The sequence below is a fragment of the Calypte anna genome, chromosome 4B, assembly GCF_003957555.1.
Source record: "Calypte anna isolate BGI_N300 chromosome 4B, bCalAnn1_v1.p, whole genome shotgun sequence".
NCBI classification, from domain to species: Eukaryota; Metazoa; Chordata; class Aves; order Apodiformes; family Trochilidae; genus Calypte; species Calypte anna.
This window is the reverse complement of record NC_044249.1, coordinates 10,162,536-10,450,893: the sequence shown is the minus strand read 5'-3', so window position 1 is coordinate 10,450,893 and position 288,358 is coordinate 10,162,536. Positions and strand designations below refer to the sequence as shown.

Below are 288,358 nucleotides of genomic sequence, written 5' to 3'. Positions count from 1 at the left end.
CTGTCCTTGTAGTCTCAAAGCAAATTTTTCTTTGAACGGAAGCACTTACTGTTGTTGGGTTTTCCCCATTCAGTTTCACTACTTCATGCCTAGCCCAAATTCTGTGTATATAATTTACTGCATAAAATTCAGAAATAGTATTTAAATAATAGTATTTAAAGATTGGCTCATATCCTTAAATAGGAACTTAAAAAATATATGTTTTAATGCGTCTTTTTTAGAATTAAAAAAAAATAAAAAACTTCTGTTCCTGAAACAGATCTACATAACTTAATTTGTGAATCATACCAGTACTTAAATATATGCATTAATTTAATGGAATTACAGCATAGTTTGGGTTGGAAGGGACCTTAAAGAGCATCGAGTTCAACTCCCCTTCATGGGCTGGGACATCTCCCACTAGACCAGGTTGCTTAAAAGCCCATCCAGCCTGGCCTTGAACACCTCAGGGATGAAGCATCCACATCTTCTCTGGCCTACCTGTTCCAGAATTTCTTCCTAATGTCCAAGCTAAATTTCACCTCTTCAGTTTTAAACCAATGGTTTAAAGCTTGAAGATGGGAGATTTAGGTTGGACATTAGGAAGAAATTCTTCCCTGTGAGGGTGGTGACATGCTGGAATAGGTAGGCCAAGGAAGTTGTGGCTGCTCCACCCCTGGAAATGTTGAAGGCCAGGTTGGATGGGGTTTTGAGCAACCTGGGATGGTGGAAGGTGTCCCTCTCCATGCAGTGGGTTGGAACTGGATGAGCTTTAAGGTTCCTTCCAACCCAAACCATTCTGTGATTCTGTGAGTTACAGACAGCTGAGAGTAGCCTCACAATCACAGTCCTTGGTTCTCTTGGGTGACTTCAATCACCCTGATATCTGGGAAGGCCACATAGCCCGGCATGCATGGTCCAGGAGGTTCCTCCAGTGTATTTATGACAACTTTTGACTCAGGTGGTGGTAGAGCCAATAAGAAGAGGTGTACTAGTGACTTTGTACTGACAAAAAGGTTCTGGTGAAGGACATTAAGGTTGAGGCAGCCTTTGCAGTAGTGATTATGAGAGAATAGAGTTCAGGATCACAGTTAGTATGCAGAAACAAAAAGAACTGCAACCTTGGACTTCAGGAGGGTTAAATTCGAACTCCTGAAGAAGTTGCGTGGAGAAATCCCGTGGGTTAGTAGAGAGGCTCAAGAGAGCTGATTGATATCCACTTCCTTCAAGCTTCCTAGGAGGGCATCTGTTCTCAATGGCTGACACATGGATCCATTCAGGAGAAAAGTAGGTGTTACTCTCCCTCTCCATCCTATATAACTTATCATACACCCTCTCAAAAGAGGCTCCATGCTCCTCAGCCAGTCTGAGGCATGAGCCTGTAAGGGATTAGAGGCACAGTTTTCATACTGCCTCAGCTGGTTAGCAAATTCTCAGACAGTTAGTTGGTGGTATTTCATCATCTCCCCCAAGGAGTCTTCATCCCCAAAAGTGGCAGTACCTAGGTGGGGTACTCTGTGTGAGCTTTGTTAGCTGAGGCTCCTGCATGGCACCTCATCAGGATCTGCAGGTGTTCCCCTATCACTATGGGTGACCTTCCAGACTACCAGCTCTTGGGTATTTCATGCCTCTCTCCATGGTGCTACATTTAATGATCCTACAGGGATATCAGCTTCTACATCCATTAAAAGATGTTTCCAGAGACTGTGTCAGTGGTTTTGTCAATGCCTCCATCTCTGTAGGTGATCCCAATCTCAGTTGCCTGCTGCAGGCCTACTCTTTTTGCCCAGGAGTTTCCCCTTTCCCTGTCTCTGGGTCAGCATCCCTCACCCAATGGTCTGACTTCTTAAAATGCTCATTTGTTTTGACATAAGTGAGAAATCTCTTTATTTCCTGAGAGGTAATGTAGATCTGAGAACATAAGGTATTTTTGACAAGTATTTTAACCTTTGTGCATGTAATAACTTCAAGTACTTCCAATACCTAAGCAGTATTTGGCCCTAAATTAATTATTAAATAGAATTTGCATTCAAGCATATTAATATTTGACCTACAAATTAAAGGGGCTATGAGACAGTGTTTGGTACCTGACTACAACAGAAGGAGAAAGAAATTAAAATAGTGCTGTCTCAGTTAATCTTTAACAGTGAACAGCTTTGATAAGGAAGAATTTTTTCTAACAGAAAATAATATAATCCTTTTTTAGTGCATTGTCAGTGTTAGTAGTAATCTAGAAGTAATTTTAGTGTGTAGAAGGACTAATAAGACAACCTCAAAGTGAGGGAAGCAAGATAGTATAATCAAGCTACTGGAAGTGCAATGGAAGAAATTCAAATGTTGGGATATTGATCTATATTGTTGGTCTGCAGTTAATTTTGTAGCTTTGATTTGAGAAAAAATAGCATCAACTGTATATTGAATTCTTGTTGTAGAAAAAAGTATTCATCTGCATTCTGTCCTTTCTAGCTGCTTTATTGTTTCTGCCAGCATTTCTGGATCCAGTACTACCCACAGGACTGAAAAAGAGAGAGCTCAATTTACCAGGATAATTGGATGAATATTTGATTTTAAGCAACTGAATCATTCTGAGAAATCTAAATTTTGGCAGTTGAGCAGTGCCTGTACTATTCAGATACTTAAAATCAGGCACAATATTAAGAGCATCCCTACCCTAGTTCTGGGTACAGAAAAATATAATTGCAACACAGCAAAAAACCCATGCACAGTTGTATTTACATCATTGTTTTCTTCAACCCTAGCAATGTCAGCATGTTTATTGGCTAAAGCTGCTGAATTTTCTAACTGTCATTTCTTCCCCATATTATAAACCAGGAGTGAAATAAAAGACGTAAGTCTGAACCAGGGCTCTCATTATTAGTTAGCAGACATCTATAATCCCATCTGTGTAGATGTACAGCTAGGATCTGGGTCACATGAAATATTCCCTCCCTCCAACCAGAAGCCCTCTAATGATTATTTCTTATTCATTTTACAGAGAACACTGCAATATACTGCTAAGTGAATGTATTACCATTTTTAGAATCCTTCCCATAGAACAGCATTTCAAGCAGCCATAACAGTCCTGATAAATCCCTGAATAACCCTTGTCCAAGTGTGTCAGATAGTATTAACACTTGACTGGTCAGAGCTCAATTTTTACTGCTCTCTGTGTCTGTTTCTTCATGCAGTCCCTGAATGAAGCTGTCACATGTCTCATAGTGTCAAGCCAGAAATTTCCACTTGTTAATTTGTTTACTGACACTTCTTATGTAAAGTGCATCTCTAAAGATGGTGGTGGCAATTCTGATTGCTGGTGCAAATGTCAGGTGCTGCCTCTGCTCCTCTTTAAGTATAAGTCTGCTATGTATATGATCCATAGTACCAGTGGTAGATGCCTCATGTTCACATTGTCTTGAGACTCAGTTTGCTGTGGCTGCAGAGCTGGGCACCAGTGGTCATTAAAATTTTCTGCTTGAACCTTTGCCATCTCTAGCTTAGGTTTCTGTCTGAATTGATGCTCTTATCGTGTCATCAATTATTATATGAATTCTGGCAACGCCTTCAGGTTTTTCTATGTTCATTAGCAAAAATATTTGTCTGCTGATTCAGTTGCCAAAAAAAGTAGATGGAAAAGCATTCCTTTTTTTTATTATTTTATTCCTTTCCATGTCTTCAAAGTATGTAGTTATGTAGTTCAGCAGTTGATTATCTGATCTGATTTGCTAGTGTCTTTATGGATTACTAAGTACATTTTTAGTAATTTGGCTAACTGAATGTCTGGTATGGAGACTGAGGAATGCTGTCTTGGCATAATTTTGTGAAGATATCTGAAACTGAGGTGCATTCTATGCTTGCTATGTCTCTCTTAAATTTTTGCCAGGCTATCAGCCTGCAGAGTGGGCTATTCTGCTGTGAATCCCTTCTTTTACCAGCCTGTGCATACCTCTTTCTGTATTTGTCATTGCGAAGAAGTTATCCTGATATGATGCTGATAACTTAGTGACTGATGTATTTATTTGCCTTATTCAAGAACTCTTTACTTCATCAGAATTTCCTGCTATTGTATAATCAGCTCTTTTTTGTGTTGTGCATCTTTGTAGTCAGATAATGTATGCTAGCTTTAACTTTGTATGTTTATGCCGTTGACATTAAAATATAAATGGGAGGGAAACCAAAGGGCCTTGTTCTTGATTGTAATTTCTAGTGGAGGATTTCATCAGCAACTCTTCCTTGATCTTTATTTATTAAAAACCCAACATTCAGGTGGTTTTAAATACTTTGATATCTTTTTCAAGTGTAGGGTAGCAGACTAATTTTAGCTTCAGTAATAAATTTGAAATGCATAGGTATATTGCTTTCATACTGAAAAAGGTACAGTTAAATTCCTGCCTTCCACTCCAAAAGGAGGTTTCTTTCTTCAGATGTACAGTTCAGAAATGAGACTTGAAACAAAGGAGTACCCAAGGAACCTGGAAAATAGCTTGCATTCTCTAGGAGAATGTCTGCAGTTTGGGTTTGGGGTTTTTTTGTGCAAAGAGTTTCTGCATACCGAAAGTTTGCATCTGACAGTGTGAGCTTTAAGGCATTTACAGATGGCTTGTGGTCTGTTTGCTCCTCTAAATCATAGTTTGGAAACCACTGTACTGTGTAATTTCTCTTAATCTATGATGCCTTTTACATAAGAACAGCTCAATCACATGTGAGTTCAGCAAACAATTTGGTCTCATATGGTTAAATTTTGGCTATTTATGTGACAGAACAGACACTTATTTTTTTTTAGTTTTGCTGCTACTTCAAATATTGGAGCATATTCTGGGTAGCTCTGTACAAATACAGACTCTTTCAATTTGTGTGACCTGTTGTTCTGTGTTTACTTTCACCTGTCCAGTTCTTTCCTGCCTTACTTTGAAACTAATTTTCCAGTTTCTAATGTAATGGTAAGGGTTGGAAGGGACCTTAAAGATCATCAAGGTCCAACTCCCCCCTGCATGGGCAGTGACACCTCCCTCCAGGTCAGGTTGCAAGAGGTTGCTCATCCAACCTGGCCTTGAACACTTCCAGGGAAGAGGCATCAACAACCTCCCTGGACAAGCTATTCCAGTATCTTAATACCTCATGGTGAAGAATTTCTTTTTGATATCTAACCTCAATCTCCCCTCTTTCATTTTAAAAACATTGCCTGTCACTACCCTCTCTGGAGAACAGCCCCTTCCCAGCTTTCCTGTAGCCCCCTTCATGGACTGTAAGGTGCTCTAAGGTCTGCCTGGAGCCTTCTCTTCTCCAGGCTGAACAGCCCCAACTCTCTCAGCCTGTCTTTGTAGCAGAGGTGCTCCAGCACTTTGATCATCTTTGTGGCCCTTCTCTCAACCAACAGGTCTGTATCTTTCCTGTGTTGGGGGCTACAAAGCTGTAGGTAGTACTCCAGATGGGGTCTCACAAGAGGAGAGCAGAGGGGCAGAATCCCCTCCCTCACGCTGCTGGCCATGCTTCTTCTGATACAGACCAGGATGCTTTGGCCTTCTGGGCTGTGAGCACACACTGGTGGCTCATGTCGAGTTTCTCATTGACGGCCACCCCCAAGTTCTTCTCCTCAGGGCTGCTCTCTCTCTTTTCTTCCCCCAGCCTGGATTTGTGCCTGAGGTTGCAGGCCTTGCACTTGGCCATGTTGACCTTCATGAGGTTGGTATGGGCCTACCTCTCCAGCCTGTCAAGGTCCCTCTGGATGGCATCCCTCATCTCTAAGGTGTCAACCACACCACGCAGCTTTTTATCATCAGCAAACTTGCTGAGGATACCCTCTATCCCACTGTCCATGTCTCCAACAAAAAGGTTAAACAGCACTGGTCCCAGTGCTGACCCCTGAGGTACAGCACTTGCCACTTGTCTCCACTTGGAGACTGAATCATGGATGACAACTCTCTGGGTGTAGCCATTCACCCATCTGTCAAATCTGTATCTTGTCAGCCAGAATGGCACTTGTGGGACAGTGCCAAACTGTCTTTGTGTAGCTGGCTACCCAAGCTGTCAATGTGAGACCCTTGAGGTCTTGTGACTTATAGTTATGACTGTGCAGTTACACATTCTTCTTTGTACTTTAAAGCAGGGACTTTCAGTACCTCTTCTTTTTAGCCATCTACATCCTCTGTTATTCTTTGCTCTTTAAGAGTAATTATTCTTAGTTCTGAAGAGGTTTTAAATTTCTCTCTCAAAGGTGTTCTTTTCTTACACACAGACATACCCAAAACATGTTAAACACAAATGGTAAGTACTTACATTTCCTGAAGAAATCTCTCTCTACTGGTGTGCCTTCCAGCATCAGGCTTCCTCTTCATAACTTTACAGATAACAGCGAAGACAAATGTTGCAAAAGAGTGGAATATTGAGAGTAAATTCAAATATTTCTATATTTTATGCATCTGGTAGTGGTGAGCACTGTAGTTCCAGCAGTGACATATTGTCATTGTTCTACCTGTTGCTAAACCAAGATGGCAGCTAGCAGTCCGTTCTTCCTCTGCCTTTGTATTCAGCATGAAAGTCAGTTGTAAGTATAAAGTTATACTACATTTGGACTTGTTCATTGATAGAAGAGATAATCATCTCTTCTGCTTCCCACAAATGCATGTTCTTTCCATGCAATAAAACATTTTCTTACCCCTGCTACTCAGGAGTTGCACTGCAAGCAGTATGTACTAAATATAAACAAGTTATATTTCTTGATGAAGATACAGAGCTTATCTCCTTGATTCTTAGATATTCAGCCTGCCTGTCAGTAGTGGAAGTTGCTCCATGCTGGAGCAACCATTTAGGTCTCAGATATGTCCTTTTTTTTTGCTGCAGTGACTTCTCCACAGGTCTGTGTGTTGTGTTCTGTCAGTCTGCAGTAAGAAACCTCTGTTTCCTGCATTTGATGCTACTCCAGTCACCACCATCCATTTTTATTTTCATCCTTACTGGCTTCATTCATAGGCTTTTATCACAAGTGGTATGAAAACCTCACTTTCTGGCCTTAACCATTTCAAGATGCTGTCAGCTGGAATGCAGATACTAAACTTTTGAATTTGAAGGCAAGTATCAGTACAAAGCAGATAAAACAATGTATTTCAACTTGTGGAGGAGCAATGATTCTAAAAATGAGTTTTAGGCACAAAGGCTAGAGGACAAACAGAAAGTGGAGAAATTATATTGAAGAAAACTGAAACCAGTTGTGCAGCAGTAGACTCAGTATGTCTTCCTACAGCCTGTGCATTTGTAAATTTGTAACAAAAGTAGCTGCTGGGCTAAGTCATCTCTGGTTCTGCCCTCTCCTTTCCTGTAATAGGAAGAAAATTGGAATTGCATTACCTTTCCTGTTCCTGTTTATTTCAGATCTGGGAAAGACTTCTGCTTTCCTCTGGTAATTGGGTTATATACTGCAGGAGGCCAGTGTATTTGCATGAATTAAATACAGTATCTTGACAAATTATTTCTGAAATTACATGAAGCACACTGCATTTTAATGTTGAATAAACCAGTTTTGGTTTACTCATCGAGAAATTGCTTCTTTGCTCTAGAAGAAGAATGTGCATAAATTACATTTCAGACATGAGAAAATCATCAGCAGTCAGTAAAAAAAATATTACCATGGCAACAGTTTGCTAAATTAAACAGTGCACCAGTACCTCCTCCCCTATTTTTGTCCAGAAAGCTCTCTGACTTCAGTTCAGATAACATATTCCTTACTGATGAGTAACAAAATAATCATACTTATTACAAAATAATAAATTAACCATTGCCTGTGTGAAGAGTTATGAGAGCAGAGCTTTGTGATAAATAATTATTGCTGACAGTATTGAATATCAGCCTTTACATCTGCACTTGTGTAAACTCTCCACAGGCTCTGTCAAACACTTGGCATGGTCTTCACACATGCCAGTAGAGTTGCTCTAACTGCATTTTGAAAGCCCTGGAAAAAAATCTTCTGGCCTGGATGAAGATCTGCCCCGTCTTCCCTGGCTTCTGCTTGAAAGAAAGGAAAGAAAATTACAAATAGAATGGAGAGCTTGAGCAGAATCATAGCTGATTGCTTCTGTTCATCTCAGTTCCCTCATTTTAAGCCAACAGGACCTCAAAGGAATGAGACTAGCACTATGCAAATAGGGAGTCATTTTATGATATGTCTGCAGGTTCACAAGGCCGAAATAGAGCTTGCTTGAGAGTGTTATTTAGGCCTTTGTCATTGCTGATCATTGAATGTGGATGTTGCAGCAAATGTATAAGTGGATTTCTAAACTATTTGGAAAATTAATTGTAGGACAGTGCAAGTTAGTATTTAAGTTTGTGTCCTCAGTCGTCATGATTTCAGTGTGTTCAGAACTGTCTTGCTCAGAACACACGTGGGTGGGATTTTCACTGCAGTTAAATGGAGAGAAAACCTTCTAATTTGAGAGGAAGTGGAAATGGAGTTTGTAGGTTCTTGTCCTAAATCTACAGTGACCTGGGGCTCCTTGCTGAAGGGAGCACATGGTGAATGTTTTTCTCTTTCTGTGTATGTTCTGTTCCACAAATATTCTTATGAATGTCAGGGCAGTTACAAAATATGAGCTGGTGAAAGGAAAACAGGTTACAGTCTGTGTGTTCAGATAGTCATTTACTAGTTCCTCTTAGTAGAGTGAGGGCACATAAGTAGTTCAACAGTTTATATCTGGGATGCTATGAGACATGAAGAAAAAATACTGAGATTTGGAGCACATATGCATTGTTGTAATTATGTTTGGTTTTAGTTGTCTGCATTAATGTTTTTTAAAGTATTCTGGAAAAAAAATTCTGCATCAGTGGACAGTATAAGAATAGGTGTGGGCAATTTTCAAATGGAAGATACTGATAGAGGATTATATGATTCAACATTTTTCATAACCAGGTACTGTATAAGGATAATGTTTTTGGGTTTTTTTTGCTTCACTTGAATTGTTTGTCCTGTCATCATGAGGAATGCAGTTGTTTCTTCTTTTTCTTTCTCATTCTCTGCATTTCTTCTCGTTGATAGTTGCCTCTCTCACTCCCATGATCCTCTCAAAGCCATCTGCAGTTGTTTCTTCCTCACATCAAGAACCACCAGACATCTTTTCTTGTAGATGCGGGCAGTCTGTATGAGACAGAGATCTCAGCTCCACTGTTTTTGGCCTACTGTGAGCAGACATGAGACTTAGGTCTGTATATGGTGTATAGTGAAGCAGTGTTACTGGTAGTGTTGGTTCCTCAATAAAGACTGGTTAGGAGTTTTGCAGAAAGATATGGAGGGTAAGTGGGAATATTTGAGGCTTTGGTTATATAAATCACAAAAATTTGAGATAAACCCCTCACCACAGGGGGTTATCTGGTGTCTGATAGCTATATTCTTTACATTATTTGTATGTTACTTTAAAAGCACTTCTTTTATACATTTTGATATTCATGTTTTTGTTAGTGTTTGTTTCTTCTTAGAAGTGCTTGTAAGTAGGAGTAGGTCTCAGAAGGTTTAATAAGAAACTTGGGTTTTGTTTCCATGTACAGTCAATAGCATCTTTTTGCTGCACAGTGTTAAGAGATTACATTTCTCTAGGTTGTTTATTATATGTTAACTGCTTTTGCCATAACAAGCAAAACCTCTCAAAAGGAAGAGGCAGTTTATAACAACAGGAAATTATTTTCACTGTAAACTTCTCACTAGTGTGAATGATTTTAAATTTTGAACCAAAGAATTCCACAGAAGAGATCAGAAAGGCAGAGAATGAATTCACATTTTTTCTTTCCATTTTGTTCTTCAGGTATAAGATACCATGGGATAAAAAAATCTCAGCTGCTTTTAACTGCTCACAGCATGCCTAAGCCACCTACTTTCCCAGCTCTGACTCTGTATGTGATCAATTGCACTTGATATGCTGTGTATCAAGAGTGTTTAATGAAGTTTATCATGGCAGAAATTCTGCTTATGATGGATATTAGCACAGGAGGTTATATATTTGTGTCCTTACAGATTTCCCCAGAAATATGAGGAAGAAAAACTGCATGAGGGATCACACTGTTTCACAGGGATCACATTTTCCTTCTGCACTGAGAGCCTGCCCATGTTGTCTGGCAGCTGTGTTCTCTATTGGATTAAATTTTAAGAGGCTGCTTTTCATTACTAGGAACATTGATGATAGCTTAATCATTATTATAATGAAACAAACACAAATAGCCCAGTCCTGGAGTTCCTAAAAATATAATGTGGAGTTAATTTAGGTTTAGAAGCATGAATTGAGTTTGGGGTGACCTGACCATTTATTGGTTTTAGCAATGTAGGAAAAAGGAATTTTTTGGGTGTGCTTTTTGTTTTATTTGCCTGCTGAGGTTATGCAGGAATGTACACTGGATCTTGGGCTTGGCCTTTATTTCTGAAACTTCATTCAGCACTGAAGACAGGAAAAGTAGTGAAGTAGGTAAAGGTACAGGAAAAGTCAAGAACTGTCCTTGAGGGGAAAAAGAAAGAAAATGTGGAAGTGAGAAGGGTGGGCTCAGGAAGAGACATACTGAATGAAGAACTGAGAAGAGGACTTTCTGAGCAGTAGAAAGAAAAAAAAACAAAGTGAAAAAAAGTATAATGTTGACCACTGAAAAACAACAGTGGGCAGAATAGGAAAGGTGGCAGTATGAGTCTATTTTAATAAACAGAAAAGGAACTGGTAAAAGGTGTAGTAAAGAAATAAGAGAAAGAAATTTTTTGCAGAGGAAAACATATACCTGAAAGGAGGAATGTGTTAAATTGTGAAGGCAGCAGGCAAATTTTGGAGTGGAGTTAAGGGGGAGTGAAACTGAAGAAGTAGGTTACCATCCCTTACCTGTATTGTGTGCTTCCTCACAAGGCCATTTTCAAGCACTTTGGAAGAATGATCCCTTTGTCTCCTCTCCCTTACTGTGACATCTTCAGTCAGCCACTTGCTGTTGTTTAAGGTCCCTCTCAAATTCTAGAAGAATTGAATCTGTTAGAAAGCCATTGGAAAGAGATATATTGCTTTGTGTGAGTATTAGGTCTGGTAATTATAGGGTTTTTTCCTTCTACCTTGCAAGAATAAAACCACTGTTGATTAAGGTAGAGGTGAAATGCTGATGATTACTTTTATAACTGCCAAGGCAGTCATTACTTCTGTTGGAGGAACAGGATGGCTTTCATAAAGCAAAACACACTAATACTGGTTAGTCAAAAATTCTGCTTTATGCCTGTTACTTTCTTTGCACTTTTTCACCCCCTTTTTGGTATATATCAGAAGGAATGCTTCTTCAAGGCAATGACTGACAGCACAGGTGGCAGAAATGTGTTTTCACATGTCTTTCTGAAATTGTTTGTTTCAAAGACTGTTGAAATGTGACATCTGACCTCTTGGCCTGATGCTGATGTTATGCTCAATACAGTGCATCTTAAATATTGTTTGCCTCTGCAACGTTTGATAATGAGCAGAAGATGAAGTAATTAGGCATACACCTGTGTTTTATGTAATTAGCAACTGCTGTCATGTGTGTTTGTTTAATTCTTGGCTCCAGAGACAGGAGTCAATGAAATCAAATATATAAGTAATAGAAAAACTGTTTTGTGGTTGGTGTATTTGTTTCTGAATTAGGTGTCTCAAGGCCAAATCCTGAAGAAATAAGAATACCCTTATGTAGTGGGAAGAGCCTTTCTTGCTCCAGAGGCTCGACGAGCTGCTTGCCTCTCCATGCCTTGCACCAGAGTGAGCTGAGGTGCCTTCTGTGGGTGTGTGTCCCACCTTTATTGGCCCCCCTGGTCTTGCTCATGCCCAATAGGGGCCTGTCCTAATCAGGCACAGGTGGACTCACACCCACTCACTGGCAATTCGAGGCACCTGATTTATCTTATTTCTCTACACCCTTAAGTTATTAAAAAGGATATATAACACCAAAAGGATTGAGAGTTTTGGATTTAGCTTCTGGAGATAAATTATGTCTATTATTTCTGTGGAGGATGTAAGAACTCCATTGCAATGCCTTCTGTAAATTTTTGCAAGATTTTGTGCCCCTTTTATGAATTGACTGGTGATGACTCTTACTACCAGCAACTGATAGACCAACCCCTAGTGTGATAGATAATAGAAGTTCTCTTAGTTTTTAACAGACTATTTACTGTCCATACTACCATGCTTAACAGTATTAATGAGATGACTACTCCCAGATTGTGTCCTTCAACAAAGTCTGCACAAAAGTAGTATATTTGGTCATTAAACAGAGGGAACAGCAATTAAAACTACTTCTTGCCACACCTCTGCCAAAGCACTGAGATCTTCCACATAACTTCTCAAGCATGACCTATACTTTGAGGTAGAAAAACAGTGCTTGCAAGCTTGTTATGTTTGTGTCATGTATTTAGTCAAATTATAATAGTTTGTTACATGAGTTCTAATGATTTTCCTGATTAAATAAATGGAGTTAGTTAATTTGTAACTGCTGTATCTTAACATTCTCTGAGGGGTAAGGCAGAGGATCTCTCTCTTCTTCTGGTTGTAGAGAACCTGGTCATTTTTCTGAAAAAGTCTTAGCAGCTTTTATAATAGGCAACACCTTTCATGTTGACACCGCTGTTGTACGTTCCAAGCCATTTCTGCAGCCACAGTTGATTTTTCCGCCTGTATGAAAATTTCCTTCTCATCAGTGAATCTGGTGATCTGTAAGCTCGAAACCTTTTCCTGTGTAGTTCTATAAAGCATAACTGAGTTAAACAATGATCTAACACATTAATAGGTAAATGCTTTTTCAGGGTCTTTTAATTTGCTGGCAATATGTGAGTTAAGATTTTATCCAAAACTGGTTGAAGAGGATATGCCACTTCCTTCGCATGAGGTGCATGAATGGCCACAATCATTGGAAGGTTCCATTCTTTACTTGAATATAGAAGGGTGCAAATGTAACTAGACTGTAATTGGCTAATTTTGAGTGTGCAGGTGTACCATGGATATAGGTGACAATATAGTATTTAAAATATTTGGATATTTCAATCTCTCTATAGTTAATAATTTCAATCAGCCATGAACATTTCAACAGCATGCTAACCCTGCTTTTGACTTAAATGCACTGTTCTGGGAACGAAATAGAGACAGTCCATAGTAATAATTTTTTTACAAAGGGTCATGCATGAAAGAATTGGAGTCCTCAGAGTTATAGTCCAAAGCATGATGTAGTACGTATGTAGTAGGTATGTAGTATGTTGTGGGTTGATGACAGATTCACATCTCAGAAACCTGTACTAGCAAGTGTAGGAAAACCTTTTGATCAGCCAAAGGATTTGTTTTTTTCCTTTGCTTAGCAGTACAGTATTGATGCAATATGAGCTACTGACACTCTTCACATGTCCTAAAGGAATTCTCATATTTTCTGGGTGAAAAGGACCTTCGTGGTGTTTCAACGTATGGTGTCACTGTGCATGAGAAACATCTGGCAAGTATGTGAAGCAGAGCCAACCTTCAGCTTCTGCTTTAAATACTTCAAACATGTCAAATGGCCTGCTGAACCAGAACCTAATCACATGCTGTTCAGTCTGTTGCCATTGATCAGAACCGTGTTTCATCAGCAGTTTAAATAGTTCAAGGTCTGAGCTGAAAGGAAATTATATCTATGATTGAGGGTAAATGGTTATTGACATGGGAAGACTTGCCAATACCATTAAATGATCAGCGAAAGTTGCACTATCAGTGGTGGAAAATGTTCAGAGTTAATTTCAAATTTAAATCATGGAGCTTTAATCTGAACACCTGCTGTTTAGAATTGTGATGTGAAACACTAGCCATAATTATTTCCACACACCCCCAAAGACAGTCCCAAAATTAGCAGCTGTTGCTCCTTAAATTCAGCTTATTTTAAAGATAAGTTAAAAATAGTAATACTAGGGACATGACTGGACTGCATACAGGAGTTCCTTTGATCTTTATAACAAAGTAAAATTACAGAGTGAACAGAAGTAATTTCTTGTGAAACATATTCTTTGAGAAGTGAGAAATCTGCCCCTTTAGGAGTATATTCCAGCAATGTCACTGTTCAATGGGAGGGACAGGAGAAAAGGAAAGAAATGTGGCTTTGGCTGCCAAATGAAAGGCCAGTTTTATGTAGACTTCTGTGCTCAAAGCACTACATATATTCTATGTCTATGCCTAGATAAATTTATATAGCAATGCATATAGCTTGTATATGTCAGAGGTATAGATTGCATTATAATGTGGGCTTTAGAAAGAGGGGCTCTTGATTTAGGAATATAAATAAGTATGAAGAGGGCACTGTTTGTGCTCCCTTGTGAGATCCTTCCTTTTTTAAACTATTTGATAGGTATGGGCATTTTTATAAGGCTTTGGATCAGAGTCATAAAGTGTGTGTGTTTTTTGTACAAGGAATCAAGATGGTGTTTGTTTAGTTACCAGGTATTTCATACTTCAGATTGTTTTCCCTTATTTTCAGGTTGTAAAATACGGGTTAAGAAAGCTTAGAAAAAGTGGGCACAAAATGTTAGTCTGTTTCTTTTGTACTGATGTTAGATAATTCTCAGGTTTGTTATCCTGCTGGATCTTACACTCACTAACAAGGGGGTATGGTTGAAGTGGTGAAGATTGAGGCAGCCTTGTCTGCAGTGACCATGAGATGGTGGAGTTCAGGATCTTGTGCAGTAGGAAAAAAATATCAAGCAGGATCATGACCCTGAACTTCAGCAAGGCCAACTTTGGCCTTTTCAAACAATTATCAGGGGAAATCCCATGGGTCAGGGTACTAGAAGGTAAAAGTGCCCAAGGCAGTCAGTTAACATTCAAGGATTGCTTCTCCCAGGCACAAGATCAGTGCATCCCTAGGGGTAGGAAATCAGGAAAGGGAGGCAGGACACCTGCATGGTTAAAGGGGGAGCTGCTGGGCAAACTCAATTGGAAGAATAAAGTCTGCAGATCATGGAAAGAGGGACTGGCCACTTGGAAGGAATATAAGACTGTTGTCCAGAAGATGGAGGAAGACAACCAGGAAAGCTAAGGCATCCTTGGAATTCAGCCTTGCAAGAGTGGCCAAGGACAACAGAAAGGGCTTCCTTAAATACATTGCAAAGAAATCTAACACAGGAGGCAATATAGGCCCACTGCTGAATGAGGTGGGTGCTCTGGTGACAGAGGAGACAAAGAAGGCAGAGTTACTGAATGCTCTTTGACACAAGCTAAACAGTTTTCTGCCAGACCTCGTTGTTTTTGAGGTTGTTTTGTTTTGTTTTGGTTTGGTTTTTGTGGTTTTGTTTTGTTTTGTTTTTGTTGTTGTTGTTGTAGTCCAGTTTTGTTTTCCATCAGCTTCAGGTCACTGAGTAATTTGATATTTTGGGTGGGGAAAAAAAGGGGAGAAGAATAAGGAGGAGGATATTTACCTGTACATACAATGGTTAAACCACTTGCATATATTTTTTTTAGTGAAGTATTTTTTCTTTTTCATATCTTCCAGAAAAGGCACAAGTTACATGTAGTGTTTAGGAAGCCTTGCAGTCATTTAATGAGAAACATAAAAACAACCTTTGTTTTAAGTCAGAGATGCAGAAATCAAGATTCTGAATGATTCCACTGATTTGGAATATTTCTCACTTGGAGTTCCTAATGAAAGAATACTTTTGATATACTGTTATTCTGAGGAGCTTATTGTTACCACACTCCTATGGAATGTTTCTGAATTTGTGAGTTTTCTACTAGTCCTAGATTTCTGCTCCCACAAACAGTTCACATAGAGCTTAACACAGGATGCTGGAATGGTGTGCTAAAGAGAATTACTGAAATTAGCTGCCCCCTATGAGTTGTAAGCAGTCACCTGTTTTATACCATCAGAAATGCGGTGGCAAAATCACAGATGGTATTGTTTTCTGGAATTTAAAGTGTCATGAAACCTCTCAGCCTTGCAAGAGCTGAGCAGTTTTGACATTAGTGTCAGCCAGCTCGGTGAGGAGATAACAACTGTCCATTGCTTGATGTGTCTCCTTTAGTAGGGTATGGCTTATTGGATTTTATTTTGATTGTTTTATCTCCCTGGTCTCAATATCCATGTGGACAGAATAGCCACTGAGAAATTGTACGTACAACAATAATCTGGGTACTGCCAGATAACTATGATTTTGTATTGTATATGCAGATTAACAAGCAGCCTCACTTGTATGGTTGGATTATTAAGTCTCTGAACATGTTGAGTTCTATTTAAAAAGGTGACAGTTGGGTCAATCATATTTCAAGCTGTTTGTTCTACTGCACCTTACTTTCATCAATGCCATATTTTTAAAATGCATCTGTTTGTAGAAGGTCTTTGTCATAGGGTGTATTTCACAGAGGATTTTTTTCAAGATGTCAAGATGTCATTTGCATTTTGAAGTCCCATGTGTGTTTTCCTTAACATGATACAGTCATGTATCATCTGACTTCTGCCTATTCATGATGGTAACACATTTCCAACTCTCTTTATTTTGGAAATAATCTTTTAATAGATATGTTTTAATATGTGAAGGACTTGGGATCTCAATGGGGCTCACTGATGGGCAGAAAACTGTTGGCACTCACTGATTAGTGCTGGAAGTTTCTGGTTGTAAAGGATACTTTGATAAATCTAAAAAGAATCTGAAAAGAAAACCCACCATGGAAACAATAGGGGGTTGGATAGTCCTCATTCATTGGTGCTGCAGCAGACTGAAATAATCAGAAATTAGGTGTTCTGAAAAGAGAACAGGCTAGGAAATCTCCAGGCCACGAGGAAACAAAGTGATCTCTAGGCAGACTTAAGAAAAGAAAACCTTTTTCAGAAGGGAAAGTTATAAGATTCAAATACGTATATATAAAACACCAAAGTATACAGTAGTTAGTAAAGAGACAGCACTTCTTCTTCTAAAGATTATAGAAATACTTTCCAGAAAGTTTCCCAGTGTACATACGTTTATTGAAACATCAGCATGCCCAAAATAGGTAATTTTTAATAGCTTCACACTTTGTGATGGCAAAAAGTTACAATATAGTTTACAGAAACACACACAAAAGAATGGAAGGATGCTTAAAATACAAAATGTATTTCATTTGCTATAATAGAAAAAACATATCAAATATGTGAAAAGAAGCACAATAAGAAATATCTTAAGAAAAGAAAACATGTAATTTGGGACCTTTGTAGAAAACGAAGGTATAATTTGTGGAAAAACTTGCCTGTACCATGAAGATACTGCTTAAAGAACATACCCTGTGCTTATATGCTCTTTTTGTGCAACCTTCAAAAGCAGGTGAGTCTATGATAGTCAAGAAAAACATCTGTGAGAAGAGGAGTCTTCTTGGGCAGTGTGTCAAGAGCAGACAGAATGCGACTGCATTGGATGCAACTGCGTTGTGGTGGCAGAAGCAAAATGGATCCAAAGGTTGCTGTTCAGAGAGGGATGTGTGCTGTTCAGAGAGAGGGAAGGGGAAAAGAAATGGAAACCACATAAAGCTTTTGGTAGTCTGGGTAGCAGAACTATTTCTTGTGATGAGAATGTAAAAAGATACCAGTAGGATGTGGTAGGTTATTACATTTCAACAAACTTGAAAGGGATGGAGACAATTTTTCTCAAGGTTTGGTAAATAGTCGGAGTCGAGAGGTGGGGAGGACAACACAGGGAGTTCTAAATAACCCTTTTGTTTGCTTCATTTAATCCTGAGAGATTTTCTTCATTTGTGGTAGATACCCAAGAGACATTCTCTTGGAAAAAAATATTTACCCCTTATCTACCCCATACTTCTGGAAGAAAGGATAATTATCTTTCTTTTTTTATATATTTATCCTTAATATTTATCAGGATAAAAACACTACCAATTTAGTTGACTATCTTTCACTGTATTTGAGTTTTATGGCTGTTTTAGTGTAAACAGGCTATAGCTCTGGCTTACAAGCAGCTCATGTCAACCGCAGTGCCTGACATGAAGGCAGCAACCAGGGAATCCTCCTTATAGTCACCTTCACCTTATTAAGCCATTTAGTTTAGTGAGTTTGGAACTGTGGGCTATGAATTTGTACAGGGTGAGGAGAAATGGAAAGTAAGCCACACAGCCCCAAACACTGTCTGAAAGGTGTCTCATTTTTCCCTCCACAAAGGCGTTGTCCTGCTCTTTTGATTCATTGTAGCAAAAGTAAGAGTGTTACCTATACTAACAGCAATAGTAATAATATGATAGTAAAGCATTAAAAAATTAAAAATCTAATTCATTGTTGATTTAAACCATTTATATTTCAGTTTTCTAGCTGTCATTGCCACTGTCTGTTTCATGTTTATTCTTTATTGTTGTACTACTTACTGCCATTTCGGATGAACAGCTCTTGTGGTGCACAGACCCTGTTTTTTTGGATGTGACTGCTCTGCAAAGAAGTACTCAGGCAATAATTGCCTTGAAAAGCTATGCCTGCCTTCAGCTACAAGGAAGGAGTAACTAAACTATCCTAAAGCATTTAGTACTTGATCCGAAAGCTGTGACAGTGTATAGTGCTGTGCCATAGCAGTATCTTGTTCCACTGCTGTATTGTGTTGTATTGTTAAATTTAAACTGGGTGGGAAATACATCTAGTTATCCAAATGAATAACAGATTTTATTGCTAACATCCATACAATTAAGTAACTCCATTTAACCCAGAGGTAGCTTTAGATGGCAAACTGAATATATTGTAGGTATTAGAATGGGCCATTATAGTCAGTCCCAGAAATCATACTGTTGGCAGTGTGGGTGATGAATATAGTCTGCAATGACTCATTTCTGGCTGTCTCTTAAAATTGGTTAGGACCAGGCAGAGCCTCCCAAATCCACTGGTGATAGTGAGGTTAGAGCATTAATAGCTAATGCTTATGGTTTTATCACCTAAGTGCTGTATGTATCACAATACAAATGTGTACAAAGATAGATGATTAATGTGCTTGTGACTATTACTTTGCTTGTTGTCTTTGATTTTTGCAAAAGGGTAGTTGAATTCTGCCAAACAGCATTCTGCTCAGATCAAGTGGTCTGTAATCCAGCAGTTCTTGTTATCCAGACTGGCAGCTGTGCCAAACATTTTGAAGTACTTCAAAAAGATAACATTTATGTATAAGGAAGGTGATGCATTGTGAAAGCTGTCATGTTATGTGGTACTGATGGAGAAGCCAACTGGAATTACTGAGACAGAATGCTCTTCAGTTGCTGTAACCTGTACTTTCTGAACTGGAAAGCTTTCTTTTTAAAGCCAGTGAAAATGCATCTTTCCATACTTCAAAACAAAACAGGTTACAAATACAATAAACACTGCCTATTGAATGTTGCATACATAGGGATCTTTGTGTTATTATGTCAGCTGCAAGAACACTTATGAATGGATTCTTGTCCAGGAAGATAAACCCATGAAAAAAAACCATGTAAAAAGTAACTGACTAAAAGTAACTGACTTACCTGAGGTGCATAGTATCTAAGTCAACTGATTAAATTCCTGACTGACCTGCCTTTTCTTACTGAGTGCAATCTAACATAAAGTTCTTGGCTGAAGAAAACAATCAGATTTCAGCCTTAGAACTTCAGGTTTTGCTATTACCACCGTTCTCAGCTGCATTTATTATTTCAGGCTCATTGCTGTGCCAGTGTAGTTTCAGTGCAGGGAATAATTGGGTCGTGGGAATAGGATGCATCAAGAAACTGGATATGATTAAGCCAACCTGTCATACCTATCATACTTCACTTGCTCAGCATTACCATAGAACTTGTTGCTAAAATCAATTTAGAGTTCCAAAATCACAAGTTAACAGCCTTGTCTTTCAGGCTGTTCCTTCATTATGTTAGTGTGAATCAGGAGACTGTATTCAGCCACAGCTGAATGTGGTAGGATGGGCCTCTGGTAATGTTTGAAGCAATTTGTATTATTTCTTTACTAATGTAATATCTACAATATTTACTTTAACCTTACGAGTCTTTTCATAACTACTCTGGCTGTGCCAGATGAACAGGTAGCTTAGGTGATTTTTGGTGTGGGTTTTTTTTTCTTTCTTGAATGTATATAGAGAACTTTCAAACATACTTTGATTGCAAGTTGTTATTTCTCAGGCACTTCATATACTGACTTCAAGGTGCACTCTTTGTAACTGTATGGACATACAACATTGCTCTGTAGTGCTTTGCTTCTTATAGCGTTTGAAGCTTCACTTGTTCCAAATTGTAAGAATCAAATCTTGTTTAGTATGTACAAGGTCACAGTATACCTGCATAAGCATCCCCCAAATCAGTCAGTATTCATGTGTTAGCATGGATCACAAAGAGGTAGAGTAACCACATTACAAGATTACAAGAAAAAGACAAAAAATGGACAGTGAAATGAACTCAGGGACAAGAATTACGGCCCAAGCTAAATGAACTATAAGCCAGTAATTACACTTTGATACTTCACTTTCAAAATATTTTGCTACTTTTCTTATGCAAAATAACTTTTCAAAGAGTTGAAGAGGAGTCAGAACTTTAGGACCACTATTGTTCATTCATATTTCTCTACCTATGCTTCATGCAGACCTTGGCACCAAGAGGCCGAGCTACTATTTTAACTGTATTGGATAGTGTGAACCCTGGAACAGCTTTTATAGTATCCTCTCAAGTTAGTAAATAAAATCTTAAGCAATTCTCCTTCAAGATTGTGGAAGTGGCTTAGAAATGCAAGTTTTCACTCATCAGTGGCAGACCTTTTTGTGTGACTTGTGTGTGGTTTGTGGTGGAGGGTTCTTTAGAGATGCTGGGTGAGCAATGTGGACTGGGCTTTGCTTCAGTTGTCAAGAAGCAAAAATCTTGGTGAATCTAACTTAGTGTCTTGTTTTGAGGATGGCAAAGGCATCTGGATATGATGCTGCTTCTTATTATTTCATTTACATAGTTGCTGTGCTTTTTCATACTCATTTGGTACAGCATCTGCTCTTGGTCATGTTTACAGTTTTTTAAAACTCTGGAACCCCAATGGAAAAAACAAGGCATGTATAATAATAATAATAATAATAATAATAATAATAATAATAATTCAGTTCACCAATAACAGTTCACCCTAAAAATGTGTTAGCTTTGGGCAGCAGCATACAGTGAAGGAGGACAGAGACTCACCAAGTGGCTTTGCCATTGCTCTTGCTGCCCAGAGAAGTGTGCCAGCTGCTCCCACAGCAGTAGGACTCAGTCCCCATCTATTCACTGTATCACAAGATGAACTGTGAGTGCCTGGGTTAAATAATGTTGCCCATTACTGTGTGCTGCTTTGGCAGTTAACTAGCAGTGACCTAGTGCTGCAACTCAGTCAGTATTGTCACACTTATGTTAAGAGGTTAATAACTAGAAGTTTCTAATTTCTTTGGCTTTGTATTATACAGCTTTGACTAAAATGTAGCTGGCTGGTCTTGAACATTTTAAATGGTGATAACTTTCTCTTAAAATTACAAGATGTTCTTATACACATAATACCAGCTGGAAGGGAGTAGAGAGCTAATGGACTAAGGATGCTTTAGCTTAAAATTCAGCTTAACTGTTAAACAATTTTCAGTTTGGATTCCTTATGCAAAGGCTGTAAAAACATCCATCAGGTAAGTAGAACTCTCTAGACTAACTACTGTGCTGAATCTGGACTGTAAATCAATAATTGAATGGTACTAGTTTGATGCTGTAAATATGAGTTCTTTATTGCATAGTAAAGCACCATTTAAATAAATAGTTAAAAGCCCAGAGAAATCAGTAGAAAGCTATCTATTGAATACACTAAGTACCAGAAAAACTGTGACCTGCAGTCATTTTCTGAAGTTGTGAATGTGTTGTATAATCAGCAACTAAGCTACTGAACTGGCACAAAAAGTTATTCCAAAGGTTGAAACATTTATATCAGTCATAGAAAGGTTCTCTGGTATTAGATGAAGAAATATTGACTTAATATAAAAAATGCAATCCAAAACCAAGATGCCACTGATATTGAAGAAATGGGAGTCAATAATTGCTGTCAGTATCTGACTGTACAGGAAGATTCATCTTGTCTTTGCCCCACTGATAGCTTGTTCTTGCTGAGTGTGAACACCTTTTGGGAGATGGGTGTCTTCTTCAGGCTGAGACTATGAATGTTAATTTTTTGTGCTTTGTTTACTACCTCTGGCTTTTGTTTATTTGTTTGAAAATAGAGTTTCATGGTGACACATTTTGTACTTCCTTTACTAAGCATGTTAAACTGTAGCCTCAATTAAAACATGAAGTAATTGTACAGCATATTTCTTTTGGGTATCTTGAGATGAGTTGGACTGGCCTCGTATTTCTACTGCTTCCCTTTGTAAATATTTAATTACAGTTTTTTCTTTCTATTAGACTCAGTTGTCTTGACGTGTGTTTAGAGTATCTTTTGGTTTTGATAGAATATAAATAATTTCTTATATAGGTACATTTGTATCCATACAGATTCCATCAAGTGCTTTGATCATGAAAATATTTTATCTCATTAGGCAGTGCTTAATGTTGTAACTTTGCAGCTTTACTGTCTATTTCTATTGACTAAACAACCTTTTTGGTATTTAGAGTAAAATATTAAAATCCTGATTTTTTTTCCTCATTTTCTTCTCCTTCTAAGTCATTGCAGATACCACTTAATTTTCCAAATGTGTAGGTACATTGTTATGTGTACATCATACTTTGCCTGTGTTTTTTCTTTTATTTTTAGTAGTTACTATCTTAGTATTTATCTTTTCCTATTTTTAACACAATTTCCAATTATGTAAACTAGCTATCCATTCATGAAGTAACGGTAAAACCAAATTATTTTGAAGTATATCTATGCTTTAGGTTGACTTCATGATGTAAAGAACTGGCTCTATTTAGTTTTTGTTAAATGTTTATCAACGCCACAGTCATTGCAAGATTATAGTGCACATGTAGCTGTCTTAAGAGTGGAGTTGCAGCAGTATAGATTTTGCTATGAAGTGCAGCAAAAATGGGTTGAAACCAAGGTGTTGCTTTCCGTCTGCATACAACAGTGGCTATTTTATTAGCAGTGTCCAAGATGGTTTGTTCAGAACTTGTGTGTTCTGTGTACTTCAACTGAAGCCACAGACTCTGAACTCACTAATAGTTTAATGTGAGAATGCTAAACCTATTTTGGAACTGAAGCTTTCAGTATTGCAACACGTAGTGTGAGATCTAACTTTAGAAACTGGATTCATAATATGGGTTTGTGTTCCCACCAAGAGCTGAAATAATTTGGATTTAGTATCCAGGTCCAGTACAAAATAGAGTTAAGGTCCAAGCTATCAAACCTTTTCCTTTTCAAGGGAGTAGGTTCTCATATTCTTATTCATCTGTCACTTAACTTCCATCCTCCTATGTGAAACATGTAATTGTAGTAATGGCATTGTGCAGCCAGTGTTTTAATGAAGGGATGTTTTTTGTTTTGTTTTGAACTTTGTGATGAGCTCGCATGCATCAAGAATGTGCATATCTGAAATTACAGAAAGATAAAGGACAAAGATCAGTGCTTGCACTCTGTTAGAAAAGCTTTAAAGTGTCTTGCTATTTGATGTACTTCTTTCTACTCTAGAGGTGGAATAGGTGTAGATGCAATTCTAGCATGAGTGATGTAGCAGTATGCAGAGATGTACCTGAACTAAAATCCAAGAAAGGTATTAAAATAGCTCTCACTTTGAATCTAAGAAAAATGTTAACTGAATTCTTTCTGCGTACCTTAATGACTTTGCAAAGTGTGTTTTGAAATACATTTATTTATGGAAGGGTCATTGAGCAAATTACAGTCATTGTTTTAGCTTGCCTACAGAACTCAAAAGTTATACTTGGTTTTGCAGCGTATGTAAAGAAGTGAGAATTTCTGGTAAATATATATACATTTTTCAACTTAATGTCTCCATGTTGCCAAGAGCAATGTCCTTTCAGAGATTGTGGTGTCTCTGTACTTTGCTTCAGGTAACAGTTGTGTAATTATTGCTCTAAGGCAATAATTTTTAATCTTCCTCGTCTGTAACTGGTAATAACTGGGTATCAATCTCTCTTGCAAAGACATCAGTATCTTCTGGATATTCATTCTCAGAGCGCTCTGAACATATGCTGGCTGAAAATCAGTGCTGAACAGCATTTCACATAAGCTTGATAAAATCAAACATTAAATGGTATACAATTACCACAATTACATAGATTTATTTAGGTGACTGAGGCTCATGCTTGTGAGGGCTGCTGTGTGTTAGTATATTCATGGACACCTGCCAATCTGAACTGATCTTTACATGACTTATTCTTAGAATTTATGGTGCATATTGCATAGAATACAGGAGATAACTTTACATTTGACAAAGAAGCAAGGTTATTGTGGCTTTTTTTTTTACATGCAGCAACTCTATCAGGTGTTTCATAGTAAATTCACTGTTATCCTAGAATGTGGTATCATCAGCTCTGCAACTTCATTTATAGGATTGTCTTCTGTTTCTGCTGTATGTTGCTCTTTCTGTTTGTGTTGCATGTGGACAGTTATTCAAGACAATGTGATTATGAATTTTTCTTACTTAATGCTTTATGTCTTTCACGGACAGGTAGTACACTCTTTTTGTGAGCTTAGGTATGTTGGGTCTGTGTGGTGGGGTTTTGGTAGGAAAGAGGGTCCAGAAGGGTGCCTTCAGTGAGGAGCTGCTCCCTGGCTCCATAATCCAGACTCTCCTCTGTCCAAGGTGTCACGGTTTAACACTGGCCCGGCGATTAAACCGAATAACAGACGCTCTCTATTAATCTCTCTCTCCTTGATAGAGAAAGGAGAGAGAATAAGGGAGAGAGACTTATGGGTTGGAAACTAAACTACACAACTTTAATGAAACAGTAATGATAAATAGGTAAAATTACTAAATATATACAAATATACAGGAAAATGGAAACCACATTCCTCCCCCCTCTCCCCAGTAACTCTCACGTCACCACCGAGGCTGTAGGGCAGCCCTGGGAAAGTCCAGGCTGGACTCCTGGAGTCGGCAGCAGTTGGGAACCGGAGGCAGGAACACACAGATATGGGCTGGCACGGATCAGGACCACAGGCAGATGAACGGACAGGATCCTTCCAGGATGCCGGGTGAAGGAAGGGAAGCAGGAAATCAGGAAAAGATCTGGCTCGGCCCTCGTGATGCCTCAAATTTATACTGAGTGTGACGTATATGGGATGGAATACTCTGTTTGGTCAGTTCTGGCATCTATCTTGTCTGTTCCTCCCCAAAGGAGGGCTCAGGTGGAACCTCTGTATCCTCCTGGACGGTAAAATGTTTTCCTCAGAGCTGAGCAGTGTCCTTGGCTCTGCATACCAGTCTCTAGCAGTAACTATAAACATCAAGTGTTATCAATCCTAGAAACACACACTGTCTGAGAAACTTGCTGTTAATTTCAGCAGTGCAACTACTTACAAGAGACTTAGCTAAAAGTAAAAGTACAAAACAGAAAATCACCTTTATCCTGGCCCAAACCAGGACACAAGGTCAAGCCCATCAGCAACAGTGGATATGCCTCTGCAATTAATATCAAGAATGGGGAAATGAGTTGCTGTAAGACCTCTCAGGACAGAGAAGAAGGGGAGAGCAACATCAGAGCAGGAGAGGGAAGAGGTGCTTAAGCAGAGGTTCCCCTGCAGCCCATGAAGAACCACGGTGGAGCAGATGTGGACCTGCATCCATGGAGGACCCTGAGCCATGGGAGGTGACTGTTCCTGAAGCAGACTGTGACTCTGTGGGCAGCCCAGGCTGGAGCAGTCTGTTCCTGAGGGACTGGACTGCACCTCGTGTTGGAAGGGTTCGTGTAGGGCTCTCTCCATTGAGAGGGACCCCACATTGGAGTAGGGGAAGGCTGTTGAGGAATCCTTCTCTCTGAGGAGGAAGGAGCAGGAGAGACAGCATGTGAAAAACTGACTGCCAACCTCATTGCCTCATTGCCTGTCCCCCTGCTCCACTGAGATGGAGAAGGTAGGGAAATCAGGGGCAAAGTAATTTGGGCCCGGGAGAAAGTGGTGGGGCAAGGTATTGAGGACTGGTCTTGTTTTCTCTTTGTCCTCCTCTGCTTTAATTGGTGACAGCTTAAATTGATTTTTTCCCCAAGTTAGGTCTATTTTGTCAGTGACTATAACTGGTGAGTGATCCCTCCCTGTCCTTGTCTCCACTCATGAGATTTTACTTGGATTTTCTCCTCTCCATCAAACAGTGCAGAAAGGAGTGAGCTACTGCATGGTATTTTGTTGCCAGCTGGAACTAAATGACGACAGTCCAAATATTCTGTCTCAGTTTAGTGGTCAGAGAAAACCAAAAGCCAAGAGAACAGAATTGGGGGTCCAAGGTTCATCCCACCACCCAAGGAATTCAGGTCCTGCAGAGCACGTGGGGAGGTCATGATAAAACAGGAGCCTCTCTCCAAGATCTCCAAACAGGGAAGCAGCAAGGAATGGAGCAGGAAGGGGGCCAGGTTCCTGGCTTTTACACAGTATGGCACAAAATCAGGGGGGCTCTGTTCAGCTCCACCCTGGCATCTCCAGGGTCCTAAACACTTTTTTTGTATTAGTACCATAAAATTAGACATGGGACCTTTAAACCATAACACTGGGGAATCACAGATGTAATCTGAAAAAAATACTGGGTTAATTTGTTTTTAAATGGAGAATCTTCATGTGTTCTTGTTTTTCATCTTTTCAGGCTGTGGAGCATGTTCCCTATTTTCTTTTTGCAACTCTTAGAAGCAGAAACTTCTTTTAAATTAAAGTTAAAATTATTAATCTGAAGCTTTGAAAAGAGCAATGCCATTGGACTCTACTGTTATCACAAAAAGAGTCGCCAGCACTAGCGATAGTAGTGATAGGAAAGGGATCAAAGGCTGGTTGTGCTGGACACTGGCTCATATCCTTCTGAGGGTAGCACACACCTGAAGTTCTAAGGGCTGCACTATTATATAGACTATGCAAATGACTAAAACATCCTCTGTTGCCAAGGATTATTTATAATCACAAAAACTGTGCTCTGTACTGATGGTGTTTGCTTTTAAAATTGTCCTCCAGCTTTGAAATTTGTCCAGGAAAGCCTTGTGCTAAATTTTGTGGACCTGTGGTGGCTACATTCCTTTTCTCCTTTTCTCCTTTTCTCCTCCCCTTCCAACTCTAAGCAGATTTTACTGCAAATTCAGTTACTGTCCTGTCAGCAGAGACAGCTGCTACTGTGCTCTGCTGACTCTGCATGTCTTTGAAAAGTTCTGCTTCAGAATTTTTCTTCCATTCTTAGTCATGGAAGTCCTCCTACTGTGGAGTTTCATGTGTAGTGTACAAGTTGTTTTATTTTTATATTAATTGAATTTTATTTTATAGTCATTGAAATGCAGCCAGGACTAGGTATGAATCCACTGGAATTTCTTGGAAATGGAAATGTGGCTGCTTTAATGTCTCTTTCTGACTGAGAATTGGAGACATCCATCTTGCCTTGACGAGCTTTTTAAAGATCCAATTCATTATTGCTGATGCTGTGAATTTCATTTGTACATCCTTCAATGTACAGATTCATAAACTACATCCACAGAGATGTCTTTTTTACGTCATGGTTTAATGTTTTTCATGGCAGATAACTATTGAACATCACATACTGGATAGTTTAGAAAAAGTTTTTACGTTCTTCTCTGACCATTCAAGCACTACAGGTAAATTCTGCCTATCAAAAACTCAATCCTTCAAAACCCCAAACATTTCACTATGTTCTTAGTTTCACCTTCAAATGGTGAGAGAGCAAACATCACCAGTTCTTCAAGTATGAAGCAATGAAGTGGGTTTAATTTATAAATTTCACTGAAGTAATAAAATCAGTCCAGACCTAAAGCCCTTTCTGCAATCTAGGAAAATTATTTCAGTGGTAGTATATGTCTGTTAATCTGGGAGAAATTATGTTCTACAATAGGACAAATGGATGTCTTTGAAGAATGGTTGCTTGGCACCCACCCTTCTGTGACTGACTGACTGGGTTGTTCTGCAGTGATCTGGGAATAGTAGTCTACAAATATGAATTATTTTCCTTTCAGTGTATATTTTAGGTAGGAATTTCTGCTTACAGTAAAGCAGCATAATCCTCATTGAGCAGATTTCAGACATTATCTGGTTCATACAGAGAAAAAAGGAGCTACAGTTATAATACATATTTGAAATGGGACAGAGGCAAGTAATAAAATAAAACTTCACGTTTTCAAAAGGCTGATTTAAAGAGAGTACCCTCTCTTAAATGAAAATATCCCTGAAGAAGTGAAGGAGAGAGTAATTGTTCTGAAATAGGTCTCTGAATTAATGGAATTGCTAAGTAGTGAAATATAGCTACATATTTTTGATGGATCCCTTAATCTTGTATAGTGATACATTAAGGAATAGTGTATTGCTTGGTTGTTTGCCCTTCGGACTATTCACTGTACCCAAGTCCACGGATAAAAAAATATTTGCCACATGAATATGAGCAGGATATTGCAGTCATTGACTATTCCAATGCAGGGTAGTCACCTCTAGGCTTTTGTAATCCAACAGAGTATACCAGCATGTAAAAGATGTTAGAGAAGCTGCAGGGGATTTGAAAGAAAACAGCTAGAGAGAAAATGGATCACTCAGTGTCCCTTGCTCATGTGCTGCTTTGATTTAGGGCCTGGAAAACTGGAACAAATGGTCCCAAAATGAGCTGGCTGTCCCAGCTCAGGGACTTGGGGTACCAACTGACCCAGGCTTCCTTAACCCTGCATGTCTGTAACTCCTTTGACAGCTGTTTTCCACTGTGACAGAGATGAAACTTTGGCAGGCTACATTTTTGAGCAGTGGTGCCCAGATTTGCAGGTCTCCCCAGGAAAAACCTCAGAACCATTACAAGTGTGTCACCTGGACAAAGTGATAGGACAGACTGTCCTGTCCCTCCTGATAAGGCATCTGGGGCCACCTAATTATTGATGAAAACAAGCTTAGTAAAATGGAAGGTCCTTGCCAAAGAAGTGACCTACGGAGATGTTACATGCATAGAATCATAGAATCATAGAATCATAGAATCATAGAATCATGCATGACCTATGGACATGCATGAAATGTTCATAATGCACTGTGATGAGTGTACTGCAGAAATGCTGGCAAAGCAATAGGAGGAGGATCACTTCAGGAAAAGAAACATGTTCAAAAGGTGTTCTGTGGCTTGTTGTTTGTAACTATAGTTTGTAGTCTGCTCCTCGTGAGGGAGAACTGATTGTGACCAAAGCCTTCATTTATGAAAAATATCTGTGAATGTTAGAGCCACACTTTGTTTTGATTTAACCAGTCAATGAACCTTTGAAAATACATTGAATGAATTTGACATTTTCTTGATAGCTCTAAGCCTGGACAGTGTGTTTGTGAGGTAGGCTGTATTCTCTATACCTGACCTATTTACCTGCATATCTTACTGTGAAGTTTTACCTCTAAGTCAAATTCCAGTACTACTTCAATTCTGTGAACACGACTGTGTGCGTATGGGAATCAGAAATTACCATTCTCTCCTGGTTCACTTTCTCATGTTATCCAATTTTAGTCAGGTCTTCATTATTTCGTGTGTTCAGGATAATGAGGCAGCAATAAGTACCCTTTATTTATTTAAGTAGTTATGCTTAACTCATTAAATTAATTAAATACCTATATTTATTATATGTAATAGTAGTAAATAAAGAGGATTTATTTAAATATCCTTTAATTACTCCTTGGTAGCACAAGTATGTGAGGGTAGCACATTCAGCATACCTATTGTGGTGTATTCCGATGGTAATATCAAATAAGCAGAAACACTGCATTTGGTTCTTGATATGAATATATATATAGTTTCCCCTTATTATTGGGATCATCAGGCTTGATGGACTGGGAATAGAGTATAGGATATTATTGGGGGATGTCCTGTGATTCTGTTAAAACCTTCCAGTTTGCAGCCATAATGTGCCAGATTTAAATCTAGTGATGTAATTTCTTCATCTGTCATGTGATTTCTGTTGAAATTTGAGCTCATACTTCTTAATCTTATTTCCTTTTCACACTGGTTTATTTTTTAAATTGGGGTTTGAAGTTGTTTCTAATATGCTGCCTTGTAGAACATTTAAATAGCTCTGATTACAGCCTCGGGAATGTGAAAGGTGGTGAGAACAGCATGGGGACTGGTTTGGCACTTGATTAATTTCAACTGCAGCAATGCTGATTTACATACATGTCAAAAACCTGCAGTGCTTCTCTAATCAAAAACTTTGTTTCAACCGTGGATCAGGGTACTTGACAGAGATGATTTTGCTGTGGTGTGAGGTGAAGTCTTCTGCTTGTGTATGCTGTGATGAAGAAAGCAATGTTGCAGCAGGGCAGCTAATTCCCTCCTCTCTCTGAATTTAAATGGTGCCTGGAGCCTTCCTGAAGTTCCATATTTGTCTTTCAAACTGTCACAATTTTTTTAAATATGTTTGGACAGGCCAAGGCAATATCCACTGAGCATGAGGGATTTGCCTGCTCCTTAGGAGACACAGGGATGAGAAACTGTCCTGGAGATAATTTCTGAAAAGAAACTGTAATGCTTTGTCAAGAAAAGAGAGCTTGTTAAGTGTCAGATGGGGAAGAGTTTGGAGGCAGCATGGTAGGTACAAGTACTTACACTACCCTTGCACCCGTACAGCAACAATGCAGGCCACTCAGGCTCAAAGTTTGCATTTGTTGGGCCTAAGGCAAACACAGGCTCCCCAGTCATGATCAAGAAGCCAATTATGTGAACAATAGTACTGTCTGGGAAGGAAAACAAGGCTCACCTTGGCCCAAAGACTGGTTGCCAACTTGCCAAGACATTCACTAGGTACCAACATCTTAAAGCTTTGAGGGTGAGGAAGGAAGTCAAAAAGCTAGCAGAAAGATTTACTGCTGGAGAAAATCTTTGAGAACTGTTGTTACTACTGGTTTTCTTGTCTGCTTTGTCCACTGTCGTTTTGCAGTTTCCGCTCTGCTGTCTGTAGATGCACTGATAGTATGGATTTAATCCTTTCAGTCTTCAAAGAACTCTTTGAATAACCATGAGATAATCCTCCTGATCCCTGAAGACAAAGATAATCATTATTAAATAGAGCCATTCCTTGCCCAGAAAATACAGGTTTGGCAGCAGCACTGATGGGAAAGGGCTCAGCTCATCCATGAAACTGGTGCATGTCGTGCCCACCTTCTGTTTGGAAGAGTAGCTGTGGTTAAGGGAGAAGGAGTGGAGAGGAGGATGGCAAAGCAGAAGGCCATGTAGAGGCCAAGGCTCAGTGGTATCTTTGCAGTCTCAGGCAACAGTTCACTTGGGGCCTGTGCCACTGGACATCTCAGAGGTTTTTGAGGATTTTTCTTACTCTTGTCTTCTTGTCTACTTTCTCCCTACTATTTTAGCCCCTCCTAGTTTTGTCTTGCCTGAAAGTAGATCATGTATTTCCTGCTGAAACGTGTATGTTTTTCTGGGTTCTGGCATACAGATGTCTTGATCCTGATGAAATTTGAAGTCCAATTGGGGTGTTTTCTCCCTGATGGTATTGCAGTTTCTAGCTTCCCAGCTGGATGTCAGCCTGGGTTATTGTAAGGTATTTTGTTGTATCAGCACTTAACATTTTCTCAGTACTTCCCACCCTGGGTGATTTCACTCAAGATTGGAAAGGTAAAGCATCAGAAGCAGGGTGAAAAAATATTGAATGCTTATACTCTCACCTAAAGCTTAGCTCCCTAGTGAGTGATGCCTTTGTCAGTAGCTTCTTTTTTAATAACTATTTTATATTGTGACACAGTGATCTCAGCATCATGCTAGTTCTTTTAGTTGCATTATACCAACATTTCTTCAATGTGAAGCAGTGTCAGCTGCCACCAGAGGAGGTATGATCAAGTGTATTTACACAGCTGAGTGTGAATGCATTTTCTGTGTGAAAAAATTAGAAGTTGCATACATGTGGCATTGCTTTCAGAGCACTAAAGGGAATCTTGTATGAATTCAATATCCCAGGACACACACTATGTAAAACATGAACTTAAATCTGTTTTGGCCTGGATATAAAGTCTGTGTCACAGAACAGTATTCTCATTCCTGGTGTATAATTGGAGGATCTTAGCTCTGTAGTGATTCATTTGATGTAACACATATACAGCAGAATATGACTATTGATCTCCGCCTTTAAAATATGTCATACTTCTATTATTTTATAAGCAGCAACTGCATACAAAGGCAACATAATAAATAGTAACATGTATTTCAGTTCATAAAATTCACTAGTCTATCACTCTGCCCAGGGTGATTATTGTTAGTCAGAGTCATCTTGTGGAAAGCTGAGGAGCTGTATATGACTTGCAATGAATATATTATAGAAAGTATGTCTGCAGTTAACCCTCACAGCAAATTCAGTGAGGAACCAAATTTGCCCATTTGCCTTCTCTTCCTTACTTTCCACTATTGGACTCTGTCTTGAATGTGTTACGTTATCACTAGTAACAGTTTAGTCATTGAATATTGTAACAACCATAGCACATCCAGCTAAGAGGTTTTCATGATGTCTGCACCTGAATTGTGAGACTGTAATTATCTGCTGGCTTCCAGAAATCACTGCCTGTATGACTAATGTTAAAAGTTGTTTGTTTTAATTCAATTAATTTATTTCTCCTTTGCATTTTAATATAAATTCTCTGTGGAATGTGAGGCCCTGGTACCCACTCACTGGGCAATGACACAGCAATCTGAGACACTGTAATGTAATTTGTGCCTCCTTACAGCACTTATCTTCATAAATAAGACGAGGTGAGTAACTTCATCTCACACAAATGATTTTGAATGAATGATCCTGTTATGAAAGCAAAAGAGCACACAGAATCTGTAATGCATTAAAAATCAAACACATAGGAACCTGTGATTTATTGAAGTTGGCAGGTATTGGTGAATGCCTTCTTGTAGTTTCTTAAGAACTGATCAGTTTGCTTGAGATGAAGTCACTCCACATTAAGTTCTGTTTATTGGCATTCACACCTGAAGTGAGTTAATTGTTCTTACTGAAGACAAGTGCTGGAAGGAAGCACAAAGTGTTTCAGAATTGTGGCTATATTGTAATGGAGTGATGATTGTGAGGTTTTTTTAGTTTTAAGTCTTTGCAATCAGCTTACATTTAAAAGAAAACATGAAGATCTATATAATTGATGTCTTTCTACTTAGAAGTTGCCGATTCTTAATTCTACTGATAAAAGTTTGCTTTTTTTTGAAGTGGAGTCATGTGGAAAAATCAATGTGCTCCAAAGTCCTATGACATAGCTACCTTCTTCAACCTGGTAGCATTATTGGTTTGGGTTTTTTTATTGATGTCCCATTCTAGAATGCAGCTTGGAAAGGATTGGTTAGAGCTGAGTGTGGCACTGTGGTGTTAAGTTAAAATTAAGCTGTAATAGGGTATACAGGGAGGTCTGTCTAGTCTAGTGTATGGCTCCCTTAGCTGTGAAAGAATCTGAACATAGGGTGAGCAAATAGTGGCAGAATGTGGCTCAGGGTTGTCTTGAGTCAGAGAAGATATTTCTGAGGTTAATAGCCTTCAGCAGGCTTACGTGAATTTGCCTAATCGTACTAGGACATACATTGACTTCTGACATCCACAGCAAAGTGCTTTGGAACCATACCACCCATTTCTGTAAATTTCTAGGCATAAGATGTTAAGATGAGAACCAGAAATAAATGTAATATCCATGAAATGGTTGTGCCATGAATTTATATAGTAATATAACAAGTCTTTCCATTTCTATATCTTTCCTATTAATTTTCAACTGAGGACTTGTTTTCTTTTCCTCCTCAGAGTAAAACCTGTCTCCCATTCCCACGTTGTTTAGAACTTTATTGACTCAATTTCTATTTTTGTTGATGTAGGAATAAACAAGTGGAATGATAAACTTTTAAGTAATAGCATCATTTACTCTAAAACTTTGCAGTTGTAACTGATTAATACTTGAGGACATAATGTGGGCAAGCATCTGAAAGAATTTAAAGCCCATTTACATTTGAGTGTCCTAACTGCTTTCTGTTGTATATGAGCTGGGTAGCAACTCAAGGTATTCACAATCCAAATGTAGATAGAGCTGCATTGTACTTGCAGATCAGCAAGCATACGATATTCCTATATTTACTTTCCATTAATTGCAGGTATTTATGAGCCGCCATTTCTTCTATTATTGTGAACCTACTCTGGATGTGAAGATTGCCTTTTGTCAGGTGTGTGTTCCTTACAGGTAAAACAAGGTACAGTATATACTTCATTTTTGCAGTTCATGCCATAGTAAAAATAAAAAACAGACCTGAATTTCAGCAGCCTACTGCAAGTAACTGATTCTAAAAATGAGAGTAAATATAAAAAAATAAAAGAATGCATCACAAAAAATAACTTTTCAATTGATTTTGTTGTTTGCTCCTAACGATTTGGAATTTTGCTTTGCTAAAATGTTAGGGAATGTTCTGAGATTTAATTGAGGTAAAAAAATAGCACAGTTTGCAAAAAGTAAAAATGTCTGTATTTCCAATAGACTTAGTGATTAATCAAACAACATAACTGTATGTACATAGAAGTATTCAAATTACGACTATTTTGTCTTAGCTTTTGTCTGTCACTACAATCTTCTAACCCTTTTCTTACCTTTACTAGAAGTGAAGGGAGGGTAATTAAAATTCTGGGATTTGTCTTGTCTCCAGTTGAACAGCATGTGCTATGCAAGTTTTGGAGTCATGAGACAGCACTATAGGCGACTGTATTTCTAAATTACCCTTGAAATTGTTTGGTTATGATGCTTGGAAGTCCACAAGGCTTAAACAAACTTTATGATACGAAGAAAAAAGTGTATTGTATTGATTTGTCTGTTTTATTTTTTTTGTCTGTTCGTTAGATTGAGTTAGCTAACATACAAATGAGTCACAAGTCTGTGATTGTATTTTTCCATCATGAATTAAATATAACTTTTTTGTTCATTTCTGAACAGTGTTTTGTGTTTGAATTCTGTCTCTTCATATTTATTTATTTATTTATTTTTAATTATTATTATTTCTTGGGATTAGGCACCAGAAATCTAATGATCATGTGGGACATGTTTCATTTTTGCGGTTGAGAACAATGTTGAATTATTAGAAATGGAACAGTGGTAAACACTGTGTTTCTTCCTTGTGTATTACTTATGGGGTCCAAGTGAGTGAAAGTGATAGACTTGTATATAAGCATTTAACACAAAACAGTGATGGTTGGTTTTGTGCCTATTAACTCAGAAGTACTAAATATTTGTTCTGCTGAGAAAGTTGGCCCCACACTTAATAAATCATCCGTTCTAGGATGAATCTTGGCTATTCAGTTTGATAATCCATTCAACTGTGTTCCTTGTCCTATTTTGATCTGTTCTTCATATGCATGTTTATCTAACTGGCTTCATTCTTACACTGTTTTTGAGCAAAGAAATGTTTTTGTAATTTTTTGACAGAATTCACATGCCAACATTCCTCGGGTTGTATGAAAAAGATGATATTGATGACAAAGTTACTTCCCCTGTGCAGAATACCGCTTTCTGCATGGCTCTGCTTGCCAATGTTCCTCTCCCTTTTACTTAGGAAACAGCAGAGCAGTACAGAAACATTTCTATTTTACATGTGCAGAGGAAAGGTACTCTTAATCACTTCCTTTTATGTTCTATGCTTCTTTGTTTTGGCATCAATCAGTGCATGACTATGTGTAGCCAGTGCTTTCTGTCCCTACACTCTGCATTCTTGATTTAGTGCAAAGATGCCACTGTAATTGTTCCTTTGGTGTTACCTTAACTTAATAAAAGGTGAATGGGGGCTCATACGGAACCAAACATAAAGTGTTTTTATCACTGAATGAAACTGACTAATGTTTGAAGTCTGCAGCAGGTATCAAAGAGGAGTCATCCAATAAATACATATAAGAGATACCATCCTGACATTGCAGGAAACAGGATTCCATCCTTTGAGTGTTTATTGCATTAATAACTTTTCAGGGTCTTCAGATGTTCAGATTTATTCTCCTGAGCATAAAAGCTGGTTCAAGCTTCATGTTAATTCATTTTTTCCATAGAGATACTCCTGATCCAAATAAGAATTAAGCACATAGTTATCATTAGGTACAAGAACAGTCTCTAAATTGTTTTGTTCCACTAGGACCTTAGCTGTCATGGATGCTGTTCATTTGTATTGTATAGGAAGGGATATGGGTTATTTGAGTATCCTGCTGATATTTGGTCCAAACATCCAAATCTTTATTAGATTCAACAACGGCCAGGTATTAATATTGTTTATTCCATGATTATTCATAATGCTAATGTGGAAATCAAATGACCTGTGATTTGCTAGTAATCCTTCTGCTCCAAGTTCATTTATACCTTTGGGAAACTTCTGTCTGCTCAATCTAAGAAATTCAGGAACTACTGTTAAAAAGATGATGGATGATCTAACAACAGAATACTTATCATCAGCAAGAGGTAGATACTGATACCCAGATCCCAAGGTGTCTACAACTGACAAGTAACTGTGGTTACAATGGACAAGTTACAAGCAGTGTCTAGACAAGTAACTACAAAGATCTAGTTTAGAGTGAGCATAATTCAACTCAGTAATTTTTTCATGTGGTTCAGCAAATGTAAAAACTACTTTTACCATATAAGCATGCAACAGGTATTAGAAAAAGTTAGTGTGGTACAGTTCGATCCTGTTCTGTCCTCTTAAGATGAGATCCTCTAATGATGGTGTACTAGAATATACACTTTATCCAATAGACCACTGCGATTTTGTGTCTCCTGCTTACCATGTAGGATAGAAGTCCTGGTCCCATTTGGAATTTGTGCACCACTGGGGACTTTCTACAAAATACAGTTGTGTGAAAATGTTTTGAATAAAGGCACAATATTTAAGAGTACGCCGGTGAGTGTTAATACTGTTATAAGGATTTTAAAATATATTTTGTTATATAAATATATATTTTGTTATAAATATATTGCTATAAGTATTCTGTGGCAATTTCTGTCTCATGGCCTAAACGGCAGAGCTTTTTGTTCTATGAAAGAATCACAGAATCACAGAATCACAGAATCCTAGGGGCTGGAAGGGACCTCGAAAGATCATCTAGTCCAACCCCCCCTGCCAGAGCAGGGCCACCTAGAGTACATCACATAGGAACGTGTCCAGACGGGTTTTGAATGTCTCCAGTGAAGGAGACTCCACGACCCCCCTGGGCAGCCTGTTCCAGGGCTCTGTCACCCTTACAGTAAAAAAATTTTTTCGAATATTCAACTTGAACCTCCTATGCTCCAATTTACACCCATTACCCCTTGTCCTATCACTGGTAACTACTGAGAAGAGCCTAACTCCATCTCCCTGACACTCACCCCTTACATATTTGAAAACATTGATGAGGTCACCCCTCAGTCTCCTTTTCTCCAAACTAAAGAGACCCAGCTCCCTCAGCCTTTCCTCATAAGGGAGATGTTCCACTCCCTTAATCATCTTAGTAGCTCTGCGCTGGACTCTTTCAAGCACTTCCCTGTCCTTCTTGAACTGAGGGGCCCAGAACTGGACACAATACTCCAGGTGCGGCCTCACCAATGCAGAATAGAGGGGGAGGAGAACCTCTCTTGTCCTACTAACCACACCCTTTCTAATGCACCCCAGGATGCCATTGGCCTTCTTGGCCACAAGGGCACACTGCTGGCTCATGGTCATCCTCCTGTCAACCAGGACCCCCAGGTCTCTTTCACCTACACTGCTCTCCAGCAGGTCAGCCCCCAACCTATACTGGGACATCTTGTTGTTCTTCCCCAAATGCAAGACTCTACACTTCCCCTTGTTGAATCTCATCATGTTTCTCCCTGCCCAACTCTCCAGCCTGTCCAAGTCTCTCTGAATGGCAGCACAGCCCTCTGGTGTGTCAGCCACTCCTCCCAGCTTAGTGTCATCAGCAAACTTGCTGAGGGTACATTCTATACCCTCATCCAAGTCGTTGATGAAGATATTAAACAACACCGGTCCCAGCACCGACCCCTGAGGGACTCCACTAGTCACACACCTCCAACCAGATTCTGCCCCATTGACTACAACTCTCTGACTCCTTCCTTTCAACCAGTTCCTGATCCACCTCACTACCTGATCACCAAACCCATATTTGATCAACTTATCTACAAGGATGCTGTGAGAGACGGTGTCAAATGCTTTACTGAAATCAAGATAAACCACATCTACTGCTCTTCCATCATCTATCCACCTAGTAATTTCCTCATAGAAGGCTATGAGGTTAGTCAAACATGATTTACCCTTGATAAAACCATGCTGACTGCTCTTGATGACTCCCATGTCCTTGATATGCCTGGAGATAGTGACAAGAACAAGTTGTTCCATCACCTTTCCAGGGATGGAGGTGAGGCTGACCGGTCTATAGTTACCCGGGTCCTCCTTCTTGCCCTTCTTGTAGACTGGAGTGACATTTGCTATCCTCCAGTCCTCAGGCACCTCTCCTGTTACCCATGACTTACTGAAGATGATGGAGAGTGGCCTAGCAATGACCTCCGCCAGCTCCCTCAGCACCCTTGGATGCATTCCATCCGGACCCATCGACTTATGGATGTCCAGATTACTCAGCTGATCCCTAACCCAATCCTCATCTACTATGTCTAACTCCTCATCTATCTCGACTACTTCTGGGGCTAAATGAATCTGGGGCTCATGCGGAAACCCCGCAGGAGTAAAGACAGAGGCAAAGAAGGCATTCAGCACCTCTGCCTTCTTTATATCCTCTGTCACCAGGGCTCCCAGCTCATTCCTTAGTGGGCCAATATTGCCTCTAGTGTTAGTTTTGTTAGCTATGTATTTGAAAAAGCCCTTTCTATTATCCTTAACCTGACTTGCAAGGTTAAGTTCCAAGGAGGCCTTAGCTTTCCTAATTGCTTCCCTACATCCTCTGACAACAGTCCTATATTCCTCCCAAGTGACCAGCCCCCCCTTCCATGATCTGTAGATTTTCCTTTTCCACTTAAGTTTTCCCAGCAGTTCCTTTTTTAACCATGCTGGTCTCCTAGCTCCCTTACTAGATTTCCTAACCATAGGGACGCTCTGATCCTGTGCTTGCAAATAGTGGTCCTTGAATATTGACCAGCTATCTTGAGCCCCTTTATCTTCTAACACCCTGTCCCATGGGATTTCTCTTAACAGTTGATTGAGGAGGCCAAAGTTTGCCTTGTGGAAGTCCAGTGACATATACTTAGTTTCTCTTGACACAGAACTTTTGTCGTGGAGTAGTCTGGTTCTGTATGATGAAATGCTAATTCAGCAGGAATAGAATCTTAAAGGATTTCCAATTTAGAGGAAAAAAGAAAAGCCCTTCCTGAGAAACACTCAGTAACATAAGATGGGTAAATATGCCTTTTGCCTGTGGCAGAATCTCCTCTCAATCTGTTGGCCACACTTCTTTTCATGCAGCCCTGGCTGTGGTTGACCTTCTGGTCTGCAATTGCACACTGGTGGCTCATGTCCAGCTTTTGATCCACTAAAACTCCCATGTCTTTTTCCACATTTCTGCTCTCCAGCGTGTCCTACCCCAGCCTGTCTCATGTTACTCAGGTGCTGGACCTTGCTCTTGGCCTTGTTGAACCTCATGAGATTCACCTAGGCTCACTTCTCCAGCTTGTCCAGGTCCCTCTGGATGGCATCCCATCCCTCTGGCATATCAACTGCACCACCCAGCTTGGTATCATCAGCAAACTTACTGATGGTGCTTTCAATGCCACTGTCAACATCCTGAATGAAAATATTAAACACTGGTCCCAGTACAGATCCCTGAGGGACACCACTTGTCACCCTCTGGACTTTGAGCCATTGATCACTACTGTCTGGATGCGACCAGCCAGCCAGTTCTTCATTCACTGAACAGTCCACTTATCAAACCCATATCTCTCCAAGTTAGAGAGAAGGATGCTGTGGGGGACTGTGTTAAAGGCCTTGCAGAAGTCCAGATAGTTGACATCCACTGCTTTTCCCTTGTCAACTGACACAGTCACTCCATTGTAGAAACCCACTAGGTTGGTCAGGCAGGATTTGCCTCTGGTAAAGCCATGCTGGCTGTCTTGAATTGAATCCTTGGCATGTCTTCTAGAAGGATTTATTCCATGATATTCCCTGGCATGTCTTCTAGAAGGATCTATTCCATGATATTCCCAGGCACAGAGGTGCGGCTGACATCACAACAGTTCCAGGGTCCTCCTTAATACCCTTTTAAAAAATGGGTATGGTGTTTCCTTTCTTCCAGTCACCAGGGACTTTACCTGACTGCCAAGACTTTTCAAATATCATGGAGAGTGGCTTGGCAACTTCGTCTGCCAGTTCCCTCAGGACTCTTGGATGTATCTCATCAGGTCCCATGGACTTGTATATCTTCAGTTTCCTCAGATGGTCATGAACCTTGTCTCTACTTGTTTCTACAGAGTGGGGGACTTTGCCTCTCTGGTCTCCATCTTGTCAACCATCAATAAAAGAGCCATGAGCAGAGGGGTTGCCAGTGAAGACTGAGGCAAAAAAATTGTTGAGAATGTCAGCCTTCTCCTCAAATGTTGTCACCAGTTCACCAGTGTGTCTCATCAGCGGGGTACACTTTTCTTTAACCTTCCTCTTCTGGTTTATATACCTGTAGAAGCCATTTTTGCTCACTTTTGGCCTGTGTGAGGTATCCTCAGTGCTGTCTGCCATTTCCTCCTGCAGGGCCCTGTACCTGTTCAGCAGGGGCACTGAAGGCAGTGAGGTTCTTAAGGGAACATGTTTGTCATGTCGGTCTGGGACCTGTTCCCATTGTCCCTGCTCCTGTAAGTTACGCTGGGAGGGCTGGGAAGCTTGCTGGGATAATAAGGATTTCTTGCCTCCTGAGCTGTTTTAGTGGAGAGCAGGCTTTGAAAACACTTATGTATTTCCCTCTCACTCTCCCTGATACTCCTCAATTTGCTTACCTCCTCTCTGAGCTCCATCACTTCATTCTTCAGCTGTCACCAACTTGCAGCAGGTCACCAACTTGCTCACATCGGGCACAGCCATGGTCAGTGCTCTCCGCTTTGCCATGAAAAGGCTGTGGCTTTCCCAACAGTCTGTGGCATGGGCTGCCACCTCCTTTCATGGGGGCACCCTCTGCATACCCACATCCATTTTGGTGGGTGGTGGGAGCGTGGTCTTTTTCTGCCGGGCAGACACCATGGCTACTGGGCCGAGCTGGCAGTTCTCAAGAGGTCTCAGAGCCCTCACCCCGGGTTTACCTTGGTTGTTGCTGCTGCTGCTTCCTCATGCAGGCCCAGCTGGCACCATGCTCTGCAGTGGCGGTGCTGTGCTGTGGCTGTCGCAGTCTGTGCTGTCTGCCTTCTCTGAAACACAGCCCCCGCCACACCAGCCTCCTACCTCCCAGACAGAATTCCTGCCTGTTCTGGGGTCTTCCAGCTCTGCTTCGTGTTCTCTTTCTCCGGGAAGACTGCTCCCATCTCAGTCTGTCTCGGTCGTTAAAAGGATCAGCTCTTCCCGCTGCTGGTACTGCTGCCACTATCCGCACGGTCTCATTCCGACAACCTTGGAAGGTTATGGCACAGTGGCTATTACTGAAACCTGGTGGGATGAACCCTACAGCTGGAGGGTGGCTGTTGGATATAAGCTGTTCAGGAGGGGAAGGAGGGGTGGAGGTGTTGCCCTCTATGTTAAGAAATTGACTGAATGTGAGGAGATGTCCCTAAAGAACAGCCACAAGCAAGTTGAAAGCTTATGGGTAGGAACTGAAAATGAAGGCAACAATGTGAGCTTTGTGGTTGGGGTATACTACAGACCTCCTACTCAAGAGGAACCTATTGATGAAGCATTACTATGCCACCTGCTACAGGAGGCATTATGCTCACAGGCTCTCATCCTGCTGTGGAATTTCAACCACCCTGGTATCTGCTAGTTCTGGAAGCTGGATGTAACATATTCAAGAAGGGAAAACAAAACTGCAAGACCTGCAGGGCAGAGGAGAGGAGGAGGAGGATGTGAGAGCAATGCTGGAGCAGAAATACCAAGGTCCGTGAGGAAGGAGAGGGAGGAGGTGGCTGAGCAGAGATTTTCCTGAAGCCTGTGATGTGATGCCAGCTGTTCCCCTGCAGACCATGGAGGAGCACAGTGGAGTAGACATGGATCTACAGTCCATGAAGGCTCATAATGGATCAGATGTGGATCTACAGCCCTGGAGGAGCCCGTGGCAGAGGAGGTGACTGTTCCCGCAGCAGCTGTGACTCTGGGCAGCCCAGGCTGGGGCAGTTCCTGAGGGACTGCAGCCCATGGGAGGGACTCATGTCCCAGGGGTTCCTGAAGGACTCTCTGCTGTCAGAGGGACCCCGTGTTGGATCGGGGGCAGAATGTGAGGAGTCCTCCCCTGAGGAGGAAGGAGCGGTAGAAACACCTTGTGGAGAACTGACCCTGAACCCCTACTCCCTGTCACCTTGCAACACTGAGGGGGAGGCAGCAGTGAAAGAATTTAGGCCCAGGAAGAAGGGAGGGATGAGGGAAGGTATTTTAAGATCTGATCGTGTTTTCTTTTTACCCTGCTCTGACAGATGAAATTAATATTTTTTTCTCCCAAAGCTCAGTCTGTCTGGCATCATAACATAACATAAATCTCCCTGTCTTGTCTCTGCTAAGGAGTCTTTGGGTGGACTTTCTCCTCCATGTCTCACCTTGGAGGGATGAGTGAGCAGAGGCCTGGTTGGTAACAGCTGAACCCAAACTGTGACATTCTTTTGGACACGATTCCACAGCCTGGCTTTGCTAGCTTTCTACCTCTGGAGCTCTGCCTGAACAAAATGTTCCCAAACATCTTTACCATAGCTTTCTCATGTACTCATAAATGTTCCTTGTATTTTTAGTTGTATTTCCAACTGTATCACTGATTAAGTTACTGTCTACAGAGAAAACTCACTCTCGAAGAATCTACTCTCTGTTTCTTTATCAGTCTTCTTATTCTTACCTTCTTTGCTACAATGACCAGGGTTGGATGTTACCTGTGTGCCAGTGTTGAATTTTTCAGGCATAGGGGGAATGAGGAGTAATTTTGAACTAGTTGTTTTGATGTGCAGATATGTATTGCTCATCTCTTAGAAGTGTGGCCAAGAATGAAGCAGACATTGGCTCATGGTGATTTCTAAGCAACATGTGATACCACAGTGACAAATGAGCAACAAAATTTGTGCCTATACGAGAGAAGCAATTAGAAGTAGTTAAAGCTCAGTGAACATGTGGAGGACAAGTGAAGAATATGTAAATTGTGCTTTACTTTGTGTTTTGAGTAGATATTGATGGAAACTGAAGGCAGTCCTTTTGCTTTTTGTGTAATCAGAATTAGGTAAGAGCCATTTCTGAAGCTACTGGGGTTTTGGTATTAGTTAAATTTGGGGTATTGGTTATTTGGGGTTTGGAAGAGGTTAAACGAGGACTTTAGAAAAAAAATAATAAAAACAAAATTCCCTCAAAAAAACTCCAACGAGCACTTGTGAATTTTGTACTCCATCTAATTACATCTTTTTTAGAATAGTGTGAACAAAGCAAATGTAATAACAAGATTAATAATTAATTGATCAAGTTCTTGTAAGGCTCAGCTGGCTACTTGAAAGGTTGACTTCATAGAGGAGGGCAGATGGGGGGACAGACTGCTGGAGATAGATTAAAAGAAGGCAGAAAATTAACCTGTAGGGAAAAAAAACAACAAAACACCACATTCAAAACACACAAAAATCAGGAAGACTTGGTGACTAATATAATCCTTGCAGGATGTGAATGACATGGAAGAATGAGGAAGTGTCATATGCTCTGGCTGAAAAAAATCTGTAATACTTCACCCAAACACACACAAGATAAAAAACTGTCCTGCTTTGGGCCAGGATAAAGCTAATTTTCTGTCTCATATTTTTGCTTTCAGCTAAGTCTCTTGTAAGTGGTTGCACTTGCTGAAATTAACAGCAAGTTTCTCAGACAGTGTCTGCTTCTAAGACTGATAACGCTCAATGTTTATAGTTACTGCTAGAGACTGGTGTGCAGAGCTAAGGCTCAGTTCTGAGGAACATTTTGCCCTCCGGAAGGAGAAAAGGAGCAAAGAGGTCACACCTGCAACCCTCCTTTAGGGAGGAACGGGCAAAATAAATGACCAAAATTGACCAAATAGCGTATTCCATCCCATATGTCGTACACAGTATAAAATCTGAGGGATCACAAGGGTCAAACTCCTTCGCTTCCTCCTCTTCTTCACCTGTCCCTGTTTGCTTCGGCATCCTGGGAGGATTCCAACCATTCCTCTGCCTGTGGTCCTGATACATACCAGTCTGATTCTGTGTGCTCCTGCTTCCAGCTCCCAACTGCTGCTCACTCCAGGAGTCCAGCCTGGACTTTCCCAGGGCTGCCCTGCAGCCTTGTTGGTGACATGAGAGTTAATGGGGGGTAGGAGGGAGGAATGTGGTATCAATTTCCCTGTATATTTGTATATATTTAGTAATTTTTCCTTTTTCTCATTACTGTTTCATTAAGTTTGTGTAGTTCAGTTTCCAACCCATAAGTCTCTCTCTCCCTTATTCTTTCTCCTTTCCTTATTGGGGGGGGGGGGGGGGGGGAGGGGGGATTAAAAGAGGGCATCTGTTATTCAGTTTAATTGCTGGGCCAGTGTTAAACTGTGACAGATTTAGCAACTGGCACCTGCTTGTTTTAGTTTTCATCAACCCCACTGCAGAGGATTTATCTGAAAGCAAAGTGTGCAGCCATTCTGTATTCTCAGTCTTTATCACTGTGATACCAAAAGACCACCGGTACCCTTTTGGGTTGTTGAAGTCACCTCCCTTGAGGTAGTCTATGCCAAGGATGCACAGGGCATCTGGACCAGTCACTATAGGGTGAGTATGCCACTTTATTCCAGTGAGGCTCACATCAGCCTTCACAATACTCAGACCATCAAACCACACAGTCCAGTAAGTTCGGTTGTTTTTCTCCTCCACCTGGCTGGAGGCAGGGCACCTCTAAGCTTGAGCACATACAACATTGTCAGTACATGCATTACTGGGGGTTGCACCCCCATTACTCACGTACAGTAATCTTGAGTCACCAACATATTTGGATTGGGTAACTCTACCCCGGAGACTTGAGCATCCATCTTTTTAGAAGGACCTCTTTTGTATTTGTCAAACTCAGCAACTTACATGGTCTTCTAAGACAGCAGTAGGCTTCTGATCCCACTTTTTCATGTCCTCTCCATACTCACTCAGGAGTGTCCCTAGGATTCCTCTTATTAAATTCTGTTTCTCTTGATTCAGTCTCATAGGAGGGTGTTTCCTCTTAATGTCTGCAATGCAGCCTTCTCCTCCTCTTTGAGAAAAAAGGGGTAAATGCAGTTTCTCAGCTGTTTCCTTTATAGCTGAGACCCAGGCTTGATGAGAAGACATGACAGCATCTTCATATTCTTGTGTTGTTTTAATCACATCACCCACAATTGCTCCCAATTCTCCAGGAACCCATAACATTACTGATAGCATATGGTTAAAGGTGGTGGTGCAGCATGCACAAATCTTTGCCTCATAGGCTTAGGGCATGGCATGTGATAAGGATCTTCAGTGTTTTCATCAGAACAGATTGTATCTCATACAGCTGATTCTTCCAGATACCTGATAGCTTTTTCACGTGTGGGTGCTTTGATCTGTGGGTAGTCTATTTCCCCTTTATACGGATATCTCTCCCCTACAGCTGACAAGAGTCATCTCCATAGGCTGGTGATTCCAGTCTTTTCCCCAAATTCCCAATCAATACCTGTATCTTTGGCCAGGGATCCCAACTGCCTGGCTTCTCTCGGAGTTAATGTTATGGTAGCAGCCCCATCATTCCAGCATCAGAGGAACCAAGTGAGGAGTGGTTCACCTGAAAAATGGCTGAAGTCTTTTCTCAGAGTATGCAAGTCCCTCATGGAATAGGACTGAGCAGATTCTGAGTCCTCCTCAGCTGACTCTGCTTTAGACTCTGCTCTAGCTGCTCTGCGAGGAGAGGCAGTATCCTCTATTTCCTCTATCACCTGGTCATCTTGTTCAGGCCTTGAAGGGTTAAGGCTCATTTCTGATTTCCATTGTTTTCCTTTTCTCCTAGTTACAGGGTCAACAAGTAGCTGTGTGGGCTGAGGGGGAGAGGCTGCGGTGTCTGCAGCAGTAGCAGCAGCAGGGCTCGCTTTCTGAGCAGCAGCAGTGTCTGTGGGGGTGGAGGCAGCAGCTGCAGCTGTAGCAGATTGCGAGCTGTGTTTGAGTTATGGCCTTGTGTGTGGGGGGGGCAAACAGTATCTGCAGAGGCAGAAATGGCAGTGCTCTCTTTACAAGGTGTGCTCATTCCCCAAATTGTAGTTGTCTTGCTCCTCACAAATATATGATAATATATGATGATACATATGCACATATGAAAAACATTGACAACAACGAGCAGGAGAATCAAAATTATAATAAGCATAATGCTTATTTAGGCTCTGGTAAAAATTACCAAATATAAAGAGTTTTTACTTTTTTTTAGCAGTGTAAGTTTAAAGGGAGAATGCAAATCAGTAGATGATCTGGAGACTGGCTGGCCTGTCTACAAGGCTGACATGTCTGTTACTCCGAGGAAGCATTCTACTTTATGTGAACTTCAAACTAAATCAGCCTGTCTTAAATTTTATAAGTAAATCTCGGTATTAAGCTCCTTAGGGCTCACAGATTTTCCAGTAGACAATTTTTGAGAAAAATACTATTATAAAAAAAAAAATTCCATGAAAAACAAAAGTCTTTATCTTTTCTACTTACACAGTTAGGAGTGGATTGTCTTAGGGAAATGGTGTGTGCTATGCAGAGGTGAGCTGCTCATCAGGACACCTGTATGTTCTGATCAGGGCTGCCTGGTTGTGTTCTCTGCATCCCACTGATCATCACTTGAATTGCTGTTGAAATGACTGAAGTGATTGCACTCATTGATTATCCATATAACTGAGGTACTACGGAGTGTTTCCTCTGAGCTGTTTTGATTGATTTTTAAGACATTCCTAGATTCAAAATAACCACCTGCTGAAGTGCAAAAGTTCAGAAATCCCACTGTCAGCACTATATGAGATTCCTGAGGCTAGCAGTTCACAGGGTTGATCTAACTTAAAAGCAAGTAATTTTGATGTGCTAAATGAAGAGTGACAGTATTTTTTCCCATGTAGTTCCATACCACATGATAAACTGTTGGGTAGCTCGGGAGCGTGGATGCAAACAAGTTATGGCAGGCCTAGCTCACTCAACAGAGTCATCTGCCTTGTTTAAAAAAATACCTGTATATGTACTTCCAGAAGAGCTGGCTAAAAGTCAGGCTTACTAAGGAATACATTTTTTATGCTGACACTTTATATTGGTTTCAGAGTAATGGGTGTTAATGCTGAATATTATCTGCATTGTTCTGATATTGGAATCTGCATCGTATCTGCATTGGAAAAAAAGCCACAGTGTTTGTCTAGCCAGAGGGAGCTAAGATTATTCCTGTCTATCAAGAACATATTTTTAAAAAGAAGCCTGGTTCCAGATCTGGTTATGAGTAGCTGAACTAGCCAAATTTATCCATCTCTCTTCATGTAATGTCCTTGCTCAGTGTATGGGGATTGGACTAGGTGACCTTTGAAGGTCCCTGGCAACCCAACACATTCTATGATTCTGTGAGTGGAATGAGTTTTAAGACTGAGGTTGTAGAGAAATAAGATAAATCAGGTGCCTCGAATTGCCAGTGAGTGGGTGTGAGTCCACCTGTGCCTGATTAGGACAGGCCCCTATTGGGCATGAGCAAGGCCAGGGGGCCAATAAAGGTGGAACACACACCCACAGAGAAAACCTCAGCTCACTCTGGTGCGAGGCATGGAGAGGCCAGCAGCTCGTTGAGCCTCTGGAGCAAGAAAGGCTCCTCCACTTCTACCCTGGAAGCGCTGTGTGGTGGCTGGAGTCCTGGAAGAGACCAGCAGCTCGTCGAGCTTCAGGAGCAAGAATGGCTCCTCCCACTACAGAGGTTACACAATGCAAATCTGATGCAGCCCATCTTTCTTCAGATGAGAAAAATTCAAACCTCTTTTGGAGTCATTTCACTCTCTGTAAGCTTGAATTTAGCTCTGTGTCTGTGTCGATAAACCTCTCCCTTTCTGCATTAGGGAAAAAAAAATCTTGACCTGTATCTGATTAACAAGTAAATGTAATGTTTCTAATTGCTTTTCTGAAATTAAATTAAAATGTTTCAAATTCTTTAAATGAGGTGGTGAGTGTTAACCAATACAGTGACAATGGGCCTTCCAGTGAGATAACAGACAGAAAATTATTATTAATTGTCTTAAGGCAAACCTGAATCCAAGCTGCATTCTTGGCAAGGACAATTACTTGTTTTAAATGACCAGCTTCCTGGAACAATGAAATTATGTCTTCTTAAATTTAAAAAATAATATTCTCCAAATGAACTTTAGATTTTTCCCTGCTCAATCAAAATTAAATTTAATACTCTCCATAGTCATATAACATGCTTGATTTTTCAGATTGTTTTTGGAAAGCAATTTATAATAGAACAAATAAAATGTAGAAGCTGCCTTTGAGACCACTGAAAATCAAGGCACAGGCAGAGAGAATCATGTTTGGTTTTTGCTTTTCCTTACAGAGGTTATTTGGAAAAGTGTTGACTTACATAAGTGAATTTTCAACTATTTGAGGTCAGATCTGTTATAAGATGCTGAACTTTTGCATCCTATGCTCAGCATCACATAGTATAAAATCATAAGTTACAAACACGAAATTCTAATTTTTATCTCACATTATTATATACTTTGCTCTATAGACTTCAGAGAAGTCTTATGGAGCTCATTAGCACCATAAGACTAATGTATTTGTCAGGTCATGCCAGCAACTTTTCTGTCCTTGGGAACCCAGAACTTGGGAAGATGCCTTGAGCTACTATACACTTTCTGTGATACTGAGCCATGTCAGGTTACAGTTTGTATCATAAACTGCTGTTTCCTTTGGAACTCCTGTTAAAAGGTTCTCAAGGATCAGGGCAAGTTTTATCATTCATGTGGACAGACTTATCTGCTTTATCTGACCAGTGATAAAGAGCCTAATTCTTATATTCTTAATTCTATATATTGCACTGATGTACATCTCCTCATTTAAAAATATTTATTGAAATACAAATGAGGGCAGAATCAGTAAGAACGCATAAGCCAGTAGTCATAAAGCAGCAATAACAGCAAGCAGAGACCAGTAGTTGAGAGTAACTGTGTCATAAATATCAACTGGAGATTTTACTATCTTGCTTTAATCAAGGGCATTTTATGGTTATTTCCTGGGTTAAACACATTTTGAGAGCACTTGAGGATTCATGCAGATCTGTGACAATGAGCCTAGAATAACAATTTGTATTGGAAAATTAGGCTGACTATGTTTTATCAGTATTCTTATGTTTTACTAGCTCTGGTTTATGTGTTTTTTCCACTCCTTCCCCCCCCTTCCTTCTTCTGTACAACAGGGATTTGGGAAACAAGTGGATGTTTCATATATTGCCAAACATTACAACATGAGCAAAAGCAAAGTTGACAACCAGTTCTACAGTGTGGAAGTAGGTGACTCAACCTTCACAGTTCTCAAACGCTACCAGAACTTGAAACCTATTGGCTCTGGGGCTCAGGGAATAGTTTGGTAAGTATCAACATTTTCTCATATGCTTTTAAATAGGATTTGCCTTTTGCATTTCTTCATAGATTGCTAGCCACAACCATTGTCTAAAATTGCAAAAATAGCAGTCAGCAACAGACATACTGAAGCAGAAGGTGTGTAGTAGTTTGCTAATATATTTTCCTGATGGTGAGAGTGATAGCACTAGGTTTGTTTCTCCACAAAATGTAACTAGCAAAAATTCTGGAGAAAGATCTTTGTTCATAATTGACAACTGGGGCATTATTTCCAGAGGCATTGCAAATAATATCCCAAGTAAACCCTGTAATTTTAGTCTTTTCACAGTAAAAGTCACTGAGAGCAATACAGAAACTTGTTACATCCTGTAGCATTCTCAGGTATTCAGAATAGAAGCCTTTGAATCAAGGTAACTTACCGTGTTTCCTTTATTTCTTGAGAGACATTGCAATGATGTGAATAATGTGGGCAAAAGACACAAATTCATTAGCAGTCCTAAATAATACAAAAGGCTCATGGAACTGAAAATTATTATGTTACAGTGTTGTGCTATCCTGGTTGGCTTTCGCCTCTGCATTTTTAGAGATTCTGGCTTGTATTTAAATGTCTCTGTGCAGGCATTTGTTACCTGTTCATTTATGAGACACTGGGTAACTAACATGATCTTTTATCTATAACTTGATCAAAAATTAACTCTAATTCTATAAATCATCTTTATCACTCCTCTTTTCTGACTTTGATTTAGTGTGTGTTACCTTAAACTTGGAGGAAATGGTAGAGCAACAGGTTCCTTTAATTTTGGGGCAAGCGGGCTTCCATGGACTGTAGGTGCTGGCATTTGTAACTGACAGTCTACCACCTAGCAACACATCCTTAGGTTTTAGTCTCTCACTTCCAGTGTTTACTTTGAGGCTACACAAACCCAAAGACTGATCTAAATGATCATGTACTTTACTTCAGATCATAGCCACAAAAACCCTACATTTTAGTTTCAAAACAGCTTTGGGAAAGAAACATACTTTATGTTGAGTATTATTATGTACATCTTGTACTATTTGTCTGCTTCCATATATAGCAACAAATGTTTTTTCTTCCTACTTACTCTCCTCTATTTTTTTCAGAGCAAAATCAGATTTTGTTGAACCTTCCGCAACAGAATTGCTGTAATGATCATTTATGGCCAGCAAAAATAATGTAGAAGTTAAGCTAAATAAAATCAGTAACATCCTCTGAATTTGTCTTTCAAACCAATAGTTGATAGGCAAAAATTAAGAATGCCTTAGGAATGCAAATCAAAAGAGAAAACAATGAAGTTTCAAGTGAAATGGCTGAACAGCATGGAAAAAACATAAAAGGCCTTTTATGGTTTGATGGCACAGATGCTGAAGTATTACATGATAGATGGGGAAGACAATGAGCATTTTTGCTTAGTATGTGTTACGTTGTAATCTGTCATGAGCCACAATTCACCAGAAATACATTAACAAATAATGAGCAAAGCATGAATAACCAGTGGTCAATAAATAAGTGAAAAAAGTTTTTAGATAATTTAGCAATGGGAAAACAATATGTAATTTTTAAAATCTTCAGTTGTGTAAGTCACTACTTGCATTAATAATAATATAGTAATAATAGTTTATACAGGAAGCTAAAATATAAGATAAATTCTAGTAATTACTAATTATAGTAAGCTAAAATATAGTTTATATAGTAAGCTGTTTAGAAACTATAGGTATTTTGATGGGCATAGGGTTACATTTAGAAAAAGCGGTTTAGCTTAAGTGAAAAATATACTGAAAAACTGCCTATTTATGGAGTGCTGCTGGCTCTGGTGGGGGATATTTTGCCCTGCTCATCTTTGTTCTTTTGCAAAGAAGAGCCATGAGGGGTGCCTCTATGAAAATTGGGAAAAACCTTAGTTTTCCCTGCTTATGCCAACATAAGCAGGAGAATTTCAGTTGGAAAATAATTTATGTCATGGAACAGAAGCAGGTCCAGGAAGCAGGCAATGTCATTAGGGAATGAGAACTTGTGATTTGATTTCACTTGATTATTCTGACAGATAGTTTTCTTGATTTGTAAGCATTAAAGATATTAACATCTTTGAGGGATGATAATTTATTAAACTATGTAAAAAAGAGAAAGCCATATGGTGTGTTAATTATATAGTCATTGTGCCCATGTGAAATAATGATAATTCAAGTGTAGGTTGTTGGTTTACATCACTGACATCTGTGAGAACAACTGTATCGGGTGTGTTTGCATTAGGTTTTCATGTTGTTTCAGGCATGATGACATAGCTGAAACAGAGCTTGTAGTTTATTAGACCAAACTAGCTGTAAAAACTATGCAGGCTTTTTAGTTGATTTTCAAATCTATAAGAAACAGAAAGGTAAAATGGGCTGAGAACAGCTTTCTGAGTTTAGTTAGATAGACCCCACTTGAACCACTAAGAGAAAGGTATTTGGTCCCCCTCTGCAGTGCCAGCAGGGAGTCACAACTATCAGATTTTATAAAAGGGAAAGAGAGAGACAGGTCACTTTCTGCCTGCAGGTATGGATGGCTTAGATGAGGATAAAGGGAGAAGAATTATCACGTTCCATAAAATCAACAGAAATATTTTAATGTTGTAGTGGGTGTTTCTTTGTGTTTTAAATTATTTCTTTTCACCTGGAAACAAGGCAATTGATCTGTAGGTTTCTGCTCTGGTTTGCAGGGTATAACTTTTTATATTCCCTGTGGTGTCTAGAAAAATGTTGTTGCATGGGATTATTTCAAAAGCACTTTGAAAGGGCCGCAATAGTTTTTTAATGTATGATGGAAACAAGGATGGAGTTTTACATGGCAGGTAGTGAAAACATCAGTTACAAGCTTGTGGGTACAAGTAATTGAAATATAAGAAGAACCTTATGAGGACATTTGGCCTGATTTATGACCTCTGAAGACAAAGTTATCTGGATGAGTATCAAACAGATGAATCTGATGGTGTCTTTCAGCTGAAATCCTGATGGTTTTTCTTGCTCTTTTCTGAAGAGTGAAGACAGGCTTTCATGCTGTATGATGTTGGGATGTGGTCTAATGATGTGTCATTTAGACCACAAGAGTGTCTAGCTAGGAAGTGCTTTATTCTGTTTAGCTTATGCAAGGGTTTTTTATGTCTTGGATAATGTTTAGTGAAGGGAAGTATGGAAGCAGTAATAATGGTTTGACAGTAGTTTTGAAGAGTCGTGGTAGCTCTTCAGTGATTATAAACTTAGGAAGATATCTTGTCATCACATTTAGAGAAGACTATAAATATACTCTTGTAGCAGTAAACCAGGGAATTTGTTGTGGGGTTGATTGTAATTAGTGATTTGATTATACCTTTAAGCCTGAATATGAAGGAAATTGTGTTCCCTGTAACAGGCAGAGTCAGCACGTCAACTAACAGCAGTTAGTTGTCTAAGGTTACTGTAGGTTCTCCTTTGCTGAGTGCACAGTTCTTTCAAATCAGCATGCTGGTGTTGCTTCTTGTGGCTTATATAACCAATACTTGCCCTAGAGATACCACAGAATCAGCATCATTTACATTAGAAAAGACCTTTAAGATCACCAGGGCAAACGGTTAACATAACACTATCAAGTCCATCACTAAACCATGTCCATAAGTGCTGTGTTTACACATAAATATATCCAGGCATGTTGACTCAACCGCTTCCCAGTGTTCAAAGGCTGCAAGAGGATTCTGACAGATATTGTCTACTACAATATGTTCAATATGAAGGGTTTTCTTCCTGCTGTTCTCTTTAGAACACAGAGAAGTATCCTGTTGTGTCATGATGAAAGTAATGGAACATTTGTTAAGATGGAAATTAAATCCCACTCATCCCACCATGTTTCAGTGATGGCAACTACATCATAGCTGTCCTCCCACCCAATGGCTTCCAGGTCATTCTGTTTGTACCCCATGCTGTGTGCATTGGTGTAGATGTACCTAAGCTGGGCTACTGGTTTCACCCCTGGCATTGCTGTGCCACCACTTCGCTCATTTCTGCTGGGCCTGGTTTTATCCCCTTGCCTCATCAAACCTAGTCTAAAGCCCCCCTCAATGAGCCCTGCCAACTGCTGGCCAGGAATCCTTTTTCCTCCTGTAACCAGCTCCACTCCATTTCTTGCCAGGAGGCCTGGTGCCATGTAAACATCTCCATGATCAAAGAACCCAAAATTCAACTTGTGGCACCAGCCTCTAAGCCACATGTTGACCAGGAGTGCTTTCCTGTCCCTTTCAGCATTCCTTGCCACTGAAGGCATTGAGAACAACATCCCCTACACTCCCCACCGCTCTATCATTCCGCCCAGGCCCCAGGGTTCCTTTTATTGTCCTGAGACTTCACTGCCCCCCTGCATGACCAGGAGCGGGCAGTGATCAGAAGGTGGTACCAGAGCTGGGAACTTCCCAGTTACATCTCTGACCCCATGTGCCCCCCTGTCCAGCACATGGGGCTCTCTTGGGCCCTCTGTTTCCCTCCGAAGGGAATCTGCTATCGCAATCGCCCTCCTTTTATTTTTTATAGGAGCGGTGCTAACGCGTGGCCCTGCTGCTTCGGCAGCTCCCTGGAGGGACCTCTATCAACGTCCTTATTTGACAGCTCCTCCAGTTCCAGCTCCCGGATCTATGGTGGGGGGGGAGGGGCAGCTGGGAAGAGGCTGGGAAGGGCTGGGAAGAGATTCCCCTGCCAGCCTGAGCAGGGACCCCTTTCCATTCACCGCTGTCCCTTCGCGCCCCTCCTTCTGCCCGGTGGCCCGAGGGCGGGAGATCCTCTGCTTCTGGCGGTGCCTCCGCCGCTACCTTTGCCTCCAGGCCGACAGGATGCGGCTGCACCCATTTCTCTCCCTGTCACTTTCCCAGATCCTCCTCAGGCTCTCCACCTCCTCGCTCAGTTCTGTCACCAGGCCGGGCAGATCATTGCCCTGCTCGCAGCGCACGCAGGCGCTGTCACCGCTTCCCTGCGCTACGAGCAGCGGGCTCAGACATTCTGTGCAGCCCAGCACCCGAACCGCCGAGTGCCTCCGGGGCAGCTCCGGCTGGGTCGACGCATTCTTTGTGGCCGAGGGGACACCCCGGCTGGGTTTTCTGCTGGGAGGGCGATGATGGCTTCAGCTGCCCTCGCCCCCTTGGCTGTCGCCCCACGCTCCGTGTCCTCGCTCCCCGGAAGCCGCTCCTCACAGACGGGTGCGGCTGCCATGGCGGCCGTTGCTTGGGCAACGCCGAGATCTCTCCTCGGGCTCTCGCGAGAGCGGCAGCCAGGTCGCGTGTCCCGCGCGCCCCTGGCACTTCCCCTGCTGAAGGGACCGGGGGGGAGGGAAGAGCAGAACGGAACCGAACCGCCGCGAGGTGCGGACCGGACCCGCCTCCGCACGGCATCTCCACACAGTGACTGAGAGTACATTGTCTTTTATTTGATGTCTCCGTTATCTTCCCTCAGAATTTGAAAGTTTGCCAGATAAGAGCTGTCTCAGCATTAGTGAGCTGTAAAACGGCTTCCACAGCAAAAGTTCTCCCGCAGAAATACAAATGCATTGTGCTTCCCAGTTAATCTTTGATGGAAAATGCTTTCACACTTAAGGGAAAGTGCTTTCACACTTGTAGTACTTCCAAGAAAATGAGTAATAGTGGCTTTAAAACTGCACGGCAGATGTCATCAATACGAAAATGGAGCTGTGCTAATCCTTTAAGGGACTGGATGGGTTGTGGGGTTGGGCCTTGTTTTAGAGAATACGCATGAGTGCATTTGGCTGTCTGAACTAGTTCTTTAAGATGATAAATCTAGGAACACAATGGCACTCCTTTCTCATTCATGCTCCCGTGAGTCACCTGTTTATACAGCCACTCTTTTGCCAGTGATTGAAGTTTGTCTAAAGAAGGCTGATACATCATCAGCTCTAACCTTGGTAAGGATTTTGTGTAGCAAGCACCAGAGAGAGAACCTCCATGTGGTATCTATAACTTCATTGTAGCATAATGCATAGTTGGCTGTCAGTAAACAAAAGCTCCTCTCCCGTGAACATAAGAAAAACCTCAGTGCTATTAATGCACTCAGTGCAATTAATTTACGTATTGACTTCTTGAAGTAATTGGACACCTTCCATTTGATAGAAGAAAATGGTAAAACTACAGTCAAGACACTTGTATCTCAAAGTAGATATCCCTGTACAAAGGATTATGTTAGTTGTTTTATTTTCCTCTGTGGTTTGTGAAGGACTGGGAATGGATCATAAAAGGTGAAGAAGCTTTTGGTTTCTTGATTTTATATTGATGTTTTTTTATCTCTTGATTTGACCAAGAAATACAATTCAGAAAAGTGAACAGAGATCAGACAATGAAGAAAATGGTCGTCCAGTTATCTCCTAGTGAGTGATTTTATGATGTAACTAACGAGATTAAAATACGAGAAGAGAAAACATTATTAAAATTATTAGTATTCAAAGTACTCTTACATCATTTAGATGATTGCTTCATATATGCTTTAACTAGCGAGTGCAATATCTTTGTTTATGCGTGTGCCTTACATATTAGCTGGGTCATAAGAGTTATATGTCTTATTAAGGAATAACAGAATTGTTACCAAATAGCAGAACAGATGACATTGGATGAGCACCTGTTCAAATCTGAGTCAGTTCCAGTAGGTTTCTTGGGACTACTGGAAGAGTTTGGCTCTGTGTTCCTTACTCTTCTTACTTAAGAACAGTGGTAACACTCCTCCTCAGCCTTCTCCAGGCTAAACAACCCAAACTCACTTAGCCTCTCCTTGTGTGACAGGTGTTGTACTCCCTCATCATCTTCATGGTTTATAAGTGAAATTGCTCCAGTACATCCCTATCTTTCAAACAAACTTGAGAGCCCAGAGCTCAACCCAGCACTCCAGATGTGGCCTTAGTAGCTATGAACAGAGCAGAAGGATGACTTTGTTAAGCTGATAGCAAAAATCCTCCTAAATACAGCCCAGGACGCTGTTGTCCTTTGCTGTGACAGCATGTGTCTGGGCCATGTTCAGCTTGTTGTCCATCAGGACCCCCTGAGCTCTTCTCTGCAAAGCTACTTTCCAGACTGCCAGTCCCCAAGCATGTAATGGTGCCAAGGGCAGTACTGAGAATTATCCTCTTTCCCTCCGAACGTAATTTTGGAGGAAATCCCAGCATCCTACCCAAAATGTCAACAGTGGACTAAAGTATTCTTTCCAAAGCTTCCTATCACCTTTAGCAAACAGTTATTCATATTTATGGGATGTATTTGGTTTGTTATTTATGCAGGAGTAGTGTAACTGAAATATTTCTTATTCTTCTCTACCTGTGGGGTTTTCAAGACATAGACTGCCAACACTTTTTTGCTTTCTCTGAGCACTTGTACATTTTTGTTGGCTTTGTGACTAAGCTTCTGATACTTGCATTCTTCTTGCTCTCTACTTGGTAAGTAAGACTGCAAGTGAATGTCAGTGAATGTCTACAAAAAGCAGGAACTAATAAGAAAAAAAATCAGTGGTTTTGAAGTATTCTCTTAGATGGTTAAAAAAATCCTTTTTAGAACAACTATTGGTTTTATTGATTTATCTTTTGGGACATACACTACTGCTCTTCAAGTAGCAGAAAACTTGTGTCACGCCTTTTCTCATCCTTGGTAAAAGGGAGAACCAGAAAGAGGATCTGAGGACTGTCTGATTGGAAATATTTCTAAGAATTAGTGTGCTTTGTGAAATGTCAAAGTCAAAATTTGTGTGGTCAAATTGGAAACACCAAAATAAATGGTTGAAATTCATAGGAGATAAAGATTGTAAAATAACTGAAGACTATAAAAACCACGTAAAATCTTAAGGAGAATTTTAGGAGCCCAGCTTTAAAAGCCCACTTTGCAAACCCGAGGTTGTATTTCTGCATATTTTCAAAATTTTAAACTAAGCATATGTAACATTTTTTTTCCCTATCAGGAGGGAATGATAGAGAAATTCTGTGAAACACTTCTTTTTCTATATGTATTATTGGAATTGGATTATATGGTCTCAAATGGTTAAATAACTTGATTTCATTAGTAACATCATAAGGAAAATACAATCTTCAATTAGTCAAAATAAAAGTGGGCAATTGTTCATTGAGCCACTTGCTGAAGGTGTTCTTAATCATGACAGAAAAGCAAAAGCCTCTCTGCTGTACACAATGCATAAAGAATTGCTTTATGAAACAACTTTGTCTCATCCAGGATTTTGTATATTTATTTGAAATTACTTTTTTTTTTCCCCCACCCTTTGAAAATAAGCATTAATTTCCTATGAAACTGTTAAGTCCAGAATTCCATGGTGTATGCTGTCTTCTGCTGATGTGGTGATACATGTTTCCTTTTGATGTCTTATTTTCCTGCACTAGAAGCTTTTTTTCTTTTTCCCCAGTATTTTTCCCAGCAGAAGAGAAAGGCAATAGTAGACTTGAGGCTCAGGAATTTGCCATGACAAATGCAGGACATCCTCTAGGATGCATAACCCCTGTGTTTGTAATTACTGCAGTGCTGCATATGACGCCATCCTTGACAGAAATGTGGCCATTAAGAAGCTCAGCAGACCATTTCAGAACCAAACTCATGCCAAACGAGCTTACAGGGAGCTGGTCCTCATGAAGTGTGTGAATCACAAAAATGTAAGTTTCTAGTAAATACCCAGAGAAGTGGTATGTTGGTTTTTGAGAAAGAAAATAATTTTGTTGGGTACCTATTTAAAGCAGAAGGAAATGATGCCCAAGAGATAGAGTCTTCCTGGGACTCTCACATGGAGAGAGTGTGGCTATGCCAAATGGGACTGCTGCTACTACAAATGGGCTGGAGTCATAGAAGGGGAGAGAGCAGAATATGTTTGTGTCAACTCCTTATTGCAGAAATGCACAAGTGGCTGTTGGAATCCTGGCTCCACCGTCTTGTCATGGGGATTTGTGACTCAAAAGCAGTGTTTCCTGAGTTGGAGCACCCATGTGTAAGCATCACTTCTTGTACTGGACTTCTCCTGAGACCTCGTCATGTTGATGCATTTGTATAGATTGTACAAGATGAGGGGTCACCATGGTGAAGGTTGCTGCAGAACTGCCAAAGAAAATTAAGATCCAAAGCCTCTTTCCCATTCTTACATATTCATATGTAAGCAAATATTGTGGATCCAGGGACTCTGAAGTCTCAACATATTGTGCCTTTCCTTCTAATCACACTTTTTAGTGCAACAAACTGGCAGGTTCTAGACATTCCTGCTTCTTACACCCCCTACTTATTGTATAACATTTTGTGTCCAAAACAAATGAAAATATTCCTACACTGCAGCAAAAGAGTTATTTCAGGGCTGTATATTAATTTAACTGCCTGTCTATTAGTTAGAACTATCTGCTTGCCTGGATAAGCTATCTTTTTGTACAGAGATATGTAGAATTTCCCCATTGCATTGTCAAGGGATCTTCCAAGGATTTAATATTTGTTCAATTCTTTCATTTCTGCTGTGGCATGGTGCCATATCTGTGTGCTTTGTTTTTCATTAGGAGTGCATTTTTCAATTTGCTACAGAATGTCTCTTACCTCACATCCTGCAAATGATTTGGGCAATGCATAGATGAGCTTGAAAAGCATGATGTAAGATGAGATTTGACACTTGTTCTCAATCACAAGTTCACATGGGAAGAAAAATGACTGACCATAAAATGGCAAATATCAGGAGTTGCCACTGCTCCACTTTTCCTCTGCTCCAGTTCTGGGCACTGGCTTATTCTTTCATTTCCACTGTGTAGATCAGGACCATATCTGTGTCTTTTCTGTTGACTTGGATGGAAACTTTCCTCAACCAGACTAATGCATGGGGGTTGGAAAATTCAGGGATGAGTGAGTAGTTTTCCTGCAGGTGGGAGAATGGTGCATTCTCACCCCATGTTTCTAATGAGCTGGAAAGAGCAGAAGGCAGCAGGAACAGTATTAACTTTATATACTTAACTTTAAAAATGCTACATATGAGCTGAAAACACCACCACATTGCCTGGGTCAGGGTTTTAATCTGTCTGTACATAGAAATGGGAAGGAAGGAGAGAATTGTCAAGGCACCTCTGCAGAAGCAAGAATCAGTCAGAATATGTAGAGTAGACAGAAAAAATACTGAATCATTCCTGTTAGAAATTCTAGAGCTGTAGTGTAGCTGGGAAGGGAGACAGTCAGATGTTGTCTTCATGGTGGCTGTGATGGTATCTCCTACCACACAGAAGGAAAGTGCAGGAAATTCAGATCCCTGATGTCACAATTTTCATCTGTGCTGTTTAATACATTTTTGTCAGTGTCTAAGTTCAGCTCATTAAAAAAACAAAACAAAACAAAACCAAAAAAACAAACAAAAAACCCAGAAAAACAAAAGTTGCAGCAAGAGGTCTTTGCCCAGAATGGGTCTACTGCTATAAGGTGGTTCTACTAGGAACTGGTACCTCTAATGATGGAATTTGTGTCAGCGTCTGTGTTTATGCACCCTCAAACAAATTGAGGTCATGTCAGAGAGAAGGAAAGTCTTAATGGATAAACTAGTCCTTGATTATTTGTCCCCTCAGATTAGCATTCTTCATATGTAATAAATTTATCACTTCTCTTTTGTCTTTTCAGATTATCAGTTTATTAAATGTCTTCACACCACAGAAGTCTCTGGAGGAGTTCCAGGATGTGTAAGTAACACATGCAGTAACTAAACTAAAACTTTAGAGATGCAAGGATAGTGTACCTTGAACAAGTCACTCAGCAAAATAAGAATGAAATAAGCCTCTCTAAAGAAATTAATGTGCTGTCTACACTGTAGGTAGACATATATTCTGAAATCTCATACTAGAAGCACTTTTGATACTTAGAAGGTGCCAAACACCAGGTATCCTAAATGTGATGATAGTGTGCAAAATCTGGTGGTGGCTCTTCTTGTAACTTGCCTTTACATGGAGAGGAAGGGGTGTGAGTAGTTAAAAGGCTCTACTTTGGTGTTACTAGTTTGCTTGGGCTGTTGAAATGTGCACTTCATTCTGAAATAGTTTCCCATAATAGAGACTGATGTGAAACGTTTCCTCATTTCATATTTGTTTTGGTCTAACGTTTGAGTGTGCAAAATTATTTTCCTGGGGAACTAATGCTGCATGTAGAGGACAGCTACCAGTTCTGCTGGACATTGCCCTGTTGCACAAGCACTGCTGTGTATAGCACGAGCCTGCCCTGAATTAAGTTTTGAATATTCCTTGCTTTATGTAGTTGTGCTTCTTTTACCTTTCAGTCTTTCCCATATTCTGTATACAGAATGTATCAGAACTTATTCACATTCTAATATCAGTATGTTAAAGAATTTATTCCCTACTCCAGTATCAGTAATGATAACAAAAGGTAGCAATGGCTGAAGTCTGGCAACTACTGTTCTGGTTGGAATATATGGCACGTAGTATATGGAATTTCCTCATGATATTGTTAGTGCAGACTTGTGCAGAGCCAGAGGAGGCAACTAGTACTGGAGAGCTGACCAGGCATGCATCTCACATTGAAATGGAGGGCAGTGTTTCCCCCCAAGTCTGAGAATGCTTTAATGTAATTTTACATTTTTGGATCAGCTGTGCTTGTGAGGTATCTCATAAGAAATGAGCTGATATGTTTAACTTATTAAGTTACTGCTAAAGGGACTGGTTTAATGTCCTGCTGAGTTTGTCATTGAAGCTTCTTTATCAGAAGCACAAGACCAATAATTGTAATGAGAACTGTGGTAAGTCTTATAATCTTAGGAGGATTTTTTGAGATATTTTGGATAAAAATGCATGTTTTAGCCTGTCAGACATCTCTAATGCTCTCTTCCAGTGGTGCAATCAGCTTAGTGTGGTGCTTATAGAAGCAGTACAAAGCCAAGCAATGCCAAGGTTGTGGGTTCGAGCATCAGCTGAGCATGCACTGGGAAGTTCACCTTTTATTGGTTGCCCAATCCTGCTCATGTGCAGTTGGGGTCAGCCTTCATTGGGCACAGGTGGGCTTGGCACAAGCTCACGCCTCCCACCTTGTAATTAGCCACACCTGATTGCCTCATTGCCTCATTTCACTACACTCTCTGATTCCTAAATGTACTGTGGTAGCCATTCCTAGTAATGGTCAAAGGCCAAGCTGACTCTCATTTCGTGCTTGGGGCTCTTCTGTTTTCTCCACGTTTCAGTGTTGTGCTGCTTGTTGGCCCATGCAGGGCAATCTCTGTCATGGGGAAGCACCATGAAAGAGCCAGCAATCCACCTGCTTTGCTGGGACACTGAAAGAATGGTATCTCTGCAGCAAGATGGTGCAGTGAGAAACAAACACCACAATGGTACTGTTGTAAGTGGGCCAAGTCTCCAGCTGTATTACTCTCACATGTCAGAAATGAAGTGAATTTTGAAACAAGAAAAGGCATTGTCGAGATGATCAAGACAGATGATAACCCTATGACTTTGCTTTTTCATTCAGTTACTTGGTAATGGAGTTAATGGATGCCAATCTGTGCCAGGTCATTCAGATGGAGCTAGACCATGAGCGAATGTCTTATCTACTGTACCAAATGCTCTGTGGTATTAAGCATCTTCACTCTGCAGGAATTATTCACAGGGTAAGGGGCCTTTGGTTTGAACCTTAAGGTAGTATATGATATCATCTTGAAGACTTTAGAAAAAACTTGAGTTTCTTGTGTACTGTGGATCAAAGCCTTATCTCCCAGTAAAGTGGTTATAAACTTAAAAATTATAGTTCAGCCTCACTGGAGCAGCTTCATGCTTGTGCTAGGAATGGGATTATTTGTGAACTTAATCAGAAAAAACAGGTAAATTGATTATTAAAAATAAATAAAAATTAATAAGCACTGGAAGTCATTAAAAATTATTATGATAACTGAAACATGTAGATAAATGTTATTTCTCCTGAAAATGCATTTATCTACATCTGCTGCACATGACATTCAAGACACTTTGGGTTGATGTTGTGGTGTGCTACTGGTATTGCTTTCTCAGGATCACAGAATCATAGAATAGTTTTTTGAAGGGACCTTAAAGATCATCAGGATCCAACCCCCCTGCATGGGCATAGACACCTTCCACTAGGCCAGGTTGCGCAAGGCCCTATCAAACCTGGCCTTAAACGCCTCCAGGGAGGGGGCATCAACAACCTCCCTAGGCAGCCTATTCCATTATATTGCTACCCTCATGGTGAAGAATTTCTTTCTGATATTTATCCTAAATCTACCCTCTTTCAGTTTAAAACCACTACCCCTTGTCCTATCACTACCCTCTCTGTAGAAAAGCCCCTCCCCAGCTTTCCTGTAGCCCCCTTCACGTACTGGAAGATGCTCTAAGGTCTGCCTGGAGCCTTCTTTTCTCCAGGCTGAACAGCCCCAACTCTCTCAGCCTGTGTTTGGAGGAGAAGTAGGATTAGCAGAGGTCAGGGTGTGTGGACTTGGCATTTGCCCTTATTTATGTGTTCTAAAACAAATTAAAAGACTGCTAATCCTGTATTCAATATATCCTTTCATTTTGTGTTTTTCCACATCAGAGTACTGTGTCCAGTAAGGATGTGGCATCTGGCTGTGAATGCCACAGGTGCCTTTATTAGATTCATAACATTAAACATATATAGTCAAAACGGTTCTCTTATCCTAATCCTAGCTTCCTGAACTGCTAAATGCAATTAATTTAACACCAGTAGGCTCATGGAGCCAGCTAAAGCCTCACAATATGCCAAGTTACAACATCTTTCAGAAGAGTTTGGAAGAGAAACAGTAGCAAGGTTTTGCTGTGCATTTACAAGTATTTTTAATAGTAACTGTGTCAGAAGAATAAAAGAATATTTGAAGGGTGACTCAAAATACCAGTCCTATCACAGCTCTTCCTGTCTCTATGAAGGACAGTCATATGTCTTTTCACTATCTTTTGCAGGATTTAAAACCAAGTAATATTGTGGTAAAGTCTGACTGCACGTTGAAGATTTTGGATTTTGGATTGGCCAGGACTGCAGGCACCAGCTTCATGATGACTCCATATGTAGTGACACGTTACTACAGAGCACCAGAGGTCATCTTGGGAATGGGCTACAAGGAGAATGGTAGGGCTGCGTTTTCATAGCAAGCACAATGTGACCTGTAAGATCTGCCTCTACAATTCTAACTGTACAATTGGGACACCAGAAGGAGGAAAAGAAAACATAGTGGGAAGTGACATCTTGAATTTAAAAGGCAGGTCATTTAGAGCAGTTTTTCACTGTTGCACACTGCAGCTACGGAACATATTAGGGATGCAATATTGATGAATTTATCAGAATGGGATCTCAGAGTATGGAGAAACTTGTTCTTAGTTATGGCTGAACTTAACAAATACAATTAGTTCTTTCTGACCAGAATGTCTTCAGATTCCAGGGCTGTAAAATAGTGTGGGAACAACTGGAACTGCTGAATGAGCAATGCATTCTAAATTTGAGTCTGGGTCTTTGAATTGTTTGAGGAAAGAAAAAGAGGTACAAACTGAAACAGGAAATACTAGATCTGAATTTCAGGAATGGTTTCTGTCTTTATGATAACTAACTGAAGTTTCAGATTTTGCTGTCAGGTTTCATGTGGTCAATATCTACATATCAATTTTACAGTTTGAGCATTTTTTAAATGGCAAGGAGAGTTTTGGAGAAGAAGAAAAGGCTGAAGCTAAAACCCCATACATCTAATTTGTATGTCTATAGATATAAATAGTATTTTACTCTGAACAGTCTGCGAGGGATCTGGCTACCTCTTTATCCCTGGAAAGACTGAAAAGCAGGTAGGGGGTTCTCACTGTAGAGAAGCAGGTAAGGAAGAATTTGCATTTTGCAGGGGATAAAGGAAAAACTTTATATGTGATTCTCAATTTGTACAAAAATGATAATTCCATCTGAGTGTCAGGTAGACCTGGCAAGAAAGAAGATAGAAAAAAAAATCTACTATGATTCAGATTCTGCTGTCAAAAGCTACCACTTGTCTGTTTGACAAATACAAGCAAATGTCAAATCCAGGAATTTATTGCAAAGTCTCCTACTTAATTTACCTTGAAGAGGTTAGCTTACATGTGGGAAAACTTTCACTAACAGCCTACTGCATCCTGCAAAAACTGATTCCATGACTTATGCAAGAATAAAGGCATGTTCACATATCCTCTTCCTAAATTTATCAAGTCTCTGCAGGTCTATAATGTTTATGAATTTACACTGCACATTTTAATATGAAAGTCTAAAGAGCAGATAATTACTAAGCACAGAATAAGCATACTGAAAAATTTCTGAAAAATTAATAATCTTCCTTAAATTATTTTGTAACTGATATTTTTTAGGAGTTTGATTAGAAATTTGAAGTAGGCTCAGTGTGCTTTAGGTAGTTTCTTAATCAATATCCAGAGTTCCTTCAATTATGAAATTAATTATTTAGTGTTTAATTCTTTTTCTCTCCAGACGTTTAGTAGATGATTACCATTGTTGTTGTTATTGTCCCTGAGAGGACAGAGAAAGGACTTGACACCATTAGCATGGTTAAAATTCACGTGATTAAAATCTCACTTTTTAAAGACACACTTTTGTGATGAAGAACACAGCTGGGAAGGTACTTATAAACATTTGCCACCTCCAAAGGTCCCTGATCAAATGCCCATTGAAGTTAACATGGAGAGTTCCTTTGACTTCCTGGGCAATTAATCTGGCTCAAGATGAATGATCTTGTCTAGTACAAAGTGAAAATAAAGTAAGCTGAGAAAGAAGACAAGATATCTGAAAATTAAGATCAGCTATGTGAGGAGCCAGCCTGCTTGGAGCCTCTGATCCAGCTCCCAGGCAAGTCAACAGATTTGTTCTTTGTTTCCCTGCTCTGGCCTATGCTGCCACATTACTGAAGCTCCCCTACTTTTTTTTCCTCTTACTGTGTACACTGCCTGTATAAGAACTGCTCACTGCTTTCATTTTCTTTCTGCACTTTGTTGGCTAAAGATGCATAATTATCACCATTGTGCTGCACTTCTGTCCAAATTCCTGAAGCTCACTTAGGAAGAAAACTGCCACTGCCTCTTGCTGTCCCGTGCCCCTGATCCTGTCCCCTCCTTTTCCCCAATGGAACATTTCACCTTTGTTTTGTTCTACCAAGAGACGAGTTGTTTGTTTCTTTGGTGTGTTTTGAATTGCTTATGAAGAATAAAAAGGGGAGAGAAAAAGAGGAGAAACTGGTTGTAAAGGTCACATACTACCCCAAAATGACGATACAATGCTGAGAAATAATATTGGTTTTAAAATAATTTGAAAGTAGTTTTTTCCCCTTCACATGGGGTACACGTCTTTTCTTTCTGTGTGTGCTGTGTCACTATCTATCTAACCTTTTTTCTTGTAATATTTAAAAGGTAAAGAAAAACCCCACCTTAGTCCAGCAGAGAATGTAACTATGCATATTGCATCTAAAATCTGAACGCAAGATCAGGAAGATAAAAAATGCTCATAGTCTTGTTGGTACTTGTACTGCAAAACATTGGGCTTAGCATTTATTTTGAGTACCGAGACAGTAAAATGCAGAGTCCACACAGTCCACACTCCAGTTCTTTTCAGTCGCTGTGTAGGTACAGACAGATATATGTAGATAGGTACCTATAGATAGGACATAGGTGTAGATCCTGAAGCAGGAGTTCTAAATAATCCTTAAGGGGTGGTATTTATCCATATGGCCTTTGCTCATGTAAACACTTAGTTCCATGTGGAACCTCTTGTGTATTGCTGCAGAGACTCAGTCCTGCAGGACAAAGCTTAGAAACTGCCTGACTGCAAGTGGAATTCATTCCAGATGACCATTGTCTGGGTTTGGTTTTTTCCTATTAAAAAAACAAAAAGCAAAAAGCTGTGGAATTTTCCCTAAAAATATTGATTTAAAACTTTTCCCATAATTGTTACTAACTACTGTTGAGATGACTGACACAGCTTTTACTTCTTTACTTATTTTAGCTTTTGGTGAGATATGAAAAAATCCCACAACAAAACCACGAAACAAACTTTACTGTTCTGATCAACCTGTTCTGTCCCCCCTCCTTTAGGAGTGAAGTGTTATCGTTAACTTTGCTTTTTTTCCTCCTTCTTCACTTTCCTGTCTCTGCTGTTCTAGTGGATATATGGTCTGTGGGATGCATTATGGGAGAAATGGTTCGCCACAAAATCCTCTTTCCAGGAAGGGACTGTATCCTTGTGTCATTTGCTGCAGCTTCACCTATTATTTATTCCTCTGCTCCACCCCATCCCTTCTACCATATAGTGACTATACCAGGCCTGAAAAGATAAAAGCAAAAAGTTGAATCTGAGAGGGATGAGTAAATGAAAATAACGCACTACTGATAGGTCCAAAATTGAAAAGGAAAAATAGAGGCATAGAATTATTTTAGTCAACTAAGTTATTTTAAAACCTGTAATCAATTTTAGGTAGTCTTTATGTCATACTAATAAGAAATATAGAAAACAAGCATTATTATTGCAAATTGGATGGTGTTACTTATTCTTCAAAGGAAAAAAAAGAAAAAAAAAAGATCTTCATTTGACACATCTGCTTCCTGCAAATCTGTAAGACAGATTTATGATTTTTTGTTTTGGAAATAGTGACTTCATAACATCTGTGATGACATCATAATCTTTTGCTTGCTTGCACATCATGGATTTGAATTAATCTCAATGTTAAATGGGCTCAGAGCTGAGTCAATACAACATATTTTCTTTTGAACAAAATAAATAATTTGACTCACCAAGTTTTAGGCAGCCACTTATCTGCTGTGGTTTCCAAATTGGCCTGAAATCAGATTCTCTGGATTTAAAAAAGATGTTTCCTTTACTTGCATGAGGTCTGTGTCATTAATTTAACTGTATTTCCCTCCCACCTTGTTCTTCTCGTTTGGGTGATATTATTTTTACCACTTCCAAGGTGGTGAAAGCAATATTAGAAAATGAAAACAAAAGAGGAGTTGTCTACTTTGCCTTTGGTGTATCACAGGCTCAGCTAGACAACCTGGCTGTGATGGCTGGGAAGTGTATATAGTGTATATTTGGCCCATTAGAATAAAATGCAGCATGATAACATGTGAGTAAAAAGTAAGCAACACAAAGGCTTATTGTTTTCAGCAGGCTGGCAGAAAGATGCCATAAAAATCTGGCCTTAGCAGATCCTGGCAGTTGGTGTGGAGTAACCCCAGCTTTTACAAACTTGTAGTGGTAGAAATAATTTTTTATGCTGGCTCTTAAGTGATTCCTGTAGTTTTTGTCAGAGTTAGGTCTTGCCTGGCCTATTTTCTCTTTTTCTCTGTCAGCTTTCTCTGAAAACAGAGTCCTTCCTGGCAGCCATGTGAAGATGCAGTTAGACTTTACTACAGGTAGATGGGGAAGCTGCAAGTACCTCTTGTTTGCTGAGGAGCAAACAGCAACATTGTACTGGGTTATATTCTTATAGGAGTATGAACTGTAAATCTACTGGATGCAGAACACAACAAAAAAGTAAGAATGGTGGTTTTTATTATTGATGGATACCTTTGAGATGTCACTCCATAGGTGTTGAGCCTTTCCTGCAACATATGGAGCAGACTGCACACCCACCTGCTGTAACTAAATGTGCTGGTTATAATGTAGTAACACCTCAGAAACACCATCATCACTTTTCCTGGAAATACTGTGCTTTTTTTTTTTTTTTTTTTTTTTTTTTTAAAGTGTATGACATAAAACTAAGCAATAATAAAACACATACTTGAGGTTCAGCTGTAAATATTGAGGATATTTCCATTTGATCTATCAAGGAAGTCTGAGTTTTTAGTGTATAAGCATCTAGAATAAAATAAAAAAACTATTTCCATGTAAAAACATAGCACCATAATTAGTCAGTTGCTCTCCTTTTTCAGCAGCAAATTATATTTAAGATTCATGCTCTTTGCCCATTTCCAGAAAAAAAGAAGTATTACACAATTTAATATATAATGCTATATAATTTAAATAACTTTTTAAAAATCATTCAGACATAAGAATTATTTTGTTTCTATCTGGCTGTCCCAACACTCTGATGACAGTGTCTTATTCAGAGAGAGCAAAAGAATATTTTTAAAAAACATTTCAGTGTCAGTTAAAATGACAATTGAATTTTTAAGCAATGCAGAAAATATTGTGGAAATTGTGGTAGGGTCCTACGTTTTAAATATGCCATACTTTGAAATGTAGTGTATGTTGTCCAAGTCACAACTGATACCACATCTTAGTGGTGGATTTATGCAGGTGAATTGGAAGTTGTTTTTTTTAAAAGAAATTTTTCTTTTTAAAAGAAAAACGTGGAATCTGTACTTTCATTTCTAAGTCAATACTCATTTGTTTACCAGTTTGACCTCATGAATAGGAGTCTTTAGTTTTAGAAAGGCTGCGTTGCCAGTGTTATTTCCCCTCTCTCAGTGGCTGTTGATGAGAAGATCTAGTTTGTCTCCTAGAAATAGGGAAGAGCTCAAGTATGATTTATGATTTATGCAGCTGCAGGTAAATTTCACAAACAACAAATTACAATAAAGCTTTCTTTGGCGTACTTAAGGCCTTCAATCAGTGAGTTTTCTAGTTGAAAGAAGCAAGTTTCTATAGAAAATAAAAGTTTGAGTGCTTTTAGTTATTCAGAAGAAGATTTACTGTGTACACTTGCTATCAATGTAAGAAGCTTACTTTCTTCTAGCCTGGAGTAAGAATATTCCTGAAAGGCACAGTATACATCTAAGAAAAATTTCACAGCTGCTGCAAAGTTTTATGAAAAGAAAAATGTAGAAAAGCTAATCTTAACCGTAGCACTTAGAAGTGACAATTGCATGCAGGTATTTTCTTACACCTTGTTTTGCTTTTTAAAAAAGAAATAAGCCAAACCCAACAATTAGCATTATAATTATTTAAAAGAGACTTTTATGAATGGCTGGCATGGTTTTCCATGTTGGATCAGGTGTTATGCATTAACCTGCTGTTTAAGTGCTACGATGGCATTTGATGTCTGTTTGGATTGTGTTCAGATGGATGATTCCTCTTTGGGTAAATGGTATTTGGGTTTGGACTCAGGATTTTTCTGAGAATATAGCAAGAGTTTGTATTGTGATTTCATGGGGGGAAGTTTGCTCTTGTCTGTCTCAGAGAGTAGTAGCTGTGTAGTAGCTCAGTGTAGCTGTGAAGACAATTTGGCTGTTGCCAGTCTTCTTTTTTAATCCAGATATGTATACTCTCACATTTTGTTGTGGAATTTGCCCTTAGTATAAGAGCCCCATGCTGTCTGTGATCTGTGTTGTGTTTGGAGTGGATCCCAGCTGCTATCATGAAGATGAGCCCTTGCTTGTTTCTCAACACTTAAATATTTTCAGCATGTGTCTGAACATGCAGTTTCCAGAATGGTCAAGTGTTGAGGTATACATATGGGCTACATCTACTGATGCCTCATGAATTTCAGCCAAAGCAGGTTAGTTGCCTTTTCAGTAATCAACTAATCAACTTTTCCTTGATGGCACTTGTACTAATTGGAGCTGAGATTCAAAGGTACAGTTGAGCAGAGAATTGAGAACTTTTAGACAAAACAGATAATACAGAAGTGTATTTTGTCAAGAGTATTTGGTCAGGATCAAAGTAGAGGACTGGAGCACACTCAGAATTCCATATCATTTATGAAGTATGAAAATACATAAGTATACTTAAATGATAAATTGCATATTGCTTATCAAGTATGAAAAACATAGGAGTACTTAAATGATATGCTAATCTGCTTATATTTTAGCAGGAGAGTCTACCTGTGGGATTCCTGCTGGAAGAGGTAAAACAATTGTACCTGAATACTCTTTGAGACCTGAGAAGACACTCTTCCAAGTCAAACTTTAAATTAAGAGAAAAACAGGGTCTGAGGCTGGCAATGGCAGGATCTGCAAAACGTGTTTTAAATGTTACTGTCTCTTAGATGCAGTGGTAGTGTGTTCCACCTTCCTTGGCAAGGTTCTTCATAGGTCTCTTACTGCCATGATGTTCTTATATATTTATATGCAAAATAAAAAAGCAGACAGGGAAGAGCATGAGTCATTCCCTGTTCCTTCACTCATTCTTGAGCTTGCATCTCAGGATTCCCATGACCTTTTCTTAATATACCTGATGTGCCTGTTAATATACTGTGGTATCCTGTCCAGTCCCTCTGCAAGCTCTGCTGTTCTGAAGGGACAATGGAGCAGAAGTTCCCAAGGAAAACAGTAGGTTTTCAGCACTTGTTTGGTACTGTATCTTAAGAGCACAGATTTGGATGTGATTTGTGTTTTTTCCATCTGGGCTGGGCGCTGCAGCTCTGTCTACTGCATATCAGTTTTGTTAATGCCAAATGAAGGTGATCATCAGCTAACCTGAATCCCAGAGAGAGACAGATCCCAGATCCCTGTGTCATAAGGAGGCATGATGCCTATCAGTTTGGAACTTGCAAAAACTTTTTTTTTTAAAAAAGTGAAGAGTTCATACATCGATTTGAATAATCACACTTGTAAATTTGTGACAACTTCCTTTCAGTGCCATCTAGATTCTGTCAGGAGAGCAGCTGTTGCAGCTCCAGTTGCAGGCAGCAAATGAGAAATCATGAATGCAGTATCCAGACATTTTGGAACCCTTTTACTGTTATTGAGAAAGGGTTTTTAATAGCATGTGCAAAGTGATGCTTAAATTAGGAAAGACTTTCTCAAGACGTCTTAATGGACTGAGTTGATATGGTGCTGGGCACTTGTTAAAACATGTTGAAATCCATGCATATAATAAATGCAAGTATGAAGGGAAGGGCTTTAGTCTCTCAGCAAGGTCCTGAGATTGGAATATCACCAAACTGGGAGTTTGCCACAACAGAACTGAGGGAGGAAGGGGTCTGGTGGATTTGGGAGGCTTTTTTTTTCAAGTGTTTGAGACATTCTTTGGCATAGGCACTATGAAGCCTTTGTAGCTGTGCTATCTGGAGCTTGTGGAAAAAAAGCATCTTCACTCATGTGCTGCCAAGAATTATCAAGTATTTTTATAAATGTCCTTTTTTTTTTTATTGCATAGAAATAAAAGATAAACCTGGCAAAATGGTGCCAATACAGACTACTATATTTTTCTTCCTAAAAATTCAAAGAGCAGTGCAAATCTGCAGGAGGTCTCAACAACAGAGATGCAGTTAAAGGGAGGTCCTACCAGCAAGATGTGTTTCGGCTTGAGGCAGGTTTGAAGAGAGAAGATCACTGTCTTGTGTCAGGCACACCTTGACATTTTAGTTGGGAGACAGTCTTATGCGCTAAGTATTTTGGATTACCCATTAACAGGAGCTATTACAAATGGGAATGCTTTGCATTCTCACACCTTGGGCAGAGAGGTGAACTAGGCCATGAGACTGGGAAAGATAGCAAAACTCATTCAGCTGAGCCTGCCTCTGGTCTCCACAGAGGTGGCATGTATTTAATGAATTTTAATTTTAATGTAATGATTTTCATTGAATGCAAACAGGAAATTCACTTCGGGTTTCAGAATGGGTTTAGTAAGGGCAGTTGCAGATTTTCCAGCAGTTGCCATGACAGAGGAATGAGGAAGGCAGTTATGTTGTCTTCAGTATCTGTGACATCCATGCTTTCTCCAGTCATCCAGCTTGGCAGGAACAGCCTGCAGCAGAAACAGGAATTGCATCCACAGCCAAGTTACAAAGCAGGTGTCCATGGAAGGTTAGCTTTCCATATAGAAGCATCTTTGTGTAGTTACACAATTCCTGACCCTTCTGCAGCTTTGGTAAAGGCAATTTAACACCTGGAAGAATGATCAAACATTTATTTGGGTCAGGAAGTATGTTAGACAAAAGCATGAAGAGGAATAGATGCCATTAATTCTTCCATATTGACTCTTCCTTCTCACCATGACTTCTGGTCACTTTCCCTGGGCACTAGCAGCCAGCGCTGACTGCTTATCCAGGACACAGGAAGGTCTGGGGGATGGAGGGCATGCATATGTGGCAACATAGCAACTTCTGTGCAGCCTCCACAAATTCTATTCCACTTCTGTGGAGATTTTGGGGGTTCCTGTGAAGGACAGATTCATTCCCCAAATGTTTTGCAAGATAGCCCTGACTCAGTCACTGTATTTCTTAACTATTTGTCATGGAATCAGAACCAGTAGGTGGCCCAGAGGTTAAGATTTGCTATATGAGTGAAATATTTCCTTTGTTGAGGAAAACACTTGCACATGGCTTGTGGTGGACATTTATTCAAGGTGGCTATGCCAGAATAACATTTGGTGTCCTTGGAAAACTTACTTGTATTTTGAGGTTTATACACACACTCAGGAGTGCACTTCATAATGCTCTGCACAATAATCTGCTTTGTAGAGATTTTGAACAAAGTAAAAAACCCCTACTCTTGAGTAATCCAGGTCATGTATATTCTAATGAGGGGGCTTCCCATTAAGGGCTGCCCAAATCTCAGCAATTTCACTGCAGAGAATCATGAAAAGTTGTAGGCTGAATTTCTTAACGCTGGGTTTCATGTGATCCTAAAACATCAAGGCAAATAGTTGATAAACTGAGGTTTTACCTAGAGCCATGCAGAGGTCTCTGTGGCTATAGGAAAGCCTGCCTGCATTTGATTAAAGCTCAAAGATATTTCATGTATTGAAGCATTGCCATTCTTTGTGAATATCTTGTATTTAAGAAAAAATCTTGAACCAAATGTAAATTATCAGTACATTGGAGCTGAGTGCAAATGTTTGGAGACTGTAGTTTGTTTTCCAGTGCCTGAATGACTGAAATAACTCAGACTACATCCGGATTGATGTTGAACTAAATGAAACTGAGGGCTGAGACTTAGATCTCTGTTACTGCGGTCCCTTATGGAACTTTGCACAAGTTTCAGTACCTTAACTGGGGTTCTGACAGCTCCTGCTGCATATGCTAAAACCCCTAACCTCCAACTAACTATGTTTCTTAAACCCGCAGTGAAACCGTGTATTTTCATTTAACTTATTTCTAATTGGCTCAGGAGAGAAAAAAGGCAGCAGGCAAAAAGGAACAGATTTTTTTTCTCTTCAGCCATCAGTTATATTCAGATGTTCATCTTTGCTTTTTCTGATTTGGAAATTTTCAAAGACCTTAGGAGTAGATGAGATCAATCCTCTCTGCTTTTGCAGAATTTATAGTTTAGTCAGTCACCAGTTCAATTCTCTGTGTGTGCTCTTGAGCACAGCGTGGAGCAGTAATATCAGAAGGCAGCTTCTGAAAATAAAAAAGGAATTAATAACAGATGAACAAACAACTGCTTGCTCTGTCTTTTCCTGATATTTTGCATGCTGTTTAGCTTGTGATGGAAGCAGCAATATTTTCATCTCTAGGTTTTCCTTTTACTTCCAAACACGTAGCATTTTATTTATTTGTTTGTTTTTTTATTGATTTGTAGTGATGCCGCTTTTCATATGCTAAATAAAGCAGTGAGAACCTTAGACCCAGGCATGTAAAGATATCCACAAATAGGACATTTGTCTTCAAAGGCAAGTCCACTTTAATCTGTTGCTCAGTATCAAATTATATGAGTAAATTTAGCCAAGCAGCATGATGCTTTTCATTTTTTCTGTCAGTTTCTGACCCTGAGAGACCGGTCTGTCCATTTTCTTGCTTCCATGCCCTATGCTTATCATAGAGCAAGGACAGCAGAGGTAATGTGGTTTCATGACATTGGTATGGGGGAAAACAGCACTGTAATCCCATTTAAGGTGTTTTATTCTCATTTTATATTCCAGTGTAAATTGTGGTTAGTTTTGTTTCACTCAGCTGAATTGCTCTTCTCTGTACAAAGTAAATAGTCCCCTGACTTGCTCTGAATTTCAATGCAGTAGGAACAGCTTAGTGTTGCTGTGTCTCAGCTGTCCTGTTTAGAGATCACCATTTCCTACCATGGCAAATGTGAATCTTAATAGATTCCCAAGACCCCTATTATGGACTGCTGGCTTCACTAAGATTCAATGGAAGTGAGCCAAAATGCTCTAAAGCAAGCATTATTAGAGTGAAATGATCTCAACAAACTCCATTCATGCCCCTGAATAAGAGGTGGGTACGTCTTCACAAGGGCCCAGGTTCTTTTTGTGGTTTCTGGTAGCTCAGCTTGTGACAATGTGTATGGATCTCTGGTAACTGAAAGGGTAAAGGGGAAGCAGTTTGCATATCCTCCTTGAATACAGAGACCAGCATTCATTTACAATACAAAGTGGTATAAATCTAGGTAATGAATGCAAATGAAAACTTTAAAAAGGCAAAATTAATTGGTGAATTTTAATCCCAAAGTTGCATTATGACATGAGGGCCAGCTGTCGGACTTCCTTGGTTTTCTGTATTTAATAGCATTGCCTTTCATCCATGATGGGGTAAAGAAAATTGTTGGAGTTGATTTTTCACAGACCTGCTGTGTTGTCATGAAACTTTTATGCTCAAGCAGAAAAGCCTCTGCAGGGAGTGAAAGGCAGATCTGTGGCTGTTGTGTGGGCTGCAGGCTCTGGGCTATGGCATGATTGGATAAGTCTTCTCATTTATTTGTCATACTGTTCCTGTTTTCTTGTTTACCTTCATTTCATTTTTGTTTTCAGTTGACATGTGGTCAGTAGGGTGCATCATGGGAGAAATGATTAAAGGTGCTGTGTTGTTTCCTGGCACTGATCGTATCCTTCCTAGCAGCCATTTTGGCCTCAGTGGGTACCACCCCAACCCTTTCTCCTCCAGCACCTTCCCACTGGACTAGTGCTGACATCCACTTGTGCTGCATCTAAAGAGCTGGGTCAAGTCCCACTGCAAAAGTCTTGAAAGTCAAAATGTCAATAAACCCTTGCTGCCTCTCAGTAAAAGTCTTAGGTGAAAACTGCAGCAAGTGTAAGAAAGATAGGAAACAACCTCCTACATGGTTCATCAGAATCACTTTCTGCAGCCAGGGACCACTTGTTCTTAGTTTTGTTGTCATACACATCTCTTCATGGATTGTCAGAGGGAGTTGTTTCATGTCAGGCTTATTAAAGTTCAGATTGTAGAATGGTAAGCACAAGTCACTGTTTACCCCAGGATGTTGTGCATGAGGTTCTGCATTTCAGGAAGAAGGTATGATTAGTTTAGATATGACTTTTAGAAATGCTTCATTATTGTTTGCTCTGCAAGCGGTTGTGAGGTAGGAAGGTAGTAAATGGCTTCAGTTTGGGGATGACTTCTGCTTCCCAAGACTGCAAGTATCACTTTGTAGCCATTTTGTGACTCGAAGGGCTGGAAATTTCCTTGGGAACTGTTGTAGGGGACTTCAGTCTGTCATTTCTTTATTTAAGTACATGTAACTATTATGTGAAAGTGGAATGTATTTTTTACATCAACAAGAACTGATTTACAGATAAATGCATTAAATCAGTGGACAAGAAGACTAAGTATATACATATTTTCCTTAGAGACTCTTTTGCATTTAGTGCTGAGCAGACATAATTCTTACTTTGCTTGATGTTTATTAAAGTTTTGCTATATACTCTGTTATTTATCAGATAGTGAAAGTGGTTTCTTCTTGCGCACAACGAAAACTGAGCTCCCAGCATGCTTGATCTAACCCTGGTGCTTTATGGTTCACAGGATGGCACAAATGAGGAGTGGAGATGACCTTTGGACATTTTCCTTGTAAACTCTATACTTAAACTACAGAGGATTTTCCAGACATTCTTCACTTTTATGTAATTTCCTCTGGATGTGTGTGCATGTTGATCTTAGGTATGTGTGTGTGTACATATATATTCATACTCACTAATTCAGCTTAAGACTTCACTTTTAGGCTCATTCACACTTTAAAGGGTTTAATGCGGATAAAATAATAGCTGAAAATAAAATAAGCGGCTTTGTCTTATCAAGATTCTGATTTATGTTTTGTCCAAAAAGTTGGATGATCATATGCATACTGAAATGAGTGCTAAAACTCCTGTGAGTTTGCATGTGATCTAGAGCTCATCTCATCTGCATACATGAAAGCAAACCTTTCCCTTCTACATGTGCATGTAACTCTTGAGCACCTATTTGTTCTTCATGAAGATTTGGCCCAAGCTGTGCTTGTGAATGAATGTGGAGTGAGAAATTGAAGTGTGAGGGTTAGCATAGTTCAGTCAGAATTGGCTTTATGTTAATAGACTTACATTTGGTAATACATAATTTAAAGAAATCCCCAAGTACAAAAATAACTGAACTGTCCTATGTAGCTATTCAAAATGTTGTTTCTTTGACACAGCTGCATACTTGTTAAAAAGAAATCACACAAAGCCTCTATAATTAAACCATTATGTGCTATTTATTATTGCAGTAATCCTACAGGAGTTGGCATTACCACCTGCTGATTTGTTTGGGATTGTTCTGTAATTGAGTTCATGGTCTTTTTTATTTATAATGCAGTGCTAAATTTGCATGGCATTTTATGTACCACTCTATTTTTCTTATACTATTCCATGAGTGTCTACTCTCTGAGCACAGAATGATGCCATTGCTTTCTTTCAGGGCACTGAGCACCTCTCCACAAAAAGCCACGTATTCTCCAAAACCATCCTCTCCCGCTTCTCTCCTGCTGCTAAGCAGCCACAGGCAGGGCTTTAGTACTTATTCCTGTGCCTGTACTTACTATCTGTGCAGCTGAAATCAGTCAGAAATTTGCAAGGGCAGACCCATCCTACTGAGACTGGTGACCTAGTGGGATCTTCTTCCTTAAATCTGCATAGAAATTGCTTGGTGTTTCAGTAAAAAAGATTATTTCTTCAGATGTGTGATGGAGTTGGGCAGCTGTAAAATTTCATCATCAGGGTCTATAAACTTAAGTAGCTTAAGGGCAGCATACTTAAGGATGTGCTTAAGTATAGAAGGAGCAGGAGTAATTAGAAATCTGTTTCTTTAAGAAAAAAGAAAAAAGGCCTCCTCTGACATAGAATAGGTAAAGGCTGGCAGTGTACCAGAATTGGTTTTCAGTAGTTTTTTCTTCACAGGCGTTGCTTCGTTTCACAAGCATACTGTGATTTGAAAAGTGTTTAATACCAATTTATGTCCATTTTAATGCATAAATAACTGCGAAAAGCAGGTTTGAAACTGAAAGATTGAATATGCATGAGATGTACTGTCAGTCATTATCCATGACTGCAGAACTGCAGACTTTTCCATTTTCCAGTGGTTAAGGAGTAAAGGTTATTCAATATTGATTCTGCTTACAGAGCTACATAGGATGTTCAGCTAATTGTAGCAAAATAGAGCTATCTTGCATAGCAATGGAAAATTCACAAGCAGTAAAACAGTCAATGCCTTAATTAAGTATGGAGTGCTCAGCCAGGCTGCAGCTCTGCTCAACTCCTGTAATCCATTTCAGTTCAGTGAAATAGCTTGGGTAGAAGACAGAACAGAATTGGCCTCTTTTAGGTTTCTGAACTCCAGTTGTGAGTAAATGCTTTGCAGTGTCCCTTGGGTTGTTACTTACCCTTGAAGTTCTTCTATTTCCCATTTTTGGTGTAGGCACATGATCATGATGTGGTTGATTGTGCAGTTGATTGTGAGTTAGAGCTTTTGAGCTTTTCTTTTTTTTTTTTTTTTTTTTGCTTAGTGTTATATGAAACCTCATTTCAAGGTTGACAGCAGTAGTTTTGCTTACAGAGAAACTATTATCATGAAGCTTGGATATATTTTTGCCTCAAGAAAGACAAAAACAGCAACATGATTTCTTGTGATGCCTCAGGAGCAATTTGGAATGCTGACTGTACCTGAGATTTGACTCTTGTTCCTTGTGTTCTTCTCAAAACTTTATGAGAGAGACTATTAATTCTTTCTCACCACTGCATAAGTGAGGTAAAAGAGTTAGTAAGGTGCCTTAGTCTTCAGGTGGTCTGTGAAAGTAGTAGTTTTACATGGATTTTAAATTTTTTTGTTTTAAACTGCTGAATGCATTTTGGGCAGATGTGAGAGAATGTACCTTTACAACCTGGACTTGGGAATGCTCACAGGAAGATGAGTATAGATTTAGTAGAGAGATGGCAGCCTCGTGGGATGTCAGCTTCCCTTAGTATAAATCACAGATAGCCATACAAGCTATCACTTACAGAACATTGTTCCACAACCAAAGTCATATTATGTGTGTCACAAAGATTGGGACATAGGGTTTTTATGCACATTTCTATAGTTCATTTAGAAGGTATTTAATAATGCTCATATTTATGGGCTGTCTGCTAGGTGAGGTACATGATCATTGTGCATTCAGCTGCACATGTTATAAAGACAATAGAATAAAAAATTCTAGAAGCCTGGGAACAGCCTGAGATAGGACAAATAGATGCTGCAGTGGTGAGGAGACATTCACAAGGGAAATGGTAGTGCTTATCCAAGGGCAGGAGTGTCATCCTGTGCTACTATATCTAGCATGGACTAACCACTAACCACTAATTTGCTTGCTTTGCAAAGATGCCCAATGGAATAAAAAGCTGAAAAATATTTTCTTTTGCAGTCTAATTTTTACAAATGCCTCATTCTTCTCAAAGCGTTTACCTTGGCACACAAAATGCTTCAGCTTTGCTGCCTTGTCAGATGCTAGTGTTTTCAATTTATTTTGTGTGGGTTTTGTTGACTGCATTGATATCAGTGTGTAAATTATGGAACTGTGTACAAAAATACGTTCTGACACATTTCCCACAGTGAAGTTGGCTGGTTTGCTTTTTAATAACAGATTTTTTTTTTAAAGGGTACAATTAAAAAAAATTTGGCTGAGCTATCAACTTTTCAGTTGATGCATCAATTTGGTGTTAGGGAAATAGAGAGTGGCTTGTAGTAATTACTCTAATTTTGACAAGCTAGGAGCATCAGAAATTTAAAACCGAAGCAATGCAGTCAGGTTTTGTTGGTAGAATATGCACATTGAAGGAGGAAACTTTCAGAAAGGTAGTTCCTTTCAGATTTTGAGACTGAAAAGAGATAAACCAATCCTGTCTGTTATGAAGAGCACTCAGTGTCCCTTTGTTTTCATTGTGCCTACCTTAGCCAAAGCAAGATTTGATATGTCCTAGTCCTAGGCACTTCCAGAAGCATGTACAAAGAGTCAGTCCAGTGCAGTAAAGCTAGTGTAGATATGCTGCTCAATTGGTGAAGTCCTGTATGCTGGATAGGGAAGCATAATTCCCCACCATCACTACCACCATCCAGTACAATTCCAGAAGCTTTGTTATAAACAGACATTTTGGCAGAAATGTTCTTCACATGGCAGTGCACAGAAATTGGTTAAGGAGGATTTTGGGAGGAGGTTTTTCTAGCACAGCAACACTTTGGAACTGGCTAGAAGAGTGGTGATTAGTTTCTGGCTTCAGGAAAAGAAACAGGAATGATTGTAGGAAGTCACTGCTAAACCTTATACAGCTGAGCTCTAAGAAGTTTCTGATTACTGGAGAATGAACTGGCTTAACTATGCATACATAACAGTATGTTGTTATGTGTATTGCAATAGAACTAAAACACCCCACTGTAATCAGTATCTCCTGCAAAACCTTGCTGTTGAATATAAGAAAATACAATCCCTCACTCAAAAAAGAAGTATGATTTACATAGACATGTGAAAAATAAAAAGAAAAATTACTGTCTTTTCAGATTACTTAGCTTAAGTATAAAAACAATAACTTCTCTAAATTTCTTTTTTAAGTCACAAGCTATTAGATTTCTACAACTACGGAAATGCATTTAATATTTTCTGATTGAGACATAAAAGAACCATAAGTTTTCCCATTTATTTCCTGAGCTGTTTGAATATTTGCAGAAATATAATTTAACTGAAGTCTACAGGACAACTGAAGGAAGAAAATGGTGATCCTCAATTCACACTTCTAAAATGCTAAACACAGTGGATCAATGGGAACAGAAAAAACCCTAATGATAAACTTTTAGCCTATACCTCTAAATACATGACTTAGCTGTGAAATCTTATTTTTCCAATAGAAATACTTTATTCTGCATTCAAACTATTATTTTTCCCATTAAAAATGTTGTGCATTTGCTTCAGAAAAATAGGTCTCTTAATCAGCAGTTCAGGTTCTGTTTATTTTCCAAGTAATTAACCAAGTGTTTAGGAAGCAAAGGAGAGCAATCCTTAAGACAATATTAGAGTACAAAGAGAAAAATCAGCCTGAGGCCTCTCTCAAAGATATGTATTCATTCAGAAGATACACATTTTAGATCTGTTCTCTTAAATAAATGTCTGGTATACTTTGGCCATTTTAATGTTAGTGAAAATGCTGCACTGTTAGTGCCAGGGACAAACTAATAAATCCAGGGTAGATCCTTTCTTCTCTCTTGGGTCATACAGATGCTACTGTGTATAGCTGACAAATTTTTCTTCCTTTTTGGACAGGAGGACAGCTGAGGTGGTCCAAATAGCTTTAAAAAAGACATTTCATTATACACCAGAGTTTTGGGGTGTAATTCTTTTGAATTTCCAGACTGTCCAACTTTTGCTTAACGTTGCTTAAAAACAGAGTCTTCTTCACAGGCTGGAGAATTGGGCAGGGAGAAACTGCATGAGGTTCAACAAGGTTGAATGCACCTAGGGAGGAACAACCTCATACACTAGGTTAGAAGCTGACCTGCTAGAAAGCAGCTCTGTGGAAAAGGATCTGTGAGTCCTGGTGGACAGCAGGATGACCACGAGCCATCATTGTGCCCTTGTGGCCAAGAAGGCCAATGGCATCCTGGGGTGCAAAAAGAAGAGTGTGGCAAGCATGGCAAGGGAGGTTCTTCTCCCCCTCTACTCTGCCCTGGTGAGGCCCCATCTGGAGTAGTGCTTTCAGTCCTGGGCTCCCCAGTTTATGAAGGAGAAGGAACTACTGGAGACAGTCCAGCCCAGAGCCACCAAGATGATCAGAGGACTGGAGCACCTACCATATGAGGAAAGGCTGAGGAAGCTGGATCTGTTCAGCCAGGAGAAGAGAAGGCTGAGGGGCACTCTCACAAATGCCTACAGATATCTAAAGGGTGGGTGTCAGGAGGATGGGACCAGACTCTTCAGTGGGGTCCAGTGACAAGAGAAGGGGTGGTGGTTACAAAGGGGAACCCAGGAGGTTCAACCAAAATGTAAGGAGAAACATCTTTACTGTAAGAGTAAGGGAGAACTGGAGCAGGCTGCCCAGAGAGGTGGTGAAGTCTCCATCTCTGGAGACATTCAAAACCTGCCTGAATGTGCAGACTACTCTAGGTGAACCTGCTCTGGCAGGGGAGTTGGACTAGGTGATTCCAGAGGTCCACCTAATGTTCCGTGACTCAGTGATTCTGTTAGAGGGTTTTTCAAGTTTTTTTTCACTCAAATACAGATAAATCTATTTTGGCCTGAGAAATCTGTCACAGCTATGATAACTGGTAGTACAATTCTTTTCAATTGGTGTGCAGATAAGGTCTGTATTTGATTTACATTAGCACTGGTCTATAGTAATGGTTTTTTTCTTGCAGAATTGCTTAAATCAGTTCTGTCAACTAGATTAAGCTGCTTCTCTTTGCTTCAAGAAGTAGCCTTCAGAATTCTTTCAAAACTCTTTTTTTAAATCTTGCACCATGAGGGGTACAACTTCGTATCATCTGTTACATGATAGATCCATTACAACCAGTGACTCTATAAAATACCACAATGAAATGGAGCCAGACTGGTATTGCACAAGGATATTATTACATTCTTGCATGTTTTAATTTATTGGGCCTCGGAACATAATCCGTGGTGGTAAGACTGGTTGGTGGAGAAACAATACTAGAGAGAAAAATGTGTGTGTCCCTCTGACTGAAAACTGGTCAGTCTCCACCTGCTCTTGCTGGCCATACTTTTGCTATTGCTGTTATCAGAACTAAATTTCATCCGAGGGTTTTGACAGTATTTCAATAATATAACTCAGAAATAATATAGTAAAGAAGCACAACAGTCAATTCAGATTAATCATTTACTCAACACCAGTCCCTGAAGTTGCTGACATGTAAAGCCTGACATTTTTGTCTCTTGATGCAAGCCAGGGTTCCAAAAGCTCTGGTGCTGTCCTCCTGCCAACCAAGGCTAGCCAAGGAGTGGAACATGGTTGCACTGCCATCACCCTTGGACTTGGCTGTCATCTTTGCACTCATGAAGCTTATTCCATCTCTTAAAATCTTCCCCTTGTGGGTGGTAGCCTGCTTACCTTTTATCTCTTAGAGAGATTCTTTCAGCCAGCTTAGAAGAAATGTGTGTAGTGGGCACTGCCCTGTTGTCTGAGGGTTCTCCTTCTCCCCACACCATCACCATTGACACTGATTCCCACTGTGTAGGCCCTATTCTGGGATCTTTTTTTACTTTTTTCCCTTATCACACACATCCAGAGCATCTTACTATATTTTCCCTCTCAGTGTCCAAGTCCCACAGCATTCTGTAATTACCTCCATTAAATGCCTTAGAGATGCTTAATCTGATCTAAGTGTAAGCTTCTGATATCTGCTTCTCTTGCCACAACTAACAGCAACTTCATTTCTGTATTCTCTGTTCTTTTCTAGAAAGCATTTGCACACTCTGTATTTTCAATTTACTCCAAAAGACCTGCTTCTGAAACAGTTCAGTCAGCAGACAATGAAGTGTGTTAACATGAATACAAGTTTAGAATGTCAAAACACTTAATTTTAAATAAGATGTTTAATGAAATATTAATATGATAACAATGAATTATCATATTATTAGTATGATAAAATTAAAAAATATTCTAATTATATTATAATAATTAAATCTTCAAGCTACTCTTTGAGCAGCTATAGTAATGGATAACTTTATTGTTGTTGTAATTCTTTAGTTTCCCATTGAGAAAAGTGTAGAGAAACAAGATAAACCAGGTGCCTCGAGTTGCCAAAGAGTGGGTGTGAGTCCACCTGTGCCTGGTTAGGGCAGGCCCCTATTACCAGGGGGCCAATAAAGGTGGGACACACACCCCCAGAGAGGAAGCTTGCTCAGCTCACTCTTGCGTGAGGTAATGGTGAGGCTAGCAGCTCGTCAAGCCTCAGGAGAAAGAAAGGCTCTTCCTGCTACATAAAAGTATGTTTTTTGTGGACAACATGAGATACATATAACCTATGGTGTGTGTGTGGGGGGGGCTTGATTCACATGAATTTTGATTTTATTTAAAAATGGAAGTTATTCAGAAAAATCTTCACTGCTATTTCTAGCAGCCATTTCCAGTTGAAGTTAAAACTATTCAAAACACAGCTTCAGTATTCTTAAAGCATATGTTTAAATTGCTTTATTTCTTTAAACACTTTTGATCAGTAAAGCTGGAGTTTTATAGTTATTTATTTGAGTTTTGTTCAAATAAAATAGCTCATGTGAACCTAAGTTAAGTCTGTCTTGAATTTTCAAAGTATGTGAAAATACTAAGTTTCCATTTTCCTAAACTAAAACAGTTTTTTTAAATTTTGAAAATTATTTTTCTTGTACTCTTCATTCTGTTGACCTGACTTCTCTCCTAGACTGTGAGGAACTGTCTTTGGTATTTGGGAAATTCCTCCACAATTAAGACACTCATGATAATAACAATGTAGAAGAACAACTAAAAACCCAAACAGCTCTATGCTGATATGTGCTCTGAATGTTTGTTTTTTAAAAGCTTTTTATTTTCAGTATGTTCCTAAAAAAGCTCCCCTCATCATATTTTTTAGCATCAATGTACCTGTGACTGCATGTAGTCTTCCTTTTTTTTCCTAGTGTTATCATCAGATCTGGAGCACTGTGAGTTAGGCACTGGGATGTAGACATGGTACTGATTTTATAGAAATTTGCTTCATAACTTTATAATTTTCAGTAAGGCTTGTTCTGAGCATGGCTGTAAAAGCTACATAAGACCTATCAGATGTTTGATTGCTACCTGAAGAAAACTAAAAAAAAAACCACACACACACACACAAAAAAAAAATTACCAGTACAAATTGCCTGTAATGTAATACAGTTTCTTCAGGTGAAGGTGCTGTTCTTCCCTGCTGCACCCATCTAGCTGAGGTGTCAGAGAGGCAATTACCTGCATGTAAAAAAAAGGGAGTGCAAGTCACTGGACTGCAAGTTAAAAATAAAAATAATAAGTGTTGACCCAAGGAGAGGAAGCTGTGTTTTCCCATGGTAGAATTTAGGATTGCACAATGCCCTCAAATAAGTATAGCTGTGAGAGGGAATTTTGCCCTTTGCACACTGTAGGACCTGGAGGAATAAGGATAAGAAAAGATGGTGACTGCAAAGATGTTATGAAGGGAGTTAAATGCCTCTGAGGATTCCCAGAGAACAGTACACTGGGGCTTGTGTTTTGTTTTCCTTAACTACTGATGTCCAGATATTGATCAGTGGAATAAAGTTATTGAGCAGCTGGGAACACCCTGTCCAGAATTCATGAAGAAACTGCAGCCGACAGTACGGAACTATGTTGAGAACAGACCCAAGTATGCTGGCCTCACTTTCCCCAAACTTTTTCCAGACTCTCTCTTCCCAGCTGACTCGGAACACAACAAACTCAAAGGTATGTCTGACAAAAGGATGTGGTTTGCATGTCAACAGCTACAATGCAATGAAGGTTTTTTCCAATTTTTCTTCTCTCTAGTTCACTCCTTTTTACTGCATTTAGTTACCAAGATGAGTGACTGCATGAGTGTTGTTCAGTTGAGAGGCTTGTTTTGAAAACGGTTTTTGGAGACCCTGGGGCAGCCAAGGGAACATATATTACCACTGCTCTGTTGAGCAGATGCTTGTGGCTTTCTGTGTGTTGTTTCTGTACCATGAAGAACTAAGATGTTCCTTGACTCTCATCTTAAACTTGTAACACAAAGGACCACTGGAATTTCCATTGGAAGATCTCAGTGGTTGCACTGTTTTGGTTTTGGTAAAAAATACCAGTTCAGGCAGACACCTGCTTCATATATTGAAATCTTGATTTATTTAACCAGGGCATTGACCTTCAGTGATGAGTAAAGAGAGGATTTCTCATGGCTCTGGAACCTCTCCAACTTTGTACGGTGTAGCTGCACCACTTGAGTACTTGAGGCCACTTACTATAGTGGCATGTAATGGTTTCAAGTTGTTTGCAGTTTGCCTGTCATTAATTACCCACAATACTCTTTCAATTAACAATTTTATACTCCTAGAACAATAAAGTTCAGAATTTTCTCAGATTTGGAACTAATGAGTAGAATTGACTGTCAAACACTGCCGCTATATTTTGGGTACAGGAAGCACATGAATTTGATCATACTACAGAGATCCAATTTTTAAGAGATACTTAAAGAACAAGAGACATTACATTTAAAAAATTCTGTTTGTGCATCATTGTATCATCTCATGCCCTACCTAAGTATTTCACCATAATATAATGTGAATTGTTTAATTAGATACTCCCCCATACCTGATGAAATACCTAATAATATTTTTGTACTTATATCTCTTTACATTCTTTTTCCTTTGATTTTCTTTTTCACGGGAAATAATTTTGAGAATGGAAGAACTTAGAACACTACATTGACAATGATGCTAGGAATGTATTTTGCCAACCTGATCTAGTGTGTGGTGCTCCTGCCCATGGCAGGGGGGTTGGAACTACATGATCTTAAAGGTCCCTTTCAGCCCCCAAAATTCTGTGATTTTATGTTGTTACCACTTTTTTTTACATGATTTTAGATGGTTATTACATTTATTACAAAATCTAATCAGTACAAATTATTTGGGTAATAGGAAGATGAGTTTGTGGTCTGATAGAAACATTGGGCTATATTATCTTCTATCTTGCTATAAAAAACTCAAGGTAAATGTAAGGCTGTGCATTTTTGTAGTGGAGGATGATGTGTCCCATTAGGTTAGATATTAGAAAGAATTTCTTCACGGAGAGGGTGATTAGGCTATGGAATGGACTGCCCGGAGAGGTGGTAGATTCTCCGTCCCTGGAGACATTTAAAAAAAGACTGGATGTGGCACTCAGTGCCATGGTCTAGCAACTGCTCCGGTGGGTCAAGGGTTGGACTAGATGATCTCTGAGGTCCCTTCCAACCCAGCTAATTCTATGATTCTATGATTCTATGATTAATTTACACTTTGTGATGTCAGACAAGACTTCTTGTGTGGATGTTCTGAGGCACATCCATACCATTGTGTGTTGACCCCTGGCTACAGATTTGATAGTAATGCTTCTAATGGGATCCCCTATAATAAGCCTGCTACCTGTGCCTTATTGAAATATTTAATGCCTCCCACCAGACTTGGTGAAAATCTTCAAAATGTACAGAAGATTTTGGATGTTTTTTTAAGGCACAGTAACAGTACCTCTAAGTTTCAGGCTTTGATTTAGTACTGCCATGATTTGACTTCACTATGTGAACTTTTGTTTTCTGATGCTGGCAATAATACAGATATAAAATACGTATATATAATATCAAGCACATTTTTCTTTGGATATTACTCAGCCCTCTCCCTGCATACAACATGTAACATCTCACTGAAGCTGGGTAAGGGACTTATGGTATGCAGCCCTGATGTTGGCGCCTTCTTAATAAATCCTGCCTGCAATGCTTACTGAAGAACTCTTGCTGTACCAAGCCAAGAAGCAGAAGTACCTTCGATTTCCAAAAGAGATTGTATCAGTGTTATTTTGCTAACCCAGTTGACCCTCCTCTGGAGCCACTGTCTGTGGGTTTTTTTTTACTAATTCTGTGTTTATCTGATTTCCTTGTTCTAGCCAGCCAAGCCAGGGACCTTTTATCAAAGATGCTAGTCATTGATCCTGCCAAGAGAATATCAGTAGATGAAGCATTACAGCATCCATACATTAATGTCTGGTATGACCCAGCAGAAGTGGAGGCGGTAAGTGAGCTTTTACTCCTAACTTCAGGTGCTAAACGCAGATTTCACTCAATTCCTGCTTTACAGCAGTTTGATAACAAGTATGTTATAAAGGAACAATGTTATTATGACTGTTGTGGACTTTGGATTTATGTGAAAAGAAATCTGTAGGGACAGGATATACCTCTGGTAGGTTGACTGGTGAAAGATGGAAGAAGCAAAAAGTACTTCAAGTGTATGAAGCCATTTTCTGTTTTCTCCTAGACAACATGAAAAAGGATTCTAAACATAGTAGCTCACCTGTCTGTTTTTTCCCTAGCTATATAAGTCATTCTGGCAATCCATAAGCACATCAGAGACATAGTACAATATGCATAAGTATAAATTCAGAGATGTTCCCTGTAATACTAATCATGTATGAAAACAGAGCTCAATGTTTGAACTCATTTAAAAATGTAACTTAACCATAGGAAACTAAGTCCCCGAACCCTGCAAAATGAGATCACTCTGTTTAGCCATATAGTCCAATTCAGAACGTGTTCTTGAAATTCAAAAGTAAACCAAGTGCACAAAACCCCATTGAATTTCATGTACATTTTAGTTTCACATCCCCCTTGAAGATCTCATTCCATTGTCAAATGCTTCAGTTGTATTTCCATGCTTTTCTTAACTATGTTTTGTGGAACTACTCTAATGTCAGAACTCGGATTTGGGTCTCTATTTACATCTGCCTTCCCTGTGAATTTGACTGTGGAGAGCCCCTTCTGATGCAAACCAGGAAAGGAATATGGTGCAGTGGATATTTCAATGTAATGATTAGCCCAACTTCCAAATGTACACTCTTAGTTGTATTTCAGATTGAAGTCAAAGTTGAATTTTTATCATAATGAGGTTGCCCTTTTAGAAGGAAAAACTTGTCACACATGCCTAGAATTACAGCTGATATTGAACCCTGTATTACTGTCCTTTTGTGCAGACAGATATCAGAGGTGCTTCTTTGGCTTAAAAGACAGTGTTTCCATCCTCTGAAGTTATTATTTTTACATCTAAGAGTATCCAGGAGCTCCTTGTTCATTCATGCAGGTCTCCTGACACGCCTGCCCTCCTCTTTCTTGGGATATATTGTTCCTGGGCTTGAAGGAAGTGATCCTTGAATATTGACCATCCCTCTTGGGCTCCTCTCCCATCCAGGATTTTATATCATGGTACCCTACCAAACAACTACACAAAGAGGTTGAAATCTGCTCTCCTGAAGCTTTGTTGCCATAAGGATCCTGAATTCCACCATTCTGTGGTCATTGCAGCCAAGGCTGCCCTTAACTTCACTTTTAACTTCACAGTCACCACTGGATGATGGTGGAGAACCTCCAGCCCACATCTCCTGTGCAGCCCTCTGATGAGTTCCCTCCCCCTGGCACCGTTGTCTGGGCTTGATTCCAGATCAAGAAACCTCAGTAAAAGCCCCTTTTTTTCACCAATTTCCTTCCTCAAAGGGGATGTGGCCTGGACTGGAGATGTTCCCTTCCGCAGTGACCATTGGTGACCAGTCATAGTTAAAAAATGAGGTGCAATTGCATGGAGTGATATTTGAACGACATGTAAAAACTAAAAGAAATGTTGTTCCTGACTCATTAATGTTATTTTCTTGTCCAAAAAACCCCCACAACCCAGGGACATGGGAATGAAGAACAGATTGTGGTCTGATGCAGGCTGAGAAAGTTGGAGTCATTCAGCTGGAGAAGAGAAAGCTGTGAGATGACCTCATAGCAACCTTCCAATATCTGAAGGAGCTACAAGAAAGCTGGGGAGGACTCTTGACATGAGTGTGTAGTGAGAGGACAAGAGGAAATTGTTTAAAACTTGAAGAGGGGAGATTTAGGTTGGACACTAGAAAGAAACTGTTTCCTGTGAGGGTGGTGAGATACTGGCAGAGGTTGCTCAGGGAAGTTGTGGCTGCCCCTTCCCTGAAAGTGTTCAAGGCCAGGTTAGATGGGGCTTTGTGCATCCTGGTCTGATGGGAGATGTCCCTCCCCAGGCAGGGGATTGGAACTGGATGATCTTTAAGGTCCCCTCCACCCCTAGCCAGGCTGTGTACATCTTAAGTTTCGTGTTCCAATTTGAATAGGAACATGTAGAGGGAGGAGCCTTTCTTGCTCCTGGGGCTCGACGAGCTGCTGGCCTCTCCATGCCTCGCACCAGAGTGAGCTCCCTCCTTGTGGGTGTGTGTCCCACCTTTATTGGCCCCCTGGTAATAGGGTGCCTGCCCTAACCAGGCACAGATGGACTCACACCCACTCTTTGGCAACTCGAGGCACCTGGTTTATCTTGTTTCTCTACAGGAACAAGTAATTTTCCCTTTATTGGTAAGTTATTTTATTCATGTGTGCTATGTAAAAACTGCACCAGCACATTTCATGGAATGAAGTGGAATTCACATCTGCCACTGGACCTCAGTTCTGCAGCTGAACATGTTTCCACATGGAAACAGGAAGACAATTTTAGATCAAAACATTGTTGATGTGTGTTGAAATCCTCATGTTAGTAGTCTAGGTCCTTTTTGTCCACAAACTATGCCATAGTTTGTGAAGCTTGTAAAAATATCTCATGGGAAGGGTAGAGAAATGTGATTGGAACATTGACTGTTTCACTGGGTGCAGATAAGTGTTTGTCCTAGTGTGCTCTCAGCTTTTTGTGCCCACCTATCTTAGCTATGTTTGGGAGATAGCTTTTATAACTGGACAAAAGCAAATGAAAGACTACAGACTAAATAGTTGGGGGGGGGGGATTTCAAAAAATTTAGCCCCATTTTTCATTATGATTTTTCATGTCCAGATTTAGGATCTGTGTTCATGACTGGAAAAGGTTGACAAAAGGTTAACATAAACTTGTACCAACTGAAAGCAAGTCTGCTACTATTACATTTCTCTGCTTAGTGTATTTTGAGTTGTATGAAATTTTTTGTATTCCTCATCTGGAAGATTTCCAATTCAAATTAAAATCCATTGTCTTTTTTTCCCAACAAACTTGCAAACTTACTTAATCGTAAAGCAATGGAAAGAGGTTGAGCTGATGTGGATCACAGTAGCCATTCTTATTCAACCTAATGTCCTTTGCAAATTTTGTTCAACTCTCCTCTGTCTCTTAAAGCTCTCATAGAATCCTAGAATAGTTTGGGTTGGAAGTGACCTTAAATATCATCTAGTTCAAACCTCTCTTCCATGAGCAGGGACACCTCCCGCTAGACCAGGTTGCTCAAAGTCCCATCTGACCTGGCCTTGAACACTTCCAGGAAGGAATTTTCTCACAGTATGATTATCAAGAAGACCAGGCTATTCTAACTCTGTTGCTTCAGTTGGCTGATAAAACAGCTACTAGATTTTGCATTTTCACTCTCTCAGTATTCACTTTTGCTCTTATTTTCTATTCTTCTTGCATATTTCATGTTGAAATTCAGAAGTGTGGTTTTTATTATGTTGGCCATTTTTTAAGCATTTGGCTCCCTGATAGCTTTTCCCCAAGATGATCTTTTGTTACAATAAGTTTTACGTGGGCATCTGTGGTTTGTATTTCACTAGAAATGCTGCAGTTACTCAACACTGGATTTTGTCATTTTCCTTCACCCTCTTCCACTATGAATAACCTTGCACAGTATGAGTAACACAGAAATTATTATACAGAACTATTAAACAAGATGGCATTTTCAATCAGGATAACATCAAGGAGGATTTAGTTAACTTAGCTGTCTACTCAGATCACTTGTTCTCCCCAGTAAATGGCTTCATCAAAAGCAGCTGGAGTTCTGGTTACTGTATTCATTTGGTTCAGAGGCCCAGGAATAACTGAAAGCATTTAATGCCACAGGAATTTGAAGCAGGCAGTCGCAATAACAGTCAGCATGTGCAGAGCAGAACATGAAGGGCACTGAAGACAGTTCAGGGAGGAGAGACTTGGGTGTCAAAGTTCAACCTGAAGGTAATGACCCTTTGTATCTGCTCAGATACACAGCATTATGAATGTGAGAGGAACAGATAAAACAGTCCTGTGCACATAAAAGGCAGACTAATGAGACAGTTAAAGTACCTTTTTATAAGTCTGTTAGAAGTTCATGGACTTTCACAGGCTGTATGGGGGCCGTAAAACTATTATGTCTCCCTGTGTTGGGCAAAGACTGTGACACAAATGAGAAGTGGCAGGAATGCAATACTCTTTGCCCCCTTATGTGTCACAGCGTTAAACTCTTCTGGTCAGCCTTATGTGCCATATGGTGGTTTTCTGATCAATCTCCCTCCAAGAGGAAAGGGATATGTTATTAGATGTGGTTCTAACATTAGGGGGTTACACAAACAGCACTGTGACTTTCCTACAGACTTCTGCATAAAAGCCAAACAGCATCCAATCATAAAATCATTGAATCATTAAGGCTGGAAAACCTAGGAGAACAAAAGCAAGTGATTGTGAGACTTCTGCTAGCTGCTTGTGAAGTGCTTCACCTGCCTCTAAAGTCCTCAGGAGCTCTGAAACAGTTGTCATTTACATGTAGAAGCAGGCCTTGCCCAGTTCTTAAGCTTACCTGTGAAGGGAGTGGGGAAGCTAGATATTGGATTTAGAGGAAATTGCTATGTCTAACAGATAAACTTAGTCAGCGTCTTCTGATCCCTATCTCCTTGACACATTATCTTTGATAAAAAGTCACAATGCTAGGTTCTTCAGAGTGTCTATCTTTGCTCAGAAATTAATTTGAATAGTGTTACTCACAATTAAGATAATTTCTGTATTCAACCAATTTTAACTAAAATGTGTGCTTTTTAAAAATATAAAACCATACAGAATATGTGGAATTCACAAGATTTTAGAAACTGTTGAAATCTATTACCAGTATTCACATCTTATTTATATGTAGAGAAATCAGAGTTCAAAGGGGAAAAGTATTACTTGCTAATATTACACAAGAAATCTACTGCAAGATCAGAATAGGAACCTACAAACCTTACTTCTCTGGTTTTTATTTTAATGAAAGGCTCCTTCTTCCTCTATGTTATATGCAGAAACTGTCTCAAAACATTCACTGTAACTGATGATTTTCATGTTTTTCTGTTTTCATGACTGTACTGTTTTCATGATTGGTTTTATTGTCCTAGGTCCTGTTCAGAAACAGCTCACACCACAGTTTATTTTATGCATATTATGTTTTCCAAAAGGCTCTGCAGAGAGTCCAAGGAATGAATGAGCACAGAGGCACCTCCTCTTCCACAGCCATAGTTGAGATCATGGCCAGCCCACTGTGGAGTCCCTGGGCACTAGAGGGTGAAATCCAAGGCCTTTGACACTTTTCTCTCTAGCTAAAGAGACTCCAGGCCTCTGGTGAAAGCACACTAGTGTACTTTGGCGAGTAATGTCAATACAAATATATAAACGGTATAAATAACACAATCTAGGTTGTAGCAAAACACAAAGGAATTTTTATATTCACTTATTATAAGGATGTAAGCCATTTAACAAATTGGTTCAACTCAGACTGTTAATTTTTACAGCATCCATTTCCTCTGTTATTTGTATAGCAGTAATTCTATTATTGCCTGGTACATCAGTCCACAGCTACTCATCCCCACCCTGCGATTCTAGGAGCAGATGAAGGATCAAGCCTTGCTTCTGCCAGACTCTCTAAAAACAGCTTATCCCAGTGCCTTCACTGTGCTGGCACTAGCTGTGCAGAGGCAGGAACAGAAATGGCAGGATTTACTCAAGTGTGAGCTCCAGCCCATTCCCTTTCCTTTCTAGCAGCAGCATTCAAACCAATCTGTGTTGCTTTGGGAAAGTGAGAATTCATCAGCCTCAACGTATGTTTCGCTTTTTTTCTCTAGTAAAAAGCTTTTTCCTCCCTGGATATTTGAAAAGGTATTTAACAAATCCATCAGCCTCCTGATGTTTATCTGAACACATGAAAAAAAACTTGTCTTCTCTGGGTTTGGGTTGATTTTTTTTTTTTGGTTGGTTTTTACGAAAAAGATCTGTGTGGATATTTTCTGCATTTTGTTTGTTTTAAATTTTTATTATATTCAATGTTAAAATTTAACACAAAAATATTTTTAAATACATTTGTAAAAAGTAAAAGCCAAGAACCACTGAAACAGCATGGAATTGTATTAATATATATACAAGAATTTTTTCTCTCTTGCATCCAAAAATACATTCTGTTCTTTGTTATTGCTGTCAATGCAATTGCTTACACATCGATCTGATCTGGGGAGAAAATCACTGCCTTAAAACAAAGCTAAATGCTGTTACCTATAGGCTTGATCTACATTCTGCTTTGATTTAATGTTAGTTTAACTATACTTCTTATGAAAATAGTATAAATAAAACCGTATAACTCTCACTTGGCATGTGCTATATGAAGGATTTATAAGAATATCTATAATATTGCTGCTGCATTTACATAGAAAATTAATAACTATTAACTTTCTTATTTTCTTATGCACTTGATTTAGGCAGCAAAGTAATTTTTAGGCCAACCTTTGCAACAAGGCTGAAATCAGATGTCCAGGAAGGACCTGGGTATAAGCAGTTGCTCCTCTATCTGCTCCATTGCTGTGACAATACTTGTGTTAAAAACCTCTTTTATTTTAGAAACTGGTTTAACCCCCCCAAAATCAAATATGTTAGCAGAAAATGGGTGGCCAGCTTGGGGGGATTATCTAGGCTGATAACAATTTCTTAAGCTTTGTGGTTATCATTCAGATTGACAAAGATCATAGGAAAATAAATTAATTCCTGAAACTGATGTGGTATTCTCAGCTCAGCTCTGTGCCTTCCATCAATGAAAATGTCATAAAGTCTCATTTCCTTCTATCAGGGAATTTAAATATAGAAGCTTCACTTCTCCTACTGTGAGAGTGCTGGCCTGGCTTCTCAGATGAGCACCAGTCACATATGTTCTGCACAGGTTTGGATTAGAGATCCTGCCAATGTGAAGGGAATTTATTGCTGTCATTATCACACTGAATAGTTCTTACTTTTGGTTCTTCTGTTCCTGCCAGGAGCCATGTTTTATAGCTGTGGTTCTGCTAGCTCACAAATAAAAATCTGCATTCTGAGCTCTGGTGCAACAGTAGAACTCTATGCGGGTGCAGTTTCAGCATCCAGCTGTGTGTGAAGTACAGCTTGGTCGCTCTCTCTTGAGAGTTTTCACAGCAAAATAGGACTCTGGTGACAAATGAGTTTATTCTGGGCTCTCTCTCTGGAAAATGTCTTAATTTCCAGAATGGGTTAATCTAAGAAATAATTACTTATGGCACATTATGTTTGCTTAAGATATAGCTGAAATAAATTAGAAGAGATATAAGACAATGATTTTGTGGTTGAGTGAGCTGAGGACAGCAACTGGCATCTGATCACTTGTGCCCTTTGAATGTGGAATTGATCACTTGTGCCCTTTGAACCTGGAATTTTGGAACTGAAGTAAAGGAATCTATCCTCTTATTTCTGCCTGGTAGAGGAATAATTCTGTTTATGGAAGGTTTAAAGACTGATTTTTCCTTCAGCCTGTGCTTCTTGTAAGCTCCTCCCTGAATCTTTAAGAAAGAAAGGTACTTAACAGGATATTCTTGTCCAGCTTGGTTTCCCTGCTTTCTTTCCATCTGACAGAGAAGCAACTGGTCTGTCACTGTAAGTCAGAACCCAGCTTAGCCAAATGCCTTCACAATTGCTACCAAAAAAGCCAAGACCTGGCTATGTAGTGGTGCTGGCTGCCCCTGGAAATCTCCCATAGATTCTTAGACTTCCAGGCTTTCCTTGCCTTTACCAGCTTTCTCTGCTTTCCTCTCTGCCACAGGTTAGCAATTTGGGCAGACCAAAAACAAGAAGACAGAATTTTCCTCATACCTGCCCCCCCCTTCCAAGGGAAGATAAAAGGGGAATAAGGACCACAGACTTAAAAGTTGGAAATTAAAACTGTAACAGGTTTACTGGAACAAAGGAAAGGCAGTAGCCCATGAGATAAGGAACAAATATACAAATGTATACAAATCTATACACAGCTTGATCTGGGTGCTGGCAGGGACAGGTGCCTGAGTGCCCCTTGGGGCAGGGCTGACTCAGGAGAGGGCTCCAGGGCTCTTCGCAGCACCCAATGGATGTGGGTTCTGAAGAGCAGGAGGCAGCTGATGGTAAAGGAGCACAGGGAACAGCAGCTGAGCAGAGAGCGGAGGAAAGAGAGCCGGGGTCCTGGTCTGCAGTCTGGACAGGGAGTGGGAAGGAATATTGACCCCTCTGTGTTCCACCCCTCTCAGATACCTCAGAATCATCTTTAGCTAATTGTACTCAAATTTTAGTTCCTCCACTCTATCTATGACACCCTGGTAGGATATGCATGCAGGGCTGATGGAGTAGCTGAGCAGGCTGAGTTTAGCGGGCTTAGCTGGAGGAGTGGAACCTTATTGCATCCTGCTGGTCAATGGTGAGGCTGACCTGCACTTTCATAGCATTCATCTCCCTGATACCATGATGAGCAGAAACATGGAGCCCTGACAGAAATTGCATCAGTTTTGGTTGAATGTATCTTAAGCTTCGAGAGTTAGTGGAAGAGACCAAGGAGAGTTGTTATACTGAATAAGAGAATGGCTGCATTGGTTTTGGACTCAGACCTCTTATATGGTTGTGTCTTACCTTGCTGATGTAGGAAAGCTCAGATATCCTTGCTGAGTCCTGGCACTTACTGTAATTGTGGCACGTTTCCAGTTCTCTCTCACACCTTCTCAGGTATGAGAATTGGCAGGCCAGGACTTCTTCTGATTTTCTTGTCTTTAGCCCTGATACAAATGTCACTCTACAGGAACTTCTCTTGGTTTCAGTGGACTTTTCCTGTTCAGCTATCATGTAATTTTCGTTGTCCATATTATATCACTGAGGTATTACTTTCCTGGCCGCTTCTGTAGCATGCAAGTAGCTTAATGGTGTCAAGAGTCCTGAGAGCAAATTCTCAATTTATTAGTGAATCAGAAAACAGCTCAGTAAATGTGAATATAAAAGTAGGATGTTTTGAAAGGGATGCAGTGGCTGAGTACCCCAAGGTGGAAGTTAAAGGAAATACTTCTGAACGAGAAAAGCTTTGCAGATCTTGTTTCCATCATCATTAGATACTCTTACATTGGATACTGAAGGTTCTTGGTAAAGGAAAAGATGAAAGAGGCCTCTGCTTTGCTTGGCCACTGTATTGTGCAGCTAGCATCAGGGGAGACGATGAACACATGGCTAAGTTGCCCAGTGAAAGCAGGTATTCAAGCTTTGGGAAACTCTAGTTGCCTTTATCTCAGTAAACTCAAGCATCTGCTACTTCTGTGATGTTCCCATGAAGTAAAAAATACACACACCAAAAAACCAAAAAAACCCCCCCCAAAAAAACCCAACCAAAAAACCACCAAAAAACCCCCACAAAAAACAAAAGAACAAAAAAAACCCCCAACCAAGATATGTTTCTGGCCAAAGCTAAGTTATTTAAAAATACGTATACTGGAAAAGTTTGTCATTTTGGAAATGGATGAGGAATTATGACATGGAGATTTAGTTTAAAATTAGAATGATTCTGAGAGTTTTGTATACCAGTGAATATGTCTGAAGGGCAACTATAAAATTAATGTAGTAATTTTACTACCAATTAGTAAGGATTGGTATTTGTCTGGTACTCAAACAGTACTAACGATCTGTATGTGGAGTTCCCATGCTCATTCTAAGCACAATGGCATTGTTTACTTGCAGTTTATTTCAAGTGCAACAATGCTTTTGCTTAAAAGGGGAAAAGGAAATACATTTCTTTTATATAAAGAGTTGAATTCCACAAGGGTTAATCCCTTTGTATTCAAATGTATTTCCTGTACAGGACAGATAACAAGCAGAGAGATGATTATTAATCTTTATTGAAATAATTACAGACAATTGACTAAATATTTTTGTTTCTCTCCTGCAGCCTCCTCCTCAGATATATGATAAACAGCTGGATGAAAGGGAACACACAATTGAGGAATGGAAAGGTAATCACAGTTTAGAATTCTATGGGAAGGGCTATTTCAGTGGCAGAATGGCCATATCCCACCTCCAGTTGCATCTACATAAAACCAAAAGAATTCCTTTGACATGAAGAACTGACACTAGACCTACAAACCCACCTTTCCTACCTAACTTTGATAGTGAAAACAAGAAATGTTCCAAGGACTATCATAATGTATGCGGTTTAATCTTAGCACCAGAGGGTGCAAGTTCCATTGCTGCATTGAAATCACAGGGTATCACTTGGAGTGCAGGGTACTGTTCAGCAGAACAGTGCATCAGAATTTCACTGGTATTAAGAAGCACTGTATTACTGCCCTGATTCATTTCTAAATAGTGCATCATTAAACAACTCTTGTGTTCTAGTTTAACCCTGTTTGTCTCAATTCAGCTCCAAAAAAAGAGATGGTAGGAGAGAAGGGGAATGTAAGAAAGAGAGAGGTCTTAGGCAAGCAGAGCTCTGAGGCTGGTGAACGCAAGGTAGGGCAGACGGAGGGAGCCCAGGGAAGGGTTATGACACTCTGTTGCATTATGGTTGTTTTGTTCCTGACTGGTTCCTGTTTTTAACTGTTGCAATTCTGTCTTCCAGAACTCATCTACAAAGAAGTAATGAATTCTGAAGAAAAAACTAAAAATGGTGTAGTAAAAGGACAGCCTTCTCCTTCAGGTACTCAGACCCATTTAATGACTTTGATGTGTTTTCTGTACTGACAAAAAGAAAATGGAGTTAGCTGAAGCACTTGGGCTTCAGTTGTGTAGACCAAGTAAAGTTTTTATGAAATCCAATGCTTCTAATGGGTTGACCTTGATTAATTACACTCCATTGTCATGTTAATACTTACAAACTGATCTGCTTGCTATTTGAGATATACTTGCCCTGATATTTTTCATGAAAAGATCTATGGTTGCAGGCTATGTTCCTGTGGGTGGGGAGATTTATTTCACACTATGATTATACTGCTTATGGATGGATGACTGAAATAATGCTCTGTTAGTTGATATGAGCAAATTTGGTGATTTTAGTACATATCCATCTGTTGGACATCTGACACTGCACCTCCCTCTATGTGAGCATGCAGTACCTACGCTGGCAGCTTTTCCTTTCAGAAGTCTGGTAACAGTAGAACAGCTTGTCAGCAAGCTTGGTTGACACTTTGATGAGAAGGGAAAGTTGTCTTCCACATATTCTTTAAGACTTGTCACCAAAAAAAATCACAACCAAATTTTATCTGAGGAAAATTCACATTGGCAATGTTTTCACTGAAATGCAAAGTGGGGCTGTGAGTTTACAGAAATACACATTTGCTAAGGTATTCTTTCACTTGAAGACTTTAAGTGCCTGGATTTTGGGAGCAGTGTCCCAGTAGTGTTTATGAGTAAAAGTACCTTTGACAGATCCTTTCCTCAAAGTAAAATAATTTAATTCATTATTTTCTGCATATTTTCAGAGATACTTTTCTTTTTGCATGCTCATTTTTCACTTCCTGCTGATCTAACTTTACATTAGAAAAAGAATACATCATTAGTAACTGACAGGACAAGGGGAAACATGCAACAGTGGAGAAAAATATTTATTGGAGAGTTGGATGGGCATAATTAGAGCGGTAGCACTGCACCTGGATTTTGACATCAAGGAAGTCAAGTATTGAAAATAATCTATTGTATTCTTGCTGAGTAGCAACCAAAGTATAGGAACTTGCAGATTTAATTTACCAAACTAGTGTGCCACCACTGAAAATAAATCTTGGGCCCAGAGAAGCATCTTATAAATCCTCTTCCTTTAAATATCTCTTCCCAACAGAATGGTGCTTGCAGTCTGATTTATGACCAAGAAATACTGTAGTTGCCAGTTTCAGGAATAAATATGCAGAGATTTCTTTATGTATTCCATTTTTTAGATTTCCTGTGTGTAAGGTATTTGTTTATGTAAAACATTTTTGAAAATACAAAATTGCCATTTCTGACCTGTGTGTCTTTTGCTGTTCCCCTTTGACCATGTTTGGATTGTTAGGCACCAACAACTACAGCAACTATTAAAAAATATCTGACATATTTATGAAACAGTGGATTTCTTGGGTTTCATCACTTTGTGCACCTGACTTCCTTTTTTTCAAGTGAATGAAAGACCCAAAGAATGAAGTAAAACAACTCACCAGTTCTGAGCATAAGGGAAATGAGGGAGACTCTGCACACACAGTTCTCACTAGTCAGTGTTCTTGGCAAGAATTCAGAAGGCTAAGATTGGATGCTCTATCAGTAATCACAGCAATCTGGAGATGAGCTTCTGTGATTACTTGATCAGATCATTTGGGGAGACATCTGAAGTTGACAGCATAAAAGGTAATAGTTGCCCATCAATAATGCAGGCTACTTAGAGTGCCTGTGTCTCAGGGTGTTAGTCACATCATGTTTCCTTTTGTGCTGTGAAGAATTAGTTAACTACAACACCATACAATCTTGAAATGTGGAGCTTGGAGGGACCTCAAGTTCCCCTTGTGCTCATGTCCAATGAACAGAATCAGCCGTGTCTATCCCAACTGATAATTCTGCAGCCTGTTCCAAGAAATCTCTGTGTGCTACCATGTTTACTTTCAAAAAGCTTTTTTATTGTCATGCCTAAATCTCTTTTTGTTGCAGTTCAAATCTGTTATTTCTTGTCCTGTCTCCAGAGGACATAGAGAACAGTTTCCTCCATTTTTCTTCTGGCAGCTTTCCAGTCAATTCCATTGTTGCATCCTTAATCAGACTTCCTCCTTCTGAACCTTACCATGCATATCTTTCAATCTTTCAAATTTACTGTTATCTCTACACTTTATCTAGTTGAATTCTGTGTTTCATAGATCACAGTGTCCAAACCTGTCTTCTTAAGGAACTAGAGTGGTAGGTGTGTATATGTGTTGTGAAAATATGTAAGCAACATGAGCAAATGTATTATATATGTCTACATGCACACATAAACATTGAATTTAATCTTAGACGGTATTTTTCTTTTTCTGTTCTATATTACAAAATTGCTAGATGGTTCTGGTTTATTTATAAATTCAGATGCTGTACCCTCTGCCAACATGCTGTCTGTTCTAAAGGACCTATGCCATATCATTACCTTGAACTGCCTTGAATAAAATGTTTTCTCAGTGGAACTCAGTCGCTTGAATCCATGTGAGACATAAGCACTAAATTTAATCAACATTCAGGCCCCAAATATGCTCTGTCACTGCTTACTATCTAACCTCCTCTCACACTCTCCCCTGGTCTTTACTACCCATCTATAGTTTCATTCCTAGCATTCTGTCTTCTCATTTCTGGATACCGAATGTAGTAAATAGCACTGATCTTAGTGCAGCTTATCTTAGCAGTCTCCTTTCTGGCTGAAAATTAGTTTTTCACCAATTTTTTTCTCCTCCTGCCTTTTAGTTGCTCTCTGATTTGATCAGTTTTGTTGCTATTACCCAAGAACTACTTGATACCTTTAGTAGCTCTCTTCTGTCGTGTGGAGACTAAAATAAGCAGTTGATGTGGTGATACCGGATATGAAGAATTACCAATTACACGATTTATAGGCAATTGAGCAAATCCCCAAGAAAGACAAAAAGCTTTCTTTGGAAACAGCAAAAGCTGCAGTTCTCCTTTGTTTGTCCCGCACAGTAGCTGTCAAGAATGACAGAGCCAGAACAGATCTCAGGAGTCGTTTCTCATCTGCTCTAACCTTTTGCTCTTTTCTTCAATTCTTCAAGCAGTCAGAACCTCCCTGCCAAATAGAAAATGCATAATCAGGGCTGGTTTACTCTTTTGAATGCACCTCTGTCATTTCTGTACCCTTCACTTGGCACCCATCCCTTCAGGAACAAGCTCTTTGTAGCCCCAGGCAGGTGCTGAGCTGATCAAATGAAGTATTACTTACTGACTTACTGCTTTTGGTTGGGTTTCCGAGTGTTGCTGCCTAAGCACAGTTTTGTGTTGCTGAATTCTTTAATTCTGTCATTTAGATTCGGTGTGGTTTTGTCTAGGTTTTTGAGTGTTTTGTGACTCTGGGTGCTTTGGGCTGCAACAGTAACTACCAGGTCTGTGAGTCATGTCATGTGGAATTGTGCTGAATGCTTGGAATAATCATAAAAATGCACTTTCCAGAACATCAGGTGCTGAGCTGGTACTTGCTGAAATGAACATAGCAGAGTTTATTGAGTTCAGTGGTGCTGAATCAGGCAGAGTGTAACAAAAGCTTCACTACATCATTTCTGCAGCTATTTCTTCTGTTATTTTGCCTAGCTAAGTTGATGGCACATTCACCAAAGAAAGCTGCACAGCAGTACTTTGATAAGAAGTTGCTTGAACCTGGAATTCTTTCCACTTGATTTTTCGAACAATATCCATGACTTAAGGGCAGGCTTCTGTCCAGCACTGTAAACATTTAGAAAGGCAATATGTTGTTTAGTCATTAACATAATTAAATTCAGACATATTTTGACTTTATCTAAAATTATTAGTATTTTCATAAAACGACACATGCAGTAACAGTATGGTACTGAGCAATTAGTGACCATACAAATGAGTTATTTCTAAATAACTTGTGAAAAACAAATCTTCTGTCAAACAAGATGGATGACTGCTGTTTGCAGTCTCCAGTGAGACATCATTGAGATCACTCTGTCTTTTTGCAGACATTACAAAATTAACTATTATATTTTCCAAATGTAATAGGAGAGTAAACTAATTCCAGGGTTCTTCTGATGCCAGAGTATCTTTCTATTACTACAACAGCAGAAAGCAGTTCCCTCCTAGAGCTCTGAACATGACTGTATCTTTCTCTGTTATGTGCACAGTTACAGCAGATGTGTACAAAGGGAAGAAAAGGTTGAGGAAAATAGACAAATGGCTGAGGGTATTCTACATATACTCCCTTTGGTCAGTTTTGGTCACCTGTCTTGTCCACTCCTCCCTAAAGGAGGACTGCAGGTGTGAACACTTTACTCCTTTTCTCTTCCTGGAGCGCAAGATGTATTCCTCAGAACTGAGCAGTGGCCCTGCTTCTGCAGACCATTCTCTGGCCATAACTAAAAACATCTATTCTTCTATACTTTTAGGATTATAAACAGTCCTAGAAATAGACACTGACTGAGAAACTTCCTGTTAAGTGCAGCTACAAGAGACTTAGCTGTAAAGTGAAATCACTAGAAATATTTTTTTTTCTCTCCTGGCCCTAACCAGGGTATTTCCAAACTGCAGTGTTAATTTTTGTGGAAAGAGGTCAACAAAAGGTTGCTTGAAAATTCAGTGGAGAAAAGTACCAAACAAAGTGCTACTTGCTACTCTGAGAACTTATATGTGAGCTGAGGTTAATGGCCAGAGTAACAGCTGAGCAGTCATAGGTGCACGATAAATACATTCTTCACGTGGCTCTGTGTTTATCACATCTTCACTTATAGGCTGTATAATGCCTGATGAAATTCAGGGGTTTGATAAATGTTCAGTCATATTAATTATATTCTCATGAAGTGTATTTGTTGTCTCACAAGGTGATTTTTTTAGATAATACCAGGTAATATCATCATTTTTCAGAGGACAGCAACCTTGGATGCACAAAAATACTCAAACTGAAATCCTAGGCTTAATCTACCTAGTCCTACCTGTGTGGCCTCCCACACAGCCATCTCCTCTTCATTGCCACTAAGTGATTTGATGCCAACCATTCCACTAAACTATCTACAAGAAAACAAGAAAAATTTCTGCTACAGTTTGCCATTATTTGAAGCAGTCTGTGTACTTCCATGCCTGTTGCCACAGGGCAAGAACCTGTTGCATTTTAAGCTGCGAGCAGTTTGGGGGTTTCAGGTTTAATCACATTGGTGTTCATTTTCGTAGCACAGGTGCAGCAGTGACCAGCAGTGAAAGCCTCCCTCCATCCTCATCTGTCAATGACATCTCATCCATGTCAACGGATCAAACACTGGCATCTGACACAGACAGCAGCCTGGAAGCTTCTGCGGGCCCCCTGGGGTGTTGCAGGTGACTAGCCGCCTGCCTGCGCAACCCAGCGTTCTTCAGAGGATGATGTAATGTAGAAGTGAAAATTATCAGGAGCTAAGAGACAAAAAGGAAGAGAAATAAAACACAAAAGATTTAAATGAAACAAACAAATCTTTTCAGCCTGCTTCTCCTCCAGAGTTATGTAATGCAGTTAAGCTCAAGTGTATGATTAACTTATAGTTGCTCTGCTTAGGTCTTCTTCCAATGATGCTTACTGAGGGAAAAAAAAAAAAGGAACTGAAAAATCCTTTTTTTTTTTACACCCTCTCCATAAGATGTACAATTAATGGCTGCAAAACCAGCAACCTGCAGCTGTCCTTTTCACAGTGGCATGACAAGGTGTGCAGTAGCCACTCTCAAACATACAAGTGTGCATCTGCCTGCACTCTCTTTTGTCATTTTTTACCAAGTGAGGCAGATAGGGTTTTTCTTCATATACAAATATCACATACACACATGTGCCAATAGGATTCTGACAGTTTATGCAGTAGTGTGCCTATAGAAACACATCTGCATATGTATTTAGTGCACACTCCACAACTAAATGGCCCATTGCAGGTGAAATGCATAACTACATATGTGATACTGCCACTATATATTCTGTTTGCTTGTTCATTGATGAGGTTGCATATCTTGTATGAGGATTTGTGGAAGTGTCAATTACCACATCAAATGGTGGCTCCCTCAGACACTTGAAGATGTAGCACAAAAATTTCTGCTGAAGTTTGTATATGTATTTTGAAATAGTAACCAGTTTGTATTCAAAGAAGATGCCACAGAGATAAACATTTGTGAATTACAAGACTTGTTCTGATTTTTTAGAACAGATTTGCCAAGCTAAGACCAGGTTAGAAGGAAGCACATGTATCTTTGCAAGCTACAGGAACAAGAATGAAGTGAGTTTATGCATGTGTAAGCCCAGAAAGGTTTATCTCATTAACCAAGTTTTTCTGTCAATGTAAAGTGAATTATCATCTTAATTTGTAGATAGGCTCACTGTTGTGAATTAAATGTATACTTGTATGTTAGGGAGTAAAACAGGGTTGGGGGAAAGGGCAGATTCTGGTCAAAAGGATGTTTTTATTTTAGCTAGATTTTTACTAGGTTAAATAGAGAAAGGATATTTGCAGCCTACTCCCTCTCAGTGTATGTTTGTGGCTTAGAGGTTGTTTTCCCTTTAAGTAATTTCCTTACAGGGTTCTCCACTACAAAGAGAGCAGGCCTTCTCTAGGTGCTTTTGGCAGTTCATTTATTCATGACAAATCATATGGCTCCCCAGGAAGTTTTATTAGCTATGTTACATGGAAAAGAACCACAGAGTGCATGGGTCTGGTATTCCTTCTATTCTAAGTTGTAGCAGAGAACATCAACCAGCTGGTGTGCTGGGCTGAAAGCACTGCAGGCAGGTGTCACTGGCAGTTTGGACAAGTTCTATGAACCCAACAGTGACAGAGTACTGATTTTACCAAGTAAGAGTATGTAGGATTCCCAGTGGTGTTTTTACTAGAGAATGGCAAAACTCCACACAGTTTTTTACAACATCTGACTGTTTTTAAAGCCAAAACAACAACAAGCATTTTCCACTGCAAGGTCATTATTACCTGAGCTGGAAAATAAAATCTTGGTTATCTTTCCTCTTACCAAAGCACACCACGTAAACTGAAATGAGCTAAATCACACTCTACTGCTTTTCCAATTGTCAAAAAGACAAAACATACATAGAATACATTATTGGATATTTTAAAATCACTCATACTTATGCAGTTCAAAGTTCTACCGATCTATTAGGTGGCTTACCTAAGTGGAAGTGGAAGTAAAAAAAGTCAGTATCAAGTCAGATTTTGTTCAAAGGGAAAGCAAATAAAATACTTCTCTCCAGGGCAGGAGGGAGGTGAAATAAAAATTAAATTAATATATATAAAATTATTGGATGTAAACAGATATCTATATAGAATAGTTTTTGACATGGTTGGTCTGAGCTGTCTCACAATTGCTGTAGGAAATTGCTGGTTTTTTTCCCAGGTACATTTTTGGTGAATTTTTATGGAAACGGTTTTGAGGATAAAACTAGGTCAATAAAATTCTAAAACCTCAGAGCAGTATTTTTAAAAGCAATAATTTACTACTGCTGAAATATTTAGCAATACTCTCTCTTAAGCCATGAAGCATCAAGACATTGTTGAGTGATGGAACTCTCCCTTCAAAGCCAATGAGCATAAAATTATTGAAAGGTAAACAGCAGTGCTCTGTAGGTACGAGGGCAAGGGCAAGGGTGACTTATTAGCAATAATGAAATGTATCACCTCCAGATTTAGTTAACCATATCTATATTAATAGTATTCAGATCACTGGTGTCTGCTTTACATTTCTTAGTTTGCACCATTTGGGTGTGTTACTTCAATGAAACATAAGTGTCTTACGGAGACAAAGCTGTATGAAAGAGGAACAGAAAAAAATACCACAAATGTAAACTGTAGAAATTAGGAATAATTACAGTTCATTGCCAGTGATACTATGAACCTGTGGCACAGGAAATAACAGAGAAGTCATTTGTAGCAGATGGATGATTTCAGATCTCCCATGTTTCATCTATCAAAGCCACAACCCATGCTCTTAGTCCCATGGTATAATAGTTCAGTCTGGTTTGGGTTCGTGAGTGCTGTGTGGAGAACCATTTCTCACAGATGTCATAATGATTGGCACTAAATGAACCCGCAAGAATAAAAGTTACACAGTTTTATTCCCAGAACTCCTGATTCTGCTAAGCACCAATGCTTGTACAAACATTTTATGGAGACCACAGGGATGCATGCATAATTTTACCTAGCATGCTCTTTTGTCCTTTGCTCAGCTGTGATCAACATCAGCATGTGCTCAAGTGCCTTGCTGAAATGGGGCCTAAAAGAATTACCACATCTCTTTTTGTCCTTCAACTAGTTAGTCTCTTGTAGGAGAAGTTCTGTCAGAAGTAGGCAACATCACGCTGTCCACGTTGGACACAAGAAAAAAGCCATCAATTAAGAAAAGCAATAGTTCTTTACAATTCTGGTCCTTGTATGTCCAAACTGAAGTAGCGACCATGGAACAGGAATAGTGTCCTTTGTTTTGCTGTGTATCAGGAAATTGGTGTTAGTTGATACCTTACAAGAATGTATGTACCCTTGAATATAAGATTACAGTGATAATGTTCGGTAGCTGTCTTAAGGTAAAAAACATTTTTCTTTCAGCTTGTAGAAATTTCAGTATCCTTATTTTCAAGTCTGTTCCCCTTTAGTCCAATGTCCTGCTAAGTCTGTTAGTGGCAGATGCTTTTCTTATTTTTCTTGCCAGTGATCTTTTAAATCTACCTCTGTTTTGTGTTTTATGAGCCTATGTCAGAAGTGGAGTATCTTCCATAACATGAATGGCAGCTGGACACCTTGGTATTTTTGAAACTAGGCCTAAGAGCCTGTTGGTATCTTAAGTGCCTGAATACCCAAAGAAATTCTGTCCCACGTGGCTTCCTTAAGTCATGTAAGTCATCAGCAGAGTGAGGAAAATGGCAGAATCATTCTAACTGTCAGTGGCTGCTCAGGGCACTAGCTGTAAAATAACATTGAGAAGGTAGAGAAGGAAGTTACTGCAGAATGTTCCTGCTTTATTTTCAGATACAATACTTCTGGATAATATGAGAAACAAATTAAAAAAAGAAAAAAGAAAAAAAAAAGAGAAAAAAAATGCTCTTAAAAGACCCTTTGCCCATTTTCCTTCTCACTGATGAGTTTAAGTGAGGCTGAGGTGGTGATTTACTTCAAGTTGATGAAAGGTTATGCAAGTTTTCAATTCAAAATTTTCTATAAGTTTTGAAATCTCTCATCATATACTGCCTTGCTAGCTGGAATAGTATTGTGTGAGTTTCAATTATATTCCATTAAAATGTAATAGAACTTACTGATGGAGCTTAGGTACTTGAGCTGGTCACCCACTGATTTATGCGAATCACATTGCTGTTGCTAATCCCTTGGTGCTATCCAGAATCCATGGCACAGACAGATTCAGAGATCTTAACAAGCCTACATCATGCAAAGCAGAACTTGAATTGGAGAGCATGGTAACATGTCAAAAAAAAAAATACCCAAAACAACCAAACAACTATGGAAAGCCTGAGAAGGTACTTCCCTAATGCACTGGTGGTTTTCCTCTGGAAAGCACTTGTTCCTGCACAGAATTGACCTCCAGAGGTTACACAAAACAGATGATCATGTCACTGTGTCACCCTTCTAAACTTATAACCAAAAATGGACTTGTATATGTGGTATTCCTATATATTGATTTACCCTCAAGCTTTGGGCTGATGATACTGAAGAAATCAGACTTATTGCAGTGCCTTTAGGAAGCTTTCCAGAGTAGTGCTACTTCACTGATTTGGATTGTAATCTAATACTTGTCAGTGAGCACCAGTGATTTCTTTTCCACCAACATATTTTCTCATGGAAAATATGCTAATAGTCAACTGTAGAGCTTCCAGAGTCAGTTTCAGCAAATCTCCCAATTTTTTTATTTAAAAAAAGAAGTGATTTATGTAAAATGTAATTGAAATATTTTAATTCAAAATAACTTTTAATAGTCAGTGTTAGCTTATTCATATTAGAAGCACTACAGGATTTCAAAGGATCAAAAATTATTTTAGTTTCAGATTTCTCTGTATTTCCTTCTTCATTATTATCATGATCTTAAAATTATTTGTGAATTCAAATATCCAAATAGAAATTTTAAAAAGTCCTTTTGCAACAAATTTTGTGTGAGAGGGCAATTTGAAGGAAAACCTGCAGGGAAGATTTAGAGTTCTGTTTTAATAGCCAGGCAAAAAAACCTAAGTTAGTGGTTCACTCTAAGTATAGCTTTTGTTTAATTTGCTCCCATATGTGTGTTTAAGAAAGAGAGGGAGTGCATATGGGTGTGATTTTTTTAGAACCTTTGTTATATTCGTACTTGATCCAAGTTGTCAGTGTGGATAAAGAGCAGAATTGTAACCTAATCACACATCTTCAAGAATCTGATGGCTATTCCTATGTGAACTTCCACAACTTTACAAATGGCACAGTTAACTAATTGCAAGCTCAAGGTAATATCTTTTTCACTCACATAAACAAAAAGAAAATAATTGTGAATTAGGTTTAAATATTCCACAAACATGTAATGTGTTAATTAGCAAGATGCTTGGGGGGAGGTGAGGGGACGGTGAATGTGTCACTTTCACTGGTGAGCTGGAAAACAGGACTGTCCGGTGGAGTTTAGTGAAATCTGCTTAGTGTACAAGGAACTTGCCAGTGCTTCTTCTTCTTTTTCTCTTTTTTGGGTTGGGGTTGGTTTGGTTTGATTTTTGTTTGGTTTTGTTTTGGGGGTTTTTTTTGGGGGGGTGGTAGTGTTTGTATTTTATTATTATTATTATTAAGTATTGATTGCAAGAAGTGAACTGTGTAACTTGATTTCTGTTCAGACTCATTGACCCATGGCAAGTTTGAGTTTTAAAGAGGGTTTGATTTGACAAAAGAATGTTGACAGACTTAACTGAGGCTAATAGTGACTTTTTACCTGAGAGCAAGAAGCTGAGAAACACATATTGAAGGAAGACACAATCAATTTGGGAAATAAATGTAACCCCATCATTTTTATCTGCCTCTTTTGGTAGTTTTCACTGGTCAGGGCCATTCTTGTCTTCTGGAAAGCAAGATAAAAATGTAAATAGATGTACTGAGGTTTTTTTTCTCCTTCCTCTGTAACTAATATGTAATAATCCAACACACTATTTCTGTTAAATCTTTTACAATAAGGCCACTTTATGCCTAGATATGTTTGACCTCTCACACTTTCCTAAATCAGTCACATGCTGAAAAGGAGGGTGCAGGAGGTTTCAGTGTACATATAGAATCATGTATATTTAGTAAATTGAGTATGTGGGACTTATGGCCAGTATACATTAAACCACAAGACTAACAAAGCTCCAGATCTTAACTAGCAAAAACAACTGTTCACCTTGCCATGTCTATCCTGTAATAAGATCTAAGTTGCAACTGCTTGTAGTTCTGCATGATCAGCCTTCAAAGTGTAACTAACAAGACCTGTAATGTATCAATGTTGATAAAAGTAGATGTAATAAAAAAAAAAAAAAAGAAAAAACTTGACCAACAAAAATCAACAACAGCAACAATTCAGTATTGACTGGAAGGTGACACATGTCCAGCTTTGCTGCAGCTACAGCTGTAAAGAAAAACCAGTGTCAGCATAAATGCACTGGTTAAAGAACCAATCTTATTTCCATATTATTTTGTTCTTACCCTGTTTGTCTTTTTAGCATCTGTTTTTCCCTATGAGGAAATCAGGGGAGAACAAGGCCTCAGACATCAGTGTTTTATTGGTCAATGTTGCATCAATGATTTCTGATTTCTTTTCCTTGAGCAATTACTGAACTAAGATGGGAATCTGGTGTTCTCCTATGTGCCAAAAGGAATCCTGTCAGAGCTTCCTCATGAGGACACTCTTCTCACTGCTGTCTTGACTCCTGTTGGTTGAATGACTTTGCAGTTTCCCAATAAACAGCACAAAACAGCAAAGCATCCTGATTGAGGGCTTCATTACATGTGTATTGTGCATCTGTCCTTTCACAGGGGCTCAAAGTCGTACAGGGACAGGACTCAACTGAAATACAGTGTGTACTCTATGCATGACACCTGTATTACACCTGTATGACCTTGCACTGGTAGAACTTCTGATCTTTATGGATGAGGATTTAGACCATCTGTTTTTCTGGAGAAAAATGGTAGTGAAATTCGGGGTCCTTAGCCCACAAACCACTTGTTCCTATCAAGAGCAGCTAAGTGGAACTTCAAATGGTATGAGGGCCTTCTTGGGGGCTGTGCACAGAGGTGAATTTTATTGTGTTTGAATGTGACCTTGCCAAAAAGCCTGTACATCTGTCTAGCAGGGGAGATTGTGACTGTTCTATAAGGAGTGTTTGTGTTGTTTACTTTAAAACAAGCTTTGCTAATTAAAATACTGTATTCCAGAGTGGTATTTGAATGGAGTGAAAGGTATCAATGAAGAGGGTACAGAGTATGCTAGTACAGCTGTCCTGGCTTGTTTCTTCTTTTTCAGCCCTTGTTTGACGCTGGAAACAGTGTCCCCTTGCTGTAACCATGTGGAAATTTCTAGGATTAAAAAATCCAGTTAGTGCTCCAACTGATGTTCCTCACAGGCTTAATCCTGTGTACCAACATCCATTCAAGAAGCATTTACAGCACTACAGACATCTGAAGGGACCTTACTTCATAGGAGACTCAGGCTTTTTGTCTTTAAGTAGCTTAAGACGTCAGTCCTCTGGTTGACTGCCTAAAAATATTGGGGGAAAATTACGACATGACTGGACATAATGAAGAAAAAAAAAACTTAGTCCCTCTCCCATTTCTTCCCTCATTAAAAAAAATAAAATAAAAATGTAAACCAAAATCAAGACAATAACAACACTCAGAAGAAAACCCCAAACCACCATACCAACTGCACTTACCAACTGTGGATTCATTTTTCACAAAATTGAACACAGTTCACTCCATGTGGCGGGGAGAAAAAAAGAGGATAAAGAAGAATCATAGAATCATAGAATTAGCCGGGTTGGAAGGGACCTCAGAGATCATCTAGTCCAACCCTTGACCCAGCGCAGCAGTTGCTAGACCATGGCACTGAGTGCCACATCCAGTCTTTTTTTAAATGTCTCCAGGGACGGAGAATCTACCACCTCACTGGGCAGTCCATTCCATAGCCTAATCACCCTCTCCGTGAAGAAATTCTTTCTAATATCTAACCTAAACCTCCCCTGGCACAACTTAAGACTGTGTCCTCTTGTCTTGTTGAAGGTCGTCTGTGAAAAGAGTCCAGTTCCCACCTCGCTACAGCCTCCTTTCAGGTAGTTGTAGACAGCAATGAGGTCTCCCCTGCGCCTCCTCTTCTTCAGGCTGAACAGCCCCAGCTCTCTCAGCCTCTCCTCATAGGGCCTGTGCTCGAGTCCCTTCACCAGCCTGGTTGCCCTCCTTTGGACCTGTTCCAGGACCTCTACATCCTTCTTAAACTGAGGGGCCCACAACTGGACACAGTACTCGAGGTGTGGCCTAACCAGCGCTGAGTACAGGGGAAGAATCACCTCCCTGGACCTGCTGGTGACGCTGTTTTTGATACAGGCCAGGATGCCATTGGCCTTCTTGGCCACCTGGGCACACTGCTGGCTCATGTTCAGTTTCTTGTCGATGCAGACTCCCAGGTCCTTTTCTGCCTGGCTGCTCTCCAGCCACTCTGTCCCCAGCCTGTAGCGCTGCATGGGGTTGTTGTGGCCAAAGTGCAGGACCCGGCACTTGGCCTTGTTGAACCTCATCCCGTTGGAATCGGCCCAGCTCTCTAGTCTGTCCAGGTCCCTCTGCAGAGCCCTCCTGCCTTCGAGTTGGTCCACACTTCCTCCCAGCTTGGTGTCATCTGCGAATTTGCTGATGATGGACTCAATCCCTTCGTCTAAGTCGTCGATAAAGATATTAAACAGAACTGGGCCCAACACTGATCCCTGGGGGACACCACTAGTGACCGGCCACCAACTGGATGCAGCCCCATTCAGCACCACTCTCTGGGCCCGGCCCTCCAGCCAGTTCCTAACCCAGCTCAGAGTGCTCCTGTCCAAGCTGCGGGCTGACAGCTTTTTCAGGAGGATGCTGTGGGAGACGGTGTCAAAGGCTTTGCTGAAATCCAGGTAGACCACATCCACCGCCTTCCCCTCATCCACCAGACGGGTCACCTGATCATAAAAGGAGATCAGGTTGGTCAGGCAGGACCTGCCCTTCCTAAATCTGTGCTGGCTGGGTCTGATCCCTTGCCCATCCTGCAGATGCTGTGTGATTGCACTGAGGATGATCTGCTCCATAACCCTGCCAGGCACTGAGGTCAGGCTGACGGGCCTGTAGTTTCCCGGGTCCTCCTTCCGGCCCTTTTTGTGGATTGGCGTGACATTCGCCAACTTCCAATCGTCTGGGATGTCCCCAGTGAGCCAGGACTGTTGGTAGATGATAGAGAGAGGCTTGGCGAGCTCTTCTGCCAGCTCCCTCATCACTCTTGGGTGGATCCCATCTGGTCCCATAGACTTGTGGGGGTCCAAGCAGCTCAAGAGGTCACTGACTGTGTCCTTCAATATTACAGGGGGACTGTTTAGATTTTTATCACCTTCTATAGGCTCCAGAAGCCTGCTGTCAACAGGATAACCTGTCTTTCTGTTGAAAACTGAGGTAAAGAAGTTGTTAAATACCTCAGCCTTTTCCTCATCTTTGATAACTATATTCCCACCCATGTCCAGTACAGAATGAATGTTTTCCTTGCCTCTTCTTTTGCTATTGATGTATCTGTAGAAGCATTTCTTATTGTCCTTCACAGAGGTAGCAAGATTCAGTTCATGTTGTGCTTTTGTCTCTCTGATTTTCTTTCTACATGACCTGACTATATTCCTAAATTCCTCTTGAGAAGTTAGCCCTTTTTTCCATAATTGATAGGCCCTCTTCTTAATCCTAATTTCTTTCAGAGTCTCCCAGTTCAGCCAGACTGGTTGCCTTCCCCGCCGGCTCGCCTTCCGGGACTCTGGGACAGCCTGTTCCTGTGCTTTCAGAATATGCTCTTTGAAGTATGTCCATCCCTCCTGGACCCCTCTGTTTTCAAGGGCTGTTTCCCAGGGTATACTCTGAACTAGTCTTTTGAATAGTCCAAAATCTGCTCTCCGGAAGTCCAACACAGAGGTTTTACTGACAACCCTCCTTGTATCCCTGAGTATTGAAAACTCTATTATTTCATGGTCACTAAGTCCCAGTCGTCCATCAACCACCACATCTCCCACCAGCCCCTCTCTTGTTTGTGAAAAGAAGGTCAAGTGGGGCTCTGTCCCCGGTGGGCTCATTTACTAGTTGGAGCAGGAAATTGTCTTCAATACACTCTAGGAATCTCCTAGACTGCCTCCTCTCTGCGGTGTGGAGTTCCCAGCAGATGTCTGGCAAGTTGAAGTCACCTACGAGAATAAGGGATGATGATTTTGAAACATCCTCCAGTTGCTTGTAGAATATTTCGTCGACCTCATCATCCTGATTGGGCGGTCTGTAACAGACTCCCATCACGATATCAGCCTTGATGACCTTCCCACTGATTCTAATCCACAGGCATTCTGCCCTATTATTGGTGGTCTCAACTTCTACAGTGTTGAGAGATTCTCTAACACATAGGGCTACCCCTCCACCTCTCCTACCCTGCCTGTCCCTTCTGAAGAGCCTGTATCCACCCATGGCAGCACTCCAGTCATGGGAGTCATCTCACCACGTTTCCGTGATAGCGACTACATCATAGCTTTCCTGCCGCACGATGGCTTCCAGCTCCTCCTGTTTGTTGCCCATGCTGCGTGCATTGGTATACATTCACTTCAGCTGGGCTGCTGATTTGTCATTTATCTCGGGTAGTCCACCTTTAGGTTCCTCTCTGGAGAGCTCAGTTTCAACCCTCTCCCCCTTCAAACCTAGTTTAAAGCCCTCCTTATCAGCCCCTTCAACCTATGACCTAGAGTCCTTTTCCCCCTGTTAGTTAGATGAAGTCCATCAGATCTAATGACACAAGGCAGTTTGGGATTTGCCCCATGGTCGAAGAACCCGAAGTTCCGCCGGTGGCACCAGTCCCTTAGCCACCTATTAATGAGATGGGTTTTCCTAGTCCTCTCCTCATGCAAGCCTTCTACTGCAGGAACTGAGGCGAAGACTACCTGTGCTCCTGACCCATCGACTAACCGACCCAGGGCCTTGAAGTCCTTTTTAATCCCTCTTGTACTTCTTCCTATAATGTCGTCACTGCCAGCCTCTTTGGAAAATACTGCAGTTTTTCTCACAAGCTATCTGTGCCACTATATTTCCAAACAACTAAAAACATAATACACAAAGAACATTTTTATTTTTGGGTTTATCATGTGTAGAGAGGAAAAGAAAGATAACATCCTTCTGTTGAAACAATTAGAAAGGTGGGAAGGGGGGGAACTAGAGAAGAATGAATTAAAACACCAGTAAGCACCGTAAAGGAAGAAATTCTTACAATTGTTGGTACTTCAATGCCATTTCAAACATACAGTGCATCTGTGTTGAAGCAGAGCTGAAGGAAGGAGATCAGAGAGCCTCTGCAAAACTCCTCGCTCCATTTGAGGCAAACAAATGGGATGAAGGTCAGTGAATAACCTTTCAATAATGTTCATTGTGGTGTGTTACCCATTTAAATGTGCTGTTTAAAGGCACAGTTTGCAATCCCCTTACCGTACACGTGGCTGCTGTGACCTCCATGTGGGAGTCACTTTGGAATTTGATGGCACAGCTGGAGTTTTGCTTCTCCTGTAGGAACCCTCTGCTGAAGTATCTTCAGTTTTGGCTCTTTTGCCACACAATGTGTGTGCTGATGCTAGAAAGCAACAGTTCTGCAGGCTCTCCTCACTGCCCTGTGGCTGGGGCTCTCTTCAAGTATATACCTATAAAGACTGAGAGGATCTTGTTTTTCAGCATGGCTCTCACAAACCCTCTGTTAATGGCAGAGCTTGGAATCTGAAATGCAAATCTGCTGTGTTTCCAAGAAAACATGATTACTGGCATAGGGTGAGGAGCCAGGGGAGGAAGTTTATCCGGTTAAATTGATACTGATTTCCTAATGGATTGGTCTTATTTTGAAATCAGCTGCTGGGAAGGAGTAAGTGTTGTTTGTGTCCTGATTTATCCGTATGATGTTCTGTCTGCATTCCAGGAGCACTCATATATGGAGATATAATTAAGGTGCTGGAACAAACCCAGCTGTCTTTCTGAATATGTCTATTTAGAGAATAGACCGGGGCTTTTGTTGAGTGAGTCCTGTTACAGGGAGTGGTTGACTCTTGCTCTCTGTAAGATTTTAGCCTTTTTTGCATCATTAGTCTGGAACTAACAATGGGGGCATTTAATGTTTCTCTAGGCTAGATTTGACATGTGTGAAATTCTCACCACTTCTGCTTCACATCTAACATTGGAGAATAAGGGGGATTTGCTTTGATTCTTACAAATTCATGAAGTAGAGATTATGAGGCAGTTGCTGCAAGAAAATATTCCTCCCATTTTATAGAACAATGTTTTTTTATCGAATTTTATAGAATCAATGGTTTAATGTGTGGATGAGGTAAAAAGCTGCACAATGTCCCCTTCCCAGTGTTAATCCTAGCCAGGTAAAGATGTGTCTGATGGTACCAGATTGAGCTGTGTTAGTGATTAAGAAACTGATGGCATATTCTGGGAAAATGTCTTTTAAATCTTGATTTGTCATCAACAGATGTTCAGAAAGATTACCTCTAGAATGTTTTGTCTTAGAAGATATGTTTATGTACATACTTTCGTGGATTTCTCCTCAGCATTTTCTAGATGATACTCCTGCCCTTAGAGCTGCCATATCTTTTCAGTTCAGCTGCATAATCTTAGATGGTAAAAGATGGGGGGTTTTAAATTTTGTTGTTGTTGTTGTGTTGTTTTTTTTGTTTGGTTGGTTGGTTGGTTTTTGTTTAGAATAATTACCCTGTGTACTTCAACAGCAAAAGTAGAAGTCCTAGAGGTATGTCCCTACAGGGTGGGGACATAAGCATGACCACCCCACACCTGTTTTCCAGAGAGCTGTCTAGTTTGGGGGGAAAGATTAGTGGATGTAAGTGTTCAGGGGGAAATGGAGACTATTGAATGTCAGCCTCAATCTGAATTAACAGGGTCTGAACACAGATAAATTCAGAGTATGTACAAAGCTCTCTTCAGTAAAATTGGAAGTACTCTAAGGCCCAGCATGTAACTGAGTGGATTGAAGGATTAAGCTTTTAACACCAGTGAACATCATGAGAAATAGTCCAGGACTCAGACCTTATGTCTGAATAACACTGAGTTCAGAACTTCCAACAGCCAGTGTTGTTCTTAAAAAGCATAATGCAACCTAACTTATCAGAACACATAGCTGTGTTCTCAGATCCAGGAATCCTCTGAGATTTTTAGTGCATGTCTTTCTGAAATGTCCATTAGTTGAAGGTTTATTGTGATTCTCTGTATAAAGCAGAACACTGATCCTTGGCAATGTGCAGACCTCTAACCATTTATTTATTTTTCACCAGAAAGGAGAAAAATAACATCTTGAACAGCACTGCAACACAATAGCATGCAGCTGACTGCAGGTGGGTCAGTGGGAAAATGCTGGCCAGGTTTCAGCACCCATCAGTCTCAGTATTCATCAGTTTTAGCTTTCTGACTCTGTTTTGTCACAAGCAGAAGACAGGGTTAGTGGACATGGCAATAAAATTACAGCATGTATTGATAAAATAATTCATTTGCTGACAATGTCATATGATTTCTGAAATATGAGAGGGAAGTTTTCATTTTCCTCTTTGGCCATAATTACAAGCATAAGAAAATTCACAGGGTAACTAAACTGTCCATTGGTTTTAGAATTATGTTCTTAAGTCATTAGCACAGACAAAAAGATAAATACTCACAGGTACTGCAAAAATTCACTGACACTGTTCTGTAGCACAAAATCCAGAGGGACTGTGATTCCACAATAAATTTGCAACCAGTTCACAGGGCCATCCAGGAACTTGGGAGAAAAACAATATTTTATAAAACCAAAGTGCACAATGCAAGTATTTTTTTAAGCTGATGGAGGAAGGCAACCGTGATTATTCTGGCTTCTGCTTGGTGTTATATCGGATCCCTTGTGCTGATCTCAAGCCTCTGAATGTGGAGTTACAGAGCTGTTCAGACACGGCTGCCTTCAGTGAGGAAGATGCACGATACCGGTGAAGAGTGCCACCTAAAGGCAAAAAAATGTGCCAAAGGCTCCAGCAAGATCAAAATTGAGCAAACCCTTGAGTAAATCATCTGCTTGTTGTGTTTCTTCTCCAGCCAGACTGACCCTGGACAGTTCACCGTGTACTAGGTGGTCTGCAGTGGTTTTTTAGACAAAGCAAAAATCTACATTTTTGTTAATTATTTTCATTTCCCAATACATTTTGTGTACCAGTGTTGTCAATTGGTGCCTGTAGCTCAGAGGATTACAAGGTGGTCAGATGAGCAGATCTGAGGAGTAGATGACACTAGTGCTAAAACACATTGGGGGAGTGAGTAGATTTGGCAACCATGAATCTCTTCAAAGCTATTTGGAATCCTGGAAGTAAAAAGCCACAAATAATTTGGGCAATTACCTTATACAAATTTCCCACTCTCTGGTCTGTGTGCAATTTCAGATTACATAGTGCAAATTTCTTCCAGTAGACCATACAGTGATATGTCCAAATAGACATGATACAGAAGAATTTTTCTCTTCCCTTTAGATAGTTCGGACAGCAGAACAATTGGACAACATCATCATCCTGGGAGATAGCACTGCATTCTTCTCCCTGTCAAACTTTGCTCTAGTTGTTATGTTTTTCTTTTTTTTTTTTTTCTGTGCCCACTTTAAAAGAAGGGCATTCTCTGACCCATGCTGTAAATATGCCTCTTTTCAGTTTCTGGTAGTATTAAAAACAAGATGGAGCTTTCCAACTTGTGACCAATTTACCTTTGGGCACCTGGACAAACTTCTTATTGGTTAAATTATTATATTTATGATATGGTGATTCCCAAGCAGAAAGATGTTGCCAATCTCTGTTTCCTCCTCTGAGGACTCCTCTTCAGTGGACTCTGCCCTGATGGTATATGGGCTGTCTTCAGCCTATATACCATCTCTCTAATTGCTGATTAATGAAAGAAAGGTGTGTAGTGAAACATGAGGAAAAGTAATTACACATCTGTAATGGTAACTGTTTCCTAAAAGAAAGATTGCCATGATATCTTAACCTGTCAGTGACTCAGTGTTTCCTGTGTCTCTTACTTTGTATACTGAGGAGAGCAGAGAGTAATGTACTAGTAATGTACTAGCATCTACCTTGTCATCCAGGATCAATCACTGAATAATAGAATAGGTTGGGCTGGAAGGGACCTCTAGAGGTCATCCTGTCCAACCTCCCTGCAATGAGCAGGGAAATCTTCAACTAGATCAGGCTGCTCAGAGCCCTATCCAGCCTGACCTTCAATGTTTCAAGAGATGAGGCATCTACAACCTCTATGGACAATCTTTTCCAGTGTTTCACCACCCTCATATTTTTTTTTCCTTATACATGATCTAAATCTCCCCTTATTAAGTTTAAAACCATGACCCCTTGTTCTGCTACAACAGGCCCTACTGAAATGTTTGTCCCATCTGCCTTATAGGCCCCCTTTAAGTGCTGAAAGGCTACAGTAATGTCTCAGAGCTTTTTACAGGTTAAACAACCCCAACTCTCTCATCCTGTCTTCATAGGAGAGATGTTCCATCCCTCTGATCATTTCTGTAACTCTCCTAGACCCACTCTAACATTTCCATGTCTTTCCTGTGCTGCGGATGCCAGAGCTGGATGCAGAACTCCAGACGGGATACCATCAGTACCACCAAACTACAGAGAGATCAACCTTGTTATAATATTAAAATAATATTAATATATTAATATTATTAATAATATTAATATATTAATATTAATATATTAATATTATATATATTAATAATATTAATATATTAATATTAATATATTAATATTAACATATGTTATATGTTATATATTATATATGTATTATAATTTATTATAATATTATATTATAATTATAATTAGTTATTATACTATATAATACATAATATAATACCTATCAAAATATAATATTATATTATAATATATAATAAATAATAGATATTATATTATAATATCATATATATATATATATATAAATATATGGCTTGGTTTCACACACAAAGATGTCAGAAGGGCTCTCCCCACACTTGCTGCAAGTGCACTGATGGCTGATAAGGCCAATGCAGGACAGGCAGTGCGGCTGCAAAAGGCATAGCTGAAAGTCTCCTGTGAGGGGACAGCCAAGGCACAGTTCTTTCTGTGCTCTTTTCTCCTTGAGACTGATTTTATGTGTGTTCTCAAAGGAGGCAGCAGAATTATGGATGGTGTCTCCATGTCTCCTGATTGCAGGCCAGAGCTGACCACTGATGGCAGTCAGTATGGCCAAAGCTGAGGGATGATTTCAGGAAGTTCTTGTATCTCCTCTTTGGGGCTCCTCTGTTGTGGCAGCCGGTGGCAAGTTCACCACAGAGCACAATTTCAGGGAGGTGGTGATCCTGGAGACATGTCCTGCCCAGCACAGCTGTGTCCTCAGTAGCATGACCTCAACACTGGTGACCCCTGCCTGTTCAATGACAGTGACATTGGTCACACAGTCAGTCCAGTGGATGTTTAGGATTGTACAGAGGCAGCACTGATGGAAGCGCTCAAGGAGTCGCAGGTGGTGGTGGTAGATGACCCATGATTCAGACCCATGTAAGAGAGTAGACAGTACAATGGCTCTGTAGGCACCAATCTTTGTACTTTTCTTCAGGTGTTTATTGCTCCAGACTCTTTTGTGAAGTCTTCCAAATGCACTGTATGCCTTTGCTAATCTGTTGTCTCTCTCTGTTGATCTTGGCATCCGAGGAAATAATGCATCCCAGATAGCTGAACTGCTGGACTGTCTTAAGCTCTGATTTGCCTATGGTGATGTGGGGATGATGGAAGTCTTCCTGTGGTGCAGGCTGGTAGAGAACTTCTGTCTACTTCAAGGTGATTTCCAGCCCAAAAAGATCTGCAGCCTCTGCAAAGCAGGATGTTAAGCGCTGCAGAGCTGCTTCTATGTGAGCAACGAGGGCAGCATCGTCACCGAAAAGCAACTCTGGGGCCTGGTGATTTAGGGTCTTGGTGTGGGCCTTCAATGGCCTTAGGTTGAATAGGCTCCCATTGGTAAAATACCAGATGTAAATGCCATTTTCTTCATTGAGGTCTGCCATGGCCCTTTGGAGCATAATGCTGAATAAGACTGTAAATAGAGTGGGTGTGAGAACACAGCCCTGTTTCTCACCATTGATTATTGGGAAGGATTCAGAAAGTGCATCACCATATCTGACTTGGCCCTGCTGATCCTCATATAGAAGAATGATTGTTCTGAGGAACTTGGAGTGGCATTCTAATCGTTCCGAGATTTGCCAGTGGCCCTTTCTACTCACAGTGTCAAAAGCTTTAGTGAGGTCAATGAATGTCACATAAAGACCTTTGTTCTGTGGTTTTCCACACTGGCTTTCAGGTAGAAGTTCCTCCACTATAGCGGGTACTAATCTATAAAAATATACAGAAAAATGATACCACGTTCCTCCCCTTTTTCTCCCAATAACTCTCACATCACCACCGAGGCTGCAGGGCAGCTCTGGTAAAGTCCAGGCTGGACTCCTGGAGTCAGCAGCAGTTGGGAGCTGGAGGCAGGAACACAGACTCAGGCTGGCACAGATCAGGACCACAGGCAGACAAATGGACAGAATCCTCCCAGGATGCTGAAGCTGTCCCTCTGCAGAGTCCTCCTGCCTTCCAGATGATCCACACTTCCCCCCGATCTTAGTATCATCTGTAGTTTTGTTAATGGTGGACTCAATCCCCTCATCTAAATCAACAGTGAAGATATTAAGCAGAACTGGGCCCAATGCCGATCTCCCTGGGGGACACCACTGGTGTGCAGCTGCCAGTAGGATCAGCACCATTCAGCACCACTGTCTGGGGGCCTCCAGCAGTTCCTAACCCAGCACAGGGTGCTCCTGTCCAAGCTGTGGGCTGACAGCTTTTTCAGGAGGATGCTGTGGGAGACGGTGTCAAACGCTTTGCTGAAGTCCAGGTAGACCACATCAACAGCCTTCCCCTCACCCACCAGGCAGGTCCCCTGATCATAAAAGGAGATCAGGTTGGTCAGACAGGACCTGCCCTTCCTAAACCCGTGTTGGCTGGGTCTAATCCCTTGTCCATCCTGTAGGTGCTGTGTGATTGCCCCCAGGATGATCTGATCCATAACCTTGCCAGGCACTGAGGTCAGGCTGACAGGCCTGGAGTTTCCTGGGTCCTCCTTTTGTCCCTTTTTGTGGATTGGTGTGACATTCACCAACCTCCAATCATCTGGGACCTCCCCAGTGAGCCAGGACTGTTGGTAAATGATAGAGAGTGGCTCGGCTTCTTTTTCCACTTTGAATGCGAGATCCAGTGTGGGAACCCACTGACCACTTGTATCATGGGGCTTGAGCTCTGGTGTGTTCCTCAGATTTCTGAATGAGCTCCTTTATGGAAAAAGGAAATAGTTCCATAGCAGGAATAAGTTGCAGACAATACTGTCAACCTCTGGTGTGGTCCTAATTCAAACAACATGAAAGTGAACGCTTTCAGAATTACAGTCTGGAAGAACCATGTCTTAAAAAAAAAAAAAAAAAAAAAAAAAAAAAAAAGTGGAAACAGTTGCTGTAGCATAAATAAAAAAATGTTTGGCCATAACTGTTTCATAAATGAACATCATGAATTCCTTTGTACTAATTAAAGTGTTAAGGACTCAACATGAAAGTGAGTCTGACAGAAGTAATAGTGCCAGTGACTCTGTGTAATTCATAGCAAAAAAAAAGAACATTAGTAGAACTAATTAACATTTTAAAAGGCTATGATAATCTGAAATGTTGTTAGTATGATGTTAGTTATGTAATTTAAATATTATTTTCTTATAAGTTTCTTAAGTTGAAAATTATATACTCACATTTTAAGATAAATTGAATATACTGGTATCCCTACTCCCAACAGGATCTCATTCTACTCTCTGTACATTCCATGGCAAGAAATGTGTACATGTACTTTTTCTACAATTTAGTTTCTTACAGAAATAAGAATTATTTTTTAATGGATGTTGATGATCTCTAGTAGATTTTATCCTAAAACTCAGCTTCCATGCCTCAGACCAATTTGTAATTGCTATAAACCATGTTGCTATATATTTTAACTTTTTAAACTGTATTTGAAAATGATGCACAGAAAGAACCCTTTGTAGGAATGTGGGGTTTTTTACAAGTATACAGAATGAGTAGAACAGGACTTACAGATGTATTAAGATAGAGCCTACGTAACAAGGCAATATTGTCTTCTTGTACTAGAATATGTACTAGAATATAGAAGTCTCCTCCCCAAAAAGTTTTTTTTTACATGGATGCAAATACATGGCAAACATTAGCATAACTTTAGAAACTTCTTACATCACTGACTAAAAGAAAGAAATAACACATTGTGCTGAAGGCTGATGCATTGGATTGCCTCCACCATGAAAAAATGAAATGGCTTTTACCAGAGTGGTACTGCTGCTATTTGTTGTGAATGTAACATGCATTTAGTGAGAAGACTGACTTGCCAGTACTTAATAGATTTGAGTGTGACTTTTTCCTTAGCTGTTCAGAGGACTTTTCCACGCTAACTGGACTAACAAACTTTAAATTTTCTTCTGCAGGGAGTTTCTGACTCTAATTACTTCACGATCAAAATCTTGTGTAGCTTTTTGCTCATAGCTTTTGCTTAGTGTAGTGCAACTTTGTTTAGAAAAAAATTATAGGTATGATACAATAAATATTATCCACTGCTCTTATTGAAACTTCGTTAATAAACATATGTGGCTCTCTGTGTCTGAACTGGGAGATTCAAGAACACCTCCAAGTCTCTGGTTTGGAATGCATGTCTGGCCACACTTTGAATGCATATTAGGACAAAACCTGTACATAAACTGGAATCCTTCCTTAATTTCATGTTTATGGGGAGTTCATGTTAACTGAAGAGTCAAAATATTATAGCACAGTGCAGTGTACATGTAAAGTTCAGTTTAGAGGAAGACTGACCAGTAAAAACAAAGAAGCCAAACATAAGTGCATCTCAGAGCAATTCACACACAAGTTTTTGGCCCACGAAACACCTTATATTTGAGTTAGACCACATTAGGATATTAGGTGTTGTCCTTATATTATTTAAAAGATCTTAAGAAAATTATATGAGTTGCTCAGAAAGAAGAAGCAAAGAAAAATAGGTACCATAAAGATTAAATCTCCAAGAAAAATGAAGACTTAATACTGTTACTGTCTGGGATTTTCAAATGTGACAATTAATTCTGGGTGTCTCCCAGTTCTGTTGCCCAAACAAAGACCTTATTTTCAAAAAGTACACAGGTCTATAGTCTGGTAGTTTGAGTCAAAGATCTCTTTAAACTATGAGCCATTTTATGTTCTTTGGCTAAATGACAGTCAGGGGAAGGGGAGAAGACTGCCTACAAACATTTCATGAGGCTGATTGACAGTGAAAGCAAGTAAGGAGTTTGAGTCCCTGTCTGCAATGAAATCCATCTTGCAGGCTAATGCCAGTGAGGTTTAAAGTGTGCTTGTTTACCCTGCCTTGGTGCAGTTGCAGAAAAGAGGCCTGAAGAATACTTGTGAATGTAGTTCCATGCAACATGGGAAAAAACTAGAGATTTCACTAGGAAAATATCTCCTACACTAAGTCTTAGAGCTCTTGAGAAAAATCTTCAAGAGACTCTAATTTATAGCAGGTAATTAGCATTAGATACTTGAAACCAGAGTGTTTGAAATAATAGTAAAATACAGAAGAGAACTATATTGCCCACACAGAAATGAGTTATTTAAACATGTACCTTCTACATTTAAATTCAGTGTCTATCTTCATGAAGGTTTTGTTTGGGAGTATTACAGTCAAGAGTTAAACCAGAGCAGCAGAAGAGAGACATTAAAATGTATAGGAGAGGAGGAGAAAAGGAGTCATTATTATTTGAGATTTGAAATGAGATGAAGGGTCAGGGAAGCTGAGAAATACACAAAGGCAGTCTCAGACTACAGCCTGTTTTGAAGAAAAAGCTCTGACATCAACAGTAGCTAGATTGTGTAGAGGGACAGACCAATGTCTAGACAAGTTGGGGGTAGACAGGGGATGCAAAGGAGAGATTTTTTCCCAATACTGTAGTGTTTCTATAATTCCATAACTGATGACTCTTAGCTGACCAAAGGATTTTGGATACTCCTTTGTTGTAGCTCTCCTATAAAGCACTGTGCTTATTTTCAACTAAGTCACTGCTCCATTGCTGCAACACAGCAGCCATGGATAGAACAGCTTCTGCTAAACACAAGAGAAGTTTCAAAATGCCCTTAAGTAAAGAAGGCTCTGAACTTGTACAAATGGCAGCTTTGGTATCTTCAATACTCCCATGTCAACAAAAAACTGCTTATCTGTTGGTAAATTCAACTATTTGGGGGTCATCCTTTATTTCTGTTTCTAAACACCATGCAATGGTGTTTCAGTAAGTTAGTGACAGTTTCAGTGAGTGCAGGTCTGCAGGCAAGCGATGTAATGTGTAGACTCAGCATTTTCAGCTGGTGCACTGTTTTAGAATACTTCCAGAGCTGTTGAAATGCCTAAGGCTACTCATATAACAATTTCTGCTTAATCAAATATCACTTCTCTAATGTGTTAGAAATGACTGGAAACTAAGTTTTTTATACTAATCTTAAGGATTTAGTATAAAACCACAGTTTTTCTATTTTTGACTAGCAAATGCGTGCATACTCAGATGCATGACCTCACAACTGGTTGCAAGGGATGGCAACTGAGTATAAGAGTAGTACTTATCATTAGAAGGTAGTAGAAACAGTAAAAGAAACACAAACCAAGTTAATATACCACATTTTCCTCCAGAACTTTTTAACCGCAGATTCTCTTTGTTGACATCTAAGATATTTTCTTGTATTTTCTGTCCTTGATAACATTCACCTGGGGACACCAGTTGTATCAACAGTATAACAAACTCTATGTTCCCAGAAATGGTGCTTCATATTTTCTTTATGCTTTTCATATTTCCCGTGCCATCTTTTCAGAGGCAAAACCTGAAATACATAGGGATGGCTGACATTACAGGTGATAAAATATCTATCTTGGCAAAGATTAAAATATTCATGGATTACGAGATAATGATAGGAGACACTGATGTAAACCTGTCTGTCAAATCATTAAATGCTTTGAAACAACCAGAAAAAAAAAAAAAAAAAAGGCTGAAGATAGACTCCAGGGAAACAGAGTGAGAGAGTCACAGAATTATATAAGTAGAAGCCCTGTAAAAACTATTGAAATAACTATCAAAGATTCAGAAGAAAACAACAATAAGAAAATGCAAACAACGCCTTAGAAATTACCAGTCTGACAAATACAGTGGATTTTTACAATGAGTTCACTGTGTTGGTGGACTAAAGGAGAGAAACTGATGTCCTCTACTTGGACTTTGATGTCCTCTACTTGTACTTGTGCAAAGCATTTGGCACTGTTCCACATGACATTCTGGTACCTGAACTGGGACCATACGGATTCAATGGATGGACTCAGTGGATGGTCACACTGAAAGAGTTGTGGACAACAGCTTGATATCCAAATGGAGACCAGTCTTGAGTGACATTCCTCAATGGTCAGTACTGGGACCAGTGAGGTTTGGTATCCTTGTTGGAGACATGGACAGTGGCACTGAGTGCACTCTTAGCAGTTTTGCTGATGGCACCAAAGTGTGTGGTGAAGTCACCAGGCTGGAGGGAAGGGATGCCATCCAGAGGGACCTGGACAGGCTCGAAGTGGGCTTGTACAAACTGCATGGTTCTGTAACTGGGTTTAGGCAATCTCATGCATTAATACAGGTTGGGAGGAGAAAGGATTGAGGACAGCCCTGAGGACAAGGACTTGGGGGTAGTGGCGGAGCAGAAGCTCAACAGGAGCCATCAATGTGCACCTGCAGCCCAGAAAGCCAACCGGGTCCTGGGCTGCATCAAAAGAAGCAGAGACAGCGGTCGAGGGAGGGGATTCTCCTCCTCTGCTCTGCTCTTGTGAGAGCCCACCTGGAGTACTGTGTCCAGTTCTGGAGTCCTCAACACAAGAAGGCCATGGAGCTCCTGGACCATGTCCAGAGGAGAGCCACAAAAATGTTCAGAGGGCTGGAGCACCTCCCCTGTGAAGCCAGGCTGAGGGAGCTGGGCTTGTTCAGCCTAGAGAAGAGGAGGCTCCCAGGTGACCTCAGAGCAACCTTCCAATATCTGAAGGGGCTACAAGAAAGCTGGGGCAGAGCTTTTGACACGGGTGTGTAATGACAGGACAAGGGTCAGTGGCTTTATACTATAACATGGGAGATTAGGGTTACATAGTAGGAAGAAATTCTTTACTGTAAGGGTGGTGAGACACAGCTGTGAATGCCATCTCCTTGGCAGTGTTGAAGGCCAGGTTGCTCATGCAGGGGAGTTGAAAATGGATGATCTTTAAGGTCCCTTTGAAACCAAACCATTCTGTGATTCCATGAAATATTGTACTCCATTTATTGATGCTGGAATTTATTTCCATACTGACCAAATCTCTTCCCTGTGTATGCATATCTCCTAAGGGTCTCATTCTCTACAAGAGTTTCTCCAGAGTAATCCCAGGGGACAACTATTGTGTTCCCTACTTACTCTATAAACTGCTATAATTTACATTTCTACTCACATTTGCCATAAAAAAAATGTGAATTAATTTGACAAAAAAGTTGCTTTGTTCCTTATGCCCTCTGTTCTCATATAAGAATATGGATTATTTCAATATTCCTTTTTAAGTTATTGTACAAAATGGAGCTTTTAGAAAGCTATGTGCTGGGAAATCTGATAATAGCTTTTTACCTGACAAAACAGAACTTAAGTGAAGGGAGTGAGTTCCACCCCAGAAGTTACCACCTTTTCACATTTATGGCCACTGAAGTGGGTTACTTTTAATTTGATTGGAATAACTGTATTTGTGCATTTGTGCAGGTATTTTTTCAGGACTTGACTTTGCTTTCTTTATTGCTGACTATGACCAGGCATTTATTTTATTATTATTATTATTATTATTATTATTATTATTATTATTATTATTATTATTATATATTTACATATATATAATATTTATATTATATTTATTATTTTTATATTATATTTATTATTTTTTATTATTTTTTATTTATATTTATTTATTTATTTATTTATTTATTTTGGTAATTGATTGTTGAGGAAACAGTTCAGAAATATACAGTTGTGAGCAATCCTGACTTACTTCAGTTTAGGCCACATTGGGTTAATGGTTATTGAGGCCTAGTTAGAGGCTTTCTGAGAATGAGCTAATGGGAAAGAGATAATTTAATTGGCAACAGAAGAGGAAAATAATTATGTGAGAAGAGTGTTTCCGTGAAAATGGAATGTGTAATTGGAATACAAAGCCACCTGTTTGATAAGATGGTGTAAACAAGGCTTCTCTATATAAGTGAGTGCAAGTTGTTAATAAAGGATTTCATACAATCATATTGATGTGCACATGGAATCCTTAAGCCTCCGCAGACTGTTTTCCCACAATTGATTACCAATTAGTTTTGGTAATCATAGATTTTAAATCAAATGCCTTGAAAAAAACCAAAGGATACCCCTTTCAAAGAAGAGAACTCTTTATACAGAGGGGCATCCCTCTATTCTGATAATATTCATATTCAGCAATACAAATGCTAGCCATTCTAGGTAGATTCTACAAGAATTGCATTTCAACATCTGTAGAAGTTTCATATTTACTTAGGTGACTGAAAGAATTATATTATTATATGAATTTTGAACACTTTTCCCTACTTCTATTTAGCTCTGTCACATTGCTTCTCTTAATAACATTTTACTGCTTTATTAACTGGAAATTATTTTTGAAATATAAAGCAGATGAAACAGTATGTTGGACATTTATTTCCACAACTAGAAATCTTAATAGAATTTATAACAGTCATTACCCTCAACAAGCAGTTCCTTTAGTATCCCCTGGCCATAAATTACTTTTAGAACAACCAGAGATGGAAAACAATTTGCGATAGAAATGCCCTTGGAAGAGTTTCTAGCTTCTAAAAGCCAAGTCATTGTTTAATCCCTATTAAGGGAACAATTAACAGTTTGGGTGAAGTCATGATGAAGTGCTTAATTTACAATTCTGGCTTTATAATCCAAATATATATTTTTTATGTGTCATCCATGCCTAGTAATATTTTCATGTTTGTAACTTCTGCCTCTTGAAGCTTTAAAACAGGTCACTATACTAATATTCTAAATCTCACAATACATATGGAAAGGTAATATTTACATTTTAAAGACAGAATAACAGAGGCATGACCTCATTTCTTCCAAATAATGCAGGAATCTTGGTACAAAGTGCTGGAATTTTTAACTTCCAGTTCCTCATTCTTCCTACAGAAGTCCAGAAGGAATCACAGTCTTGCTGAGTCTCTGGAAGGTCTTTTTCTGGGTACACACAGCAATAGTTATTCATCTATTGTCACATAACTACCTTTCATATGCCCAGTACACTTTTGAATTTAAAACATACCCTTTACTCTCTGCAACTGTGGGAATTGTTAGGTAGGTGACCATCCTACTAAAATTTCAAAGAGCTTCTTTGTGGAATACTACCTTATGGGGGAAGCACTAGTTGATGCTTTTAAATATTTACTCAGCATATTTAGAAATTACAGGCCATTGCACTCAAGGAGCATTTCTGTCTACAATTGCAAAACAATTTAGTGTATACAAGTGCAGTCAGAGTGTAAGAATGACCTGATCTTTTGAGTTACTTGCATTGTTCTAAGTTTGCTATTCTTTGGCTTGATGGTATTTTAACTGATTTGCCCATGCCAACTAAAAATCAAAGAAACTGTACATCAGTGTCATTGTCTGGCATCTTATATTTTTAAGAAACGGTGGCTGAATCCATTCACAGGAGAGACAGCAAGAGAGTGTACCAGGGCAACAGCATGTGGTGGTACCTTCCTTTTCATAGCATCATAGCACTCATAGCATCATTAAATTCACAACCACTTTGTACATACCCTGTCCCCAGTGAACCACAGCAGTCCATGATGAAAAGAGACAGAGGTTGTATGCCAGCCAAACCACCAAGTGTTCCTGTATTGTGCATCCAGCACATACACCTGGAATAGGTAAGGAAAATTCAGGCCTCAGCTGCTCTTTCTGCCTGCTGTCCTCCCCACACAAAGAGCTCCAGGTCCTAGACACACAGCTAACAACATGGATCTGCATTGCAGAGGGCTGGAATTTGAGATGCTGGGGCTGAGCTGGTTGTGTGCCAGGGGTCTGTGGACAAAGAGGTGCATGGGAGGGCTGGGAGCAGACATCAGAGCAGAGCTGTGTCACCAAGGTCACAACGTGGGTTGGTGTGACAGGCTGAGGATCATGCCAGGGAGCTCTCAGACACACTAATTTGGTAACAAGGCTCAAGGCACCATGCTTTACTGCCACATGCTTCTCTCCAGCAGCTCTGGAGGCAAGCACACCATGATCCATGTAGAGTGGGGAATGGGAAAGTCTCAGTTAAAGTGTCTGCTATGTGTCTGCTATGTCTTCTATGTGGCACAATCTATGCTATGACATTTGAATGGTGAGAAAACAGAGCCACCAGTGAGACATTACCTGTCTTTTAGTACCACTGGTGCAAATAATTATCTCATTCTAGAATTATAGTCCTCAAAGAAGCTTTTAAAAGTGTTTAATTCTCATTTAAGCAGAAACTCCATATTTTTCTCTGTTACTTGTGCTAGGATTTGATTGTGTTGTCCACATCTCTGTGTAATTTATCCCATTTCATGGAAATAGAAAATTGTGGTTCCCCAGGGACGGCACGCTTACCATGAATGCAAATACGTAGAAGGGCTATATTCAAATTGTACATCATGCCATGGCAGCAGATCATATCCCTGTTTCCAGTTAAAGCTGGAGAAAAAAAAAGTAGAGAGGTCATCATTAACAGACTACTCTTACTCTTTCTGCTCCTACTATCGCACAACTCCAAATAACATTTGGTCGCCTGTGACACATCACAGTATGTCTGCCTGAGGTCAGAATTGGAAATTGCCACTATTTGCAGATAAAATTAGTGTCATACGTGTTTCACAACATATTTTCCAACCTCAGTATATGAAAATTTCATAGTACTTTGACAGCTTTGAGAACAGGAGACTGTTTCTGGGCTTGGAATCAGAGCAGAACTACATTTTCTTCTTACTGATATTTTTGTCTTGTTAAGGAGAAGCTGACCCCTCTCCACGTATTGACTTGCCTATTTCTGTAAGGACTCTTGCTTTTTTATGATTAGAAATGTTTCTGATAGTGAATGCTCTGCTTTTTCCTTCATCTATCCCAGCTGTGAATTTTTCATTTAAGTGTTCAGACATTGTTCTGCCTTTATATCTGCCCTTTCTACAGACCATCAGTAGTGAGTGGTCCTCTAGAGAGCTACCACAAAGGATTCTGAAGAACCAGAGCTCCATGTCCATGTAGTAGACAGCAGTGCCATGGGGTCTGCAGTCAGTAAAAGCAAGGTGTGAGCTGTTAGGACACTGGTATTTCCCCCCAGGACTGAATGGACACATCCTTATGTGACAGAATTGTATGTGACAGAATTGTATATAGCTAGGAATGGACTGAGAAAATTCAAGATGCCTAATCTAGACACACCTGTAATTCTGCAAGGCAAGAATCTGCCAGACAAGCTGGTAAATGCTCTTGCTTTAGGAGTTTGAGGGAGCCATAATTAAAAAAATTGTGGGTATTCTTGACTGGGAAGACTCACAGAAAGAGGCAGAAGCTGGACAGCTTTCATGTAGCTATTAGAAAGAGAAAGGAAGGAAAACAACAAGGTGAAATAAAATCAATCACAGCTGTCTCATACCCTCTATTAATGTCCTGTTTTGGAAAAGAAAATTAAAATTCACAGGACTGCACCAATGTGACCAAGTCTATCACTAGCTTACCTGGTTTGGATAACAATTTAAAACGAAGCTTAAGATATGGGGGGTTTAGCAACTCTCATTTGATCAGGTGCTGGCTTAGTTGGATGGGTGTGGGGACCAGTCTTCCTTTTTTTAAAAAAAATCTTCCTTAGGAAACTGGTGCCAATTATTTCCTTTACAACTTATAAATGGAACCATTTTCTCCAAAGGTTATCAAGCAGAGATTCAAATAAGCAATCTTAGCCATACATTATGCACATGCAGAAAACAAAATATGACAGAATGTGTATTTAATTTCTTATTTTAATCTAAATAAATTTATCGTTGCTGGATAGTGATAGGAAAACACTGAAGAGTGAATCATCAGAGCAAAATAACCACATTTTTTGGGCTGTGTCATGAATTAGGGAAAACTAATTTATCTGGAGATCACTGCAAATTTGAAGAAATTACATTTTCACAATTCCTGGGGAAATACATTATAATTTTTAATAATTCATAATATATAAATCTAAATAGATATGTGTGTGTATATATATATATATATAATTTAAAGATATATATTCACTGCTGGTGTGGCTGCCAATAGGAAAAGTGTATTTTATACAAGTCAACCTGACAAGTTTCATTATTACATTGTCATTTTTCTTTTCTCCAGAGAGAAGCAGACATGATATTACTCAATTTTGATATGAATCATCTGTCTTCTTTTTGACAGTAGGCTAATATGTGTCAGCAGTGCTCAGGAAACTTGCCTGGTGAGTGAAACAAGGATGAGAATTGAAGCTATATTGGCTCTAAAATTTCTGAAGTATTTAGCTGGAGAAGCCTGCACTCTGATTTATGATTTCTCTGCATGTATATTGTGAACTTATTTTCTAAGTGGTCTGATCAGGAGTGTATGTAAATAAAAATGAGCCTGTGAGTGGCTCACATTTGTTCAAAACAAGCATAGTTTGGTTATTCAGTCTTTGGGATTATTCAGGTAGTCAAAGTGACTGCACACCCAAGTCAAGTCCTGTGATTGCTCTTCCATGACAAGACAATCCAAATTTGTGAGCTAAAATCAGATGTACCTTACAATTAAGAAAAAACATTCTCTTGCTTTTGGGGGCCTTAGTCACAGTTCTTTGAGTATTGCTATGTATAAAACATGCTCAGTACTTACAAAAAGAAAACAAGTGAGGACCAGAGCAGTCCTTTGGAAAAGAAGGAATTCCTTCTAAGACTCTACTGTGTTGGGTGTGTATTTTTTCTTCTCAAATCCTCTGTAGTTTAGAGTTCTCCTGCTGTTTCTTGGGCAGCAATAATAACAATAATAAAAAAAACTGTGGAGAGGTCTTAATAATTAAAAAAATACCATACACATGACCCATTAGCAAATATATATGAACTTCCTCTTGACTCACTTCAATCCAGAACAGAGATTTTCTGTTCTATCACTGCACCTTCTTTCCTGTTATAAATTGACAGGGCAAGGAGACTTAACTGGAGATATCCTGCTTGCAATTGATGTCCTGCATGCAGTGAGAATGTGATCTGCTTTTAGAGCTCAGACACTTTAGAAAACAAACTTATACCCTGCAGTATAGTTTTCCTGTCTTGCCTGTCTGATGCTGTCCTGTACTTAGACACTATCCTGACAGTCCTATACACACATCCCTCTTTTTGCAGCTTTCCTAAGAATTTCTAGGTCCTGGGAGGTTAGAATTCTGTGTCAGGACCACAGTCCTGCTGCAGGAGTAGGAATGACATGACTTCATTCCTGATTGCCTTCTTAGCCATTTCTATGCCCAACTAAATCTTGCTGCTCATGTGTTTGTAATTCCACACAGGTTTGTTTCCACCCTTTGATTTAAAATAGACTGTATGCTTCCACCCACTGGCTCATTTTTTTCCATCTCTTTTCTGTCCTGCTGTTGTTGGGAGCTGCTTTTATCAATGGTGCAGCATCTCCTTTATTTTATACCTAGGAAATCTCATTCTAAAACATTTTCTGGGTTTGTTTTAAGTACATTAGTCAACTCCAATACCAGTGCCATTCATCTGTCTTCCTGACTACTTGTGTTCCAGTGGTATGAAGCATAGGAAGTGCAACAAGAATTAGTCTGTTTTAGAATATGGAATGCAATGTGATTTCTTTCTGGAGAATATTCAATAAAAAAAATTTAAACTCTGCTGATGTTCATGTTATCTTGACAATACTGAAGAACTGAAATGCATTTGTTACACAAAGGACTGAAGTCTGATGCACATCTGTTCTGCCCTGAAAAAAAACCAAAGCAGCTCCCTTTTCACCCTGGACATCTTTTCTTTCACCATTAAAGCAAATGATGAACAAGATCAGATAGCCTAATAAATGCACTTGAAAATAGCATGCTGCTTTGTTTCAGTCTAATATACTGCAATATGCATGCTTGGGTGTTAAGCCTGTTTTATATTTCACATAATATGCTTCAAGTACTTGCAGCAGAGTGATGCCTTCTTGGCACAGCTGGTACACCATTAGCATAGATCCTGGGATCAAAATCTGTCTCTTTGAAAACATCATGTATGGCAGAACTCATAAGACAGAAACACGTAACAGGAGCAGGCTGTTCTTAACAAAATAGACATTTTTTGCCTGAAAAAAAGAAGTATGTGATGTTAGTTATTAATAGGATACATTGTGGTTGTGCTGTTAGTGCTGATGGATCTATCCTTGACTAAAAAAAGTTGCAAATAATTTTATGAAAATCTAATATCACTACAGAATGTATTTTAGATTTCTCTGATCTAGCCTGATTTAATCTTTATCACTTGAAGAAATATCCTGATGGTGGTGAAAGTTCAGAACACTGTTGGAAATGTTAGACATTTCATTTAAGCCTAGTATCCTAACCAATACTATGGGATCACAAATGGTCAAGATACATTACGAAAAGCAGTTTGGTTTTTTAAAATCAGAGTACCTAGTTACTTTCATTCTACTGCTATCTCTCCTTCAATAAATGTTACAGCTTTACATAAAAAATATTTATGAACAGTGTCTGAAGGAAAAACAAGGTTTTTCCTCAGTGCTGTGGTTGTAAAGGGATTTGAATTGGTAGAAAAATAGTTGTCATCAAAGCACCGAAGTAAGTATAGCTAAAATTTCCATATCTTTCTTGAACACCAAAGTACTAGGAAAAAACCAACAACCTGAAACACAATTAACCCTGGCAGTAAATTGTTTTCTGGTTCAGTATATTATTTAATCTTTAGTTGTCTTGTCAAGGAAGTGGCTGAAAATATTATATCACATCAAATGTTTATCACCACATGCCAGAGTGTTACTACAAAACCGAAACTAATTATATCCAGAATCTCTAAATTTCAAGGCAAAGTTTTCTCTATTTGCTTCACTGTTCTCAAGAAGGAATTTGCCAAACTTGACTGCACTGCATTCAATAATAATAATAGTAATAATAATAGTAATAGTAATAATAATAATAACAATAATGATAATAATACTCTTGGAGCTTTGAGCAACCTGGTATATTGGGAGGTGTCCCTGCCCATGCAGGGGGGTTGGAACTAAGTGATCTTTAAGGTCCCTTTCCAACCCTAGGCCATTCTATGATTTAATGTTTCTATGATATCAGGGTTTGAGAAATGAAAGTGTATGAGGCAGTCCGCACAGTGGTTCTGATGTCAAAGGGTTTTCTTTTCAATCATATACATATAGTAGTTATTCATACAGAGGAACTTCAAAATCTTGAGCATCTTTTTGTTCTTCCTTCCACAAAAATATAGTTACTTCAGGATAGGAGACATAGATGAGTCATTTCCTGAAATTATTATACTCTGAAGAGTTTGATGGTGGTTGAAGTTAGAAATTCATGGAGCAGAGAAGGAGATGGAGCCTCCACAATCTTAAACTGCACTACTGCAGAGAAGTCATGCATTTAACTCCTCACACCAGAACAAAGTCAATCACAAACAGTACAAAAAAAGTCTCAGCAGTTAAACAGTTTATTTCTCTACCTCTATCCATATATAAGGTTTGACGTTGATTCTGACCTCCTCATTCAGCCAAATCTCTTAGACAGTGAATGAGGAGTATTTGCCTGAATGAGGGATACAGTTTTGGACCTGCAGGAATATTGTTGAATCAGAATGTAGGCATGGGGAGGGGGAGGAGAGGGGCAGTCTGAAGGAATTACTTCAGCAAGCACCCAAGTCTCCCTTTCTTATTGAGGTCTTAACTCCACATTGCTGAGTGATGAAGAGACTGTATTGCATCACACTGGTAATGTGTTCCTACATTTTTGTCGTGAAAGGGGAGGATGAGATTTTAGTGTGTAGAGAACATGGAGGAAAAGGGTTAAACTTTAAAGGGTACTTTAAAACATAAAAGTACACCACTCATACTTTTCTCACTATCACATTCATTCTTTTAGTTACTATGTTAAGTCCTGCTCAGTTGAAGAACTGTCATTTTCTTTCCCAGCCTTAGGAACTGCCTGCCTTAGTCTTTTAAGTTTGAAACTACCTGAATGGGTAGGTCAGAATCATGTGTTAGTCAGAAGATGCTTCCCACAGGCAAACCCAAGACTAGTCCTTGGCCTGTGTGTCAAACACTGCAGCTCACATTACTGAACCTCAGGGAAAATATCATGCACCAACTGAAGCAAAACCTGTAAGTCAGATTATTTGGTATAAAAGGTCACAAACCAGCAATCATTCTCGTAACACTACACAGGAACAGAGAACTTCCGTCACAGAGAGGAACGATGGGGAGTCCACTGCTTCTCTGCAGTAACTGTAACTAGCTTGGCTGTCAGGCATTTATTTATCAATTCAAAATGCTGAGCCAACAATCAAATTGCTTATAGGGCCAGAGCTTTTTTTTAACATGCTGCTCAGCAGCCCAGTAGATATCAGTTCATTAGTGTTGGTTATTCACACAGCTTGGCTGAAATGACTGTCCCACATTCTTCACAACCAGCTTTATTTTCTTTCAGCATAAAACCTCCTAAGAATATCCAATGCTTTCTCACATAAAGATTTGAACAATTGCAAAACCAGCCACTATGGTAAATTAATGTACTACTATTATTGAGACAACTGTACTTCTCAGTAGTTAAAAGAATGAAAGGATGAGAACATAATATCTTTTGCATTACAGTGACATGAGGGCAAGTTTGTGGCCATATTTCAGTGTTGTAGAAAAAAAAAAACCAAAACCCTCAAACAAACAAACAAACCCACAAAAAAACCAGAAAAATCTATTTTGCCGAAATGTTTCCAGAGCTATTTCCCCAAAACATTACATTAATTTAAAACAGCTGCTGCCTGTATACAATGTCATTTATTTTCCTAATTGGCCTTTGAACATATTAAGCATTATTATGTGTCTTATTAATGCACAAATAGTTGGTAATTCAGAGTTGAAGAAAAATGTGATAAAAACTTTCTGCCTGAGACAGGCAATTTGGTTTTACAAAAAGTTTGGTAAGGAGGTATTTTCCATTTAGCTTGGTGAATTAATTGCAGTTTTTCAGTGAGTTGCTATATTGTTATAGTTCTGACTTCTCTTCCACTGAATGTTCTTTTGTGAGGAAGAAGATTGTTCGTGTGTGCACTTACTATATTAAGTAGCTGTTGACTGCATATTAACTGTACATCACCTTCACCACAAAATCAATGAAAATATTAATTCTCTGCATGCACTTCTCTAGAAGTGCAGTCATTAGCTCCTCTCAGCAAGATTGCAATGCCGAAGCAGTAACATTTTTTTCTTTACTTGTTATACAAGGCAATGTAGCAAGAATTTGGATATAATCATAATTTTAAGTGGCTTCTCCGACATAGTAAAATTTGAGATGGGATAATTACTGAGTGCTGTTATCTTTAAGAGAGCTCATTGCCAGAGCTGATGGAGTTCCCTCAAATAAATGTACTATAGCTTCAAACCAGAAGACACAAACTATCACTTGGCAAGATGAAGGTTTTCAAAGCTGTTACAATATTTGTTCTTGATGGGAGCACCAAGTTCAGTTGTACAGATCTAAAGGAAAGATGAGCCTAAAGCTGTATTGCAGCTGTCATGTGTGATTTGTTTAAACTTCAATCTGTCTCCTCTGCAAGAGAAATTACAGTAGAGATAAGGACTAATTAATATTATATTAATATTATATATTGTTGACACAGAAGCAGCTCTGCAGCGCTTAACATCCTGCTTTGCAGAGGTTGCAGATCTTTTTGGGCTGGAAATCACCTTGAAGAAGACAGAAGTTCTCTACCAGCCTGCACCACAGGAAGACTTCCATCATCCCCACATCACCATAGGCAAATCAGAGCTTAAGACAGTCCAGCAGTTCAGCTATCTGGGATGCATTATTTCCTCAGACGCCAAGATCAACAAAGAGAGACAACAGATTAGCAAAGGCATACAGTGCATTTGGAAGACTTCATAAAAGAGTCTGGAGCAATAAACACCTGAAGAAAAGTACAAAGATTGGTGCCTACAGAGCCATTGTACTGTCTACTCTCTTACATGGGTCTGAATCATGGGTCATCTACCACCACCACCTGCGACTCCTTGAGCGCTTCCATCAGTGCTGCCTCTGTACAATCCTAAACATCCACTGGACTGACTGTGTGACCAATGTCACTGTCATTGAACAGGCAGGGGTCACCAGTGTTGAGGTCATGCTACTGAGGACACAGCTGTGCTGGGCAGGACATGTCTCCAGGATCACCACCTCCCTAAGATTGTGCTCTGTGGTGAACTTGCCACCGGCTGCCACAACAGAGGAACCGCAAAGAAGAGAGACAAGAACTCCCTGAACCATCCCTCAGCTTTGGCCATACTGACTGCCATCAGTGGTCAACTCTGGCCTGCAATCAGGAGACATGGAGACACACCATCTATCATGCTGCTGCCTCCTTTGAGAACACACACAGAGTCAGTCTCGAGGAGAAAAGACTGCACAGAAAGGACTGTGCCTTGGCAGTCCCCTCACAGGAGATTTTCTGCTGTGCCTTTTGAAGCCGCGCTGTCTGTCCCGCATTGGCCTTATCAGCCATCAGTGCACTTGCAGCAAGTGTGGGGAGAGCCCTTCTGACATCTTTGTTTGCGAAGCAAAAACATGATGATATTTGTATTTATTTAATAATTTTTTCTTTTTATTAATACTGTTTCATTAAGGCTGTGTAGTTTAGTTTCCAACCCATAAGTTTCTCTCCTTTCTTCTCTCTCCTTTATTTATCTGGGAAGGGAGGGGGATTAGTAGAGAGCATCTGTTATTTGGTTTAATTGCTGGGCCAGCATTAAACTGTGACAGGCATTCAGTGCCATGTCCTGGCAATCACAGTGGTAGTGTATCAAGGGTTGGACTTCCCCAATGTGGCAAATGCTTGACTAGTGATGGGAAATAGAATCATAGAATCATAGAATTAGCCGGGTTGGAAGGGACCTCAGAGATCATCTAGTCCAACCCTTGACCTACCGGAGCAGTTGCTAGACCATGGCACTGAGTGCCACATCCAGTCTTTTTTTAAATGTCTCCAGGGACGGAGAATCTACCACCTCTCCGGGCAGTCCATTCCATAGCCTAATCACCCTCTCCGTGAAGAAATTCTTTCTAGTATCTAACCTAAACCTCCCCTGGCACAACTTAAGACTGTGTCCTCTTGTCTTGTTGAAGGTCGTCTGTGAAAAGAGTCCAGTTCCCACCTCGCTACAGCCTCCTTTCAGGTAGTTGTAGACAGCAATGAAAAGTCTGTTGATGGATGGCTCCCATTCTGGCTCCCTCTGCCCTCCAGTAGCCCTCAGGGACGCGTGGGCTACCAAAGAACATGGCAGTCCTGTCACAGAGCGCTGAGATGATTGAAACTTTAAACGCCAAGGACTGGGAACTGTTAGCAACCAAGATCACCCCCGAAAAAAGAACCCCTTTGGGGCCGGGTTGCTGTTACCAACGCGGAAGCTTATCCTCCAGAGAGCCAACTCTCGAGTTACCTTCGAGCTCCGGCGCGATACTGAGGGCGCTAGGAGGTGGGGCCGGGCCGGGAGAGGAGGGGGAAGGCACTGCGGCGGGGCAGGGCCGGGGCGGGAGCAGGCGAGGGAAGGCACTCTCTCTGGCGAGGCAGGGCCGGGCCGAGCGCTGGGGGAGAAGGCGTGGTCGGGCCTGTGTCAGCAGCTCCCCCGCCGCCTGAGGGGCGCGGAGGAGGGAGCGGCTGTTGGGGGTGGAGGGCAGCTGCGCGGTCAGCTTCTCCGAACTGCTGGCGGCCCTGAGGGAAAAGCGGCCAGCGGAGCGACGTGGAGCGAAGCGAGCAGCGGGAGTGCTGTGCCGGCGGTGCCAGGTGACCGCGGTGCGTACCCGCGCCAGGAGCCGGATCAGAGGGGCGGCTGCTGGCGGCCGGCCGGTGGTGCACAGGGGGAGGGGAGCAAAGAGCCGCGGGGCGGGGAACGCTGCTGTTCCCGCCCTCTCGATGCTGTGCGGTAGAGGGGCGCCGGGGCTGGCCGCCGGCGCGGGTGGAGATGCCACTCGGCTCTCACTCGCTTCTAGCGCTCCCTGGCAGGGGCCGACCACAGCTAGACAAGAGCGCCGCTGTGGAGGGCGAAGCTCCGGGATCCTCGGCCCCGCCACTGTCCTGCGTGTGTGAACGGCTTCTCTAAAGCGGCGGGTGTGTCCGCTGCTCGCCGCACCTCTCGACCCTGCGCGCCGGGGAGTCCTTGGTGGCCGTTCGAGTTGCGTGGCCATCCCTGGGGGTGGTGGGAGGTGCGGAGGTCGCACCGTGGCCTTTGCGAGGGGCTCTCGCGTGGCCCCTGCTGCGGGGCGGCTGCGATCCTCCGAGTGCGGCGGCGGCGGCGGTGCCAGGTGGGCGGTAGGTCCCGCGGCGAAGGATCAGGATTTGGAGGGGAAGGAGGGAGAGAGGGATGGCGGGATGGCGGCGGGTTTGGGGCCCCGCGGAGGTGTGCAGGAGGGATGAAGTACCGGGCCCGCGTCTGTACGCTCCCCGTGCGGGGTGGCGGTCCGGAGCCACGGAGTGAGGCGCCGCGGAGTGAGGGAGGAGAGGAAGAAAGGCTGCAGAAAGCTTGTTGGTGCGGTGTTGGTTTTTCTCCTAGACTTAGGGGCTTTATGAGGCTGAATTGGGCTTTCGGCAACTGCAAGCACACGCGTGGGGGGTTGAGTCTGACGGCGCCGAGGGCCTCGTTTTGCTTACGCAGGGCAAACAAAGCAACACCCCTGAAGTTCTTAACAGAGGAAACCTTTTGACTTACTAATGTTTTTGGAGGAACAGAAACGAAGTAGAAATCTGTTGGCTGTTGATGAGAAATAGCGTGGGTTTCATTGGCTTTTTATCTCCTAGCAATCGACACCTCCGCAGACCGCAGGATAATCTCTCATATTCTAGATTGTGTCATTCTCCTTAAATTGCATGTTTAAAACAACAAAGGCAGTGACTTCATAGGGAACCGCCAGGAGCTGCTCAGTACCCCTCCTATTTATTGGAGAAACATTTGGGAACCGGTTTGGTTTTTGTAGGTGGGATCAGAAGTAAAAGTAGGACATGAAAACTGTGAGGTTGGTTGCAAGTAATCAGTGTCTAGCCATCTTATTTAGGTGTGACTTTTGGAGAAAGGAATACGAAAGTCTTTGTGTGTGGAACTAGCTGGGGCAGTAACCGTGATCAGTTCATGAAGCCTTTTCAGTGGGAAGAGAAAATGTTTTATGAAACTGTACAATGAAAGTGGGTCAGAATACCAGACTTTATCCTGGGGCCTGAACTGCATGGGAGAAAGCTGTCTTGGATACATATGTTCTTGGGTGTCTTGACTCCCAGGTCATTTGTTTGGTCAATTTTCTAGTGGAGTGGTGACATTTATAATACTTGAAGTAATGACTCCAAAGCAGGACGGCGTTCTGTGTTCAAATTATGCATCAAGTCTCTGATTGATACTCTGCTTTTTCAAGTTTGTCCTTGCATGACCATAAATATGTTTTAAAGACATTTCTGAAAGAGTTATAATCAACCAGAATATAGATATGAAAGCACTTAAACTTAAATTGTTTGGTGTTGTTATGATGGCTTAACTTAAAAGGGGGAAAAAAAAAAAAAGTCTTCATTCTGAGACTTTTGTTAGGAAGAGTTGGAGCCTGTGGGAGCCAGAGACTTGAGTGGATGGAAGAGCATGCATTAAACAAGGAAGTGTCTGTGGGTGGAATGTTAAGGGATAAATGAGTGCACAACACATATTATAACCAGACTAACAGGAGTCTTTGGAGAGGATGGGATTCAGCAGTCTATTCACAGATTCATAGGCCTTTGAAAGTAAGAACGGGCTGTGATATGGATGCATGGTTAATACGCACTGTAATCGGTCATCTTGAACCTCTGGTAACTTGTGTGTAGCATCCTCATGTTTGAATGCCTCAAAGGGAAGTGAAGAAGCCTAGGAAAGGGGGGATTCCTGCAGTTACCAAGGCAGAAATGTTGCATTTTGTGTGTTCCAGTTGGAAGAAAGGTGGTATGTTTCTTTGCTTTTTTTCCTTTATGATGGGATTTTTTTCAGCCATTTGGTTCTTAAAAAATAACTGAAGGACTGCAAGTTGAAATACAGTCCTTAATCTGTTTACTTTTTAAAGAGCACAGCAAAGCAGATATTTTCACTTACATGTGGAAACTATTTGGCACATAGCTACTTTCCTACCAACCAAATGCAGGTATGAACAATAATAATTAGCAGCACAATGTATCTTCAAAGTGGCTTCACATCTTCATCAGCAAACCTTAGTATCATGCTGTTACTGCAAGAGAAGTAAGCAATTAGATAAAACAAGACTAGGCAGACTCTTAAATGGAGTTTATTGTTGGAGGGACATTCAGGTGGACAAAGCTCTTCTTTATCACTGAAGTCAGTAAACATTGCTGTACATTAAATGACTTCAAACATTTTTATGTTGAAATTCCTGAAGTATGGCCCAGAGGGCCGGGTTAATATAGGCATTCTCTTGCTTGAAGTCTTTCAGAGTTAAGGCGATCTTACACTCACATCCCTCTTGAGTTTGTTCTGGAGCACCTGTCAAGACTTAGCAACTTGAAGAACAGCCAGGTCAGCTCTTGAAAGGGAATGTTTTTCTTTGGAAGAGCTTTTTAGTTTACCCATGCAACAAGCCTGCAAGCCTAGAACCTTCAGTACATTGATGGTATTGGTAAAACTCAGTGATTTTGCCAGGAGTCTGTTAAGGCTAACAACAGAGTTGGTTAGTAGTCTGATGCTTGGTTACTTTTTATTTGTTATTGTTGTTGGTTTTTTTTTATCTGCTTACAGGAAAAAATGGCTGGAATTTTACAGTTTTCAACTAAGCTAGGCAGTAAGACACAAAGTCTGAAAAGCAAGTTTTGGATTGGTGTCTTGTGGTCCAGAAAATATTTGTAACCAGTTGTCCTAAGCTGCTGCCTACCATGGGACAAATGTGGATAGAAAGCTATGAATACCAGAGTAAGTTAATGTTGTATGTCGCCAGTAAACTTAATGAAATCTGTGCATCTATAAAGAAGGGTGGAACCTCTGAAAGAAGTGTTTCCCAGCCCCACCTCCTCCTGAAGTGTAGAGAAGGAAGCTGATCTTTACAAATGGGAAGGGCAGAAGACGACTCTTTGGTGCCGTCTTTATTTTGTCCAGGCTTCTTTTTCTCCACTGCCAGTTAAAAACCTGGTGAGCAACTAGGCATATCCTTTGTGTATCATTATCTATTAAAATGCTTTCATAAAAGACCACGAACTGAGTAGGCTGCCTTGGGACAGTGATATGCCTTCTGAATTTCAAGTCCAATTGCCAGGATAGAGATCTGCTCCACTTAGCTTATGAAACTCAGTAGGAAGAATAACAGAGGTGAGAAGGCTTTGTTCTCATGGTTTCATCTGTTGTTCTTTATCTCTTTTGTGTTAATTTAATATTCAAGACCTAGCATTACAACTGGTGATACTTACAGGGAACATTAGTTTTTGTAGGATGTTGTGTGCTATTAAGCATTTGTAGATGATAGGTTAATGTCAGATTTAGGACTAGGTGTTGTGTCAGCTCATTGTTTGTGTTTCAGTCTGCTGTTAAAATAGACAAGATGGAGTGCTTGGAAAAGGGGGACGTTTTATGCCTCATTTTTTAGCTAAAAGTAAAGCACAGGGTGAAGAACTGGCTGACCTAAAAACAATGAAATTTTAGGTGGGCAAGTTTGGAATTGGACTGAAACATCTTCATGAACTTATCTGATGCTGTCAAAACACCACTTTTTTCAGTAGACTGATATGAAAAGAGTTTCAGTTTCTGTGTGCTTCTGCTTTGTCAGAAGAAGGACATGGTTTTCCAGGGTGCTTTCCAACTCTAGATAAAGAATTTTTATTTTTGATTTTTTTTTTTCATTTTGAAAGTTACCTTAGTAAAGAATATTTGTCTGTATATGTAGGAGAGATAGGAAGGAACATCCCACAGAGCTTGCTGAAATATTTGAAAGTCTGGTTTACTAAGAAAAAAAAATTTTCAGCTAAATGGCTACTTGTGTGACTTGTCTTGAAGGCAGAATGTGCTTTTCATCATAATGCTGCACTCTTAGTGGATAAATTAGTGGAAATACCTGGTTCTCCTGTGTTTCATATTCCAGTATCACAACAAAAAGTTTTTTGACTACCCCTATATATATGTAGGTATACGTATGGAGGTGCATCTGATGTTCTTTAGTAGCCGTATGGCAATGTTCTTCCTTGTAGGTATCAACATCTTATTATATGTAGGAATCTTGAGACCACTGCTGTGTGCTGCATAAAACTGAAGGTACTACTTCATTGCAATACCATAGTTATGATGTTGTATTAGAAGTAGTTGCATTCTCTGTTGACCACGGTGCTATTTCAGAATCAACACTGAAAGGCATAGAGATGTTAATGTAAATACTATTTACAGTAAAGTTGCATGTGTAGAGATATGTTTTGTTGAGTCTCCTGTCCTGTTCTGTAGTCTGTCTTTATTTTTATTCATGCAATAGGTAGTGTTTTATTCAGGTAGTGGGCAGGCTCTCAAAACCTGTTAAAGAAAAAACCCAAGGAACTTGAGAGTGGAAGTTTTTCTAAGTTGTTAGTGAGTACAGACAGAACATGGCTTATCTCATTATCTTCACGGTTAGTAGACACTTTCATTTGCAGCTCCCTGTTTGTGTAGGGGAATTGGTTCCCAGTGATTAATTTTATGTTTCAGATGAAGGTTTTCACCTTAAGATTAATTTCTTTAGTATCTCAATAGTGTGTGTACATTGGCTACTATATTTTCAGTTTTGTTTTGTTTTTTTTTTATAGACTTGAGTGGTTACAAGTAGGGCATTAACCCCAATAAACCTGTGACACTGATGGTTCTGGGACTTTCTTAGGGTCACCAGAGATAAGTAATGGTACTTGACTCTTAAAGCCATGTCTGCTGCACAGCAGGTATTCAGAGATTGTGTAGAACATTGCTGTTCAGATATTAACTACACTGTTTCAAACCTATAAGCAACTTTATTTGCTTTATGCCTGTTCCAGCTTCCAGGATGGACCTGTTGATCTTTTCTGATAACTGCTTCTTAATATTGTAATTTTAAAAGATAAAATACACTAAGAAGGGGACAAAATTAGAGTTTGAAACTTTAACATGAACTATTAAAAACAGTTGTGATGAAAGATTAGAACTTGCATGGTGTGCCTTAAGTAGTAAAGGGGTGACAAAAGAAAGTGTGGAGTGCTTAGATTTTTATCCATGTGATATGTAGATATACATCATACAATTTTTCTAACTAGTTTGATCATCTAAGTATCGACTGCAAAAAACATTTTAAAAAATTACTGATTCTTCGTCTCTTGTCACAATTCATCAGGTGCAGCAGTATATTATTACTGGTTTTACCCATTTCTCTCTGTGTAATTTAGTATTTCAGCCAAGAGAAAAGTTAGAGAAGGGAAGGAGTGGAGGTTTTGCCTTTTGGAATATTTACTGAAAAATGAGTAAGTGGAAAATTCCTTATAGTGCTAAGAACTGGGGTCCATGAAATAATAGGTTGCTTTTCCTAAGTCAGTGCAAAGCTGTTTTTGCCTTCAGTGAATTAGCTTGGATGTTTGAATCCCAGGCGAGTTAAGTGTCCATCGAGTGAGACAAGTGCTACTTTTATTCTTTACTTTTTAGTGTCAGTGAGTAACAGCATTTGTGTTACTTTGAGAGACATTTCTGTAGTATATTTTGCTGACTGGACAACTGTGTAATTAGGTTTATTCAGAATTATCCCTCCAGCAGCCTAATTAAAGACTATCTGTAACCTCTTTAAATGGTGTGTTTCAACAGGTGTTACATACTGTTTTCTCCTTCAGAGATTTTGTTAGGGTATTTCTTTCAAGTGCCTTAGTACGTTCTAACTATTTTTCAATGATTAAGTGGCATTTTTTGTTTGGTCTTCTGAAGCCAGTTTGCTTTCATTTTCTGAAAGTCCCAAATTGGACTACACATTCATTTGACTCACAGGCAATAAGGTAGTCCTGCCTATATGCATGTATTAATCAGAGACTGATTTCTCAATAAGAGTTCTGCACTTTTCAGTAGAGTATTTATCATCTCAGATATTTAGGAGGCAAGAGATTCTGTCCAGCTGTTGTAGGCTCTTTCAGGTGTCTTTCAGAGGTCTTTTATATCTTGGTCATCCTTTCTCTGTTGTTAGACTGCTGTCCTGCACTTGAATGAATTTCCTCATCATCATTCGGAAGAGACCTTCAGAAATACTTGAAGAAAAAGTCAGCTTACTGATTGGTGTTAGAAATCTATACATGAAGTAGCAGCAAAAAAATGGTAACACATCTAAAGAATCCACTGAAATATATATTAAAAAATTAATTGCAATCTAGGGTAAATTAGAGTTTTAATTATATTATTCCATTGTAGTAACTGATTTCTGTGCATGCTTATGTTTGGCATCTGAACTGATGATACACTCTGAGGAGCAACAAGAATCTCCTTGCTAACTTCACTGGAAATTTGAGCAGGATAATAGAATACAAATGCTGTTGATATCCTTATTGATCTGTAGCATTATAATAGACTATATAGTATATATCTATCTATATGTTTGTAAATGAAGAAAGTTTTCTCTCACAGGAATAGCAGTTGAGGAAGAGAAATGGTTTGTAGCCAAAAGTTTGTCAAAAATTTTTTATCTGGAATATACCTATACAGTATGTGGGAGACTTTGACCTAGAATGCTTAGCTTGTGGAAACAGTGCTAGAAAAACAATATTTTTGGCAGTGCATGCAGTTTGAAAAAGAAAGGTGGGGAAAAGAAGGAAAAGGGAAAAAAAGGGGGGGGGGGGGGAGGGCTGCTGGGCTGGGGCACCATCAAGATATGGCTGGGGCACCTTCAGTTGTCTTCAGTCCAAATTTATGGGCCTTAGCAGAATGTGCCTATCATCTCATTTGCTGGTGGATGGTGGTGGCTTCTGGGACCTGAAGTTTCTCCATGATAAAGGTTTTCAGACCTTCAAACTTGCAAATACTTTTGAGTCTCCCAGCTTAGTTGTCATGTTTAAGGCCTTCAAGGGTTAATAATTATCTGATGTGTGGTGTGGGTTTTTCATTTGTTTGTTTTCTTGGGTTTTGTGGGTTTTTTTGTTTATTGGGTGGGGTTGTGGGTTTTTTTGGGTTTTTGTTTGGTTTGGTTTGGTTTTTTTTTGAGAACTGTTGGTCCTCATCCCTTCTTATTTGTAACATTGTTTGAACTCAAAAAATCAGAAATTATCCTAGGAAGTCCCACTGTAACAATCAATTTCATAAGGATTGCAAGAAATAAGCACTGTAAGTTTTTGAGGAAAGCCCAAGACATTAGGCTTGTATTTCCTGAATGGTTGCTTCTGATGCTGTTTATCTGGTGGACACAAATGCTTAGCAAAACAAGCTAATTCCCAAGGACCTTACATTTTTAACAGTTTAATTTTTAAGTGGGCCTTGTCATTGCAGTTTCTTGGATGATGTTAATAAAGAATGTAAAGATAACCTGATTAAAAGGTTTGCTAGCTGGCAGTGATGCAAGTTTGTCTCATCAGCTGTATAGATTGTTTTATTGAGTGGCTTTGCAGTTAGGTTATCACGTGTCCTAATCAGCCTGGAGCTTGAAGTGCATGGGCTAATGTGTAGAACTGAATTACTGAAATAGCTCTGCAAGGCTACTTTGTGTCAAATTAAAATGTCCATGCTCCTGATGGTTATTACAAGACTGAATCATAGAATCATAGAATTAGCCGGGTTGGAAGGGACCTCAGAGATCATCTAGTCCAACCCTTGACCCACCGGAGCAGTTGCTAGACCATGGCACTGAGTGCCACATCCAGTCTTTTTTTAAATGTCTCCAGGGATGGAGTGATAGCCTGAAAAAAATTTTTTTTCTTGTTCTTTTTCAGTAGTTTTTTTTTACCAGCAATGTTTGCTTATATCTATTGGCTAACAATTCCATGAAGAAAAGTTTTATCCTTTTTCCTTTGTCTCCCCAGTGTGATTCTATCCTCTGTGAACTGGAGTAATACCATATAGAAAGGAAGAATATCTTAAGCCTACCTTTTGTTTGTTGTTTTATCATAAAACACTAAGAAAAACCCTAAAACGGTTTTAATTACAATTTTTTAATTTCATTTGCATGTGTTGTCTTCAGAATAGGAAGTATTTTGTATGCTTGGAGATTGTTTGGATTTGTCAGGTACTGTGCTAGTAGTGCACAAAGCAAAGGTTTGTGGGAGAAAACATTTTCTGTTCTTTCCTTTACCTGCATACATTTACTATTGAGTGGCTGGTAAAATTTAGGTGACCTGGAGGCATTGTGGGGCCCTTCAGGACCCTTAGCATGTTTTTGTACAATGAAACCTGGAATATGGGCTCCTGTCTTCACAGCAAATGACAGAAAATGCTCTGCATAATTAAAGCATTGTTACTGGAAAAAAATGTCACATGGAGTAAATATGTTCAAAAAGGGATTAGAAAAAATCAAGAGATCAGTGCTGGCTGCTGGATTTGACTGTGCAGCAGGGAAGGGTGATGGATGAGTCTCCTGATCCAGCATGGTAGCTGTATTGAACATTGCACAGGCTTTTGAATACCAAAAGAAACAAGAAGCTCCTCCAAACTGAAAACCTCTTTAACCTTTTTTAACATGAAAGGTAAGTAAGAACTCTGTGATCTGTCTTTGAAGCTTGTATGTGTCCACGTGGCTTGTTATTCAGAAAAGAATCCTAGAACTCAGAGGAATCCAAGCACTGGGAGCTAATACATGTGCAGCAGAGTCTGCATAACAGCATCATGTTTATTGCAGTTGGATCATTGCTCTGGATTAGGATCATCAGCAGTGGCCATGGGAGGGCCTGAAAGGTGGGAGAAGTTTCCACCCATCTGGAGAAACGTAAAGAAGTTGAGGTTTCTGGTTCAAGCTGCAGTTCCTTGCTTGTTTTTTCATTCTTTCTGTCATGGAATCCTTGACCCCTTAACAAGGGGTTAAATGTTGGATAGTTCAAGTAATCAAGGGAGTTAATTTTCTTGAGTAAAAAAAATTGCTCATGGAGAGAGGACAGAAAGACACCTTGTTGATGTCAGTTTCTGTTTTAGTATCAGTTGTGAAGGAGGAAAGTGAAAATATACTACTTGATGAAATAATAAAACATACAAGTATCTCATATATTGACTATATATAATATCTACTATACTACTATATTTAAATGGTATTATGTGAAAAGCACAAAAAAACAGCTTGTAGAGACAAATAATTTTGTTTTTTTCACAGATGGTAAACATTAACTTAAGAACTGAAGGTATTCTGCAATGTTAAAAGACTTCTTTGGGTTTTGCTCGCCTTAACATCAGATTTTTGTTCTCTGTTGACACTGTGTGTGCTGTTCTGCTGTGTCTGCTCTTTGGCCTTGCATGCTGAAATAAGCACAGAACAGTCAGAGTTTTTCAGTCCAGATCCTTTAGTTTTGTGGTAGTGTTAGACACTGGATTTTATGTCTTTCAGTGCTGAATATTAAAGAACTGAGTAGAATCAGCAAATTGCATTTAATGTGGTATGTGGACATCTCCCTGGTGCTTATACAATACAGAATATAATTTAAAACACTAGAGAAAATATTTTTTACATTAACTGAACTCTTCAATATATGCAATAATTCTCAGTGAATCATTATGTCCCACCCATATTCCAAAATTTTGATTTTAGAATATTTAAGAACTGTAGATGACAGAATTTAACATTCCACTGTAATACAAGCTGCTGGTTGGGAAGTCTGATGATGGTGCATAATCTGTTTGTTCTGCTTCCCCCCTCTGTGGTTTTAGAAAAGTGTAAAAGAAAGACTTACTTGTCTAGACTTTAAGAATTTATATATTTTTTTTTTTTTTTTACGCAGACAACATGACTTTCAAGTTTTATGATGTATTTTCAATGATAGGCTATAAATTCCAGTTTAGAAAAAAACACAACCTACAAATAACACAATACAACTGTTTTGTGAAGAAGTAATATGCATCTAATAAGAGTGACTGATTTTTATAGTGGCTTTGGTACCCCAAAGTATACTGTTTTGAAGGCGTTTTCAAAGAATTTGTGGAATGCTTGATTTTTATTTTTTTTTTTTCTGCATTGCAAAAGCTATAATTGGTGACCAGCAGGGTCTTTGATAGTGAGGGATTGTGTGTGACTTCTGAATAGGGAAAGTCTGTATTTTCGTTTTCTTCTTTCCCCCTATCTTTCATTTGGAGAAAGTGTTGGGTTTTTTATTATTGCATGTTTGTTGGTGTAAAATAAGGGGTAGTGTCTTACAGCCATTCTTACGTAAGTATGATTATTGTTGAAGATTACTGAGAAGCTGGAGAGGACACTCATCAGCATCTTAAAATGGAAAGGCTAAGTTAGTGGCAGCTGCCTTCACTTAGTTTTCTTCTCAAAATCAAAGTTTTAATTTGTTAATCTGAACTGCTTAAAATGCAGCCTGTAAATGGTTCTCTGCATTTATTTCCCCTTAAATGACTGGGGAAATAGTCAGCTTCTAGGTAACTGGATAGAAAGTGTCTGGTAATGTAAAGCAAATAATGGAAATACTAGATTATTTTATGAAAGAGACCTTTTCTTCTCTCACTGATTAGTAATGATCCATGGAATGCCTTAGGTTTGCCAGCAAGCTTTGGCATCTGTAATGATTTTTAATTTTCTTATTTTTTAATGTGGAAGTTTCTGATGCCCCTGACTGCTGCTTTGTCTGTAAGCTGTGTGTTTCTTTCTTGGCTAAAACAGTAGATGTATATGTTCAGGCAAACATGCTTTCTTTCTATACTTGTCTCTCTACTGTCTGTTAAGTCTTTTTTCCTACTTCTGTGCCAAATATTATAATAATAAAATCATCCACAGAATATAATCTGTGGATTATTTCTTCTACTGGAGACAGAGAAGATAATACGTTTTCCTGTCTTTGAGATTTAAATCTCGAGTTTATAAAATTTCATTCCTTCCTCTTGTTGTTTTATTTTCTTCCTTGCCTCCTTTCATTAATATAAAATTGTGTATTTCTGTTAGTGGTGAACCCTAGATGCTTCTCACTTGTTTATTTAGTTCTACTCTTTCTCAGATATGTATATGCAGCTTGAGGTAAACCAATACAGCTGGTCCAGTCTGATAAAACATCATTTAAATTCAGTATATTAGAAGTAAATCTCACAGGAAAGCTTGCATGATAGTAAGACAGCTTGTCTCAAAATTTGAAACTACTTTAGAATGTTTTATCAACAGTTTGAAAGTTTTGAAATCTGTTTCAGAACAACTGCTCAAGTTGAAAAGCTTCAGCCGTTTTTCCTAAAAGCAAAAGTTTATTAGAGATTAGCTTAAGTGTAAGTATATATTTAAGTATAAAAAGTTAAGGTTCTATAACAAAATGGCAAATAATTTTTTTTTTTGTAATACACCCATTTTTTAAATTTGCAAGTCTAAAATTGAAACCTAGTGTTTAAGACTTGAAGAAAAGTTGGTCTGTTGGGACAGTGCTAGCAATGTATGGAAAGGATCAAAGTTGGTATTTTGTATACAGAGCATACAGTGTAAGACTTGAGCTCTTTTACTCTATGAGTACAATATGAGGGATGAATTGTTTTTTTTCCTTGGTGTGGTGTTTATTTTAGGTGGTTGTAGTTGTTTTTTGGGGGGTTTTTTGGGTTTCCATGCAATACAAGTTACAGGATTAAGCTTCTGTACCTGCAGTTATCAAAATGCTTGAGAAGGCAGCAAAATTTGATGCATTCTTTAGCTGGTCTAAGTCCTTGTGGTCCAACTGCATCAATAAAAGATTTAAGTGCTGTTATATTATCCTTCTATTCTCCTTTCACTTAATCCCTCACTAGGGCAATGAGTTAAAAGGTTAATGCAACCTTCTGCATTGTTCCATTCCAATATAGCAAATATCATTTGTTCATGGGCATGATCTTTGTATGTCCTCTGCCTGACTAGCTCTCTATTATTGTTCAGAGGAATGCTCTTAAAAGAAAAGAAAGATGATGCTGTGACTTGCTTGTTTCTCATCATGGGTTCTCGGCCCACAGACCAAAACTTTCTCCTATTTTGTCCTTATGCAGCCAGGGGTGTGTAATATGGCTCTTTGTCCTGTAACTTTACTAATATGAATGTATTTACTATCCAGACAAAGCAAAACTTCCCAGAATTCTGGTTTTTGGCAACAGCGGGCTTGGCATTTTGTCATGGGAGGAGGTGCTGCTATCTTGTTTTTCCTGTTTTCTTGACAATGCCATCTTCTGAAGTAGCTTGTTCTGTCCTGTAATTTCCCCAAATACTGAAATGTTATGGAGCTCAGGTATGATCAGATGGGATCTTTGTCCATTCTGGTATGTGAAGCTAAATCAAATATATTACAGCATGGACTATCCCTCTATCTTTACTGTAGATCAGGCAGCCTGTTTTGTGTGGCAGGTCTAGTTAAGAGTTGTATAAATCACCCTAGCAGATTTTTCATATTGCTCTCAAATGCTACTAAGGCTTAGGCTCTTTGGGTGAGGGTCCTTTTTACACTCTGAATCCCATTCCTTGGGATACTCTACGTACAGAAACCAAAAGCATGGTAAGAAATTGAAGCTGTGCAACAATAACAGGTAGATTAATTGTGGAAGAGAAATGATGTGGTATGTTTTCCCATCTAAAAGAAAAAAAGGGCTAAGAATCACATCACCTTTGAGGGCAGTTAAGATGTGGAGAATATTGTAGGACTGAATAAATTATGAATTTAAGGTGAATCATAAATTGGGAGTGCTAGAAATTTGTTCAGGGGGCAGTATAATCAAATTGTCTAATAGTAGAAAGCATACTGAACCATGCAATGTATAACTAGAGGGTTTTGTGAAGTGCAGTGACCAGGGTGACAGGCAGAGGGACAAGTTAACTGGTCAGGTTCTCTTGAAACTGTGTAATTGTGGTGCAAAGCCATCTGTGCTTTATCTACTCATGTTTTGGCACAAGATTGTGATTTCTTAAACAAAGGAGTTCCAAATCTTCAGGTAGCTTTGTATACTTATTTATCTGAAGCTAAAACCTCCTAATTGCAGGATTTAAACTATGTGGAATAAGCTGCTCAGGAAGGTTCTGCCCTTCATAAAGGACTCATTTAAAAAGCAAGCATCAGTAACTATAAAAAATAATTCATATTTTGTGTTGAATCTTTCAACTGGCAGGTGTCTCTAGACATGCTGCTAAATTAGTTGTTGTTGGTTGTTCGTGGACTGTACTGCTCTCAATGCTCTATGCCGCGTCTACAAAGTTGAGTAGATAGGCAAAGTGGTCAATCTTGATACATGTTATCAATTGCAGGAAGGATCTGCTATGGGTGGCTGGATAAAGAAAAAGTGTCTTTGAAAACAGTACTTATTCAATAGCTGGAAGATGGCAGTGAGTGATGTGTTTAATAACCCTGCTAAGGATAGATTTTAACAGAACCTATACAAACTGAGGGCTTGGGAAGTACTGGAACATGGAAACTCCAGCTGCAGATGATTGAGAATTTTGGGAAATCCTGTAACTAACCAGTAGGGAATAATATCCTTCCTATGAACTTCCTTTTTTCAGGGCAACGGATCTGTTTCACAGCATGAAAGCATATACTGCGTGCTTCATGACCTCTGAGATTTTTATGTGCCTTGTGAATGGATTACTGCTTGGGAGTGTGTATGCAGAGAGCATGTTCAATTTTTGTCTTAATTTCTGTGTGCATGAGTATGGCAGGAGTGTAGAAAGAAGGGATGTGCAGTGTGAGAGGACAAACGCCTCCTTAGTTGTCATGAGTTCTGTGCTTGGGACAAGAAGGTGAGGGCAGAAGGAATTCTCTCCATGTTTGCAGATTGTGCATCTAACTCAGAGTTCCATTCTCTTCTCTATTATCCATCTAGGTTTTTTAGTTGCTTGTTTCACTGAGTATTGTTTAATATTATTATTGTCCAGTCCATACTGGTAGCTCACCTAAATTGCAGTATATTGGCAGATTGTATCCTGTTCAAGGACAACAGTAATGAATTTCCAACAGCCTCAGCATCACTTCAGGAAAAGGAAACATGTTTTATATCCCTTGAACAGCAGCTAAATGCTTTCAAAAAATGCTTTTAATGCAATTAAATAGATTAGTTTTTGTCTGTGAAGTTAGTCACTTATGGAGAGAAGAGCTTGCCAGGAAGTCTTTATGAGGACAGGTGTGTACAAAGATGATGAATGTTGTCGAAATGCTTCTCAATTGTGATTCTACCTTTTAAGACTTATTAGTGCTATGCTTGCAGTACCATGCTTGTAAAATTAAGAGCTGGTTTCTTGACAGATGGAGGTCTATTACTACAGTTGCAGCCCATCTGCTGGTATCAAATCTATTTTGACAAATGCTTACAATTAAAATCTGCCTGAGTCAAAACCTTTAATAGGTTTTATAGACTGTCTAACAAGGCTTTCAGGTAGTTGATGGTGACTTCTTGAAGTAGATCAGTGTTCTTGCCCCTTTCCAACTGACTGTTTATCCTTCAAGGTTTTTCTTATCCTGCAGCGGAAATTGAAAACAGAAGTAGGTTGTTTGGTGGATATGAATATATATATACACAGGCAAATGCACATAGACATTTTATATAGACATGGTAATAATACATGCATATGTACATAAAGATGAAGGGGGCACACACTCTCTCACATGTGTGCTCTATGAAGAGCATATGGTCTCTTGAAGGCTGATGTAAAGTTCAGAGAGTTGGGTGTATAATCTTCTCATCTCCTTAGAATCAGTCTGCCTGCATTAGAGGAGAGGGCTATGAGGCAGCAGCTTATCATTTGTTGTCTTTCTGATTGGTCTGTGGAGGAACAGTTGTTCAGTGGACAAGTCGAATCCAGCCAGCTGCCTATTTACATCCCTGGACTGTACATGTTTCCAACTGTACATGTTTCCCATCTTTCCTGGGTCTCAGTATGAGAATGAGGTATCATCAGAGACCTCTGTTTTGAAGAGGTAGTTCATACATTTCCAAATGAGAACCAACTCCCAGTGAAGTTACTGTATAAAGTTAGTCATTGATTCCTTTATTTGATACTTCTTTAGCATAAACATTTATAGAAATTTTTGCACCTAAAGGGAAAACAATGTATTCTAGACCTTCTCAATTGTTTTTTGTGGCATATAGAGTATAAATTTCATGCCTTATACTACCATGTCTGAATAGAGGAAGGAATTCATGTCTGAAATCAAAATTACTTTTTTTTTTTTCTGCTGCAGGAAAGTAAAGAAAATGCAGTGCTCTTTGAATAAGAACTAATATTTGCTACTGTGCTTGAATTAGCATTTTATTCAGTTTACAGATAAAGAGAGCAAGGTTCTCTTGTCTTATGTCTTGGTCCTAAAGATCCAGCTTTTCTTGTACATGCAGTTCTTAAAATCTGAAATGTAGGCCAGAGTTTGGTCTTGCCAGTTTTTCGTTTTTTTAAGGTATAAGTTCAGAGTTTCACAATAAGAATTAGTCATCATTTGTGTGAATAATAGCTTTACTTCCAGCAGGCAGGAGAGTTCACAGATAAAATATCTGTGGTGTCATCTTGCTGCAGACCTCTTAATGTTCTGTTCCTTATGGCATATGTCTTTCCTTTCCTTTTCCTTTTTCCTTTTTCCTTTTTCCTTTTTCCTTTTTCCTTTTTCCTTTTTCCTTTTTCCTTTTTCCTTTTTCCTTTTTCCTTTTTCCTTTTCCTTTTTCCTTTTTCCTTTTCCTTTTTCCTTTTTCCTTTTTCCTTTTTCCTTTTCCTTTTCCTTTTTCCTTTTTCCTTTTTTTTCCTTTTTCCTTTTTCCTTTTTTTTCCTTTTTCCTTTTTCCTTTTTTTTCCTTTTTCCTTTTTCCTTTTTCCTTTTTTCCTTTTTCCTTTTTCCTTTTTCCTTTTTCCTTTTTCCTTTTTCCTTTTTCCTTTTTCCTTTTTCCTTTTTTTTCCTTTCTTTTTTTCAGAAATGAACACAAAAAAATCATAACTGCCTGTCCAGGCAGCAGACTTTTTTTTTCTTGCTGCAGGTTCTCGGATCCTTTGGTTTGCCTGCATTGTAGAGCATATGCAGTCACTTGAAGAAGTATGAATTTGCAAGGAGTCTGGGAATATTACATCAAAGAATGAAGAAGTGGTTCGAGATAGGCCCTCCAGATGGATAGCATCCTGAGAACATGATTGCTTCTTCCCCCAGCTGTAGGGCTGTTTCAGAATTGTTCGTGACAGTTATCAGGAACTACAACATTGTCCACAATCATGGCTGTGGAGAATGTTATTATGTGGGAGTTTGTCCACCTTCATCAAAAATTGGACTCCCATCAGCTGTTTTTGCCAAGAGTCACAAGCAGAAAAAAATATGAGTGAGGATGTAGATCAGGTTAGTGCATTGGGTAAGAAAGCCATTGGACTCTTTCTAGCATTTCCAGGTGGGATATGTGGGGTAGGATAAACTGTCCTCTGGTCAAGTTGTGGTCAGGTACATAAGTTAAACTTCCTGCTAGCAGATTGCTTTCTTGTCTTGAATATGCAAGGGTGCTGCTTTCAAAATAAAAACATGACTTTTTTTTTTTTTTTTTTTTTTTTTGAAATAGATACATATCTCATGGAAGTATCATACATTAGATTGTTTTATCTGAGGAGAAATTGTTCTGGTACCATAGGAAAATATTTCTTCTGCTAACTTTTTTTTCCAAAATGTCTGGTAGTCAAACATGTAGGGCTGACAAAGATTTTTTTTTTTATTTTTTTTTTGCTGACATCCAACCTTTTCCTACAGAGAGGAAAGAAGTCTAAAAACCAAAAAAATGAACTCTGCAGTTCATCCACCATACCAGTAGCAAAAGACAGTTGTGGAAGGATGTGAATATATATAGGATTAAAATCTGGGTTTGATATAATGCATGGTGAGGTCAGTCTTTATACATATTATGAGTATGTTGCCTTTAACAGTGATTAACAAATATGCTACAATCCTGAATGTTGTCTTCATTACTAATGCTGATGAGTATAATAAACATTTTTCCCCAGTATTTTAACACATTAACTTAATGATGTTTCTACACTTACCTGAAAGCCAATAATTTTCTGAGGGGGGGAAAAAAAAAAAAAAAAAAAAAAAGTAATTCTTACTGACACTGACTTTCTAATGCCACATCCAAGAAATTTGGGGACTTCCTGTCCTGGCATATCATATTTAGTTTTTTACTGATCCAGTTGTGCTGCTTTCCATTTACACACTGGTTACTTCATTGTTGCAAGGAACTTTGGTATTGAGAAGATACATATATATTTATAAGGTAAGGTACCATTCTCTGTTACTGAGCCTGGAAGGATTAGTATCTAACAGAATCTGAACCCCTTCAGTACTACAGAATTTATCTTGGGTAGTGAAGTCTTTATCACTTCATTGCCATAGGATAGACCTTAATCTAAGATTTTTAAAAACCCACTCTAGGATAAGTTTATCCATTAGGGGAGTTATCTGTTGAGCAGTAATGGCTTGTGTTTTTCCCAGTTAAATCAGTAGAACCTGTAGAGTCACTGAGTTTCTCATCTGTGGCAATTTATATGTTATTGTTAAATATTTTATCATTATTCTTAAACACTGGGGACTGATTATAAAGAAAATAATCCTTGTAGTGATATGAAAAAGCAGTTATTTGGTACTGTTTTCACTACTTTCTTGTCTTGTTGCTCATCAGAGCGTCATTGTCTCACTTGTAGCCACTTGTAAAATGCCACAGGTGGCAGGAAATAGTACTTACTGTTGTAGAATAATGCTTCCTAGTGACTCCATGGTTTTTGAATCATGTGTGCTACTGTTTCTGCTCTTGTGACAGTAACTTTCATTCCCTCTTCAGCTATGCTAAAAGCTCCAAGTGAATGAGGACAGACTTCAGTCATGACCTTATTATAGTATGTGAGAATGCATAGCTCCTGCATGCAACAATGGAATAACTGCTGATCTAAAGCTGGAGATGCCATTCTAAGTTCCTCTCAGTTTAGACTGTCCTTGCTGTCTCAACAATGCATGTCACCTGCACAGACCCAGCAACCTAGTACCCCAGTATAGTTTGTGAAGTGCATTAGCATCACTGTACTCTGAAAAACAAACAGCAAGGAAGGTATCTTCATGAAGACTGCTGCATAGTCTGTAATTCATCGTAAGTGAAGTTGCATGATAGGCAATACCTCACTGCATCATGAAATTACACCGTCAATAGTAAGATGTCTTGCTTTTGATGATTTCATGTCATTAGAACAAGGGTATTATTGAGAAGTGTTAGTTTTGCCAAGCTGTTTTGCTGTCCTGAATTTTCTGCTTTTCCACTTACAAAACTTGTCTTAGTTGCAGGTCCTCTGTTCCTACTTGGCAATTAAAATGAAAGTTGCAAGGATGAAAAACACACCAAGGAGACGTGCCTCTCCGAGGTGAAGCAGATCAACAGCAAATGATGGGAGTTGCCCAAGCATCTTACACTGACAATTAAACTAAGAGAGGGATATGAGAGTAATACCCCTATTTATGTGGATTAAGCTTACTTTGTAGTCATAATTATACACTCTTCTGAATACAATTTTAATATCTGATGTGAAACATCATCTACCCGATATATAAAAGAGCATTCATGTTTTCTAGGCAACTGTAGACTTTCATGATTATTCTATAAGTTTTGGACTGGATTTACTGGTTTGACTTACTGGAAGCCCAGATAAACAAGTTTATCTGGTTCTGTTGATAGACAGAAAAACAGGGGAAGGAGTCAGCAGTAACCCTTGCTTGTTTTCCATTGCTAGTTCAGTCCAGTGCCCAAAGCTGGTTTCTTTCCACCTTCCAGGAAAGAAAGCAAGCACTTCTCAAGTAAAGCAAATATTGCTTGCCCTTGAAGGCATGACCAGTATGTTCTGGAGGCAAGAACACACAGATATGGGCTGGCACGGATCAGGACCACAGGCAGACAAATGAATGGAATCCTCCCAGGATGATGGCCATGGACAAAGGAGCAGAGGAAGGAAGGGGTCTGATCCTCATGATCACTGGAATTTACACCAAGTATGATGTGTGTGGGGTGGAATACTCCCTTTGGTCGTTTTTGGTCACCTGTCTTGTCTGCTCCTCCCTAGTGGAGGGTTGCAAGTGTGACCTCTTTACTCCTTTTCTCTTTCTGGACTCTAAGATGTTCCTCAGAACTGAGCAGTGGCCTTGGTTCTGCAGGCCATTCTCCAGCTGTGACTGTAAACATTGAGCGTTATCAGTCCTAGAAGCAGACACTGACTGAGAAACTTGATGTCAATTTCAGCAAGTGCAACTACTTAGAAGAGACTTAGCTGAAAGAAAAACTACAGGAGAGAAAACTAGTTTCTTCCTGGCCAAAACCAGGACAGTGTGTGACTAGAGAAGCTTCTCTCCACATTTCTTGGCGGCCTATTCCAATGAGATATCAAATAAGTGTGAGGTATGGCAGTCATCTTCACAGAATCACCTCAGTTGGAATAGACCTTCAAGATCAGAGAATCCAACTGTTAACCTAACACTGACAAGTCTTTAATGAAACTGTATCCCTAAGTGCTATGTCTGAGAACTCTTAAATACCTCCAGGCACAGTGGCTCTGCCACTGTCCTGGGCAGCCTCTCCCAATGTCTGATAACCCTTTCAGTGAAGAAATTCTTCCTAACATTCAGTCTAAACCTCCCCTGGTGCAACTTGAGGCCATTGCCTCTTGTCCTATCACTTGTAACTTCATTGGACAGATGGATCCCCACCTCTTCACAACCTCCTCTGAGGCAGTTGTAGAAAGCAATAAAGTCTCCCCTCAGCCTCCTTTTCTTCAGGCTAAACAACCCCACCTCCCTCAAGCACTCCTTGTAAGACACATGCTCCAAACCCTTCATCAGCTTCGTTGCCCTTCTTTGGACACATTCCAGTAGCTCAATGTCCTTTCTGTAGTGAGGGGCCCAAACTTCACACAGCACTCGAGGTGGGGCCTCCCCAGTGCCGAGTACAGGGGTAAGATCCCCCCCTGCTCCTGCTGGACACACCATTACTGCTACAACCCAGGATGTCACTGGCCCTCCTTGCCACCTGGGCACACTGCTGGCTCATGTTTAGCTGGCTGTCAGTCAGTACCCCCAGGTCCCTTTCTGCTGGGCAGCTCTCCAGCCACTCCTCCCCAGGCCTGTACCACTGCTGGGGGTTGTGGTTGAAATGCAGTACCTGACATTTTGCTTTCCTGAAACTCATGCAGTTGGCCTTGGCCCATCCATCAAACCTGTCCAGATCCCTCTGGAGATCCTCCTTACCCTCTGGAGATCCTCCTAACCCTCAGGCAGATCAACACTCCCACCCAGCTTAGTGCTGCCTAGAGATTTACTAAGGGTGCACTCTATTCCCTCATCTACATAACTGATAAAGATATTGAACAGGACTGGCACAGTACTGAGCACTAGCTCCCACCAGTTGTGACTGGTCTTAGCTTTTGGACAAAATTACTGACATAATAGTCTGTATTAATCATGTTGTTGGGACTGTAGAGTGTAGGGGTGAGGAGGTTACTGATGGTTTTGCAGGGAGGAGGCAGAACTCCCCATTTCACCCATGAGGGAGTGTATCTGTCTGCCTTGGAGGGAGTAGCTGGCAGTTGGTAGTCCTGAGGTAAACAGGCTTTTTAAAAGAAGTATTCAAGACAGGGGAGAGGCCTTTGGCTTCCATTCTTTCTTGGAACTGTGCTGTGTCTGTATGGCTTAAGGCTGAATGGTGTGGAGGGTGAGAAATTGCACTCAGAGCTTGTTGGTACAAATGATTTACACCTGAATTTACTCTCTTGTCCTGGAGCAAAAAAGAGCTGCCTCCACTTGATACAACTCCTTTCCTGTGGATATTGTATTCTCCTGTGGTCTGGGAGTAAACTTTGTCCTAGAGCAAGCAACGTGAAAGTAATGTTCATGTCTGTATTTCTCTAGTATTAACTATTTGATTTATCCACTGTCTCCATATATTGTGCTTCCTGCTGTGTGAATGTCCATTTTAGTGCCGGGACACAATGACTGAGCATCAGCATTTATTACATGAGACATCCATGCTTTTATATTTTCAACATCTGTGCAGGCATACCTGTACAATTTGGCATTGGTTATTATGAGGTGTCTATGCACTCTAACTCACAAACTGATAGGCTGGGACCACTTGATCTCAGGCAGACTAAAAGTTTCTGCTGATTTCTCTAACTTTATTACACTGTATCAAGCCAATTTCTCTGTTTTGCTCTACTAACTATGCTTCATTGTTAAAGATTCTGCTCAGCTAGCTGGGCCTCAAGGTTGAAGGTAATGCTCAGGATCAAACTGCATGCCTACATTTTAGGGTGTTCTGTGGCTATAATCTTGTGGGTACATGGAGAATCCACACATTCACAATTTCTGTGGAGTTCACACCACCTCGCCCTTACACGTGCCTCCTGATCCATGACTGCATCTGTACTTCTCACCTTGTGAAGGAAGGTGCAGAAGCAAGATGCAGTTATTTGAGCAAGCCTCCTGATGCTATTTCCAGATAAGTGCTGGTGTGGCTTCATATTAAGGTGCCACCATAATGCTCTTCCAAGGACATGAGAAGTCAACTCATCCATAGAAGGTACACCTTTCAATGTAATTTAATATTTCCATTTTTATTACAAAGAATGAAATGAGCAAGACGCAGCATGCCAGTACAACAGATCCTGCTTACCTTAAATGAAGACGAGACAGGGAGAAGGTTCATTTTAATAAAGTGGCCTGACAGGAAGCTAAGGAAGATTCCATTGAGAGCTCTGTCAGTGTATCCAGATTTCTTTGCCAGTCAGCTTGATAGCCTGAAAAACACAGCTACTCCCTGGAGCATCTTTGGAAGTTAGTAGCAAAGTACTTTGTACTGTTAGTACAAGAGAAAAGTCTTCCCATTAATTGCAGTTTTATGTTGTCATTTTAGGCCAATACTAATCAGCTTCCCTGAGATCTGTTCACCCTTTCTACTTTGTTTAGCCCTGTTTTGCTCAGTTAAAAACAGGTAAAAGTTTACTTCTAACTGCAGGAACTCATCTTTACTTTCCTGCAGCTTCATACTTTCCTTTTGTCTTCTCTTTCCTGCATTTAAGAGGTCTTCTTAGTGTGTAGTCTCGCGTTGCTAACGCCCATCTTCCTTTCTCTAAGTTCCTAGCCATAGGAGTTTAAATACTCCTTCTAAATGACAATACATTTTAATTTGGATAAATACCTTTATACAACTGTATAGCTACAGACATAACTCCAGCTACAGAGCTGAGATACGAATATAGGTAGTTCACATAGTTCACATAGTTTTCTAAAAAACCTTTGTATATTTTTTTTCTGCTACATAAATTACTTGCCACTGTCATATTTTTAGCCCCTAGGAGAAGATAAGATCTTTTAATCTGAATAATCCAGTTTGATTCTAGATGTATGTGCTGAAATTTGAGACAGTGCCAGGGGCTGGAGCACCTCTGCTACGAGGAGAGGCTGAAGGAGCTGGGGTTGTCCAACCTGAGGAAGACTCCAGGGAGACCTTATAGCTGCCTTCCCATACCTGAAGAGCACCTACAGGAAAGCTGGAGAGAGAATTTTCATGAGTGGCCAGTGATAGGAGAAGGGGAAATTGCTTTAAACTGAAAGAGAATAGGTTTAGACTAGGTACTAGTGCAAGGGTGATGAGCCGCTGGAACAGATTGTACAGAGAAGTTGTGGATGCCCCCTTCTTCAAATTGTTCAAGGCCGGGTTGGATGGGGCCTTGAGCAACCTGGTCTAGTTGAGAGTTGTCCCTGCCCATGCCAGGGAGGTTGGAGTAGATGATATCTAAGGCCTTTCAACCTGAGCCATGCTGTGATTCTATGAAATCACAAAATTGATTGGTGCAGATGATGGACCAGTGTTGTGGTTTACTTCCAGCCAGCATCTAAGCACTGCACAGCTGCTCATTCAGTCCCCCACTTGGAGATAGGGGACAGAATCAGAAAAGTAAAAGTGAGAAAACTTTTGGCTTGATAAAGACGATTTCATAGGTAAAGCAAAAATCATGCATGGAAGCAAAGTAAACTACAGTTTATTCACTACTTCCTAGTCGCAGGCTGGTGTTCAAGCATTTCCAGGAGACCAGGGCTTGAAGGTTACTTGGAAGGACAAACACTCTAACTCTAAATGTCCCCTTCTTCCTTCTTCCCCCAGGTTCGTATGCTGATCATGATGTGATACGGTATGGACTATCCCATTGGTCAGTTGTGGTCACCTGTCCCAGCTGTGTCCCCTCCCAACTTCTTGTGCACCCCCAGCCTACTTGTGAGGAGGTGTGAGATTCAGGCTTGTCTCTTTGTGAGCACTGCTCAGCAATAACACAAACACCCCAGTATGATCAACACTGTTTCCAGCACAAATCTGAAACATAGCCCCATACTAACTACTGTGAAGAAAATGAACTCTATTCCAGCCAAAACCAGCACAATCAGACACTCTGGCAGGTGCATGAGAATCTTGTGCTTACTAGAAACACATATTTTCTCTGGCTGTCCATCTGTTTATTGCAAGTGCGTATTGGTCACTAGCTTTCCATTTTGAATAGTGTCTTTATTTTTTATCTTTGGGAATACAGATTTCTTTTTTTTTTTTAATGTGGTCTAGGTTTGATTTCCTTTCTGTTGTCTTTTGATGATGACTTTTGAACATTAATTGTTGAAAATGGGGCTTAGTGTGTAGATAGAGTGGTTAAAACCAGAAACCAGCAAGCTGTGAAATAAGGAAAAACAAGCTGTCTGTAACGAAATGCAGCCAACAACATGTAATTTTTCCACAGAGTAATACAGAATTCTATCTGAAAAGGCTCTGGGTGGTACTTCAGTATGTATCTTCAAAGCCCATGTTTTTCAACTGGAAACTGAAGGGTATTCAGCCTTTCATATTGCCATTATATGGGTATGAGCCTGGTTATCTGGAAGTTAAAAAAAAACCAAAACCAACCCTGGAAGGCATGAAACTGCCTAAAGCATTGGGAAATTAAATAGAGCTACTCTGCTTGTCCTCCTTGCAAACTGTTACGTTGTTAGATTAATATCCATGAGTATGCCTCTGAGCTGATGGGGAAGTTCTGCCTAGTTTATTGGAAGGGGGGGGAAGAAACTCCAGCAGTACTGTTGGGCCATCTAAAGGTTACTGATCTTGGGATATTATGCACACTGTCTTTTCCATTTCCAGCTGCAACTTCTGAGCCTTTGAGACCTAACAAACTCATCATTGATGACTGACCATACACTTTAGGCTTTACTGCAGATTTTACTCAAAACTTTATTCTTTGGTCTTTGGAGAGAAGGAGAGAGAAAAGCAACTGCAGATGCATTTCATTCAGAAATACAAGTTGGCATGAGTGCTCCATCTGGAAATATTTAGTGTCCATAAAAGCTGAAGTAATTAAATAGGCACATGATTTGTTTGCTCCTAAGCATACTGAAATGATGAAGCTTTGACTTAGCCATAGTATTTAGGGGTACATTATTCAATTTACAAAATAGTTTTGATTTTGGTTAACTGAGTATCATAGTGTGATATGGTGCAAATGGTTTAACTCTTCGAAAAAATATTAAAGCCCAACCTCTTTTAGCTGTGGAGGGAAGTCCTGATTTGTCTTCTGGGGGTGTCATATGTAGAGTGCCTCTGTTTTCTTTGTTTTCTTAAATGCATGAAGAAGATGACCAAAGGAAATAACTATCAGTTCCACATCTGCCTTGCTTGCTTGTGTGTTTGCAGGCAGTAGTTCTTACTATTTGGTCATGGGATAATAGAAACAGCCCTGTGAAAATATATTGGAAGAAGAGCTTCCTTTCCTAACAGTAGATTGACTGACTTAAACCTGTAAAAACCATTTTAATACCTTATTTGCATTAATAAACTTGTAACTACTAATCATTCTGTCATTTTTTTTAAACAAAGCACACTCTTGCCCATAGCATGTGGCCAATGCCAGCTTGTTGAGTTTATGAATTTAGTACTGCACACTATTAATAGGGCTAATTGTCCTCTAAACCAAATTTTTATCTTCCTCATAATAGCAGGTGCTCTATGTTCTCTGTTGTCAGGGTGAATGTTTTGTAGGATTTATATTAGTTGGGTTCTGTTCACATTAAATTTTTTGTGACAGAATTGGATGTGTGTTATTTCTAACTTGAATACTAATGCAAAGAGAAAATAACTCTTACCTCTTTTTAAATCAGTCTGTCTCAATTTCCAGGTAACATGTATGTGTCGTTGGCGGAAGCTCTGGAGGTTCGGGGAGGCCCATTGCAAGAAGAGGAAATATGGGCTATTTTGAATCAAAGTGCAGAGAGCCTTCAAGAACTATTCAGAAAAGGTAAGTGTTTTGAAAGACTGATATATACAGAACTGGAAGCATCTTGTTTATATTTGTTTCATTATATGTAAGTAAGCTTCCTTGTTTCTTTCTAGGCTCTAAGCTCAAATAATAACTTGCTTCTAGATTGTCTTTGGGTAAAGTGCACTTCAAAGCCACATTTTATCTGAAAGGATCTACTTCATGTTCTGTCAGGACCTGCAGCACATTTGGTTCTATTTGTGGAAACTTCATTTTGGTAGGAAACTGCCACAGAGTCTGATTATTGTAGACTCATTGAAATGAGATGGAAGCAGAAAAATATTAAGTCTGACTCTTGGGAGCACTTTAGTCCTGAAGGGGTTTGTAGAAGTAAGTACACTGCAGTGTCTGCTCTGAAGAGATTTAGCCTCAAATGAGGCAAAGATGAGCCACTTGACCAGAAAGAATTCCATTCTTTCTCCAGAATGCAATTAGCAAGACATATATAGCTACTGAGTGAAATGTGGTGGCTTGTACTTCAAAGGAGTAGAAGTAAGTATCTCTTCTCCCCTGTCATCCCAAGGCTCCATTAGTAGGAGGCCTGAGTTTTACTAGTAGGCTCTTAAGTTGTGCATTTGCAATACTGCTAATAATTGTAATAGTTTTGCACTAGAGATAAGTATAGAACACTTATTTTTCCTGTCTTTTCTCTAAAATCTGCAAATTCCTGAACCCCTTCCCCCCTTTTTTGTTTTTTATAGCATTAAAAACTTGTCACCAATGGAGTCATCTTTAACCTGGCCTCAGATACATTGTATGTTCCCTTGATCATAGAATCAAAGAATGGTTTGGGTTGGAAGGGATGTTTAGGATTACTTAGTTCCAACCCTTCTGCCTGGGCTGGGACATCTCCCACTGGATCAGGTTGCTTGAAGCCCCATCCAATCTGAATTGAATACTTGAACACTTGCAGGGAGGTGGCCTCCTCAGGTTCCCTGGGCAACCTGTTGCAGTATCTCACCACCCTCACCTTCCATGTCTAATCTAAATATACCCTTTTCCAGTTTATAGCCATTAACCCTCATCCTTGTTACATGCCCGTGTAAAAAGTCCCTCCCCAGCTTTCCTGTAGCCCTCTTCAGGTACTAGAAAGCTGCTCTAAGCTCTCCCTGGAGCTTTCTCTTCTCCGGGCTGAACAACCCCAGCTCTCAGCCTGTCCTTCTAGGAGAGGTGCTCCAGCCCTCTGATCATCACTGTGGCTCTCCTCTGTAACTTCTTTGACAGCTCCATGTCTCTTTTTATAATTTATGACTTTTAGAAGCTTACTTTTTCTACCTTCTCCATCTGATTGAGCTATGAGGATCCATCTCTGCTACATTTCACAGATTAAGTGGAACACATTCCGTTCTGAAGCACCTGAGGGGTTTCAGTGGAACATGCTCTGAAACTAAAACCCCAAAACAGTATTAAAAGGAAAAGGGAAACTACAATGATAACACTTTGAGTACTAATTCCAATTAAGAAAAAATTGTTGGCAGTTCTTTTTAATATTTCTTTGCAAATGGTATTTACCTGGTATGCTAACACTTAAGCTGTTTTGGGGTTGTTTTGTGTTTTGTTTTTTTTAAATTTGATTTAAACAATCTGTTAAGTCAGACAGTAGGTCTACCTTGTACATTGCACAGCCTCTGAATGTGGGTGTTTCAAAAAGGCTCCAAAGAAAGCAGATGTGGGCAGAAATGACTCTATAGTGTTTTGTTTTCTCATCAGGCTTGACACTGAGCATTATAAACAGGAAATGTAATCAACAAATTTCCCGCTTTCCCCTTCACCAGTGAACTTGCAGCTTGGTGCAACTTGCAGCATTGGAAGAAGCATTCCCTGTTAGAAATGCTGAACTTGTAGTTGGAGTTTGACCAACTGTTCTGCCCTCCTGCTACTTGAGTTGCAAGAAGCCAAAACCTGGCATCTTCTTTCCTTTCTCTTTTTCTCTTTGTTGTGTCTCAAAGAGAAAGAATCAGAGGAATGATTTGTTTTTAAAAGGGCAGTTGTGGAGGCCAAGTGAGACTTTGCCTTATAAAAAGAGATCGTGAATGATGGAATGTTTATTATCCTGTACTTTACAGAAAGTAACACACTGAGCTCCATCTTGAAACCCATCTGAAAGATCACAGTAGCATGAGTATGTAGTGAAACCACTTAAGAATATTATCCTAGGTCCTAATTATTTTCAAGAAGGAAATCTCCACTGAAAATGAGCACTTACCCTGCACTCAGTGCAGGAAGGAGTTATCAGAATTACTGTGGAAGGCTTCATGCAAGCATTGAGAATGAGAACACGGATCAGCCCTCATTCAGAGTACTGAGTACTGAAAGATGAGAGCACAAAATTGAAATCTGCCTCAGGACTTTTGGTATGCTCTGTTAAGGTGGGGGAATGTTTGCCAGCTAAGGCTGGCTAAGGTGGCACAAGCTTCTGGTCTTGCTTCCTATCAGGGAAGACCAAGTCACAGATTCAGATAAAATCAGTGCCGGAAGAATCTGTTTGTTCTTGGAAATGAAGCTGTTTTACTGAGTTGCTTTTCTGCTCATTCAGCAAACCATTTTCATGGCTGCATGCTATTAATTAACCTGGGGTATAGCCCTGTGGTAAAATGCTCTTCAAGAGACACTCAAATGAAAGAGCTTTACTCTGTAGCTAATGTTGACAAAGGCAATCTAATTTCTCCCAGCAAGATTAAGATAACCAGACAGTCTTTAGTGAAGATTTGGCTTGACTAAGGAAACAGTCTCTATACCTTTTTTTGGTTGTCTTCAATATCAGTTTCTGTGCTTCCTAATGAAGATGTAAAATGAGAGTATGCAGAGATTTCTGTAGGCTTCTCTGACTCAGTGTTGTTATTTGTGGAGAGCTTATGGCAAATGGGGTATCCTAGAGAAACTCTGTTTTCCATTATTAAATTTCAGATGTAGCATAAAGCATGGAAGAGCTATTCTATGACAGAGGATGAGTTTCCATAATTTTTCAGAACTGGGTAGAGGGCAACATGTGAGCTTTTTACCTTCTATGTGCTTAGCTCTGACCAGTCTTGGAGATGCTATATTCTTCCTGCAGGGTCCCTGAACATATTGTTCTGTAACAAAATTCTAATCTTTGAGTGTTTTCAATAATAGGTTTCTTTTAAAAATAAAGTATATTCAACAACTGTGGTCCAACTGTTTTGAAATGAGGATAAAAAGGGCATGGAAGTGGTCAACTCTTAAACTGCCATCTGTTGGCAACCTCCGCACACCAGCCCAGCAACCCCCTGACACTTAAAGAAATCACCAGCCCAAGTAACTATTTATTTATTTATCTAAGCCTAATAGAGCCTTTTGGCAGTCTGAAGTTGGGAATTATTGCAATTACTCCACCAACTGAAAATGTGGTTGTCAATTAACTAGTTTTAAGAAATTAGGGAAAAATGCCTCGAAGAAGCTTTTGTTAAAATGCCTGGTGTATAAAAATTCTGTGTGTCATTTAGTGAGTCTGTCTTCCTATCCATCAAAGCACAGAATGAAAATCCATGTTTTGGATGTGTATCATGTTTAATGTCATATTATCAAATAAATGACTGAATATTTTTATGCATATATGTGTTCTAACAGGCATCAAACTCTTTAAAAATACTTTAGAATATTTTGGTCACTATAAGCAATGAAAGATTAGATTGAAATGCCCAGTCACTCATTTAGAAGATTAACTCCAGTAGCTGCCAGCAAATTGTAAGTATTGAATGGAGGAGAAAGGCAATCTAGTGCTCAGGTTCAGGTCTGACGTCAGTTGTAGTAGTGACATTGAGTTTAATTTGGAGATTTGGAAAGGCCGATACCAGACCTGCCCTTCTCTTACATCTGTTTAATTATCTGCAATAACTATTTTGTTGTTGAAAGGGTGTATCAGCTGTTTCAGACACGCTGGGTCTTGCATTCAGTGCTTCATGAGGTCAAATGAGCAGGTCTTTGAAGTGTCTTGAGTGTGAGCACATAAATGTAAGGAGCATGCTGTGCTCTCTGCTGCTGAGGATTATAAACCAGGTGGGAAAGGCTTCATATGTGATTTTGGCCACTCCTATGACAATGCATGTATTGTGGATTCTGAAAATTGTTGGATGTTATCTTTCAGGACATTTTTAAGGGGAGGGAGAAGAGAAGGGGGAAAAAACAAATATGATAATAGAAAGGGAAGCTGAGTAAAGAATGAGGGAGTTTACAAATCAACTGTCTTGCGAGTCTGTATAGAGGTAATGATTTACATAAAGAAAAGTTAGTATCCCCTGAAAGTGGATGGATAGAAGGGCAGTTGTGGTTTTTGGATCTGTAAATCTTGTTGACAGTCATACTATTGCATCTGCTTAGCTTGGATCAGTGTAAGGAAAAGAAGGAAGGTAAAATATGTTGATGGGAACTAGTTGTGGGTCCCAGGTTGTCACAGACCTAGTTGGGGTGGTGAGGAAAATTGATTGTTTTGGTTGACAAAAGGGAAAACAAACTAGGGTTGTGGGAAGGGTGCATGTGTAATCCTCATTTTCCAACCACTGCTTGCTGGCAGGTGTTAAATGATTGGATTTTTCTCTTTACTTGTAAGTGTTGTGGACTAACTTTTTTAACCTATCATCATTTGATCTTTTGGTTGCTGAGAGGGAAAGAGATCAAGCTTTTGTGGGTTTGGTAATTTAAAAAAATTTTTTTAATTTTTCCTTTCAAGTGAGGCTCAGTTTAGTAATTGTGCTCTTTTCAGAACTCTCTGCTGAATTTGGTCAAAGTATCAATAATCTGCAGTGTGGTCTCAGGCTGACCGGGGAGCATCTTGGGAACAACAGGAGTGATCTGAGAAACTGAATTGGTCGCCCTGTTTCTTATTCCAGGATTTTCAGGCATGAGTAAATTTCAGTTAACCTCATAGTGCTTCTCCCTGTGCCTGCTGGTTCCTAAGTAGTTGGAAGTATCAAATCCGGGTTCTCAGCCCAGTCCCAAGCCTTTGTGCACAAGGGAAAGGGAGCAGAAGCGCTGCAGTATTTCTTCCCTTGCACACTGAACAAGCAAGGACATGATGCACCAGCTCAGTCAGCAGAACTCATCCCTTGTGCTGGCAAAATCCTGGCCTGTCTAGGGCAGTGGTCTGCCTGGCCAACTACTGGCCAAACATCTTCAGGTTCCTCTGTGCTAGGAGAAATCTTGTCTCAGTGAGGACTACAGAGTAAAGCAAAGAGAAAGATGAGACAGGTGTTGAAAACCTTAAGTATGCTTTTGGCTGGTTCTGTGCTTTTTTAAGGTGTTTCTTTTGTGTCCTGAAAAAGATGTAGTGTACAGCACTTGCTACCTTTTTTGCTAATGTCTGCTGCCTAAGAGAGAAGTGGGAAAAATACAAATTGAAGGAGCATGAATTGTCTGTGTAGTTCAGGAGTTCAAAATTACCTGCTATCAAAATTGTAGGATAGATCAATTTTAAATTTCTACCTGAGCTTACTGTCTCTTATAATGTGGTGGTGGTGGGGTTTTTTTGTTTTTTTGTTTGTTTGTTTGTTTGTTTTGTCTTTAGCTACTTGTGTCCTGTTAAACCCTGTAAAGGACTGTTTTAGAAGTCTTTCATTTGTTCAGCAGATGCTGTGTAGCTGAAGATTGGTTCAGTTTTTTACTGCATTTAAAACCAGTTCACTCTGAGTTTATTTCTGTCTTGGCAGTGCTTACTAAACTGTGCTCTCACAAGTGTGTTGCCAAGTTGCATAGTTTTGGAATTAACTCAGAAGGTTGGCAGCTCTGGTGCAGTTTAAAGCCTACTGAGTAGAAAACTGACCAGAAGCTATGCCTTTAGAAAGAGGAGTTTGGATGTGTTTGGTTTTTTTTTTTCAGGGGGTCATTTTCCCCTCTGTTCTGGGGAGTAGTTTTCCTTGTAAATTCTTCTGAAAGCCAGAAAGGAGATGACATTAATGGTGTTTTTCTGGCTATTTTATGTGTTGCATCGTTGTTACTTACAAACATGTGAAAAGGCACTTGGAGAGTTACTTAAAAGTATTTTTCTTTGGCTAAATACGCATAGTAGGAGCTCCAAGGCCATTATTTTGGTTTGCAGTGCATGCCTTAAGGGCAGAAAGGAAGAAGGAGTTATCTTGCTCTCATCAGAGCAAAATCAGCCCTTCTAATTTACAATTACTGTAATTAATTGTATCTTAGTTGTTGTAAATGTAATTCCAATTAATGCTTAATTGCTTCACATCATGAAGATTATTGAATGTGGACTGAACTATTCTACATGGAACAATAAATTCAGCTTCTATAGGTGCAGGGGACAAATGAATGCTGCAAAGTTTGTTTTAATTAATATTGGTTAGACTTCAGCCCAGGTGTGGGTTTGGTTTTGTTTGTTTGGTTGGTTGGTTTTGTGGGGGTTTTGTGGGTTTTTTTTCCCCCCTCTTCTGCTGTTCTTAATGAAACAGAAACACAATTTAGTCTTATTTCTTGTTTCTGTAGTATGTTTCAGTATTTCCTAGGTCTTTGTCATGTAAAACGTTAAAGGATAAAGCCTCCACATTACTTAAGGTTCCTGGGTTGATTGTTTTAAGCAAAAAAATCTTACTATATTTTAAAATGTGGGTTTGTTTTTTGTTTGGTTCGTTTTTGGGTTTTTTTATATCAGAGGTACATACACATGGAACTAGTGAAAATCTAGTAATTATCTGCAGGGTTATTTTCTGAACTTGATGGCCAACTAATGTCTTCTTTCTAAAAATGCTTTGCTCTTTGTAATGTGAGTGTTCTTGCATATGTATAATGGGAGGGGTCTTTCCATCTCTACATTTATTTTGCTTAGCATCTGAACTTACTGCCACAACAGTGAACAGCAGTTGCTCTGTTTATTTAAGAGGCATTTGGATTGAAGGCATGGTACAAAATGTCATCTCTTGGGGCGGGGAGGGGGTGATTAAATTTTATTTAATTAAGTTGATTGAAGTAAATTTCCTTGACTTTTGCTATATATATGTGGTGGTCAGACTTCTTGATAGAGGAGTTCTCTTCAGTTCATCTTATTTTGAAATCTACATACGTGATGAGTTTTTCACAATATGAGTTATTACTCATCTCTGATTTTGAAATTGGTCATGCTAAAAGAAGGTGTTTGTAGAGGTATTGCAATTTGGTTTATGCCAAGTGTCTTGTTATACACTGACATGATCTTGGACATGATTGGTTAGTTTTGCTACTGTACCAAACAAATATTTTGGCTTGGCCACTGAAGAGGGTAATTCTAGGCTTAAATCTTTTTGTAACTAGGTGTTGGTTGGATTTCTGTGGGGCTGGGCTGGTGAGTGATGTAAAAGTCAATGGGAGAAAAAGCTGTGGTGACCATGACACTGTAGAATTCAAGAACCCTAGGGCAGCAAGAAAAGTGTGAATTAAGCTGATGGCACTTGATTTTAAAATGGCAGACTTCGGTCTCTTCAGAATGGGAGAAATGGGACAAAGCCCATGATGGGAGGGGAGGATCACATCCTCTGTGACCAGGACCAGTGTGTCCCAATGAAGAAGAAGGAAATCTCTGTGGATGAGTAGGGAACTCCTGGACACACTTAGGGTTAAAAACAAAGTTTCCAGATTGTAGAAGCAAGGACAGATACACAGAGAAGTAGTTAGAGAAGCAAGAGATCAGGTCAGGAAAGTGGAAGCACAGGGAGAACTGGATCTGGCAAGGGAGATTCAGGACTACAGGTATGTCAGTGACAAGAGGAAGACTAAAGAAAATGTGGGCCCACTCCAGAAGGAAAGAGGAGAGCTGGTCATCCAAGATGTAGAAAAGGCCACGGTACTCAATGACTACTTTGCCTCTGTCTTCACTGGAAGGAGTCTGATCACACCCTCCATGTTATGGAAGCCAAAGGTTGGGACTGGGAAAAGGAAGATCCCCCCCATTGTAGATAAAGAGTAGGTTCAAGACCACATAAAAAACCTGAAGGTGAACAAGTCCATGGGACCTGATGGAATTCACCCACTGCTCCTGAAAAAACTGGCTGGTGAAGTTGCAAAGCCAGTGTCCATCATATTTGAAAAGTCATGGCTGTCTGGAGAAGTTCCTTCTGATTGGAAAAGGAAAAACATAACCCCTATTTTCAAAAATGGGGAAAAAAAGACCCAGGAAACTCCAGGATAGTCTCATCTCTGTGTCTGGCAAGATCATGGAGCAGAAACTCCAGAAGGCTCTGCTAAGGCAAGCAGATAACATAGGGGGGACTGGTGAAAGCCAACACAGCTTCACTAAGGGTAAGTCCTGCATGACTGATCTGGTGGCCTTTTACAGTGGGGTCACAGCCTCGATGGACAAAGGCAGAGCAACAGACATCATCTACCTGGCCCTGTGCAAAGCATTTGATACTGTCCCACATGACATTCTGGTCTCCAAACTGGAATTATATAGATTCAATGGATAGACCACTTATTGAATAAGGAACTGGCTGGATGATGGCACCCAAAGAGTTGTGATCAGTGGCTCAGTATCAAAATGGGATGAGTGGTGTTCCTCAAGGGTCAGTACTGGGACCAGTGCTGTTTAGTATCTTTGTTGGAGACATGGACAGTGGCATTGAGTGCACCCTCAGCAAGTTTGCTGATGACACCAAAGTGTGTGGTGAAGTCACCAGGCTGGAGGGAAGGGATGCCATCCAGAGGGACCTGGACAGGCTCGAAGTGGGCTTGTACAAACTGCATCGTTCTGTATAACTGGGTTTAGGCAATCTCATGCATGAATACAGGTTGGGAGGAGAAAGGATTCAGGACAGCCCTGAGGAGAAGGACTTGGGGGTGGTGGTGGAGCAGAAACTCAGCATGAGCCATCAATGTGCACCTGCAGCCCAGAAAGCCAACCGGGTCCTGGGCTGAATCAAAAGAAGCAGAGACAGCGGTCGAGGGAGGGGATTCTCCTCCTCTGCTCTGCTCTGCTCTTGTGAGAGCCCACCTGGAGTACTGTGTCCAGTTCTGGAGTCCCCAACACGGGAAGGCCGTTGGAGTTTATGGAACGTGTTCAGAGGAGAGCTACAAAAATGCTCAGAGGGCTGGAGCACCTCCCCTGTGAAGCCAGGCTGAGGGAGCTAGGGTTGTTCAGTCTGGAGAAAGTGAGGCTCTGGGGAGACCTTATAGCAGCTTTCCAGTACATGAAGCAAGCCTATAAGAAAGCTGGGGCAGAGCTTTTGACATGGGTGTATAGTGAAAGGGCAAGGAGTAATGGTTTAAAACTTGAAGAGAGGAGATTTATGTTTAGATGTTAGGAGGAAATTCTGATTCTGTGAAGGTGGTGAGACACTGGAACAGGTTACCAAGGGAAGCACTCTCTCTGTCAGGGCCGGGTTGAATGGGGTTCTAAGCAACCTGATCTAATGGTAGGTGTCCCTGCCCATGGCTGGAGGGTTGCATGTAGATGATCTTGGTAGTCTCTTCCAACCCAAACTATTCCATGCTTCTATGAAAAAGGCAAATGTGTATTATGATGTAAGGATTCATAGAATCATTAAGGTTGCTGAGGACCTCTAAGATCATCAGGTCCAACCATCAACCCAACACCATCAGCCAACTAAAAGATGTCTTCAAGTGCTATGTCCACACGATTTTTTAACACCTCCAGAGATGTTGTCTCTGCCACCTCCCTGGGCAGCCTGTGCCCCTGCCTGACCAATCTTTCCATAAAGAAAGTCTTCCTAATATCCAATCTGAACATTCCCCTGCTGCAACTTGAGTCCATTTCCTCTCATTCTCTCATCAGTTACATGGGAGCAGAATCCAAGTTCCACCTCACTATATCCTCCTTTCAGGTAGCTGAGGAAGAGCAGTAAGGTCTCCCTTCAGCCTTATCTTCTCTAGGCCAAACAATCCCAATTCCATCAGCTGCTCCTTGTAAGACTTGTGCTCCAGACCCATCACCAGCTTTGTTTCTCTTCTTTGCACACACTACAACAACTCTGTGTCCTTGTAGTGAGGGGCCCAGAACTGAGTGCATTATTTGAGGTGCAGCCTCCCCAGTGCTGAATGCAGGGGAGCAGTCACCAACAGCATCAGGCAAGGATGCTGTTGGTCTTCTTGGCCATCTGGTAATTAATTAAGCTTAAAATTTAGGATCTCTCCTTTTGACCAAATTGATATTTTTTTAAGTAGCTCAGCAAATACAGTTCTTTGTCTGTTCGTTGGATTTTATTTTTTTATGACATCTAGATAAATTCATTCATTATTTGGAAGTATTTGAGGTCACACTGGAGAAAGTCTAGAAACAGAAAGTTACTTGTGTAGCTTGTTAGTTGACCCATATGTTTTCTTTTGCTTGGCATTCTAGTGACATGAGTAGGCTCAAATGGCATATATTGCCTGTCCCTTGGGATTTTACTTGCTGAAATAGGATAGGAAACCCCTCCTAGATCTTGTCTTCTGAGGGATATGATCAGGTATGGTTTTGCATTTGGTATTTTTAAGATGGTTTGTATAAAACTTACTCTTGTATGTTGTAAAAAGCACAGTAGATGGAACTAGTTGTGCACTGTGAATCCTAAGCTTATCATCCTGGTTTTCAGCAAAACACACTGGTACTGTAAAATCCATTAGTAAAAGTATAGGAAACTCCTTTGGACCTCAGATGATTAAACAACTTAAATTAACTACTTAAAATAGACTGTCTTTCCATTTCTAGAATTTTTGTGGCACTCAGTGGTGTCTCTTCTTTTGTAAAGCAATATTCTGCATAGTGATTTCAGGTATATGCAGAAAAATATGCATCATAGGCTTAGTTTGAAAAATGAATGATTGGGTTTTGTACTGAATGATGCATCTTGTACTTATTAGTAGGAGGGGTAACTTTATGAGCTTCAGGATCTGAAAGTTTGGAAAGTTTTTCTGGATAGCTGTACTACCAGGTTATTAATATAGTTTTGCTTTGCTTTAATGCAATGTAGAAAGCCTGAAAGCTACTTCTGGAGGAAGAGGAGTAGAAGAAATGGTAGGACTCATGTGGTAGATCCTTTTACGTCTGATACCTCCAAGCAGTAATTTAATACATTTCCTAGGAGATCAGAAATATTCTAGATTACAAGATAATTGAAGAGCTTGACAAATCAGCACTGCAGGAACACCCTGAGCTAATAAGAAAATGGAAAATGTTAGTGGTGGAATTGAAGGAGGAAATAATTATTCTGCTGTTGTTGCTTACTATGTAGAGAGAAAAGAAAATGCACATTTCCTTAGATCTTTGATATATCATGTAGCAAAAACCAGCAACTGTCTCCTTGCCTATAGAAAAATAACTTTTTTTCACTTAGATAAAAGCTGGTGTCTCCCTCAGTGACACCGAGCTGATTTACTGTTTGAAAAGTACTCAAACACCAAAATCAGAGAAAGTTTTACTCAATGAAATGGTTTCTCTTTTTCCTGCCCTAGTGAACTTTTATTTTCAGGTTAGCTTTGGGTTTAACACCTTCCCCTGTGCATGCAATCTGCTTTCCCCTCCCCTCCCGCTTCATTTTTGTTTGGTTTTTGTTTTTTGGGTTTTTTTAATAGGTCTGTGGACAGAAGCTAGGCAGAAGGATCATCAGACATCAATAACTGAGCTGGCAAATTGAGTATTCCTGGTGTAGGAAGTTTTCTTTGACACTTTTTATTCTCTGATCTTGGTGCTTATATTTTTACTTCCAGGTATTCTTCAGAGGGTTTATATGGGCAATCTTGCTAAGATTTCAGGTTTATTCTTTGCCCACTCTCACTGCTCTCTAGAATTTTTCTTTTCTTTTTCACTTTTGAATTTTTTTTTTTCTTTAGGCTAAAAAGGACTTCAGTGTCTCCAAACTTTTCCATCTTTCCCAGTTCTACCAGCAGCTGACTTAAGTATTTCCTCTCTGTACTAATGTTTTATTCTTTCTTCAGAGCATTGCTGCTGAAGTAGTGCTGCATTATTATAGTAGCTAACTCCATTTGTATGTAGGAATTAGCCTTAATGATATTTTCACTATAAAACAGGATAATTTTATATGTTGACTGTAACATAAATGAAATAATATGAGGAGAGAAGAGTTTGAGTGTTTTAGCAGTCCCTTCCTTAGCTTGCTGGTATGAATAATGGTAAAGAATTATCGAAAAGGTAAATGGTACACTGTAGTGTGATTAAAATCGATGTGGCTGTTGTGGTTATGAAGCACCACATGTGGAAAAGGAAGCAAGAAACCATTCCATTAATAACATGTAGGTTGATAATAAATTTGTCTTTTAGCAAATAAAATAACATCAAGTAGAGGGCTCAAAGAATGTTGCTTTAATTTCAGGGTGTTTTTTTCCTTTCAAATACAGCTGATCCTACTTCTCTGGGATTCATCATTTCTCCATGGTCTCTCCTGTTGCTTCCATCTGGCAGTATATCATTTACTGATGAAAATGTCTCCCACCAAGACCTGCGAGCATTTACAGCACCAGAGGTTCTGCAGAACCATTCTCTGTCCTCTCTGTTGGATGTTGAAAAGGTACACTAACTCTTCCTTGGCAGACAGCTGGTGACTTCTGCTGTTAATCCCTTCACAAGATTGCTTTAAACTATAGTTTCTGTCTCCCCGTGGTTCTTGATTTGTATATGTAATTATTGATTTCTTTTGTGATAGAGGGGTGTTCTCCTACTTTGCGTTTGTCCATAAAAGTGGAATGATGATTATGGTTGGATGCATTTAATAAGTGTCTGTGTGAAGGTCCTTGTTACATGTGCACTTCTGGCAGCCATACTTGGGCAATAGTTGCACAGAATAACAGATCATTGAATTAGTATTAAGCAAGACTTTACCTTCCTTCTTCTCTAAGATCTCAGTGACATCAACAGTTTTAATTTTTTTTTAATTTTGGCAAAATGTACGGAAGAGGTAAGCCAAGAAGTAACTCAAACAGTCCAGTGCTTAAAATAATGGGATATTCCTACACTCATCTCAAAAGAAAAAGTTTATCGTAACTAACATAAGTGTTCCTCAGCTATGTAAAAAATTGTTCCTTTCCACCTTTCCTTTTTAACTCTTCCCTTCAGGTGGCTGGGGGTAAGGTAGAAGGTGGGTAAGGTTTGTATATGTGTTCTGCTTCTTCACAGTCATTGATCCTTACAGTCAAAATGACCAGTTTCTCAGATGTTTCTTTAAGAATAATTTGCTGCAAATGGTATCTCTCTTCCCAGAAAACCACCAGCTTAGCCGAGTCAAGGGTATCTAGAGGTAGAATTAAGAGGAGGAGATCCATTTCCATCTCCTTGGCTTTTCTGGATTGATAAACCTTAGAGAAGAAAGCTATCTGCTGGGAACAATTCTGACAGTCTTCCTCCAGGAAGAACAATGCATGTTTCTGCTCTGAAGGAAAACAGTATTGCCTATATACAAAACAGGTCTTTAAAAATGCCAGAAGAAAAGTTTTGCAATTACATGTTTGTGACCTTTATCAGAGTTGATTGTATTCTTTGTTCTGTGCCAGTATTCATTCAGTATGTCACGTTTTCTTCTTGAAATTATTTAAATAGAGAATTGTTCCTATTAAAAGCCATGCTATGATGTTCTTTAATCTTTAGGAAGGGAATCCTTAGGGGGACTACTGTGGCCTATAAACTCCAACCCAGAACATATTAATAGGTGATGACTAAATACTGGCATTTTGCACATCTACAGTGCTGATTAATCCTCTCCAATTGCATCTGTGTGAATTCATTTAATCATATCAGTATAATCTTGCTTGCTGGATGGTGGTGACAAAATGAAGACTCTAGGCTGCAGCAACTGTTTTGCTGTTTTCATTGGGAAACAACTGTATTTGTAAATAGGCAAGGTTTGGTTTCAAACAAACAAGTAATAAAGGAGGGCTGCAGGTGGGACCTCTTTCTTCCTTCTGGAGGGTAAAAATTTTCCTCAGAGCTGAGCAGTGTCCTTGGTTCTGCACACCAGTCTCTAGCAGTAACTATAAACATCGAGTGTTATCAGTCCCAGAAGCAGACACTGTCTGAGAAAGTTGCTGTTAATTTCAGCAAGTGCAAGAGACTTACAAGAGACTTAGCTAAAAGCAAAAGTACAAGACAGAAAATCACCTTTATCCTGGCCGAAACCAGGACAAATAATATAATATTTTTATTAAATATAATAATATTTATAAGGCTGCTGGGAGCCTGCTACTGCTGCTGCCCAACTTTCAGCTGGAGGGTCTTTGGTGAGGCCAATCAGCTGTTAAGGGCTGTGAAGGGCGCGGCCACCACACCGGAGAGAAGGTATTTAAGAGGTTTCTGGGAGCGCCAGCGACCCGGAGCGCGGCGAACAGGAGCAGGCAAACAGGAAAGTGAAGCAGCAGTTAGCGAGGCAGTTCGCGTAGGCAGAGCGAGCAGGATGGTCTCCAAAAAAGCAAAAACTGTTGCTGTCAAGAAGAAGGATGTGTCCATACAGACAGAATCCCTTAAGAGGAACAAAAAAATGGATGTAGCTGTTCAAGTCTCTGGATGTGCCGAATGTTTAAGCCTCGTCTTAGCACCCGCGGACAGTGAAAATAAGCCCTGTGTAAGATGCGGGCAGGTCAATGACTTGCTGAGCATGGTGGCAGAGCTTAAGGAGGAGGTGGAGAGACTGAGAAGTATTAGGGATAGCGAAAGGGAAATTGACTGGTGGAGTCACACCCTTTCGACTGCATTAGAAATGCAACAGGATACGGTAAAGCCCTGCCCCTCCTATCAGGCAGCTGATGCGGACCAGGTGGATAGGGGAGAATGGAAACAGATCCCCCACCGGAAAGGCAAAAGAATTCTCCCCCAACCCCCACCATCCCCCCAGGTGCCCATAGAGAACAGATATGAGGCCCTAGACCCAGAGGATCAAGAGGAGGACGGACAAGAGGACGATCTGTCCAGAGGGTCTCCCGTTCGCCCCCTGTCTAGCAGCCAGATTAAAACTTCACCCACAAAGAAAAGAAGAAGGGTAGTCGTAGTTGGTGACTCCCTTCTGAGGGGAACTGAGGGACCTATATGTCGACCAGACCCATCCCACAGAGAGGTATGCTGCCTTCCTGGCGCCCGGGTGAGGGACATTACTAGAGACTCCCTCAACTAATTCGACCCTCAGATTATTACCCACTGCTGGTAGTCCAGGCTGGCAGTGACGATATCAATGGAAGAAATACTAGGGCAATTAAAAAGGACTTCAAGGCCCTGGGTCGATTAGTTGGTGGATCAGGAGTACAGGTGGTGTTCACCTGAGTCCCTGCATTAGAGCAGATGAATGAGGAGAGGAGCAGGAAAACATATCTCATCAATAGGTGGCTAAGGGACTGGTGCCACCGGAAGAACTTTGGGTTTTTTGACTATGGGATGAATTTCAGCATATCATAGAATCATAGAATCATAGAATTGGCTGGGTTGGAAGGGACCTCAGAGATCATCGAGTCCAACCCTTGAACCACCGTTGCGGTTGCTAGACCATGGCACTGAGTGCCACATCCAGTCTTTTTTTAAATATCTCCAGGGACGGAGAATCCACCACTTCAGTGGGCAGCCCATTCCAATGACGGATCACTCTTTCCGTAAAGAAATTCTTTCTAATATCTAACCTAAACTTCCCCTGGCACAACTTAAGTCCATGCCCTCTTGTCTTGTTGAAAGTCGTTTGGTAAAAGAGCCCAACCCCCACCTGGCTACACCCTCCTTTCAGGTAGTTGTAGAGAGCGATGAGGTCTCCCCTGAGCCGCCTCTTCTTTAGGCTGAACAACCCCAGTTCTCTCAGCCTCTCCTCGTAGGGTCTATGCTCGAGTCCCTTCACCAGCCTGGTTGCCCTCCTTTGGACCTGCTCCAGGACCTCGATATCCTTCCTGAACTGGGGGGCCCAGAACTGGACACAGTACTCAAGGTGTGGCCTCACGAGGGCTGAGTACAGGGGCAGAATCACTTCCTTGGACCTGCTGGCAATGCTGCTCCGGATACAGGCCAGGATGCCATTGGCTTTCTTGGCCACCTGGGCACACTGCTGGCTCATGTTCAGCTTCTTGTCGATCCAGACTCCCAGGTCCTTTTCTGCCTGGCTGCTCTCCAGCCACTCTGTCCCCAGCCTGTAGCGCTGCATGGGGTTGTTGTGGCCAAAGTGCAGGACCCGGCACTTGGCCGTGTTAAACCTCATCCCGTTGGAATCAGCCCAACTCTCCAGTCTGTCCAGGTCCCTCTGCAGAGCCCTCCTGCCTTCTAGTTGATCAACACTCCCCCCCAGCTTAGTGTCGTCTGCGAATTTGCTGATGATGGACTCAATCCCCTCATCTAAATCATCAATGAAGATGTTGAACAGAACTGGGCCCAACACTGATCCCTGGGGGACACCACTAGTGACCGGCCGCCAACTGGATGCAGCCCCGTTCAGCACCACTCTCTGGGCCCGGCCCTCCAGCCAGTTCCTAACCCAGCACAGGGTGCTCCTGTCCAAGCTGCGGGCTGACAGTTTTTTCAGGAGGATGCTGTGGGAGACGGTGTCAAAGGCTTTGCTGAAGTCTAGGTAGACCACATCCACAGCCCTCCCCTCATCCACCAGTCGGGTCACCTGATCATAAAAGGAGATCAGGTTGGTCAGGCATGACCTGCCCTTCCTAAAACCGTGCTGGCTGGGTCTTATCCCTTGCCCATCCTGCAGGTGCTGTGTGATTGCACTGAGGATGATCTGTTCCATGACCCTGCCAGGCACTGAGGTCAGGCTGACGGGCCTGTAGTTTCCTGGGTCCTCTTTCCGGCCCTTTTTGTGGATTGGCGTGACATTCGCCAATTTCCAATCATCTGGGATGTCCCCAGTGAGCCAGGACTGTTGGTAGATGATAGCGAGAGGCTTGGCGAGCTCTTCTGCCAGCTCTTTCATTACCCTTGGGTGGATCCCATCTGGTCCCATAGACTTGTGGGGATCCAAGCATCGCAGTAGGTCACAGACTGTGTCCTTCAGGATTACAGGGGGGCTGTTTAGATTCATGTCACTTTCTATGAGCTCCAGAAGCCATCCGTCTTCAGGGTAACCTGTCTTTCCGCTGAAAACTGAGGTAAAGAAGGTGTTAAATACCTCAGCCTTTTCTTCATCTTTAACAACTATATTCCCACTCGTGTCCAGTAAAGAATGGATATTTTCCTTGCCCCTTCTTTTGCTGCTAATGTATCTGTAGAAGGACTTTTTGTTATCCTTCACAGAGGTGGCGAGATTCTGTTCGCATTGTGCTTTTTTGTCTCTGATTTTCTTTCGACATGACTTAACAATATTCCTAAATTCCTCCTCAGTAGTTATCCCTTTTTTCCATAATTGGTAGGCCCTCCTCTTAACCCTAATTTCTTTCAGAGTCTCCCAATTCAGCCAGACCGGTCGTCTTCCCCGCCGGCTCGCTTTTCGGCATACTGGGACAGCCTGCTCCTGTGCTTTCAGAACTTGTTCCTTGAAGTACGACCAACCCTCCTGTACCCCTCTGTTTTCAAGGTCTGTTTCCCAGGGTATACTCCGAACAAGTCTTCTGAAGAGGTCAAAATCTGCCCTTCGGAAGTCCAGCGTAGAGGTCTTATTGACGACCCTCCTTGTATCCCTGAATATTGAAAACTTTATTATTTCATGGTCACTAAGTCCCAGGCGACCACCGACCACCACATCTCCCACCAGCTCCTCTCTCTTTGTGAAAAGAAGGTCAAGCGAGGCTCCATTCCTGGTGGGCTCATTTACTAGCTGGAGCAGGAAATTATCCTCTATACACTCCAGGAATCTTCTAGACTGCTTCGTCTCTGTGCTGTGGAGTTCCCAGCAGATGTCTGGTAGGTTAAAGTCGCCCACGAGAACAAGGGATGACGATTTGGAGACATCCGCCAGTTGCCTGTAGAATACTTCATCATCCTCATCATCTTGATTGGGTGGTCTGTAACAGACTCCCATCACAATATCAGCCTTGTTGACCTTCCCCTTGATTCTGATCCACAGGCACTCCACCTTATTATTACAGACTTCAATTTCTACAGTGTCAAGGGACTCCCTAACATATAGGGCTACCCCTCCGCCTCTCCTACCCTGCCTGTCCCTTCTGAAAAGCCTGTAGCCACCTATAGTAGCACTCCAGTCATGGGAGTCATCCCACCACGTTTCCGTGATAGCGATTACATCATAGCTTTCCTGATGCGTGATGGCTTCCAGCTCCTCTTGTTTGTTGCCCATGCTGCGTGCATTGGTGTACATGCACTTAAGCTGGGCTGCTGGTTTGTCTCGTACCTTGGGCAGACCACCCTTAGGCTCCTTTCTGGAGAGCCCAGTTTCAACCCCATCCCCCTTCAAACCTAGTTTAAAGCCCTCCTTATGAGCCTCTCCAACTTATACGCTAGAGTCCTTTTCCCCTTGTTAGTTAGGTGAAGTCCATCTGTTTTGAGTACACTAGGTAGTACGGAAGTTGTCCCGTGGTCAAAAAACCCAAAGTTCCGCCGGTGGCACCAATCCCTCAGCCACCTATTGATCAGATTAGTTTTCCTAGTTCTCATTTAAATCTTCTATTGCTGGAACCGAGGCGAACACCACCTGTGCTCCTGACCCATCAACTAAATGGCCCAGTGCCTTGAAGTCTTTTTTAATCACCTTTGTACTTCAGCTGGACTGCAACTATCTAACAGGGGAAAAAGGACTCTAGCCCACAAGCTGGCGGGTCTAATAAGGAGGGCTTTAAACTAGGTTCGAAGGGGGAAGGGGTTGAAACAAGGTCCTCCGGAAAGGAGCCCAAGGGTGGACAGCGCAAGTTAAGGGACAAATCAGCAGCCCAGCTGAAATGCATGTACACCAATGCACACAGAATGGGCAACAAACAGGAAGAGCTGGAAGCCACCGTGCAGCAGGAAAGATATGATGTAGTCGCTATCACGGAAACGTGGTGGGATGACTCCCATGACTGGAGTGCTGCAATGGGTGGCTACAGGCTCTTCAGAAAGGACAGACAGGGTAGAAGAGGTGGAGGGGTAGCCCTGTATGTTAGAGAGTCTCTTGACTCCACAGAAATTGAAGTAGGTGATAATAAGGTGGAGTGCCTGTGGGTAAGAATCAGGGGGAAGGCCAACAAGACTGATACTGTGGTGGGAGTCTGTTACAGACCACCCAACCAGGAGGATGAGGGTGATGAACTCTTCTACAAGCAGCTGGCACATGTTTCAAAATCGTCGTCCCTTATTCTCGTGGGTGACTTTAACCTGCCGGACATCTGCTGGGAATTCCACACAGCAGAGAGGAGGCAGTCTAGGAGATTCCTAGAGTGTATTGAGGATAATTTCCTGATGCAGCTGGTAAATGAGCCTACCAGGGATGGAGCCCCACTTGATCTACTCTTTACAAACAGAGAGGGGCTGGTGAGGGATGTGGTGGTCGGAGGGCGTCTGGGACTTAGTGATCACGAAATAATAGAGTTCTCAATAATCAGGGACACAAGGAGGGTTGTCAATAAAACCTCTACATTAGACTTCCGGAGGGCAGATTTTGGCCTTTTCAGAAGACTAGTCCGGAGCATATCCTGGGAAACAGCCCTTGAAAACAAAGGGGTCAAGGAGGGATGGACATTCTTCAAAGAGCAAGTTTTGAAAGCTCAGGAGCAGGCTATCCCAGTGTGCCGAAAGGCGAGCCGGCGGGGAAGACGACCACTCTGGCTCAACAGAGAGACTTTGAAGGAAATTAGGATAAAGAAGAGGGCCTACCGGTTATGGAAAAAAGGGTTATCTACTCAAGAGGAATTCAGGAATACAGTTAAGTTATGTAGGAAAAAAATTAGAGACACAAAGGCACAACTTGAACTAAATCTCGCCACCTCTGTGAAGGATAACAAGAAGTCCTTCTACAGATACATCAGTGGCAAAAGGAGGGGCAAGGAAAACATTCATTCTTTAATGGACATGGACGGGAATGTAATTGTCAAAGATGAAGAAAAGGCTGAGGTATTTAACACTTTCTTTGCCTCAGTTTTTAACAGTAAAACGGGCTATCCTGATGACAGCTGGCTTCTGGAGCCTATAGGAGACAAGAATCTAAACACTCTCCCTGCAATCCAGAAGGAAACTGTCAGTGATCTACTGGGCTGCTTGGATCCCCACAAGTCTATGGGACCAGATGAACTCCATCCAAAGGTGATGAGAGAGTTGGCAGAAGAGCTCGCCAAGCCTCTCTCTATCATCTACCAGAAGTCCTGGCTCACTGGGGACATCCCAGATGACTGGAAGTTGGCGAATGTCACGCCAATCCACAAGAAGGGCCGGAAGGAAGACCCGGGAAACTACAGGCCTGTCAGCCTGACCTCAGTGCCTGGCAGGGTTATGGAGCAGATCATCCTGGGGGCAATCACACAGCACCTGCAGGATGGACAGGGGATCAGACCCAGCCAGCATGGGTTTAGGAAGGGCAGGTCCTGTCTGACCAACCTGATCTCCTTTTATGATCAGGTGACCCGCCTGGTGGATGAGGGGAAGGCTGTGGATGTGGTCTATCTGGACTTCAGCAAAGCCTTCGACACCGTCTCCCACAGCATCCTCCTGAGAAAGCTGGCTGCCCACAGCTTGGACAAGCGTACTCTGCACTGGGTTAGGAACTGGCTGGAGGGCCGGGCCCAGAGAGTGGTGCTGAATGGGGCTGCTTCCAGTTGGCGGCCGGTCACCAGCGGTGTCCCCCAGGGATCAGTACTGGGCCCAGTCCTGTTCAATATCTTCATTGATGACTTGGATGAGGGGATTGAGTCCATCATCAGCAAGTTTGCCGATGACACCAAGCTGGGGAGAAGTGTTGATCAGCTGGAAGGCAGGAGGGCTCTGCAGAGGGACCTGGACAGACTGGAGAGATGGGCTGACTCCAATGGGATGAGCTTCAACAAGGCCAAGTGCCGGGTCCTCCACTTTGGCCACAACAACCCTATGCAGCGCTACAAGCTGGGGACAGAGTGGTTGGAGAGCAGCCAGGCAGAAAGGGACTTGGGAGTCTGGATTTTCAGGAAGCTGAACATGAGCCAGCAGTGTGCCCAGGTGGCCAAGAAGGCCAATGGCATCCTGGCATGTATCAGAAACAGCGTCACCAGCAGGTCCAAGGAGGTGATTCTGCCCCTATACTCAGCCCTGGTAAGGCCACACCTTGAGTACTGTGTTCAGTTTTGGGCCCCTCAGTTCAAGAAGGATATTGAGGTCCTTGAACAGGTCCAAAGGAGGGCAACCAAGCTGGTGAAGGGACTCGAACACAGATCCTATGAGGAGAGGCTGAGGGAGCTGGGGCTGTTCAGCCTGAGGAAGAGGAGGCTCAGGGGAGACCTCATTGCTCTCTACAACTACCTGAAAGGAGGATGGAGCCAGGCAGGGGTTGGTCTCTTTTCCCAGGCAACTCTCAAAAAGACAAGAGGGCATGGTCTTAAATTGTGCCGGGGGAAGTTCAGATTGGCTATTAGAAAGAATTTTTTCACGGAAAGGGTGATCAGACATTGGAACGGGCTGCCTGGGGAGGTGGTGGACTCTTCGTCCCTGGAGACATTTAAAAAGCGACTCGATATGGCACTCAGTGCCATGGTCTAGTGACTGTGGCGGTAGCTGATCAAGGGTTGGACTCGATGATCTCTGAGGTCCCTTCCAACCCAGCCTATTCTATGATTCTATGATTCTATATTTAATATTAGGTTGAAGTGTCAGGCTTTGGGTTTGAGATGATTTAACGTGTTCTGTGGCAGGCTAAGAAACATCAGGGAGAGTGAGAAGGAAAGTGATTACCTTCTTCAAATGGTCTCCCGTAAATTAGAACAGGAAATAACTCTCAGGGGAACAGAGGATCCCATATCCTCTCATAACCAAGGGGACCAAGCCAGTGCCCAACAGAAAACAGAGCAAGCGTGTTTCCCTAAGAAGTACACCACCTCTAGTGCCCTTGCAGGTTTGGGGCTGTGCAGGAGGATTTGGTTACAAGCAAAGTCAGGGACTCAAAAAGGCCAACTCATCTCAGGATGGCCATCAAAACTTACCCCAAAATGAAAACTTGATGGGTCAATGTAGTGGGTGACTCCTGCCGAGGGGAGCGGACGGCCCCATATGCAGACCAAACCCACTTCACAGGGAGGTCTCCTCTTGAGTTCTGCATGCTTTTTGCACACTCTGGGGCAAAATACACTCTTCTGGTAGTCTGGGATGATACAAAAATATTTGAAGAAAATTTGCTGCTACCATTCTTGTTCTCAGTTTTAAGTCTTGTGGTTAAATCACATAGCTGTTCTCCTCATGGGGTATTCATGTTTGGGTGCAGTGATGGACATTTGTAATCTAAAGATGTGCATCTGTGAGTTACTCATCCTGCAGTTGCTCCTGTAAGACCATCCAGTTGAATTCTTTGAAATGTATCACTGTTTAAAGAGTTGATGTCTTTTCATGATGGTGATGGTATAGACCAGTATATGTAAAAATTATTTTTGATAATGCATCAGGAAAAAAATCCAACCAAACGAAAAACAAACAACCAAAAACAAAAACAAAAAACCCCAACCAATCAAAAACAAAACAAAAAAAAACCTAAACAAAAATACCCTGGAGTATCTGTGATACTGGGTTGTAATCTCCCAGTGGGGAACTACTCAGTATACTACATTCATACTTGCTTCTTGCATGCTGGCTGCATTAAATTTGAATGTTTAAACTTTGTGTTGTTGTTCTGTCTGGTAGTTCACTGTATTAATTTACAGAAAATCTTCAATGTTTTGGTTGTTCAAAAGTCCTAAGAGCAGATGTTTAGGATTGGAGTGCTTCTATGAGGACACCAAATTCCAATTTTATATGTATAAAACACACCGAATTTACGAGAGCGATGTTAATGTTGCTTCTAAGTGTATTTACTAATTACTTCCTTATCTTGTCACAAAGCTCTGTATTGCTCTTCCAGATACAGGAAAAGGAAACTTTTTTTCTTTACAGTAGGAATCTAAAAATATATCATACTTGTGGTTTTGGGGTTAATTCCTGGCACAGTGTAGTAATGCTGTGGTATCTTTCATGTGCGGTCTAAAAAGAACATTTAAGCATCATTCTTTTTTTGAGTCTTTGAGACTGTATTTTGTTGTCTTGAGTAGGCTAAGAGACTCTTGAGTACAGAGATTAATTTCATTGTACGCCCCTTAAAGTAGTTCTAGATTTGATATTTAACAACCTTATGTATTTAGTATGGGAAGAAGAAAAATATTTTTATAATTTCATAGGTTCTGTTGAGTTCATTCAAAACCTTTGTACACTGAATTTACCCCTAAGATTTTAAAATCTGGATGTGAAGTGCTTTAGTCTTGACAGATCTTGTCAGTGTATATACCTAAGACTAAAGGAAGATGTTTTGCTTTTAGTTAGTGAAGAGGATGACGTAAGAGAATTGTTTTTAATTTATTGCTGTCCATGTAATTGTGTTAATTGCCAGCACAATTATTTAATAAACTTGTTGCTTTAAGTAGGACCATTATTACTAGTAATCTGGTAGAAAGAGCCATCACTCCTGTGTGTTTCTTATACAGTCCAAAAAACCTTTATTTTCTCTGCATTTATTTACAGTTTTGTTTTCACAGTCTCCTACAGGGGCAGTGTGTCTTTGTGCTCTTAATTCTGCAGTATTTAAAGAGCTTAATCGTTGTCCTGATGGGCTGTAACATATTAAGATACATTAATTGTTAATTCAGTGTGTAAGGATTGATGTATTTCTATCTTAAAAGAGCAGTAGCATATTAAGGTGACTGCTTTATACATTGATACTCTTATGTCCATTCATTTTTCTCTTTGATAGCAATCTTAGGGGGATCTCTTGACTGTAGTAGCCCACTGTGTCCTGCTAAGGCCTGTCTTGCATCAGTTTTTAGGAGCCTTGGACACAACCATGCAGTCTGTACCCCACACCAGGCTGATCGCATGGATTTCGTGTGCTTCTGGCTTAAATGTGAGATGAAACTGAATGGAGAGACAAGAGGCTCTGGTTAGATGAAGTACCTTTCATAGTAGTAGGATTTGCTTCTTTTACCCTCATGGCAAAGGAGAAGAACAATTTGGAAGACAAATGATCTTAAATATCAGGCATATATATATATATAGGCAACTCTATGTAACATTAGTTACTCTACTTTAAAGTTCTGTTTTGCATTTCCAATACTGTTCAACAAGCTGACAAATGTCTCATTTCTTACAACAGGTTCATATTTATTCTCTCGGTATGGCACTCTTTTGGGGAGCTGACCATGAAGTTCCTCAAAGTCAGGTAAGGTTAGGTTTGGTTTTGTTTAATATTGCAATATTAATGTTGCAATATTGCAATATTAATATTAATAGCTTGACTGAATCTGCTTTTTAGTTAATATGGCAGGATGTCATAATGAGACAAGGGAAGTATGAATTCTGTTGTACTGGGGTTTTATCCTTTGGAGTGTGCAAGGGTGGTGATGGTGGTGGTGTCTTGCAGAAAAGTGCTGATACTACCTTTCTGTTAATTTCTATGCTAACACAGAAAAGGCTGAACTGCTGAGTGCTCATTTTGCCTCAGTTGTCATCAATGCCAATTGCTCCCTGAGGGTACAGCTCCCTGAACTGGATGACCAAGGTGGGGAGCAGAATGAAGCCCCCAAAGTCTGGGAGGAAATGATCAGTGCCCTGTTGTGCTGCATGGATGTGCACAAGTCTATAGGAGCAGGTGGGATTCACCTGAGGGTAGCAAAGGAGCTGGCAGAAGTGCTCACCAATCTACTCCCCATTATTTATCAAACGTTCTGGCAAACTGGGAATGTCCCAGTTAATTGGAAACTGGCAAATGTAACACCCATCTACAAGAAGGGCCGAAAGGATGATCCCAGGAACTATAGACCTCTTAGTTTGACCTCAGTCCCAGGAAAGGTTATGGAGCAGGTCATCTTGAGTCTCATCACATGGTACATACAAGATAACCAAGTGATCAGGCCCAGTCAGCATGGATTTATGAAAGGGAAGTCCTGTCTGACTAACCTGATCTCCTACAAGAAGAGGACTTGCCTAGTAGATGAGGAAAGAGTGGAGTGGGAGAGTAAATTGGAGGCCATCAGGAACAGGGAGGTGATCATCCCTCTGTACTCAGCTCTGGTGAGGCCACATCTTGAGTACTGTGTTCAGTTCTGGGCACCTCACTATAAGAGGGACATTGAAGTACTGGAGAGTGCCCAGAGAAGGGCAACAAAGCTCATGAAGGGCCTGGAGCAGAATTCCTGTGAGGAGGGGCTGAGGGAGCTGGGGGTTGTTTAGTCTGGAGAAGAGGAGGCTGAGAGGAGACCTTAGAGCTCTCTTCAGCTACCTCAAGGCAGGTTGGAACAAGGAGGGAAACAGCCTCATCTCCTTAGTAAACTGTCACAGGACCAGAGGGAATGGATGGAAGCTGCACCAGGGGAGGTTTAGGCTGGATGTTAGGAAATATTTTTTCACTGAGAGGGTTGTCAGGCATTGGAATGGCCTGCCCAGGACAGTGGTGGAGTCACCATCCCCGGAGGCATTTAAAAGGCATTTGGACCTTCTCCTTAAGGACATGGTTTAGTAGTTGACTGTGGTGTTATTCAAAGGTTGGACTGGATGATCTTGGAGGTCTTTTCCAACCTAAACATTCTGTGATATATGTGGGCTACTCTGTCCTGCAGACAACAGTTTAGGCTGCTGACAAAGCAGAAAATTGCTTGGCTTAGGCTTATAGAAAACCAAGTATTTAAATATCATTGTTGCTTTACTCATAATAAAGTAGTTTGTTCACCATGCTGCAGTAAATTATGTGATTCTGGACTTGGCACATGTAGATACTTACATTACACAATGGCCAAGAAGGGTCTGAGTTATTTGGAAGAGGAAATAAATTGTTGCTGTGGACTTGTCAGTCAATGCAGACAGGGTTGTAGACTGCTCAGAGCCAAGTGTTATTGCTTAATGGGGTAATTTCACACACCCAGCAGAACTCCTGATGTGATTTGTCATCTTCCTGGATGCTCCTTCCCCACTCCCAATTAAACTTTCAGAAGTTAATAGTGAAAAGAGTAAAAATAAGATTAAATGCATCCCTAAAAAAGCACCCACTGATGGAGTTGTGGTTGCAGAATTTGGCAGAGCATTGTGCAGCTCGAGGAGATAAGCTCTTCCTGCTTCATATTTGGCATCGCTCCTGATCATTGGTGTTATGTGTAAGGGTAAGGAAGGAAATTTTGACAGGTTCCTCGGTACTTTAAGTGTTCAGTTCCCAGTATTTTCTCTAACAGAATGGTAGTTGGGTACTGAGTTGTACTGATTTGCAAGTAACTGCCTGAATGCAAAAGTCTGAAAATTTGAAGGGATGCTTATTTGTAATGCCTCCTCTGCCTAAAGCCCTAGTATTTTCCTAGACAGCTATCTCCTTTCTTTGCTCTCATCTTGTAGAAGTCCAGTAGTCAGCAGTAGTGGGAGAGTGACTTAAAGGCCTAGAGATATGTGTTGAGCAGAAAGTAGTTCCCTTTATCTTTTTTTCATCCTTTGGTATAAGATTGTAGCAATATTTGCACAGTAATGCCACGGGAAGAAGTGCTTTAATCTTTGTTATAACAGGTCTTTTCCAAAGACAGTGTGGTGAAGTATGCCTGGAAAGAAAAGGGTGGCAGAAGTCCAAAGTTTACCTTTGAGATCTTCTCATGCACTGTCTCTCTCTGTGGAGTAAGTGGAGGCCAAAGGAGTTTGTGTATGACACTACTTTTAAGTGTTAATTTGTATGTGCAGATTTTTCTTTTTTTTTTTTTTTTTTTTTGTTTGTTTGTTTGTTTTGTTTTTTGTTTTATTACCATTTTCCATATTTGCCTGCTTCTGTTGCTTAATGGGCTGCTTCTCTGATGGAAGTGTGGGTGAATGCAAAATTATTTTTGGGATAACCTAGAAGTGCTAAACAAATATGTGAGAAAAGCCTTTTAATTAAATAAGGGTAGTCCAGAACAATTTTTTTCTTTTTTTTTTTTTCTTTCTTTTATGGTACAGTTTAAAAGTATTAATGCTAGGAAGACTGAAAAATTACAATGGTTTGAAGTGCTCTGCAATGCAAAAAGCGTAACAGTTCTTGGACATGGTGGGTAACCACTCACTTTGAAGGAGCTGCATATCAGAAAGTTAAAGTCACAGACACCTCCAGCAGCTGGGTTGTCACTGGCAATTGCATGCCCTTGGAGGGTGATATTCCACATACAGGGTACTGGATTAACTGAATGGGTAGAAAATTATATCAAGATTGTTCCTCATGGGTGTTGTGAAGCTCTGCTTTATTAACCAGTAACTTTGCTCTTCAATTCCTTACTTTTTGTTGCTGTTGTTTGATGATGTCACTGGACTTTGGAAATGCTACCACAGCTGCTACAAAGTATTGGTGAACTCTAGAAAAACAAGTGTAGCAGGCAGAGGGTTACGAAATGATTGTAAGGAGGATTTATGCTTGTGACTGGCAGTGTGTTCAAAACCAAAAAAAATTTCCTCTGAACCTTTTCTCTAGTCATTAAGCCCTTGAGAAAGGAGAGCACTGCTGTTCTGACCTTACAGATCAACTTGTTTGGAAAAAATACCAAACAAACAACCACCTGCTATTTTTTCACCACCTAAATGGTGACTTTAGAATTGGCATTCAGTGTCAGAGCATGGTAGGATTTGGAGATCATCGGGTTTAAACCCCCTGCCAAAACCAGGGCAGGTCACACAGGAACATGTCCAGATGGGTTTTGAAAGTCTCTGGAGAAGGAGACTCCACAACCTCTCTGGGCAGCCTGTCACCCTTACAGTAAAAAAAGTTTTTACTTGTGTTGAGGTTGAACTTCCTGTGTTCCAATTGGTGTCTGTTGCCCCTTGTCCTGTCTCAGGGCACCACTGAAACGAGACTGGCCCCTTCTTCTTGCCATCCACCCTTTAGATATAATCAGAAACATTAATAAGATCCCCTCTCAGTCTTCCCCAGACTAAACAGCCCCAGGTCTCTCAGCCTTTCCTCATCAGACAGGTGCTCCAGTCCATGATCATCCTCGTAGCTCTTCACTGGATGTCACTGAATGACTACACAGCCTTCTGGTGCATCAGCCAATCCTCCCAGTTTCACATTCTCAGCAAACTTGCTGAGGAAACATTCTGTCCCCTCATACAGGTCCCCTCATGAAGATGTTAACAAGACTGGATGCAGTACCCACTGCTGGGGAGCACCACAGCTCACAGTCTACACTGGACTCTGCATGGTTGATCAGGACCCTTTGAGCTCTGTTGTTTAACCAGTTCTCTGTTCCTTTCATCATCCACTCTTGTAACCCACACTTCCTGAGCTTGCCCACATGGATGTTATGGGAGAGAGTGTCAAAAGTCTTGCTAAAGTCAAGGTAGACTACATCCACTGCTCTCCCTGCATCTACCCATTCGGTCACACCATCGCAGAAGGCTATCAGACTAGTCAAACATGATTTCCACTTGGTGAATCTATGCTGGCTACTCCTCGTAACCTTCTTTTCTTCCATGTGCTTAGATATGACCTCCAGAATGAGCTGTACCCTTACCTTTCCAGGGATGGAGGTGAGGCTGACTGGTCTATAGTTTCCTGGATCTTCCTTCTTGCCCTTTTGAAGACTGGAGTGACACTGGCTTTTCTCCAGTCCTCAGGCACCTCTCCTGTTTTCCATAATCTTTCAAAAATGATGGAGAGTGCTGGAGCAACATTAGCCAGCTCTCTCAGCACTCATGGATGCCTCCCATCAGGGCCCATACTCAGTTTATCCAAATGATCTCTGGCCCAATACTCCTTGACCAATGGAGAGTCTTCCTTGGCCCATACTCAGTTTACCCAAATGATCTCTTGCCCAATCCTCCTTGACCAATGGAGAGTCTTCCTTTCTTCAGGCTTTCTATCATCCTCTCAGGGTCTGGGATTCCCAAGGGCTGATCTTAGCAGTAAAGATTGAAGCAAAGGAGATGTTCAGTAGGTCTGCCTTCTCTGCATCCTCCATTGCCAGGGTTCCCACCTCATTCAGCAGTGGGCTCATATTTTCCCCATTCTTCCTTGGTGTATTTGAAGAATTCAATTTTTTTATTTTTTAATTTTTTTTTTTTTACTGCATGGAATGCACCTATCTTGAGCTTGGAGGAAGTGATGTTTGAACATTAGAAGGTAGGAGAGCCCAGGAGAGATGGTTAGAGTCTTAGCCTACAGGATTCCTCCAAGAAGGTCTTTGAAGAGGACAAAGCCCTCCTGAAGTCCAGAGTTGAAATCCTGCTTACTGCCCTGCTTCTTCCTCATGTGATACTAAACTCCACCATGTTGTGACCACTGCCACCAAGACTGTCCCCACCCAGAGCTTCTTTGTTTGCTGATGCAGGGTCCAACAGCACACCTGTCTTCATTGGCTATTCCACCACCTGCACAAGGAAGTTACCATCAATGCATTGCAAGAGCCTTCTGGACTGAGTGCACCCAGCTGTATGGCCTTTCCAACAAATATTGGATGGAAGTCACCTGTGAGCTCTAGGGGTTGTCGTCGATGTGCCTTAATTCGTACCCATAAGCTTCCACAACATTTTGCCTCCGGCCCTGGGTAGAGTTCAGTGCATTCCAGTTGCTCTTGCACATAAAGTTTCTCTTGTGAACAAAGATCTCCAACTCCTTTTGCCTGTTCCCTGTGCTGCCTACATTGGTGTATAGGCATTTCAGAGAGGGAGCTGAGCACACAGTTTTTGCCACTGAGGGCTGGTAGGCCTTCTGATTCTCAAAGTTCCTAGCAGCTGCCCCACTAGTGCTGGGCTGCTTCACCCAAGGACCTCACTAGCAAGCCCAGTTACATCCCCCTCTCCCTTCAAATCTAGTTTGGAGCTCTGTCAGTCAGCCCTGCAATCTCTTGCACATCTCTTTCCCCTTTGAGAAAGGTCTCTCATGAGGTGCCAGCAAGACTGGTGCTATGTAGGCCTTCAAAAAAGCCAAAATTATTACAGTGACACCAGCCACGGGGCCATGTGTTAACAGACTGTATTCATCCGTTCACTCATGTTGCTACCTGAGACTGGAAGAGAGGAAAGATATTCTGTGCCCCAGAATCCCTCACCACCTGTACCAGGACTCCAAAGTATCTTTTGGTTGTTCTTAGACTACCATTCTCAGATTGCTCTCAAACTGTGTGGAAGATCAGTAATGGGTAATAGCCTGAGGAGCATACCAAACTAGGGAGTTTCTGAGTTATGTTCTTAATCTGGACCCCAGGGGGTCAGCGTACTTCTCTGTGAGGAGGGTCTACCTGGCATATTGGACCCTTTGTTTCCTTCAGTTGGGAGTCATCTACAACTATAACTCTTCTTTTCTTCCTTATAATGTTGTAATATGAGTGGGATGCCATTCTGAGTGCGGACATACCTCTGGTGTAGGCTACCCATTGTCCACATCTTCATTTGGCTTGTCTCCCTGGGTCAGAACCTCCTGTCTGTTTTCCAGTGGCACCTGGGGCAGATAACATAGGCAATGAGTCTCATGAATAGATACTTTACTGCACTGAATGTCTTTTGTTTCTGTTTGTACCACAAGTCACTGTTAAAACTATTTCTCATATGTCTTCTGTTTTTGTTTGTCATTAGCCGATCAAACTTGGAGATCATCTCAACAGCATTCTCCTTGGCATGTGTGAAGATGTCATTTATGCCCGTGTGTCTCTCCGGACTGTTCTGGATGCTTGCAGTGCCCACATAAGGAACAGTAACTGTGCCCCTTCTTTCTCATATGTGAAACAGTTGGTCAGACTGGTTCTGGGAAGCCTGTCTGGGGTAAGTTTAAGGAATTTTTAAGGAATAAGCGGAAGAGAGCAGTCATTCTTCCTCATTTCACTATATTGCAGTTTTGAAAAGGGTGAGTCAAACGAGAATTGCTTCTCTACCCTTGTAACAATTTGTTCACTGGACAGTTCCTCCTGGAATATGAATCCAAGACACAAAAAAGATTATGAACTTTAGAGAAAGTCTTAAACTTCTTGTTGATACTTTAAATGCTTAAAAATTATTACTGAAAAATTGCTTTTTTAAAGTGATTCTTGACTTCTAAAGAGTTGCTTATTAACAGGAAATTGGGTGTTTTAGACAGTGTGCTGGTTGTCTTAACACTTCTGTTCAGCTCTTGGATATGATAATTGTGGAGGATGTTACTGTCTAATGATGACAAATGCTGTTTTCAGATGTGAAAGAAACTACTTGAACTCATTTTGCAAAGTTACTATTCCTGACAGGCAACCTCACCCTTTACTCAAACTAACATGACTTCAGAGCAGTTAAATAACTTCAAGGTTCTGAGTGGAAAGGAAGACCATGAATTGTCAGTACTGTTTGACTTTTCTCTTGCCGACACTTGCTTTCTGTATGTTCTGTCCATAATTATAACAAATGCTGTGTGGTTTATTATTGCTGGAATGATATCCCATGATTGCCCCAAATTTTATCTCATTTGATATAATTTAAACTCCTTTTTGTTGTTTTTTAATCTCATAGGGGCTGTGCTAATGTAGAAATTGGTGTCAGGAGAGACAGCACTGTAATTGCAAGAAAAATGTTTGGATAATGTTTCTTTTTAAAATAAAAAGTGTTATATTCTAATTGATAGTTTCTTCATAAATCTGGTTTGGAAACACTTGCGCAAGGTGAGGGGTGCCTGCATTTGTCTAGTATTTGGTAGCAGCTGATTATGACAGGTCTCCAAAAATAGTGCTGAGCCTGAGCTCCTCAAAGCACTGGCTAATCTGCCAGTGCTACTTGCTGTAATGTCTCAAGTCTTCAGTAGTTGCCAAGGGAAGCTAGTCTGTGGTTCAGTGAAATGTTGCTGCATTGGCTTTGCAAGAAGACAATAACAAAATCATAGAATCAGAAAATGTCAGAGTGAAAGGGACCTTAAGGGTCATCTGTTACAACCCTTCTAATACTATAGATTGTGTGAGATGTCTCAGCACCCTGTAGAGCTGAGACTGAAAATCTTCCGAAGTGTGGGAACCCACCACTTCCCCTGGGAGACCATTCCAATGTCTGGCCGTCCTCAGGGGGAAAAATTTACCTCTTGCGTCCAATTGGAATCTCCCCAGGAGCAACTCGTGCCCATTGCCCCTTGTCTTGTCCACGGGACTCCTTGTAAACAGGGAGTCTCCATCTTTGTAGCCACCTTTAAACACTGAAACATCATGATAAGGTCTCCCCTAAACCTTCTCTTCTCAAGGCTGAACAAACCCAGTTTTCTCAGCCTCTCCTCATATAGCAGGTGCTCCAGTCCTCTGATCATCCCTGTGGCTCTTCTCTGGACGCTCTCAAGCCTGTCCCTATCTTTTTTGTATAGTGGAGACCAAAACTGAGCATAATACTCCAGGTGTGATCCTCTGGTCCTGTGACAGTTTACTAAGGAGAAGAGGCTGTTTCCCTGCTCGCTCCAACCTCCCTAGGTCAGCAGCCTAAACTGTTGTCTGCAGGGCAGAGTAGCCCACATACATCACAAAATGTTTAGGTTAGAAAAGACCTCCAAGATCATCCAGTCCAACCTTTGAATAACACCACAGTCAACTACTAAACCATGTCCTTAAGGAGAAGGTCCAAATGCCTTTTAAATGCCTCCGGGGATGGTGACTCCACCACTGTCCTGGGCAGGCCATTCCAATGCCTGACAACCCTCTCAGTGAAAAAATATTTCCTAACATCCAGCCTAAACCTCCCCTGGTGCAGCTTCCATCCATTCCCTCTGGTCCTGTGACAGTTTACTAAGGAGATGAGGCTGTTTCCCTCCTTGTTCCAACCTGCCTTGAGGTAGTTGAAGAGAGCTCTAAGGTCTCCTCTCAGCCTCCTCTTCTCCAGACTAAACAACCCCAGCTCCCTCAGCCCCTCCTCACAGGAATTCTGCTCCAGGCCCTTCATGAGCTTTGTTGCCCTTCTCTGGGCACTCTCCAGTACTTCAATGTCCCTCTTATAGTGAGGTGCCCAGAACTGAACACAGTACTCAAGATGTGGCCTCACCAGAGCTGAGTACAGAGGGATGATCACCTCCCTATTCCTGCTGGCCTCTGAGTTCCTAATACAAGCCAGGATTCCATTGGTCTTCTTGGCTACCTACGCACACTGCTGACTCATATTAAGTTGACTGTCAACCAATACCCCCAGGTCCCTTTCCAGCTTAGAGCTCTCTAACCAGACTTCCCCAAGTCTGTAGCTCACCATGGGGTTGTTATGACCCAGGTGTAAGACCTGGCATTTGACCTTGTTAAATCTCATACAATTTACTTTGGCCCATTGGTCCAACCTGTCTCAGTCCTGCTGTAAGGCTTCCCTACCCTCCAGCAGATTGACACAGCCACCTACTTTGGTGTCATCTGCAAATTTACTCAATCCCCTCATCCAAATTATTAATGAAGGAATATGCCTGAGGGGCTAAAGAAGATACTTCTTTACATTTTTACATTTTAGATTTTTACATTTGTCATAGGTTTTATGAGGTATTGGATTCAAACTGTCAGGCACGAGACAGTTCTTCCTGTTAAACAGAAAGCATTTCAGGCCAGTCACAAGTTCCAGTCCTGCTGCAACCATCGAATGTTTTTTTGAAGTCTTGCTGTCTCCTCTGTTTGCTGTAGGGGTGGAATGTATTTAAATTACATGCTTGTGGACTTAATTTGCATGTAGTGGAAAAAAAGTAGACTGTAAGTATGGAAAAAATAATCCACAGATTATTCAAATGGATAGTTTTAGGGGATGTTGTCACTGCTGAACCTGTTTCTTCATAAAAGAATTTGAATTGCCACTCTGAACTTGAACTTAACTCTTTGTAACTGACTTCTTTAATGGATTTATGTCACAGACACTTGTTTCATACTGACATGAGCTGTTTCAGTATTTGACTGTGCATTACTGCCTCTTTTACAGGTCGATCAACTTTCTTGCAATGGAGATAGGAAACTGCAGCCAGACAGGAGCCAGGCTATTCGGGAGAGGCTGAGGGGAAAAGGACTTCCCACAGGTAAGTGCCTTGCTGCAGTAAGGGTTATGGCAATAAGTGCAGCCCTGTGGAAGATGAAGTATTGGTAGATTTTGCAGCCAAAGAAATTGAGTAGTGGAGAATTTTGATGGTTCAGTGTCTAGCGAAGTGTTGGTGATGGTGACATGAGAATAATTGTTTCAAGAACATTCATGTCTTTTTCCAGTTCAATTTTGATGGTAGGAACAGGTTTTAAAGATTCTCAGCCGGAAGTTCTGTTTCTGGAGACAAAAACTTTCAGCTAGAAGAATAGAAATAGCCTGCCTTAGTTACCTCTTTCCTGTGGATTCCACTTTTTCTTATCTCTAGTCACACATGGCCTGTTTCCCTGCTTCCTAGGCAGCCCTGGACTCTTTCCTCTGCACACAAAGATTTTTTTCTGCCTTCACTTCTTTCCTGCAGAGAGTTATTATGTGTTTGGTCACAGTTCTGCTGTGCTTCAACAGTGGGAAGTGGTCACGGAGGCCAGGCAGGGTGGTATTGTTACTTCAGGGATGTAAGAAAAGAGGAAACTGGGGAGTCAGGGAGGAGGCAGACAGTTTCAGGAGCAAACCGTTCACTGTGGAGGAGAAGGGATGAAGTGATGTAGGTTGACACCTGATGCTGGCCTCATTAGATTACCTCATCAGTGGCAGCATCAGCTCTGTGCTAGGCTTCTCAGACAAGAGGATATATTGTTCCAAAAAAACAGTCCTGTATTTTTCTGGAAGAATTGTGGGACTGGGTAGTATAAGGCAATAGCTTGGATGACTAAGTGATGCAGGCAGTGAGATGTGATAATCAGGTGAGAGAGTTCTTGCCTTAAAATGTTAATCTCTAAATACAGTATCTTGGTGCCAGAATGCAACATCACCCACATTCAACAGCATGTTAGTGACACAGGGTTTTAATCTGTTTTGTGTTATCTTTCTGCCTATTTACCACCAGCTTTGGGACAAAGCTACTTTGCTTATGTGGTTGAGTTGTTGCTCTGTTTTTAAATTTTGTTTCAAGCAGCAATGCAGTGAATTGCAGGAAGTGAAATAAGTGATGAAGTTGTCAGTGGCAATTGAATTTGCAAAAGTTTGATACGGGTCTGACAGGTCATTGGTGGTTTTCCTTTACTGATTCTTTCGAGATGAGTCCTAGACTTGGTACTTTTTGATATAAAAGCTTTATGTGAGTGGTTGCCAGCACTTCCAGCACAGCCCTCAGTATTCAGAAAGAGTTTCTGGAACAAACTGTCTCTGCATGTTCTGGCACAAATACATGGTTCTGACTACTTTATCAGGGCCTTTGTTTTCTTGATGGCTTTTTTTTGCTTCTTCTTTTCCTGAATATTTCTGTTGCAATAGGAAGATCTGTAGGAATACAGGGGTTGAGACTGACAGGGATCAGTTCAGTTCACTGGATTTGTCAACTATGTAATGTTTGGGTTTTTTCTGAACTCTTTTCTGAGCTCTTTCATAAAATTAATTCTTTCCCCCCAGTATTGTAAGAGTTGTAACAGAACCTCATTTTTCTGTTGTTAAATTCTTAGTTCATTCTTAACCCTATTCTTCTGAATTTCCAGTTTTGTCATACTCACAGTTTCTTTGCACACCTTTGTTCTTTTGCCAGTATTAACACATTCTACATTCTTCCATATCTATATCTAACTTAAGATGGCTGAAAAATCATGCTAAGGTCATGGATATAAAGAACAAAAATGGTAGGTGTTGTAAATTAAATAAAATATTCTGAGGCTAAATTAAGTTGCTTCTAATTTCAACAGGAAGTTCTTGTTTAGTTACCATTCTGTGGTATATTGACTACTTCTGTAACTGCCCAGCTTAAACTCACAGACAAAATTAACTGTTTTGCTTTGAGGGAAAAGCATCTTTTTTGAAGATGCAGCTTTTAGTCTGTAGAGAAATGGTGTATAGGGATGACCACCATATGTGAACTGAAACAGCATACTCATTTTCAGATTTAATTTATCAAAAAAATACAGCATAGGCTTATTTCTGTTAACTTGAAAATCTCTCATCTGGAAATTCAATCTTTTTTTAATTTTTTTCCCCTGTGTCCTCAGTGCTAGAAAAAAAAAGAACTGAGTGGGTGGAGAAGAACTTCCAGAGTTCAGCAAAACCAAATGGAAGCCAGATGAAGATTTCTTGTTTAAAAAAAAATTACTCTTCTGCTCTTCATAAACCATGCTTGTTTTCTTCCAAGAATTGTTTCTGTTCAAATCTAGCAGTACTTGTGGTTAGTGTTGGCAGAGATCTTTTAGATTTAAGTATAGTTGCTACAGCTGTACTGAGCTTTCAGCCTAACAATTTTGGAATTCTGTCAGTGGTGCTGCATACAGACTCAGAACTCTGAAGACAAAAAAAAGAATGGACATAAAGACAAGTGAGGAAACCAAACCAGATATGTGAAATGCTGTCTCCATGCAGAAAAGCAGCTGTATCACTGAGCCTGTCCTGGGGTATGCAGGAATCCAGGAAGAGAATAGACAGGTGGCCCTTTTACCTTCCTGGTTTAAAAAATGGCTTATAAACCTGGATGAAAGAGGGTAATGATGCAGTTTTCTTTTCTGCAGTTGCTGAGGAAGGGAAGAAGTGAAATGTTGCATTGATGAGGTGCTGCTTGTCAGGATTCACTTAGCTCTGCTCTGAACAAGATGCCTAATTTCTGGAGCTATTTGTATTTTTGACAGAGGAGTCATGTCAGCCCGAAGCAGAATGCACATTGTTTTACAGAGTTTATAGCTTGAGGATTACTTAGTGCTTTGACCTGTCCTTGTGCCAAGCTCATTTCTTCCTTCTTAAAGAGTTTATTGTTTTAGGAGTACTTTTTCTGCAACTTGTATTTTCTCAACTTGAAGAAGTAAAAGAAAGGGGGAAGTGGCATTCCTAACAGTCAGTTTGGCACTAAGCCTGCCCCAGAGGGATTGCAAACCCAACTCCTCTGCCAGCTGCCTACTCAGATTTGAGAAACTAACTGCATTGTCTTGTGATAAGGACTCTTCTGTCATTCTGTCTGCACAGAGGTGGTGTGGGAGATACTTTTTAAACTCATGTATAATAATTTCCGCCTTTCAGACCTTCCATGATGGAATAATGGGGTGCACTGTCATGCCTGGGCAGGCTATCTCCCTGTCCCCTCAGATCTTCCTTCTTCTTCACTACTTCCCCTACTTGTCCACCCCCTTGTGTGTGTGTGTGTGTATGTATATCATTAAACTTTGCTAAAAGGGAGCTAGAAAAGGTGTTCTGTTTTATAAAAAATGGAGGAGGAAGTCAGAGAGACTTTAAATTGAGCTGAGTTTATTCAGTAAAGCTTGATACACTATGTGATGGAACTGACCATGTTTACATTTATATAATACTTGATCAATTAACTTTATGATCAAGCTGGAACACAAGTAATTGCAGACAGACTGAATTTGGTTAGGACTGGATAATAATGGTCTTGTCAGATTATTGTCAGTGTGATGAAAGGATGGTTTTTCAATGACAGTGGTGTCAAAAGAGGGTGGAGTTGCACCAAGGACACCAAAGGAAGAAGGAAGCAGATCCACAGTCGTTCAGCAAACATAACATCTGCCAGTTGAAGTTGTATGGGAATCTAGATGTTCATTTTAACATATTTCCCACAAGGGAATTTCATTGGAAATTCTTGGTGGCTAATTGCTTACTTTGGAATCGTGCAATTACTATAATTGCATTTGTATTATTTGCAGTAATTATAAATAATTGCAGCAATGTAACATCAAGTAGAGGATAAATACCCAAGGGCAATATGTAAAATGAAGAACCCAGATACTATCCAGATGAGCATGAAGAAGAATTCAGTTTAGCAGAAAAATAATTGTGGAAGGGGAAAGCACTTCTTTTGAAGTTACTTACATGCTCTAGTATCATAATTGCTAATGGCTTGTATTTTCACCATCATTGACAAGTAGAGAAGCACTTCTCTTTCCTGTTATACTTTTGAGTAACTTATCCATTGAGTAGCTCTGTGCAGTCTCAGATGAGATACTTAATATATCTAGTGGAGCCAAGTTACTTTGGAGAGATCCTAAGAGTTTCCATTACAAATACAAGTGATTTTTTTTTAAAAAGTATCATAACATGAGTCTTGACATTAATTATAATTTAGAGATGTAAAAGTTCCATTATGCAGTCGGGTTCCAGTTTGTCCTGGTTTGGGCAACCATGACACAGTTGATCATTAGTTGGATCTTTATTCTTCATATATAATTCTTTAGTGGTATTTCTTCCCTTCATCCTCCCCACACATTTCATCATAAAAACTGCTGAAAAGACATTGGTAGATAAGCCTTGTATTGACTTAATAATTTGGACTTAGGTATGCCATTCCACTGAAAATGCATATATTAAAGAAGGTAATATGATTCCAGTCTGCTCTGTTCTGGTGGCAAACTGTTAGCTGAAAGCTTAGACCTATGAGCCTTCTGCTGAAAGAGACTTACTACAGTCATTTAAGACCCTTAATCTATGTGATGCTGAGGCAGTGTGTTGAGGAAGTCCAGAGGGGGAAAAAAAAATTATGAGCAATAAGGACAGATTTAAGTTATTAAAACCAGAAGAACTGGCCTTGAGTTGGTTGCTGGTTGCCTGATCCAGTTTTTTTGCTGGTGGTATCATCAGTTGAGTTGACCTCTGCTCTCTGGTGCCAAGACTAGCATGCATTCTTGACTGGTATCAAGTATGGATCTGAAATCTCTTCATTGCTTCTTTGTTTCAGCTTGCCTTCTCAGGATGCCCAACTTGAGCAGGTTGTTCATGCCTTGCCCACAGGTTCTTTTTTACCTTTCTTTGATGAGGAGGATTCTTAAACAGGTCATGTTGACACTTTGTACAAGTTTGGGGAGGGTTTGTGGAAATGACATTCTGAAGAGAGCAATGAGTTTTGCAAAGGCACTTTTTTTTTTCCAAAAGTGCCAAGACTGGTGAACAGCAGAAGTGGGAATGGGGAGAGTAATAAAGGAAAGATGAAAGATGGCATTTTACAGTCTCAAGACTGAGTACTAAGGCAGCTGTAGATTCCTTTTGATAGTAAGTTAAAAACTCCTGTTCACTGCATGTCTCCATGTTGGTATGAGTTGTACAGACCTGTAGACATCTCTTAGAAGACATCTCCTGCACTGCTCCCTGATGGGACAAGCTGATCTCCTGTCTCATCATGAAATTAGCTGAATGAGTGGCAAAGGTGTAGTGATAAGAACTGCTGCAGTCACTCACTGCTGATGAGATAGCAATCACTTTTCCTCATGAGGGAAGCCCCAGGGGGGGTGGGTGACTTGGCGAACAGAGAGCATTTCTTATATGCCAAGGCAAGGAGCTTGTGTCTGCTGAGCCTCTGCATGAGCTGAAGCAGCTCCTATTATGTCTGTCCTCAATGCTTTCAATTCTTGCTGCTTCTGTTTTTCCTAACCTCTGCTTTTATTCTACATGTCTCTTCTCTTTTATGTGATTTCCCCCCCCTAGAAAAAAAAATTTTACTTATTTCAATTAGTAACTGACATCACTTCCCCTCTAGCGCTCTTTTTCACTGGCAGATGGACTTTTCCACTGCAGTTCTCATCAACATATAATAAATAAGTTTATGTCTCTGGGTATGCAGTGGTGAGGATAATCAATGGTACTTAAAGATTGTTGTTGTGCTTTTCACTGGATGGGGTCCTGAAAAAAGATAATGCTTCAGTGTGCAGAGACCTAAATGATACTTTGAAACAGGAATATTCTTCTCAGTCATGGCCAATGATGTACCAAGTAAGCCTCAGTAGTATATTGGAGTGCAGCTGTCTCTTGTTTTTTTCTGCTTTGTTTGCCATTGTTTTGTTCAGTAAGGTCTTGTGCATGTAAATACTTTATGTTGAAGAGGTGGTTTTGGGTGGTTTTTAGGTGTTTTTTACATTTAAAAAATGTGAAAATCGTTTCAGAGGAGGTTGTTTTATCTGCCTAAAATGATCTTGGAAATCTTTCTTGAGGAGGATTCTTGGAGCTCCTTTTGGTTTGCTGTTTTGATGTCAATTCTAAATACTCTGGTATTTTGTTTTTTCTCTCTCTCCCATGACTAAATTAAAATCTGGTTTAGGAATGTCTGTCCTTGATGTGCACGTACGTACTTTTGAAGTATGTGTTTGCAGAATGGATACCATCCCTCTTTTATTTAGATAGTGGGACTTTTTTTAAAAGGCTTTTCTGTGTCTGTGAGTATTACATGTAGGTCACCAGCCTTATGAGGGAGGTGTAGTCTGAGAAAAAGATAATAGCAAGATTTACCTCACTACAAAGATAATTGTTTACTTGAGTTAGAATTAAAGCTATATTTAAAAAATCTTATGTGATCCTTCAGATGCTTTCAGGAGATTAGTTCATTGTCATTGTCAAAAGTTTTGATTTATTCTCTTGGCTGGAACATGTGGGAACTGTATGATTTCTTACATGAACCTTTTAGACAATCCAAACCTTGGTCACATTAGCTTTAGTCTTGCCTTTGTTTAAACACCTGTTTGTAGTTTAATATCATAGAAACAGAAATTGAAAACCAGCAAGCTCCCCTACTTGTAGGTATCTGACTTGAAATGGTAAAGCCATAAGCTTTTAAAGTACTTGAGTACAATTATGAGCCTCCTTAAAGCATTCTGTTAAAATCAATGTGAAAGGCTAATAGACTTGATAAGATGAACAGGGTCCCTACTGTGCAATTGAGGACTGTTGGTTTCAGTTGACTTTCAAGGGGCAGCAGGCAAAACTAAGGGTAATTTCATGGTAAGAGAAAAGAGAGTATTCAGTTAATATTTGCTGATCCATTTATTAATGAAACATGATGTGTACAACTCATAGAATCACTTTGATCTTAAAAAGCTTTTTTTGGTGTGTTCTAGAGTATTCTGTTTCTGGAGAGAGTACCATCACCAAAAATAGTCATTAAAGGAAGACAAAAGATTTTAAGTTCCTGTGTATGCATTCTTCTTTTACTACTGACACCACTGCAGCACATTTTCAAATCTGTAGAAAAAACCTGGACTTGCCATTGTGGTGTCTTTGGGTGTGAGACATGAGGAATGGCTCATTTCAGATTGATCATTAAACTGTTTCTAGTGATAGTCTAGACTATTCTAGAAGCAAAACTAATGAGAAAACTTTCAGCATGTATGGGATGGTTGGTGGGCTTTTTTTAGTGTTACTGAGTTATAGTTGATCATAATTTTTTCTTGAGCACTTCAGAAATAAGTAAGATGGCTGTCAGAATGAAGTTGGAGTTCTGTTTTTGCTGACTGAGCCAGCTGTTTAAGCAGCCATCTCAATGTTTCACATGGCAAAAACAAGGCCAAAATGTATGCTCAGCGTACATTAACTGTAAGTAATTGTAACTTTTGCTGTATTTGTGTGTATTAAGTGCAAAATTACCTATACAAAATGTCTCCTTATTCCAGGAAAAAAATCGGTGGTTGATGCACCTGATGGGCACAAATCTCTCTTCACTCAACAGACCATGCTTAACAAAGGACTTAGCAAGTCTATGGGATTTCTGTCCATTAGAGGAACACAAGGAGATGAAGAGTTTTTCAAGGGCATTTCTGCAGATTACAGCTCAGGACAGGAAGATGTTTTCTGGCCTCATAGGTGTAAAGCCAGTGAATTTGAAAAAAAGGGTCACCTTTTTACAGATGTCACTCCCAAACGGAAAGTATGGGCTTCCTCCACAGATTTGCTTTGCACAACTGACAAGGCAGCTGAAAGAGACCATGCTGGAGGCTCTCATGGGCACAACCATCAGTATGAAGCATTTACAGTACGGACTTCTACTGGTAGCAGAAACAAGGAAGCAAGATACTCTGATGGGAGCATAGCACTGGATGTCTTTGGACCACAAAAGATGGACCAAACACGCCATGTACCAGAGATGTCAGCTTCTGCAGCAATATCAAATGCCTTTGACAGGATAAGAGAGAGACAGAAGAAGTTGCAGCTTCTGAGGGAAGCTATGAATGTAGAAGGTTGGTGAAGCTTTTTGGTTTGAGTTTTCCAGTCATTAAAGAAAGATTTATCTTTATGGTAAGTTTGTACCATCTCCTTAGATCTCTTGTAACAGCCCTTGAAACAGATGACATCTTCGCTTCATCCCCTATTGGAGGTAAAGTGAAAGCATTGGAACATCTGTTGCCAATAAAAATAAATGTGCATACCCAGATTGCTTACCCAGTGAAAATAGTTGATCTCAGTAAGTCAGCCAGCATGAAGCTAATAAATTAATTTTTTTTTAAGTTGGCAACAGCCAGTTGTCAAATAATTTTCTTGAAGGAAAATCCTCATCTCCAGCTGTTAAGAGATGTATTTATACCTCAGAGGAAAGGGAGAATTTACTTTCTAGATCTCTCAGTTTTTGCACACTGTATCTCTGGATGATGCAGATAAGCCCTTAAATCTGAAATTTGTTTTGGACTCACATTAAGATCTTTACCTTAGTGAGAATACTTGGCAACAAGTTCCATCACTTAATTAAAGAATGCATGGGGAAAAAAGTTACCCTATTTGTTTTGTGGAAACTTATAAAATGGGGTTTATGCAGAACCTAGTGAAGCAAATAACATATTTTGTTTTGAAAATGTGATGAGATTTTGAGGGGTTGTAAATTTGGGACAGATGGATAGAACTTGAGTCCAAAGTCAGACTTTGCTTACGATGGGCCAGAAGACATAATTTAGTCATCTAAATTATACTGTTGAAGAGCTGTATGTACAGAGCTAGCTAGGTGCATTCAAAATCCATGCAGTTGAAAACTCATGGTTGGCTGGCTGTTGTGTGACAGAAATTCCTGTGTGAAAAACAAACAATTTTTGCCTCATTTTCCTGCACTGAAGATGCAAATTGATCCTTATTAAGGGCAAATGATAAAAGCGTGCATCAAAGTTAAATTTCTAAAAATGCCTGTTAGTGCCTCTTGTGGCTATTTCAGGAGACACAGGAGACACTGCAATGATATTGCAGTCAGCATGGGAAGCCAGTTCTTTCCTGTGCATCTGAGCCTTGTGTTCCAGAAAGAAGTGTTAATTGAAATGGCATAGACAGTTAAAAAAAGCTACTGTGATTTCTGAACAAGTTGTGCAGACAAGACAGCTGAAAAGTAATTTGTGCCATCAAATCAGTATCTCCTACAGAGGACTACATAATAATATGAGGGAATGAGCATAGATTCCATATATGCAATAAACATAGGTGAACATCTATGCATAGATGCATAGATGAACATATAGTAGGACTGTAGAGATACCGCTGTTTATCTCAGTAGAATTTTACTGTCATTAGCTACCCAGGTGTCTGTCATGGTCATGGAGAAGGTTCGTTGCTTTTGGCTTATGAGTGTGAAGCTGAAGGAGTCTGTCACAGTTTAACAACGGCTCGCAATTAAACCGAATAACAGATGCTTTCTATTAATCCCCCTCTCCTCCCAGATAAAGAAAGGAGAGTGAATAAGGGAGAGAGACTTATGGGTTGGAAACTAAACTACACAGCTTTAATGAAACAGTCATGATAAATAGGAAAATTACTAAATATATACAAATATACAGGAAAATTGATACCACGTTCCTCTTCCCCAATAACTCTCACGTCACCACCAAGGCTGCAGGGCAGTCCTGGGAAAGTCCAGGCTGGACTCCTGGAGTCAGCAGCAGTCAGGAGCTGGAGCAGGAACACACAGATATGGGGCTGGCACGGATCAGGACCACAGGCAGAGGAATGATGGAATCCTCACAGGATGCTGAAGCAAACAGGGACAGGCAAGAAGGGGAAGCAGGAAGGGGTTTGACACTCGTGATCCCTCAAATTTATACTGAGTATGACGTGTATGGGATGGAATAATGTTCCTCAAAACTGAGCAGTGGCCTTGGTTCTCCATACCAGTCTCTGTCTATAACTATAAACATCGAGTGGTTACCAGTCCCAGAAGCAGGACACTGAGAAGCTTGCTGTTAATTTCAGCAAGTACAACTACTTACAAGAGACTTAGCTGTAAGCAAAAGTACAAGACGGAAAATTACCTTATCCTGGCCCAAACCAGGATAGAGACCACCTCAGGTGTACGAATCAATTTGGGTCTTTGGAGATGGGAAGGTGGGAAAGTTTTAAGAGGCTACTCCCTGCATTGGGAAAGCTCAATAGCCTTGTTGTTCCAGGAATGCAGCTTCAGTAGGTTTGTGTTGCACAACAACAAAAACCAGAAGCCTGCCAAACCCATTGATGAGTAAGAGTTTATCATTCTCATTTAAACAGATTTGGTAGACAACAGAAACAACATGCCCCTGCCTTGCATACTGAGATAGTTAGATGTGTGAAGCTGCTTGATTCATATAGGGAATGGGTGGAAGTGTGCTCAGAGTAAACTGGGAACCGGGATGAATAGCTGAGTGAAAAATCTGTATGAAAGACTGAGAGAGGCAATGGCTAATGACTCACTGCCCATCTTTCTGAATTTCTCAGTCATTACTTGCTAGGAAAAAATGGAAATACTTTCTCAAGAGAGTGTTTGGTTGCATAGTTTCTTGTCCTGAATTTTCTTAGTTCAGCAGAGAAAGGAGGTAAGTTTCACCCTTGAAGTTAGGAGTGTGGCTCAAGCTGTTTTATTTTAGGTCTTTAAATTTTTTTGTCAGTTAACTACTTAAACATTTTAGGCCATAACCTAGTTATGGGTGTGAATTTTTAAAAAGGAGTATTTCAGTAATATAGATGGGGACTACTTTTTCATATAGAAGTTGGTTATTCTTGTGTTTTACAGGGCTTGAGAAGCTTGACTGAAATAATTCTAGTCTGTCTTAATGAACAGTTTCACAAAAGCCTTAATGCACAAATCTGGTAGTCTTTTAAGTTTATACTAAGTTATTTTAGTATGTTAAAACTCTGAATCCAATAACTTAATGTTTTTCTACCCAGTGCTCAAGCTGTAACCAAGAAAAAGTTGTGGGGAGTGCTCCTTCCCATCCCTTTCATCTCTCTTGCAGGCCAGGCTGTTGACTACTTGGGATGTGTTTTTCTCTAACTGGAATCTGGTTTTGTCTCATTCTTACTGTTTTACTGTTTTGTAAGCCCTATTTTTATTCTGCATGTCTCTTTTCTTCTCTTCTATGATTTTTTCCCCAAAGGTAATTTTTTCCCTAAAATTTTACCTAAAAACTGACATCAATTCCCCTCTTTGCGACTTAAATATATTCAAACTTTTAATTATTTAAGTCTTGTTTATTGTTTCCCTTTTGGGACATATTTTCCCAATTATATTTTATTGGTTCCAATTATATTTTCTCCTTACTAAGACTGGAAGAGTTTTCCTTGAGAACAGAGCTTGGCCAAAGCATTTTAAAGAGCATTGTATAAGTATATATATAAACACCCTAAAGCTAATATAAAAATTACTACAAATCCTGCAGGTTTTCTAAACCAACTAAGTCTGGAAATCAGGAACAGGCCATTTCTGTTTCAGTAATCTAAGAGAAGTGTCATCCTTTTAAGTGCCATGTAAAATTTGGGTCTGTTGCTTGCTCCAGTCCCTTACCTTATGTTAGAAGTTGTGTTTATCCAGGGGTTGGATACTGGACAGGAGATGCTGAAAGGAATATAGGAACTCCAATCATAGGTTCCCTGTGCTCTGAATGTTCAGGGAAATGGACTACAAATCCAGCAGGTGCCCTTTTTGCTTGTCTTATCTCCTGGGCTAAGCTGATGTTCTTTTTCCAAGACACGTGAGATGCATCCATGACATATATTCCATGGTTAGTGATTTTTTTCCCCTAAAATGTTATTTATTTCAATTAATAAATGTTACATATTTCAGTTAATAACTGACATCAATTCCAAGTGTCTTGCTTGCGAACTTGCTGTATTATTTGTTACTTTTGCTGTACAGTTTTAGGGTTGAGGTTGTTTATCTCTTATATAATAAATATGATTGTTTTATGATTAGGTGCTTATCCAAAAGTGGGGAAGATACTGCTATTTGAATTCAAGTGCAGTCAATTCTTAACAATGAAAACAGACTTGAAAAATATGTGTTTATATGCCAGCACCTGGAGGAGTGGTTCTGCATCTCTGATGTTACTGCTCATTCTTGGTTTTGTTGTGTAGGTTTTGTGATAGTCAAAGTTGTTCAGAGTTATGAAGTTGCGAAGGTGTTAAACCTCATGGGTCAGGAAAGGACCACAAGGGTTCCACTCACCAATTACTGTCCTGGGAAAAACAGACTCAACTTTAGGGAAAAGGCTATTTAATTTAATCACTAATCAAATCAAAACAGGATAAAGAGAAAACAAAACCAAGAGCTTTATTAACCTTACCCTACCCCTTCCTTCTTCCCAGGCCCAAATTGCGTTGTTCCTGATTACCTCCTCCCCACCATCCGTACAGGGACAGGATTAGGGGTTGTGGTCACTTGTTACGTGTTTTCTACCACTTCTTTCTCTTTGGGGAAAAGCATTCTTCACATTCTTCCCCCCGCTCCAGTGTGGGTCCCTCTTGATGGCAGAGAGTCCCTTCAGAAACCCCTCAGACATGAGTCCCTCCCATGGGCTGCACTCCCTCAGGAACTGCTCCAGCCCGGGCTGCCCACAGAGTCACGGCTGCTGCTGGGAACAGTCACCTCCTCTGCCACAGGCTCCTCCAGGGGTGCAGATCCACATCTGCTCCATCATGATCTTTCATGGGCTTATCACTGTACTCCTCCGTGGGCTGCAGAGACAGCTTGCAGACTCACCATGGGATGTAGGGAAATCTCTGCCCAGGCACTTTCTCGCTCTCCTTCCTCACCAACCTTGGTATCTCCAAGCATTGCTCTTACCTGCCCTTCTCTTCTGTCCTGAGGTCTTATAGCTGATCCTTTCCCCTTTCTGAATGTGTTCATCACAGAGTGCCTCCATTGCCACTGATGGGTTTAATACCTGCAAGGGGTGGGGCCAAACTTTTGGAGCTGGGGAGTTTCCAGCATCTTCTCACATAGCCACCCCTGGACCCTTTCCCCCTGCAACCACAAGTTGGCATCACATCAACCTGGAACAAGTGGTTAGAGCAGATTTTGATTTGTTGTTCTTCTGAAACTTGGAAATTGTTGCTTGGCACCAACTGTCAGCATCTTCTTTCAGAGAGAAAATAATATTCTGCCTTTTAGATTCTATGATCCTGAATAGCTGCTTAAAGAGCATGAAAGCAGTACCTATTTTCTCTTGCTCCCAAAGGTTTTTCTTTGCCTTCTCACACACAAAACTGATATTGTGAGAGAATATGAAGTGTAAACACACTTCAGTTTTCACGTCTCAGGTCTGCTTTGAATAGCACAATAGTAAGGCAGGAGGCTGGGAGACTCTAGACTTGTATGAATTTCTCCCCTTTGTTTGTTTAGCCTGCTTCCACCTGCCTTGGTTTGAGTGTATGCATAATTTAAAGTGAAATGATTTTATGTGTTACTTGTGTGTATCTGCATCCCACTTTTTTGTATGTAGTTTTCCTTATCAGGATGTTGTAAATGAGATGCCCAAGGTAGCAAGGGCATAAAGATTGCCTCTGTCCTGGTGCACAACAGGAGCACAAAACCTAACTGTAATAGTATAGTAATAGTATAACTGGCTGTGGGTTAAATAGCAGACAGGGAGGAAAAAGAGGGAAGGATACTAAAAAAGCTGATCTTGCAGAAGCTTTGTAATGCTGAATCCAGGGTGGAGGAATGGAACCACAGGCATTTTAGAACCTTAGGTTGTGTGTGTTTGTTCCTCTCTCTTTTTACCTTTGATTTTTCCAAAGTCTACTTTTTTTTTCCCACTTTTTGATCCCTACAATCAGCAAGAAGAGGCAGTGATATTCCATGTTTCTAGAGATGAGTGTCTGCATCTTAAGTCTTCTGTTTCTTTATCTCACAAAGCAATGTTCTCATTGAAAATTGCTCTGGACACTTATTTATAAATAAGTGTCTGATTTTTTAAAGCTTCTTAGGTTAAAGGTGCATGTTTTAATAAGGGAAAATTTCTGGAGATAATCAGGAAGTTGTTGGTAGTAAATCTATCCCAGCAAATGAAGCCCCAGGACTAGAATTTGGAAGCTTCTGTAGAAGTGTCTTAAATGGAAGATTAGATTTAGGGCAAAAGAGCTGCTTTCCAAGGTTACCTCTGTGAAGTCAATGAAGTCTGCATACTTGCTTTTTCTCTTGAGTTGTGTGTTCTTAGTTCATGAGTAGGCTAAGCAGAGGAAATGCAAGTCATCCACAGTGGTAAACCTGTTTGCATGTGAAAGCAAATGAAGGCTCAGTTTACACGTCTTATGATAATTGTGCTTCAGTATAATTTAAATTCAGTAGTGGTGAAATCTATTCTCATGTAGTTGGTATGTCTGGTAAGGCTAGGTTCAGTTACAACAATGTTCAGAAATTGTATTAATGAAGCTGAAAGGTAGGATAATGGACTATTACTATTTAGGATATAAAACTTTGAATTGTTAATTTTTTCCTTTGTCCACTTGTTGGATATGAATCCATACCAGGGATTTATTCTGGATCACGACATTCCTGTTAAGTCTGTGGTACTTTGCCTAAGGTAATCCAGGCATTCTTAGATGAAAAGAGGGAAAAGAAGAGTAAATATGATTCTAACCTTTTGGTTGAATTCTTGTGAAAGAAGCAAGTCCCAGATTCTCCTAAAGGACAATTAGTGTGTTTTAAATGGTGTTATAGTAACTCAATAGAGGCATCCACCAATAAACAAAATATAATAATAAATAAATAATAATAAAATAATAAATAAATAAATAAATAAATAATAAAAAATAAACAAAAATTCCTGTCATGAAACTACCTGTTTAACTGCCATTTTTTCTGCCCTTTTCCTTCCCTATATAGTAAGTTCTGTAATAATACATATTTGAAACCCTCTGTATCTAATTTGGGTCATGTTAAGGAAAAATGAAATTTCAAGCTAACTTTGGTTCTCTGATTTCTGTTGGAAGTTGGCTGAGAAGAAGCTTTCTGTAAATTATTTATCTGGGCTTGCATGTCCTGTCTTGCATAAATAGTTTGTATTGTTATTTATAGTGGGTTAGGTGCCTTTAAGGTTGTGCTCTGCTGGCTTTGATAGGGAGTTTGGAAAAGTACCACTGTAGCACTAAGTAGCACAAAACACAGATTCTTCGAGTTGCAATGCTTTATTCATCTCTGCGTTGTGGTACTACTGCATGTAAACTCATATTATTAGAACAATTTGTATTTATTCATGGAGCTATAGACTCAAAAGACATGTTTAAACTCAGATTTGTTTTTCTACTAAGGAATTAAATGTCTTGAAGTGTGCTGGTAAGAGATTGTGATCTAAACGATGAAATGTTAATAAGGGTAACCGGTAGAATAACTTTTGCTTCAATGTTCCTGATGTTCCAGAAGTTAAATCAGTTCTGAAGTCTCTCTTCTGTCATGAAAAATGGAAAAAATGAACCAACCAACCAACCAACCAAAACATCAATCAAACCAAATGAAAAACAACCAACCAGACTAAAGCCATTCAAAAATCACAAGCAAAACTGTGACCATGGGAGAAAAGTTGTTTTCTTGTCCTCTTTAACTGTTTTTGATGCCATCTTTCAGTTTCTTCCCAGCCAGACAGTCTAGAAGTTTGTCCTCATTTTTATATTGTATGAAAAGCTTAACTTGCTTCTAGAACTGGGACTTGATAACCTTTGGAAGTTGAGGTAAGAGGACATGTGGTGTTGAGAGGATGCATAGCAGGGTGTGCATAGACATGGATGTACCAGCAGAGGACTGAAACACAGCTGCCAAAGAGCAGATGCCCCAGCAGCAAACAGTTCCAGATCTGCATATATGTAGAGGATTTACTATGAATTTCAGGCTGTAGCTTCATCTTCCTTTAAACCTTTGTCCCTAGCACAACAAGCTGATAGTCACTGATGCAGCCCCATTTGGGCTTCAGAAGATGAGAAAAATACCTTTAAAGCTTGTGTTAATTGGACAAGTTGTGTGAATTTGCTTAGGAAGAAAGATGTAACAAAAAAGGAGGGTAGTCCCATTCCTGTCTCTGCTTGTGAATGCTGGTAGAATAGGTTTATACCTACCTGGGCCTCAGTGGAAGGACTGTGAGAACATTGAGAGGATCAGTGATAGGGAATCTTGCTTTATGTTTCTTGGCTCGTGAACTTACCTCTTGGCCTAAAGCAGGGCACCAACTCCTCCTACCAGGGTGAGTCAGGAGAAGTCAAATGCTCTGCAGAGTTACACCACCACATACACATATTTGTTTCATGTTTTTACTGCATATTTCTGCTTTACTGCTTTCTATTTATTTTTTGTAAAATTTCATGTCTTGAAGAACCACATGTGGATGGAGCCACAATTTGTCTGTGGTTCAAGAAGTCTAGGAGGCTGATTAGTTGGAAAAAAAATCCATTTATAGAAAACCTACAGCTAATAAAACTGCTGGAAAAGAAGAGATCTGTTTTCAGTTAAACATTCCTGTACCGTAGCTCCAGTATCATCTTTGGATTGATGCCTCACTTAAAGAGCTGGGAGCATTGGAAAAAATATATCTCTAAAAGCTACCCACTGAATTTGGGTTTTATTTACCTTTTTTATGAAAGTGATTGGTAGATTGGCAGTGGAGTTCTATGTTGTAAAATCCCAGACTCTGAAAGTAGCCCTAGTGAAAGCATGAAGCACCTCCAACTGCTGGAGAATTCATCTTGCTGCAGGTCAGTTTGCAAATGTGCAAGAAGTATTTCTTGTTTCTGAGAGTAATGTGAAATGTCTTTAGGTTTGAATTTTGTGCTCTTTAGCTGTGCAACTGGGATGTGCTAGTAAGAGCAGTTGCTTTCATGGGTTGATTGGCTACTTTGCTTTCTTTTCCCAGTTTCTTGAAGAGTCTCTATTTGATGAGACAGTGGGGAACTGCACGGTGCAAGTGAGCTGGTAGAAATGAAGAAAATACTGGCTTTTAAGGAGGAAGATTATTCAAGAATTACTGCATAGTTAACATGGATTAGTCTTTAGTCTTGGTCTACTGCATTATCTTACATCTTTTCACACTTTTTTTTCCCTTTTTGGAATTCTCCCTTCTTCTCTAGTAAGTCTGAATGAATAGTGCTGTTGACTGCATGTCTGACTTGTCCTCTGACCCAGTACTGGTTATTCCACAGGTTTGTTGTTCTTGCAGGAATTTTCACCAAGCATTTTGTTTCCTGGATATGGGACACTGGAATCTCTGACCTCTTTTTTGCAGCATCCAGACTCATCTGCTCATGTATTCACAGTTGCTTGTTCTTACAATTCATATTCCTTGCTGTAGTGTTTTTCACTTGTCTTCATAGCAGTTACATGTGTTTTATCTGTATTTGTAGTTGGACAAGAGACAGCCTTCTGAAAATAGAGACACCTAAAGTTTTCTCTTGCTAATAAATTCAATGTTAATCATGTTTTGTGGATGTCAAAGGTCAGCTGAATGAATTACAATTTCCAGTTCCTGTTTTGTATCTGGAATTTTTCCTTTTTCCATCATGAAAGAATCAGAGGCTGATGCTGATGGTTGCTTTCAACACCCAGGAAGTGCTCACCAAAAGTTTTCATCAGTTTTGTTTACTGAAGGGATTGGTTTTTGTCTTGGGTTTTGTTGGTTTTTTAAATACATCACTTGGAAGTGATGGTGAGAGAAAAGTTCAGAGGAGGTGGCTCTGTTAATCTAGCCAAGGACCAGGAAGACCAGAAGAATCCTCAGGCTGCAGAAACAGGATGGGACCGCACAGCATCCACTGACCATTTGCTTTCAGGCACAGACAGGCATTTAAAAATGTTTTGAAAAAACTTAAGAATAGCTTGAAATGTTAATTTCTGTTTGATTTTTGCATTAGATCTGTTGCTTTCTTACTCTTTTGATATTCTGATTTAAACTTTCAGAGCCTTTGAGGAGGTACAAATCTTACCACAGTGACGTTTATAGTACTTCGAGTGAAAGTCCATCTGTTATTTCTTCGGAACCGGATTTTAGGCAAGGTAAGAGCTGTGCTGCAAACAAACAAAACCCCAAAACCAGCCAACAAAAAATACTCCAAGCAACCTGAAAAACTGAAGAAATAAGTTCAAGATGAAAAATAGAAGTATGAAATGAACCATTTAATAAATGTACTGATGCTTACTAATAATGTGAAATTGTAATACGATCTCTTGTAATTACAACTTTTGGTATAGTTTAACAGAATTGGCAGTCTGTTCAGAAAAGAGTTTGGTATTTATCACTCTGGAAGGGAGCTTAGTAGGAAAAGCTGGAAATGATTAACTTTTCACTGGAGTCCTAGTTTTAAATGACATGGTGTCTTTAGAGGCACAAAAATGATGGAGTTGTTAGTGCACAATAACAGGAAACTGCAAAAGCTTTATATGAGACATAGATGGCTTAATTACTTTTATGCCAGTGAGGTTTACTCTGAGGGCTACATGGTTGCTGATCTATAGGCCAAGGATTTAAGTATAATGCAAAAGTAGTATGTACTACAGGCTGTTTGTTGAATTTAAGTTCTATGAAATCAGTGGCTTGGAAAAGCAGGAGATGGTATGAAGGGTTGTTAACTGATGTATGTATGACAGGAAGGATTTTTGTAACACAGTGAAAGTACAGCATGGAAGGAAATGCTTGAAGCATTTTTTTAAAGAAGTGCTGGGATGATGAGAAGAAGTTGAAAGCAAAGCTGACAAAACTATTAGCTTTCCTGAGTCATAAGTGATGGCAAGAAACCATTTGATGAAAATGAGGAAAGAAAGCAGTGTTTAGGAATCTGGAGTATAGTTGTATCATATGTGCTCTGTATGCAGAGAATTCCAATCCAACCTCTCTGCACTTGCTGCTCTCTCAACCTTCCTTGTCATTGTCTAGCTTCCTACTTACTGAGCCAGAAGCCTAAAGAGTACTAAGCAGCAGCATGGTTCCTGTAATTAATTAATTTTCCTTCGTTTTCTGGCCATTTAGAATAGGCTGTTTATGTCCAAAGTCAACAACTTTTGTACAAGCAAGAGAGAACTGCTTTCTGTCTATTAGTAGCAGTGCTGGACTCAGTCACATGACAGTCAAGAAAGAACTATTTCTACATCAACGTGGCTGGAATGTGTTCTGCTAGAGCTCTCTCTGAGTTCTTTCTTTGCTGAGGGTGCAGCAGGAGGTGAAAGTGGTTTGCAAAGTCAAGCTCTAAGTGTAGCATTCCAAATGCTGCTGCAGGAAGACATAACTTTAGTAAGTGAGATCATTATTACAAACAGAATAGCAGGTTAGTATTTTGCCAAAATTAAAAAAAAATTATAAATCATTAGTCAGATTCCAGGGAGGAAAATTAAACACAAGAGCTCAGCAATGTATATACTGGTCTCTTTCTTCTGGATGTAGTGCTTGGGGACATGGTTTAGTAGTGTGCCATCGGGTAATATGCTTAGAACGAGGCTGGACATGGTCTTGAAGGTCTTTTCCAGCCTGAGCAATTGTATGATTCTTATCTAACTTCTTGCAAACTTTACCTAGCTGCTTTATTTCTGCTCTGGAGTGGTTTTGTATGATTTGTCTGCCATATATGTGTCTCAAGTCATGTATAACAATGGAATATATCACCTTGGAAAGGTGTTTATGCCGTTGGGTGTGGGGGATTTGTTGTGGCTTCTTTTAGGTCTTTAGTATTCTTCTTCAAAGGATTTGTGTAGCTCAGCTATCTTCCTTAGGAAAAACTGTAAGATCACCCTGAAAATGGCAATTAGCTTCATAATGCTCGTTTGTCTAATACTGTAATGCCATTGTGCAGAACACATGAATTTGATTCCCACCAATGACTGCTAAGTCATTGGTTTTTAGACAAGATTATGTGTGCTTTGTTGCCCAGTCAGGTATTCATCTGTCTTTTGATTTCCTAGTGAGAAGAAATGAAGGTTTCAGGAGAGATGATGCCACTGGTGCTTTGCCAGGTGCTGATGATATCTCCACATCAAGTCAAGCTAACTCTCAGAGAACCAGGTAAATCCTGTGAGAACAGTATGTCTTGGAGTGCTTTGTCTTTATCAAAGAAAGTATTCTAACTCTCATTACAGCTACTGCATAATGTTAAAAAACCCAGCATGTTGTACTTGAAAGAAAATAGCATGCCAGAATTACAGACTGATTATAGTAAAAGACTGATGGTGCACTGTGGCACAGAGGTAAGTATACCAGCTAGGTGTCCAAATTCAGTTCCCATATTTAAATAGGCCAATTCAGTAACAATTTATGCTTTTCGAAATTTATTTTGCTTCGTGCATTATATTGTGAGCCTTAAACGCATCTGTGTAAGGCAAGGCCTCAGATGAGCTGTATCTGAGTGCAGATGAACAAGAAAACAGTTGCTTCAGAATCTTACAGTTTTTGGTGACCTGCAGAGCAACTGTATTTGGTTTCTTACTACTTGTACTTCACCTGAAAATGCAAAGGCATTTAGAAATGTATATATTGGCTTTTCTTGCAGTAGAGAAGTATTTAGGCGTTACTTAGCTGGGTCCTGCTTTGGCAGGAATATGAGATCTATTCCTGTAACAGTGTGTGTGTTAAACTGCAATGTTCAGGCAGTTTTAGAAATCCAACCTGTCTTGATGCAAGAGAATTTGGGCTAATTTGTGATTTAGGGCAGATTTTCATGGTCTCGGGTCACAGGTTTATATTTCATGTAACCTCAGGAAAGTGCTGTAAATTTCTGCTTTGTATTTAATGCTGTCTTAGCACTACACTAAAATGGCAAAGCAGACTACTGTGTGTACAGAATGAGTATATAGCTTTCCTAACTTATTGGCCATTGTTTTTTTTTTTAATTCTGGTGAATACTGCTAGGTCAACCTTCATTCATCTTTGAGTTGAACCCAAGAAAATGGCCAATTTAGCACTGTGGCTGTGCTTCAGAATAAAACAGCAGTACTTTGAAGATGGTAATAGGGAATATTTGTTTCTATCTATGAAGTATTTCAGAAATGGAAAACAGAATGTGGCGTGTAAATGAGTCACATTGTAAACCACCAGACAGGCCTGTTAAGCAAGTGAAAATGCCAGGGTAAAACAGTACATAATTTCTTGTAGTTCATTTTCCATTATTCTACTTCATAGTGCTCTGTTAAGACTAATGCCTTTAGTGAATGTAGTTTGCATATGTATGAAATCTAGAAGGAACTAGCAGCAGACTAGTAAGTATATCCAAAATGGAAAAACCATAGAATCATAGAATTGGCTGGGTTGGAAGGGACCTCAGAGATCATCAAGTCCAACCCTTGATCCACTCCCACTGCAGTTACTAGACCATGGCACTGAGTGCCACATCCAGTCTCTTTTGAAATATCTCCAGGGATGGAGAAGCCACTACTTCCCTGGGCAGCCCATTCCAATGCCTGATCACCCTGTCTGTAAAGAAATCCTTTCTAATGTCTAACCTAAACCTCCCCTGGCACAACTTAAGACCCTGCCCTCTTGTCTTGCTGATAGTTGCCTGGGAAAAGAGACCAACCCCAACTTGGCTCCAGCCTCCTTTCAGGGAGTTGTAGAGAGTGATGAGGTCTCCCCTGAGCCTCCTCTTCTCCAGGCTGAACAGCTCCAGCTCCCTCAGTCTCTCCTCATAGGATCTGTGCCCGAGTCCCTTCACCAGCCTAGTTGCCCTCCTTTGGATCCGCTCCAGGACCTCAATATCCTTCCTAAACTGGACACAGTACTCAAGCTGTGGCCTCACCAATGCTGAGTACAGGGGCAGAATCACTTCCTTGGACCTGCTGGCCACGCTGTTCCTGATACAGGCCAGGATGCCATTGGCCTTCTTGGCTACCTGGGCACACTGTTGGCTTATGTTCAGCTTCCTGTCAATCCAATTCGGGAGTCTGAACTCCTGAAAAGTAGTGTTTTTTTGGTTTTTTTCGGTTTTTCTTTGTAGACCTATTGAGAAACAGGAAAGCAGCCATGAGTAGGGTTTGGTCCTAGATATTTAAATAGTGTCTGTGTTAGTTATGTGAGCTGACAGGAAATGATGTGTGTGCTTTCTCTGTTTTTCTCCAACAGCGCTTAAAACTTTGCAGTACTAACAAGCATAAAAAGGATTACTATCTATGAGAGTAGGTAGTTGAGCAGGGAGGTTTCTAAGGTAATAATATTCAGACCATTGCACATTGCTGTTTTAAAATGCCCCAAGCTGCAGTAAACTATGGCTTTTATGACTTCAGAAATATAAACTCTCAAAGTAAAACCCTTGATAACAAGTAGTTCCAAAGAGCAGATCCTCTGAGTTTACTTTTTTTGGCTGATCATTTGATTTCAGGATTTGGGGAGGTATATGCAACTTAATTCATTACCTGAATTCTATTAGCGCTTGGGAGCATGTTTTAGTGTTGTTCAGAGATACAAAGCTATGTGTCCAGATATACAATCTATACTTCAATATGTATTAAATTACTGCTCCTCTGGCAAGCCCTTAGAGGCACTCTGCTTAATTATCCTTTTAAAACCAAATTGTAAATAATTTAAAGATGTTTGGATTATAGGAAGTCTGCTGCTAATATTAAAAAAAAAACCAAAACCAAAACCAAAACAAATCAAACAAACGAATACCCTGAAATACGCACAAAAACTCCAAACAAACAGTGAAGCTGTTCAGAGTTAGTAGCCAGTGCAACTTGTGCTGGTTGGGTGGGCTGTCCTGATCTTAAATTAGTGGAAGCAATAGATTTTCAGCAGTGCACTTAGAGTACACTCAAACCCTTCTCTTTGGTCTGTGACTGCTGTTAACCTTTAAACTTAGAATGTGTTCCTGGTGGCATGGATACTTATGTCTGTTTTTCCTCTTTGTTTCTCATATTCCTTGTTTTTGACTGCCCCTGGGTTTTTTTCCTTTTTCTTCCTTTACTGTTTTTTTCCTTTTTCTCTCTAGGAGCAGCAGCTGACATGGATCTCTTCCTTCTGTTGCATTTCCTTCCAATAGATTTCTTTTCTATATCTTTCCTGCCTTACTGAAAGACATTCATCTTTTTTAATCTGTTCCTGACCTTTCCACTGCACTAATCATTAGGAAATGCCTACCTGCTTCCCTTCCTCCAGCTTCCTTCTCTGACCCAATACCTGCTAATTTCTTGGTAAGTAAGTACACTAGGTGGGGAGTTAATTCACCTCCCTCTTTTAGCCGAGTCAGCATACAAGGTGACTGCTCACTGACCATCTTCAGGGTAATAAGTGATTATGAGATTCTGGTTTGCTGTCAGACACTGCTGAAATTACAGAGCAGCAGTGAAGTACTTGTCTAATGAACTACCATAGGAAACACACTTTTATAATGTTACCTATTAGAAATGTAATTTGTGTCATTTTTTTATTGTTGGAAGATATGCATGTATATGACTTGCATGCTCTGAACTTCACAGAAGAGTGAAGTTGCCTGTATCTGCCAACAGTATCTCCTCTTCTGGAGAACAACAGATGCTTTTATTGTCTTGAAGTCTGAAGAGTGAATCATTCTGATACCATCCATAGAAAACTGAGAGTCTGACCAAGCCAGAGTTAGTTTCACTTTCCCAGGTTGCTGAAGTATGCTGATTTATGGGTGGTGATAGTGCTTACATACCAAGTTAGGAAAATTTTTAAACCATCAGGTTTCTGAGCTTCCTCCCTGGACACCTCACATGTCAACAAACATGATAAAGCAACATAATTATAACATTTTACAGAGTTGTTGAAACAGCTTATGTTTAACAGATTATTTACAGGTTATGTTATTGAAAAGGAAACATTTTTTTCAGCGGTAAGGATTTTCATGTCAGCAAGTTTTTTCAGGTACAGCCAGTTGCAACGTCGGTCTTTTCATATAATCATTCATAGATATTTATTTTCAGATAGTGTTTGTTTTTGTTTTATTTCAGAGCCCATGAACTGGATCTGAAGGGCACTTTTGGGTATATTTAACTTATTTCATTGTGAATATTCCCACGCATGGCAATCTTAAAAAAGGAAGAGAAAAAAAAATGGGCATGCAAGGCCTTTTCTCATGACTTTGTCCTTTTAGCTGCACATTATTAAGTCTGTTGCAGAAAGGAAAAGAGAAGGGAAGGGATGCTATGGAAGCCCTGCACAATGGAAAGGATAATGGGCTTACATTAATACATTTTTCTGTAACTATTCTCTATCTTTCATGTAATTCCATTTGAGGAACTTTGATGTTGGCTTGTTGAGTTTATGGCACATTAGGGTTGTGCTGTTGTTTGGACTGTCATGTTAAGTGACTTCATATTTTAATGCTGGTTACATATGCTAACCTATAAAACTCTAGTTTGAAAAGTATTAACACCATTAACACAATTTGTGTTTAAAAAATGCTCCCATAGTTATTTTAAAAGAGGGAAAACATTGTTTTTTCTTGTTTTAGGATTTTTTAAAAAGCCCTAATTGGTTTATATTTAACTTGGGGTTTAAATATATTTTTCTGTAAGCATGTGACGGAGGGGAGTGAAAGTTGGTTTTATTTTTCTTGAATTTCTAACCTCATGATTTTAAAATAAAAACCAGCTTTTATTCACCAAAATGGGACATGGATATAATTCCTTCCACAGGGAATAAAAGGGAATAAAATGGGTAGGATACATGGGATCTATACATCCTGAGAAAAGAACTGGAGGATAGGTTGCTGTTTTTTCAGAAATACTGATGGGGTTGTTTTGTTGGTTTGTTTTTTCTTTTTCTTCTTTGAATTAATTTAGACTCTTTATTTTTTGTGGTGGTTGTCTATCCAAGCCATTCATAGGAACTGAAAAGAAAGAAAAACAGGATCATGAAAACATTAGTATTATGGTATTTAGAATAACTTAATACAGAGAATGTTGATAAATACAGAATACTTATATGCTTATAGCTTAAGCTATACAAACTGCTCAGGAAAAATCAGGGAATAAATAAGGGCTGTGCAAAGAGTTTGTAAATTGCTACAGAGAAAGTGATTTGAGCAACACTTACTTATATGAAGTAAATATATACACTGTTATTTTAGTTTTTTCCTTTACCTGTTTTAAAGCATGCCTCTTTCACAGTCCCTGCTTGAAGAGAGAAACTAAGATATTTTCAAAGCATTCATATTTTTTTGCCTCGTGTGTGTTCACTGATTCACTGGGTTTGCAGTGCCACTTTTAAGATGGCAACTGAGTCTTTATTTTCATGTGAGTAAATCACAGAATCACAGAATGTTTAGGTTGTAAGAGACCTCCAAGATCATCCAGTCCAACCTTTGAATAACACCACAGTCAACTACCAGACCAGGTCCAAATGCCTTTTAAATGTCTCCAGGGATGGTGACTTCACCACTGTCCTGGGCAGGCCATTCCAATGCCTGACAGCCCTCTCAGTGAAAAAATAATTCCTAACATCCAGCCTAAACCTCCCCTGGTGCAGCTTCCATCCATTCCCTCTGGTCCTGTGACAGTTTACTAAGGAGATGAGGCTGTTTCCCTCCTTGTTCCAACCTGCCTTGAGGCAGTTGAAGAGAGCTCTAAGGTCTCCTCTCATACTCCTCTTCTCCAGACTAAACAACCCCAGCTCCCTCAGCCCCTCCTCACAGGACTTGTGCTCCAGGACCTTCATGAGCTTTGTTGCCCTTCTCTGGGCACTCTCCAGCACTTCTATGTCCCTCCTATAGTGAGGTGCCCAGAACTGAACACAGTACTCAAGATGTGGCCTCACCAGAGCTGAGTACAGAGGGATGATCACCTCCCTATTCCTGCTGGCCTCTGAGTTCCTAATACAAGCCAGGATTCCATTGGTCTTCTTGGCCACCTACGCACACTGCTGACTCATATTAAGTTGACTGTCAACCAGTACCCCCAGGTGCCTTTCCAGCTTAGAGCTCTCTAACCAGACTTCCCCAAGTCTGTAGCTCACCATGGGGTTGTTATGACCCAGGTGTAAGACCTGGCATTTGACCTTGTTAAATCTTATACAATTTACTTTGGCCCATTGGTCCAACCTGTCTCAGTCCTGCTGTAAGGCTTCCCTACCCTCCAGCAGATTGACACAGCCACCTACTTTGGTGTCATCTGCAAATTTGCTGAGGGTACACTCCATCCCCTCATCCAAATTATTAATGACGAAATCAGAGAGAAGAGGCCCCAGTACTGAACCCTGGGGGACATCACTTGTGACTGGTCACCAGCTAGATTTAGTTCCTTTCACGACTACTCTTTTAGCCTGACCACCCAGCCAATTTTCTATCCAATGCAGGGTATATTTATCCAAGCCAAATGCCATAAGTTTCTGAAGAAGAATGCTGTGAGAGACAATGTCAAAAGCTTTATTGAAGTCCAGATAGACAATGTCCACAGCTCTTCCCTCACCCACTAGGCAAGTCTTCTTGTTCTAGAAGGAGATCAGGTTAGTCAAACAGGACCTGCCTTTCATTAACCCATGCTGACTGGGCCTGATCACTTGGTTATCTTGTATATACCTTGTGATGGTACTCAAGCTACCCTCCATGACAGGCTGCTATACAAATGTGGCATGTTTGCTCATTCTCTGTATTGATGGATTGCTGTGGAGAGCTAAGCTCCTGGCTGCTGAATGAATGTTGTGTTCACTGTAGTACATGGTAACTAGTCTTTCTGTTCTTGGTTTCCACCAAGTGCTCAAAGCAGCAGAATGTCTTAGTCATACCTACTAATGCCGTTTCATCCCCCCTCACTGTACTGTAGGCAACATGAAACGCCCTCTGAAGGCAATCTAATAAGTCAAGAAGTGATGCTGAAGCGTCAGGAAGAAGAATTGATGCAACTGCAAGCTAGAATGGCTCTGAAGCAGTCCAGACCTAACCTCTACCCAGGAGATGCAATTAGGTCCTCAATGCTTGACACAACCAGGGATCCACTGAGAGAAATAGCCCTGGAAACAGCCATGACACAAAGAAAACTGAGGGTAATGTCCTGATCTCAGGTGAACTCCTATATTCATTGAAGCAGAGCAGCATCTTGGCTGTAACCAATATGTGGGATTCATAAACTGGGTCATGTATTAAGCGGTCATCAACAGATAAATACTAGATGTTTGGTTTCCCTGATAGGAAAGACTCTCACAAAATATACTTCTCAGGTTTTATGGTATTAGTGGCTACATAGCCTAAAGCAGTATCAAGAGACACTAAAATGGGCACCAAGCCTTGATCAAGGATTGCATTGATTAAACAGTCGAGCATCCTAACAAAGGTAAAGTGTAGTTTTCTTCTCTATTCTGTGGTGTTTTAAACCACTTAAACTTGTATTTATTCTCTTAGTGGAATGTGGGTGTTCCCACCAGCATCAGAGGTTATAAAATGAGTAAGTTGGAAAGGTAAAGAAAGGCAGAGAGAGGATTCATTCCTTTGAGCTCACCCTGAGTCAATGTGCAAACTGCCTTTTCATTTCCCAGCTGTCTTGGTATGTGAATAAAATGTGAGATTACAGAGAAAGAGGCAGAGGGAGGTATAGGTAAATTGAGTGGCTGGTATTTAGAAGAGATGATGGCTTGACGCCCTCTGCTGGTTCCAGTGAACTGGATTTATTTATTATTTTTGTTAGGATGGGGAAGCCTGAAACAAGTCTCGGGTGAATTTGTTGTCTTAATCCAGGGTAACAGTTCCTGTATCTGTCTCCAGTCCATAGCACTCTGACCACTTAGTTCATGTAGGCTTTAACTAGCCGGGTTTGTTCCACCCAGACCTTGAGAGGTTTACTTGCAGATATCTTATATATAGTACACGGTAGGCAGTAGCCAATGAAGGTTTTTTCCCTCAACAGGTGAACCTTGGGCCACTCTTTTAATGTGGTATTGAAGTGGCTATTGAACAGAGGACTTCCTTTAACATTTTGGGTGGGCAGCTTCCTCTAATTTACAGAGTGAATGAGTAGAACATTTATTTGTCTATAGGCAGACAGAACTGTCTGGAATCTCTTGAACTCAGCAGATTGAATTGGACTGGAACATTTCAGTCTTCAGGAGAAGAGACTTGGGTGTCACAGACAGAGATTTGTCAAGGCAGAATTGCTACCAATGCAGATAACCTTAGTAATGTCCCAGTATGTAACCCACACCCTGTGCTTTAAAGGAAGACAAATAATACTGCAGTGTTGGCTTTTTGCCCATCCAGGGAAGGAAAATCTGCAGAGTACCAATGTCACCAGCACTGTAGCTTGCCAGTGGTATCTGGCACAAATGCTGACAAAATCAGATTCTTTAGATTTAGCAGCTTATGGGGAGGAATTCAGTACAATATTCTAGCTACAGACTCTGGTTACTCGGGTATTTGCAGGGTGGGAGCTAACCGTGTTTCGATCTGTTGTCCCAGCAACTCGGTTCATTCATGATGTTGTGATTTGCAGAACTTCTTTGGCCCTGAGTTTGTGAAAATGACAATTGAGCCGTTCATCTCCTTGGATCTGCCAAAGTCCATCTTGGTAAGAAAGGGGCTCTTCAGCAGTGGGTGGCAAGGGAATGATGTTAAACAAACAAATGCACTTTTATCACAAGTGTGAATGTTGGGATATTTTATTTCATAAATTGCAGACTAAGAAAGGGAAGAATGATGACACCCGGCGAAAAGTAAACGTGATGCTTCTAAGTGGGCAGAAGCTGGAGCTGACCTGTGATACCAAAACAATCTGTAAAGATGTCTTTGATATGGTTGTTGCACATATTGGTTTGGTGGAGCATCACTTGTTTGGATTGGCTACTTTAAGAGGTAGGAATAATAATTTGATATGGTTGACAGGTAAAAAATAAGAATTAGCTTCATCATGTTGAGAAAAGATAAGCAGAGATTGCCTGGCATCTATAAAGTGTTTACTCTGAATTAAGTTTTCTTGTATTGAGGCAAATACATTCCTCAGTGAAGAACATCTGTGTTATTCCAACAACACTGGAAGAAGCAGATGGACACAGTCTATTAATACATGTCTCTGTGGCTAGTGTCACAACCACAATTTTTTATTTTTAATAATGGGGTTGTCTACATGGCATCAGGCTTGTTGGTTTGAATAGAATTCACTCTTCTCAAAGAGTGAAGAGGGTCTTTCCTTAAGAGCTTGCAGGGCTCATTGACAGATCTTTAAACTAGATTTGAGGAGGGAGGGAGGTAATATCAGACTTTCCTGTGCTCAGCTGTGGGATGACATACCAAAGTTACAGGGACAGGGTGCTAACTAGAGCCTCCAGCCTGTTAATCAGAGAGGTGCTGGATACATTGCAGCACACTTGTAATCTTATGGAGATGAGCCAGTGACTTCTGAGGTAACAGTAGCCAGCACAGAAGCAAAGAAGAACTACCTCAAAGGAATCCCAGCCACTCCAGTCAGTAAGTCAGCTTCTTTGGGGGCCCAGCTCAACTTAAATATCTCTAAGCAAATGGACATAGCATGGGGAATAAATAAAATGAGTTGTGCATATGCTACAGTACCATGATCATATTGGCATAGACACAGGGCCACTCTTAAGACTGGAGTGTTGGAATGGAACAATACAGACTCTTTGAGAGGGCAGACAGGGGAGACAATGAGAGGGTGCCATCATCTATGTCAGTGACCAGTTGGAATTCATGGAGATCCACCTGAGAACGGATGAACAGCTGACTGAGAGCTTACAGGTCAGTCCCGTTGGACATCAGTGATGTGGACAGCGGAATTGAGTTTGCTAAAGACACCAAACTGTGTGGTGGTGTTGATGTACTGGAGGAAAGGGATGCCATCCAGAGGGACCTTGACAGGTTTCAGATGTGGGCTTGTGCAAACTGCATGAAGTTCAACAAAGCCAAGTGCAAGGTTCTGCACTTGGGTGGAGGTAATCTCATGCACAAATATGGGCTGAGTGATGATTGAGAACAGCTTTTAGGAGAAGGACTTGGGGGTGCTTGTTGATAAAAAACTCAATGTCAGCTGGCAACATGTACTTTCGCAGCCCAGAAATCTAACTGGGCTGCATCAAAAGAAGTGTGGCCAGCAGGTAGAATGAGAATTCTCCCCCTCTACTCCACTCTTGTGAGACCCCACCCAATGTCCTGTGTTCAGTTCTGGAGCCCCAGCACAGGCAGGACATGGAGCTGTTGTAGTGAGTCCAGGGGAGGGCCACAGAGATGGGCTTCAAAGGGCTGAAGCACTGTTTCTATGAAGACAGGCTGAGAAAGTTGTGGGTTTTCAGTCTCGAGAAGAGAACACTCCAGGGAGACCTTATAACAGCCTTCCAGTGCCTAAAGGGGGCCTACAGGAAAGCTGTGGAGGTTTGTTTTTTTTTCTAGGGCATGTAGTGACAAGATGAAGGGTAATGGCTTTAAATGGCTTCCAGAGCTACCCTGGAAGATGGTAGATTTGGATTAGATATGATGAAGAAATTTTTCACTGTGAGGGTGGTGAGATGCTGACACAGGTTGCCCACGGAGGCTGTGGCTGCCCCCTGTCTGGAACTGTTGAAGGTCAGGTTGGATGGGGCTTTGAGCAACCTGATCAAGTGGGAGGTGTCCCTGCCTATACAGGGGGATTGGAACTATATGATCTTTAAGGTCCCTTCCATGGTCCAAACCATTCTATGATTCTAATATACCCTTGGCCATGTTTCAGGCTCTTGTGGAGGCAGAATGTTGGGATGCATACATAGTATACATAAGTATACATGCCCCTTGTATAGAGGGAGTTGCCTTAAGAAGAAACAATACATTCCCAAGATGTTGATTTTTCACTGTTAGGGCAGACCAGACATTGGACTTACTTTTCTTCACACTGTTTAGAAGGTCATTCTGACAGAACTAATGTATTCAGGACCCAGGTTTCCTGCTGGCATATCTCACAGGCTGTTGCAGAAATGTAGCACTCAGAATATTCCTGTGGTACAGAAGTCCTTAGCAGCCCAAGAGTTTGCTTTATCTGTGGCAGGCTCTCAGTACTCTTGACACCTTACAAAGCTTTGAAAACATTTTGCAGAAATGTAAATGAGGCCAAAGCATTAAGGGAGGGAAGGGATGACAAGTTTTGGTTTTCCTATAGGATAAGAAGTTTGAAATGTTTAAGAAACCCTAGCCCTATTCTTTAGCTATCAAGGAAGACTTTTTTTCCCCACTGATGTTTTCAGGTTAACTATATGTTTATTTCTTCTATATTTTTCCTATGTATTTCTTAAATATATTCCTTACATATATATAAAATATTTCTTCTGTAACCTATAGTGCTTATTAGCTATTGGCAGCATAAAATCTTACTGTTCATAACCAAATTTCAGAACTGTGAATCTTATCCTCATTCTCTAGCAGAAGAAAATATTTTGGCTTAATATTTTTACTCATGTGCTTCCCTTTAACATTCATGACAGATAATGAATTTTTCTTCGTTGATCCTGACATAAAGCTAAGTAAAGTAGCTCCAGAAGGATGGAAAGAAGAACCAAAGAAAAAGAACAAGCTCCCAGTCAACTTCAGTCTCTTTTTTCGCATAAAGTTTTTTGTGGATGATGTCAGTCTTATACAGTGAGTGTATGAAATATTTTTTTAACCCCTTAAGCCCTAAATTTCTGGACAGGAATTGTATAGTAATCAAATCCTGGAAATTTGTTGTTACAAGAGAGTATCAAAGATGGTGTGGGGTGTTTTTGTGGTTTTTGTTTTCTTTTCTTGTTCTAGGCATACACTGACCTGTCACCAGTATTATCTACAGCTGCGGAAGGACATCCTTGAAGGCAGGATACACTGTGATGATGAGACAGCCTTATTATTAGCATCCCTAGCTCTCCAAGCTGAGTATGGAGATTACCAGGCAGAGGTACACTAACAATTTCACTTTTGAGAAACTGTGTTCTTGCTGCTTCATTAAAGAATAAACTGTGAGCTGTCACAGATGGTTCACAGCTCTGCTCTGGACTGGAAGCTCAGCTAATATGCTGTTGGGATTTTTTGCTGTGGGCAAGTTTCCTTAAAGTCTTAACATAGCCCTGTTGCAGAATCTAGTTGAAGATCTGGGGGTTGAACCCTTTGTTTTCAGTGGAAGTAGAGTCATGCTTCAGCAGGAAGATACCATATGTAAAATGAAGGTTTGGGTCAGGTTTGAGATTCTGAATCCCCATCCTTACTCAGTTCTAATGTATAATTCTCAGTGAAATGAATGTTTATGCTTTTTCATGCTCCTAGTATAGTATATGGAGATGCTATCACAAAAATGTTTCATGTTGTAGGTGCATGGCGTGTCATATTTCAGACTAGAACACTATGTCCCAGCTAGAGTGGTGGAGAAACTAGATTTGTCCTACATCAAGGAAGAGCTGCCAAAGTTGCATAGCACTTACGTGGGTGCATCTGAAAAAGAAACAGAGTTAGAATTTTTGAAGGTAAGTGGGCAGCAGTTTGCTTCCTTCTGTGACTTAATAAGCTACTGGTGGGAATGTGAGTGCCTGAACTTCAGAAGGAAAAGCCCAGGAAAACAGCTTGGATTCTGAATAACCCTGAAAAGAGGAAGTCTGAAAAGATCTTCCTAAAAGACACATCAATACAAGTGAAAGGAAATTGTGATAGATGAGAAGGAAGTCTTTTCACTTTTTCTCCCAGTCAGTAGTCTTCCTGCTTTAGCTCAAAGTAGTTAAAAGCAATTACTGATCCTTCTGTTTTCTCTAAAGGAAGCTGTGAATATGAGACAGCAGACCCTGCATTCCCTATGTTCTTTCTGTTGAGAAAAGAAAAAACAACAACCTAAATAATGATAAGCTTTTGTTACAGCTCCAGCTGTTTGTGATGCTTGGTATGAAGCAAGCCAGAAGCATTACCAAGCGGACTTCCCTGTGAAAGTTCTATGTAAGATGATAGGAAAACTATAGTCACAGATATGTCTGGTTTATTCTAAAAGGATCTGTTAAGAGATGTAATTACAGGTTTTGCTGCTGTTGCTCATGAGATAATGATCGTGCCCTGCCATGATACAATGGCTGCAAACGAGCTCAGTGGGTGAGGATTTGCTGCTGTGACACTGGATAATCCTTAGGAGTTGCTCGGCATCTTTGTGATGGAAGAGTCCCCCACCGACTTTGCCCCTTCTCAGGCTGTTGCTAGTTTCCCAAAAGTGTTCTTATAACGACCACAGAGAACAAATGTACGGGACTTGATTCCATCTGAACTTACTCTAACTGAGGGTGGGAAGAGCAACTAGATTTCCTATTTTGGTTCATTTCATCAATCCTTTACACCACTGCTAAAGAGGAAGCAGGAATCAATGACTGGGAGCTCACAGTGTGTGAAGCTGCATCTTTTGGAGGTTAGAATGTCTTGATGTGATCACAGAATTGAAGTGTCAGTCTAATTCTGTGTTTAAGAAATGTGTCAATAACAAGTGCATCTGGCTAGTTACAGATTTTTGCCAAGAGTTGGTTTGTGCAAGTTCAGTCTACTCACAAGCATTCTTGTTTCATGCTTTCATTGTTTGATTTGAATAAATGCTAGGTTCATTTGCTGTAGTATTAGGCAGGTGAAAAGATACTAGACTTACAACCTTCTAGAGCAACTGATGGTTTTCTGTTGTAACATCTGTAATGCACATAAGTGGAATCACCAGGCCAAGGAATCTTTTTGATCTAATATCCATCCATCCTTATAGCTATATATGAAGTAATGAAAATATTTATAGATACATATAAAAACTTGTAATAGTCTTAAATTCATATTCTTAGAACTTTTGTTGCACTGATCTGTACAGTTATGCCAGAGGCTCACAGAATATGGAGTTCACCTTCACCATGTGTTGCCAGAGAAGAGATCCCAAACAGGTATCCTTCTGGGAGTGTGCTCCAAAGGAGTTGTTATTTTTGAAGTTCACAATGGTGCCCGCACACCTGTACTGCGCTTCCCATGGAGAGAGACAAAGAAAATCTCTTTCAGTGTAAGTCGGGTCTCATTATTTCCTCAGTTTTTATGGTATAGATTTGCATCTCCACTGGGTTTGTGTATCTACTATTTTTGCAAATTAAGTTGCTGCTTTGCAGCATAATCTGACTACATTTTTTGTGGCTGTGTTATATTGTGAGATTGAAATATGTGTTTTGAAGCTTTTATTATTTTTTATTGGTTTTTTTCTTAGCTTGCGTTCTCTGCTGCTCAGGTTCCTTCCTCAGAAGAGAGTTCAGCATCTGCATTTTGAGAGCTCTGTATTGATGTGAAACATGGCTTCCCTGCCTTCTAAGGAAAGGGCTATTACGAAGATAGATCAAGGGCTTTTGGCATGGGGAGCAGCACTGCCCATTTATTGCATTTCTGGACAATGTTCCCATGCTGCCATGTGGAACATGGGTAGTGAAGGAACACCAGGGTTAGACTTCTGCATTAGAGGACTAGGTACTGGCAAATGCCAATACTCAGTGTAACTAGGGGATCTACCTACGTTGCTTTAAAGTTGTTTTATTTCCAAGAGTAGTTAAGTTAAACAATAATGAATGACAGGAACTGACACTTAATGTGGACAATACCAGACAACTGTAGTGGGGGCACCTTAATATGGTGATCATGGATCAGTTTTTAATTAGGTATTGAGCTTCAAATGCATGCCTCTGTACAGGTATTAAGAATAGTACTTGGAACTGTCTAATACCTTACTGAAAAGCTACAACCTGTTTCATTTGTGATAGAATTCTAACTAGAATTGGTAAACTGAAGTTTAAAAATTATTTAGAATGGTAGTTAAAGACCTGGAACATTAACTGATAGTTTTCATAGTAAGATGAGCATCTAGTTGTTTATCATAGAATGGCAGCACCCCTGGTTACTTTCTTAGAGGCTATTGAAAACCCTGTCCTGCAAAATGTTAAAACAATGCAATAAAAAATGTAATAACATTAATAAATGTAATAACAAAATGTAATAACACTAGTTAGCACTTTACAGTACAGAGACAGATTAAAGAATAATGAAGTACCATATCAGCTGGCACAGAAGTAGCTTTAAAGTGCTACATTGTAAATCTCAATTACTTTCAACTCCTGCGTTACCAGAAATCTTTTCATGTCAGTGCATTTTGCTTCAGAAATGTTTGAATGTGCAAGCAAATCTAAAATAACTTGTAGGCCAAAAGAAATAATCTTAAACTTTTTTTCTTTCTGTATCACGTAGAAGAAGAAAATAACTTTGCAGAACACATCAGATGGTATCAAACATGCATTTCAGACTGACAATAGTAAGACTTGCCAATACCTTTTGCATCTCTGCTCTTCTCAGCATAAGTTCCAACTACAGATGAGAACCAGACAAAGCAACCAAGACACTCAGGACATTGGTAAGGACTGTGATTCTGTGTTGGTGTTTAATAGTAATCTGTATGTGTTGTGATACAGGGAAAAACTGAACTTGAGCTTCAGTAATTCTGCTGCCTACTACATACTAGTAGCTCTTCATTTGAAGGGTTTATATTATTAGGAGAATCTACTAATTAAGTTAGTTCAGGTTTTGTTTAAGGGGAAAAAAAAGAGTTGTCATTACACAGAGTTGGCACACAACATCTTCACTAGAACAAATCTAAAAATAGTTCACTAATAGGTCTTTCTCATTTGATTAATGGCTTTTGTTTTTTTCAGAAAGAGCTCAAAGGTATTTCAATAAGAGGATTTTTACCTTCTGCTTAATGTGAGATAAATTGGTTTGGTAATGTCAAATTATAGATAAAATGCTGTGATCATGTGAGCGCAAATGCAGTAGGTAGCATTTCATGATGCTGCATCTGCCAGCTGTCTTTACTCCACTTAATGTTTGGTGGACCTAGGAAGGAACAACACTGTTGCTAGTTAGTCTTCTTCAGAATTGACATTTAATTTGGGTGTATAATATAAAATGTAAAGGATTTTTAGATTGAAATTTTAAATTTTATATTGCTATATAAAATTTTCCAAATGGAAAATGTTAACTAGAGAATGCAGCCATTGAAAAATCCCTCTACTAATTTCTTCACTATTTGGAGCAGAGCTTACTGTCTGGCTGTCCTTCAGCAAATCCTGGCAGTGATGTTTTGGTCAGTCTGCCTGCTTATTCTTGCTTTGTTCCCTATTTTTATCTGTCTGCATTCCAGTTACTGTTAATCCAGAGTTACACTATTGAAGCTGGGATGGAATTTGATTTCCATTCCTGTGGAGACTATGATCTTCATTTAATAAAAAAAAAAGGGGGGGGGCTGGGGAAATGCATGTGACAACTATGCAGACTGTATTCTGTTCTGTTGGGCTCAGCCAACAGAGTGCAAAGAAATAGGATGAAGTGACTTGAAGCCTTTCTGCCATTCCCTACCTTAGTGCTTGTTTATCCTGAAGCAGTACATGAATAATTTTCTTGGCTAGGCTAACTTGGTTGCTCTTACAGATGCAGTGTGTGTTATGCTTTGGGAGTCTGGAAAATTAAATAGTTTGCTTCTTTGCAGTGCAGATCACTTGAATGCAGAGGTGTCCAGTTTCATCAGTCATTCATAATGACAAGCAAATAGATCAGTAGTGTGGTTAATCCCATTACAGTTTAAAAGCAAAAACAATTAAAGCAAAAAGTTTGGTTTTTTCATAACTTTAGTGATACAAATTGATCAGCCATGTTTCTCTTTCCTGCGTATGCTTTCTATATGCTTATAGAAATAGACTTGCTAGTGTAATATTTTTATAAAGAAAAGGTATTATAATACAGATAAGAGAAAACAATAATGAAGCAGCTAGTCAAATTACCATATTAATCATAAGTACTGCTTTTCTTCTATTAGAGCCATGAGATCCCAGGCAGTATTTGGGAAATGCTATCCTTTGCCTTCAGAAGCATCGATTTATTTTTTTTTCTGGAGCCCTTAAGTTGTCAGTAAAAACTGGTGGCTGGAGGCACTTGGAAAAATAGTAAACAGAGGGCAAGTGATAATATTACTAACTCAAGGCTAATCACTGCAGTAAGGGCACATTTTGAAGGTTCCAGACTTAAGGACTGATTCTGGGTTAGCAGCACAGAAAACACAAGCATGTGCCTGTAGTGCTTGCAGTTTTTGTGGGGTGGAATAACAGACTTCAGAACATTATATCTTTAGAAAAACAGACTTACAAGACTCACCTTGATTTCAGCCAATGAATGGAGAAAATATTTTGAGACAAGGGAAAAGGCCTGGCAGACATAGTGGCAGTGAACAGATTTTCAGAGAACATAGCAACAGAGGAGGGAGGCATAAGGGAGAGTGCTTTATAGCTCCTGTGAGGTACCATGACATGGTTTTTTCACTTGTTTCACAAAGTCTTTAGGAATCTGGAAGAAAACATTTTAAAACATGCAAATCCAGTAGAAAAAAATTAGGGCTTGGAAAGTAAAAGGTCTCTTGAATAATATTCTCTCTGCATGAATAGAAACAGGTAAGACACAAAGTTAAAAAAAATGAACAAACAAAAAAAAAGAAAAAGGAAAAAACAAAACAAAAAACCAAAGGAAAAGTAATAGCACTTTTTTATGGTGCGTAAGAAAGTAGATAAGCTATAGCATGAGAAATGTGCAGCAAGCTCAGTACCTTGGACTTCAGGAGAGCAGATTTTGACCTCTTCAGGGATTTGTCTGGTAGGATATCATGGGATAAAATCCTCGTGGTGAGGAGAGGAGCCCAAGAAGTATGGTCAATATTCAAAGATCACCTCCCTCAAGCCCAAGAGCAGTTCATCCCAAGAAAGAGGAAGGCAGGCAAGAATGCCAGGAGACCTGCATGGATGAACAAGGAGCTCCTGGATACTCTTCCATGTAAAAAGAGTAAAAAACCTTCAGAGGTTGGGAGCAGGGAGAAGTATCCTGGGAGGAGTACAAAGAAGTTGTCTGAGCAGCCTGGGAAATCTGAAGCTCAGATAGAATTAAACCTGGCAAGGGACATCAAGGGTTATAAAGAAGGGTTTCTGCAGGTACATCGGTGATATGAGGCAGACTAGGGAAAACATGGACCGTCTCCAGAAGGAAACTGGAGACCTTGTCACACAGAATATGAAGGAGGCTGAGGTTTTTTTTTCCTCAGTCTTCACCGCCAAGGGCTCTGACCACACCACTTAAGTCAAAGAAGGCATAGGTAGAGACAGGAAGAAGAAAGAAACACTCGCTGTAGGAGAAGAGGAGCCTGAGACTACCTAAAGAACCTTAAAGTGCATAAGTCCATGGGACCTGATGAGATCCATCTGTGCCACCTAGGGAACTGGCAGATGAAGTTGCAAAGTTGCTTTCTATTACATTTGAAAAGTCATGGCAGTCTGGTGGAGTTTCCACGGACTGGAAAATGGAGAACATAATCTCCACTGTCTGAAAGGGAAGGAGAGAAAAACCCCCAGGAACTACAGGCCAGTCAGTCTCTTCTGTGTTGCCCAGCAAGGTCATGGAGCAGATTCTCCTGGAGGCTCTTCTAAGGTACATGTGAAAGTGGTTGGTGACAACCAACCAACGACAATATCCTTCTTGACAAATTTGGTGGCCTTTTATGATGGGGTCACAGCATCAGTAGATGAGGGAAGAGCAACTGACATCATCTACCTTGACTTATGCAAAGCATTTGATACTGTCCCACACGACATCCTGGTTTCCAGATCTGTATGCCTGTTAGAAAGCATGAGTTAATGAAGGTACTGTTGCAGTTAATTCCTTCCCCAGATATTGGAGGAAGGAATGTCTTTTGGAATGGCAAGCATTTTCTTTCTGAAAAGTGCAGCTTTGTAAAGCAGCTTTTTTCCTAGCTGTATGATGGAGGTAAAAAAAAAATAAAATAACAACAAGTTAACCCTATATGCAGTTGAGAATTGCTTTTCCTCAGACTTCCCTGGGATACTACTCCAAGACATGGGTTATGTTTATGAGCAGTTCAGATTCTAAGCAGCAATCATATTGCTACAGTTTATCAAGTTTCTGTACAAGAGTCAAGCCACAGGAACTTAACTGCTAGCCTCAGGAGGCAGGCTAGTAGATGTGAGTCTGGCTCAGCTTTGTTCTGAATTACGAGTGTTGGGATAAGTTGTATTATCTGGCATTTGCTTCCAGCAAAGAACATCCACCCCAACAGTTCCCACCACTCAGCTGGTAGGAATTTCATTACAAACCAAAACCTGTCTCTATCTGCTGCTTGAAGAATTCCCAGTATGTGAGTCAAGAAGTGTGGCTAACCCCAGTCAATACTTTCTCTTCTGTGCCAAAGAATTTGAGATGTTTCTGGTAGGGGAAGTTCACAAGTGCATCTGAATGAACTGATGCACTCCAGCCAGGCAGCCATGCTGCCCAGCCCCTCTACTCTGTAGCTGTAGTGTATGTCAGGGACTCATCTGACAAAAACTAAGTAATCAATGGAAGTTTTGTAGGATCTCACAGTGTAGGGGTGGAGTCTGGAAAAGGCTTGTAGGAACATGTTTAAAGGAAGCATACGTCACTTGGCTTGAGGATATTGCTTTGCAGAAAGAAATGATGTGCATGTATATAAGGAACAGCAGTTTAGCAGGGAATAGGAGTTTCATACTATTAAGGGAATAAATATTCTTCTATTCTATGTTTTTGGACTTCAGCTCAGGACATTGTCAGATTAGTATAATCCCATCAACTCCATCCTTTGCTTCCTGGGCAAACTACACGCTAGTTGTTTACATGTACCTGATGATCTTGCATGCTGCTGAGCATCTAGAGAAAATATGCTTTGTGCTCAAAAATGTTTGCTTTACACAAGGTGGTCACTCTAGCTCTGCTGTATAACTTACACTTGTTTGTTTTTTTGTTAAAAAAAATCCACAGAAAGGGCTTCATTTAGGAGCCTAAACCTTCATGTGGACTCTGTCAAAGGTTTCAACTTGGGACGAGCAATCAGTACTGGTAGCCTGGCCAGCAGCACTTTGAACCGACTTGCTGTACGACCTCTGTCTGTTCAAGCAGAGATTCTGAAGAGACTGTCCTGCTCTGAGCTCTCGCTCTTCCAACCAGTCCCTGGCTCTTCAAAGGACAAGAACGAGAAGACTCCATGGGAGGAAAGACCCAGGGTTATGAGCAAGTCATTTCATGACCTGAGTCAGAGCCACATATCAGTACACTCCCCAAGGAAAAATATTATTACTGCTTTGGACTCTTCCCCCAAAAAGATAGAAGACATAATGGGCAGAGTCTTTCAGCAAATGCCAAAATTTGATTCTGGATCAGCAGCAGGAGCATTAAAACAGAGCAAGTAAGAGTCTCTCTGACTGCCCTGCAATATCTTTGTGTACAATCAATGTACATTTTGCAACAGTTTTGATTTATTATTCATACCATTATTTTATTACATTGATCCTTCCCTCTCCCAACTTCCTCTTCCCTCTGTCTGGTTCCCCTTCTCTCCTTCTCCCCTTTAAGTTCAAAATCTCATGCAGGTGTAAGTAGAAGCCCTGAAAGAATGAAAAACGAATCTGACTCATCGTCTGTTGAAGATACTGGTCAAGCCTATGTTGTAGGTCAGCATGCAAAAATTCTTACTCTATTTACTAACTAAGCTCTGAAATTGCTTTGGGTCTAATGCTTTGATGTATTTGTTTATTGATGGCAATACTTTGATTTGAAAAAGGAAGCAGAGTATTACATGTTACCATAATCCAGGCCAATTGCCTATTATTCCAGCGTAATTGTTGCAATTAATTTTTAAAAAAATAACCCTCCTTTGGACACACCTGTTTATACACAAGTGTGCAAAGTATTAGTATTTGAGAGTAAACGCTGATCCAGAAAACATCTTCCATTTTGTCACTTCAGAGTGCCATTTTATTGTATGGATCTTCTAATAATTTCTAGTCTTCACAGCCAGTTTGAACTTTTTTAGTGTTCCTTGGAAAAAAGGTGCAGGGAGTGATTTTTGGAAGTGGAATCATTGTGGCATAAACTAGCTATTGGTCTGTAACTCTTGAGCAGTAGCTGCACTGTTCTTTCTCGTTTCATTTCATTTGGATATAATAAATTAGATAACATTTTTTTGTATTGCATGACAACACTACTCTTGTAATGAGCTGTTAGATGCACTTAATCCATTTTCTTGACTAGGATAGAATTGCACACAAATGGTCTTACTATTCAGTAAGTAGACAGAGTTCACCTAAAAAAAATTCAAAGCATCTAAATAGACTGAAAATGGCAGGGGTATTACATTATTGGGTAGTATTACATTATTTTTTTAATATCTGGATGTCATCAGTTTTTGGTTATAGGAGGTTCCCTGTTATAATAATAGGAAATAAAATGACTGAAGCATTTGCAGCCTTAGCTTGCTTTTATTGCTTTGCTTTTGTTTAATATTAAATTACTAATTAGTTACAAAGGTTAACTTTATGGGGACTGGTATAAACAAGCTCACAAAAACCCCTGAACAACAAAAAACCCAATGTGACATATAGACACTTAGCACATCTGCTTCCGTGGCACTGGAAACCAGGGCATGAGAATCTTAAGTTACATATCAGAAAGTCCTGCTGAATTACATTAGCTGTGTGAGGGAGCAGCATTCTTTGCATGATGAGAGTCATCAGCTAAAACTTCAGAGTTCAGGGCTTTGGAAAAGCCAGGACTGCATTACTAAGCAGCCTGTATTATCTGACCTCATTTACTTTTGTAGTGTTGTACATTTATTTATTACTTCATTACTTTATGCCCTTCAAAGTACAACCATATTTGATTGGCATTGATCGTTCCAAAGAAAATCTGGTCTTATATGCAAACTAATGCAAGTAGAAATACTTAGTTCAAATACTTTGTTATTGCAGCAATTTTATTTTTTATTGTACAAAGTCTTACGAAACTCCTGTTGTGTTGGTTTACTAGGTTAAGCATGTTCATCCAGTGCTATTAGAAAATCTAGTCTTTAACTTAATGTCTTAAAGAGCTATTAATTTTTATCTCAAGTTAACAGTGGCTGTGAAGGCTAAGCCTCTGTCCTTTCTTTAATTCTCTGTGTTTGCATGAGCTACCTGAACCTCAAACCACAGGTACATGACTAATTTGCATTTGCTAATCCAAAACTATGTTCATGTTTATTCATTTTTAAAATAAGTAATCTGATACTGTGAATGAGCTCGTGTAAAAACTGTTTAAAGTCTGAAATACTTTTTGATTGCTCTTGTATTTAAAAAAAAAAAAAAGGATGACAGTGTAACATTCATGACATTCATGTTGCAGGCATTAGCATGGATTCTTCAGGAAATCTGCCGTCATCAACACTGTTAAAAGAGAGCAGTAAGTTGATAAATAATATGCCTGTGGAATTAATTCAGTCATTGTGTGAAGTACATATCAGTTTCCACCTGTCTTGTTTCTTTGCTATTCTTAAATAACTATCAGTTAGTTGGATAGGACATTTTCCTTAACACAACTCCCAGTATTTCTTTTGGATTGCTTCTCGAGGGAGATTTTGACATCTGTGTGTAGTATTTTTCAAATGTGAACAGTGTCCTTTTAGTTTGAGACTTGGTGGGTGCTTTTACCTAATATACCATGCTCTTTAAAACTCATTTCCCCTATGTCTCAATTTGGTGGTCAGAGTGAACAAAACTCCAGACTCCAGTAGGGTGGCATTTTCTGAAGTTTCAGAAGATTTATTTTTTCCCAAATCATTCTCCTGCTGTCTCTCAAGTGCCTGTACCTACTTCAGGCTGAACAAGAGACACATCAATTGATTGTGAGGGTGTTCAGATTTTGAAATAGGCAGAACCAGCAGCCTGTGGGGTTGCAAATAAGGAAAAAAAAATAAACAAGAAAGTTTTTAATAGAAATTTCTAATGTTGGTTGTTTTTTAATGAAGGACTACCATTAAAAGATCTCTCTGAGTAATCTTGTAGTAACTTCATATGGTAAGCTAAAGTTTCACTTTTACCACCCTGCATACATCCTGTCTATCTGAGCAGAGGACGTAAATACACATTTAAATACTTTGCTGAACTGAGAAGAATAAGTTTGAAAATTTGAGATCTGGGTTATATTGTAATGCAAAAAAGCAAGGCTAGATGCTTAGGAAGAACAGAAGAATTGGAACTGCTAAAAATGGGAGTTAGTTATAATATTTGAAGTAATATTTCTCAATGGAATAGAACTAAAGGCAAACCTGAAGGGAAACATTCATGTAGTGTCTGATGATGAAATCTTGGCTTTTCAGTTGACTCTCTGCAAACAGCACAGAACAGAGTAGCCTCACCAGAAAGAGAAATAACTTTGGTGAACTTGAAAAAGGATGAAAAATTTGGCTTAGGTAAGTGGCTTTAAAATTGTTATTGTCATGGATTTTCTTAGAAGCTGAAAACATACCAAAGTTTTCTAATCTGTATTTAAGCATTTATTGCAGGACTGAGGAAAACAGTGCAGACAGCTGAATTTTGAAGGCATTTAAGCCTGGACTTACTTGATAGCACCTGCTACTGATTTTTCAAGTGATCTGAAGCAAATCTGTTTCTCAGTTTTTCTGTATTATAAGTGTAGGGTAATATTTGTATTGTGAACTAGTTATCCTAAAAATTGCCCTCTCAAGTTGGTCTGTGTTTTCAGGTGCGTGATTTTTGCCTATGTTGTTGCCTCACAGCTGAAGGCTTAAAGGCTTTAAACAAAAACAAAACAAAAAACCCCCACTTTATTAAGCCATTATGAGTTAATTGTGGAGTGTTTTTCTAACTCTTACAATATCACCAGATGGAACTCTCATTTGAGATTTAAGAAGCCTAGAAGACAAGATGTTTGCATTCCACTACTTCCTTTACTGCAGGGTTTTTTCAGAAAGCTACATAATTTTTTTCCCTATATGAGTAATGAATAATTCGATGTCAGTATTGTGCTTTCAGGAGGGTCTCTGAAGTGGCCTTATGGAAGTGTCTGTCATTCGAAATGGGTTTATTGTGTAAATTTGAAGAGAGGAAAATGCCTACAAGACAATAATATTTAGTGTTATGCACCCTAACTTGAGAATTGACCAAAAAGAAAAGAAATTCACATTAAATGTACCATTTATTCTTTTTCTTCATTGTGCCATCTGTGGTACTTTGCTGTTTTAGCTAAAATAGCAAAGAATGATATCCTCTATTTGTTTTTTTTGTATCATGAACAACCTTTCCAGGTTTATCTGGTAGAATTAGCAGAAATAGATTAAAAGTATCAAAAGAAAACAAGGAATTGAAAATCTCCATCCTTGAGACCAAGGTCAAGCATATAGATGAAACATCTAACAATAGAGAAAACTAGATTTCTTTAAGTAAGAGAAATTACATTTCATCTGGTTCGCAAATGTACATTTAGTGTCATGTGTTTCTTTTACCACAGTTGACTTCTGTAGTCTTTGCTGGAGTTTTCTGGGAAGCCAGCTAGACAGAATAAGAATCACTTCCTCAAAAATAGAGAATGTAATAAAGCTTGATCAAAAAAACCTTAGCATTTGCCTTCATATAGACTTATTCAATACATATTCTTTTATTTTATCATTTATGAGAATTATTAAGTTTTTGTCAGTTCTGAAATATAGACTTGCATTGTGTTTGTTTGCTGCTTGATCACTAATGTTTTTGCCTGCCTTGGGCCTTTTTTTTATTAGGCTTTCAAATAGTTGGTGGAGAGAAAACTGGGAAACTTGATCTGGGAATTTTTATTCATTCAGTTACTCCTGGAGGGCCAGCTGATTTGGAGGGATCTCTCAAGCCAGGTAAGTATTGTAAATAAGAAGAGTCCAAACACATATGTAGTACCGTTTCCACCTATGGCTGCAGGTGTCAGTCCCTTACATATGCTGACCTTCAGATACCTTCTGGATAATTTATAAAAACTGCTCTTTGTTCAACTATACAAGAAGAAGATACATTTGAGTCAAATTAAAAATGATAAAACTTGAAGTATGAGAAAATTAAAGTAACATATAAAGATAAGGACTTTAATTGGTTTTATCTCTATGAATGCTTTGTAATTTCAGATTTTTAAAACTTGCATGTCTGTGCTATGGTTTTGAAAAATGGATGTAACCGTACAGCTGCTATAGTGGTGTGAGGGATGGGTGGGTGTGAGGGAAAAAAAAAATTACATAATACTTGTTTTCATGTTTCTATTTTAGTCTGTGCCTTTAACTGCACTGATTATTTACCTTGATTTTTGGTTTTGCATCTGTTTTTCTTACGGCAGACAGGAAGGTAGAAATCCTAATACTGTAAGGTTTAGCAAGTTTAAAAAGAGAAAATATTAATAACCAGTTCATGTGGTTCGGTTTGGTCTTTTTGGTTTGCTTTGCTTTGCTTTATTTTTAATTTTAGAGTTCTCTATTCCAGCATCACTTAAATATTAGTAATTTTTAATCCATGGATTGTATAGAGATTTTCAGACCTGTACTCCACATTCTCATTGATGGATAAAAATGTAGATGTTAGATTGTATCTGAACAAACGCTTTTGTGCAGGACACCGCCTAATATCTGTAAATAGCACAAGTTTGGAAGGCGTCAGCCACCATGCTGCATTAGAAATTCTGGAGAATGCTCCTGAAGATGTGACACTTGTTATCTCTCAGCCCAAGGATAAGCTATCCAAAGGTACAGAGATAAATATCCATTCCTTATTACGAAAGACTTGTTCTTTAAGTTTGAGCACTCTATATTCTCTAACACCTTTTGTAAAGTATTTTGTTTCTTTAAAATTATTACTCTAATCAACTGAGAGAGCCATAACAGAGTTGCACTTCTGTAAGCAACCCTAGCTAGTATATTCTTGAAATTGTGTTCTGAAACTGAAGGAAGAAGTGTGTTGTAGTAACCTTTGGTGAGCCACACCAAAGTTGCATTATAAAGTGTTCCACATAATAGGAGTGAGACCTTAGGTGGTTATAAGCAGAGAAATTTGTGTCACACTGCAGATAAGATGTTACCAGCACTGATGACTGTCTTGTGTCCTGGTTTTCAGCATCATCTAACTCTACACACATCAGTAATGGAACTGTGGGTTATTTAAGGAGGCCATCACCAATGCAGGACAATGAAGTGGAGTCCTCTTCAGAAGAACATGACCAGTCCCGTGGTCACCAGAGGCCTGTTTCAGGGAGTTTGTCTGGTTTGTCAGGAGGCAAGCGAGATGGAAGCATGAGCTCCCAGGATTCCCAAACTGAGAGTGCCAACATGTCTCAGAGTCAGCTGGCCAGCTCCTTGGGCAAACATGCAAGTGACAGAGCCCAGCAGGAACCTCAGCATTACTGTGATTCCCAGTTTGGGCTTTCTAAAATGAATGAAAAGAGAAGATCCTCATCTGACAGTGCTCGAGCAAGAAATAAAAAGCCTGGGGTAGTGGAGTCCATGGAATATTCTGACCGAGGGGATTCTGACATGGATGAAGCAACTTATTCCAGCAGCCTGGAGCAACAGCCAGCTAAAAAGGCATAGTGTATTTCATGAGTATTTCCCATCAGTGTAATAGTAACCTATAGTCACTACTGTAGTGGCTATATTATAGTGAAATAGCTGACTGTGGATGGAAATAAGGTGAAAGGCTGTGGAGGATGGACATCCTAGCCTGCAGCTAATCCTTCTAATGGCAAATACTAGTAGCTAATTTCTATTAGTTCAGTGATTTTGTGCAAAATAAATGGAGAAAATCACTCCTGTCACTGGAAACATCTTCCCAGCTTTCCAGTGTCATGAGATGGGCATGCCTTCCTTACCCACTTTGGGTTGAGTGTGTAGCACATTTGCTGATTCTGTAGAAAACCTTTCAGTTGTGTATGTTTGCCCTATGGTCTTGTGACCACCTCTAGAGGTACATTTATTCACCTGGCAGATGAATTAAGTATCTCCCTAGATTAAAGTAGTAGTGATGCTTCTGGAGTGAGTAGCAGCAGAACTCATTGTCTTTTTGAAGTGATCTAATCCATGGAAAACAACTACTGTATGGTGAAATTCAGCAGTGAGCCATGCTCTGAACACAGACAGCTTGCTGCTTCACCTTTCCCAAATGGCAAGTACTACCAATTAATTCCTAACTTCCAGCAATTGCTCTTTTTAGCAGATGGAGGTGATTCAGTCAAGTTGTGGCAGGTTCTGAAAATTAATCCATCTGACCCTAGATTGCTATAAAACTGAAATTTCTGTTTTCTGAAGGCCACGCATATTTCTGTGCTAAACATGTTCAATGGCAGCAATGGAAGAATTAAAGCTTTATGAGTCTTACTAATTGGTACTTTGCCATTGGACTCCTTTTAACTACATCTGACTGAAAGACACCCGTTATGGTCTGAACAAAACTTCTAACAGCAAATCATTCTCTCTTTTTGTCTTGTTTGTTTTTTGTTTTTGTTTGTTTGTTTTGTGGTGTGGGTTTTTTTGTTTTTTTGCTTGTTTTGTTTTGTTTTTAATAAAGGAATCTTCCTCAGTGAATACAGCAAACAAAATGAATTCTAAAAATATTACTGCAACACTTCTTAAACCTGGAGATATCTTTGAGGTTGAACTAGCCAAAAAAGATAACAGCTTGGGAATAAGTGTCACGGTACTGTTTGACAAGGTTTTTAGATGTTTTCTCTTTTTCTCTACTCCCAGCAACCCATTAAATTGCTTAATTACAAGGAAGCAAAATAAGTTGTAGAGTCACTGTTAAATATACATTTTTACTGATGTGTAATTAGTCTTAACAAAGCTAGAAAGTAATACTGTTTTATATCCCCTTTCTTGTCATCTGGCCTTCAAGTAATTTATGTTTCTTGGTTTATGGTGAAGTCCCAGAATAGAATCTTACCACAGTTACTGCTTTGTGAGTACAGAAAGCAAAGTGGGTTTTGTACCTGGCTACCTTGTGGCAAATTGACAAGTGACAGAAATAAGACTGGCCATAGACAGTGCCATGCAGTGGAAAGCTGTAGTGTTACTTAAGAGTATCTGTGCACCTTCACTCGTACATACTATGTTCAGTCTTCTCCCTCTGCTGGATAAGTCAGAAAGCAAAAAACTGCTAAAGTCCAAATATGACATGGCTGACCCTGCTTTCTTGCAATATAAGAAAAAATATATGTATTTTTAGTGTACTAATTTCTCTTTGGGCTATAAAATTTTGAAGGTAGTTCACTTAGGACCTGACATACTGCAGAGTGGCATTCCAGGGAAGAAAAGAATCATAACCGAGATGCACACATTATTCACTGCTCCTGTTCTTGTGATCAAGCATAACTTCTTATGTATTAATATTCAAATATGATTTCTGTGGCCATATGGCTAGGCACATTGGTGGAATGCTAATTTGCAGACCTAGCACTCTTTTCATATATATGGGGAGTGTATTGTAACGGGAGCAGAATGAAATTCTAATATTTTAGCATCCCAGTATATGCAAAGTCTGTTCCCTATTGCTTTGTCAAGCTTCAAGGTGAGGCTTGAGGAGGCTCTGACCAACCTGATCCAGTTGAGGGTGTCCCTGCTTACTGCAGGGGGGTTGGACTAGATGAGCTTTAGAGGTCCCTTCCAACCCAAATTATTCTATGATTCTGACTTGAGACAGCCAGAAATAGCCAAGGGAACAAAGATTCAGCAGGAGTTGGTTACTGAATATGATCAAGCCTGCTGTATGCATGCATTGACTTTGTAGAAAACATTAGAAGATGCCAACCAGTGTCTCTCTTAAACGGTGACCAATGGCATCTTCATTTAACTTTTCTTTTTCATCCTCTCCCACTGCCATCCTGAGCCATGTGAAACTAAGTGTATAATTAGCTCTGTATTTTAAATTTTCACATAGAATACTGTCTGTGCTTTGGGAGTCAGCATTAATACACTGTTGGTCTCCCTCTTCCCTCTGAGCTTATGGAGAAGTACTGACAGTGCAGCAGTGAGCCAGAATCATAGAATGATTTGGTTTGGAAAAGGCTTCCTAAAGATCATTTTTAGTCCACCTCCTCCTGCAATAAGCAGAAAATCTAAGGTCCTCCCAAACCAATGCTATTTAATCTGGAGCAGATTTTTTTCAGGTCAGACCTTCAAACTTACATGAGCTAAGAGAAAGCAGCAGTCCTTAGTTTCCTCGTACATCAGAGAAGGTGTATTGGAGTAGGACACTGCATGAATATACATCTTCTGCCTTGGCATGCTGTGCTCTCACATATCTCTCAGCTTTGGTACTCCACAAGCATGTAAAATCTGGCATGATGCAGATACGTTTCTGCTGAAGGACATTTATTTCTTTTGGGTGTGTTTGCATTGTGATACACCAATTTTTTACAATCTTCCCACCCCAGTTTCATTTGTAATAAATTGCATGACTGTGGAAACATGCTTTATGTAAAACATTTCAGGTTTGGTAGTTTGGCTGTTCTTCTTTCATGCCAGTAGTAAAGGCATGCGTCCCCAGTACGTTTTACCTTGTGTGTCACTGTGTTTAATTACCAAGTGTTTTTAATCTAACTGAAAAAAACCTAACATCCTATTTTTGCTTTCCATCTAGGGCGGTGTAAATACCAGCATAAGGCATGGTGGTATTTATGTGAAAGCAATTATTCCTAAGGGAGCAGCTGAAGCAGATGGCAGAATAGAAAAAGGTAGGATTTCAGGTCTTTCAGTTGCGACTATTAATGTGAAAAAAAGGCAGAAAACTGTGTTGGACTTCACAGTACACTGTGACCCAGAAGCTAGGAACTTGATTTGCTTTCCGTTGTACCTTTTTCACTGAGAGGAAGAGCTGGTTTTTTCCAAGCATTTGGAGTTTTCACTTTACATATTGCCTTGACAGCTAATTCTACAAGCGATTAAAAAAAATAAAAAAGTGTAGAACAGCTGCAGAACCAAAAGGAAATTGCTTTGAGACTATGGAAGGAGAAAATAGGAGATAGGCTGCAGGATTTTACTTCATTTTTTTCCTAATGTAGCCTGTCTTAGTGGAGAATATTTCTCTGCTCAGTGATGGAGAGATAGGGCTTTGGATTATTTGTGGCCTTCTTGCTTGGCATGCTGGGCAGTTCCATAGAGAAAACTGCTGTAATTGTAACAGCTTTTCTTGTTTGTAAGCCAGGCCACATTCTCCACTGATGTGATAATTCCCAATGTAGTCTATGATTTTGTTTTTAATAAGCAGTCCGAGCTTTGTGGCGGGCTATCATTCTGATGGTTAACACTAGCTTTGACACAGGGTCATTCCATAGAATTATTTAGATTGGAAAAGATCTTCAAGATCATTGAGTCCAGTTGTGTAGTTTAGTTGCAAAATTCTCTTCTTAAAAGAGTGTACAGGGGAGGGAGAACTTTCTTCAATAACTATCCTTGTTAGCCGAGACTTGAAGGTTTCTGTGCATCGTATGTGTTTTATAGATAATGTTCTGCCTACCTTTTCTCAAATTATAATTCCATCATTTGTAGGTGACCGTGTGCTCTCTGTCAATGGAATTAGTTTGGAAGGTGCTACCCATAAGCAAGCTGTTGAAACACTGAGAAACACTGGGCAGGTAAGCAGCTACTGATTCTCCTCCTACATGTGGTAAGCCACATCTTCATGAGTGAAAACAGACAAAGAAACCTGAAGACTGGAATTCTCCCCACTATCCTGGCTGCTTTAGGTGTGCTTGCTTAGGCTCCCTCACTTACTGAGTCTTAAGTCTCGTTGCCCACCATAATGAAATTCTGGTTGTATGTGTGGATGAGAGGTCTGCATGGAATGAAATTCTGGTTCTGTATGTGGGTGAGAGGTCTGCCTGGAATTGGTTTCTCCTTGTCCCCGGGCTTCACAGAGAGGAAGCCTTGGTGCACGGGTTGTAGCTGTGTTGGCAAGTATCTTGCAAGTCCATTACTGTATTTTGGAGGTTGTCACAGCTCTTAAAATAAAGAACAAATGGAGGATGCATGGGGAGGGAGGTGTCTGTAAAGTTTGCTGCTGTAAAAATTAGGACACTGACAAGTTAGGAAAAATATATGTACTCTAGGCTATGCTATCTCAATAACCATTGCCAGTTAACTGGAGAATATTCCATCTCTTTAGGTGGTGCATCTGCTTCTGGAAAAAGGTCAGCTTTCTGTGGCCAAGGTTCATGCTCCTGTAACTCCACAGTGCACGCCTCCAGATCAGGTTGGGCAATATGAGCCACAGGAGAAAGCAGCAACAAAAACTACAAATGACAAAGATTACAGCTTTGTCACTGCAGGTCAGGTCATGTAGGAAGATTGTCAGAACTTTCAAATCATCCTTTAGCTTTTATAATATTTTTCTTCAAGAATCCTGTAGAATAGAAAGATAGAAGAAAGATGGTAGGAATCTATACCGAATTCCTGTGTGTAAGGCAGTCAGTCTCTTGCTTTGTGCTGTTGTGTTTGTTGTTAAGATATCCTTTCACATCTTGGTAACTTTGTTTAGTAACTGTAAATAACTGTTTTTTCTCTTGGTGTTCCTGGTTATGACCCAATTTCAGCAGGCCAGGGCTGTAGCTAGATTGGAGTAAAAGCAGTGCTGGTATCTCTATAACTGCTAAGGCATGCAAAGGAGATTTAAAATACTCATATCTAAAAGAGAGCTTCTGTAGGTCCTGCTGTTCCTGTCAAGGTAAGAGAAGACATGAAGAACTGGATAAAGAGAAAAGAAGGTTTTGTGTAGCTGACTAGAAGTTGGCGCATTTCAGCTTCTCTTGCTGGAGACCTGTGAAAGTGGAGGGAAGCCTACCCAGATGGGGAAACCACTGCAGATACCTTTGGGTCTTCCTGAATGGGATTTATCCTGTCTGCCAGGAACTGCATTTGCTGCTCTCACTAGTGTCTGATCAATGGCCCGAATGGTTGTGTCACTCTGCTTTAACAGTCTCCTTAATGGGCTTCCTGGAGAACAGTATTTTGGAGACAGCATGGATTTCTGTATAGTGTGGGTGTTGGCATACTTGAGAGGATCAGCTTTGTCCTCTTTAACTTGAAAGGGTCTTTTAGATAATGTTCACTAAAGTGGAAGAACACTGTCGTGAAGAGAGTGTGCATTATCATGCCTGGAGTAAGAGGGCTAGCAACTTTTTGTTTCACTGCCAGCATGCTCTAGGAAATAATAAGTTAATGTTTCTTTTGCAGAGAACACATTTGAGGTAAAGCTGCTGAAGAATAGCTCAGGCCTTGGGTTCAGTTTCTGCCGTGAAGATAACCTTACCCCAGAGCAACTGGGCTCAACTATTGTGAGAGTGAAAAAGCTCTTCCCTGGGCAGCCTGCTGCAGAAAGTGGGCAGATAGAAGTTGGAGATGTCATTCTGAAAGTGAATGGGGCATCACTAAAGGGTTTATCCCAGCAGGTTTGTGTCTTAGTAGTGAAACTCATGTTAGGGTATTTCTGCAAGTCTTGGGGGTCTGCATCTAATAATGAATCCCACTGTGGCCATAGGAAGTCATCTCTGCTCTGAGGGGAACATCTCCAGAAGTCTCTCTTTTCCTTTGTCGGCCACCATCTGGTGTACTACCAGACATCGATCCTTCTTTGTTGGTAAGGTTTATGGCATGTGATTATTTTTTTTTTCAATTGCTCTTTGAAGGTTCCTTTATTTGATCTGATAGGTGGGTTAGTTAAATGCAAGATGCAGATGGAAAGGTGCTCTTATAAACCTGGTTCTTATAGTAAATCCCTCAGAACTATGCTACGGATTTCCTGGAAATAGGAAAAGAATGCAGAGCTTTAATAACTGCCCCCTCCATTTTGTGAATTAAGATATTGGACATTGGCTTAATGGCTTCCTTCTAGCCCTGTGGTTTGACGTTGATTTCAACTAGAATGTGGATATTTTTGCAATACATATGAAGAATATTCTGTGTACTACAGAATGGTCTGGTGCATGTAAAACCAGGGAAGAAGCTGCCATATTTACTTACTGGAAATCAGAGGTTTCACAAAGAGTATTTTCAAAATGCTCCAATAAGTAAATTGAAAATCAGAAGGCTATTTTGGGATATTTGGGAGAAATGGAAATGCATTTCAGCAAAAGAGAATGTGGAGGGTTTTATGATCCAGCTTGTGGTTAAAATAACATTCAGATCCTACAAGAATGAAGTCTAACCACGAACAGTCAGGTGCAAGTAGAAAATTTTATTTGAAGGACAGCAATATGAAGTGATCTGGTAAAGATTTGGAAAGTCTGTTGAGAGAAAGAGAGAGAAGAGAGAGAGAGGGAAGAATATTTCCTCTCAAGGATCTTGCTGTGTCCAGATGATCCTTCCTCTTGGGCCAGTCCTAGGTGGCCACAAATGACCACATGGGCATTCCTTATAAACCTTATATAAAGGTTCCCATTGCTCCCCTGGCAGAGTTAGACTTTGGGACTGTTGCTTTTCTCACCCCATTGTAAGGAGCAAAGCTGTTGTCTGGACTGGCCCTCACCCAGCCCAGACTTGGCTGAACAGTCTCCAGTCAGAATACATTACATAGTTTTTGTTGTCTGTGATCTACCTTTCTGCTTGAAAGCTTCCCTATTTCCCTCCTGTGTAAGTTTGACTTTAGTTACACTCCCTCAGCAGTGTTTTCTGGTTGGAAGGTAATTCCATGGTAATTTCCTAGATAACTGCTGGATGTAGCTTAAAGGCATCTGTCAGTAGTTTCTCCAGGGCTGATGCCAAGAGTATGCTTGTTTTCATTAGATTAATTTGCAGCTTGTTAGCAGTAGATGTTTCAAAGTTTTGTATTCCTTAGTCTCAGCCAAGTTGCACTGAACTTGATGAAACTGTGCTATGATAGATACATTTACACAGTTGAGGCAACACCTAAAGGGACAGAACCACTGAATAATTGCTTTTAGTAATTTTATGCAGTCTGTGCAACTTTATACTTAGTCATCAAAAATGGAGTTTGATGAATTAGATATCCTTGCTCTTTGTAGACTCCCATCCATTCGCCCCAACAAGTATTTCCAGATGTGAGCAGAGAAGTTTCCCATCCATCAAATGGAGAACAAGGTGACAGCTCCGATGAAAATGAAACTGCTGATCTGGGCAAGAAGAAGCTGAGCTCTCCTTGTAGACAAGACAGCTACACTGACAGCAGCAGGAGTGGTGATGAGGAAGTGATAGACTTGCCAGCACAGATAGGCCTTGGCTGGAGTTCTGTGCTATACCAGCCTTCAGCTGAAGCTGTGACACAGGCACATAGTCAGTATGAGAGACATGGTGGTCAGGAGGAGGCTGGTCCCACCATCTTGCATTCTGCTCAAGAGACTCCTACCAAGTCAAAACTTGAGGACAGGTATGCTGTTTTTAATGATCCTTATAATGTTGCAGAAAGTGTTTACAATAATATTTTATTGGACCTACTCAGAGAAACACTTATATTGCTTTGAGTTTTAGATCTGCATAGTCATTATTGGTCCATATATTTGTTTATGGGTGATAGCAATGCTGTACAAGCTAATCCTTGTCTTTTGCTTTGTTATCTGTAGTAATCTGCCATTGGATTTGCCATTGACCCCAACCTGTAGAACTGCTCCTGATGTTACCACATCTGCTTTAATAAATGCTTGTCATGCTACTCCTGCTTCTAAGCTGACTCCAAACCTGGAAGGAATGGATTCGCTATTCAGTCAGTTGGGAAAAAGTGCTGAAGAATATGAGCCAGTAATTTACTATTTCTGTCTTTTAGTATCCTAAATGTACCTGTTGCTGCTGCTAGCTAGAAATTGTTTTAGCCATGGCACTAGTGACTAGGTGGAAACTAGTGACTAGATGGAAACTAGCCTTGGTAATGTACAAATGGTATAGTTATAGGTTACACTTGCCCTAATCTGGGCATAATTTTCCTTATAAATGGCCCACATACATGTGCCATGTGTCATCAGTGAAGTGCAGCTGCTCATACAAATGTCTGCAGGCATTTCTGTTTGAGTTCTTGAGTTATATGTGTGTATATATATACCAGGAATATATATTTCCCTATATACATATATGTATATATTTCCCATGTGTATATATATTACCCTCTGTGTATACAGAGGCACCACACCTACATAGGTAGATGTATATATGTCTGGGTTTGTTATTTCAAGCTGGAAAACTTGGCATTAAATATTTAGGTACCTCTAAACCACATACCTCAGACTAATCTTATATGGCAGATATCTTGCTTCTGTTCTGTTAGTTTTCTGAGCGGCTGTTCAGAGATCAGAGTATAAATTGGGGTAGCATGGACATCAGGAGACCCTGCTCTTTTCTGCATTTAGATCTATGAATCCCAAAACTTTCTGCTCTGCTGCAAAGTGCAGCATATTTTTGAGACTCTTGTTGGGTGTCAAGAAGCTACCTCAGGAGTATGTTGTGTATTAAAAGGGACTTCTTCCATACTCTCACATAATCAATTCACAGATTGAAAAAAAAAAGAAAATTGAGCTTTGATATGTCTCAATTGCAAGGGTCTTTCAGGTCACAAAGCTATCTAGTCCATTCTCCATTTTGAAAAGAAACAAACTGTCCTTTCCTTAATAAGATATTTTTTTCTCAAACCTTTTTAGTACTCTGAGTTTGTATGTGAATGAAGCAGAGCTGTATCTTCCAGATCAAAATTCAAGCCAATTAAAAGACAAAAATGTCCAAGTGTTCAGTTACAAAATAGTGATGGTATTGTATGTCATTGGAGGATAATGTAAATCTATTTTTTTTTTCAATCGAATGATCCCTGATGTGTTGTCTTACTTGAAGAACACTGAGCCTTTTTTATATATGCTTAGAGTAAAATCAAGTGTTGGTTTTGGCATGTTCATTCACAGTTTTGTTTAGATCATGGGCTTTTGGCCCAAGGTTAGCTCCATGCAAAACAAGGATCTGTCTGAATTCATTGGAGGTGCTTAATTGAAGCAGCTCAGCTGGGCCTGCTGAAACATATGTTGGTTCTGTCCAGGGTTGTGTTTCATTTATACCATAGGTAAATCAGTTGTCTGTTTCTGTCTTAACTTTAGTTAAATATGATATGCAAATTGCTTCTGTTTGTGTTATAAAAGTTATTTTCTTGCCCTAGGAAGTAGAGCTCCAAGTCACTATGACAAAGTCTGAAAAGGGCAGTCTTGGTTTTACAGTGACCAAAGGTAATGATAACATTGGCTGCTACATTCATGACATTGTTCAGGATCCTGCCAAAAGTGATGGGAGACTACAACCTGGAGACCGACTGATAAAAGTGAGAGAATAGTGTTTTCAGACACACGGATTGCATTAAAAGGACAACTTTTGACTTAAAAAAAATATAAGCTAACTCTCTTGTAAGCCAAACTAAATGTGGTTAAGGAACAAAGGCATGCACCTTCTGAGAGGCATACTTTGATAGCACTTAGACAAAAGAAGTACAAGTATGAAAACATGTGAAAAGATTGCTGAAGGGAGTTATGATTTGCCCCACAGCTAGGCATGGATGCAGCCACTGTTCATGTTGGCAAAAAAATGGTTTAGAGAGAAAAAATAAGTTACTGAATAATAAGTTACTTTGACCACAAGGTGGATCATAATACCCTCCACTGACTAAAATAAGAAAGTTGCTCAAATTTGTGGAGAAGTTGCTGGTCATATGTATCTATGGCTAGCATATTATTAAGAAATAAATTTTGAGGTATTTGCTGTAGAAGAGTTTACCAGGTACATATCATGTTGTACGCATGTTCATCATAGACTCATAAAATAGTATAGGTTCGGAGGCAGTGAGCAGGGACATATTTAGCTATCTCAGGTTGCTCAGGGCCTCATTCAACCTGACCTTGAATGTTTCATGGGATGGGGTATCTACCACCCACCCCTCTGGGCAATCATAGCATTTCACCAGCCTTCTTGTGTAAAAAGAAAAATTTCTTATATCTAGTCTGAATCTCCCCTCTTTTAGTTTAAAACTGTCACCCTTGTCATATCACAGCAGGCCCTACTAAAACGTTTATCCCCATATTTCTTAGAGGTCCCTTTTAAGTATTGAAAGGCTCCAGTAAGTTCTCCTTGGAGCCTTCTCTTCTCCAGGCTGAACAATACCAACTCTCAGCCTTTCCTCATAGGAGTTGTTCCATGCCTTTGATAATTTTTGTAGCCCTCCAACAGGTGCATGACCTACTCCAACAGGTGCATGTCCTTCTTTTGTTAAGGGCTCCAGAACTGGACACAGTACTCCAGGGGGGTCTCACCAGAGCAGAGGGGCAGAATTACCTTCCTCAACCTGCTGGCCACTGTGCTTCTCATGCAGCCCAGGATACAGCTGGATTTCTGGGCTTCAAGCACACATTGCCTGCTCATGTCCAACTTTTCATCCACCAGCACCCCAAAATCCTTCCCTCCAGAACCACTCTCAACCCCATTATCCCCTAATGTGTATTGATACCAGGGGTTCCCCCACCCAAGGTGTAGGACCTTGCTCTTGGCATTATTCACGTGGGCCCACCTCTTGAGCTTGTCCAGGTCCCTCTTGATGGCATTTCATCCTTTACAGTATTAATTTCTGATCAACTGAAAACTTGAATTTAGGTGTACAGGTGAAGTGTGTGACATGAAGTATGTTTGTGAGGCATTGCTAAGTCAGGACACACTGAATTATGGCTGAATGCTATTAAACCTTAGTAGAGTTAGGAAAATGCAGGTCAAACTGGAGTAGGTTGTGAGTCAGACTTTCAGGTCTTGGCCTATGCAGTTCTAGCATTGCAATTTTAAAATAATAACAGTAAATTATTATACCTCTTCAGATTGTTAATTTTTTCAGCATTTGGCTTGTAAACTTGATTCTTCACTTGCAAAAATTCTGTTACCCAAGAAGACAGAATACAGATGTAAGGACTGCAACTGTTCTTAAACATCTGTTGTTTTGTACTTGAATGACAAACATCAGCAGTAGGAACAATAATAAATGTTCCTGTAGTAATGCTGTTTTACTTGGAACGTAACAGAGACATCTCTGTTGCTTTTATTTTTACAGGTTAATGATATTGATGTCACTAACATGAGTCACACTGATGCAGTAAACTTTCTCCGCACTGCCCCGAAGACTGTCAGGTTGGTGCTAGGACGTGTTTTGGAGTTACCAAAGATGCCAGTGTCACCTCATTTACTGCCTGATATTACACTAACGTGCCATAAGGAGGAGCTAGGTAAGACAAGTATACTTTTTGTTCTAAAGCCACTTCCTCTCCTTTAGTTACAAAAAAAGAACTTGATTTTTCTTTTTTCCCTATTTTCCCTCCAAAGGTTTGTTGTTATCAGGAGGTCATGACAGCCTTTACCAAGTTGTGTATATTGGTGACATTCTCCCCAAATCGGTTGCTGCCAGAGAGGGGAGTCTCAATGCACTAGATGTTATCCATTACATTAATGGAGTCAGCACACAGGGAATGACTCTGAAAGAAGCCAAAAGAATGCTGGAAACATGTCTTCCCAAAGTGGTGCTCAAAGCAACCAGGTATGTTTTGGAAGCAAATGTAGGGAATTACCAGTGCTTAATCTCACTTTTAAAATATTTTAGATATTCCAAAACTATTGCAATAGAAAACACAATTAGTAGTTGTCATGATAGTACATATTTAGATTAATACCTGCTTATTGCCTTGATGTATTTATTTTTTTATTTAAAACTTCTATAAACATTTCTTTTCATAGAGATGGTCATGTGGTACTTCCAAAATCCAAAAACCCCGATAGCTCAAATCTGTGGCCAGTGAAAGCTAATGGTAAGATTTGCTTGCTTTCTTATTGCAAGTGAAATGCATATATTTATAAAAGTGAAGGAACTTATATAGGCCTTAAAATATCATCCTAGTCAGTGCCTGGACTAGAGCTCCACTTTCTAAGATCAGCTCCAGCACGTACTTGCTTAATCTTTTAAAAGCAGTACAAAAAGATACTCAACAGTAGTTTCCTTTTGATTTAATTTCTCTTGTAGTTTAGAAGTTCTCTCTAATATCAAGCCAAAGTTTGTCACGGAGTTAAGAAAGTTTAATCAGTTGATTATCATCATCATTATAGTTGTTGTTGATGATGATGTTTAATCTGACCAGGTCTAAAAATATCAGTTTGTTATATTGGAGAAGTCTTCAGGTCTCCCATTCATCTTCTTTTTTTTCAAAATCAAAGGAGCCCAAATTAATTTTACTGCTCCCTTTCAATTTGTTTGCATCTCAGAGGTTTTTTTTCTCAAGCCTGGTGCTTCTGGTCATACGCGTGGCATCAAGTGAGGCTCACCAGTGCTAAGCAAACAGGCAGAATTATTTCCAGGATTGTGTAGATGGCAATCCTGTTAATATATCCCAAATGAGATTAACTTCCTTTTACTAAATAGTTCCTTGTTTGCCCAGTTAGACTCCGAATCCTTTCCCACATACATTTGCTTCTCTGCAAAGCAACTGCTTATGCAGTTATCTACTATATTAAGCATTTTTTTTTTTTTGAAATGTAAGACTTTGCATTTGTCTTGATTAATCACAGTCATGTATTTCATGCTTCTTTTTAATGTATTTAGATCATTATATTGGTCTTGCCTTGTGAAATTATTGTAACTCTTACAGTTCATTGTTGCTCATGTAGTTTCCAAGTATGCTACATTTTATTTCAAAAAGCTTACTGAAGATAGTAATTAGGAGCAAGCACTGTAACCACATTTTGGAAGACCCAACTTAAAACTCACTTCCTGTAGATGACTTGTCATGCAGAGGTTCATGGAAAGATATGAGGTTACTCTTAGCTGTGTTACTTCAGCTACAACTTTCTTCATTTATAATAGTGTAATAAATATGAAAATCCAGAATTTCACTAGTAACTAGGTTTATAAAACCTACTGGTTCCACTTTGTCTTTCTTATTTGTTATACAAGTAGTGGGATGTCTAGTATAGGTGGTGGTCCCTGATACCAACGTTATCACTCCCTTCATTACCAAGAAAGTAAAAGTACATTTGAACAAAAAAGTGACAGATGATTGCACGGGTGTATTTGTACATTTTAAGGGAAAGGAAATGATGCCTCATTTCCCAAAAGTGTGTGTCCACTATATGTTGTTAAGCTTCTTATCAACATTTCTCTTTGTTTAGAGATAGATTAACATTCATGCTGCCTGATCCCATGGAACACAACATTCGTGAAGTCATTATATAGTCCAAAGTTTAACAGTTCCCAGTTATTACACAGGCAGAAATGTTATCTTTTTTCCTAACGTAATACAAAATACCTTGTTACTTTTATGAAAATAATTGTTGGGAACTAATTTAACTTCTGTGAAGAAGTTGCTGTGAAGTTGTTGGTTTTTCCCATTTTTGTTTAGGCTGTTGCTGTGGTGATCCCTGTGACAAAACAGAAAAGACAGCTGATGATAATGGCTCCAAGGTAAATACTCCTCTGTTGTGACTTTGATCATTAGCCAGAGAAACGGATCTATTTTGCACACATTTTTAATATAAATAAATTAATAAAACAATCTGTTAATGGAAGTATGCAAGCACACTATTGTCAGTTAATGTGCATAACCTCTGATCATGATAAATACGCTAGTTTTTTTAATTTCTCTTTCTTTGGGACTGCTATCTCAAAAGACTTACAGTCTTATGAGAAGAATGCAAGGCAATGATACAGAAAAGTCCATTCTATTGAATTTCTGCTTGCATGCTACATGTACTGGATGGTTTTCTTTCTTTTCATTCTCCCCTTTGTTTTTTCTGAGAAATGATGTGTTGTGGGACCAAAAGTATTGAAGTCTGCAGTTGCTTTATAGAGGTTATAATAATGTTATAGCCTACTATGTGTTCTCTTATAGTAGTTGAATGTTCATCTTCATGAGTGCTTTTTTTCTTGGTTGCTTTAAGATTTTATTTGCTCTTTTGACATGCAACTTTTAACACACCTAAAATCTGCCCACCTATCACTCAGCTGTCTAAGACAATAGTACAGTGTGAATAAGGTTTTTTCTTTGTTGCTGAGTAGTGAACTCTCAGGGTTGCTTGCTGCTTCAACAAACTGCCAAACTCTTAAAGAGTTATTTTGTACTGTTCTTCACTTTCTTAGATAAATGGCAGTAACATCCTACAGCCTTCTCAGGCAAATACAGAAGACAATATCCATCACACAAAAGGGCTGATGAATCTCTCAGAATCTGGACATAAACCTTCCCTTGGCTTTACCAACCAGTTGTCAGATTTTTCTAACAGTAACAATTCAGGTAAGAGGAGGTGAGATGGGGTCTCTTATTCAGTCTTCAGTGTGCAACTAGAAGAAAATTAAGATGTTGTTGACTAGACTGAAATAATGTAATGTTTGACTGGCAATCAGTTTTAGATCATCTCTGAGTTCTGAGCTCTACTTTAGAAGGATTAGTGGATGTTGGCAGTAGATTGTTGGAAACTGGATTATGTCTTAGAGACAAATAAAAGAAAGCCATGTTAACAGCTAGAAATAATATCTTCCCCTTTAACTTTTTTCTCTCAAAACATCTTGTTATTGAGAAAACTTGTCATTTTATACTGTTTCTCTTTAGAAACAGAGGTTCAACGTGATGAATATTACGATGAGGATGATCACAATGAAGTTGTCCAGTATCTGCTGGATGTTGTAGATGAGGAAGCCCAGAACCTCCTAAATTGCAATAATGCAACTTCAGAGGCTCAGAGTCTTCTTCATCTCAAGAAGGCTGCATCAGAAGATTACCTGCCAGGTAACATGAGCCATTAAAATAAAGCATATCCTTAACAGCAAAATGGCTTCTTGAGAGGAAGTGCCAAGTAAGCAATTGTCTTGTCAGAAGGGAGAATTGACATAGACTTGATGTGTGAACTTAAAATTTCCTTAGTGGAACACAGAAAATGGTTGCTGATTCCAGAACTTCAATTTATTAAGTCAACTTCCAGTTTGATACATCTAGATTCTTCTTTAGGTAAACTGGCAAAATGAATCCCACTCAAATTGTCTGGAGTGGAATTCATGCTGTTTAGGTGTCTGGTTCTGCTGCTATAGTTATGTTGAAATGCTGAAGCTTTTCAAAATTTCACTGACTGCAGATTGCACAACTTGAAAATGTGTTGAGATCTCAAACCCAAGCAATATGCCAACCTGCTTTGTCTCTTTTAGAAAACGTTTTTTTCCAGTACCTGCTTCTGTCTGTACACCGTTCTTCTCCTTCATTCCATCTTCTCAAATCCAGTTGTTGCTAACTGAAATTTAGAATGGAGTTGGATTTGTAGTTTCTTTCTGGTGTCGCACCATGTATGTATGCTTCAAAAGTTTAAGCAAGATGCTTGCTACTGCTGTAGCGTTGTCACAGACAAGCGTCTTTTTCTAGAATTCAACGTATACTTTCCAAAATGATAATTATTTCAGCTCTTTTGCTGCTCCTCAAGTTTGTTGTGTTATTGTCATTGGGCATTATGTTAGAAAACAGGGAACAGTCCTCATGATATCCATGAGAAATACCATTGGAGCTCCTCTACTTCCAACTTCTTGTAGCTAGGATCTGGCCTTTGCAACTGCAGATGAATTGAATCAATACGATACAGCATCAGGGAGCTTCTGTAGCACACAGATACAAGTCAAGACTTTATCCAATATATCTTAATTAGGTCTTGTTAATATAAAGAGCAGTAAGAACCCTGGTTTAGACCTACTGCTGGTCGAAATGCAGTGGAATTGCAGAAACACTCCTGATGTGGTAGTCTGACTAACACTAGCCTGTCCATTCATTATGCTGTGGTCTGAAGTCTGATTATCCTATACAGTAAGACCTCATTTTCAGCACACTGCTTTCCCCTGAAGGTGTCAACCACACCACAGAGCTTGGTATCATCAGCAAGCCTGATGCAGTTTATCCCACTGTCCATGGCTCCACAAAGATATTAAACAGCATGCTGTTTGCTGATGATACCAAGATGTGAGGAATACATCAGAGGTTACATCAGAGCTGACACATCAGAGGTTAGGGATGGGATCCCATCCAGAGGGACCTTTACGTGCTGGAGAGGTGGGCCCATACCAGCCTCATGAAGGTCAACATGGCCAAGTGCAAGGTCCTGCAACCTCAGGCACAAATCCAGGCTGGGGGAAGAATAGAGAGAGAGCAGCCCTGAGGAGAAGAACTTGGGGGTGGTAGTCAATGAGAAACTCAATGTGAGCCACCAGTGTGTGCTCACAGCCCAGAAGGCCAAAGCATCCTGGTCTGTATCAGAAGAAGCATGGCCAGCAGGGTGAGGGAGGGGATTCTGCCCCTCTGCTCTCCTGTTGTGAGACCCCATCTGGAGTACTGCCTACAGCTTTGTAGCCCCCAACACAGGAAAGATACAGACCTGTTGGTCGAGAGAAGGGCCACAAAGATGATCAAAGTGCTGGAGCACCTCTGCTACAAAGACAGGCTGAGAGAGTTGGAGCTGTTCAGCCTGGAGAAGAGAAGGCTCCAGGCAGACCTTAGAGCACCTTACAGTCCATGAAGGGGGCTACAGGAAAGCTGGGAAGGGGCTGTTCTCCAGAGAGGGTAGTGACAGGCAATGTTTTTAAAATGAAAGAGGGGAGATGGAGGTTAGATATCAAAAAGAAATTCTTCACCATGAGGTACTAAGATACTGGAATAGCTTGTCCAGGAAGGTTTTTGATGCCTCTTCCCTGGAAGTGCTTAAGGCCAGGTTGGATGGGAATGGGGACTTGAGCAACCTGGTCTATGGGAGGTGTCCCTGCCCAAATAGGGGGGTTGGATGTTGATGATCTTTAAGGAGCCTTCTAACCATTCTATGATTCCACAATGCTGGTAGCAAAGGGACTTAAAAGACATTTCTTGGTTATTATGGTGCCTGTGTTCCCTGTGTAGTGCCAGACAGGTGTAACAGGATTCACATCTGTGAGGGGGGTGTCTCCTTGGCATCTTTTGGTATGTTCATGCTGTACATTTTGATTTTTCTGTTCCCATAGAGATGAATGGAAAGCTAACAGAAGATAAGTCTGAAGACACAGACTGTGATGGATCATCTTTACCTGAAGATTTTTCACAGGTGGGATGGAAAAAAGCTGACAGACATTCACAGAATTACGATGTCAGGGGTTGGAAGGGGCATCTGGAGATCATCTAGTTCAGCACCCCTGCCAGAGTTTGTTTACCTAGAGTAGATGGCACAGGATGGCATCCAGGAGGCTTTTGAATATCTCCAGAGATATAGACTCCACCACCTCTCTGGGCAGCCTGCTCCAGTGCTTCATTACTCTTACAGTAAAGATGTTCCTCCCTATGTTTCAATTCCCCTTTATGACCACCACCCCTTGTCCTGTCACTGGACCTCACTGAAGAGTCTGGTCCCCTCCTCCTGACACCCACCCTTTAGATATCTGTAGCTATTTGTGAGATGTCTGTAGGCATGACAATAGCGCTTCTCCTGGCTGAACAGACCCAGCTTCCTCAGCCTTTCCTCATATGGTAGGTGCTCCGGTCCCCTGATCATCTTGGTGGCTCTGGGCTGGACTGTCTCCAGTAGTTCCTTCTCCTTCATAAACTGAAGAGCCCAGGACTGGAAGCACTACTCCAGATGGGGCCTCACCAGGGCAGAGTAGAGGGGGAGGAGAACCTCCCTTGCCATGCTTGCCACACTCTTCTTTTTGCACCCCAGGATGCCATTGGCCTTCTTGGCCACAAGGGCACAATGATGGCTCGTGGTCATCCTGCTGTCCACCAGGACTCACAGATCTTTTTCCACAGAGCTGCTTTCTAGCAGGTCAGCTTCTAACCTGTACTGGTGCATGAGGTTGTTCCTCCCTAGGTACAATGTCCTACACTCAACTTTGTTGAACCTCGTGCAGTTTCTCCCTGCCCAATTCTCCAGCCTGTCCAGGTCACCCTGGATGACAGCACAGCCCTCTGGTGTGTCAGACACTCCTCTCAGGTTTATATCATCAGCAAACTTGCTGAGGGTACACCCTGTCCCTTCATCCAGGTCACTGATGAATGCCTGAGTCCTGGGGAACACCAGTTGTTACTGATCTCCAGCTAGACTGAAAGCCACTGGTGACAGCCCTGAGTATTATCTTTGAGCTAGTTTTCAATACACCCCACTGTCTGTTCATCTAACCCACACTTCTTAAGCCTGCCTATGATGGTGCTGTGGGAGATGGTGTTGAAGCTTTGTTGAAGCCAAGGTAGACAACATCCACTGCTGTCCCCTCATATATCCATCCAGTCATGCCTTGGTAGAAGGCTATCGTTTCAGCCAGACATGACTTCCCCTTGGTGAATCCATGTTGATTACTTCTGAAAACTTACTTTTCCTCCAGAAAAGTTCTGAGATGATGCCCAGAACGAGCTGCTCCCTTATCTTTCCAGGGATGGAGGTGAGGCTGACTGGCCTGTAGTTTTCTGGCCTGTAGATCTTCCTTCTTGCCCTTTTTGAAGACTGGCGTGACATTGGCTTTCCTACAGTCCTCAGGGACACCTGAGGGCTGGTCTGAGGAGTAAAGACTGAAGCAAAGTCATTCAGTAACTCCACATTCTTTGCATCCTCTTTCACCATGGCACCTGCCTCATTCAGCAATGGGCCCACATTTTCTCCAGCTTTCCTTTTGCCTCCAGTATATTTGAAGAGACCCTTCCTGCTGACCTTGATGTCCCTTGCCAGGTCCTCTGCAAGGAGGCCTTGGCTTTTCTCATTTCATCCCTTCATTGCCCTGGCAGCATTTCTGCAATCTTCCCAAGTGCTCAGTCCCTTCTTACACATACTGTAAACTTTCTTCTTCCACTTGAGTTTTTTCAGAAGCTCCCTGCTCAGCCATGCAAGTCTTCTGTTACCCTTGCCTGATTTCTTGCTCTTATGGATACAACAGTCCTGAGCTTGGAAGGCATTTGTCTCCTGATTTTACTTTCTGATGCTCTTGCAATTTATTATCTCCTTACTGGCACAGAACTTGTGAAATACATCTTTATCAGTAGTAGCTGTAAATGGTGTGCAAACATATTTTTGAAACAGTGTATGATTATTCTGTCATGACTTAACTGTGGGAGAGGACAAGCCATACAGCTAGATTACGCTGTTTCCCATATGAAGCCAAAAGCTTTTTTGCAACAGTGCAACTTTTTTGCAACAACAATAATAATAAACTACCTTGTTAATGTTATTTCAGGCATTTAATCTAAAAGATTTCCTTTATTCCTGCTCAAAGAATGGAAGCAGTCACAATGCATGCTATGCAGACTTAACTGTACAAAATGTAATTTTGAGATTTCTTTCCCTCATTTTGCTAGGATATGTTCATTAACTTGATAACTTCTATATGTGTTTTCATCATTGCATGTCCAGTTTTACATCAGTCACTAGATGCCCAGGTTTTGTCTCATACTTCAGAGCATCAGAGCTCCATCCATCCAGCATATCTTGTCTCCTGCAGCTTTCTGTCCTGTTAGTGGAGCTGGGAGTCAAATCAGCAATCTTGCTCTGCATCAGTGTGATATAGGAGATCTACAAAGAAAATTCTGAGTGTGGCAGTGGATATTTGCAAACTGGCCTAATAAGTTAAAACTGTTTTGTAGAGTTTTTCTTGCAAGGAGGATTGAAACGCCAACTTCTCTGCAGAGTCTTCATCATCCCTTGACGAAGGTGTATATAGGAGTGCCAGTTCCGTTCTTATATAGGAATGGTTGGTTGACAGGAGGCAGTGGTTTTCACTATCAAACTTAAGCCATAAAGAGTTATTAAGTATTAGAAAGAAGAAAAATCAACTGGAGAAAATGTAGATACCTCTACTGCTGCTGTGCGTCAGGAATTATTTTAAGGTAGCTTTTTGGCCTTGTTACAGTAGAGTCTCTTTCCAAGTGCTCAGTGGTTTGTCCTCTTATTTTTTGGTTAATGAGATGCCTAAAAGAGGAAAGTCTGTCACTACTTGCTGTTTTGAACTTAGTACCCTCAGAAATAGTCTATGTAGCTGTTAATTGTTTAAAATTCACAGCTGTGAATTTTAGTTGTAGAACTATGGCCTGTAACATGTTTTGAAATATTTCTTTCACTAGGCAACACATATAAATGGTTGTGAAGACTGTTGTGAAGTAAAAGCTGCACCAGAAAGGTAAGTTTTCTTTTCTACTGTTGCTTGAAAACCAATCTGTGAACTCCAAAATTCTAAAGAGAGCTTAGTTATAATGAGGAAGGAGGTGGAAAGAAACAAATAAACCTCACACCATCCCCAAACCGAACTAAACCCAATAAAATACCTGTGCCATGTCTTGTTAAATTTTATTCTGTCTATTCTTGTTATTTCAAAAGTTATAATTTGCCTGAATACTTTTAGTTTTATGTGGTTTACTATGCCCTGTTTTTCTTTATTCTTTTGATACATGGGTATAACAAATATTCAAATAGCTCTAAATAACCTTATTTTTGGTATTGTATTAACAATTCTGAACTTGCATGTGAAGAAAATATTCAAACAATGCTCTCTTCAGCAAACTTTGTTCATGCTACCTCTTCTGGTCCTATAGCACAGAAATTAAACTGTATCATTCCAGTCGCTAACTGTTTCCATTTGGTGCTTGAGGATTTTTTTCTTTACATGGAAAACTAAGGGTATGCCTGGCAAATTACTAGCTGTCCCTCTGAGCTACCTTGAATCATGAAAATTCCCAAGACCATTTTTCTGTGGCCCTAGCCTAAGTGAAGCTTCAGTCAAAGTGTTATGTACTTTGTACTTCTTTTGATGTTTTGATTAAGTTTCTGGGAAGTTTTGGGTTCAGGCTTGGTGCAAGTAGAAACACTATGACCTAAAAAATGCTTCATACATTTCTCACCATCTTCAGCAAAGACAGAAATCTTCCAATTGAAAATAGATACTCTAGTTTACAGGCAGTAAATTATGTGAATGGTACAAATCAGCTATTGGATGTTACTTCACTTCTTAGCCTTTGAAAAGCTATTGCTGTGATAGTTATTACTAGATTCATGTCTTCTTGACTCTTTTTTATACTTTTTTCAAGTCCCTGATAGTTTGGGGTTTTTTTTTAAGTTTACTGGTATGGATCCAGTCCAGAAATAGTTGCAGCCATAAATGACATGTCGGTTTTTTCCTATTAGATTGAAAACGTGGCAGTTATTACTAGGTGTTCTTTTTTAATTCCAAATCTTGTCCTTATAGATCTCCTCCACAACCGCCCTCGAGCCAAGCAGATGAAGATGAAGTCACGTGGGGAAGTGATGAACTGCCGATAGAATCAATCAGCCAGGAATGTGTAGATAAAGGCAAGAAGTTTAACAAATAATAAGCTTATAAATATTAAATCAGAAGAATGTTTTGAGGGTGTAACCACAGATATAGTGGGAAATCTAACAGCTCAGAAACTCACTGCAAAGAATCTTTACAGCTTTGTGTAATAAATGTGTGAGAGTTAATAGGAACAAATAATAGCAACTTTAGCCCTGTACTTGTAGTAGAGTTGAAAGCAGTTGAGATGCTTTCCTCCATAATATCTAGCTGACAAAAGCTGTAATAATATAGATATTTGTCCACAATCAGAATGAACTATTATGTCCTCCCATCTACTCTGTGCTCAAAGCGGGCAATAATTTTTCTTCACTATTCAGTTTGGTGGTTTTGGCGTAATGTAGTATTTAATTTCTGAGTTAGCATTACAAATTTCAGTTCCTGAAACTCATATGCAGCAGCCTCTTGTCTGCATTCATTAAAAGAAAAAAGGATCATTTGAGTAACCTTTAGACTAAGTCCATAAATTGAAGACTTTCAATTGCAATACCAGAGAGACTCTTGGTTTATTAATTTTTTGTGCTTCAAAGAAACACTTAAGTCCTAGTAGAAAGCAAGCTTTATTGAAAAAAAATATAAAACACATCTTACAGTTACCACTTGTAAGTAAGTATAAATGCTAAAATTGAAGTCATAGGGTGTGATGTAGAGGGCAGAGGGTTCTGAATTCATCCCTGTATGCATTAAGCAGTTTTATAGATTATTGTGTGACGAACCCACTCTGAGACAAGCTTAAATGCATGTTAGATGTATTTCTTGGAAGTTCAGGACAATACTCTTCTGGTTTCTGGATATATCAAAGCTGATTTTGTATCATATTTGGTTTTGCCTGTAAAACTGAGAGGACATCTGCATAGTTTCTGGTGTATGGAGACATTCTAGAGATAACAGGTGTAAAGTGGTGTACAGCAACAAGGAAATCCAGCATTGTACTACAGTTTATGATTCCCTAGTTTTATTTGTTTATTTATATTTATAACTGTCAGTCTTCTTCTGCTGCTAGATTTTCCTTTAGTGACAAATGAAGAGATCTCTGTGTTCCCTACTGTGAATGTGCTCCCTGGAGGCAAGTACTCAGGAGCTAAATTGAAGTCAGTGATCAGAACACTGCATGGATTACTGGAACAGGGAGTCCCTTCTAAAGAGATAGAAGTGAGTATCTGTTTGTCCTGTGAAGTCCTTTTTTTTTTTAGAATAAAAGAGTGTGAAATAGAATGGCTGGTTCATCACTGCTTTAAATACCATACACAGCTCTTCAATTTTCATCCTCTAAAGGGATGAAAAGATTTCTTTAACTTAAGACTTCTTTCCCTTCACACACACACACACACAGAGGAATTCAATTCAAAACTTTGCTTACATCATTCTTACATCTGGTAAGTTGCTAAGTGAATATGAGGTTAATAGGCACAGGGAAGGTAGATAAAGGCTGCAAAATCTGGCTGCAGAATGAGGAAACATCCTTTCCCAAGTCTTAAGTCAACTGTGTTATATGATCTCTTTTTTGAGATAATGAGGTAAAGTATTTTCTGGGTAATAGGTTTTTGTTTGTTTGTTTAATTTTCTTAGCTTTTTTGAAATTATATCCTTCCTCTGACTGAATTATTATGCATATCTGCATTAGATTTTTTTAAATGATTCTGTCTGTTAAAGACTTGGTCTTAACTGCTTTTAACACTTGTTACCATTCATCACTCTCTAATGCATGTGTAATTGCTCTTTACAGAACCTTCAGGAGTTAAAACCTTTGGATCAGTGTTTGGTTGGTCAAGCAAAGGAGAACAGGAAAAAGAACAGATATAAAAACATACTTCCTTGTAAGTCATAACGAATCTGAAGTTCACTGCTGACATTTTGTCACCCACCCACCTGTATGGTCAGATATACTGGATCAGAAGTGGGATGATTTGATTCCCAGTCCCGTTTCTGCTACTGAGTAGGAAAAGCTACCATTTGTTTTCTATACCTTTAAAGCCAGCATTTATAAAGCAGCTAGGGTCAGAGAACAGTAGACTACTATAGAAGGTAGGACTGGATGTTCACAGATTCTTCAGTTGTTTCAGCACATCCTGAGTCTTAAGTGGGATATACCTATGGAGCCAGACAAGATTTTTTCATTTTTAACCTCATAAAATTGGAAAAGCAGGCATGGATACAACAAAATTCTTGTTGTTTGGTGGGGCATGTGTGGAGGAGAAATGAGAACTCACAAAAGTTAGTTCTTATTCAGGAAAATTCAGCCTCAGTTTCAAAGGAGTTACAATTCAAATCATATATCCTTCCTGCCTGCTGATTTAGATTTCTCCCCTAGCCATGTTTTTGATGGTTTGGGTTGAGTTTTTTTAAGTCAAAGAGAAGTACTCATTATTATCTTAAAGCAAGTATTGTAGTGATTTATTTTTTTAAAAAGTAAGGTCTGGAAGCATCTCCACAGATGAAACATTGAGATATTTTTGTTGTATGGGCATTGCAGATGATACCACTAGAGTACCTCTTGGAACTGAAGGTGGATACATCAATGCCAGTTTCATTCGCATGCCGGTGGGGAACGAAGAATTTGTTTATATTGCATGCCAAGGTCCTCTCCCTACAACTGTAGCAGATTTCTGGCAAATGGTTTGGGAGCAAAACTGTACTGTGATTGCCATGATGACTCAGGAGATCGAAGGAGAAAAGATAAAATGTCAGCGTTACTGGCCAGACACACTGAATAAAACCACCATGATAAATGACAGACTGCGGCTTGCTCTTGTAAGACTCCAGCAGCTGAAGGGCTTTATCATTAGAGTGCTAGAGCTAGAAGAGATTCAGGTAAGTGAATCTTATTCTGCATGCTGATTACTTTTTTTGTGAGGTTTTTTTTTTTTTTTTCTTTTTGCATTTTCATCCTCCTCCTTCTGGCTTGCCTTACTTAAATCACAGTGTCTACATGAAGAAGTAACCTGGGGCTTCTCTTTGCCCAGTGGTCTGTACTGCTCCTCCTTGTTTTAACTTGTGCTGTTCTGTGACCTTTAGGAGAAGGCAGTTGAGCCAGGAGATTATTTCATCTAAGTTTTGGCTCCCTAGTTGCCTTTGGCCACAGAAACATAAACAGGCATATGAAATTCACTAACAATTCAATCTGTCTGGATTGATCACCTGTGTGATCAGCTCAGTTTGCACAGTGAACCTTATCCTATTCAATTACTCACTAGTTGTTTTCAATTTCGTTCATTATTCCTCTTGAATTAGGGAACACCTTCATTGGTCAAATCTCTCTATCCTGAGTCTGTTTCCTTTGGGAAACTCTTGTAGTTTTATTCTTGCCATGTGTTACATTTTGTTGTTATTTGTTTTAAACCTCAGACAGGTGAAGTGCGGCACATTTCCCATCTCAACTTCATCACCTGGCCTGACCATGACACTCCTTCTCAACCCAATGACCTGCTTACTTTTATCTCCTACATGCGACGTGTCCACAAATCAGGACCTATCGTAACTCACTGCAGCGCAGGCATCGGACGATCAGGGACCCTCATTTGTATAGATGTTGTTCTAGGGTTAATCAGCAGAGACCTTGATGTGAGTACCCTAGAGGATGGACTAATCTTTTCTTTGTTGATGATAAGGGGTGGGGGCAAGAGCTCTAAAATCAGCTGTTTCTTGGATTAGCTCAGAAAATCCAGCGCTGCAAGGTGCCGCTTTAGATATTCTGCTGTATGATGGAAGAACATCTCCAACCGTAGCAGACTTGGGAACAGCAGCGTGGTGCCATCATGACTCGGACATTGAAGGACAAGTTAAAATGCTTGTCTTACCCTGGCTGAATATTCTGAATGAAACTGTCACTTTAGGTGGTGTTAGGCTCAGAGTTGTGGCACTGTATTGGTAAGAGTTCCATGAGCTGTTGGAGGGCAGCTGGAAGCCAACTGGGTTATTTTTTAGGCTACTGAATCAGAAACTCAATGTACAAGCATCTCAGCTGCATATGAGGTTGACTTTTCCAGCACATCCTGAGATATACTTTCTAGGGTGGTCCATGGGAGTGTGCTGGCTTCTTTACATCTGTGCCCTTCTGTGGCCTGATGTGGCAAATCTTTTTTTTGAGTCTGTAAAAGATGAGCTATGTCATGCTTAGCTCAGTGGGGTTTCCAAGCACCCACTAAATGTCTAGAACTTTATAGACCTGGAAAACTGAAAAGGTTTTTGGTAGGTTGGAGCAGGAGGCTCTATTTTCTGCACATCCAGCTCCCAGTCAGAGTAAGCAGGAGAGCTTGTACACATAGAAGGCAAACAAGAGGAGGGCGTCTGATACAGAAGGGCCATACCCCTGTTGCTCAGAGGCAACACATGCTGGTCATCTACCTGACAAGTATAGGCCACAGCAAGTTGTTATTTGTTACATTACTGAATGTTTATTGTACATAGTTGGATTCTTTGGGTTTGATGCTGGGCATGTGTCCTATATATGTATGTATATGTTTTTGGAACATTTAACTTGCTATTTGTTTTGACAGTTTGACATACCGGACCTGGTGCGCACCATGCGTCTACAGAGACACGGGATGGTTCAGACAGAGGTGAGTCTGGCTCCCCCAGGCATATGCTAAAGGAAAGACTGCAATTCTAGCTCCAACGTGCCAGGAAACTTTGTGGTGCACACAATCCCATAGAATCATTAAGATTGGAGAAGACCTCTAAGATTGTCAAGTCTAACCATCAACCCAAAACCACCACGCCAAGATCCAGGATCTTGAAACTCGCTTGCTGTCATCATTTCTGCTTATGTGAAGTACTTACACTTGAGAGGGTTTTGGTGTGAAAGGAGGATGAATGCCCCATGGAAAAATACATCTTCAGTGTCAGGAGAGTGCATATAATTGCTAAGGCTGCATATTTCTTCACTGTGGGTTTCTTGTTTTGTGGTTGTTTTGTTTTGGTTTTTAATTTAATTGTAGAAATAGTATTACTTAGGATTACTTAGGATTACTTAGGAGGTGCAAGCATTCATATGTTCTATGATTTCCTTTCCCTTGCAGGATCAGTACATTTTCTGCTATCAAGTTGTTCTTTATGTCCTGAATCATCTCCAACATGAAGAACAACAGAGGGACAAATGAAATAAAGAAGCAGAAGTGCTTTTAAAATACGGGAGCAAGGAGGTCTAGAGGCTCTCATGTATTTTCTTTGTTCTGCCAATAGTTTTCCAGGCCCTTTCTTTGGTTGCTGTCACATGTCTTTTCCATAATGTCTCTTCATCATTCAAAAAAAGGCATATAGTTATAAGGAAAAGGATAGCTTATGCAATACCACTAATGTCTTCAGCCCTGTGGACACATATGTGAGATTTTTGTATAGCAGTAAATATGTAATGAAGCTGCATTTTTGTAGCTTCCTTAGTATGTGATAGAATACTGAAATAAAAATATTTTAATTTTTAAAAAGGTAAAGAAGAAGTAAAAAAAGTAATCTAATAATACTTCCTGCAGTCTTGCAATTGTTTTGGGTTATTTGTTTTAATTTTTTAATTTTGTTTTTTTAATGGGGAATGGGAGAGATGAAGCAGTAATTTTATCCTGGCAAACTTTATTACAAACACATTTTACTAGTCTCTCTTCAAAGGTTGGCACATAATTTTTGCCCTTTTAGTGCAATTACAGCTGTTTTATAGAGGGTATCTTAAAATCAGCATTTAAGCTTTGAGATGCCCCTTAGAATAGGGATGGTAGTGAAGGTTTACTGTAAGTATCATCATTGATAATGTTTAATTCATAGAGTTTTGTGTATATATTTATTTAGTTTTACCAAAAAAAGGCGGATTCTTAGGTGTCTAACCTTTTAATGGATTAGGCGTCTCCTCTCTGTAAATAAAAAAATGTACTTATAGTAAACTGATCAGTGGGTCTGGATCTATTTGTGTTGTTGTGTCTGATTTTTCTTGGCTGCACATGGGAAATGTGCAACAAAAGGGCTGTCCATGTTTTAAATTTTCAGTGTCCTGTTCTCCAGTGTGTATTTGAAAAAACCTACAGAAATGTGGGTTCCTTTCTGGAGAGTTTCCACATTGGTGAAAGGAAGAGGGTATTTTCCCTCCCTCCTTGTTTTCCAGCATACTGGGGCATTGAGACCTGTATCATGGGTTTTTGGCTGTTCTGAAAGTAAATCTTCATCCTATGCTATATAGGAACCTTACATGGAGTTATTTTAGGCTTTGAGCAGTGTTGCTGTCCCAGAAGTTCTTACCAGAACTGCAGCTTGTAATGTGCTGTCAGGAAGGATATGAGAGTACTAATTTGACATCAATTCTGCATTGCAGTGGTGGAAATAAGTTCAGAGACCTGTGATTATCCAAAATTTTCACTCTTCAAAATAGTAACCCACAATGTTCTGGTGCCCCAAAACTGGAACAGTGGTCATCTGGCTTATTTAATGGTATTCTAGGTAGCAATAGCATGACTTAAAACAAGAAAACAGTCTTATTTTCTTGCCACAATACTACGATTTTTATTCCCATCAGCAATACCAGCAAAGTTTAAAAATTTTCAGAACAGTGTAAGTGTAGCTCAAGAAAAGAAAATTAATTCTGTGTAGACAGCAGCAGAAGCAAATTGACAGTACACCAGTATGAAGGAGCTTTCACTTATAAAAGTGAAAACTGAAGATTTGCAGAACTACAGTCATCAGCAGGTAAAAAGAAAACACAGCCAGTAGATACACTGCTGCTTCTTTTTAAACATAAATAGTCAGTTCAGAGGATTTGAGTATATCTCATTTTTAGAAACAAACAAACAAAAAATTGGTTATGGTAACTAGACAGTATGGTTAAGCAGTTGAATTTTTTCTTTAGATGTTTCCAGATACATGCCAAACAATGTAACCACAGGAACTGTTTTTTACATATTATGCTATATGAATCCCACTTTGGTATTGTGCAAACAATTTGCATCAAATTACACCTTATGGGACTCACAGATCAATTTGGATTCCAGGATTTGCTGCTTGTCCTCACAAACAGGAGATCTGTGGTATGGTATGTTACATCCAGTTTCCTTTTAATGATGGGCACATAGAAAAGCAGAGGATAATAAACTTAACCTCCCTAGAAAAGGGAACACACACTACCCCTCAGTAGTCTTGGAGCTGAGTACCTAAGGGAATAAATAGACTTGTTTACCATGCTCATGTTCTGGTATTGAATTGGGCCCCAACCACCTAAGTCCAGCTGGGAAACTCAGCTATTAACATTTTAACTCTTTTGAAGACATTGTGGATCTTCTGGAGCAAAGCATCCTTGTCTGAACAAAAAGTGATAAATGTGGGCATTCTACATCTGCCTTCAGTGTGTTTGATCCAGTTCTTTCCATCTGAAATCACCCTTCCAGAATAAGCAGTACATAGCTGAAAATGAGATAATGGAATAATATGGATTTCCTACACCAAAGTTTTCTTGGCCCAATTCCTCATTACCTTGACTTAATGATAAAACAGATCAGCCCCCATGAGAAGCATTCAGGTGTTTCTAAGAACCTGTGCATATATGGTGAAGGGTATCTTTGGCCTCTTTTAAGAAGTGGTCTGAATTCCTTCTGGTTTTTTTATCTCAACCTTGAGGGACTGGATGTCTAATAAAGCTAGAGTGCTCTCTAGTCTAAGGCTTCTTGAGGACATTGGGAGGAGTGTGTCTGCTCTCCAGTAAGGACGTGGAATTTGCCATCTGTGACACTTGGCTTGGTCAGTTCAGTTGAAATAGACACCATAGCTCAAACATTATTACAAGAAAATAGAGGTGTCTGTGAACTGTGATTGCTTAAGCTTGATTTCTATAGGATACCTGGATAGAAATAGGCACCAATAGTCACCTTTTTCTCCTCAGGATTAGGCTACCTAAATTCTTTATGTGCCTTACTGAAGAAATGAGAAGAATGACTGAGAAGCTAGGTCCTTGACTAGAAAAAATCCTGTGTGCTTTCTTAATATGCTAACCATATAATTTTCAGAAGGGAAAGAAATTGAGTGGCTTCTCTTTTTTTCTCTTTTCTCTTTTCTGGTTGTTTTGGGTTTTTTTAGAACTGTGCTGTCTTTTTGAATAAAAGCAACCAGGACTTGCTCCAGCTGAAAGGGATTTTCCATTCTATCACAATCCAGTTTTCAGTAGGAAGTTTACCAGACTAATAGATATGTAATCAATTGCAGTTCTAATTAAAGAACTGTCCTTGTGTGTTAACCCAAAAGAGGAAGGATGCTTTTTTTTTCTTCCAACCAAAATTAACTGCTGCCTGTACTCTTTGCTGCATAAGCAGCTCTGTGACATTAGTACTGTGCTTTTTTTTTTTCTTGATGGTCTTTGCCAATGCATGACAAGGACAACAGCCTGGAGAGGAGGAATTCCAGTTGCTTCTTTGAGAATTCTGAGGGCTCATTACTGTTGCTCCTTGGATGCTTTTAAGCAGCCTCTTCCTTTACAACTTGAATCCTTCTAAAATGAGCTGTCTGGGGAAAATAAGTACTTAAGAACATTTTAAAAATCTGCTGGGTGTAGGAAATGCTTATCATATGGCCAGTGTTTTGCAGGAGAGTCCTAAAAGGTGTTAGGAAAAGATTTTACAATCTCCTTTGAGTAAATGGAAGCTTATAACTGGAGCGTGTATTTCTGTTAAAGCATTTATATGTCATCCTCTGATGGTACGTGCCCAAAGAGAGGTGATTTTCAGGTGATTCTGGAGGTAGAAGAAGTCTGTCTGTATGATGAGGTGGAACTTTGGATGACAGTGAAAGATGACACAGGAGAAATCCTGGGAGCTGGACAACTTTTTCTGTGAGGTGAACTACAACATAGTAAAGGTTTTCTGCATTTGTGGCAGAAGACAGGGTAATGCTCACCCCTACACCTCTTAAACAAAGGCATGAGGTACTAGTTGGGCCAGGATAGGTAGTGCGTATCATTAACAATGTAGAAGACAATTTTAATCTAAGCTTTGAGGGGTCAGAAGTGCCTGACTTTCAGATGGTAAAAAGTGCTTCTGACTTCCTCCATGTCAAAAAAAAAAAAACAAAACAAAAAACACAAAACAAAACAACCAACCATCTCCACTTCCACTGAGAAACCAAAACAGCCTGGAACCTTGTATATGCCTGAAAGTTCCTGGTTTATATCTTCTCAGTATTCCTCACATAAGTGAACCCACTTTTAATGGGTGGTGTCTTTTCTGCAGTACCTATGAGTACAGAAACCTGTGAGGTGGGGGTCAAAGTTTGTTAATGGAGCAGAAGGCACTTTGCTGACATTCAAGAATGTGAACCATCATCAGGATGCAAGTTTGAATTTATGGCATCTACTGATAGTTGAGTCAGAACAGCTACAAACATCAAGCATTTTGTGCCTGCTGGCACAGCTGAAGTGAGTGTTCTGCCCTGTGCTGCCTTCCTAGGGCAGGTTCTCCTTCGTAGCTGAACTGAAGGGTAAATTTAGGGAAATGTTACTCCATTTAAGCAGCTTTGACAGGACAGTAGAATAAGGGCTCTGAAGATTAAAGACACAGTAAATTCTGTGGGATTTCTGTGGCGTATCATTTCATCTGTCACATGGGTGTGTCTATTGTAATCCAGATGTTCCTGTCACAAAAAGTGTGAAGAAACTGTATGTACCTGCTGCTTGAAGGGGAGAAAAAATGCACTAGAGAAAAAAAAAGCATAGCAGTGAAACACATAAATGCTTGATGCGTAGCTGTGTACAATACACCTCCATTGCTAAATTTAGACTGTCTCTGTCTTGAAGTTGAAACAGCAAATCAACGCATTCCACCCTGTCATGTTTCAAAATCAAACTTGATACAAGGCAAAAGAAAGCAAAGAAACACAGAATTGACAAGAAAGAGGTCTGAATTAGTCTGAGGGCAAGTAAAAAATGCTGCCAAATATAAGGGTTTGTAGAAAAGAAATGCACTTTTTATATATAGATGATGCCCCAGAAGCATGTTTGGAACTTCTTTAAGCAGAAGCTCAAAGAGGGCTTGGCACCTGGTCATGAACAGCAGCATGGCAGGAAGGTGGCAGAATCACAGATTATTTGAGGGGTATTTTTCCTTTTTCCAGGAGCAGAAGCAGTGTCCATGGCACAGTCTGGTGGCATTGCTATTTACCACGGTGAGGGAGTGACTCACCTTAGAAATCTGAGTTACAGGGGTAAGGAATAATGCTCCTTTGTTTTGCTATTTTAAAAGGGGGTTGCAGGAAGGCAGGAAGAACCCTGCAGTCCCTGTTGCCCCAACACTACAATAACATGAAAGGGCGATGCCAAGGCAGTTTTTTGTTCCCTCCCCTCAGATACACCTCTTCTCCCAGGAATGACAGCATGTTGTTTCCTCCCCTTTATTTCTTAGCTAGGCAACATTTTCTGAGCTGTAACTTTTCATCAGTCTTAATAGTGTAGTAAATGAGGATGATACACTGGGAAGCACGGTTGTTTCTGGTCTCTGTGCTGTCAAAGACGAGAAACCAAAGTGACAAAGACACTGCTGAAAAAGAGATGGTTGAGAGAGACAACTAGATGTGTGGAAAGAGCAGCTCTTCTGTGGTAAGACCCACAGCATCTCCTCTGTGCGTTTACAAAGCCATGCCCTTAAGCAGGTACCATCAGCTCCAGAGAGTTGGAAGCTGATTAGGAGTTCTGGTAAAGTCCAGAGCTCCTTGGGTTGGTCGAAATCGGCAGTGCCTAAAGGTTCAGCCGGCAAATGAGCTTCCTATGAGGTGATCACCTTGGCAGGTGGTTGGTTATGTGAAATGCTGTGTGGCATCCACTTCGCCTTTTTTTTTGTTTGTTTGTTTGTTTGTTTGTGTTTGTGTGTGCGTCTCATCAGCCTCAATGTCAAAATAGAAACATGGATTCACGACCTCAAGGAAAAAGTAAGGTTGTTCGTTCTAGCAGGCTTGGGCTGCTGTAACGTTCCTGGGAATTGTGCTCTTTCGGTAGCGCCGCAGGGCAGTTTTTGAAATGTGTCTCCTCAAGTCCTGAGCAGAGGCAGGAGTCAAGGCTTTTATTTCGGCACGGCGATTGGGATTTAATCTCCAGTCTTCCATTGCATTTTGTGTCGTTCTCCAAACCCACCCTTCATCCAGATGTCAACAAAACGCAGCGCGGGGAGAGGGAGAAGAGAGGAGAGGACCCCAAGTCCGAAGCGGTGAGGAGTGCGAGGAGTGCCGGGTGACACCGCCTGGGGCATTCGGGTCCTTCCGGCACCTTGCGGCGCTTCCCGCCCTGCACCGGCGGCTGCTGCGGGACTCTCCGCAGGTCTGAAGGCGATTCGGAGGTCCCCGCAGTGGGTCTGTAGGCGGTTCGGAGGTACCGCAGTGTCTGGGGGCAGAGCGCCAGCGGGGTCAGATCCCGCCCGGCAGCGGTGCGGCGGAGCTGAGGTGAGACGTGCTGAAGGGGCGGTCTCCGGTACCGTCGCTCCTGGGGGAAGAAGGAGCGGCTGTTGCCGGCGAACCGGGGGCAGCTCCCACCGACAAGCCGCAGCCGCTGCTCTCCGCCGCCGTTTGCGCAGGGGGTGGTGGCGGAAGGGCTGGGCAGGGCGGGCGGCGCCCCGGTGGCGGTCGGGGCGGTTTCCAACCGCTTGTGCGGGCGCTTGCGGTCTCCTGAGCAGCGTTGCGGGGAGCGGCAGCGCGGCCCCGAGCTGCTCAGAGTTGCTGTCCTGGTGCGGGGAGCGAGGCTGGGCAGGGAAGTGCTGTGTCCGTTCCGACCAAAACGGTGATAACGTGAAACAAGCCGACGGGCAGGAAGGTCTTGTAGCCAAGCTCCCCGAGAGCTTTCGGTGACTACGCGCCCTTTTCGGTCCCTCCTCCCTCCGTGGTGTAAGGGAGATGTTATTAGCTTGGGATCTGCTCGGGCAAGGAGCTTACCCTGGATATTTTTACTCAGGTGAGTAAGAGCACTGTTTTCACTAGGGCACGGGTGTTAGTTGTGTTAGTTGGTCTGATAGTTGTGCTGAAGCACTCGATGACTTGGGAGAAAATGGTGAAGCATGTGTGGTAAAAGCCAAACAGGAGAAGCAAAGTCAAAATTATCTTAACTATCTTTTTTTTTTTTTAATTGTGATAATCCAAAGTCTTCTTGACAGTGAAATGTTCCTTCATATTTATTTCATTTCAGTTACATGAAATTTTGTTCTTAATATCATCATAACTATAGTAGTAATAACAGTGTTGAGAATAAACTCTTGAGATGAGCACCTAAGTTTTAACTATCCAGGCAGCTTCTGTGTTCCATCAGAGCAGCTTTTTGCCTGTGACTTGATAGAGAAAAAGGAAGAAGAGGAACACACATATGTCCAGCTAAGAGATACAGAAATTATTTTTCCTCAATACAGCACTGTAAGAAACTTGTAAAAAACCAACAGAACCAAAACAGTTTGGGGCTCAAAGGTGCCTATTTTAATCTCTGTTGTATGCTGTGGCTGTCTATAACAGTAGTTTTCTTAAAATTAAGAACTGTAATTATTAAAGAGTTTAGCTTTTTTACTTATAACTAGTCTTGCATTTCCTTTTGGAATAAATGTGAATTAAAAGTGAAAAATAGCAGTAATAGGAAAGCTGCAGATGGCCAGTCTCCTGGTAAAGCCAGTGAAACAAATGACTCCTCCTCCCCTCTTGCAATTTCTGGGTCATAGGGTCACAGCTTTCCAGACTCAGCTTTAAGAGGTTTTTTCTGTTTATGAATATAAGTTGCAGTGTTCAAGTCTATTTTAGATATAAGATAGGTACATGTGCATCTTACCTGACTTTTAATTATTAGTAAATTTTAAGCCAAGGGTAATATCTGTTTATTATACTTGATTTTAGACAGTTTGGAAAATACAAAATAACATTAAGTTTGGATGCACATTCTGGTAGTCTCATAAGAGATTACTTATTGGTGTCAAATTTAACCCAATATTCAATGAAGTCTACCTGTATCCACAAGCTTTTCAATGCATCTGTAAATTTCACAGCCTGCAGAACTGCTCTGCCTCTCCTAAAAGCCTGAGCTCCTGCAGTCAGTTTAAGAACATTTCTATCACCTCTTAGTACGTAAAATTACCTTCACAGCTGAATCTCTGAGTCTGTATTTCTTACCTGTTAAAGACACACAAGGTCTGTTTGATCTGTCTCCCTATTGGATTGAATTTAGACAGACTTCTCTTAAAGGCAGTACTGAAGTGGTTTTTGAGAAAAAGGGTCGGGTTAATCCTAATGATCAGGACAGTCATGAAGCAGTCATATGTTGGTTAGGTTGTGAAGAGTCTTGAAACTTCAGAATATCTTTGTTTTTAGGTTTGCGGGGTTTTTTTCCCAGGACTTTGGGGGCAGTCTTTGGAAAAGAAACTGCTTGGTCTTGAGTTTCTGTTGGCTGCTTTGCTGAGATATGCAGCTCTGGTTTTGGCACTTGAGAATCAGCCTTCACTCTGCCCCCAGCCCCAAGGAGCAGGAGGTGTTGTTGGCTCACCTGGGTCGAGATGTGGGCAGTGTCTTTGCCAGACAGCTCTCCGCTCCATTAGCTGTAGCTGACACGTTGATTCATCTGTACCCAAATCTGTAAAACAGAGCTTGGCTCACTGGTGTACAGTGCAAGCAGACCTTGCACTGGTCTCTCCCTGTGCAGTGTGGCCACAGAAGCAGGGTAATTTTGTTTCATCCACCAGGTGCCATCAGGGGCTTGTTTGTAATATTTTTGCATATGCGCTGGTATGTTGTGCTAATCTTTCCTCCTCATTTAAGAGTTATCGTTAGAATTGTTACTTCTAAGACTTTAATAAAGCAAATAGTAAAAATGTGATCTTTTCTCATACAGTAAACCCAGTCTGTCTCCTTTTGTTTTGTCTCATTTTTGCACAACTGTTAGTGGCAACGTTTTTGGAGGACAAGCTTACACAAGTGTGCACAGGCATTAATTTATATTTTCAGTCTGAAATGCTTGAAGAATGAAACAAACAAACAAAAACACTAAAATAAACCATCAAACAAACAAAAACACTAAAGAAAAAATCATTATGAAAATGGGTAGCATCTTTCCTATCTATAGAGTGATTTCCACCAGTCATTTGCAAGATGGAGTGATTCCTGGCTGTCTCAGAAGGAAAGCCTTGTTGTAGAGTCCCCAAAACATCAGGAAGGTGAAATTGCTTTAAGGACAGGGATAGGTATCCTCACTAAATTAGCCAGCTAGGCTAATTGACATTAGAGCTTGTTATAAGCACAGCTTACTTGCAGCACATAAAAGCAAAAGCATCTGTAATTCATTGAAGTATGTCAGGTTAATAATGCCCATGCAACCTCAAATCCATGCTGCACAGTATGGTTGAAAACCTGGCCTTGTCAAAGGCCTTTGCAGAATGTTGTAGGTTGTTTAGTGGAATCTACAGTTCACTGCTTGGACACTCAGGTGCTTTAGAACCATGTTAAGAATCAGCTGGCAGTGGAGCAGACTTCTCTTCCACCCTGTTTAGTCAAATGTGTGTCTGATACTCCATCTGCCTATGCTACTACAACATGAGGTACATGCATGGGCTGAGGAAACTCCTCTGAAGATTTTAAGTCCAGAAATGTAGAATTAAATAAACTAAAGTTGAAAAAAGTTGGAATTACTTCTTCCACTATGTGCTTCCTACTTTGCCCACCTTCATTTATTCTTAAGTTCAGCTGGAGACTGTTCATTTAAGGTTGTTTCTTTACCAGCAGTGGTTATGGTTTGCATGAGGTTCTTAGGAGGGAACAAATATTAAGGGTTTGTTTGCTATCAAACCTGTACTCTAAACTCAGTATGTGTGCCTATTACTTAGTCTTTGTAGCTGCAGGTTGCGATGGGTGTCTGAGGGGATTCCTATCTTTAGTGGCCTTTGGCCACTTTGGCAGAATAGTTATCTGATAGTATCTTACCCAGGATGAAAACCATGACTTAAAGGTCAGCTGCTTCATCTAATCATCAAAACATTTGTGTTCCTGTTTAATATCAGTTGCTCTAAGGGGGTTCAGAAGGGTTAAATAATGCTGCTATAGCCTACCTCTAGGTCATAATTCATTTTGCTCTCTCAGGAGTGTGAGATGCTGCAAATGAATGTCAGAAATTAAAAGGTGAAATTTTCAGTAAATATTTTCAGTGGTATTCCTGTTGGAGTTGTTTGTTTTTTTTTTCCTTCTGCTGGTGTGATATTACACTTTAAAGTAGGTTTGCTTACTGCATTTTTGTATTTAGAGGTATGTTTGTTTTCATCACAAGTCCTTGTACACAACCTTTTTCTCACAAGGGACTCATGGAAACTTTCAGTTCCATCAGTTCTGCACATGCTTTGTCAGCACTGCTGTGAACTGAAGACAAGTTTGGCGCAGATAGGATGCTGAGAAATTGGTGTTGGATTTGGAGTGAGCAAAGAGCTTTGTGTGAGTGTATGCTGCACAGTCATCTCTTTTGTGTGCATGTAAAGCAAGGGGAGGAAAATGTTTATGATTTTATTTCATTTTTTCTGTGATAAGCCAAAATGGTGCTAGTCATGTAGTGACTGAAACTTGGCTTCCCCTTCCCATAAATGTTTCCATTCACCAGAGGGTTACTTAGTTCTGTGAAGGGAGATCTGTAATGGTATATATATGATTAAAATTGAACTGAATATCCTGGAGCCTGTAGCAATCACCTCATTTGTCATCCTCTTGTCCAAGTCTGTAGCTCTCTTCAAGAGCCCACCTGAAATGCAGTGTCACTTCTGGGGGAAGGGGAAAGTGGTTATCTTGGTTTTTCTATTCTTAGCTACAGCTGATCCATGTGTTTGGATTGTGTAAATTCAGAAGCACTGCAATGACTGCAGTAGGACATCCCAGGCTCTGCATAGCATGTCCCTAGAGTTATTGATCATCTATCTCCCTGCTTGAGGCTGGTACTTGTCCAGCTGCAGCTTAACTCCCTGTTGTGAACGCTGAAGATTTCACCAGAGCTTGGTACAGATGCTGACTTAGGTAGCTGCCAGTCCTTTGAAAAACCTGCTGGGAAAGCCAGCCTTATTGTGGCTGCTCCTGCTGCCTTGCTGTTCAAGACAGATGATTGCTAAATGTATTTGTTGTTCCTGAACAGTTAAGGCAAACACTTTTTACAGCAGAGTACTGGGTGTCTGTGGCTCTATCAGGTCTCTTGGAAGTGTTTACAGTAGCATTCCCAGCACTGACAAGCTTTTCCAAAATTCAATTTCTTCAGCTGTGTGTTTGATGCAGAGTTTGTGCCTTGGCCTGTCAGTACTGAGGATTATGGAGAAAGCTGAAAAGAAAAAATTCAAATTAGTTGCTACCTTGGATAAGCAATATATTTTTCAGATTGCATCTAACTTTCCCACTGTTTCACATTTTACAACATAATCCTGAATGTAATTCAAAGGTGATTTAGGCAGCTAGGGAGAACTGAGGGATTCACACAACTCTGAAAATACCTGTGGGAGAATGTTGGGGATGAGTATCATAGTTCTTTTACTTTTGCAGTGCAAAATTATTTTGGAGAGCTAATAGACAAAATTGAATGCAGTGTGCAAGCACAGACATACACACAGGAAGGAAATAAGCATTTAGATTTCATTTTTTTGTTTGCTGTCAAACGTTCTAGACATCACTATACTGTAAAGATTTGTTGCTTTGGAAACTGAAGATTTTTCATGGTTACTTATTTGACTCTCCCTTTCTTCCCTCTGCTCACCCTGTGAGGAGAAGTTCCTGGGTTGGTCTTTGTGACTTGTTTGCTTAAGCAAAGTTTGGGTGCCATCTACTGAGCACATTGTGTAGTTCTTTTACTAAAAAAAGATGTTGAATGTTTTGTTTGGTTTTTTTTCTCTTCCAGATGAGCTGATCCAAATGGAAACATTGTAATGGAACGTACAGAAAACCAGAGCAGCAGCAATGGGTAGGAATTAATTTGACTTAATCCTGGCTTCCCAGGTTTTGTGACAAATTTTGAGATGGTTCAGAAAAATATATATATCCCTCCTCAATGCAAGACTTGTAATGACCAAGTTGGACAGGAGGAGTTTCAAATCTAACATGCTGTCTTTTACCAAAGAATTGATGCCTTTTGCAACTTGATGTGAAATGAACACAGCCTCAGCTTGGTCACCTGTGCAGATGTGGGTGCCTGGGGACATGGGGTGGACTTGATATGTTAATGGTTGGACTCTGCTTTAAGTGTCTTTTCCAACTTAAATGACTCTAGGATTCTCACTGCTGGGAGTGGCCTCTTGTCTTGTGGAAACTCTGCTTGTCACACGGAGTTGAGGTATTTGCTTATATCACACCTTGATCTCCAGTGTGCCAGCCCTGTTGCTTCAGATCCTGTCCTGTTCACAGCCTTAGTGTAGCAGTGGACAACACAGCCATCCCAGTGACCTGTGTGAGGCAATTCAGCCCTTCAAACAAGCATTTCTGCACTTGTCAATGCATTTGAATTGAGGAAGTCAATCCTAACTTGTCTCACAGTCTTGCAGGTTGACATCCTGGGAAGCTTGAGCAATGGGTGCTTTATACTTAGACACCTAATTTGCAATTATTTTTTTTTCTTTTTCCCTGAGGAGTTTTGTTTGTTTGGTTGGTTGGTTGGTTTGTTTTTTTGTAGTTCCTAGTTCTTTCTCCTTTATCCCTTTACAACTGCCAGTGTGCTTCACCGTCAAACCACAGGCAGTGATCACTGCACAATCACATTAAGCAGGGATGTGTTGTTGGACAGAAATATTTCAAAGCTATCCAGACTCTCTACCGCACCTCCTCTGCTATCACTCTCCAAAGTATGTCTGTCTTCATAAATTTTTTTTTCCACTGGCAATACATTTGCAAGGAATGGCCCTTAATGGCTTCTGATTGCAATACTGTGCATAGCAGTCTGATCAAAAAGGAAACCAAAATCACAGGCATTTACTTGCTCGGTGTCCTGCATACCTCTCTGCCTCATCTAGGGTTGAATATTGCCACAAAACTAACCTGACAGCTGGGGGAAATCTGAAGGGTACATTGTGTTCTGTGTATAGATGTTATCTCCATTCAGCTGGAATAAAACCCAGGATATTTAATACCCTTTAGAGTGTGGTTTCTGACAGTTCCAGTGCCAAAGCCAACGAGGACTATAAACTTCTTTCTGTTGTTTTAAACTATCAGTGAAAGTTCCTACTGGCTGGTTATGGTACATTTTGAGGCATTCAGAGTGATAAGTGAATAATGCTAAGGAAGATCATGGAAATGGCTCCTGATGGTTTCCAAGAGCTAGGAAGATCCATCCTCATTCCTGGGAGAAGGTGGTTTCATTTTAAAATATGTTTCCTTCAACTTAAATATTGAAGGACAAAGGGTTATTTTCCTCTCTTTTCTCAGAAACATTTGACTCCTGACATCTGTGGAGCAATTTCTTTCATAGCAGGATGGACCCAACTTATTTTGTTTTTAACAACAGACTATCATTTTGATTATATTTTTCCCTGCCCTTTTTTCAGTGTTGTACAGAGCTCAGTTTCTTTCCTTTGCCCTGCTGGTCCTCCAACTTCACTGTAGCTATTCTGTGTGAGTTAGACCCAGTGTAATCTAAGTTCTTTTCATGATTTGCCCAGCATAGGTGTGCTACTAGCAGTCAGCTTTGGCTCTGGATAGTGTTAGGTTTAAGAAGGTGTTATAAAGCAAGCCTGTGGAAATGTGTTTTTCTGACTCAGGCCAATATGAGTTGTGCTGCCTCAGCCTTCTTCAGTCTTTCATTGTTTACAGAGCAGAGCTTAATCTACCTTGTTAAACTGTTTTTTGTGTGTGCTTACTTACAGCTCATCTCTAGAGGCAGGATTTGGAGAGAAGATTAATCTATCTCCTTTCATCCAAATGTGTAGATCCCTTGAAATTCTATTTCATGGTTGTAGCCTGTGCTTCACAGTAGCAATCTATGTTTGTTGTTTGCCTAGTTCCTTGGCTACTGACGGAGAGAGCCTTTGAGAGGTTTGTGTAGGGGTCAGGATTGCCAGAACATAACCAACTCTCTTAAGAATTAACCCCTCTGCAGGCATACAGCCTCTGCTTTTCTGTATAGGTAGTGAGGAGGTGCAAAGAAGAAAGGTGCTGACATCTGGGGAGGCTCATGGGGCTGAGAGGTCTGGAATTGTTCTGCCAGTCTGGGGCAGCAGAGCCTTTATGGAGTGTAGTCCCTGCCTTCAACCTGATGCAGAAGTCCCCTTTGCAAATGAGAAAGCTACCTGCATCCCCTTCAGGCTGGGAATCACAATATCCATTTCACTCTTTTCACCTCCAGCTGCTCAGGATTCATCAGTGGCAATAAATGGCAGTGCTAAGATGGATTTCTTGTCAACAGAGCTGGGAGAACACAATTGAGGGATAGCAGTGACTCTTGAAGACTGAAAGTAAGGGTGGGTGGATGTCTTTAAAAAAACTGACAGGGTACAGTGCAATGAGGTGTTTTTAAAAGCTTCTTAAGGGCATGAATTTGACCTGTTTCTGGGTATAAACAAAAAACATGTTCTACTTTACAGCAAATACAATACTTTAGGGGAGCTTGCTAGCTAGGTGTTTGGTTTCATATATCTTGGTATCTATCCCTTCTTCATTGTTATTCTGCTTGATTGTTTCACAATACTGCAAGCTTTTGGAATGTGACCCCAAAACTTTTTTTTAAGGGATGTTGCTTTTGCCTTTGAATAGTCCCTGATTCAGCTGTTCAGGTGTGGTTTTGGTTGTTGGATTATTTTCTGAGAGTGCATATTTTAGGGTTCTTGGTAGACATTGTCAGTCATCAGGGTCAGACACCTCAAATCCCCAGCCACTTTTGAGCAGCTAAGACTGATTATCTGCTACAGCAGTGGTGTTATCTGCTTACTTTTTAGTCAGAGCCACTTGTTATAGTTTTCTATTTGCGACATTTTATTTTTGAGCATGGGCAAGAACCACCTTCTGATCATGTTTATATTTTTAAACTATGTACTTAAAGCTTCTGCAGGTATATAATTTTATATAAATGGCCTTTTAAATTTTTAATTTATTATTTGACACACATATGGGGTATGAACTCTTATGGTATCTGCTGAACGCTTGCACACAAATTGTGCTTTCAAACAGAAAATTAGGAGCAATGTGCTACTGCTGCAGTGTTTCTGACTGATGAATGCTTGGCTAATTACTGGTTGAAAAGAGTTGTGAGAGTAGTTTGGTTTTATGCTGTTCTAAGAAACACCCAGAGCCAAGGACAGGTATTGCTTGCCGAGTTCGGTTACAAACCGCGGTCGGGACCAAAGCCCAAAAGAAATTGCGTAACGTTTTGGGTCTGGTTTCTTGTTTATTTGTGCTTTGGTTTTTTGTTTGCTTTGTTTTTTTTTCTTTATCTTTTTTTTTTCTGGGTTTGGTTGGTTGGTTGGTTTGTTTTCCTTTTGTTTGGGTTTCTTTTTTGTTGGCTTTAAGTTTCTTAGCCTTCCATTTCAGGTGCAGGCACTTGCCAATTTAACAGTATAATCAGTTTTTTATCCGCGCCACCTGTTTGGGTAGGTGGGATTCGCGTTTCCACTCTTTTTTGTTTCGATATTTTGGAAACTACGAGAACCGTTTCTCTGCGAAAACAAACAGCCCCAGGGTCCCTGCGATGTCGCAAGGCTACGCGGGAAGCACCCACCCCATCCTCCGGCTCTCTGCCCCAGCACCTCGGCAGTACCGCGGGAGGCTGAGCCGGCGATAGGCGATGTGCTGGGGGGGGCGATGGGCTGGGGGGGGGCGATGGGCTAGGGGGGGGCGATGGGCTGGGGGGGGGCGATGGGCTAGGGGGGGGGCGATGGGCTAGGGGGGGGGGCGATGGGCTAGGGGGGGGGCGATG

General features: G+C 40.2%; 2 protein-coding genes across 4 annotated transcripts in view; both read left to right on the top strand.

Moving 5' to 3' along the window:
* The window catches only part of MAPK10 (mitogen-activated protein kinase 10), a 107,076-nt gene extending 3,276 nt beyond the window's left edge, over positions 1 to 103,800 (top strand). The window contains exons 2-16 of one of the 3 annotated variants that reach the window (XM_030450457.1): positions 34,157 to 34,225; positions 49,568 to 49,737; positions 58,263 to 58,392; positions 60,368 to 60,426; positions 62,216 to 62,354; positions 63,673 to 63,838; positions 66,888 to 66,959; positions 85,118 to 85,300; positions 87,503 to 87,627; positions 88,947 to 88,962; positions 89,188 to 89,222; positions 89,946 to 89,951; positions 97,568 to 97,631; positions 98,237 to 98,314; positions 103,512 to 103,800. In XM_030450457.1, the coding sequence (XP_030306317.1) occupies positions 34,163 to 34,225; positions 49,568 to 49,737; positions 58,263 to 58,392; positions 60,368 to 60,426; positions 62,216 to 62,354; positions 63,673 to 63,838; positions 66,888 to 66,959; positions 85,118 to 85,300; positions 87,503 to 87,627; positions 88,947 to 88,962; positions 89,188 to 89,222; positions 89,946 to 89,951; positions 97,568 to 97,631; positions 98,237 to 98,314; positions 103,512 to 103,654 (1,449 nt within the window). In that variant the 5' untranslated portion in view covers positions 34,157 to 34,162 and the 3' untranslated portion in view covers positions 103,655 to 103,800. Of the gene's footprint in view, positions 1 to 34,156; positions 34,226 to 49,567; positions 49,738 to 58,262; positions 58,393 to 60,367; positions 60,427 to 62,215; positions 62,355 to 63,672; positions 63,839 to 66,887; positions 66,960 to 75,373; positions 75,446 to 85,117; positions 85,301 to 87,502; positions 87,628 to 88,946; positions 88,963 to 89,187; positions 89,223 to 89,945; positions 89,952 to 97,567; positions 97,632 to 98,236; positions 98,315 to 103,511 lie in introns of those variants that run through there. The other 2 variants (XM_030450458.1, XM_030450459.1) reach the window with 2 other exon arrangements.
* A 35,999-nt stretch (positions 103,801 to 139,799) lies between these two features.
* PTPN13 (protein tyrosine phosphatase non-receptor type 13) lies at positions 139,800 to 272,990 on the top strand. Its single transcript, XM_030450537.1, has 49 exons — positions 139,800 to 139,847; positions 165,334 to 165,453; positions 171,725 to 171,733; positions 177,763 to 177,932; positions 189,609 to 189,674; positions 196,022 to 196,207; positions 199,325 to 199,418; positions 206,869 to 207,432; positions 217,356 to 217,451; positions 219,348 to 219,447; positions 226,155 to 226,374; positions 227,814 to 227,888; positions 227,998 to 228,172; positions 230,785 to 230,938; positions 231,092 to 231,230; positions 231,640 to 231,792; positions 233,148 to 233,330; positions 234,554 to 234,716; positions 239,189 to 239,612; positions 239,780 to 239,877; positions 241,586 to 241,639; positions 242,559 to 242,651; positions 243,978 to 244,085; positions 244,827 to 244,958; positions 245,326 to 245,792; positions 246,772 to 246,900; positions 248,842 to 248,935; positions 249,750 to 249,835; positions 250,366 to 250,528; positions 251,433 to 251,647; positions 251,737 to 251,835; positions 253,220 to 253,581; positions 253,775 to 253,949; positions 255,343 to 255,501; positions 257,266 to 257,437; positions 257,535 to 257,745; positions 257,943 to 258,013; positions 259,598 to 259,659; positions 260,335 to 260,488; positions 260,804 to 260,980; positions 263,218 to 263,297; positions 266,294 to 266,349; positions 267,412 to 267,515; positions 268,541 to 268,689; positions 269,264 to 269,354; positions 270,011 to 270,348; positions 270,883 to 271,098; positions 272,034 to 272,096; positions 272,556 to 272,990. The coding sequence occupies exons 2-49, from the start codon at positions 165,339 to 165,341 to the stop codon at positions 272,634 to 272,636; spliced, it is 7,545 nt and encodes a 2,514-aa protein (XP_030306397.1). The 5' UTR covers positions 139,800 to 139,847; positions 165,334 to 165,338; the 3' UTR covers positions 272,637 to 272,990.
* The last annotated feature ends 15,368 nt before the right edge of the window (positions 272,991 to 288,358 follow it).

Excerpts from the sequence above, each read along its gene's own strand:
- PTPN13 (XM_030450537.1), top strand. The coding sequence starts at position 165,339 with ATGTATGTGTCGTTGGCGGAAGCTCTGGAGGTTCGGGGAGGCCCATTG. Across the intron at positions 253,950-255,342 it reads GTGCTGAAGAATATGAGCCA|GAAGTAGAGCTCCAAGTCAC; the intron begins GTAATTTACTAT and ends TTCTTGCCCTAG. Across the intron at positions 258,014-259,597 it reads GTGGCCAGTGAAAGCTAATG|GCTGTTGCTGTGGTGATCCC; the intron begins GTAAGATTTGCT and ends ATTTTTGTTTAG.